The sequence below is a fragment of the Archocentrus centrarchus genome, chromosome 3 (assembly GCF_007364275.1).
Source record: "Archocentrus centrarchus isolate MPI-CPG fArcCen1 chromosome 3, fArcCen1, whole genome shotgun sequence".
Taxonomy (NCBI): Eukaryota; Metazoa; Chordata; class Actinopteri; order Cichliformes; family Cichlidae; genus Archocentrus; species Archocentrus centrarchus.
In genome coordinates, this window is record NC_044348.1 from 10650056 (window position 1) to 10938413 (window position 288358).

General features: G+C 39.4%; 1 protein-coding gene and 1 pseudogene across 7 annotated transcripts; both read left to right on the forward strand.

Moving 5' to 3' along the window:
• The first annotated feature begins 359 nt into the window (after positions 1–359).
• On the forward strand, positions 360–177639 carry LOC115777468 (protein diaphanous homolog 3). 7 transcript variants are annotated; one of them, XM_030725376.1, is made up of 31 exons: positions 360–588; positions 672–856; positions 10264–10296; positions 10675–10857; positions 11179–11283; positions 19472–19602; positions 30965–31039; positions 31138–31207; positions 32615–32751; positions 33127–33232; positions 36413–36523; positions 36983–37101; positions 37330–37446; positions 42480–42598; positions 42714–42778; positions 43410–43514; positions 45881–46201; positions 47798–47912; positions 55921–55929; positions 68672–68704; positions 69752–69847; positions 71906–72000; positions 72772–72873; positions 75228–75467; positions 78277–78406; positions 92727–92851; positions 97425–97589; positions 105423–105558; positions 122995–123090; positions 123686–123748; positions 176272–176651. In XM_030725376.1, the coding sequence occupies exons 2-31, from the start codon at positions 743–745 to the stop codon at positions 176649–176651; spliced, it is 3696 nt and encodes a 1231-aa protein (XP_030581236.1). In that variant the 5' UTR covers positions 360–588; positions 672–742. The 7 variants fall into 7 exon arrangements, with proteins under 7 accessions (XP_030581236.1, XP_030581251.1, XP_030581258.1 ...); XM_030725391.1 differs by lacking the exon at positions 68672–68704 and having other exon boundaries at positions 176272–177639; XM_030725398.1 differs by lacking the exon at positions 10264–10296 and having other exon boundaries at positions 176272–177639.
• Positions 177640–192695: 15056 nt separating this feature from the next.
• On the forward strand, positions 192696–192814 carry LOC115778402 (uncharacterized; annotated as a pseudogene).
• Positions 192815–288358: the final 95544 nt, after the last annotated feature.

The window sequence follows — 288358 nt, forward strand, 5'->3', positions numbered from 1 at the left end:
AAGAAATTATATTAAAACAACCTATTTTTGTCACTTTTTCTGTTTAATATTTCTATAGGACAAAAACTGTCACTTTGCGAGTTGAAAATAAAGCTATTATAAGGTATCAAAGAGAGAAACACTTCTGCATCCCAGTAAGACCCAGACTACTTAAACTACTTAAACTCCTGCGGGAGACAGACTAAATAAAACGAACACACCTAAAACTGAAGTACGACGGATTGACACTTCACTCAGCCAATCAAATCCCTTTTCAACTGTAAATAGAGTCCATGTTTGCGGTTCTGTGATCGCTATTGGTTGGATTAAATACGCGAATCTGACGTCCTCATTGCGCGGGTCTGTCAAAAAAAAAAAAAATTTAATTTTACCCAGCTAACGCTTCTGCTGTTACTCGTAATGACAGTAAGGCTTTCAGTTAGTAGTCGGGTAAATTTTGTTTGATGTTTGTTCGATATGTGTAAGCCGCATTTCTTTGGTTAACGGAAACTCAAGCGTTACGTGACAGTCAATAAATTGGATTAGCGCTAAGTCAAGTCACTGGTGAATGATAGTATTGTAAACCTGGCTAGCTAGCTAAACGGACAGGTGAGAATGAGCACAGGAACATTAAAAACGTTTGGGCTTGGTAGTGTCATACGCTAAACAGTTTCCTTTGTATCGTCCTCTAGCCAACGTTGCATGCATTAAAAGGTTTAGGTCTTCAGTAGCTGTCAGCTGGTGCAGAAGTCATTGTGGCAACATGGAGAGTTACAGTCAACGGTTTGAATCCACCACCGGACGGGACAGTAAATCTCAAAAGAAGAAGGGGTCCTCGTCGTCATATAACGACGAGGGAGACCGCAAACCAAAATTTGTAAGTATGAAAACCCTAAAATGAACACATTCCATTTTCGAAGTTATACTTTGCCTCTGATACAACCAGTCATAGAAAAGGATAAACCCACAAAGATCTGTGAGCTCTTTTTATATATAACAGTACATAGGTAGATGCCCCTCCTTATAAGTAATGCAGAAGACACGTTGGTGTGTATTTTTAACTACTTTATTTCAGAATGAACAGTTTGGACCAGTGGTGAAGAGGTCATGCCTTTTTAATGTGCTTACATGTCTTCAAATGATGAGGCTGAGGAAATGCCTTTACAGAATACACCTAACAGTGAGCAAAGCATGCAGGCTACACAATTAATTTCTTAGGTGTTATCATTTCTTCAAGAACTGTGACCTTGAGTGTTTGTTGACTTTGCATGTAGGAAATCAAAAGGTTAAAATTAGAACAGGGTTTAGCTAACACTAATCCATGTGTTTCCTCCTCCTACTACAAACCAGCCAGCATTTTGTCTCCCTGATATTTTTCTGCTGTGCTTCAATTCAATTTGGATAAAATGTCACTATTTTTTGTTTAAACAGCTAGAAATGCAATTAAAAAAAAACAAAAAACTGAAGGGAGATTTGTGTGTGAGGCTACTGTTCAGAGTTTCCAGTGGAAAATGTAGGAAAGGCCTATCCCAAATAGTGTTTCAGTCCTCTCACACCAATGACCTGTTGGTTTAATGTCTGACACAACCCATAATAGAAACACTGATTCACCTTTGATTGGTCTGCAGTGCTGGATGAAAGTTGTATCTTAATGTTATGCTGGCTGATGTGTGTGTGGTAATGTTGATTGACTGTCAGTAATTTTACTCCGCTTCATTGCACTGTCTGAGTGACATCTTGCATAAACCTGTTTATATACAGTGGGTAACAATTAACAAGACTTTTGAACTAATACTTTTAAAATTTGAGTAAAATGTTGTACATACTTAAGAATCTCAGAACTCTGTCTGCTACTGACTGTAATGTTAGAGTAACATTTAATGTCTACCCATTCAGCAGCAGGAAACCTCCTAAAATATATTTTTAAATGGTGTTGTGGTAATAAATCATTGAGTATCTACAGTGGCTTTATCCAGTCTGACACTGAATGTAGTCAGTTTGTCTCTTTTGAATTGTCTGCTGCTTCTTCTTCTTGTTATTACAAATATTACTGAATTGATTTTTTTTTATAATATATTATTTATTTATATTATTAGACAAGTGGATAGAAATTGAGTTCAGTGAAATTTGACATTAAGACTTATGTCTGAGTCTGCCAGTTTTCCAAGTGATTGCAGTTCTTTTACTTCATGTGCAGAACGTTGCTGAAACCCTGCCAACCCAGATACCCTATACTGCCAGAAGTATTCGCTCATCTACCTTCACATGCTTATGAACTCGATTGACATCCCATTCTTAATCCATAGGGTTTAATATGATGTTGGCCCACCCTTTGCAGCTATAACAGCATCAAGTCTTCTAAGAAAGGCTTTCCACAAGGTTTAGGAGTGTGTTTATGGGAATTAATGCCCATTCTTCCAGAAGTGCATTTGTGAGGTCAGATACTGATGTTGGATGAGAAGGCCTGGCTCACAGTCTCTGCTCTAATTCATCCCAAAGGTGTTCTGTTGGGTTGAGGTCAAGCCTCTGTGCAGGCCAGCCAAGTTCTTACACACCAAACCTGCTCATCCCTGTCTTTATGGACTTGTGCACTTGTCATGTTGGAAGAGGAAGGGGGGGTCCCCTCAGTAACGAATGACTGCTAACTAGCTTACAGCGGAAACTGTCAGCCTGTTGCGATGGTACCTCAGCAAGGCGGCGCACCGGGCGATCAGGCACCAGCTGGAACCTTGGTTCTTGAGCTAATCTGAAGGTCACATGAAGTTTGGAGGTCTGTAGCTGGCGACCTCTGTGCACTATGCGTCTCAGCATCCAGTGACCCTGCTTTTTGATTTTATGTGGCCTACAACTTTGTGGCTGAGTTGCTGTCATTTCCAATCGCTTCCACTTTGTTATAGTGCCACTAAAAGTTGACTAGAATATTTAGGAGAAATGGAAATTTCATAACTGGACTTTTTGCACAAATGGCATCCTATCATGTTACCATGCTGGAATTCACTGAGCTCCTGAGCGTGACTCATTCTTTCATAAATGTTTGTAGAAGCAGTCTGCATGTTTAGGTGCTTGGTTCATACACCTGCGGCCATGGAACCCTTAGTCAAACTCTATTTTTTTGTTCCGTAATGAATTTTTCTCATAGTAAATTTGCAGAATTTATTCTATACTATATACTACACTATGTTATTATACTTTATCTTACATGGAATGAGGCCTTTTGATGTCTTTGCTGTGACTTGGCTCATCAGGTGGTAATTTTTAGAAGAGTGTTTAATTTGTAAATTAGGAGGATCTGCACCACAGGGAGGGTGCTGTTCCGGCAGGATCCGGCACACAGTAATCCCTGAATGTTACAGAGTGTGTCTGGATGATAGATGCCAAGTTGCTTTCACAAGATCTTTAAATGAATGCTTTAAAGGGGAAGAAAGTCACTCCTTGTGAAATACTAAAGAAAAGAGCACCCATTTTCCTCAGTTTATACAGTTATACAGTGTTGGTGAATTTTTCATAGATGGAACTATGACATCCAGTTTCCATGAAGGCAGTATGACAAACACTAAGTAATGAGTGGTTGCTGTGGTAACAAAACTTATCTTAAGGCCAGCACCTGTCTTCTTTGAGGATCTCCAACATTTTCTGAATACCTCCGGGGGGTGGAGATGTAGCCCATCCTCATCTATAGACAACACCCCACACATGACCCTCTGTCTCATGGTCTTGTGGGTTCTGATAGCTGGTTCCAGTTTTGATTCAGTTCCTTCTCTGGAATTCCTAAGATTTTTCCAGTATTGTTTCCTGTATTGTTTTTTTTTTTTTTTTTTTATCAGCAGAAATTGTAGCTTACATTAACCCTCCTGACCTTTTCTTTTTCTTCTTCAAATTAGAGGTCACCAGCATCTCCTCTGCTACAGCTGTAATGCAATATGTTAGTTTCTTAACTTCACTGAGATGTTTATCCGCTGGTTAATGTGCTATATCTACAGTGCTTACTTTCCCAAAGATTGTTCAAAAAGCACTTTATATCTGGTGGAAAACATGTCAGTTTAGTGTGTTAATGTAGTTTTGAGATGCCTTTTTGCCATGTTCTTTATTTAACAGGGTAACTGAAGGACTGGAATTGTTGTTGCAATCCATAATGAATTTTATTTTAACAGTAATTACTGTGTTTGACGAGTTTTCCTTTCATCACAAAAAAAAATATTTTATATAATTTTTAATTGGTGAAGTTATTTTGTTGAGTGGCTTTTTGGCTGGTTCCTGTGATACTGCAGCAGAGGTAGACCTAAAATGATAAAGTGATTACTGTGGTCAATTAATAGAATAGATGGAAAATAAATATTTTCAGAAAGACCCAATGCTACTTAAAAAAAAAAAAAAAAAAGAAGCTTATAAGCACTTTTCAGGTTGGTTGAAGGACTAATCATTTCTGTCTTTTAGAAGTGTGAACAAACTCCTCTATGGAAGATAAATCTGTAATTACTTAATTGTCCACTTATGGACATTTCTGCAGGAAATAAACATTTTTAAAAATCTAAATTTTTAGTATTCAGTGATGAAAGCAATTTTACTTGTATTTTTCTGATAATTTGGACCATTCAATAAACAGAAATATCTGTTAGGCTTGAGTATGCAGACCTCCCTGCCAGTTGTTGGACTGATGGTTAATATCGTTTGGGTAGTAGTGTAACTCCGGTTTCCTGAAAACAGAGTGAGGTATTTCCCTAAGGGAAGCATCTTCTTGCGTGACCAATCACAGAAGCTCCACTACCACCACATCTCTCTTAGACAGATCAGGTACTTCAAGGACACAGGGTCCCCCGACCCCCTTTATAATAGCCCCTTGCGCCACGCCAGAGCTATTATAACACAGCTTCCTGTGCATGCAGAGGCACAGGGGGCTGCAGTCCCTAACACTCATATGCCATTGCAATAGCCTCTACCACCCAGTGTAACAACTGCTCGGGTACATAGGTTTCCCTGTATGAGAAGGAGCCCAGGACAGAGCTGGTTGCTTTTCCTAAACCCCTTCGTCCTGCCTAGATAAATGTGGTCCAGTAAGGAGCTATTAAAATCAGAGATGGTTGTTGCTCCCTCACCCTGGTTAGCTAGTGTAACCACAACTAATGGCGTGCTCGTATTTCTTAATGAGAAGAACAGTGGACATTGCACATTTTTGCACGATGCAAAGAGATCTACAGACGCCTGGCTGAACTTGTCCTACAGCTGGTGGGCTACTCTACTCCCGTGGAGTAGAGTCTTTCTGGAGAGCAAATATGCTCAGGTGTTCAACACACCAGGAACAGTGTTTGCTGCCTTGCGTAATCAGCCTGTGTAATGTCACCGAGTGAGTGTCTCCTTGACCAAGACTTCAGAAGCAGCAAGAAAGCCAGAGAATTGCCGCCATCTCCAGGTATTTTATATACGTACGGCGCAGCCTCCGGGGCCAGCTGCCATTTATGGCCCTCCCCTAGAAAACAGCCCTGCACTCTGTCAACGAAGCATCTGTTGTCAGAATTTTTTTCATAATACCTGTATCCAAGGAGACGTCAACGATGAACACTTTGGGGTCTCTCCAGTGACGGAGAGCCAGTAGATATTTGTGAGATGATGTCTCAGATCCAGCTGCAAGGAGGATACCAATGCTGAAAATCCCAGATCCTCAACATGCCCTAAGGGATGACAGATTACTGAAGCCATCAGCCCCGCCAAACGCAAGCAAGCTCTTAAGCAAGTGTTCCTTATGAAACAGAGCAAGGTGCTGATGAAATTTCTCCACACAACCTAGCAACAGAAACGCCTGGAAAAAAAAGTTTATTTCAAGAGCCAGATATTGTATATTCTGACTGCGCACAATCTTGGTACGACTGATGCTGAAGCCCAAGCCAGACAGGCTGCTTAACAGCACCTGGGTGTTACGCAGGGGTTCAGAGCTGCTTTGACACACTTGGCAAAAACCTTCAGGGTGAGTGCCACAGCATGAATGGGAGGGTTTGATATTTGTAGGCTATGCCCTAAAAGTAGAAACTGAGGAATTTTCTGTGTGCTGAATAAATGCTTATGTGGAAATAAGCATCTTGTAGATCTATTGATGTGAACCAGAAGAGATCGGAATGGCACGTTTTGTGTCAGTATTCTGAATTTGTATTTTCTGAGGTGAGAATTAAGAGAACATAAATCCAGTAATGGACGTAGTTATCCCCCCCCTTTTTTGAAATTTCCCCTTCTACTTCTTTTCCCTTGCCACGGGCAGGCCCCCGATGCGGCCCCAGCCCCGCACTGCACCCCTGGAGACTCTGAGAATAAGATTTGTAACAATCAATATCTCCTCCCAAACCGTATGACTGGGGATGGGTACCCTTATCCACCAGATGGCTTGTCTCCTGAAACAGCTTATTGTGGTAGGCTAGGAGCAGGGTGATCACATTAAGATTTTTTATGGACTGAGCTGCTGACGTATAAACCCTTTGGTACATGGAGGCTGGGAAATGCTCCATTTTTACCTGGGAGTGTCGGCCCTGCCGACATGAGTGTGGAACATCAGTTTCGGTGGAGATGATAAGCCATTGACTGATCTACCCCTGGTGGTTTGGTGAGCCCCAAAACCTCACGGGTGGGTATTATTTTCCCATCATACAGATTCCTTTCATCTCCCTTGTCATCCTGTGCTGCAGGCCAGCTAATGGACAGCCTGACTGCCTGCCACATGCTTACATATCTCATATCTCATATTCATGTTTACATCCTCCTCCTCGTCTCTCTGCTCCCCTTCAGAGTTGAGGAACTTGTTGAAGAGATGAAGAATTTCAGCCTCTGGTTCCTTGACCATGTCCCCCCAGCAAGCGCCATCTGAGCTGGATTTGTTGCTGGGTTTACCACGGTGTCAGAAAGACAAGAATCAGCTTTTGAGGCAACCGACACAAAGGTTGATCCAGGATTCTGCCAGGCATTATGTGGCAGTGCTTGCAGGAGTGTGGGCCTGCCAGCGATGCCTGTGGGTGCTTGACACCCATACAGCCATTGCAAAGGGGATGGGAGGTCTTTCCCTGAGATGGTCAACTCAGAAGTGGCTGGGCAAGGGCGGGAGGCAATGTCATTAACCTTGTCGCCACCAGTTCCCCTGAGAGGATCCAGTGGTAGCCAGAATCACTAATGCTCCGCTTTGACAGCTAGCAATAGCTACACAATGACTGCTTGCTAGTGGTAATGGACACGCCGCTAGCTAACAATAGTGTTCTGTTCTGGTAGCTAGCAGCGGAAATTCTCAGCCTGGCATGACAGTACCTCAGCAAGGTGCAGCGCCGGGCGATTGGGTGCTAGCTAGAACTCAGCAATGTACACAGGGTTTCCACGGAGTAGTAAATTAAATGAGGTCAAATTAAGGCTAGTAAAAGGTAGTAAACAGAATTTGACTTGGTAGTAAATTTTTTATCACCCCTTCAATATATTTTGACTTTGCCATTGATGCAAACTTTTTTTTTTAAGTTTGTTTAACTATAAGATCTGTATAAAAAAATAACTACTCAGCAGGACCCGAGCTGACAGACGAGTGGTTCCACTGTCCGATCTGCTGTGCGCATGCGCCTCGTCATTTTGCGCCGTCATTTTGCGCCTCGTCATGGGAAAATGTAGTTTTCACAACTTTGGCTCGATGACCCGGCAAAGACTTGTTTAACCCTCCAGAGTGCACGGACGCGCTGGCATGTCAAAATAACATCGCCCATTTTAGATGATGTAGCATCGGGATGCTGATGCCATGAATCGAAAGTGCAGACTTCAAACTATGTACCAGTTTTTAAATTACGTTGATAGGCCAAGTAAAACCAGAGTTATGCCCAATAATTTACGCCATGCTTTTTCCTGTATATTGTCCTCACCTTCGATGCGCATTTTCTGCAGAAAGAAACGGTGAAAATGTGAGTTTCGCTAACAGGAAGTGCTTGCTAATAAAAACAACAAAAAAAAATTCCCAACAACCCCTTTCCTATTGGTGGGAAAATCAACCAATTAGAAAATTATGCGGTAACACGATGCATTTGGGTGCATCTGACTGCTGCGGAGCAGGTGAAAAAGTGGTAAAAGAGACAACATTACTGGCAAGTTTTGCCTGTGATGGGCCCCTCAGTCTTGTGGAGGACAGAAACTGTTTTTTGAGGTGGCATAAATAATTTGTCTAGCATCTTAATGTGAGTCCTGATTGCTCTGCCAATAGTTGTACACAAAAACACCTGAGGCCTTTCCTGCATTTTAATTTGAATAGTTGTATTTAACTTTATTTAACATATTTTTACACAAGTTTTGCAAATTTACAAATTATATTTGCATTTTAATTGTAAAAATAATTCGTTAAGCATGTTTGTGATTTTTAACTTTTTTCTACTCTGATTTTATGTTTTTATGTGATTGTAAGTCCAATGTCTTAATACAGTATGTCAAAATGAAAGAATAACTATACAGTCACACACATGAGGTCGTGCTGAAAAAAAAAAAATGATACCAAACAAAGCAAGGTAAACAGTTTCTAAGGTCAACTATGAAGCTAAAAGCAAAAATAGTCAAAAATGGCCAAATATACCCTGGACCTCAGAGGGTTAAGCCGGTCATGGGGAATGATCAAGAGGCGTTTTCTAAAGTGTGCAGAAGAAATATAAATTTGACCTGAAGCGGTGTGACGGCGATCAAATCACACTGTGCATCCACCATTCACCAGTAGCGGATTCGTGCGCATGTTGAGCAGATCCCTATTTTGTTTTTTGGTGCTACACAAAGCGCTGGGACTGCAACCTCAAGGTCAGCTACAAGCACAAGTATTGCCGTCACACCTCAGCAGCAAACCAGTATTCCAATGTTGTATTGAAAAATAATCGGCTTGTGAAACTTGAATTTCATTGCATTTTGTTTATATTCTTAAAAAAACAAATTTAGATAGACAGATTCAACTCATTGTCATTGTGCGCACAAGGCACACGATGAAATGATTGTTCCAGATCACTCATCCAGAGACGAGCATCTGCGGTCATGCAGCCAGAGACCGGCACTACTGTTGGGCAATGTGGTTTAAGTGTCTTGCCCAAGGACACAACGCAGCACAGGGACAGGGACTCAAACCGGCAACCCACCGGCTGCAAGACAGGCGCCTACCTACTGCGCCACTTTTTGAAATGTGTTCGGAATATTAATGTGTATGAGGTCTTAGTCAAGACAAGGTCACAGTTACACCTTCAAGTAAGTGGGATAAAGTTTTATCTTTGGTGAGAGATGGGCGATCATCTTACATGGCTTAGTGCTGTGAATCCACCGCTACCCCAAAAAAGGCTGCTGCTCGATTTCGTCCTGGTAGTAAAAATATTTTAGAGGTAGTGAAAATAGGTAGTAAAAGGTAGTAAATTTAACTCTAGGATTCCTGTATAAACCCTGGTACACCTCCCTAAAATGTAACTACATATCAGGTCAATACGCCCCGCAAATATTGTGGGGTGTATTGTCAATTCCTCCTGTGCATTTCCAGCTACTTTTTTGCCACAGTTTTTGAATTTATCAGTGAGAGAATAACAATCATTGCCTAAGTATAAGGAATAATAAATATAGCCTCAATGTAAGGACTCACAAATGTCAGCAAATTCCTGTAGGGAGATTGCTGAAAATTGAGGGAAAGTACAAAGAAGTGGAAAAACTTGAGTGACAAGTATATTTTTCCCTTGGGGAAAAAAAATGACCACACCAAAAAGTGGGGACCAAGGAGGGGGGGGGGGGGGGAATCTTATTTATAAAAATTTTTTATTTGTTTCTGTTGGCTGTATATATAAAACATATACATATAAAACACTGGGACACAACCACATGGTAATTAGCACATAAAGCACCAGTGCAAACATAAATGTCGGTAATGTTGGCCACTTAACTAGGTTGTGTCATAGGCTTTACAGAAGTTTAAATCAGACAGACACATGGTGGTAGTGGAGCTTCCGTGATCGGTAATGCTAGAAGGTGCTTCCCATAGTGAGATATCAAGCAAGGTTTGAAAGAGAACGCCAGTTATTGCTGACATTGAATTTCATTGAATGTCAAAATAAGTGCAACAGAATAGAGACAAATGAATACATACATTTCACTCTCCTTACTTTTTCAGAATATTCTGTATGCAGCAAGAAATGGGAACCTATGTTTAGCTGAAATTAAGTGAATTCTTTAAAGCTGAATGGAAAAATGTGTTGTAGTATCAAGTGTTAGAGTACTTCATGCTTTTGCTCTGTTTATCCTGATTTGTCTGTTTTTGCTCTCCACTTATAGCACTTACCCTTTAGAAACATCACAGATGATGTGGTAAGCTTTGACAAACTGATATACTTTCTTCTGTTGTGCTTTGTGTTATTAATCTCTGCAGCATCTAACATCACTTTACTTGAGGTCACTGCATCTGGTTATTTTGAGCAGCATTAACAAAAATTAAAACTGCCAGACATTGGAACCATTGACATCATAGCACAGACTTCTTGTTTGTATGTTGTGCCATTCTGTGCTCAGTGTTTGACCTTTTTTGTTTACATGTTTCATACTATTAGTAGTGCATTCCAGTTTATTAATAACTCTTGTCTGCTCTGCCTGAGTACTAACCATTTTAATGTGCTCTTAGTCACCTCAAATTTGGACTGAAGACTCTTGAGTAATTTTTCCTCTTTTAATTGTGCTTTCTTTCTACAGTTGGACAGATTTGCCAGTATTCGGATTCCTGGTAGTAAAAAGGAACGTCCACCCTTGACACAGTCTAAACACAATGCAAATGATTGGTCCAGTTCTTCATCCTCCACCTCACATCATTTTGAGGAACTATCATCAAAGATCACCTCAGAAAAGGAGATCTTGGCCCTGTTTGAAAAGATGATGGTGTGTTCTTTTGTTTTTGTACAACAATCTTAAATTTCCTGTTTTAATTTAAAAAAAAGAAAAGAAAAGAAAAGCAACCAGTGACTGAGTTTTAAAGATAAATTTACTTTCGTTTCAGATGAGAAATGTTTATGATGATGGGAACAAATTTGCTAATATTTGGTTGCTTGCCCTAGAAACATTGTCGAATTCTAATGTCTTCTAGTGTAGGTGATAAATTAAAAAACAGCATCAAATTTTGGGCTACATCATGCCACCAGAGCAGGTTTGAATGACTTTGAATATTGCAGATTAATATTTTATCATTTTTTTCTTTTTCAGGAAGACATGAACTTGAATGAGGACAAAAAGACTCCTTTGAGAGAAAAGGACCTCAACACAAAGAGAGAAATGGTCATCCAGTATATGTTTGCTGCCTCTAAAACTGTAAGTTGTTAAATATTTAAATACTCCTTTATCTAATTTTACTTTTAATTATTCTTATCTGACACTTTATAGTTATGTGGAAGAATGTTTGTATTGCAACATGTATTGATGGTTCCTTTAAGTAAGAAGCAGAAATGAGTGACGTTTGATATTTGTACTTTCTAACTTTTTTGAGTGCTGCAAGGTGACTGGTTGAATTTTGTTAAAAAAAAAGAAAAAAAAGCTTTTGAAAAGCTCGTAGGGTGAGGATTTTGAAAAACTTTGTTTCTGCATTTACATGCAGACAGGGACAACAAAGATTTTACCTTGCAATGTAAAAGTATGTTGCTTGAGCTCTATTTTTAAGATCAGAATTTACGCTATTTTATTGATTGTAGGTTTCTGATTGGCCCACATTTCTATGACTAGGGTTAAATCGCCACCTGCTGCTTCACAACCTAACCCTCACCCTCAACACTACTTGACAGTTTTATACATTTTCATGTAGATGGAGATATTTTCAAGAAAAAAGTGTATAATCCCGCCATCCTTCCATTTTCTTCTGCTTATCCGGGGCCAAGTGATGGCCCAAGAGAGAGACTTAGACCTCTCTTTCCTGAGCCTCGTCCTCCAGCTTATTGGGGGGCCTCCGAGGCCTCCTCCTGATAAGACCTGCCTGGAATACATCACCCAAGAGGTGCCCAGGAGGCATCCTAGTGAGATACCTGAACCACCTCAGCTGGAAACTTTTGATGTGGAGCAGTAGCAGCTCTACTCTGAGCCCCTTTAGAATGGCTACATTCTTCACCCCGTCTCTAAGGGAGAGGCCAACCACCCTTCGGAGGAAGCTCATATCTGCTGCTTGTATCCGCAGTCTTTCAGTCACTACCAAAAGCTTGTGACCATAGGTGTGGGTAGGGACGTAGATCAACAGCTTTGCTTTCATGGTCAGCTCTCTCTTCACCAAGACGGACTGGTGCAGCAGCCACAGCCCCAGTCCATCTGTCAATCTCCCGCTCTTCTCTCCCATCACTCGTGAACAAGACTCTGAGATACTTAAACTCCTCCACTTGGGGCAGCAACTTGTACCTGACCCGGAGTGGGCACTCCACCCTTTTCCGGCTGAGGACCATGGCCTCAGACTTAGAGGTGCTAATTTTCATTCCTGCCGCTTCACATTTTGAGACCAACATGCGATGAAGCCTGTAGCTCAGTAGGTAGAGCAGGTCACCTGCTGATCGAAAGGTCAGCGGTTCGAATCCTGGCTACTCCAGGCTACATGCCAATGTATCCTTGGGCAAGATACTTACCATGGAAGTGCTTGTATGAATGGGAGTGCATGGGTGAATGCAAACAGGTTGTAGAAGCGCTTTGAGTGCTCATACTGAGTAGAAAAGCGCTATATAAGAACTAGTCCATTTACCATTTACCATGAAGTCAGCAGCTATTTGTGTGAGTAGAGCACCGCTTTCCCCTCCTGAGTCACCTGATGGTTTGCCAGAATAACTTCAAAGCTGTCCAAAAGAATTTTTCCATGGTCTCATCAAACTCCTCCCACACCTGAATTTTTGTGTCAGCCACCACCTGAGCTATGTTCCACTTGGCATACCTGGCCACCAGGTGCACTCCCTCGAGCACCCTCCCCAAGTCTGGCTCCAGTAACCCTATACCAGGCAGGGTAAACTGTTCTCTTGGTCTTTTTTCCATGAATTGCTCTTTGTCTGACCCCTCACCCAGGACCAATTTGCATTGGGAAACCCGATGCAAAAGTCCCTGGACAACATTGCCCCTTGCATCACTGGGACACACAGACCCCTCCACCACAATAGGGTGGCAATTCGGGGAAGGGATAATCCCCTTTTTAAAAAATACTGGTGCATGTGTGGATATAGCCAGAGTTTTAGGGCTGTACATTAAAATATCTACCCAAGTTTTAATGGGTAAGTTTGTCTTAGCTTGGACACTCAACATCTCTCAATCACAGCAGTTATCATGACACTTGAGTTAACATTGTTGTTGCAGTTGCTAGATTTATTTTATTTTTTATACCATGTAAGACCTTTTTTTCTCTAAAAATGCCCAGTGATAAATCTTTGAATTGTTGTGTAATGTCTTATTCCTGTGTAGGCACACACACTGTTTAGTGAGTAGCAGAGATGAATTAGCTCTTTGCATATTTGCAGTATTGTTGTTATGTGATAGAACAGAAATGGATTCATATATGGTTATAATAAGAGTAATCGTTTATTGCAAGTAATAAAGAGTGGCTGTAAAGAAAGCACTTTATTTCTGTGGTTTCTATTGATGACAGATCACAGTATGTATTAGACAGTATGAGCCGCAGCATATTGTAATGATATAAATATTTTAAGCTTTGACAAATCATTGTAAAGGCTCACTGTCATTTATCTTATAAGAAAAAGCTGACCTGGTGAAAAAAATCCCACTTGTATGACTTCCAGATATTTGCAAGTTATTTTATAAAATCTTTACCTCAATTTTGTTGACATGTTAACAGAGTAACAACTGTGTTGAATGTGTATTCTATAGTTGGGAGGCTTAACGAGAGAGAAGCTAAAAACTATTGTTTTAGCTAGAGGGTGAATGAGGTGCTGAGAAAAATGGGTAGTATGAGAAAAAATAATTGACTTTATAAACAATAAAGCCTGTACATATTTTATAGCAGGTTTTCTGGTTAAATTGTCACAGTGCGTTCCAAAGAAGTGTTAAATTTTATTATAATTGTTAGAACCAGACGCCCCTTCAAGTTTGCCTTAGGCTGTCTGTCTCTAGCTCTAGTTACCGTGGAGACTGGCCTGTTTATATACCGGCATTAGTTACCTTTCATACCTGCATGGAAGAAATTTGTGGGCACCAACCTAAAACCAGCAAATTAAAATTCTTTAAGATAGTAGTTTTATAAAATTCTGCATTTACTTAAGAAGTGGTAAAGTGCACATTCTTAGAGAGAGGTTCTGAGAATCATTTCAGGAATTTCTGAGGAATTATTGTGTCAGTGAGTTTAAAACACCAACAACAAGAACTCTGAGTGCAAACTTCCACCATGACAGCTCACTCTTTGGGCAGTATTTACTTTTAAAGGAATGGTATTGTATTGTGTATATATTCATTTTGTTGCTTGCTTTTTAAGTATACTTTAAGAAGTTTGTAGTGCAGTAAAAATAGATATCAGGGTGCCATGACAGATGTGCACTTTGATTTCACAAGCATTATGTAGGAGCAGGTAATGGATAATGGGTATTGATTTGTAAATAACTGGACATAAACAACTTGAGCTTATAAAATATTGTACTACAGTATATTTTTAACTAACTAGGCAGCCCATTCTCTAATAAGGCCACTCACACAAAGTCACAGTATTCTTAGTGGTTTATATTTATTATGATTTTAGCATTTCTTATTCCTGGTTCTTAGCCATTTGCAAGTGACTAAGGCACATATGCACCCCATTAAGATCTACAGAGACCTGGTAATTATGTGTACTTCTAGGGGAGTACTAATGATTCTACTGCTAGGAGGCTGAGGGGTAGCACTGGCAGCTGAGAGTATTTTTTTTTTTCTTTTCATAATCTTTTTTGCATTTGGCTAGGGTCAGTGTCACTACTGGTGGTATGAGACGGTACCTGGACCCTATAGAGGTTCCTCCAGGATGGCACATCAATACTTGCTAATGTTAGAAGGTTTGCTGTGTCTCCCAGCACAGTCTCAAGAGCATGGAGGAGATGCCAGGAGACAGGCAGTTACTTTAGGAGAGCTGGACAGGGCTGTAGAAAGTCCTTAACCCATCAACAGCACTGGTATCTGCTCCTTTATGCAAGGAGGAACAGAGCTCTACAAAATTATCTCTAGCAGGCCACTGGTGTGAGTGTCTCTGACCAAACAATCAGAAACAGACTTCATGAGATCAGAAATTCTTGGACCCAGTGTCAGACCCTGCGATGGTGCAGTGGATCCTCAGTTCCTCCTGGTGCACGCCAATGCACTGTTTTCATCAAATGATGTATTAAAGGTTGTTTTTTTTTTTTACATAAATGAACTTTTTTTTTTTTTTCTCTCTTTTTTTTTTCTTTCCTTTTTTTGGTTAATTTGCCCTCCAGATAACAGCAACAATGCAGTCTTCTCAGTCATGGTACCTTTAATACAGATTTTAAACTGACATATGTCTCTTGCCTGTGAATTTGGAGATAGCCTTGGAGAGAACCAATTTCCTTGCATGTTGTTACAAAAAATAAGTTGCTGACCTTTGACATTGTGTTTTGATTTATGTGCTGTGCCCCTGCTGTGTAGGAAATTGAGTTTTGCCTTGCCTTAAATTGCCTTGAAAGAATCTTGAGAAATGTGTCTCCTCACTCCTCGATTAACTAAGGCTGAGCATGGGGAAAATTTTATGTTTATTAAAACATGTCAAGTGGTCATAATCTGTGTAAAAAGGTTTATTATCCAAGATGCTGTCCTGTATTTTTAATTTGCAAATATAGCACAGAGTTTAGCACACAAAAGTCTACTGCATGAGTGTCAAACATGCAGTCAGGGGCTAGAACCAGCCTGCTAAAGGGTCCATGTGTGGTAGGGTTTCGCCATATCATATTGTATTGAAATAAGAGTCATGTTGCAATGTTGTTGCTATAGCAACATATAGTGTTTACATTCCCTATTGCAAGAATGAGTAAAGTCCAGGCATCCAGGCTATGAATCAGGGTTCTAGCCAGCAGAGTTCCAAAAGTAAAGCGGTGAAATCCTCCGCTGGGCGCGAGAGCGCCTCAGCAAGGCGATCAACCGCTAGCTGGAACACTGTATGAAGGAAGCGATATTAGCAATCAGTTATGTGTGAAGCAAGCGTAAACAAATGACTCAATCAAGCATTACTAGCTGGATTGGCTAATTGCTTTTCATATGACAAGAGCAAAGGGTGGATGGAGATTACTGATGTGGTTACATGGTGGTAAAGCAGGGCTTTACGCAGCAGGTTAAAAAGCTCAACTCAAGGTAAAACATCCCAGATAGAAAATGTTTTATTATGTGACAATATTGTGCAGCTCCTAAAGAGTTATAAGGTTAAGTCACTTAGTTATTGTTAAACAAAATCAGTCATGTGCATGCATATATATATATATATATATATATATATATATATATATATATATATATATATATATATATATATATATATATATATATATATAATTTTTTTTTTTTTTTTAACTTAAAAATTCAGGGAAAGCACTATAGGCTACTTTTGTGCTCATATTTGAATTATGCTGTATCACTGGATATAAGCCTGTATACACTTCTATTGCGCTATAATATAATGCTGCTGCTAATTTGCTTTAGTAGATTTGTGCTTAGAATTAGATAGTGTGTCATCAATGTCAGTAGCTCATTGTAAAAGAAGACTGGAAAATACCTTTCATTTACTTACACTTATAAATGCTGCTGCCTGCACACTGTAAGCATTTTACAGTGTATTTTTATTCTGTATCATCAGAAATATGTTTATTGCTGATTGTCTTGAAATATCGTGATATAATTTTGAGAATATATCTCCCACCCCTGTATGAAAATTACGGGGAAGTTGTTAATTTTTCAATAAACTGAGCTGCTATTCCAGGTGAGGTGATGGCACCATTACTACCAGGGAATGAATATGTACAGAGAATATATCCAGATCTCATCAGGTTGTTTGAATCATAAAGTGTGAAATAAATGAGTAGTTTAGTTGTAAAAGCTGTACAGGTTTGGTGCTTTTGTAGATCCACTCTGATCTGTAGTGCACATGTAATAAAACATATTGTTGAAGTTGCATTTATTGTCACTCAGGCTTTTTTTGCATCATTTGCAAATGAATGGTTCATTAACACTTTTAGACCTTACTTGTCCTTCCACATTAAAAGAAGGTTAGGTTATTTATTTTTTTAGTCTGGCCCACTTGAGATCAAATTTTCTGTATGTGGCCCATTAACTAAAGTGTGTTTGATACCCCTGGTCTATTGTATGTTAATACAATGCTCACATAAATTATACATTATGAGTGCTTATAATTCTCCTATACACACTAGCTTTGGGTTAAGACCTTCTGCAGTCTCTTTGAAATTTAAGTGGGTATCTTCCAAAATTTCTTTTCTGTGAAGGTTTCAAGAGGACCAGTGGAGTACATCCATGGCCAACCTCAGAACTCTAATCAGGCAGTATTAGAAAACATGAAACCATGACTCACTGGTCCATTTTGGCTACAGCCTCAGTTGAAATGATTATTAAAAGAAAATCAAATGTCTTATGATGTAAGTTCACATTTTAACATGAATATTAAAACTGAATTTTGAAGACCGTGTAAGCAACCTTTCAACTGCTTTTAATGCATCTGGAGTGAGTATATCCAGGCGATGTGGATGGAGTTGCTGTCACTGGGCAAACAAGGTGCCATTAATGCTCCTTTAATGAGAAACATCAGAAAGTCCTGGGCCTGTTTCTACCAAGAGCAGCAATCATACTTTTCTCCTGCTGCTGAAAGCCCAAGAGATCCTGAAAAACAAACTGCCTAGTCATCATCATTTCTCACCAGGATAGGAGAGGCAGTTGATCATTGGGGTTGAAGAGGAAAAGAGAGGGAGGCAGACACTTTCTGTATCCTTGATGGTCTGTTATGCAGCCAGGCAGTGGTTTGTTTTTGTGAAATTGCCACCGCTGTTCGACTTAACTCAGCACAGAGCAAGAGACATACAAAGTGGGAGTCGGACTAAGCTGATGATGCTTGCAATCAAGAAGCAATTTGTAAGCAGAGCAGAAATGACATGTTTCAGCCATGGTAACAACGCTGGAGGGTTCTGATGTTGTGTGAGTGATAGATTCATAGGACTACTATCTGAAATGAGTGCAGTGCTTTGATGTGTTTTGTGGTGATGAGTATGAGCTGTGTTGTGAAGACCAATAGAAGGTGAAACACATGCCAAATAAAATGTTTTCCAAAGGTTCAAATTGGACAAGCTACTCAGCAATCAGTATCACATGAGCTAAAGCCATATCAAATGCATGTATAGATTTACTTTCTTATATATGCAATCAGTTTATGGGACTATAAAAGTGTTCGTCACTAGAAGATACATTCTTTGAATAAAAATATTAGCTTTTATCAATTTTGCAGCTTAAGGAGAGCAGGTCTTTATACAAGAGGCATGAGGTGAGAAACAGACTGGACACATTTCCATTTTTTGTTTTTGTTTTTTTTTGGGGGGGGGGGGTTATGGTTTCTGTCGGGGTTACGGATTACCTATTCGTATGGATAGTTGATATCTGAGGACTGTGATGAATCAAAAATGTAACAAAAAGTAAATCTAGCTTTGAGTCTTTACCACCCTCACACTCAAAAGCACAAAGAAAATCAACTTAAAATCTTACTAGTGTCTTGTCAGTCAGACATCTGTCTGTCTGTCTGTGTATCTGGATGACTGGATTATAGGCAAGGGATATGGTTACTTTTTCTTCAAGTCTTCAGGTCTTTCTCAGAAATTTGGATTTTTTGTTTTAGAACAAAAGTTTGAACCAGTGTGAAAAGATTTCCCTTCAGAAATGTCTTATGTTTGAAATGTGCATGGGCGTGTGTATGGTGGAAACTTTAAGAGACGTCACCCAGTGTCATTATTGAGAGGCGCACTGGAATAAGGATTTAGGTTTAGTCACAACTCTGTGCTTGTTAAAGGATTGTTTAAATGTCTGAATTGGGCAGTTTTAACATTTTTTACTTGACAAATGTCAGCCTGCTTTAAAATATCAAACTGTGAACTTTTTCATATTTTTTGTTTTTACGTGCACATGTATGAATCAAATAGTGAACATAAATCTATTCTTATCTTTCTTCTATTAAATTATGTAGTGTGATGCACTTGGAAAAAGATTCGTCCAGGAAATTCTGATTGATCAGAAAGCCGTACAGTTGAGATACTTTAGTGGTGATGAAATTTTGAACTTGTGTTTGGCTATCAGTCTGTCACATATTAAGTTATCACAGCCCCCCCCAACATGTATACATGTCCCTTGCTTTTAAATGTGCTGTTCAAACTGTTTTTATTATACAATAATAGATTTTTTTTTTTTTTTTTTTACTTAACAACTATACCTTCAAACCTTGTGTTTTGATCAAAATGTGCACGGCTGTAATAAATAGATTTCTTCCTCCTTTCCTTTCTTTTTATAGGGTAGTTTGAGAAACAGCCGTCAGATATCTCCCCAGGAATTCCTTAGTGAGCTGAAGTCAGGGGTCATGGATGAACGTCTGTTTTCCTGTCTAGACTCACTGCGAGTGTCCCTTACCAGCAACCCCGTCAGGTATGGTACAAGATTGTGACGTTGAAAGTGGACTTGCCCTCTTTAGGTTTAATGTTCTCTCTTGTCTCTGTCAGTTTATTATTTGCCAGTAATCACACTGTGTAAATGGGATCATCTGCTATGCTTTATCTAGTATTTGTGTGTACCTTACTTCCTGCTACTTCAAATTTAGTTTATATTAATGCACTGATCCTTCAATCATCATGGTCCTTTTTTAAGTTTAAGCTTTATGCTGTCATAACAGCGTAAAATGCCACAGCTACAAAATGGCCAAGCTTGGCCAGCTACGCTGTCACTGACACACTGTTGAAGTGTTGTGATGCATGTGATGGTTGATGTTTCACTGCAGCTTTGCAGCATTTAATACAACAAAATAAAAGAGCTCAGCTCAGCTTTGATTTGTTGTGTCACTCCTGTCATGCGGTAGGTCAGAAGTTAGTCTGTTATTTTGTGACACTTCTTGTAGCGAGTTGCTCACTTGCATTAGAAGTGCTGCTGCCCTCAGCTACCTCAGTTGTTGGTGAAAAAGCGAATAAAGAATGAGCTTTCTTGATGGTGTAGGTACTGTGCATTAGGCTTGGTTAGGGTTTAGGGAATTGTCCCAAAGGAAATTTACATGACATTATTATTATAAGATAGACATTAGGATATACTCTACTTAGCCACAATTTGGAAATTTGTTTATTATTTATTTATTTTTCAAGTCAGAGTGTTTGTAGGAAGTTGCTTTTTAGTTGCTTTTGCAGTGCCAGAGTTTTGTTCACCCTTTTTTCTCTTTCAAGTTCATTTTCTCTGGCAACAAACGTCTGACATTTCATGTTTCACAGTCTTTTATTTTTTTATTTAACCATCTAGACTGTATGCTATATCTGAACAGAAGCAGCATCAACAACAATGCTCAGTTTGTGTTCATATTAGTGGTATTGTTTTTTCTTTGATGTCAACTTTCAGCATAGCTTTCTCTAGTTGTACAGTTAATTTAATGTTATGCATGAATATTTAACTGTTCTGTTTAGACTCGTAGTTTAAACTATATAATGTAGTTAGGCATGTGATTACTGACTTAGGTAGTTGACTTGAATCAGCCTTTTATTAGTTTGTTTTTGTTAAAGAAGGGTGATTAAACTGTAGTATTGTATAAGTATGGCACTAGTTGTGCCTGTCACAATGCTGATGTGAATATAAGCAACTAAATGTAACATGAAAACTTTGATCCACTGCGCTGATAGATCCTTGAGTCGTTCTTATTTGCAGTGGTGTTGGACACAGTAGGTGATCTAACTGCTTCATGATATTTTGAATGGTTCGCACAAACACTGGATGAAGTCAGGACTCTTGCCTGACTTGGTCTCTTTTAAAATAAAGCAGCTTGGATTGACCATAACACTGCCTAGGCTTAAAACAGTCAGCCAGCAGCAGTAAGCCATTGCTATTTAATAATACCATTGGTTTTGGCTGCTGATCAGTCACTTTTTTGGTACTAATGCAATGCAATATTTTGTTAATATAATGGTTGTCTTGCTAGTATAGGCTGACAGACTTGCACGCTTCCTGATCAGGTTCTTTGCGTCAGAGCACATGGGCTGAGTTAATTTGGTACTTCTTGCACCTCGGGAGTCTCACAGTGTGACTCTTACTTCTTGTACTATATCCACCTCAGCTCCCCCCCACCTCAGCTCTTTTTTTAAAAAGAAAGGCTGCAGTGCTAGGCCACAGGACCAGCAAGGCTACAAGGTACAGTTGTATTAAATGGATTTGATAAATTGATCTGACAAACAAGTGGAAATTGGTTTTTCATTTTTTATTAAAACTGACCTTCAGGTTTAAGTACCCAGTTTTTTTTGTCAGTCTAGCTATACAATAGAGTAAAGTTTAATAACAGTGTATAAGGAAATGTTGGATGCACTTCCTGTCCTATGCACCTAACATTCAGGAACTACAGGTAGAAATTTGCCATTCTTTACACTGCTCATATAAATTGAAACAGTTATATGTACAAATTAATAGAAGCAAGGTTGAGAAGGTTTGGACATGTGCAGAGGAGGGACAGTGGATATATTGGACAAAGGATATTGAAGATAGACCTGCCAGGTACGCAGAAGCCACAGAGATGTTTGGATGTAGTGATGTGACAAAGGAGGATACTAGGGATAGTGGGGAGATGGAGGCAGATGATCCCCTGTGGCGACCTCGAGTTATATGGACAAAATACACATGCATACCTCTTTCATTCAATTTTTTTTTTCAGTTTACTTTAGACTGTAATTTATTGTTTTTCATATGTTTAATTTGTAAATGGGGATAAGCCAGAGGTGAGGAAGATTTCAGTAAAACAAAATTAAAGACCCAGAAATAAATTTGTAGCTTAATTGATACCTTTTAAAAAAATCTAATTAATAAAATCTAATTTTAAATTATGTTTGTAAAGATTGAATTTATGTATCAGCCATTGTACTGGATTATATTTTATGTACAGCTGAATTAAAAAAAAAAAAAAATGAAAGAAAGTGATTTTTTCCCACCAGGCGATGTATTCTATGGTTTCACTATAATAGTCATATTTTTGTCTCTTCTAATTCATTTATTGCTATCAAAATTTTAAGTCAGGGGCTTGAAATTGAAACAAAACCAAAACAATAGAACATTTAATGTTTGTTGCCAAGTGGACGGTAATAAAATTTTGCTGTTTTGCTATTGTGGTTAAGCTTTAAAGCTATATCACAATTTTTACTTCTAAAACTTGTCAAGAAATTATATACCCTATTCCACACACTTTTAATAAATAAAATCTTTTTATATCATAAATTACATACTTTTTAATTGCTTTAATAAAAACCATTATTGCACACATTGCCGATGTTTCTGGAGCATTGTGCTTTTGGTAGTGAGTGAGAGCAATGTCATTCAGTGCTCACTCTATTAAATGACTTCTTTTTGTATTTCAGATGTTCCACATTGCTGTGATTTCAGCCTCCTCCTTCTGTCCCTAGAGAGCTCTCCTGTAGTCAGTTAACTTGCTATGCTCAGGACAACATTTTAAAGTTAATTTTTTATATCTGGTTCATAACCGCCTTAGTGGAGTGCAACACTGTGCTGCACTGCCAGGGAACCTTGGAGCCATTCTCCTGAGACTGTGTTAGAAGTCAAGCTACCTTAGCTGTGAAGTTAGCCAGATAAGGTACCTCATTTTTCTCTTTGATTTATGACTGTTTTTGTTTCCCATGGAGAGGGATGATTAATTTGTTTTCTTTTTTCCAATGCTCTTCTCTTCCTCCTTTTCTCTTGGCTTTCTGAAATGATACCCTCATAAGTATTGCTGTGCTTCTCTTGCAACTGATGATCACGTAATGTGATTACAGTAAGGCTCTAATCATTGAGCATTAATAAATGTTTATTGCAAGTGAAATAGATATCAAATAGAAAATGGAAAAATCTCACTTTGTGAATGTTACGCAAGGAATAGGAGAGAAAAATGGAGTGAACATAACAGTTGACCAGAACTGTTAAAAAAGTTGATCTCTGCAGTTAAAATAAAAAATTTGTTTTTTTAGTTTCTACTCATGTTTGTATATTAAGGGAAAATTAAAGTACCCTGCCCTCTCGCCCGCCCCCCCGTTACCCTAAACAGGATAAGCGGAAGTGAATGGATGGATGGATGGATAATATAGATCTGGTTAAGTCACATACATGGCTGTATTTTTAGAGTGAAACCAATTTGTTACCAACTTGAAACCACCTTTGCATCAAGTCAGTTTGTGAAATTTGATCCCTCAGATAATCTACTATCAACTGTAAGTAGTACTATTGCAAAGTGAAAGTATTTAGGAACCATGATAGTAGGGATGTAATGGTACAAAATTAAACGGGTCGGTTCATATTGCAGTACAGATTCCGCGGTTTAGTGAATTTCAGTTTGGTTCATTTGCATATATGGTTCAGACGATGATTTATTTGACTAAAACAAACAAATTACTTAGTATTTCTTTATTCCTTTTAATCAGTAACTTTCAGTGAACATAAAAACCTAGAAAACAAATGAAAATTAAGTAAAAACAATAACTGATGACTTGATCAGTGTCTACTACATATCACCTGAGAGGTCTGTTACAATTTCATTACTAAAACACAATACAACACAATATTCATCAGAAAAATAAGCTGACAAAATAATTCTCTTCTGATGAGATTCATGAGAACAAAATTAATCAGTATCTATATATCATCTAATTATCACCTTATGGTTATTTATTCCCATATTTTTACAACATTTACTCACAGAGAAGTCCTGGAAGTCCTCAACATCAACATCATCATCTCAGTATTGTGATCATTGGACAGAAGTGAGCTTCTCTGTCTCATCGACTCGTTTCAGACACTCTTCACAAAGTTTTACAGCCTCCTCCAGAGTAAATAGATGTGGACGCTTCATGAGCTAAACACTGATCTTAGTCTGCACTCAGTAGATAAACACCGACCAGAGCATTTGAGGGGACTTGGGAGTAAAAACGTTAAAAAATTTTTAAATTATTTAATTAACACATGTTTTTTATTCCTGATTTATTGATAAGTGTTTATTATTAATACTGTTTTAATACACAGAGTAGTGAAAAAACATTCTTCCCTTCACTCCCAGGCTTCTTGTTACTTTTGTTACATTAAAATACTGGTTTTCCTGCCCATAAATCAAGATGGTATTTTCCTCACTCAGTCTACAAGCAGTTGACAGATTGCACAAAAACAGAAGATACTTAACATATTTGTATATCCAGGACACAAATGAGTATCTTCTCAGTATTGAAAGATTGTGTGGTTACATCTTGGACGTAACCTTTCTATGCCCTATGTGTCTGTCATTATGAATAACTAACGACAAAAAAGTTAACAGGAAGCCATCTGATGTAAAACAGTGCTATGGTGGGTTTTTTTTTTCGTTTTTTTTTCTTAGATAATTTTTGCAGCGTACGTCTCCAAACACTGATGACATTCAGGCAGGGACGGTGATTGAAGTTTTCTCATTTGGGATGTGGGAGGGTTGCCAGATGTTAAGAACCAATGAAACCCAAGTGCTGCCAGAGAATGCTAGATGAGCAGACAGAACAGAATATAAAATACTTTAATCATTTTAGAGTCTAGACAGACAGCATATTGAATACAAACCATTTAACTGCACGAGGATTAAAAAAAAAAAAAAAAAGAGTCTGACTAGTGACATTGCCCACAGTTTGAGCCATAAATTGTTCACTCCTAACTAATTTTATTGGGTTGAATTGCTAGCAAAGTAATTGTGGTGTGGGAAGGGAGGTCATGAGAGCCAGTGTATTCACAAAAACATCTGTTTTGGCTTTTGGTTGACTGAATAAATTTGTGTCCCTTTAGGATTTTTTGGTATGTTCTCTCTTAGTTTGTGCAGTTTCACGGTCCGATTCCCCTCACAACAGTTGTCAAACAATTTGTTATAAATTACAGTTATCTTTGCATTATTGCAATAGTGTGTTATGGCAAAAAAGTCATCTGAACTGAATTTTGCTATAGTGCTGCCAGACCATAATGTCTGCATCTTCTAGACTTAAGCAACTTCATATGCTTGTTGTATTACATTTCATTCATAAGATTTAAAAAATGAGTCTGTGTGTGTGTGTGGGGGGGGGCAACTACTGAGGGTGGTGTGAGGGTTTAGTCATCTTGTTTGAACAAACTATTTGATTTGTCAGTGAATAAAATCTGGGGGTGATTAAAATATGTATACTTTTTTTTTTCTCTGCAACTTCTTTCTTCTGTCACATACTTTGTGACAAATAAATAAACTAAGCAATATAATGAGCTACTGAATCTCTTATGCTGCTTCTTCTGGTCTGCAACCTTGTTGACCTTAGCATAGCGGCACTTGCATCAGTTTTCCACCTGCTGATGGTTCTGGTTTGAGTGGCCCTCTAGCTCACAGTTGATCTCCAGAACAGAAAAAGACTACTGACACCAGCTAAAGTCTGAGATGATGGAATAACCAAGGGGTGAGAACTTATGTGGGGAATCTGCTGAATGATATTGAGGACAGTAACAGTGGTAACTGGACCAGCAAGAGAAAATGAAGACCTTGTTAGTAAGGTTTGAACTTTCAAAATAAGAGTGAGAAATATTTTCCACTAGTAATCTGAGAGCAGTTGGTGCCAGAAAAAAAAAAATGCTAAAATTAAAATTGTCAGATCTGAGCAGCTATTAATATGCGTAGAATATGAATATAAAGATTGTGGGTTGGATATTGTATGATTTATCAGACACGTTTAATAAAATTAGAGTCTGCCCAGCTTTATTTGCTATATCCAAACTTTCCCTGACCTTCAATTAGGACATACTGTAGTACTCCCTACATGGATTTTTGCATTGGCCCGATTGTTCATTCTCTTGATGATGAGACATCTTCAGGCGCTGTGGAAAGCTTTTCCATTTTCACTTTCAGGCCTCTGAGATCTTCAGAACGTCTAAAAGCCACAAACATCAAAAGGCCTTTGAAAGCTGATTTATCACCACTATCCACTTTTCACTTACGTCTGAAGACAAGCGTCTTTCATATGTGTTTCAGAAGACCCTCATAGTGCAGCTATCCTGGTTTCCTCTGTAATTCCTGCTTGAGATTAGTTGATTGTTTTTCTTTTCTTTAACTATTGACAACGAAGAACTTGGATACACTTGCCACTGGACTATGAATTTCAATGAAGCTCTTATCAAGACCTCTATAACCAAATACTGACTGGGTCATGACCAGTGTAGGATATGACTTTTCTTTTTCCTCTGAACCTTGAGAGACTTTTTTTCTTATTTGCCTTGGCAGCCATCTTTCTTATCTACATCCGAAAAGCCATCACTGTTTTTGTCAGCCGCTCTCCTTCCATTAACCCTGACACACTCTTAGAGTAGTAAGTGAAGGCACAAGGTTGTGTTTTAGTGCAGCGACTCCACATACAGTATATGTGTCACATCCCCAACAAGGTCTAGGAGTGAGGGGAGTAACATGTACATGTATGTATAATATTTTTGTGTATGAAATTAGAAGTTAAAAGCCTATTTGATTCTGGATTGTTGGATATGCTTTACCTTTTCCTAAAACACTGAAAAAGTCTCAATCTTCCATCATGTTGGGAACCAAACAGCTGGTCTTTTTGTTCCGACCTTTCCTTATGAGGTACACACAGCATTGTGCAAACAATTGGGGGGGGGGGGGGGGGGGGGGGGGGGGGGGGGTCTGCTACTTTTGATCCACTGGTGCTTCCATATTTTTGATTTAAAAAAAATGATTATGGGAATTTTGTTAATAGTTTTGGCTGAGATGTGTAATGTAGCTGAATGTAAGCTGAGCTACATTAATGTGGGAACTGGAACAGTCTACCTGTCATCTTTGTGACAAGTGTAAATGTACATGAAATGGAACAAAATAAACAAAAGACAGTGAACTCATCTCCCATCTGTTAGGATTAACATTAAAATGCCATTTATCATTATTCTTTAGGGACACAACAGTAGATTTAAAAACAAAACAAATGTAATCACACACACAACCCACTCCTTTCAAGATGTCACACTCAGATAACAGCTTCCTGCTTACCTTGTCACCTTGAGGATTTATGTACATTTGATGCTGGGAGTAGTAATAGTGAATGCTAATGTTCGGAAATGGATTTCAGGTTCAGTCAAGTGGGAGGGGCAGTTCATAATTTAGCTCATGCTCTCGTGATTGTCATTCCGGTTCAGTAGTATCCATGCTCAAAGTTGACGTTCCCTGTTCTGCAAGTACTGCTCATCTGAATGTGGGGAGAGAGACTACAGGAAGTCTTTGGTTTACAGAAATGAATTTCATGCTGCCTGCATTGCTTTCATAATTCTCACACAATGTTTGGATCCAGGGAGACCAAAACCCTGGGCCAGTATTCAGCCTCCTTGCAATTCTTTTTCTTTTGGCTGGTCCCTTTAGGGGTCTCCCTCCATCTCACCCTCTCCCTAGCATCCTCTTTTGTCACATCAACCATCTGCATATCCTTCTTCACTGCTTCCATGAATCTTCTCTGTGGTCTTCCTCTTTTCCTCCTGCCTGGTAGCTCTTCATTCAACATCCTTTATCCAGTACATCCTCTGCACATGTCCAAACAATCTCGAGCTTTGTCTCCAAAACACTTGACCGGAGCTGTCCCTCTGATGTACTCATTTTTAATCCTGTCTGTTCTGGTCGCTCCCAACAAAATATTGGGCTTCTTCAGCTCTGCCACCTCCTTTCTTTTTGTCAGTGGTACTGTCTACAAAACATACATCATAGCAGGTCTCACTATCATCTTGTAAACCTTCCCTTTCACTCTTGCTGCTATCTTTCAGTCACAAATCAAACTGGTAGTTTTCTTGAAAGTCTTATTTGTACAAAACAAAAATATTGCTAATATCTAATATTCTGACCAGCCCTGGTGTAGAATACAGTTACAGAATACATTCATTTATGTGAACCTCTTTGTAGAGTCACTCCTTATGGCACTTTTTAAAGAATAGCTCCTTGAGTTCAGTGGTTGGAAAGAATGTGCCCTTTAGAAGGAATATAAATCTATATTATGTGCTGGTCCTAAGCTTTCAATATTACTCTTTAATCACAGAAACAGTCTGTTGGATCAAAGGTACTTTCTCTATAAGATGGGTTTAAAATCAGCTTTCACATAAAAAACAGCAAGAAATTTTTTCTGTAGCTCTTTTGTGTAGAGGTATCAAGTTCTTTGGACAGAGAGTCACTCAGGAGTGTCACTTGCTTCAAGTATCACTGCTCAATAAGAATCTGATTCTGTCCACTTAGTAAAACCTTTTCCTTTCATTATGAAATTATGAATGAAATATTCTGATTTGAATATTTTGTTCTGTACAAAGTTGAATGTGCTGACAACAAAATCACACAAAAATCATCAATGAAAATCAAATTTATTAACCAATGGAGGCCTGGATTTGGAGTCACACACAAAATTAAAGTGGAAAAACACTGCAGGCTGATCCAACTTTGATGTGATGTCCTTAAAACAAGTCAAAATGAGGCTCAGTATTGTGTGTGGCCTCCACGTGCCTGTATGACCTCCCTACAATGCCTGGGCATGCTCCTGATGAGGTGGCTGATGGTCGCCTGAGGGATCTCCTCCCAGACCTGGACTAAAGCATCCGCCAACTCCCGGACAGTCTGCGGTGCAACGTGACGTCGGTGGATGGAGCAAGACATGATGTCCCAGATGTGCTCAATCGGATTCAGGTCTGGGGAACGGGTGGGCCAGTCCATAGCTTCAATGCCTTCATCTTGCAGGAACTGCTGACACACTCCAGCCACATGAGGTCTAGGATTGTCCTGCATTAGGAGGAACCCAGGGCCAACCGCACCAGCATATGGTCTCACAAGGGGTCTGAGGATCTCATCTCGGTACCTAATGGCAGTCATGCTACCTCTGGCGAGCACATGGAGGGCTGTGCGGCCCTCCAAAGAAATGCCACCCCACACCATTACTGACCCACTGCCAAACCCGTCATGCTGAAGGATGTTGCAGGCAGCAGATTGCTCTCCATGGTGTCTCCAGACTCTGTCACGTCTGTCACATGTGCTCAGTGTGAACCTGCTTTCATCTGTGAAGAGCACAGGGTGCCAGTTGCGAATTTGCCAGTCCTGGTGTTCTCTGGCAAATGCCAAGCGTCCTGCACGGTGTTGGGCTGTGAGCACAAGCCCCATCTGTGGACGTCGGGCCCTCACACTATCCTCATGGAGTCGGTTTTTAACCATTTGTGCAGACACATGCACATTTGTGGCCTGCTGGAGGTAATTTTGCAGGGCTCTGGTAGTGCTCCTCCTGTTCCTCCTTGCACAAAGGCGAAGGTAGCGGTCATGCTGCTGGGTTGTTGCCCTCCTACGGCCTCCTCCTCATCTCCTGGTGTACTGGCCTGTCTCCTGGTAGCGCCTCTGAACACTATGCTAACAGACACAGCAAACCTTCTTGCCACAGCTCGCATTGATGTGCCGTCCTGGATGAGCTGCACTACCTGAGCCACTTGTGTGGGTTGTAGAGTCCGTCTCATGCTACCACGAGTGTGAAAGCACCACCAACATTCAAAAGTGACCAAAACATCAGCCAGAAAGCATAGGTACTGAGAAGTGGTCTGTGGTCCCCACCTGCAGAACCACTCCTTTATTGAGTGTGTCTTGCTAATTGCCAATAATTTCCACCTGTTGTCTATTCCATTTGCACAATAGCATGTGAAATTGATTGTCAGTCAGTGTTGCTTCCTAATTGGACAGTTTGATTTCACAGAAGTTTGATTTACTTGGAGTTATATTGTGTTGTTTAAGTGTTCCCTTTATTTTTTCAGCAGTGTATATAACTGTTCAGGAGGTTCCTGGAGACTAATTTGATTGTTTGTTAAAATGGAAAAAATCAATCCATTACTAGTGTAAAAGTAAAAGGCACTCAGAAAAGAATCAAAATAGAACCTAAAGTAATGAGGAATTTCTTTGTTGTCTGCAGTCACATTCTTGCGTGCATATATGTTAACAGTGCTAGAACTATTTATCATCTTTCTTTACGGGTTCAGATCCACATATATTGCTGCTATTGAGTTGTTATACATACTCTTCTGACACAGACTACATAAGGCAATGCATTTTGGTATTGCATATTAAAAAATATATAATAACATTAAACTGGTTAGTATTTCTGGTGTAGATCAGATTTGTTTAATTGCTAGTCATGCACATGCCTAATAATACACAGGTGCTTATGCTTGACAAATTAAAGGAAAAAAGTTTTTTGGTGAAGTGCTGGTCTGTCAGAGAAACTTCAGTCTTGTCTTGGTATTGATTCTGAGTATCTGAAAGTCTGCCGGTGGGATGGAAGGTATTCTCTCATTTGGTATTTTGCACATGGTTGCAGAAAGCACTGTGTGACACTGTCAGTCTTAAATCTCCTATTTGGTTTGAAATTTGAGTCGTTTTCACACATAAACATTGGACAACGGTGGGACAGTCAATCACATTCTGTCTCTACTCACTGCCCACAAAATGTATGTGAGTCACCTGATCCACTCACTATGGCTTTTCCTTTTTTTTGTGCTTTTAGCTTTCATTTTGTTAATTTACTTAATTACACTTGATGCTCTTTGTTCCCTTATGTCTATAAATGTGCAACCTTTTATTTAATTATTTCTTTTTTTTACACTATCTTATTGCTGCTGTCTTTCTCTTCAACCCAAAATACTGAGTTCTCTTTTTCTGACTTAAAGTGTTGCAGTTCTGGCAGATGAGAATGAAATTGTTGTCAGTTGTCAGTCTGGCACTATTGTGATATTGATTTCATGTTTGTTGTTTCAGTTGGGTGCAAAACTTTGGGCATGAAGGTCTTGGACTGCTGCTAGACATTTTGGAGAAGTTGCTGTTCAAGAAACAGTAAGTTTATGCATTCACTTGTGCATTCATGTTCAGACTTGTTCATATCTCATTATATGAGTAGCAAACATTAACTTATTGCTCTTTTGCTTCCCTAGCCAGGAGAAAATTGATAAAAAGAACCAACATAAAGTTGTCCAGTGTCTCAAAGCCTTCATGAACAACAAGGTATTGACAATAACTTTTATTTATTTTAATTCATTAGTTTTTTTTTTTTTTTTGCTTATCTGGATATAAGAAGCTTGTTTCTTTAGATTAGTTTTCTAATCTCAATCAGAGATATTGTGATTGGCTTCCATACTGACACCAATATGTTCTTGAAACCTGGTCTTTTGAATTGTGATATGAGGATTTAGAAATACATTCAAAAAATGCAAAAGATTGTGTGACAGGTGTTAAATGGGAAGTGTGTCTGACTTCACTACTTCTGGAACTCTTTACTCTGTGCTCACGGGTAAACCACACCCATCTTAGGTCTTACCCTTCATTTTTATCTCAATTACACATCAATAAAATTTGTGACTGTGTCTTGCACAGGTGTGACTCGGTACAAAAATCTGCCCGCAGACAGACATATAGACATCTGCCAGTATACTCTGAGCATCATCACAACAATATAAAACCAAATGTGAGAGTTTTGGTAATTTCCTCATGAAGTTTAGGATTAAGGAATAATCATAATGTGGTCATATTGAGAAGAAATATGCTATTTAAGATCAGTCAGTGGTAATAACGTCTTATTCCCCAGGCCAAAGCACTTGTAAATGTGTTTCTTTGAAGTAGCTTTACTTCATAATACTTCAGCTTTTTCTCCTTAGTTCATGTTAGTTTATCAGTAGCTACTGAGAAGACCCCTATAGAGCTAAAACCCTATAGAGACACATATACAACCCCTCTGGTATAAAATGTGCTATAAGGTCTGATGTAATCCCGCATCTCAGGCACCAGCATTTATCCGAAGGCCTTTATGTCAGCCCAGACCTTTCTCTGGCTAAAGAGGCATCTTGGGATGTGAGGTACCCACAATGCCAAGAAGACAGGTGTTCTCTGCCAGCTGTCACCGCAGCCTTTTCTTCTTCTGCCTTTGTCTGATTTTTCTATCATCTGTCACCAGTGGCATAATAATGTAATACTAAAAGTTACCACACTGTGAAATTGTCCTTTGACAAAATAACTGTAATAAGAAAACCTTTCTCCCCAGTAAAGTGTAGATTTATTGGGGAGGTTGTGTTACACAATCACTTTACGTTTGTGTGTGTGTGTGTGTGTGTGTGTGTGTGGGTGTGTGTGGGTGGGTGGATGTGATTATAGATCATTTATGTTTAATACACAGTATACAGTTTTTAAAAAAGCACATATTATGCAGATGTAAGAAAATCTCATTGCTCTTTTTAATCAGATTTTCTCTATTTAGCAGACTCATTGGAGACTTTAATTATTTCAGCCATTAAGGATGCATACTTCAAAATGCATCATTTAGAAGTACATGGATATATGAGTATGATGAGCTTGATTTTTGGTTTTATTGTGTAATGTGAATTTGTATTTTTGTTGACATTATTATTTTCATTACAGTATGGCTTGGATCGAATTCTGGGGGAGGAGGAAAGTCTTGCTTTACTGGCAAGAGCCATTGATCCCAACCAGTCTGCAATGATGACTGACGTTGTAAAGCTGCTGTCAGCCATCTGCATCGTAGGAGAAGAGAACACGTATGTGTTTGAGTTCTCTCAGTATCTCTGAATGACTGACTTTTCAAATGTTAAAGCACAATGTTTTTCCATTAGATTAGGCTATACTTAAATAGTCAAGCAGATAACTATCATGTCTTATTTATTACCAGTTTAAATCATACGGGCACGTAGTAATAAATGGTGCTAAAGTGTCGTAAAGTGGCCGAAACTTAACAGAGCAGTAAGAGAAAGACTGAACTGTAATTTACCTTATAATTCAGTCACTCGCTCACTCCGAGGAACCTTGGATACCATATAGGAGAGAGGTTATGGTTAAACCCCTAAAAATGAATGTATTGCTTTTTTTTTTTTTCCCTCAGACTGTTCACTCATGCATTTTATGTTCTCATTTAGTTTGGAGAAGGTTCTTGACGCCGTCACCACAGCAGGGGAATGGCGAGGCGTTGAGAGGTTCAGTCCCATTGTGCAAGGACTCCGAGATCCCTCAGTTCAATTACAAGTGAGTGCAAAACGCTTTTACAGCATCTGACACCTTGTTTGCCTCAGATTTTACTGAAAATACATATAGAATGTGAAAATGTGACCATTTCAATGGATCATAGCCAGTCAGGGCTTCCTCACTTACTTAAAGATTCACTGTATGGTTTGATACAATCCTGTTTTGTTATATTTTCTTGTTTCTACTTTATTTTCAGTCAGATCTGTGTGCTAGCAATTGTAAAACACATATCCATTCACAGTGACACCATATAGAGGCATCTAGATATTTCTTGTCTTTATAGTGTCTGACAAATGTGTATATTTTTGTTTGTTAGTATTTATTAATTGCTATGGGGAAAAATTGGCTACTATATTCAAGTGGGTGAAGTGTCGTAAATGGCATGAATTAGGGAGGAAAGCTGTTAAATAACAGTGCAGTACCTGTTAATCTGCTTTGATCCAAAAAAGACCGTTATAAAGAGAGTGACATTGTTAATTTGGATTAACATAGTCCAGAAATCAATATGTTTTGATTCAATTCTTGACGAGTCAGTTACACTAAATAAATACCAATCCTTCATGAAGCCCTTCTGAGAATTTATTTTTGAAGGCTCAGTTTGTCCTACATTGAAGAAGCAAGCAGCTTTGATTTTTTAAAAGTGAACATCGCAGCATAACACACATCACATTTTATTTGCACATATAAATTTATTTTTCTTAGCCAAATAAAGTCATGATGCTTCTATCTTTTAGAATTACATGTTGAGCAGCAGTAATATAAGAAGTACACCACTTGCAAGCGCAACATCATGCATATTTAAAAGGACGAATGTCATTCCATTCAGATGCACATGAACTGTCAGTGCCAGATGCTTCAATTAAGTACAGATGTCACTTTAATGATCACTTTCAGACCAGACATGACAGAAATTAAAAGTCAGCCCACTAATTCATCTGCACTATTTGTTTTGACGAAACATCGGCCAGAAATCTACAGCCAGCTGGGGCCGATTGAGTAAAGAAGAATCCTCATTCCAGTTAACAAGTTCTGGCCAGAAATTGTATCTCATCAGCAACGTGCTGTAACTCCAACACGACACTAGCAACTTCAAAACAACATTAACAACTGCAAAGCAGACAAGTTTATTTAACCAAATATGCATCCCCTTTTTCATGTCTTACCTTAAACAAAAACGACTAACATAAAAATTCTTAATCATTCTTTTATGGTCTGAAGTTTTTACCTGCCCATTTTCTTAGCTCGGCTGGTTCAAGAGGAAAAGTCGAAGTATTGCCATAACCTTGGCATCTGTTCTCACAAAAACTTGAATGTTGGTCATATCTTGAGAACGACGTGACCTGGAATGTTCAAATTCACACCATAGATGCCTCTGCTAAAAGTTCAAATCTCTGTGACCTTGATCTGAAGGTAAAGGTGAAAGGTCAAGTTTTCTGAAAATCTTGTGAACACGATAACTCGATAATGACTTGATGCATTTACTGTACCTTTTGATAGGTGCCAATAGTTGTGAGGGAAATAGTGAGGGAAGGGAAGATACTGGAATACAAAATGAAGCATTTACAGAGTAGAAGTGAAAAATACCAACCAGGAGTTTGCTGCGCATTAGAAGGTGGAATTTACTTGACACAAGGATATTAAATATACAGAACTCATCTGTGGCCAGACAAACATAACCCTTTGTACTTAGTTGTGTTTTATTGATGCTTTATTATTACTTCTACTGTCTAATAGACAACACAAATCCCCTTTAACCCCATGCATTATTAAAGCAAAGATACTTTTATCCTAAGCATTGAAATGTGTGGCTACAGGTGCTCTGCCCTGCTTTTTATTCATAGTGTCAGCCTCGGGAACGTTTGTTAAACCATAAATACCAAATTTGAAGATACCAGTATTGTCTCTCAGTACTGCTATCAAATGTCTTTATATTTTACTTATTCCTTATCTCACATATAAAGCTGAAAAATGTATGAGGTGTGATAAGAGTGTTGTGACTTCCCATACAATGCAACAACTACGTGATTTAATTTTAACCACTAGCCCCTTCGTCACCTTGTTCAGTGATACATTTCTAGCAGTGCTCCTGCTGTATCTGTTAAGCTCTTTGGAAATTATATTCTGTAAGTATGTAAAGTACCATCTGCAGCATGTGCACCCAGTAGAACTGTAGTACAGCAGTTGGAAGCCTGATGTGCTTGAACTGATGTGCCTTTTCAGTCCTGGAGATTTTTCGCTCTTTTGTGGTAAAGACTGCTGTTTATTCTTTGTCTTTGTTTGCTTGGGTTACTTCAGCCATACACAGCACTAACTTCTTCATGACACCTGATATGTCACTAGATGTACACATTTAAATTGTTAAAAATGTATGCTAAGCTGCAATCAAAGAATTCATATCCTAGCATTGCATCTATATTGTGATATTTGACTCATGAATCATGATGCCAAGGATTGAAGTGACCTTCTTCCCCCTCCTTTTATTTCTTATTTGGATTGTTTCTCCTGCAAGTTCTGACTAAACTGAAAACCAGTAAATGTGGAAAATAGGAAATCACCCGAGTCATTTTTCTTCTTTACAATAACAATGGTGTTCATTTATTGGCAGACACTTTGTAATGTCACTATTTTGTATTAAAATATTAAAAAGGGGACATGGGTATTACTAAGCATGAGCGCCAAAGATGAGAGTCTGCTATAAATTTCACAATGATCCTTTAGGCACCTGAATATCTAGCATTGCCATACTGACTTTTCACACATGAGTGGATTGTTTTACTGGTCAATAATTGATTTTTCTGTTTGCCTGGGTAGGTGATGTGTCACAGGATGCAGCTGTCCCTGTGTAATAAACCAAACTCAGAGGGGAGAGAAAATCAGCTTTCAAAACTGCAAGTTTGCCCTTAAATTGACAGTTGGTTAGTTGTATGTGTATGGGTCTGCAGTTGTTACATTAATATTAAAATCACCCCCTCCCCCACTCAGTTGGTGACTGGAAAAAATAGACATGCATTAGTTATGGTCCTTTGCTTCCAAGGGACATGCCTCATTTAGAATGCATGCCAGCATGCTTTTCATCATCTTCTGGAAAAAGTCCGTCATCTCTTTCTTTGGTTCTTTCTCTCACTCTGCCTGCTTTCCTTCTCTCACTCTGTTTTTGTTCTGTGTACCCTCGTGTTGCAGGTGGCATGCATGCAGCTCATCAATGCATTAGTAACATCTCCTGATGAGCTGGACTTCAGGCTGCACATTAGAAATGAATTTATGCGCTGTGGCCTGAAAGAGATATTGCCGGTAAGCAAAACACGAACACACACACACACACACAATATAAACTCACGCTCACCTTGCGTTAATATTTAAATGAGTTGTCCACTTCAGTGAAATATCGTCGATTTGCTCCAGCAAATAATTTATGAAACACAGAGGAGAGTTTGCACGTCCTCAGCAGCGGCAGCCAGAAACCAATAAAGTTTCTAGTGTCTGGGCTAATAATCTTCCTACTGTTTTTATACCATCTGGCTAACATGTTTAACTGTTGTAAACAATGTTGTTGTTGTTGCCAGCAAAATTAGAAGGTAATAAATTAAAGTAAAAAGCTGGTGCCCACACCTGTAAATCACAAAGATTAATGGAGCTTAGAATGAGCTTGTTGTCTTTGCTGGAGCTTAATAAAGGATCCTGAGCTTTTCTCACTGTTTTATTTGCATAATTCTTTATGCACTTTCTTTTTCTACCTTGATCCATCTGTAGCAACTGGTAGCCATCAGGAATGAGGCCCTTGACATTCAGCTCAAGGTGTTTGAGGAGCACAAAGAAGAGGACATGATGGAGTTCTCTCACAGGCTGGAAGACATTAAGAGTGAGCTTGAATATCCTTGCCATTATTATAAAAAGGTACGTGTAACTTGGAGGTCTGATTTTGTCTGAGACATTCATGGAATCCATTTAGGGTAAATTATTTCTGACATTATAGAAAATAGAGTGCAAATTAGAGTTAAAATGCACATTTCTTACATTTCTTTTTGTTTCATTACCTTCTTTTTTTTATGTGAAATTGCACTGTTGACATTAAAGTACAAATCCTTGACTCACTGCACTGATGCGGGGGATGTGTTCAGTATTGTGCAGAGCATGATAAAGGACAGCAGTGCAGAGCCATATTTCCTCTCTATACTGCAGCACCTGATGCTTATACGAAATGACCACTTGGTCAGGTAAAACACACACACACACACACACACACACACACACACACACACACACACACACACACACACACACACACACACACACACACACACACACACACACAAACAGTCTAATGAATCAAGTAATAGTTATCTTCTCATTTGAATAAATCTGATTTGTCATCATCTGTCTTTATTTATAATACATATCTACATCTGTTATTTTTTCTTTGTAAATAGTTTTTTTCTAGTTAGATTTGTTTGCCTTAGTTTCCTTAAAAGTTGCAGCTCTTTGGTTAAGTCTGAAGTGTGTAGTAATGTAATTTACAGACTCTGTGGTGATAATGATGTCTTGACAGTATTTTGATTATATTTTAATGTCACATTTTTACCTAAATCCACACACATGCAAGCACTTTTGAACACTGTTAATGATGTACATTGTTATAGAACTTATGCTTTGGGGAGGTCTAGCGCTTGCTGCCTTAAACCCTCTCAATGACATTGGTTAACAAAGAGAATGCTTTCTCTTTCATCTCTAAGCCATCTACAGCAGCCATTGCTACAGAACATTTCTCACCTCCTATTAATGGTACTTTTCAAAGGCTTATTTTATGTTGGTGCTCTTGCTGTTGGGTGTGACTTAAACCTTGGCTTGATCAAAAGATGGAGCTTTAGACTGAAGAATACAAAGTGCATCACCTGCCCCAAAACAACATCCTTCTGGTGCTCTGCTCTAGCTTTGTCTGATTAATTTTCCTTTATATAAAATGATTATTAAAATATAAGCACTAGTGCTTTTATGTTTGCCAACAATAAATGTGATTCTGTAAAACTGTAAACTGCACAAATATTTATTAGAGTCAAAACACACATTGTTGCTCCCTGTGTTGAGGGATGTAACTGTCTAGACTGGCAAAAAGCAAAACAAAACAGCAAAACATAAATGCAATGATTTGTAAATCATTATATATAAATTTTAAAATTGTTCAAAGACAATGCATCAGACATCGAAAGTGAGATAATGAAATCCCCAGTGTCCTTCAAATGTTAGTTTGAGGAACATTGTTGTTGTTTAACTAGCTACCCACGCACACTCTTTGACTCAGTGTTGAACCCCTGCCCATCTTATTTTGAAAGCCTCTGCTTCTGTAGGAAGGTGTTTTTATACCCAGTCTTATTACAGATTGATCTAATGAGCTGTGAAATTTTCAGCCAGGTATATGTGTGCGTGTGTTTTCAAACTGCACAACTTTCCCAGTCTTTCTTTTTCGCTACTTTTTTAAATGAAGCAATGTATATAGTCCAAACAAAATACATTTTAACATGCGATATGCTTTATTTCTCTTATTATTTAAATATGAGTTTTAGATGATTTGAAAATGATAGCACTGTGATTTCTTTTTTTTGTTAGATTTATTTTTTACAGTGTCCCAACTTTTTTTTTTCTTTTTGAAGGGATAAAACCAATCATGATATATCCTGGACAGCCCAGTGGACAGGATATTTACTTTATTTTATGGTGACTGCAATTTGAAATTTAAATTTTAATGAAAAGAAAACAGTGGTGACCCAGTGGCCCCTGTGAGGCCTCCTCTGTTGATTTGGCACCCTTGAAGGTATATTTTAAACCTGTTATTACTGATCTTGCTTTTAAGTTAGACAATGATTTTTAAATTGGACAGCCAAATCAGAGCTGCAGATAAGTCCAGTCTGTCTGTCTGTCTGTCTGTCTGTCTGTCTGTCTGTCTTCCTTCCTTCCTTCCTTCCTTCCTTCCTTCCTTCCTTCCTTCCTAGCACTTTCAAACAGTGCTCCGTGCATTTATTTAATCGTGTCTGGACTTCTGTAACTCACTTTATGTGGGAGTGAGTCAGTCTCTACTCACGCAGCTGGTTCATAATGCTGCTGCGCAATCTTTGACAGGAACTCGAAAGACAGCACATCACCTCTGTCTTGGCCTCTCTTCGCTGGTTGTCTCTATATTTTAGAGTCCATTTTTTATGTTTGTTTTAAAATCTTTTCACAGTCTTGCCTTGCTTTACTTGTCTAAGCTTCTTCATCCCTACATATCTTATCAGAGGAGACAGGGCTTTCTTTGTCGTTCCTCTATCGTTGGAATAACTTGCCTTTGCATATTAGAGAGGCCCCTTGAATGTCCATTTTTAAAGTTTAGCTTAAAATCTAGCTTTTTTCCTTGTCTTTTGACCACAGCGAGACCTAAAAGTAAATTGTATGTTTTTAAATATGAAAAAGTTCCTTTTTTGCATGTTTCAAATGGAATGGTACAGTACAATTAACCAGTGCATGTTGATAATGCAGTTACACTGTGAAATTAGCTATTTTAAGATCTAAAACAAGGATGAGAGAAAGTTACTTACAATCTTACATTTCTCTTTAGGATTCCTGTAATGTTACCATTGTTTCTATAGTTATTCATTTGCCTGTGATATGCAACTGCAGCCTCTAGTCTTATTTAATGTAAGGGCAGTAAGTAACACATAATAATAACCAGCAGTATGATAATTCACTTAGGTGTTAAATAATTCATCAGGCAAATGTACCAGAAATGATTTTCCTACACTCATTGTCCAAAACAAATCAATAATAGATTATTCTGTAAAATTGTTTTCTCAAAAACTGTAAATCGCTCACACACATCATATTATTTAAAATTAAAATTGGGAGGATTCTTTTTTTTTTTAAAGTAGCTTAATAGCATGGGCATATTTCTCCCTGTAGTTTAATGGTTTAGGCACTTTTCAGCTTAAAGTATTTCTTTAAAATATGTGTACCAGGTTTCCTTAGGAGATTTGTCTTCCTCTGGACACCATTAATTGTCCCCAGTGGCACATCAGACAGTGTGTCTGAATGTGGTCCTTTTGATACACTGCACTGGTTTTAGTTATTGGAATTCCTTTTGTTAATGTTTTTGTCTGCATCCAGACAATGATTCCATCTTTCAGCTCATCTCTCAGATCATACACATTGTATTATGAGATCCAGTCTTATGCATTGTTTTAGGAAGAGGTGGAAACCAGTGTTCCTGATTAATCACTGTTTGCAAGTATCAAAGTATCAGTTAATGATTTGGTGTAGAAAGGATTAGGACTCTCAGCGGCATCATTGTAAGATAATGAGCAGATCAAACATTCACTTTATCTTTAACTTGCAGTAGCGCTGTGCCTCCCAGCGTTGCATGTCATCCGTTGTTATTATATTATTTCTTTCTGCTTATTGAGGCTTGGCCCTGGTTAGTTTGTGATCAGTGTGTCCAGCAGAGCTATATGAAACAGTTTAAATGCAATTACTCAGCATTTGCTGATATCATCATCATGAAAACAGTGCTCATATTAAAGTGCAAGGTTCTAAGGAACCAAAAGAGACTTAATCTGTGTAACATTAGCATCCACCTCGTGTTGGTAATTTACTGTCTTAAGAATCAACACAGTTGTTTCCCTGTCCAGCAGAAAGCTTACATATTGCTTCAGTGATTACTGCAGTTGAAGTGTATGTGGACACACATGCATAAGCAAACACAACACCAGCTTCTTAAAAGCAAAGGGAGGAGCAGAATTTATTTTTTATCCCCATAACCTTTTTTTTTTTCTCCGTGATAGTTCTCTCTTCCTGTTAGTGGTGTTTTGCGATGTCTTGCACAACAATCATCTACTTTACATCACTGTATCTGTTCAATTATAGACTGAAAAAACCTAAAGAAGTTAAACCAGGAGTTATATAGTTATTCTCCACATCGAGATGCCATTGTCTCTCTCTCTCTCTCTCTCTGTGTGTGTGTGTGTGTGTGTGTGTGTGTGTGTGTGTCTTTTTTTTCTCCAATTTGAACAATGTGACACTTCAGTTAATTAGTGTGCTGATTTGCTTTCTAGACCTGATTCTCATGTTAACAGAGTCAGGGATGTTTGTGCATGTAAAATGCACCATGCTGTGATTCTCTGTGAGAGTCGGCTTCAGATTTCACTCGTTACTTTAAAAAAAAAAATCATTTAACTTACTAATACACCAAAATTGAAGTTAGCTCAGAGACTTAGAGAGTCCTGTTAGTTTATTAAACTATCTTTGATAATATACTATTATGCAGTAACTGTTAAAGATGTTGGCCACATTTCCCGTATTTTTTTTGCTAGCCATGCTATTCCTTCATGCAATTCAACTCCTTTCACATCTGAATTAGCCATATAAAACTCTTGAACAACAATACAAGAAGCACATTCAAACAGTTGTGTTTTTGGAAAACCCAGGCCCTATTTAAACAAGTCAAGTGCAACAACAAGCAAAAAGCATTAATCCTTTGGCACAGATTGTACAGGCTGCCTCTGCTCACACTTTCCTGAGTGTAGCAATGCATAAAATTTCAGAATGAAATGGAACATAAATTTTGTGTTAATAAATTGTAACCAATTTCCAGCTAATAGCATCAGTAGCCTAAAAGCTCTGGAATAGCTGTAAAGAAGTCTTTTTGTTTGTTTGAATGGTGCAAAGTTGCACAACATGAACACCTGCCACCACAATTTTTATTTTATTTAACTTGTCTGCTGTATTTTGAGTCATAAATGGTCACATCATATTGTATTATTCACACCATTAAGCATGTCATGAATAAAATATGAAACACCGTTTTTAGAGTAAGGAAAGCTGGAAAAGATTGACGCACAGAAACGATTTCCTGTAATATATCCTGCATAATGTTTGTAGAATTGTAGGGGGATACCTTGTAGCAACCTGATGTCATCTGCAGGTAACGTAGCGTAAACACAGTGGATAGCCATGCATAATATTTGATGTGATTTAAATGCAGCTGCCCGGAGTGATTTAAATTGTTAATTTTATTAGAGCAGAGCAAAGTGAATGTGAAGTTTCTTTTCAGTAAGGTTCTTTGCCATTTGTCAGACCACCATTGTGAATAGCAATTTGTTCTTAATGGTTTGCCTGGTTAAATCAAGGATTAAAATTGCTTGGAACTGCCCACAGCTCTGAAACACTTCCCTGTGTATTTCTCACTGTCTCTCCTTATACTTGTCTCATTTTTCTTCACTCACAGGCCACAATATTTTAAGATCATTGAGGAATGTGTTTCTCAAATTGTGCTCCACCGTAGTGGCACTGACCCAGATTTCAGTTATCGCAAGCGCCTCGATGTCGACTTTAGCCACCTCCTAGGCAAGTTGCAAACTTTTGGGAGCTTATTTTAATTACAGTTCTTTTTTTTCTTCTTTTTTTCTCTTTTTTAATTCTTGCCTTGATAATTGTCTCACTACTTGTTTTTTGTTTTCAGAGGTGTGTGTGGATAAATCTCGAATAGATGAACATGAGCAACGAGCTTCGGAACTGGCACAGAAGGCAAGTATTGACAAAACAGAGCAAACCTCGGTGTGCTGACATTTAGACTAATGCGTTGTATAAAATTGCATGTTAATGAAATGTAACCACTGTCAAGAAAACAGTCCTGAAAATATGAATATAACGAGGTAATAAGAATAATAAATACACAATACATTCGTAAACGTCAGTTAGCAGATGTGACATTTTGCTATGGAATAATAACCAGACTGAACCTAAAATGCTCAAAATTCACTTTAAAATTAAATGATGTTTTATTGTAATACAGTCTGTTTTTTCTCAATAACAATAGTACAGAAAAATGAAAATTTTCTCTGTCATTGTAAAATAACTGAGGTCAAATGGATTGGTTGCGGTCATTAATTGAAGTCAGTAGCAGCAGGTTGTAGCTCCTGATTAGAAAGATGGTTGTGCTGATTGGTTTGTGTGCAAGGTTTCAGTTAATGATTGTTTGACAAAAGCTTGAAATTTAGACAGGGTAATCAAAGCAAAATTAATGCTCATTTATATGTATTGTTATGACATTATGCTTTAACACTTTTAATATTGTTTATGATAATTCCAAGTTGCATGTATTCAGCATTAATCTGCACTTGTGTGAATAAACTGATTATTTGATGCTCTTTTTCAGTTTGATGAGGAGTTTCTAAGCAGACAGGAGGCAGAAGCTCAGCTGGCCAAGTGTGAAGAAAAAATAGCTGAACTCCAAGCAGAGCTGCAGGCCTTCAGGTCCCAGGTATTTTTCTACATTTCTTTTTATTCTATTCAGGATGTGAGAAAACATTGTGTAAGGGTGTGTAAGAAAACATTGGATTGGATTACTAATTAAAATCCTATAAATCTTGCATAGAAATGTAATTCGACTTTCTTACTTTCCATGATGAGATGTTCTTGTTATTTAGGGTTGCGGCATGGGGGTGGGGGTTTTATTCACTGGAGCCTGCAGTTTGGTTTGACATAGTGGCTGCTCTACTGGCTAGCTGACACTAAGTCTAATAGGAATACTGACCAGTCCTCCATGTTGGCCATTTCTAATTCTCTGATCTCTATCCCATAAGAGGAAATTGTTCTAAAAGCAATTTATTCTGACAACCCCTTCAGCTGCCCCCCTCCCTCCCATACCACAACACTCCAGAGAGTTACTCCCACACCCTGGCACTGCAAGATAACTACACACTCAGAGAGAGGAAGAGAACTTCCTTTTTTTCCGTGATAATTTTTCAATTTGAGTGAGCAAACACAGGATGAATACTCAAATAGTACCTTGATTCAAATGGTGATGGTACATTTAACCAGTGCAGGTGCATGCATACATGCTTCGTCTCTTTGTCCATGTCTGCATCAGTCTCGCTCTCACCAACAGACTTGCACTCATGCTTGTTAATTCAGCAAAGGTGTTCTTCCCTGTAGAGGCAGAATAAGAGCCCACGGCTGACCTTTAGTGTGCGTCTTTAATCTAAAACTGGTGCATGGATCAATAAGCCATTTGCTCTATATGATACAATTTACAAAGCTTGTAGGCCCAGTTATAGCATTTCATTTTTTTGCGCTGGAAAAAACAAATCGTGTATATGATCTGAACAGAATCTGGATCCTTTGTGAACATTTGGCCTTTACTGGACGGTTGAAAGAATACAGCTCTGTTATCCATAGCATAGTGGTATTAGGAAAGAATACTGAACATACTGTATGCTACACACTTGGCAGGTGCTGTAGTTTCTTATATATTTTTTTGTTTTTCCAGTAAGTCATTTTTCTTTGTTTTCATTTATCGCATGAACTCACTGTTAGATGATAGAGATTCGAAGGTTTTCACACTGCAGAAAAAAAAAAAATGTTGAATCTTTGCAGTGTTAAATAATCCTTCCATGCTTTAACTACAGCCTGAGTTTAAAGTTAAACAAAGTATTTGATTTGCTTATATGTATGCAGTATATTCATGCACTTGCAGGTTATTATCTTATTACCTCACCCACTGGTTGGCGGAAGGAGGTGATGTTTTCACCCCTGTTCATTTATTTAATTGTTTGTCTGTTACTTTAAAAGTTTTGAACCAAAATTGATGGAACTTTGTGGAAATATTCTTAGGGGCCCCAAAGACATTCAATTCAATTCAATTTAGTTTTATTTACATAACACCAAATCACAAGAAACAGTTGCCTCAAGGCACTTTATTGTAAGGTGAAGACCCTACAATAAAAACAGTTTTTATTTTCAGGGTCAAAGGTGAAGAGCAACAACAATTTTCAAAATTAAAAAAAATCTCTTTCCATATTTTAAAAAATTCCCTCTTTCTCATCATAGGTGAAATTTTAAAATTCATATCTCAGTAAATTTTTCAGCTTTTTTTTCTTTTTTCCCATTTAGTTTTTTTCAGAGGATGCTATTAGGATACGTAAACTGAATAAAATATATCCGGACTATACATGCCATTATCTGTACGTGTGGATCTTATTTTTAAAATAAAAATATAAAATCACATTTTACAATTATTAAAAGCCAATTAAATGAATTTCTGCTCTTTGTGATCTAGTAATTTATGATGGACTGAGACAACATTGGGTGGTATCTATCGCAGCATAGTATCAGCATATAGAAAATTTGGGGTGGGGGATATATGCGTTCTGCTGAGTACTCTTCTAGTTTTAAATAAATTCCCTGAAAAGACTAAAGCCAAGCATTATTTGCATATCCATCCATCCATCCAGGAAATTTGTTTTTAAGCAGCTTTGATTTTGAAGAGAAGTTCAGTGGCATGGAGCTACAGGCTTTGGGATTCAGCCTTGTTCACTGCCTTGCTCCAAGGCAGCTCAGCAGTGTACTCTTTTTTTGGGCATTTACTTGATGATGATGTTTTTTGTTTTTTTTTAAATACAATTTCTTTATTTTTAGACCACAGTTTGCTATTGAATTCTAAAACTGCTTAAATTCTGGTGAGATTTGTGTGTGTGTGTGTGTGTGTGTGTGTGTGTGTGTGTGTGTGTGTGTGTGTGTGTGTGTGTGTGTGTGTGTGTGTGTGTGCGTGCATCTGCGTGGGTGTGTGTGTGAGTGTGTGTATATTTTATCTGTATATATACTATTTTCTTTTGCCTGAATTTTCAGTTTGGAGCTGTTCCTGTGGGGCCAGCCTCTGCCAATGTTGGACAGGCATCATCTTCAAAAATCCCATCCGGGCTTCCAACCCCTGCTCCGGCATGTCTAGGGCCAGTTCCCCCTCCACCTCCCCCTCCACCTCCCTTACCTGGCTTTCCTGCCCCACCTCCTCCACCTGGAATGCCTCCTCCATTTGGTGCTCCCCCACCACCCCCTCCTGGGTTTGGGGGTGGTCTAGGTTCCCCTACACACCACGCTCTGCCTTATGGCCTCAGGCCAAAGAAAGAATTTAAGCCTGAAACCTCCATGAAGCGCCTCAACTGGTCCAAGGTAAGACTCTTGGTATTTCTAATGTTTAACCATGTACTACACAGTAGTGGCATACTCTACTACTCTGTAGTGTATGTTACCTCAAATAATGACATTATAGAGATGCATTACAAAAACTTTGGGACAAGAAACTGAACATTTAGGCCGGGTAGGGGCCCTTTTCTTTGCTCTCTACTCTTTTCCTGATGTTTATTGGCAGCTCCTGCAAAGTACAGATGTGTTTCTGAGAATTAAACAACAACAATTTTGTTTTGTGCCAAGCCAGAAATAATTGAAAATAGCAGATGATCAGATGATATTGTCAGAGCAGCCTCTGTGGTACCAATACAGATGTTGTTATCTGCAAAGCAATATTAGTTCACAACACCAGTGATGTTAGTTTGTGGTTTGATTAATAATTTAATGTCAGATTTACAACAGTGCAGATGGTCAGTAAATTAAACCAGATGTTTGAAATTTAAAGTGAACATTCTTGTAGGACATGAGGAGGACCTGTCCTGCGGCTGTAGAAGACCGCTGCATATGGTTGTGTTTGGGACAAAGTTAGTAAAACTTCCTCATTAATAAGATTTCAACTTCCAACTGTTGCCTACAAACAACAGTGCTAATGACCTGACGTTGGTTTATTACTTTCCAAACTTGAAAGGTGCTTAATGAGGGCATCTTTGCTGAGGCCAGTGCCCTGTCCTGCAGTTTGACCATGCTTCACTTCATTAAATATCAAGAAATGAAACTTGGTTGGTTTGGCTTTGTGTGATCTACCAGCATTGATCACACATCTCTTCTTATCATTTTACACATCCAGTAGATACAGGACTATGTAAGAATCCCCTGATATTGCATTTCACCTGACTCTACTTAGTCCAGTACTCACGAGCATTTTAGCAGGATATCGGCCTATCGAGTCACACAGCAGTGTTTGGGTGTCTTAGCTCTAATTTCCCTTTCATAGCCTGTTGCTGGCAGTGGCAACGCAATCCGTTTAATATAAGTACAAAAATATGCAGCGAAGAGTGTTGATTCTCCAAGACACCAGCAGTGCTGCCAACATTTGCAGATTAAGGGAAGTGTTCATTTTGAAAATATTAATTGGTAAATTTAAAGAGTCCTCAACACATCTAATAAAAAAAAGTTAAGATTTTATGTACACAAGCACACACATCTGCTTTTCTTAGTTTCTTTCCTTTCCTTAATTTCAGCGAGTCTGTAGTGTGTGAGTCTTGCTGAGTTCATGTTATTGTCCATAGGAGGCAAACTGTTTCACTGTATATTAATGTGGAAAGAAATACAAACACCTCGTGGTGTGTTTCTTTTTATTTTTTAACATTTTATGTCCTTCCTCATGTGTATCAATGTCTTTTTGAGACTTTACTGTGACTAATATCAGATTAAATAATGTGATTTTTGTATATTTCTCTATCAAGCATTAATAATTGGTTAATCAAAGAAAGATTCCCTTCAAAAGGCTTTGCCTTTTCCCAGGCTGCAGTTGTAAATAAGAAATTGTTTTTAATCTGTTTGCCAGGTTAAATAAAGGTTTAAAATAAAAATTTAAACAAATGTGCTGATTAAAAATGTTAAACTGTGTATTTTCAGATTCGTCCCCAAGAAATGTCAGAGGGCTGTTTCTGGGTGCGGGTTGATGAGAACCAGTATGCAAAACCAGAGCTGCTCAACAGAGTTGCTCTTACTTTTGGATCACAGAGAACAGGTAGGACTCCATCTATTTTTAATATATTCATTTATTTAATTTCCATCTGTCAAGGTGGTGCATTTGTATTCTGAGACAGTTACCCTTAATAAATAGATGTTCTCACACAGTCAAGCATTTGTGTGTAATACATTATTTACCTTATTGTTACATAATATTTCTTTGTTGTTTTACTTTGGAAAATCTCTGAACATTTTTTTTTTTAAGTATTTTTTTCCTTTATTGTGTACAGTATGCTTCTGTGCAGCACTGCTTTGAACTCTCTACTTCATTTTTTCTTCAGTGTGCTTGTCCCAGCTGTCTGGCACAAATCATAATCTTGGTCAATATTGAAATCATAAAAATTCAGCAGTATTACTCTGACTTTATAAGCATCATGCATTCATTGAACCTTAAAAAAATTTTTTTTTTTAGATACAGTATAATTTAACAGGAAAAGTAACAAAAATATCTAAGCAAATCAAAAAAAGATTAATAGATTAATTAAAGATTAATGATTAATAATTAGTAAATATGCACTTAAAAATTAAATGAAAGGTGAAGGCCTTGAGCAGCTTTTTGCATGAGGTAGAGCCTATTATTTTCAGGATCTGGTGGCCTATGTAACCCTCTAATGTATTTATTACCAGGTCATATCGGTGCTATCTAGCGCTCTCATTGGTACTTGTTTCAGTTGCTTGCCTGGAGGTTGAGTAAAGTTCATCCCAGGTCCGCCGTAGTTATTTGACATGTCATTGCTTGAAGTTTCTGAGCATATTTCACTTTTTTATGGTCTTTATTGCCACGTTGCTGCATATTGCTTCTATTGTGGATGGAGCTTTAGACCAACTGAAGTAGTGCAGCGCAGCAGTGTCAACTCATGAAAGCTGAATTCTAAGTTAGATGAGTTCCAACAAATGGTGCCTTCAAGCCACAGGCTCCTCAACCAAGCACGTGCTCCACATGTATAACCTTCAGTTCTTCTTTTTTTTTTTCTTTATTATTTCTTTATTATTTTTTTTTTTGCCAATACCATCCCCAAGTATTTTAATGTACTGGTAAAATATGTGAACCAAAATAACATTAGGATTATCACAGTATGCATAAACAGTGGCTTCCTCTACTTGAATAAACTGCTTGTGCAGTCTGCTCAGTTATAGGTCAGCTTATTCTTTCCCCCTTTTTTAGTGGTTTTACTGCTACCAGTCAGCAGTCAGCACCCTGTGTGGAATCAGGCTGTTTTGTACTTTGGCGACAATTTCTAGTGGCGATATTGCATAATAAAACACCATAGATATACCACCTAACACATTAGTGTTGCTTTTAATATTCGGAATATTCATGTACAAGGTTGTTGGAATGATTAAAGCTTGAGTAGGAGGTAGCAAGAGACGTTATCCCTCCCCGGTGCTTCATTTATTAGTCCCTTCACTGATGATTTATTCACGTCTTGTGTTTTCTTTCTTGTCTTGTCATTGCCTCAGCTAGCTTACGCCAATTTGAATTATTCATCCAGGTGTTATCTACCTGTCACAACTCTATGCCGCTCCTCTCAGCACAGAGGGACCTCCCTTACACACCAGCGCAACCCTAGCTCCCTATAGTCAAAATGTTGAATAATGGAGGCAGATCTGAAGGGCACACAGGTAGACAGACAGTCAAACAGGTGTTATTCGGGGAGCCCAAAGGAAGGATGTTCACCAGAAGACATAGTATTTTCCTGTTATGGTAATGACCCAGTGCCTGCACATGTTCACCTACAGAATGGCTCATCATATGGGCAGACACGCAAAAGTGCATCAGCTCTGTGGTGTGCTGGCTACATGGTTTGTTACTGTTAATGGGTAATGCATTTTACATTTACTGAGAAAGGCATGAAACACTTGACAAAGTCAAACATTTCACATCATTTGAAAGATTGTTCTCCTCACTGTTTCTTCCAGTCCCAGTGGAGGTTGTAAGAGCAGGATGACTGGTAGGTTGTGCAATCGGACCCAGCTGCTACCACTGGTGTGGGTCATTGAGTGAACTTGCATGCATACAGGCTTGTGGGTTTGTTTTCTTATTAACACAGCCGTGTAGCATCATGTTTCATCTCACTTAAGAGCAGCAGCATCTGGATCAGCATTAAACATTAAATGGGACACAATGTGAAACAGTATTCACTCAGTTTGCCTCATTAAATATAAATTTGTATCTCTTGAAACTTCCTGATTCTTTTGTGATGCTTGTTCTTCTTACTGTAGTTTTCTGTCATCCACACAAAGGCATTTTCAGCAGACCTCGTCGTAATCACATGTAAACTTATATATATATGAAGAAATTTACAAGAACAAAAACATATATTGAATAATGAGGCAGTATACGGGTGTCTTTGACACAATCATTTTGTAACAGTTAAAAAAAAAATCACTGAATAATGTCTGTGCTCCTCTCAAGTGTCTCCTCATTAGCTATAGACTTTTGAGAGAGACTGGTGCTGTGTCTGTTTAAAATGTCTTGCACAACAGGCTGATTGCAGCTAGCATGAGATGTTACTGAAATCATTAATTGCAGAGAGAAATGAGTGTTACAGCAAAATGCAGCTGATTCTGATTTCTAAGACTTTGCTATCGCAATTCAAGAAAACCTTAAAATGCAAACTAGGTATGTGACATGATCTAGACTGATATCATATACATGAAAATTTACCCCCCAAATTTTTCACCTTCTGGGGGGTAGGTCACAAAACAGCAGCACACAGTATCTCTCCTGCCTGTTGATGCCGTTACTCATAAAAGGTTCAGAGTAGAAATGGGGAAAATCATTGTAGGTGGGATGAGAAAATGTGGAGACCTCGAAGAGTCACACCAGAAACCAGAGAAGCAGCGTAGTGAGTGCTAGCCTGCATTAACCCAAACAAATGGGCAACATGCAAGCAGGAAGGGACTACTGCACCCCAGCACTGTACTAGCCTGGGATGGCTCTTTTAACTACATTTAGAACACCATTTACTGCTGTTTACACTGCCTTTACTTGTGCTTACCACATTTCTGAACAGGTGAACAGTTGGTATTGAAAGCAAGAAACAAACACGTATAGAAGGTTCTTCATTTATTAGAGATGTTCTGAAAATATCCTGTCCTAAACAATAAAAATTTATGAAGATTTTCCAGTTAGGAACACAATTGAGACAGGATGTTACTTTAATGTTTGTAAGGTTATGCCTGTAGTGTAATACAGTAATCACAGAGCAGAATTAAGCTCAGGAGACAGCCTGGTGTGCAAGGTAGATGAGTTAAAAGAATGTAATAAATTAATAACTGGTGCACTTTCTGGTAGATGTTGATTTATCTTGAAAGCATTTGGAAGGTTTTATTCCTCTAGGTCTTTCCCCAATGTAGAAGCTTTCTTTCATTGTCTTAGCTCATATTTTAACTTTCATAATATTACAGTCATCCTGGCTTTATTTTCTTATTTCTATGATTGTCCTTTACTTGTTTATAATATCACAGGCTACAAGTCTTGTCAAGCTCAGTTTCTTTTATTGACTCAGCCAAAATAACTCTTCAATACTGGACTTGCAAAGAGTAGCACAGATAAATAGATTTTGTCTGTAAAGTGCTTTTCAGAACATCAGAAAAATATAAAAAAATAATCCTGTTGAATCTGTGGTATTTTGATCTGTAAAGTTTTTGTTATAGTAATGTAGTTGTGGACACTTTAACCTTGAGAGAGTGTTGAAGACTCTTTGCTTTACATTATTCTTTGAATTTCATGTTTTGTGTACCAAGCTCTTATTATCTCTTTTTTAGAAGCTGTTTTCCAGTTAGGTCTGTCTGTGTCATTTTGAGTCATATCAGTAACACCCTCTAAGATGCACAAAATTAAATTAACCTATGAAAACTACTTTAATATTAGTTTGATTAATTTCTCAGTTTGGGCATTTTACTATACTTGTAAATATGTTTGTTATAGACAAAATTACCTAATTGCATTTGTGGCAGCAGAATTTGAGGAAGCTGTTTTCTGTCACTTATATCTGCAATATTATTCTTTCAGTCACTGTGCACAGCTCATGGCCATAGACGAGGGCAGGGACATAGATTTACCTGTAAATGGACAGCTTCGCTTCCACACCCATTTCCCTTTTCAACACAGTTGACTGTTACAGCTTCTGTATTACAGCAGATGCTGCCCCAATCTGTCCTTCTCCTGTTCCACTCTCCCCTCACCCCTGAACAAGATCCCGAGATACTATAACTCCTCCACTGGGGGCAGCAGCTCTTCCCTGACCTGGAGTGGGCACGCCATCCCTTTCCACCTGAGAACCATGGCCTCAGACTTGGAGATGCTAATTCTAATTCCTGATGCTTCACACTCAGCTGCAAACTGCTGCAGTGTGAGCTGGAGGTCAGTGCCTGATGAAGCCAACAGAACCAAATCATCTACAAAAAGCAGAGCCGATAGTCCGACCCCCTCCACCCTTGGCTGCATCTATAAATTATATCCATAACTAATATGAACATAATCTTGGACAAAGGGCAGATTAGTGGAGATTAGCACCCACTGAGAATTGTACCTGGCAAAGTGAACCTTACTATCATTGCATAGGGACAGGAAATGACTAAAAACAGCTAAACAGCAACTAAGTACACACTACGTGCAGTTATACTGTACACACAGTTTGCCACATGCTATGCTCAGGGTGTTCTGGCATGTGACTGGAGGAGCAAGCAGTTGCTACTTTCCTGTCTGTGATTCAGGAGCACAGGTAACACCTTCTTCAAGCAGATTTTCCACCCAGGTGTTGGATAGTCACCTCTGCAGGTGGAGTTTCCCTCATTCCTTATCACATGTGGTGTGACCAGGGCATCCCCAAGCTGTCTCAGCTAGATCCAGCAATGCCTCCAGTGTTCTGATACAGTAACTTCAAGTCTGGGACGCTCTTCACACAATGAATATAGTGATAGAGCCTTTCTCATTTAAAATGACTGACAGAGTACCCCTTTCCCCCTTGATACTGCATACTTGAGGACCCATGTCAACATTAACTGAATAAATACTTCCATTTGTTGGAACTTCATAGGTGGATTTAGGTCAGGGGTGGGCAACTCCAGGCCTCGAGGGCCGGTGTCCTGCAGGTTTTAGATGTGTCACTGATCCAACACACCTGAGTCACATATAGAAGTCATTAGCAGGACTCTGGAGAACTTGACTGCATACTGAGGAGGTAATTCAGCCATTTGATTCAGGTGTGTTGGATCAGGGAGACATCTAAAACCTGCAGGACACCGGCCCTCGAGGCCTGGAATTGCCCACCCCTGATTTAGGTGCTTTTGCTTTCAACAGCTTTTGTATTCTTTTGAAAAGCACCATTCAAAGCAGAAATGGAAAACGATGAACAATTTGACTGTCATAAAGTCATAAAAATTGGGATGATGGAAATGGGGGAAACAAAAAATAACTTGTGATATATGACAAAAAATATACTTCTGGGGTCTGCGCAGATCCTAGTTGGTAAGATGACGGTTAAGACTGCAGTAAGTCAAACCTCAAACACAATAATAAAAAGTTATTTTGCTGTTTTGACATATCTGTCTACCCAAAGACTAATTTATGAAGGACAGACTTTTTTTTGGACAGGAAAGCCAACTCTGGCCCTGCTGTACTTTGGTATCATTTCCTACTTTTCCCCTGCCTCCTTACCCTTACAGCACAGCTGCAGTTCAGCCGGTGGTATTGCATGAAAGAAGACAGCTTTTCTTGGGAAATCCCTTTAGACCATTCTCTCTCTGCTTGTGTTCACGATATAAAAAATCTTAACATCAACTTTTCAAAGCATCAGAAATAGGTAATGCTGACTGGAGCTGTGTGCATTGTATTTCATGCCAACTTTTTAAGATGAGCCATTCAGGAGCAAACAGTTTGCATGAGTGTATTTCTTTAAGAGTGACAGTTCCCAGCAGAAAGGAAGTAGGTCTAATAGAGCCACCCATACAGTAATTGTCTAAGGACCTTTCAGACAGCCTTATAAAGCCACTTACCAAGGCAATAGATGTTGACCTTAATAAGATTTAACACTGCCTATAGTTTCTCAGTTATCCTTAATATATATGTTTACAATAACATTTACTGGCTATTAAATAATTAACCTCCTCCAAATGCACCTCCCTTCTGTGCACGCATGTTTCTGAGTCTTTCTGGCTTCACTTCAGAATTGAATCTTCCCAACATTTTATCTGCTATTCCTGTGAGTCCCCGGTCAGTTCATGCCATTACAACTCCAGGCACGCAGTCCCATTTCTTCCTACATTCTTCCCAAGATGTTATCATTTTCCCATTGCATATAGCTAAAAGGTTATATTAGTTTTTTTCATACAGATTAAATCTCACATTATCTGTGGGACAGTTTTCCCATAAACATAGATAATGGAATTGTAAACTTTTACACTAAACCGCTCTTTATGTTAAACTGTGTTGTTGTTGTTGTTTGCTAAATTTTCTTATCAGTGTTGGTCAAATTACAGCAACATCTTTAGCAAGTGGTCCAAAAAAAAAAAAAAAGTAAAAAATTGTTCCAATGAAATATGAATTACTTTTGAAAATGCTGTGGTTTAGGCCTAGTTTTCAAAACATAACTAAAATATATCCTGCAAAAAAAAATGTGATTGAATATAGAAAAGCGATGTATACAAAAGCCATCACACATAATTCTGACTCTTAATTCTGTAGTTCACGCAAAATAAGCAACTTGTCATCTTAAGAGGTTAACAACAGGCAACAGTGAACAACAGCATCCTACTGATGACCTTTATTACGTCTCTCTCTAAATTTATTTCCAGTTAGGTGTTTTTTTTTTTTTTTATTAGTATCTGCTATTTATTATGGTTTTACCCAAAGCTAATTATTAGATTTATAACTGAGACTTATCTTATTTCTATTAATAATCACAAATAATAAATTAAACATAGTTAATGTGGCCACAATGTCAGCTTCTGAACTCAAAGGTTTAATCTGCTCCCTTGACAACTGTGGGCCATAATTACTGTCTTTGTGGTTACTGTATCAGTTACTGAAATAAGAACCCATAAGGGCAGAAGGGAAGTGTTAAAGCTTCACCAGCAAACTTCAAAAGACAGAGAATTAAAAGTGGGGTGGGCTTTAGCACTGTTGTCATTGCCACAAATTGTCTGTTGACCCGTGTAATGAATAACATCAAAATGACTGGAAAATAGTGCATTTACTTTCATAACTTCACACATATGTAACCACAGTTTTGTTTTGTTTTAATGGAATTCTCTCTGCTGAAAAACCCATGTGGACTTAATAATGTGATAAAAATGCACGTCCATGTCAAGAGGTTGTTAGTAGATGAGAAAAGTGCCTTGTACAAACACAACTTAAAATCTGCTGCAAAATGTTTTAACTGTAACATTTCAGATTCTGATCCAGACGTTAGATATGAATTGTTCTTTTGCCCCAATCACTGCTGTGAATGTGGCTAAAACACAGTTACACAGGTTGAAAATCTGACACAATATGCTGATGCATGCAATTAGAGCAATCAGTCTGTGTAATATTATGTTCTATTCAAAGGAGAGAAACAAGGCTCTGACCTGTGATGTCTGATGTAATTATGACAGAGTCATCATCAACCATCGGTGTCACTGTTGTTTCAAATAAGCCTTGGATTGGTAGAACATTAAGTCTATTTCGTTGAATAGAAAGCTCTCAAAATTGTGTGATGTGTCTTGTTTCTTCTTTGAGTTTGTTATTGGGAAGAAATATAAAGTGAACCGGAACTGTCAAAGCAATTGTATTTTTCTATGGTCTCTAACATCAGTTTTCATTCAGTGCAATGCTTTATCTCTCCGCTGGCATTAAAATGTCTGAAATAATGCTTACTTCAAACAGCACTAACCATCTTTTCTTTTTCCTCTTTGCTTTGTCTCTGCTTTTCTCCCTTTCTCATCTTCCTTTTTATTTATTCCACTTTTGCAACTTCTGCTTGGCTGCATGATCTGCCTTCATGCTTGCTCCACAACAGAAACAAAAGGTTAGTAGATGTTTTTTTTATGTACCCTATTATTTGCTTTTCTTATCTTGCAGCATCAGTTTTAGTTGATTCCAAGCTTAATTCAGATGTGTTACTGTGAGAGTTTGTGAAATTTTAACCTGCAAGTTAGTCATGCATTGCAGGATTAGTCATGCATTGCCTGTTATGGAAGCGTAACCCCCATTACTACTCATTCCATGAGTGCCACAAGATTTGTACCATAAGATTTATAAACAGTGTTTCTTCCCCCAATTATTTTTTAGCCAGAGATTAATAATAACTAATGATCAAATGCAGAGTGATGTATAAACACATGAATGAAAAGTGGTGAGTGACGAAGAAACGCTCAGCGCATCATGAACTCTGCAGTGCTCAGGTGTCACCGTGTAAGCGGAGTGTTTCACCCACATTAGCATTTAAGTTTGCTGTCGCTGCGACGTGTTTCCATTATTTGAAAAAAAAACGACCCTCTAACACAGAGTGGATCATCGCTGACGCGTTTTTCCACTGCTCTCTACACCCGTGTTTGTGTGTTGTGCTCTCTGGGCTGAGAATTTCAGCTGTTAGATACCAGAACAGATTGCTAGCACCACAGTTTGCTAGCGGTCACCGCTTCTGGCGTTAGCGATCGGTAATGATGGGAAACCCCCAGTTCCCCCTGTTCGGTACCGAGGGCCTCTGTCAAAATATTTTTTATACTCCTGATTAGAGACTAAGAAAAGATCTGCTATAGAAATGTATTTAGGTGGATGCTTGTGAATATAAAGCTTTGTAGCTGCTCCATCCACTGCTGTTTGTTTCACACAGTGAAAAATCTGCACTTACGCTACGGAAGTTAAAATATGCAGATGAACTGTTCATAAGACAAAAGTATTTCTTATCTGATTACTCGATGAAATAATAGATAAAATACTCGAATGCTAAAATAATCAATAGTTGCAGCCCTACACGGTAGCCTAGGCCTATTGCAGTGTAACTAAAGGAGGGTTCAAGTTTCTGGTCCAGCCCTAACTATAAACTTTATCAAAAAGGAAATTTTCAAGCCTAATCTTAAAAGGGTGTCTGTCTCCTGAATCAAAACTGGGAGCTGGTTCTGCAGAAGAGAGGCCTGAAAGCTGTCCACCATTAACATCTTTAAGTGTGGACCACTAGCTGATGTCTTGTTTAGCTTTGTATGATTGATTTGTGAATTGTTATTTAATGAAATGTTTGTGCTATTTTAGAAATTGTTTCATTCCAAATGGAGTCTTTAAATTTTACAGTGAATTTCATTTTAACCTGCCATCAGCTGTAAGAAAGAAATAGTATAGAAAAATAGCCAATTTTGTTTCGTAAACAAAAATGCCCCTTTGGCATGGCTGTATTGGCATAAATAATTCTATTATAGGACTGAGGTTTATTTTTTTGAATAACATTTGATAAACTGGAGGGAAAAAAAATAATTCTTTATACCCAGCCTTTTACTTACTTGGACAGACAAGATGAAAACGGGGAGAAACAAACAAGCAAATGTACTGACTGGACAACCAGAGAAAGAGCTGACAGCTCTCAGAAGTGTTGGCAATTTCTGTGATTTCACGGATAGCCTCTGGAGAAGCTCTTTGAGACCATCAGTGTCAATAGATAGAGATAAAACATGTATAAAATGGCTTTCCTTTGGGTGTTGGTGAGAAGACAAGGTGAAAAATCACAGAACATATTCCAGACACTGGCAGGTGGGGAATTAAGGACTATGAGGAACATGGCCTTTTTTTACTGTACTACTTGTGTCTCATCTCTTTGTTGTTGTAGCTTTTGGTTCTGCCAGCAGTGAGGGTATTTTTTTTAAACATAATGGGCACTGGTTAAAACAAACCTGTAGAGCTACATTTTTTACTATTCTCCTCTTTGTTAAAATTTTGTTTTAGATCATAAAATGAGTAAAGATTTCTTAAGCAAACTGGGACTAGATGATTAGTGGTGCTGTTTCATTTACATGATGAACTAAGAACTAAGCTCTGGAAAAACATATAATATATTTTAGCAAAAAAATTCACTGATACTTTGTTCAATACTTGTAATCTGGTCAGTTGTTTCATGTATGAAGCAGTAAAGATATTACAAATAAAAGTTCTGTAACCAGTAAAAAACGAGCATGGTAATATAATGCCTGCTGGTTGTATCAACCATGTTGTTAGGTCTATATGTCTTTGGACAGTGACACAATTTTTGTAATTTTGCCACTGTACACCACACCACCACAGTGGCTTATAAATCGCATAGCCATGATGTAATTAAAGCTGGTAGTGCAGAATTTCCACTTGAATTGAATCAGTTTAATTAATGCATTGCATTAACTTTTTAGGAATTATAGCCAATCTTTTACCTCAGCTGTTTCAGAGAAAAAGTCAAGCTATTGTCATAGACTTAGGGGTCGGCGGCATCGACATCATCTGTCAAAAACTTTAACGTTAGCCATAATTCGAGAACAATGTGACCTAGGATGTTCAAATTCATACCATACGTACATACTGTTCAAGCTAGACCCATCAAACTTCACACACTTGTTCACTGACTTTATTATAATAGCACTTTGACCCTTGCTGCCTGTTATGAGTCCAAAACAGCCAAGCATTGGCACCCGCACAGCAATGCTCTTGTTGCACACTATATTGCCAAAAGTATTTGCTCATTTGCCTTCAGATGCATATGAACTTGAGTGTAGCATTAAAGCCTTCAGTCAGTCCCGAAACACACGCAGCAACACAGGGGTGTATGTCACAATACCCTTTTATTGTGTTCTCCTTTTACACTTATACACCCTTCAGTTTCTTGGCAGGCATCATGGTCATGTTGGAACAGGAAGTTCCAACATGACCAACTTTGTTCCCACAAAGTTGGGAGCATGAAATTTTCCAAAATGTCTTGGTATAGTGAAGCATTAAGAGTTCCTTTCACTGGAACTAAGGGGTTGAGCCCAACTTCTGTGCGCTACATGCCTCAGCATCCGCTGACCCCGCACTATGATTTTATGTGGCCTACCACTTCATGGCTGAATTGCTTATTTATGTGATATTGAGTATTCTGGTACATCCATGATTGCTAGTGTTCTCTTTGTCCTATTTTTTCCTTGGACATTGAATGGCACCTGTCACTCAACTTCTTGTTGACGGGTGGTTATTTAAACAGGTGTGTAGCATTACCTTATTAAGTCTGAAGAAGGGCACTCCTGTTTTAAACGTTGATGGATTAAAATTTTTCAAGGAGCTCTTTGGTGTGCAGACCTCCTCTCTTTTTTTTATTGAGTTGCTGTCATTCCCAATCGCATCAACTTTGTTATAATACCACTAACAGTTTACTGTGGAATATTTGGTAGTGAGGAAATTTCATGACTGGACTTGTTGCACAGGTGGCATCTTGTCATGGTACCATGCTGGAATTCACTGAGCTCCTAAGAGCGACCCATTCTTTCACAAATGTTTGTAGAAGCATGTGTAGGTGCTTGGTTTACATGTGACCATGGAACTGATTGGAACACCTGAATTCAATGATTTGGAAGGTGAGTGAATACTTTTGGCAATATAGTGTATGTAGTACCCAATTTTCAAATGCTGAGAAGTAATTGAACACTGATTACAAGCAGTTTCATGATTAGATGAGACCTTGTTATTTCATGACAGATTAAGCAGGTGAATGTTTTGGAGTTGATTCCATAAACCATAGATGAGACTTATGTTAGGTCATCCAATTACTTTTGAGTACTTTTGAATAAAAATGGCTGTAATTTCTAATTAATGCAGCACTTTTGTTTAACTGCTTAAACTGAAGCTGAATGTCTGCACTGTGATTACCACGTGATGTTTGATTTAAAAGTCACTGTGATGGTATAGAGGAGAAAAATTGTAATTGTCCACATACTTGTAGTTCTAACTGCAGTATATTCTGTAATTAAATCTTGATATTGTATTAAAAAAAATCCCTTTGAGACCTTGAGGATAACATTTTAATTGTTACCATGAAAGCATCTTTTTCCCCGAACTTGTCAAATTTGCATGTTATATGAATATATATAATTGCAGTTCATGGTCTAAGGACTGGTATCTTAATTGACATCTGGAACATTTTTTCTTTCCATTTCTTTTTATCAAGGAGAGGGCAGAGAGACAGTTTTATTACTATAGTGCTTGGAAAAAAAAGAAAAAAAGAGCAACAACACGAAGAGAGCTGCCCTTTCCTGAGGCTTCTTTTCAACTAATAAATAACATCCAATTAGATGAAACCGTCAAAGATCACAAAATCAGTTTGCCATTTCTTCCTGAAATACAAGCATCCACTAATAACCTACCTGTATTTCAAAGATGCAAAGCTGCAAGAAAGAGAAATAGAAAGGGTGTTGGTTAAAGCAAGTTATTGAGAAATATAAAGCTTTTAAAGTTTTTTTTTTTTTTTTATTTTATCAGATCTTGACCTATACAGGATTCAGCCCTCAACAAAAAAAAAAAAAAAAATGGCTGTGGGCTGTTCTGTGCTATGCTACAAAATGGTTGGATCATTAAAATGTATTTATTATTGAAGAGTATACAGAAAGCAACACTGCAGGTAACATATATCAGTATTGGCATTTTTTTTTTTTTTTAATAATAATACTACTCTACCTTTGGGCATATTGCTGTTTCTTGTTGCCCTGGTCAGTGACTGAGTTCTTCTTCTGCTTCTTTTAAATTTTTCTCTTCAAGAATATTGTACAGGCTGCTTAACTTGATCATTTTATGTTTTTCTTTTGTTTTTTTTCATCCAAATCAGGTAACTGTTAGGAGTCACAGATTAAACTTGTAAGCAGCTTGGCATGTGGTTTAGCATGAAGACGCAGAAATACTAAATGTTGTATTGAATAAAACATTAGAAGTCATGGTTTGGCTATTCTAAGCTTAGACAAGATGCTTCACGCCTGTCCTTTTCTATGTTACTATAGTGTAAAGGCTTTGGTTTGAGTCAAAGTCAGGCTCTCCAGATCAATGTAGCCTGTTAAAGAGAAAGTTGAGGAAAGCTGGTCTCTTTTCCTACTTCTGGCATACTATAACAGATAATTAGACAGCTAATTTCCATATAAATATAATGGCCTGGTAAGGAAGTGTATTTATATTGGTCTTGTCATTCTCCACAAGTATATTTGGGGAGTACTTGATAGAAATTGGACTTGTATGTAGGAGGGAATTAGCTCATGTGCTTGGTTTAGTGGTTAAGCAGTGCACACATTCAAGAACAGGCTCCCACATGGAGGTAAAGACCACGGTCAGCGCTAACAGCTTGTCGTGACTTGTCAAACTCAGGCTGCTGTGACACATTAAACAGCCATGTTCATTCATATCCATGCCTCTCCTCTGTCAGCCGTCACTGCATTAACCCTCAGAGTATCTCTAAATTGGAGCCATTTAACATATGCATATTGTGGTTAATAGGTTTCTCAAATGCAATGTGGGTGTATTTCTTAAAATGGCAATAGCTTTTGTGGTCTTCTGTATGGAGAACTTAGAAGTCTTTTGAATTACAATAAAAGAAAAGAAGCTGAGGAGGTTGGTGGACACCATCACAGGAATTAGGAGGAGATTTGAGGACTAGAGAAGGTGGGGATGAAAGGACAAAAAAGCAGTACAGTAGGTGGTCCTTTTGAAAATCATATGCTTGAATTTATTATTATTTTTTTTAATAGAACTTAGCATTATATTCTCATGCTTGAATAGTCTCAGGTGCACAACTTAAGTGTCCTAATTACCATATTAATCTCAGTTGGATAAAAATAAACATCTGTGTTACCTTCAGAGGTGCACAGAGTGCAGCTGTGTTCACTGAGGGCAGGAATTAGCTTCTAAAATGGCTTCAAGTGTTTTAAATATAGTTTGTTTTGAACCATTCTAAGTATATGAGGATATCAGCAGGATGCCCGTGTCTTGCTGTCTAGCAGTCAGCATTGCTCTCTGCTGGTATATACCTGTTCCCATCAAATGGACTTTCTCTCCTGTGTGTGTGTGTGTGTGTGTGTGTTTCTCTCAATTGTTCTTCTTTTCTCCATCTCTTTATGATTTTGCTTTGACATTTTGAAGAACACCATTAGTTCCATAATGACTTTTTGTGTGGCTGTAGAAAATTTGTGCCAGTATGAGAGATCTCATCAAATGCATAATCATTAAAGGCTCTTTTCATTGTTGTTGAGAGGGAAGGGCCGATCACACAGTACACAGTGAACAAATGGCCATCTTTTTTTTTTTTTCCCTCTCCCCTTTTCCTTATAATGTCCAGCCTGTTATTTTCATGTATATTTTGAACCTGCCACACAGCCATATTCTGGTCAGATTATGAAATATCCAGTGTGCTACAGTGTGTGTGTGAGTCCAGCACTTTTGCTCGACGCACACACCAATTACTTGGACCTATGACAGTGTCCTGCAATGTTTGAAAATGTCACGTTTTCTCCAAGCACGTACACCCACCCTTCCCATTTTCTTCCTTTTTTGTGTGGTTAATCTTCTTCTGTTCTTTTCCTTCTCCATTGTTGTTGTTTTTTTCTTTTGCCTTTTTTCTGCCTCTGTTTCTCAAGCATCAGCACTTCAATTTAGTCCCAATTTGTGTTTTTATGTTCTCATATCATCAAAGTAATGGGCCGGCTCGTTAAAAACATATTTGCTTTCGCGACTTTATTTTTCTGCCGTGATTTTTCATCCACACATGTAGGTTTGTGAATGGAAACTGTGTGTGTGTGTGTGTGTGTGTGTGTGTGTGTGTGTGTGTGTGTGTGTGTGTGTCAGTGGTGAAGGTAGTGGGTGCAGACGTGTTTGCAACAGCATAAGGAGAAAAACTGAAAAAATTGCAAATGACTTCAGAGGTGAATGATTTAGGCTGTCATCAATCTATTGAATGACTTGGGAAATGTTAGGGTGGGCTTAACAACTGTGCAGATCATACTAGGGCTGTCACAGTGAGATGAAATGGAGATAATAATGCTTCATACCTGATATGACAGAGCAGTCAGAAAATACTCATTTTAGCATGTACACACACACACACACACACACACACACACACACACACACACACACACACACACACACACACACACACACACACACACACCAGTATGCTGAGATATATTAAGAGAGCACTGGTTGATCTTCATGAGGCCTTTAGAGGGCACTACTCCACTGAGAATAGACCATCCTGTTAAATTCATCCCCACAGGCCAATACACACTGATTAACAGAGGCTTCTAATCAATTGTAAATCTTTTGATGTATTGTCAGTAACTTCTGATTTCCAAATGTGTATACTTGCACGTTCTCTCTGCGGGGTGTGCTCGTTTCTTTGTGAAGAACCAATTGGCTGGTATGTTGTAAACGTTGATGCTCATACATGGACACTTTTAAGTGATCTTGGTATAGCAGGGATAGAGGAGGGGAGAAAAGCCTAATGAAGTCTGTTAATTTGCTGCTATCAGAATGAAAGTCTCAGACTAATTATGGCCCTGGGTCATCTAGTCTGGATCACAGAGAGAGGTGGCCCTGGATGGTTCACTTTGATTAGCTCACTCAAAATAGAGCCCCTCACTTCATTACTCTGATCTCCCTCTCTGTCTCACACTCGCTAGTGCTCACGCAACTCCGGTGGGGAGGATAGTCCGTGTGCAAACAGACTAGTCAAGCTGTCATCGCACTGCTGTTCAGGATGGTGGAGTGTGTGCATTGATAAGGCAGAGAGGGAAAGGTGAGGGGAGGGTATGCATAGTCCAAGTAACTACTGGACATGTGTCTGATGTCTCTTGTGCTTTCTGTCAGGCTGACTGAAGTTCAGGACATAGCTGGATCCGAACCATACAGTGAGTCAACAGTCAAACTGTGCAGCTGGTTTGACTGTTCTTCTTCCCTCTGTTGACTGTAGAGTTGACAGATGTGTCGGAATGGTGGATTTGTTCACTTGCTGCAGACAGCCCCCCTCCTGTGCATCAGATGTCTCACAGTGGATTTTGCTTCAGGCAGTTTGTGTGTGTGAGTGTGTGTCTGTGTGTGGGTGTGGTGTTTGCACATTGAATTTCGAGGCCCCCTGAATTATCGCTGCCACAGAAACCCCCTTAATAGCAGTGATTTTAACTTTACCTGCATGAGTGCCTTGATTGGCTATTTGAAACAACACATTGATTTAATTAGCCTTTCAAGTCTATGGACCTCTCAACTTTCCCCTCACTGTGGACTTATCTGCTTTCCCAGAGGAGGCAATTCTGCCACTGTATCATTCCATAAATAATATAGCCACGCCAACACAAGGGAGAGTCTCGTGGGAGGTGACATAGACAGTGGATGAAATTACATGCATGGGGGGGTGCTGGACCTGTATTTTCGTCACTGGTATTTTTGTCAGTTCCTTACTTGTTAATATTTTAGGCTTCAGTATTAGTTATTAGATGTGTTTTTTATTTATTGGCAATTAGTGTTAGGAGTACTTGTGTGTTCCTGGTTGTGTGTTTATGTGAAAGAGCAGGCCAGTTCCAGTAAGGTATTTTCTCTGATTAGAGATCCAACTTGATAAGATGAAGTGGTGATTCAAGTGTAAAAAGCTGGGGCAAGGGAGGGAAGTAGGTGTGTGTGTGTGTGTGCGTGAGAGAGAGAGACAGAGAGAGAGATAAAGAAGGTGGGGTGGGGATATGAGGTGTTACTTGCTTGTCTCTGAGGCCTGCCTGTCATGCCAGTCATGCTCTTTCACAGCAGTTTTATTTCATCCACCACTCCCTTTAGTGCTTTGATGGCACAATTCACTGGTACTGCCTTGTGGGAAGTGCTGCTGCTGTTGGGAAGCGTGTGCGTGCAGTGCAGTGTTACACACGCACACATTGTGATTTTATATATATATATATATATATATATATAAAATTTTATTTTATTTTATTTTTTTGCCAAGTGCCTTTAAACTGTGCCAGAGATTGGATCAGAAGTAGTCAGTAGAATTATTACAAGTAAAGAGAGCAGAAAACTCTTAAAATTCTGGCTTTGGATCCTCATCTGACCCTGCAACCAAACATTATTGTACTTTTTGTGAGAGAATAATAGAACGTCTCCTTTTGTTGCACACCCAGTGATGTTTTTGACAAGCTCAAATTAACATATTTATGTATTTATTTTTTGTTATTACTGTTGGAATAATTCAGAATGCACTTGCACCACTGGGGGCAAAGAAAAATTGAGACAGTTCTTCATCTTTGTTCTGTTTTTCGTACTTATCTTTCCTCCTACTTTGTCCATAGTCCCACCATCACATTGACATTTATCACAGGCCTCCATGAAGTGGGTCTAACTTTCTTAGATGGTAAATTTTCTCACACTATGACATGTGCTGTGGCAGAACAGAGCCATTTCCCCTGTGCTGGTGTCTGTTCCTAATGCACTGCTCTCTCCCGTCTTGTGATTGACTCCTGCTTTCCGTTTTCTGCGTTATCTGATCTCAGCTTCTGATCTTAACTGTGGTTTTAGTCAATGGCTCAGTTTGGAACTTGCCTCTTCCTGTCATGCTCTGATTCCATCTTTCTCTATAAACAGGTGCAACTTTTTATTCCAGTGTCATCTTTTTACAAATATTAATCCACTTGTCATTAGGTGTTAAAATATCTACTCTAGTCGCATCATATCTACACTGTGCCCGCTGCTCCTGTTCTGCTTTTGCTCAATGTGTAATGGGATGCAGACTCCCCGCTGGCCTGCTCTCACAAGTGTATCCTTATCTTTCCTACTTCCTGGGTGATAGCGCAATCTGATAACTACAATTGTCGCCACTCCCTCTGATTGATTAACCAGTGACCTCTGACCCTCCTGTAGGAGATTTTAATTGGCTGATGTATAATGAGCAGGCTTCCCTGAAGAAGAGTTGTTTTAAGGCCAAAGAGGATAAGAGGGTGATGCTGGAAGGGGGCAATCTAATTAGCTGATTTAACTGATAACACCTGAGGTAGCTGTGCATACGTGTATGTGTGTGTGTGCATTTTTATGTGGGTCGGTGGGTGTGTGTGAGTAATGTAATTTCTATCTTATTATCTCACTATTTCTTATACAATAGAGAGGTCTGTAGCAGTTGCAGCATCTGAGGATGCTTCATAAATTGTATGGCACAACCAAGTGTGTTTATATATGCGGAAACAAGGTTGTTAATACTTTAGTATTTTTCTGTTTCTTGTGTGTCTGAGAGAGTCTCAGTGCACTTTGTGGTAAATGAGATTTTGTTGAGCTATATGAAGAGTAGATCAATATGACATCTTAATGCAGTAAACCAGAGGCTCTTTAGGGCTGGCTCCTTATTGCATCTTAATACCCAATATCATTATATTCAGGACTTCTGGATGATTCTATGTATGCATACTTATTTGTGGGTTTTTTTTTTTGCCTTAACATAATAATCACCTTTATTCATATGTACTCAAGAGCAAACACAGTTCTGGACAAAATATATTCATGCAGACATAAGTGAAGTGCCTGTTTGCACACACTGTTAGAATCTGAGTGTTATTATTCTGGCAGAAAATGCAAAGTGACTGCTGTCCTTCGTGCCCATTTATTCAAATGATTTATTTATTTATATTTTCCAGTTTTGAATGTTTGAATTTGACATCTTGATTAAAAGCAGTTTGTAACAATATCATAGTTGTGGTGAAAAGAAAGTACATAAAATTCTAAGGTTTTACTTATCAGCACATAATAAGAATAATCTGTTCCTTAGCAGGTCATAAAATTAGGTACAAACCTCAGATGAATTACTGAACATGACACTGTACACTGTGTCATTATTTATGTAACAAACACTAAGCCAAAATGCAGAAGCAGTGTCTGAAAAATTAAGTATATCCTTACTGCTTCCACAGGAATTAAGAGGGTAAGGAGCAGCCAGGTGCTGATAATCAAATGCACTTGATTAATTGATCATCAGCCAGTGTCAGCACTTCTGTAAAAGCACAAATTGTGGCAGTTTGCTGGTCTGGAGCATTAAAGTGTTAACCAAATACCAAAGAGGAATGACATCAGCAAGGATCTTAAAAAAGCAATTGATGCTCATTAATCTGGGAAGGGTTGTAAGTAATTTTGAAATAATTTGAAGTTCATCATTCTATTTGTATGTGGAAAAGACAGTTCAAGACAGTTGCCAGTCTTGGAGGAGTGGAGCCTCTTCTCTGTTAAAAGAACATGGCAGCACAGCTTAGGGTTGCACAGATGCATCTCAACAAATCACAAGACTTCTGGACAGACGAGACCAACGTGGCGATGTTTGGCCGTAATGCAAAGCACCAGCACAAACGCCTCATACCAACTGTGAAACTTTGTGGTGGAAGGGCGATGATTTGGGTTTGTTTTGCAGCCACTGAGCACCTTGCAATCACTGAAACAACCATGAATTCCTCTGTATGCCAACATATTGTAGAGTCACATGTGAGGACGTCTGTCTGACATCTAAAGCTTGGCTGAAACTGGGTCATGCAACAGGACAGTGATCCCAAGCACAGCAGCAAATCTACAACAGAATGACTGGAACAGAAAAGAATCAAGGTGGTGCAATGACCCAGTCAAAGTCCAGACCTCAACCTGAATAAAATACTGTGGTGGGACTTGTGCATAAATAAATGCCCCCAAACCTCAATGAACTGAAGCAGCATTATAATGAAGAGTTGGCCAAAATTCCTCTACTCTGGTTACTTTAAGTTATGCTGCTAAAAGTGGTTCTTGAATCATGGAGTGCATTGTGGCTTAGTTTATGTTACATAAATAATGACACAGTGTAATATGTCACGTGTTGTTCATCTCACATTGTATTTTGGGGTGGCTGTGGCTCTGGAGGTAGAGCTTGTCATCTACTAATTAGAAGGTTGGTGGTTTGAACCCTGGCTGCTCCAGTCTGCATGCCAAAGTATCCTTGGGCAAGATACTGAGCCCCAAGTTGCTCTTGATGCGTTCACTGGAGTATGAGTGTGTGTGAATGTTAGATAGAAAGCACTTAGATATAGAAAGTGCTTGTATGAATGTGTGTGTGTGAATAGATGAATGAGACATGCTATATAAAGCACCTTGAGTGCTCATGTAAGGTAGAAAAGTACTAATTTTAAGACCTGCTAAGGATTACATTATTTTTTTTTTGTTATGTGCTGATATGGAAAACTTTGAAATGACAGAGGGAGAACTTTCTTTTTGCTGAACTAAAGTGTTAAGTTTGCATTTAATTATCACTGAGCATCACTGAGCGATCTGATAATGACTTTTAATCTATGTTTACAATGCTTTCAAAGTTTAGTCTTTTAAATGTACATTCCCAAAAGCCCAAGTTCATATATTCATGTTGCTTGTTTGTTCAACCAGCAATCCAAAAGGTGTTATACTACTTTTATTGGGCTAGAAAGAAATCTGATGTTAGCAAGTGTGGATCAAGACTGCATCATTTTAGGGGAAAAAAAACCAAACAAACAAAAAAAGCAATTGACTGGTATGTTGTAGCTAACGCTATGAAAGTAAAGCATAAATCATTTTTCATTTGATCAAGTGAATGTTTGTTTGGCAAACCCACTCTTCCAATGCAGATTTTACAGCGTATTTGTAGTTTACTTTCTTTTTGTATTTCATGCTGCAGTGAACAGGGTGCATTCTTATAAAAATGTGTTTTTATCTTTCTCCTCTGTCCATGGTACACATTTTTAACCCCATTTCCCCCTTGTGTGTCTTTTTGCGTTTTCCTCTCTCTCACACTGAAGACTGTGAGGAGAGAGTACCAACGGAGGAACCACGTAAGTCCAAGGATTGCTCAGTGCGTGGCCGTGTTTGTGTATTTGTGTGCTGTGCTCTGAACTGTAGGTGTTCGTGTTTGTGGACATCATACCGGTCTCTTCATGCTGGCACTCGCAGTATACCTCTTCACTTTTTAATTAGATACAGAATCCCTGAAAGAAAACTGAGCCCATGTGGAACAGCAGAAATACCTTTCCTGTGGATTAACCCGAGTGCTCTTCTGCTCTGTTCCCCTCTCCTCCTCTGCTTTCCTCTCGTCTCCACTCCTCTCCTCTCACCACACACACACACGATAATTACAGCACCAGACAATTACCCCCAAAACTCCTGGGATGCACATTTTTTTCTCTTAATCTGGTGTCTTAAATAATTAAAGCCAACCATGAACTCCTCTTTGTGATCGTGGCTCAAGAGGGTGTGTGTGTGTGTGTGTGTGTGTGTGTGCGTGTGTGCGTGTGTGCGTGCGTGCGTGCGTGCGTGTGCACGTGCGCGCGTGGAAGCACGTATCTCTGTGTCGTGTTATTGGTTGTCCTATCTACCAGCAGCTCCATCACAATCCCACCTACCTGCGTCCATGTGACCCTAAGACAGATTTACCTTCACCTATAACATCATTACCGAAAGTGCAACTTTGTGCTTATAGCCTGTACCTTCCTCTCTCGGTGGCGTGAAAACTGAACTTCCCTGTAATCCCTTTCTCCATGCTTCTCTACTCACATGGCATCCTATCATTGAGTCATTCTTCACTTGGAAAAATATGTAAATATATACAACAAAGACTGACAGGAATATTTGCGAGTCTGTTGGAAACAGCTGACCTGTTTAAAATTAGTGCGATATTTCAACTCGGTAAATAAATAAAATACAGCTGGACTTTTTCCACCACCTGGTTACATTTTTGTGATTCCCTGCTTTATGTTGGACACTGACATCTAAATGTTATAATTGTATAATTGGGCTGAATTTGTGTGTTCCATTCACATTTCATTTGTGTAAATGTTGCCTTTATGTGGTGGCTATAATTTCGTACTTCTGTCTTTTATCAGCTAAAAAAGAAGAGGAGGATGTGGAAGATAAGAAATCCATAAAGAAGAGAATTAAAGAGCTGAAGGTGCTCGATCCAAAGATTGCACAGAATCTGTGTAAGTATTTGTTTCCTTTTCATCCAATCCTACCAAAAGGTAGAATCATAAACATCGGTAACTTGATGTGTGAGTGTAGTGGCCTATGATTTAACATGTAGCTATAGCAATTAATACACATCAACAATTCAGGTGGTCCTGGTCTTTGCTACACGTGACTCATCTCTTCACACTGAGCTAATTAACAACGTTAAGGATCCATTAAGGAAAGGAAAAACTAAAAATTTCTCTTTCTGTCCTCTTTCTTTTGCTCTCGAGTCTCTCTCTCTCACGCAGCCACTCACAAGCAAACTTGGTCTTAAAATGACCGTTTTTAAAAGCACCCGGCATTAACGAGGATCCAGCTGATCTCTTAAGCACTCTGAGATCTTAGCACCTCATTGGCTTATATCACAGGGAGCTGTGACCTTTGTTTCATGTATTAAAAGAAAATGAGACTAATCAGCCACGTAACAGTGATAAATCATGCAGCAGAAATTATAGAGCAGGGAAAGAAGGGAGTAGGTGGTTTATGTGTTCCACCATAGGAGGTAAAGAGTCTGAAAGCTTTGATTGAGGTTTGAGAATGACTGTGTGGGGTTTTAGTTCTGTTAGTTGATTGATGCTGTCACTGTTAAGATACAGTGCAAATTTATTCTGCCTAATGAATTGTACTAAAAATTTCGCATTAGCTGTTACAGCCAGGAGCTTATATCACATTTGTGTCACATTTTACGTATGTTTTAAAAGAAGGGCTAGTTTGCCAGTAAAGCCTCAACTGAATATATGCAGTTAACGTGTGTTCTCTAGAATTTGTTAGTAAAATGTCATTTTATTCGTCTGATTGGATTTATTTAAATTTCTAGTAAATTCTTGGACATGGTGCTTCTTTGTCATTTTTACTTAGTTATATACTCTGTAGTAGCCAGCACCCTGAAGTCCTGTGGGACCAGTGGATCTGTGCTCTTGCTGTGGTGCTGGAGCGGCGCCTCTTGTGACTCTAAAGTCCCATGCGGGAGTTGAAGTCCTTCTGGTGGTGTTCACAGGGATGACTGGTCTTTTAGACTGGCTTCTTGTGCTTTTGTGGGCCATTTTCTCGTCTCACTGAAGCAACTGTTGTTCTTTAAAGCTCTGCAGGGCTGCAGGTGTTTCTGTCTCTTGATGGCTTTAAAGTCAAGTGAACATGCATCTTTGCAGCACAGCTGTGGCTGTCCTGTTGGCTGTCCACAGAGGGGATCTTTGGTGATTCTGCCGTCCCTTTGTGTCAAAGATGGAACATCCCTGGGCGACTCTTTCCAAGAGTTGCGAAATATTCAGCAAACACAGCACTGACTCTTTTTGTCAGCCCTGCCAGGTATAAAGAGGGGTTTCAAAACCACGTAGTGAAGTCTGTCTCTGGAGGCAGGGTGTCTGAGAGGAGCACACTGAGATATGAATTCAGGGATGGTCTCAGGTTTCTGGGATTCGATGCTGATATGAGGGGACACCTTGGTTCATAACATTTGTCTTTGTAGCTTGATTGTTATGCCAAAATTATCCCCAACATTAAAAATGATGTTGTGAGTGATGCATTATAAACTGACAGTGCTACTGGGAAAGAAGTACATTTTCATTTTCAGAAGTCTCACAACTTCTTATTTTCCAGTATATAACTTTCTTCACACTCACATACCAGACACTCAAAGGTTCTCAACCTCACACATTCCCAATAATCTTTCAGACTCTGTTGGCTCTTGGACCAGTCAAATTTTTTGTTGTTGTTGTTGTTTCTGCTTGTGAGACTAATAACTCATCCCGATAAGGAATGTGCCATTCCATCCCTACTTCTACCCCTTGCTTGAAAATGTTATGGTTGCTTTGTTGGACCTGCTCAACCAGTGATGTCTTTGTTTTTTTTTTTGTTCCTGTTTCATAGCATTTGTTTGTACTGTTTTATTTCACACCATTCTTCGTTTTGTATTTTGTTTTCTTTCATTAGTTTTATGACCAACTGTCTCATATGGCAACATTAAAGCTCAGTTGTCAGTCTTTTCTCCATTCACCACAGCATTTGTTCCACCATTTGGTTTTTCACTGTAGCCATCTTCCTGGGCTCCTTCCGTATACCTTACCAGGAAATTCGGCGCATGATAGTGGAGGTGGATGAGGAGCAGCTCACTGAGCCTATGATCCAGGTGCGGTTTTTAATGACGCTGTAGAAATGTTTAGAGCCTGGGTTACTTGTCTGACTTTAGTGGATGACTGTCTTGTTCCACTCAACTCTAGCTGAAAGATAGAAAAAAAAAATATTGAAAACTAGACAATGCTCAACTTTTCACCTTGAGGCTGGAAGTATTTTTAGTACTGCCCTTCTCCTACTCAGTTGGTCAGGTTCATGCCCTAACTCTTGTCTATTGTCTTGATTAGTTGTCTATCTTAAAACAGCATGTTGCCCAAGGCTAAAGCACTGGGCATCTGTAAAGCCGGCAGTACAGCAGGTGTTGAAACAGTTGGTGAGCACAGGCAGTCTGTCAATAAAAAATAAATTAGCAGTATGCTGATGTTTAGCTGATTTTTTGTTTGCATTTGTATGTACTTTACCAGCTTTGTGGCTATAACTTCGATGTGTTTTATGCCATCTGTATACTTCACACTTAGCACTGAGTTACTCTCTTCCTCCCATCCATCTGTCTGTCTGTCTGTGTATCTGTCAATCTCCCCGTTTCTATCTTAACAGCAGTTCATGTGCAGTGTGATTCATTTTAGATAATATTTTTTTCAGATTTACAGTATAAAGCTACACATACTGCTTGGTAATAAGACGCTTTATTGTAGTTACAATGCTCACCACATGGCTGAAAGGCAGCAACAGAAGCAACTTCAGACAGAACAGCAGTAGGTTAGATTTCTCTATATTTTTGCATATCCTCCCTACTTCTCACTCCCTTTCTTCCTTTTCTTTGTAGAACCTTGTAAAGCACCTACCAGAGCAGGAGCAGCTAAGTGCATTAGCCACATATAAAAATGAGTACTCTAATTTGTCAGAGCCTGAGCAGTTTGGGGTTGTGGTGAGTACACACACACACACACACAAAGACACACACAAAGACAACTGTCAGCTTCCCACCAACTGGCTATAGCGCCAACATGCAGATGTACAGCACAAAAATAAGTTTTTCTTTGTGTTGTAGTATATTTGTTGCTGGAAGGCCTCAGACGTTTGCCCTGTTCATTGACTAGGCGATTAAACAAAGTGCAGTAAGAATGAAATAGTTCAACAGAGCAGAAATATGCATACTTAGTTTTATAAAACTCGTTACAGTTCTAATATTTTAGTAATTTAAACTCGTCTTGTATTCTTTCTCAATGTCTCGTTCCTATGAAAACACACAGAGCACTTTCATATAATTATCATAATCCCAAGCTTTTTAAAATTCTACCTTTTGAAGCCTTAAGAGGAAAGACGGGACACCTGTGGACTGGTGCACTAATTTATGCACATTAAAGAGCAGCACTCCTGCTAGATTACGTCAGCATCATTTACTTAAAGACTTTTCAAAGGAGGCTCAGTCAGAATTATGCATGAGGGGTGTCACTTATGTAGTTTGTGTTTCTACCTGGCAACTACGTTACGGACAAAAGCGTAAGATACTCGTCTTTTGTAACGCGTTCCCTGAAGAAAAAGTAGAACCTGCTTATATAATGAGGTTTTGCTGCTTGCGTGGGCACACCAAGGCTCAGGTTCAAAAGGATTTAAAAAAAAAATTTTTTTTTAAATTTACTGTTGTGCAAACATGCATTTTATCAGTTGTATTTTTTAATAAATGCTGCTCTGAATTGATTCTTATCTCAGCCTTGAGTGCAGCAGTGTTGTCAGATCTATTTCTTGCTTATTGTAAAATCTTGAGCGTGCCTTTGACACGAGGCCACCAAATTCATTCAGTGTTACTCTCTGCAGCTACATGAATATGTTAACTGTTCTTTGCGACAGTAACTTGAGGAATGAAAGCTCTTAATCTCAGAGTATAAATTTCCATATAATTCTATATCAGTAGATGAAAGAATATTTTAATGTCTTCCACAGAAGCCAAATACTACCTGTTATTTTTGTAAGTCAGTTGCAGTTAATGATCATTCCAGATCACTCCTGAAGTCTGAGGAATCGCTGTTTATCAGCATGTGCATGCTGCTGGCTCAGCTGTAGCTGCAATCCTCACGGCTAGCACTTCTTTCATCTTGGATTTTAATTGTTGTTGACACTCCTTGGGGGAATATTTATTAGAAGTTGTCAGAATATTTACTCGCATGAATTTTTTTTTTTTTAAAGAGTATATGGTGCATAATCTTTAAATTCAGTGTTGATGTTCTGACACTCTTGATGAGCATATGAGAGAGAAAAAAAAGGATATAACAGAGCTGACTTTTACCTTCTCAATATCCTATCACCTCATGGAATTTGGGCTTGGCAGTAAACAAGCCACATTTTCCATAAATCCTTTTTTTGTGTGTTTGAAACCATCTCCTCAAGTTGTCAGTGTAACCTTCCAATGCCCTGCGTAGCCCCACGGGAGCAGCTGTGCACATTCAGTGTGAGGATGCTCTGGTGCTTGTGCTTCGTTTCTTTTCTCCTGATTATTTTCTCCTCATTTCAATATCTTTATCACATAATTGATCCCATCTCTGGGGTTCATTTCAGCATTATGTTTGGTTCTTGTGGACCTTGCTTTTTCTTAATTTGGTTATGTAATTCTCCTCGTCTTTTCCTCGCTTTCTCCTTTTGTGCGACAAACACACACAGTGCACACGCACACACACACACAAGCACACACTGACTGAAATAGTCATTTGATAACATTACAGTAGCTATAATTAAACCCTTGATGGAGGACATCAAACCACACAGCCAGCTGTTGTGTGAAACAGACAATTGGAACCTGCACCCCTCCCTCCCGCCGCACACATACACAATCACTGTTGTGGCCAGGTCCTGGGCCCAATGCAATATTTTCCAATTTTCTCTAATTGTGTGAGAGTGGTAATCCAAGGCAGGCTATTGTATATTCCACCCCTCTACCGCCTGCCCTATATGGACACTAACTCCACAATTAACTTACCAGACCTGGGTCCCAAATCAAATCACTGCCAGCATCTATTACTACTGCCTAGCAACACTTTCCAACATGCTGGTTGCATAAATGTCTTTTAAATTAGATCGTCTGAATGTGAGAGTGTGCCAAATATGTTATTGTAGTTATTTTAAGTTTGACTGTGTTCTTTGATGTGGTTTTCTCTCCTTGACATAATTTCCCATGCTTTTCTCATCTCCTTACTTACTCGCTTTTCTGTAAATCCCTTTTTTCCTATTATTCTTTTCCCATTCCCATCCCTTCTTGTTTTCACCTTCACGTTACTGCCTTCACAGATGAGCAGCGTGAAGCGGCTGCGTCCTCGCCTCAGCCACATCCTCTTCCGGCTTCAGTTTGAGGAGCAGGTAGCCAATCTGCGTCCAGATATTCTGGCTGTAAACGCTGCATGTGATGAGGTCAGGAAAAGCCGCTCCTTTGGCCGCTTATTGGAGCTGGTTCTGCTGCTGGGGAATTACATGAATGCAGGCTCTCGAAACGCCCAATCATACGGCTTTGACCTCAGTTCCCTTTGCAAGGTAAGGGTTGAAATGCTGACCTTAATTTCAGCTGTCCGCACTCAGTTTGCAGTCAGTCATCCCTTCGGTGTCAAGTTTTCAACATGAGTGATGCTAGTTCAATAAACTTTCTCAACAGATACACAGCTGTGTTTGCAGTTGGAGTCGTGTAGCAGAAATATAATTTTTTACTGACCTGAACTAAACATTTTTTGTTGACTCTAGCTTATTTTCATCATTGTACTCATTACATGTCCTCAGAGACATTGAGTTGAAATCCTTATTTGAAATATAGATATTCTTTTACTATTTTCAGTCAAATATGCAATTTTTGATATCAACTGGCTTCTGTCAAAGACTAAAGAATGAGACTAAAGTACTTTAGTCTCATTCTTCTTGGCTGGAGACTTACCCAGTACCTGTAACTGAGGATTTTATGTGGCATGAAAACAGAACCTAAAGTTTGTTCTAGTGATGGGAAGAACAGGGTGCAGGACTCCTCCAGTAGTTGCATTACAGCTGTTGGCACACCCACTGCAGTTTCCACAGTAACAACCACTGCTGTCATTTGTCACTGCCACCTCTTTACCCTTCTAGACTTAGATGCTGATGTTCATATAAATACCAGCACAAAGGCAAACATTTGTACAAACGTGATGGATTAGATACATTAGCATAACAATAATATCAGCTAACGGGAGGCTGTCAAGGTTTTTGTTATATGTTTAGAGCAGCAGTTCCTTTTGTCTTCGTACGCTGTCTGAGGAAGGTTTGCGTTGATGTCACAGGCAGGACATATAGAGGAAGACATCACCTTCTTGCCTAACCACAAGTTTGACAACTTAATTCCATGGTACACTCCACAGCACAGGAAAATTGCATCCAGCCCAACTGTAAAAGGGGAAATGTTTACATTGTCAACAACGATTACCATCCATCTAAATTCAGAGACGGACCTTTTGTGAGTGAGCACTCGAAGCTTTTATATAAAAAAAAAGGGGGTGGGGGGGCAGAAATGAAAAGAGAGATGAGAATGTTTGATTAGAGGAGATAATACAAACATGATTAAACCCAGCGGGTCTGAGTACACTGCTGTCTACCAATAGATCACCTAGAGAGATACACTGCAACACACTCTGCAGGAGGCATGTTTGGCAGGGATGCTGAGAGACATCTTGGAATTAACCTGTTTAAAAAAGGGAAAAAAAAAGAAAAGAAAAAGAGCAATGATGGAAATTTATTAGGGAAATATAAAAAAAGAAAGTGGGAGTAAGATGAGGATCAAGTGCAGGGAGGGTCATCATATTGTGAAAACACATCTGCTGCATGATCATGAGACATAAAATCATCCGTAGCACTGTTAACACTCAGCATTTGTTAAGCTAGAGCTCAGAATAGCTTTGTGTAAATGGAGGACAAAGACAGCTTCTTTTTCCAGTTGCTGGACAGCACATTTCCCTCCATCAGCTCTTCTGATCTGAAGCTTGAATACGTTTTGCCCTCTTTGTTTAGCAGCAGCCACGGTAAATGATTTAGGAAAAGCGCACTTCTAACAGAAGATTGTGGCTATATTGCCAGTTAGCCTCTCACCTACATCACATTAAATGACATGGAAACATCTTGGATCAGCCTGATAGCAGCTGTCGCCCTTCCAGTTCAATAGCAGGTGAAGTGCTCTATGTGTGACATGTAGGCTGCAGTGTAGATTTTTGTCAACCAGTGATTCACTCACTTAGTCAGCTGACTAAGAAAAGAACGTCATCAAACACCTAATGTCTTGCATTTAAAAAAGTTGTCATATTGCACCTTTTTTTAACAAGGTAGCTCACTGTAAGTCTCACATATCTGCAGAATGTGGTTTTCATTTTGCGAGCACAGGGAGTCTGTCCGACTACTGCACAGATTTTTTTTTTTTTACCCATGGCTTCATGGCTCCTGCCATTGCGATGAATACCCTGTGAAACCAGGGCAAGAAGATGCTGTTTACATATCATAAGCCCAGATTTTATGGGCTTATGGTTGTGTGTCTTTGCCCATAAAAAGCACACCTGGTTTAAATTTGTTTGCTATACCTTTAAAGGTCGGCCCTTTATAAAGGGCTGCACTGCTTCTAGCACTCTTGCAGAGGTTTGGTTGCTCCCTGGAAGCCCTGTTCTGACAAACTGCATGTGTGTATTCGCAGTGCATGTTCTTCTGTTGTGTCAAAACTGCATAACTTGGTACAAAGGAGCTAGTGCTCAACTCTGAATCCTAAACATGTATAGGATGCTCAGTCTAGATAAACTATGAAAACACACAGAATACCAGCATGGTATACTTCTTAATATGTATTTATTGGCAAGTCAAACATGTTTCATCTATAAGCCAGCATTAGGAGAAAGGAGGCCGTGCAGTGAGTGATGATCATGTTTAAATGCACTGTGGTGCGATGCACAACTGTTGTTACTCAGTCCAACTTTTAAAATATGGAACCTTTAATACAACAGGTATATGGTATGTTATAGAAACATGGTGACATTATTTTTGGCTTTTAAACATGGTTAAAATAAGATGGCTTCAACAAATTCATACATAAAACAAAGTTATTTTGCAATAAAAAACTGTGATTCAAAATATTCCTAATAAGGTCAGAACTAATCTGCGACATTTGAAATAATGGAAACTTGGTACAAAATACGCTTTTTCACTTTTTCACCAGTTAGGGCTTTTTTTATTGCCCTGTCTGTGCTTTTTATTTTTTCAGTTTTTTATGTGATCTTTTCTTAAATGTGTATTGCAATTAAATAAGCGGTGTAAATGCTTATATTTTATGTATTGTGTTTCACAACAGCTAAAGGACACCAAGTCAGCAGACCAAAAGACCACATTGCTTCACTTCCTGGCACAAGTGTGTGAAGATGAATTTTCGGACGTGATCAAGTTTCTTGATGACCTAGAGCACGTGGATCGAGCTAGCAGAGGTAATATTCATTAGTACCTACTAGGGATGGCACGATACCACTTTTTTATGGCTGATACCGATATTTTACATTTGGATATCTGCCGATACCGATACAAATCCAATCTTTTTTAAAAAAAACAAAAAAACAATTGTTTTTAAATGCCTGGATGCCAGTCAAAAGTCTCTCACACAACAAAATCAAAATCTTTGAGTTGTCCCACGTACAAGACTAAGGGCCAGGGGGGGACAGAGCTTTTCAGGCAGTGGTGCCAAAGCTCTGGAACTGTTTACCACTCCCGCTCCATTTAGCTGACTCTGTGGCGTCTTTTAAAAAACAGTAGGAAAACTTTTCTGTTTAACCAGGCTTTCTGTTGACTATTTTTATTCTTTAAATATGGTAATGTTAATATGTTTTTAACATGGTGTTTTTTATGTTTTGTTTTTTGATATTGTGTTTTAATTATTGTACAGCGCTTTGTGACTTGTTGTCCCTGTAAAGCGCTATAATAAACTTTACTTACTTACAACAATTGCTCTATCACCTGAATCCTGTTGCTCCTATGTGAGAAGGTGATGCATTGGCTTATGGTATGTTGCGAATTTCATTAGGGCTACAACTATCGATTATTTTTGTAATTGAGTATTCTATCGATTATCCCATCGATTACCCAAGTAATTAGATAAGAAATACTTTTTTCGTATTAACAGTTCATTTTCATATTTTAACTGCCATACTGCAGTTTTTCCCTGTGTGAAACAAACAGGGTGGGTGGAGCAGCTACAAATTTCTCTTTTTTTCACTTACTGATCAGGTGGTTGATGAAGGACCTCCAGCTGTTTCCCAGTAAATGTTTAATGGTGCTTAAAGGGGGAAAAAAGCTTCTTTCGGAAGCTAGAAAAACACTTCCTTCCGCTCCATCTGAGCTCACCGGCTCCGCCTCTTTCCGCTTGTGCAGACAGACTGCACGTAAAACAGCTGACTGCTGCTGTTGCGTCATCAGTGTTTATGTTGGAAAAACTGGGGGCTGTGTGAGCGTAATCTTGTAATGCTTTGTATTTACAAGCATTCTCTTAAATACGTTTCTACTGCAGGTCAAGATTTAGTCACTAATCAGGGATTAAAGTATCAAAAATATTTTGACGGGGAAGGGGTCTTTCCGGTGCCGAACGATCGCTAGTGCTAATAGCGGCGCTCGCTAGCAAAGTGGGAGCTGAAGTAGAGAAAAAAATAACAGCTGAAATTCTCAGCAAAGCGAGCACAACACATAAACACGGCAGAGAGTGGTGGGGGCGTGGAAAAACATCTCAGCGATGATCCACGATGTTAAAGTGAATCCGTCGCAGCGACGGAGAACCTTTTAGAATCTGAGGGGTTTTTTTTTTCTAACTCCTGATCCACTCCATTCCAGTAGGTGGCGGTAATGCAGCTTTAAGCTGGTTTGGTCAACCGCAAACCCACAAGAAGAAGACGATGACCGAAAACTGTAATGCAGCTAATGTGGGTCGGATCGGATCGGATCGGATTGCATTTTTTATTTCTCTCCGATATCCGATCGAGTAATTTAGGCCAGGATCGGACCGATACTGAATATCGGATCGGCGCATCCCTAGTAGTACCTACATGCATGCACTGTTACTATACAGTTGTGGTATATTTTCTAAGTCTTGATAAACAATTTTAATACAATACAGAAGCCGTTGTTCACCTGCACATTTCTAATCTTTTTTAAGCATGTAAGAATCAGTTGCTACTTGTTAATTTTAACACTGTCTACCTTCTGCTTTCTCTGAGGTGATGTCACAGTTTGTTTGTTTTTTAGCTCTCCCACGGTTGCATGGCTGCACTTTAAACTACATCTATCAGACTGAGGTTTCTAATGATGTTTAACAGCAGAGCTTTGGCAGCTGGTCTAAATTGGTAATCTAATAAGAGTTATAAACAAACAAAATGATTTTTTTAAAACTTTTGTTTTGCAACTTAAATGAGAAAAAGCCATTTATGTTATATCTGTTTCTCCTGTTGCTTATGCATCTGAACACACTTAAATGTGAAGACTGAATAATATTTTTAGAAATTTGGAAGGCCTAATATTTGGTGGCGATCATCACTTGATATAATCCTGATGATCTAGATAATAGTAAATGATAGGAGCGCTGAACCTCATTAGAAGATAATGTGAGACGGGGGTTCCGTTTTCAGCTTTAGTCTTGCTAATGTGGAATGTACCATCTTCACCTCACGTGCCTGATGTCCCTCAATCACTCATATCAGTTATGCCTCTGTTCACATCATGACCTCCAACTTAGAGACTTTTCTCTCTAGATTAAATGACTTTTCATACTCCTTCAGTGACCCCCCCCCCCAAAAAAAAAAAAAAAAGCTTACCAAATCTATGAACAGTATTGCAGGTCTTGCTCTCTCACCGCAGACACAGTTTTCTCCTGGTCTGCGCCATTCAGTGAGTGACAGCGAGCAGCAGTACCCATCAATAAGATGTTTGCCCATGTGCAATGTTGTTTTTGTGGTTTGTTAGCCAGCAGGAGGATGCCCACTGAGAGAAAAGAAAAATAAGAAAGACATTCTGACACGTCGAACATCCTCTGAGTGATCGTTACTCGAGTAAATGGAAATAAAGCTATTGCACAGCTATTGTCTTTGACTTCTCTCCATGTTGATTTGATCAGGCGACATTGTGGTTATATTGCGCAACATGTGTGTATCAAGTGCTGTTTACATTACATTACAGTAAATTATATTTTAGTAATATCAAAAGACATTTTTTTAGATTTTATTTTGATATTTCCCTGTTTCTGATGTATCTGAGCAGCAGTGAAAGCTTCATGTATAAGAAGAAAGTCGTACCTGTATAAGATTACCTAGACAGAAGTGGAGCATCTGTATGCATTCCTTTGTTTTACTTTGAGCTTTACTCTTAGCTTTCTACTTCTGTTGCTCTCTGGGAATTGGATGCTTGTTGATTCTGTAAACATACACTGTATTTTATCACTTTAGTGTTTGATCTGTACCACAGTCATCTCATGTTCACTGCTTTTTGATACGAACATTAATATTCTTCTGTAACACATCTTCAGGTTATGGGTTTATTTTTTTTTTTAGGTCATGTCTGCTACTGAGATGAAGAACAATAGTCTGTGTGAACTGATTTTAAGTCTCTCTGTTGATTTGAACACAAATTGGCTGTTTTGCACAGGTGTGCATACAAACATGGCTGCACACAGGTACTCAAAAAGTACTTTGAGTGGCCCATGCACCTATAGTATGGTAAAGGTCACAGCCAAGCAGGGGCGGGCTCAGTGGTCAGAGCAAACTAAGACATGCTCTTTGTTCATATTGCTATAGGCAATTCACAGGAAGAAGCAGTTAGCTGCTGTCTGTGTGCACTGTGTGTGTGAGGTCGCGCACTCACAGCATGTTTCCTCCTGCTCTAAAGAAGATTTTACCCACTGCTCCATTCTCAGCAGGAGGGAGTGTAGGAAGGTGTGAGGAGGAGAAAACATAGGAGGATGAAATGAAATGTGTGACTTTTTTGTTTGGACTCTCCTCTTCTTAAGGATTACTAAGTTGTTTGGTTTGTTTGTTTTTTCCTTTCTTGTTTTGGTGCTTTGATAATCTGTAGATAACAATGCTGCTGCCGAGTGTTTTAGCTTTCCCAACTGTGCTGTATGTCCACAAGCCATGGCAAAGATGCATAAGTACAATGGTGAGATCAAGGGAAAGCACGATCCTTGGATCTTTCTGCAGGTTTTCTCTACGTCCTCACTTCACTGGCTTCAAGCTGAGGTTATTTGCATCTATAAAGATGTAGTGCACTTTTTGCATTACTGTCTTTCGTTATGATTTTATAAGATTAGGAAATATACTGTCTTATCTCTTCACATATCACGTCCAGACACACAGACCCCATTTCTTTGTAAACCGTGCTGCTGAGTAGCTTCCTTTTCATCAGATCTGACAACTATTTGATTGGCATTTTAGCTAAAAGGCTGCATTGCATTTATATGCACTAGCCAGAGAGCTTACTTGAGCATGAAACAAGGTTGAGTAGAGGTAGCAGTAATGATACTGTATGTTCTTCTGTTGTAAATGGTGCTGTCCTTAGACTGTAAGAGAACCCTTGTTTCCCCCTCTGCCAGTCCTGTACTTTAGTTCAGGGATCCTTTCTGTCTGTCTTTTCATTTTGGCCCTTTCTCTTCTTTTTAGACCTATAATAATTTTTTTTTTCTCCTGATAGTGAAAAGCACTCCCTCTATGCTGCTTCACTCTGTCAGTTTACATGTATCTCTTTATCTGTCTGTCAATATCCGTCTGTCTGTCCCTGATTGTTGTTTGGTCAGGTTCTTGGTCTTTGAGTTTTGTTCCTTGTCTCTCTTTGTTTCAGCTTCTTTTGCCCAACACACAGACACACACACGCAAACACACACAGACTTGTAATAGACAGCAGCCCATTTGAGCAGTTAGGGCGGTTTGTTGAGTGGTGCTCGGTGCTGAGTTTGAAGTTGAAAGCAGACAAATACGGAGACATATTAATGTGCTCAACCAGTCTACTTCAGCTTGTAGCTTCAAATACCGCCTGTCAGCAGCAGAAATGCTGTTTACTACACATACTACTAAACAGGCATGCCTGCATTAGTATGACATGCAGCAGATGTATTAAAGCTGGAATAGCTGTCCTGTTCTGGCCCTTGGGAGTCATTAATCAGTAACATGACGATTCAGCTAGATTGAGATGGCTCTTCAAAATACTGTTCAAGCTCTGTTTTGTTGCATGCAGTCTCACCAGTGAGCCTCGGGTTAAAATGAGGACTCTACAGTCAATTCACTGTTAGTCCTGCTCTGTTTTAATGTTATTCTGTAGTTTGTGAGACTCACCAGAATTTCCAGTTGTCAGACTTTTGCCTCAGAATACAGATCTGTGTTTTTTCTGTCTCTTAATATTCATTATATCAAAGGTGGCTATACAGTGAATGTTTGTGAGTGTTCATGATTGCATGCTCTGCTCTGTCTAATTTATAGCACAGCAGGTGATCAGACTAATAAAAGGATGTCAATGGATTTGACCTCTACAAATAATCCAATTCTTCTTCTTCTAAAATATCCTGTATCTGTCTACAACTCCTCTGAACCAAAGAGGCATTCAGGCCCCACTGCTCATAAAAATTACTCACTTAAATGGACAGAAGAAGAAATCAAGTGCAAAGTGGTCCAAGAGAGAAAAGAAACACACTAGAATGTTTTATCTCCCACTCTGTTGGTGAACCGCTGAGCAGTTATTGCCTAATTCTCGAGTTGTGGATGGTAGACTTGGGTATTGTCTAGTTTGAAACACATTTCTGCATGCTTTCTTAAGCAAAGCATCTAAGCTGCTATGGTTACACTCCTAAACAGTAAAAGACAGGCTTTCCCCTGAAGCATACTGTATCCTCACTCTGCGAGGCACGTATGGTCTTATCTTGACCCTGCGAGGCTGGAATGATGACACCTTTATTGATGTATTACGGCAGATGACCTGTGGTGACCTATGTGAAGCCTTACTTGCACATACTGTATATATCCATCATCACTGTCATCTCCTAGTTCTTCACCTTGCTCTTCACCTTGTTAAGAGCACCTTCGCTGAGACAAGTTAGGTTGCTACACTAGTTAGCTCTATTTAGTATTTCTACTGTTGGATAGCAGGTAGTTGGCAATATTAAATCCTTCTCTTAGTATTATCCACATTTGCCTTTGTTGGTGATCGTGTGCCCATGCAGATCACTATTTTAGTGTTTTTGTTATTTAGAGTCTGTATCAGAACATATTCATAGCCAAGATCTATGGCTAGTCCAGAGTAAATGGAGCTAATTATGTGTTAGATTCTGTTTCTCTCTTGTATGATAAATAATGTATAGTCCTTAGATTTCTTTTTGTGTGAGGTTGCTTCTTCACAAAAGCCTGCAGATTGCAAAGCTAAGAAAAGATGAGCTCCCTCTGTGTTTTGCTTTTGTCTTGCCCTCCCTTGCTCCTTTCTCAGTTACTGCATCATCACAGGGCTTTAATCATTTCTATTAACAGACTGCCTGTCTGGCCTCTTTCCTCATCTGCTGTGAATGCTGCCCACACCTTTTTCAGATGATTTTGGTTGCCTGGTAATGCACAACTTTTTTCTTTTTTTTTTTTTTTGATAGTTTTGGATACCCATACTAATCATATTGGGTGTATGGACGATTTATAGATTTTTTTTTTTTTTAATTTAATGAGCACTGACAGAGCCAAAGACTTTCTGTAAAAACATTGGAGACAGAACCATCTAGAGACAGTAATATTTTTTGTTTGTTTTGTCTGTTTTCTCCCACCTAATGAGTTTAATTAGTGTATGTTTTACTGACTCATACTAACCAAACCTCTCTCTCTCTCTCTCTCTCCTCTCCTCTCTCTCTCTCCTCTCTCCTCTCTCTCTCTCTCCTCTCTCTCATCTCTCTCTCATCTCTATATAGATATATATATATATCTCTCTATATATATATATATATATATATATAGTATTATATATATGTATATCTATATATATATATATATATATATATATGTATGTATGTATATATATATATATATATATATATATATATATATATATATATATATATATATATATATATATATATATATATATGTGTGTGAGTACATCTGATTCCACATGTGCCCTGACTGACCACTTTTTTAGGTACACCTTTTTAATACTGGATTGGACTCACTTTTGTGTTCAGAACTGTCTGAATTCTTCATGTCTTAGATTGAACAAGGTCCATATTGATATGATAGCATCACACAGTTGCAGATTTGCTGGCTACACATCCATGATGTGAATCTGCCGCTGCACCACATTCCAATGGTGATCTATCGGATTGAGATCTTGTGACTGTGGACCAGTGTTAATTTTGACAGCAAATTTTGATTTAGTTTTAGTCATAGTCTTGATGAAAATGTAAATTAGTTTTAGTCATAATTTAGTCATCTGAATAGTTTCAGTTTTAGTCTAGTTTTAGTCGACGAAATTATCGTAAGAATATAGTTGACTAAATCTAGTCAGTTTAGTCGACTAAAATATAAAGAGTATAAAATGTAAATGCTTTTTCTTCAGTTCCCTTGAATTAGTCATTATTAGGGATGGCACGATACCACTTTTTTATGTCCGATACCAATACCGATATTTTACATTTGGATATCGGCCGATACCGATATAAATCCGATATTTAAAATTGATCCAGGCATTTAAAAACATTAAAAAAAAAAATAAAAAAAAAGAAGAAGTCAACAGTCTCTCACACAACAAAATCAAAGTCTTTTAGTTGTCCCACATACAAGACTAAGGACCAGGGCGGGCAGAGCTTTTTAGACAGTGGCACCAAAGCGCTGGAACTGTTTACCACTCCAGCTCCATTTAGCTGACTCTGTGGCGTCATTTAAAAAATAGTTGAAAACTTTTCTGTTTAACCAGGCTTTCTGGTTTCTGACTTTACTTTTATTCTTTTTCTTTTAATATTGTAATGTTATGTTTTTAACATAGTGTTTTCTGGGGGTGGGGGGGTGATATTGTGTTTTAATTATTGTACAGCGTCTTTCTGTCTGTGAAAAACGCTTATAAATAAACTTTACTTACTTACAACAATAACTATCACCTGAATCCTGTTGCTTCTGTGTGAGAAGGTGATGCTTATGGCATGTTGCAAATTTCATTAGGGCTGCAACTATCGATTATTTTAGCAATTGTGTATTTTTATATTGATTACCCAGGTAACTGGATAAGAAATACTTTTTTTCATATTAACAGTTCATCTGCATATTTTAACTTCCGTACTGCAGTTTTTCCCTGTGTGAAACAAACAGGGTGGATGGAGCAGCTACAAAGTTCTCTTTTCCTCACTTACTGATCAGGTGGTTGATGAAGAATCTCCAGCTGTTTCCCAGTAAAGGTTTAATGGAGGTTACAGGGACGAAAAGGCTTCTTTTGGACACTAGAAAAACATTTCCTTCTGCTCCATCTGAGCTCGCCGGCTCCGCCTTTTTCCTCTTGTGCAGACAGACTGCACGTAAATCAGCTGACTGCTGTTGCGTCATCAGTGTTCACGTGAAAAACTAGGGGCTGCGTGAGCGCAATCTTGTAATGCTTTATATTTACAAGCATTCTCCTAAATACGTTTCTGCTGCAGGTCTATATTTAGTCACAAATCAGGGATTAAAATATCAAAAATATTTTGATGGGGAAGGGGTCCTTCCGGTACCGGATGGTCACCAGTGCTAATAGCTGCACTCGCTAGCAGTATGTCTGGGAGCTGAAGTAGAGAAAAAAAATAACAGCTGATTCTCAGCACAGCGAGTACAACACACAAACAAGGCAGAGAGCGGTGGAGGCGGAAAAACATGTCAGCGATGATCGCTCAGTGTCCAAGAGAATCCGTCGCAGCGACGGAGAATCTGAGGGGGTTGTTTTCTAACTCCTGATCCCCACTCCATTCCAGTAGGTGGTGGTATAGCAGCTCTAAGCTGGTTTGGTCAACCGCAAACCCACAAGAAGAAGAAGACGACTGAGCCCTGTAATGCAGCTAATGTGAGCGAAACGTTATTTAATGTATCGGATTACATTTTTTTATTTCTTTCCGATATCCGATCCAGTAATTTAGGCCAGTATTGGACCGATACTGAATATCGGATCGGCGCATCCCTAGTCATTATACACACTTACAAAAAATTAAACATTTGTTAAAAGTTATGTAATATTATTAATAATATTAACATTCGTTTTTCATCTGCTTCCCACACACCTGATCATTAACACCACCTTACTGAGATAATACGAGCGTTTTACAGCAGGACAAACTCTGAAAGCTACAGGGCAGTGTTCAGGACTAAGATTAGGAAAGGCTAATCCACCGTGGTGTGGAGATTTTCTTTAAACACCAACACTAAACTGGGAACAACACTTTACCCTGCATGACATTAAAATGCTTACCTTACCTTTGTATGGAAATCTGGGTGACTGGTTTGCAGATGTCGTTTAAGATTTGTCGTGTTTTTACCCGAGATAGTTGCCCCACATGGTTTACACATTGTTTTCTTTGTCACAACGTCAAAGGACAAATGTGTCCATACATCGGCTCTTCTCTTTCTCCCTGCTGACATTGTTTACATAACTTAGTTCTATCGGAAGTAACGACAAATCACAGGCTAGTTTGTCCTTCCCGGGTTTAGAGCAAATTTGCACAACTGTGTGTTTGAAGGAATGTTTTCCTATCTTGTCCCGCCCTGTCACAAAATTAAATCGGTTCTTATTGGAAGTCGTCCCCGCCAAGCATTTTCATCTTGTTTTCATTTGTTGACGAAAGTGTCAATTACTTTTGCTAGCGTTTTCATCCTTTTAGGTAGTTTTTATTTAGTTATCGTCTCGTTATCATCATGAAAAAAGGGGCGTTGACGAAAACTATGACGAAAATATTTCGTCAACGAAATTAACACTGCTGTGGACGCCAAGAAAATATCCCCCCCACACTATTGCATCACCACCAGCAGTCTGAACCATTGATACAAGGCAGGATGGATCCATGTTTTCAGGTTGTTTACTGTAAATTCTGGTCCTACTTTCTGAATGTTGAGGCAGTGTTTTTCCAGTCTTCTATTGTCCAATTTTGATGAACCCATGTGAATTGTAGCCTCAGTTTGCTGTTCTTAGCTGGCAGGAGTGACACCCAACGTGGCATTTTCATTGAGGGAACTGCCACTCACTGGATATTTTTTTTTTTGGACTATTGTCTGTAAACCCTAGAGATGGTTGTGTAGGAAATTCCCAGCAGATCAGCAGTTTCTCAGACCGGCCCATCTGATACCAACAACCGTGCCACATTCAAAGTCACTTGTCTCACCTCTCTTCCTCATTCTGATGCTCACTTTGAACTTCAGCAAGTCGTCTTGACCATGTCTAATGCCTAAATGCATCCAGTTGTTGACATGTGATTGGTCAATTAGATATTGTGCTTTAATGAGCACTTAAACAGGTGTACCTAAGTAAGGTTGTCAAGATACTAAAATTTCAAACTCAATACCCAGGAAAATGCTGTCTGGTTGCTGGCAGATTTTTCTCAGCTTCAGTCTGGGACTAAGAGAAACATAACACTTTTTAGACAAATTAATTATGTTATCCTGTTAAATTGATACTGTCTATTAACATTATAGACAGGCAGGACTGATAACATTTGCTGCCTAGCTCCAACATTCACTTTATGGGTTTAATACTAGCCAGAGCCATTAGCTGCTAACTTAATGATAATTTAACAGACAGCTAAAGTGGCTATTTGGTAGTTGCTAATAGTTAAACAGCTAAGGTGTGCGCCGCCAGGTTAACATTTATGATAACTGCTAAATACTTTAATGTCCTTAAAGGGGCAGCCTTACTGACCTTTCAAAATTCCTGTGACGTGTCCAGTGCTGTGTGCCAGCCTGTCTGCAGGATACTGTGTGAAGTTGTGTCAGCTGGAGGCGACCAGCACAGTTGTATCAATACTGTTGCAAATGAGTTTCTAATCTGATAGTAAATTTTAGGATTGATTAGTATATAAATTGATTCATTTATTTATTTTTGACAAGCCTATATCTAACAAAGTGGATCCTGAGCGTATATTAGTCACAATTCATCTGTGAGTTATAAACATTTGACACAATTATTTCAGAATGGTGAGAAAAAAGGTGGATGCCTAACAGTATGTTTTTCATACAGACCCATTCCAAAAAATTAGAATATCATGGAAAAGTTGATTAATTTCCATAATTCCATTCAAAAAGTTAAACTTTCATGCATTATAGATTCAGAGCCCACAATTTAAATGATTTCAAGTATTTATTTGTTTATTTTTACATAATTTGGGCTTCCAGCTCATAAAGCCCACAAAAACAGGATTTCAAAATTTAGAATCAGCCCAAACTACTTTTCAGTTTTTGCAGAAAAAAAAAGAAATTAGGATCACATCAAATCAATCAAAATGTGGTACTTTCAAAGCGACATATCAATCTTCAATACTTTTTTGGGAATCCCTTTGCTTTAATCACTGCCTCGATGTGACATGGCATTGAGGCAATCAGCCTGTGGCATTGCCTGGGAGATATGGAAGCCCAGATTTCTTTGCTGGTGCATCTTCTCCTGCCACATTTTGTCCTTCCACTAGACTTTCCATTGATATGCTTGGACACAGCACTCCGTGAACAGCCAGCCTCCTTAGCTATGAAGTTTTGTGGCTTACTCATCCTATGGAGGCTATCAAGTTGTTAGGTCTGCAGTCTTCCCCATATTGAACCAAACTGAAGCAGTTTTGACACCTGGGGAAACCTGTGCAGGTGCTTTGAGTTTAGTAGATGATTAGTGTGTCACACTCAGTTTAAAACATTCTTGCCCTGCAAAATTTGGGCTGATTTCTCCACAGTATTCTAATTTTTTGAAATCCTGTTTTCGTGGGCTTTACAGTATGAGCTGGAAGCCCAAATTATGTAAAAATAAACAAATACTTGAAATCGTTTAAATTTTGGGCCCTGAATCTATAATCTATGAAAGTTTAACTTTTTGAATGGAAGTATGGAAATTAATCAACTTTTTCATGATGTTCTAATTTTTTGGAATGGGTCTGTACATGTGTCCCTTCCCAACAGCTTTTTTTTGTTTTTTGTTTTTTTTTGTTTTTTTTTAACTTTCCATGAAAAACAGGAGGATTTTTTTTAAAAGTGTGCTTTGCCTTTAAAAAGAAGATTTTTCTTACATTCTTAAATTGGAGCCAAACACCATGCACTCCTTTCCCTTTCAGTAAGGGGTAAAAAAGTCCAACAGTCAGTCAACGCAGAGCAGTTTCTTTGTGAACACTGCTTTGATTGAGATATTGTTAAGCACAATGCACTTTTGGAACAAGAATTTTAAAGGTGTGCAATTTTAAACCCCTTGACTGACTGTAAGTATCATTGTAATCATACAAGGAAAGAAGGAAGACAGAAAAGTAAGACAGAAACTGATAAAGTGAAAATACATTAAACACTATGTAAAACATGCATTGTATAGAAGGAACTGATGCAGGTACAGATGCAGCATTAGTTATAGTAAGTGTTACATGGTTTTTCCCCCTTAGGCCTTGGTGTTACTGTAGTGCACTCAGTCTTCTTGCCCAATCATGAGTGACAGCAGGTTGAAAAGTGCCGCCTGCCTTTTCCTCCCAGCATGTTCAGTGCATAAGCATGTAATTTGTACATTTCATGAGTGTGTACATTCACATGCTCACTCATACACTCCTTTAAACTTCAAATTAAAAGAGAAATTGTACAACTTCAGATAGTGCAAAGTTTTTAGAATATTAGGAGTCAAGATGTCTGAGAGGACGTGTGTGTGTGTGTGTGTGTGTATCCGAGATGGTATGTTCCCATCAGTGAATGGGTTTATGCTCTAAAGTCAGAGCAAAGCTTAACTACATTGAAGTTCTTTCTCTTTTTTTCTTTTCATAAAGCATGTATTAGGATCAAGGGAAATTTGAAACTACTTAAAATTAAGCAGCTTATGCTTTTTTGTCAAGTAGGGTCTAATCGGGGTAATTTAAGCCATATGCTATATTCAGTCACTAGCTTAAAGTGTCAGCCATGACCAACTTAGCAGAAAGTTAGGCTAAGTGTTCCCCTGCTTTTCAGCCTGCATGATCCGTGCACCTGTTGTTAAGACCAAAGTCCAAGGATTAATGGAATAGAAAGATTTGAACTCAGTCAACTAGCTTCATGCCTTCAGGTTGCAGTACTGCATTGTCTGTTGCTCTGTATTACACAGAAGTCACTTGTACACTGAGTAAATGTTGTTTGGAAAAATGCTGGCAACAGAACAATGTTTTGCACATTTTAAACCATGTATTTAATTGTGAACAGTACAAAGAGATGGGGCTGCGATACTGCAATATCTTGGAGGCCAGCTGCTGTAGTTTTAACAGATAATCCATTGTTGTGCTTTTTTTGTTTCATAATGTGCCAAATGTTTTCAGTGGGTGACACTTTTGGACTGTAGACAGGCCAGGCTGGTGCCTGGAGTTTTTAACTGCAGAGTCTTGCTGTTATAATGCACGCTGAATGTTTGGCATTGGTTTCCTTTAATATGCAAGGACTTCTCTCACTACTGGGTATTCAGTTTGTGCCTGCTTGTCACCTTTTAAAAACTAGACTCTGTTTTTAAAAGGTGCAAAATAAAAGGTCACCTTCACACATGTGCAAGGTACCCATGCTCTGTGAATTAAGGTGCAAACACAAATATGAAACTATGGAGCCCCCTTCAGATCAGAGAGATTTTCACTTTTGTTTTGGCTTAGCATTACCGTGTTTTCCCAGACTCACTTGGGTGGAATACCCATGTATATTAAATGCCACTTAAGTACATTTGGCAATCGATTTTAGGATTTGTATTTTAAAATTTTTTATCTCTCTAACCCAATCCTGCTCTTATTTTGAAAGTGCAGCATCTAGCTCCAGGCCCTTTGTATTTACCTAACAGTTGGCTCACTGGCCAGGTTGCCATTGTGACAGTCTGCTCCTGTGGTCCACAGGCTTTTCAGTAGTTTTCCTTGTTCTGCATAGCACATCCTCTCTGAGCTGGAGCACCTTCAACACTTTCTGTTGTCTTAGTGTAATTTTAATTGAGTGTAAAGTTAAAATGATTTGCAAGTAATTGGATTATGTTTGTAGTTTCCTTAAATGTATAAGAATAAAATTTTGGGAAATAGGGTTCCATATTTGCACTATAAATGTGGTTTCTCAGTCATTTAGACACAAACAGTACAGCACCCGCAAGGCATGATGATGGCTGATTGAGTATTTCATCATCAAGTATCACAACACTGAGTATCAACATAGCAATCATTTGCTTTCACCACAGTTTGTGTGACAGTGAGGGTATTGTATTTTAATATTAGGTTGTTTACTGCATACACATGAGCATGAGGAAAACAGAATAATGAACAGCTATGTATTAAACATACTTTCACTTGATGCGTATATTTTGTCATTGTTTATTCCCACGGCGTTTTGGGCACAGTGTAAGTGTGCTTTGCAATTGAGTTGGCTTCTTTTATTTTCCGTTACTTTAATATTGTATGGTGTTTTTCTCTGATTCTTCCCAAGCATGAAAATAATAATGCATTTGATTGTACCTTTAATTGAGTTGTACTCACCTCTTTTTATTTTTATTTTTTTTTTGTTCACATTTCCTTGCCATGTGGGTGTATTTGTGTGTGCTTTTATGAATGTATGCATGTGTGTCTGAAAATATGTGGGTGTGTGTCAGTGTCTGCAGAGAATCTGGAAAAGAGCCTCAGGCAGATGGAGAGGCAGCTGCTGCAGCTGGAGAGAGACCTGGAGACTTTCTCCTCCTCCGATGACCCCAACGACATGTTTCTCAGCAAAATGGCTATATCCTTTACACGTGTATGCAGAGGCTCATCTCTTTGGGCCATCATACAGTAATGAGCACTTTACAAAGTCAGAAAAATACCACTCAATGTGGATTTTATCTCTTTACAGTAATCACTACCCTGCTGTTTAGGCTGGAAACAGAACAGGTTTCAGGTTTATTACCTTAACAAGTTAAACTGATCTTCTGGAATAATAGTAAAGAACTCTCAGATCTTTATATTTCTTTTTACCTTTTACCAAATTAAATACTCCATCCATCCATCCATTCTCTTCTGCTTATCCTGTTCAGGGTTGCCTGGGGGGCTGGAGCCTATCCCAGCTGTCACTTTATTGAATGCTGTCACCAGTACATATTATAGGCACAACTTCACCTACTTCCAGGGTGTACAAAGAAGAGGACAAGATCTGAAGTTAGAGCTATTTATTGCTACTCTGTACATCTGCATACACATCTGCCAATCTCCAATCTCATTGTACATCCTGTATAATGACAATAAAGGCATTCTATTCTATTCAATGAGGCACCAACAAGGATGGGCTGAGCTTATAATCATGCACCCCCCCCCCCCCCTTTTTTGCATCCTTCTGGGAAGACTTTCTACAAGATTTTGTGTCTGTGGAACTTATTGCCAGGTCATCCAGAAGTGCATTGGTGAGGTTAGACACTGATGTTTAACATTCTAGTTTATCCCAAAGGTGTTTGATGGGGTCAGGGTCAGGACTCTGTGGAGATCAGTCAAGTTCTTCCACACTAAACTCATCCGACCACAACTTTATGGACTTTGCTTTGTGCATTGGGGCACAGTCATGCTGGAACAGAAAAGGGCCTTCTCCAAACTGTTCCCACAATGTTGGGAACATGAAATTGTCCAAAATGTCTTGGTAAGCTACAGATGTAAGGTTTCCCTTCACTAGCTATGTACCTATCCTATTTAAAATGTCTGTCGCATGTTTTATGATGACCCTGATAAAAGGCCACAAGCCAAAATGCGTTGGTCATGCAGTAAATTTGTTCTTTATACAACAAGTTTTTATACAAACACTTTGGGGATCACACAAGGTGCAAGGGATAGGGTGAGATGGAGGCAGAAGATCCTCTGTGACAACCTCTGAAGTGAGCAGCCAAAAGAATAAGAGGAGGAGGTAATAACACGCTTTTAAGCAAAAAGGGAGAAAAGAATATGCAGCCCTCCCACTCTCCCTTTCTTGGTTTCCAGTGATGTGCACAAGTGATGAGTGGCATCGCATTCTGCAGTCAAGTTTTGTACCAGTACCCCTCTTAGCTGTTTTTGAAGTGTACTTAAGTATGAGGCCAGCTTCAAAATCAAGAGAAGTGCTGAAGAATGTGAATTATGTTGCGTTTGACTTTCTGTCTTTTGTTTTAGCGTCACTCACTCAATTTTATGAAGCTACAAATATGTAATTTCTTTTTACTGTTCCTCTGCCCATGTGGGAAATTTAAGTCCATTGCTGACATCTGTCTACATTTGTTTGACAGCAGAGTAAATTATTCATTGTCTTCTGAGGTAGTTCAAGAGGATCAGGTTGACAGATGTGTCTCAGGCCAGGTGAGTAAGTATGTGTTCAATAATACACCCTGCACCTAGCCTCCTTCATGTAGTTTTGATCAATAGCCTAGGGGTTGGGGCACTGATGACTTGTGCTGTAGTAGTTAGCAAAGAACTTGAGTGAGGCACAGTAAGGTTCACTGAGAATGGGTTTGACAGCTCCGCGTACTTTTCTTTTCAATTCCTGATGTCTTGCTCATGTCTTGGCCCTGATTAAAAACAATGAAAACTATCAACTCTGTTGGTAAAAATAGAAAAAACTGGGGGTAAAGTGTAATGTAGATGAATCAAACGGGTTGTTGATGGGACGTCTGGGGTCTCATTTTCACACCAGTTCACAGAGTTAACCAAAGGTTTAACTAGACAGGCATTAAATTTGTTTAAACCTTTGCTAAGATGCTCTCAGTACTCTAACAAAAACAAAAATGTTGTCTGCTGCCTGGAAATGAACTCTGAGCATCACAAGATGCGGTTTTGACTCACCATCAGAGTTATTAAAGTATTCAGGTTCATTTTTAAAACAGTCAGAAATACAACTTCAATTCCAACATTTCATAAGCCTTCTGTGCTCTATTGTGAATTTAAAAATGGGTTCATGAGATTTGCATTCTGGTTTTTGCATTTTATAGTGTCTTACTTTTTTAATTTTTAATTTTTTATAAAATTTGGGTTGTATTTCCACTGTTTGGATATTATTGCCACACATTAAGTTTTCTTTTCTTGCCAAATATCCTTTAAATAAACATCAAAATGAAACAAGAAGTGCGCAGACCTCCACAGCTATTTCCTTCTGATTCAGAAGCTAATTCCTTTACTAATTTACCTTAAAGTTTTTAACCAACATTAGTAAGCAATCGTATCATCAAGCTTTTTAATTAAATTTATCCTTCCAGCCATCCATTGCTTAACTTCTTATGTTAAGAAGACTTGCATCTCAAATTAAGTAAAACCGATTACAGTAGATTTCCCGCCATACAGGAGATAAAACTTCTAAAAGTACTTTGTCAAAAGAAATGTACTTCCTCATTTTTTCTTTAGACATTTCATTGTTTCTCCTAAAGATGCCTCTTGAAAAATGATATAGTCATGTTAGCATTGCAGATCAGCAGATTCTCCGATAACCTGCTAAACATGAGCTGCTTGGGATGTCACACTGGTGACACTGAAAATCCCATTTTCACTTTATGCTCCATTTGAGTATATATTTACTGTGTGATTGGGCTAGTGTTACACATCTGAATCTGAGCTAAGCTTGTAAAGGTGGTAGATTAGAAAATGAGAGAACAGAAGGAGAATGATCAAATGAAGGAGGAGAGAATGAAATGTGATGGGATGGGAGAGGTGGGTGCCTTTGAGAATGAGCTGCAGTGGACCATTGCTTTCTCTGGAATAGGGAAGAAGTCAGGAGAGTGGGAACAAGACGAGCAGAGATATTTCACACCCCACGATACTTATCAACCACGGCTCTCAGCTATTTTTTTTTTTCTTTTCTTTTTTCTCCTGCTTTCCGTCAGCTGCTCAGACTTTCCTCATGCCTCTTTCCCCCAGCCCCCTGGCTTGGAAAGATATTACTGACAAGTCAATCTGGGAGGAGTGCCTATTGAACAGCATTTACCCAGCTGTGAATAGGTAGTCCCATCCCCAGCCAGATTCAACTGAGGCCAAGCCTCAAATAGGTCCATCAATTGAGCTATAATGAAGGGGCACAATAGGAGCCAGAGAGGCTGTCCACACACTTGTGTGATAACACACACACACACACACACACACACACACACGACACTGTTGCTTCTGAGACAACAGAGTTGTAGCCATTAGCAGGACTGATGTTTAGGGTCAAATCCTTTCTTTCTCCTTTTTAAAATAAAATTATTCATACAGTTGAAAAGAGATATTCAAACTGATTCTAGCTCAGATCTTATTTTCTTATACAGCAAAAGCTTTGAATTTCACTTAACAAGGTCATCATGTACAAATTCAGACAGGGTTATGATTTATGTAATAGGTTAACAAAAAACTGTCACAAATATATTTTGAATAGCCAATTCATGGTTACTACATTTCTACACTAAGTGAATTTTATGTGTGTTTGTGTGTGTGTGTGAGAGAGACAGTACTGTATGCCCCGGTGGTTGCTTGATGTGTTTGAGTGTTCTCACTTTCCCTCCTCTGCGCTGACACCTCTCCAGCACATGTTAACACAACCATTACCTATTTGTCCTCATCCATGCAAACATAACAACGCTGTCCCGTGCTTCAGCTGGGGAGACCTTGTAAATGCTCTTCCATCTTACATTCACATCAGTTTTGTATTTGCAATATTTGCTAGGTCAGTCTGTTGAAGACATAATTATTTTATGTAAAGACCAACTCTTGCACTTTTTGCACTTTAAAATACTTGGAGACTCATTGCCTAAAAATTATAAGCAGACTAAGACTGTGCTTGCTACGGCATTTGGAACAGAGCCAGAGCCGAGAGCACAGTTAAATGCAAACACATCTATTTAACTGTGTTTACACTAACTTGGAAACTTTTTCAGTAAGCAATAATCTCATTAGCTAGGCTTCCAAAAAATCAGTGGTAGGCAGGGTTAAAGTAATATGAACTTAAAGTGCAGCAAAAAAAAAATGAGTCGCGTAAAACGCCCAAGGTAGCAATGATGTGAATATTGGTTTAATCATTTTCAGAGTAGACTACATTCACTTTTTCTTGGTTTGTGTTTGCATTTAATATTATGCATGTCAGATACACTAACAGAATTGCCATTATCTAACTGATGGTAATAGTTGCAGGGGTGTGAGCACACTTTGACCTGACAGACAGCATCAGAGCACTTAACACCAACATTACAGTTTATCGGCAATTTATTTTCAGCTTCGGTTCCTTGCAACAAGAAGAGTGAACGCTCTCAGTTCTGCTCTCAAGTTAGGGAGTGCTCACACCAGCCTGTAATAAATACTTGTGAAATGGATGTAACATTGACCTTGACCACAACCCTCACAGCTTCAGCAAAGTTGCACGGGAGCAGTACGGCAAGCTTGTGATCATGCACAGCAATATGGAGACGCTGTATCAGAACCTGCTGGAGTACTTTGCCATTGATCCTAAGAAGACCTCTGTGGAGGAACTGTTCACTGATCTCAGCAACTTCCGTTCAATGTTCACTGTGAGTACGAGTGCCCCTCGAGAGAACCATGAAAGGTTTTTCAGAATATCTTGTGTGGAGTTAAAAAAAATTTACCAAAAAAAAAAAATTTTCACTAAATTTGTGTGTTTCTGATTTGCCAGTCTACACAGGGATTAGCAGAACATTTGTATTACAGGGAGTTTATGTTTTAATGTAAAATGAATGAATCAGCTTTAATCACATATTAAGATCCTTATCTGAAATTTGTTGCCCCCCCCCCCTTTTTTGGGGGGGGGGGGGGGGGGCAGTCTGAAACAATTTACTTAACATTTGGCACAATGATACATTAAGAAAGATTGCAGTGCTCCGTCATGTCAGCTGGCATTTCCTAATGCTATTGAAGAGTACGGTAGACTTTTTTCATTTATAGGTGCATTTGCATTTTGTCTTTTTAATCTGCTTAAAATAATGACAATATTACTAATATTGCCTCACTACTCCTGAATTTATAACCATGATAGATGAAAGCGAGCACCGTCAAGCTACTTATTATACTGCATTCAGTAGTTGTCCAGCATCAATGAAGTGAAAGCCTGAAGCTGTGATAGCTTATTTCAGTCGTCTGCTTTTCTATTTGTGGTCAAGATTGCTTTTACCAAAAAACAAGACAAGTAAAAGGTTTGCTTTAGTTTGTGTTGGGTTTGACGGCAAAAAGAAAACCTCAAAAAAGAGGGTTATTTGGTAACTGTTTAAAACATTTGCTTTTTAAAAAAATTCATTGGCTGTTTTAAAACACAACTACTTCTTTTTTTGTGTTCTGGGGTAAAATATAAAGCAGAACAGTGCCAGTCCTGTGTAGTCCAGTCCCACCCGGACATTTATGTCATCCCTGAGCTCCATGGCCTTATCAGTCTGGTGATACTGTGAGCTCTGGAGCTACAGAGACCCACTGTGTTTAATCAGCAGGATTAGTGGCACAAGCCACTGGGCGCGACAGATAATAGTAGCTAATTAGCCTACTAAAGTTATTGCCCTGCCCCTAACTTAACATTTACCACACACACAAATGGATTTCATGCCTTTTTGCTTCCCCCCCCCCCTGCACAGTGATTACTTATGCTTTAGTTTTTTTTTTTTTCTTTTAGTCCACAATTGTGCCATTTATGCTCTTTCAGTCAGAGTGGTTGTGGGGCTTTTAACAGTATCCTTCTAGGCTCAGAATTGACAACATTTTAATGAAGCTTCAACTGCAGTGCAAATGTAATTGCCTTCTTAATAATAATTCTTTGGAATGAAGGATGTGTGTGTGTGGTAACTGAAACTGAAATAACAGCATCAGAGCAATGCATCGTTTTTTTAGAAGGCCCCTTCACATAGAAAAGCATGCGCTGCACTGACTGCAGGTTGTGCGAATGACCAAAATTTGTGTTGCTCTGGTCATTCTGTTCCGCCTGTACTATGTCATTTTTTTTGACCTGCTGCCTGTCATTCTGCATTTCTGTTTGTCATATGAATGTACGTTAGACCTCGCTGCAGTTGACCATGACCCGTGCGAGTGGTCGCCATAGATAATAATGGGTTTCAGAGCACAGCACAGGAGTGCCATTGTTGTGTTGTATGTGAAAGGCCCTTTGACTCCCAGAAACTGCCCAAATATTTTCCCAGGTACTCATATGGCTGTTATTATTATTTTTTTTAATGATGCTGTTGATTCCAGGACTAACCTGTACTGTTGTCCTTGTCTCGTTTGAATAGCTAGAGCTGCCGGAACTGAGGGTAAACGATGCAGATATATTCTGTGCATTAATTATTGCCAAGTAATAGAAAACGTATATATATAAAACATTCTGCGCGATTCATATTGTAGCTGAAATCACTTTTATTTCAGGCCTACGGTTCAGGTTTGAGTTTTGCAGTAGCTTTTATGTTCTGACCAAACATAACAGTTAATGACTCTACTAGTGAAAGGTGAACAGGCCAAGTGTTATAAAGACTAGCATTATATGGTCAAAACTCCCAAGATAGTTATTTATTCCCCTGTGATAGGTCAGGGCGTAAGCAGCTTACACTCTCAGCAATTTGTTGAAACGGTCACATCACAGAGACACATCTTGGGAAAAGCCAAGGCTAGGTCAATGAACGTAGGCATACAGTAAATCTCAGCATCGTAACCTCTCGGTCAAATCTGTGTCAGCATTTACCCTTCTGTTCTGAGGCCCATGCTAATAGGTGTGTGCTGTCTCTAGACCACTGCCTGGGGCAAACTGAGCCTTGACCTGTGTGTATCTTGCTGGCAAAATGTGTGTGCATGTTTGTTTGTGTGCATATGTCATTCTGCATTGGCATTTTTTTTTTTTTAATAGGAAAAGCTGCTTACTTATTTCACACACAAAGACGTGCACACACAATTGTGCGCACACATGCAGCATGTTCAGTCACACCCGTAGAAGGAGACACAGGGCGAGGCCGCACATTTGACAGGAATCCAATTGAGCGTGTCTAATGGCGGACATCCAGGAGAGAAGGAGGGCGAAGCAGACCTGCAGTGATGAAGGAGAGCAGCAGACAATTTTAGAGAGCTGGTTTTTTTTCTCTCTCTCTCGCTCGCTCTCTTTCTATACCGCTATATCACACTCGGTCTCTCAGCATTACAGTAAAAATTTAGGGGGGTTTTTGTCCAAAGATCTCTTAAAATCAGTGTTCATTCAGTTCATATTACATTTGTACATTTCAGCTGTAAGATAATTGTAGTTGTCATTTTTTAAAAAATTCACATTTAAAACAAAACTGCCTTATTTGTGCTTAAAGTTCACATTTAATTCTATTCAGCTGATGTCCCCACTGACATTTTAATTCTTATTTTCCTAATTGCTTCTGTGATTTAGGAAGACAGCATGGCTTCTTCATGCTGCCAGTAATCATAACAATTTTTGCTTTAATAAGGATGTTTTGGTGTAATAATCTTTAGCTCTTTGTTTGTAAAATTTAAAGCGTCCTTTTTTATAACAGACCCACTCACAGTATTGAACCATTATTGACCCATCATCCTGGATTGTTGTTGTTTTAAATAAGATGTTCTTAGGCATCTACACATTTTCTTACTGGACCCCCATAATATTATTATTGAAATCACCAAACACTTTTCATAATGAATGAGAAATAAAGAATAAAGCTGATCCATTGACCTTAGGTTCAACAGTAGCATGTGATGATGATTGGCCTCATTCTTGGCTCTTACTATTGTTCAGCTGCCATTTACATCTAGTTTCTTTGGGAAATTATATATAGATTTTTACAATTTAGTTGTATTTGTGAAGTTAGTTTTAATATGTAATATATATGTCAAATATATATATGTTAAAAGGACTTGGCAGTCCAATCTGTGAGACCGTAAATGGTACTAATTTCACAACTGACTAAACTGTATGGAGTTATTTAGATTCTGAGCAGTAACATCTCTGTTGGTTGCTTCAGCACAAGTACATTTACTTTCTGTTTTAGTAAGTGAAATTGCCTTTTCATGAGAGGGTTTAGTTCACATTAGGCATCCATCATAGCTGTCTACTTGTAACATGGGATCGCTTAATTTTTCCCTGCTGAAAATGTGTTGCATGTTGGTAATCTTGTTCTTCTCTTTTCTTTTTCCTCATTCTGTCTGTCCCTAATTTACTAGATGCCCATTAAGAATATAGTCATTTGTGAATTGTTGGTTGCCATAAGCAACTGACAGTCATTCCATCAAATCAAGTTCATTTCGTTGAGTAGTTGGTTTCATTTAAAAATAGTTATATAAAGAAAGCTCTAAGTGCTTTGCAGACATTTGGTATTCAATTTCACCCTCTCTTGTTCTTCAGTACTCTCTTCTCCTGAACTCCTATATGCCCATCGAGTGGTACTTATCAAGTTTTTTACATGCTCTTGTGTACTGAGCGTGTACTTATGTGGGTGACTTTAGACAAATATGATCTAAACTCATCCCTTCCAGTTTTGTTCACTGCATTGGCAGCACGTTAATAATAAATGATAAATTTTACTTATTTTAGTTGTAACACGCACTAACAGCATAAGGTTTGCTGTTGGATAATTGACTAAGTCATTTGGGAAGATTTTTTGGATGCGTTATTGCATATTATTGTAAATATTGTAAACTGTTAATAATAATATCTGATGGTTTTATAAGGAGCATTTGGCTGGCTTTATAAACTTGAAACAGGCATGTATAATGCTTATAAAAAAGAATGTCCAAGTCTCAGATTGGACTTGAACAGAGGTGAGTCATGAGGCTGGTTGTCACTTTGATTGTATGTCTCACATAATTTCATAATGATGCAATGAGGATGGGCTTACTGATCAGTAAAGAAACCTTTACTTTAAAACCAAAATATTATTTGTCAATTTTAACAGAACTTTTTGTTATTGTCTGTTTTCAGCTAGGTTACATACATTATGTGGATAAAATACTGGGCAACATACACGTTACACTTAGGAGCTGCTCAGCTGTGGAACCCACGCCACGAAGCTCCCGGCGCAGTTTTTGTGCTGATGTTAATGACAAAGGATTCTTGAAACTGCTTTTAATATTGAATCAGCAGACCCCACTTTGTAATGTTACATTTTCTGCCACTCATGGCTGAATTGCTCTGTTTCCTAAACATTTCCATGTTGGAACAATATCACTTATACTGTATGTGGATTATCTAGGAGGGATGAAATTGACTTGTAGCAGTGGTGGCATCCTTGTACCACGCTTTCAAAGCCAGAGTACCTGGCTAGGTGCTCGATTTTGATACAGTTTAAAGATTAAGCAATATAGCCCAATATGTTTGTCTATGTATCATATTTTGATATGTAATTCAGAAAATTTTTTTGTCCTCATGCAAGCTGAAAAACAAATTATAACATGATTAATGGTAAGTAAGATTTGATGGGTTAGTTCTTGGTTTTGGCTGTCCCAACATTGTCTGGACAGTATGTTTTTGGGTTAGTGTCATTGGATCAGGTCACTTTAGCACTCGCAAGTGTTTTGCAGTGACGGGTATTCAGAAGGCCATACACACACACACACACGCACACACGCACACACACACACACACGGCTGTTTGGTGTGTCAGTTACAATTTTTGTTTATTACTGTTTTGCAACTGTGATTAAATATCCTCAGAGTGAAAATGGTTCAAAGTAAAGTTTAGGCTGTTAATGTGGACAGTAAAATTGCTGTTTTACATTAAAATGAAGACTTCATGTTTATATGAGGAACTCACCTTCACCCCTAGAGCTCAGCTCAATACGAGATTGTGTTATTAAGACAGAGACTGCAATGCAAATACTGCATCCTCCTACTATGAAGCGAAAACTGAGTGGGCTTGAATACTTTATCCATTGTATGTTTTCCTAAGTTATGACCAACTACAATGACTTTAGAAATAAGAAAAACTAAACGTCAAGTTTTTCCAGTGAAAGATTAAGGTCATGAGGTGCTGAAGTGGAGTATTTATTATATAGGATGCCCTCACAGTAGTGTTTTTATGTAGTTCTATATGGCTCAATTTAGCAATACAAAAAACACTGGATTCAAGCACAGACAACAGTGATGAAACCGTCCCAGTTTGAATACTGTATATGGTTACACCCTTATTATTAATAATTTACAGTGTTTATTGAAGCTGCCATTTCTCTATTTTTCAAGGATCTTGTTGATGCTGAATCAAATACACTCAACTTGTTTTGAATTCAAGTTGACTATATAATTTCCAACAATGGTCACTTGTATGTAGACGTGATAAGAGGTTGCACTGTGCTTCAATAAGTGATTACCCCTCTTTAGTGTGTCACTGTAGTTTTCCCACACGGTTCTTGTAGAGTGTGTGTGTGTGTGTGTGTGTGTTTTTGTGTGCATCTTTTCATGTTGGTTTGACATTACTATTCTATCACTGACCTGCCAGTCAAGCTGGGCTGTGTAAATAACACGAGTGGAGGGGGGTTGAGGGGCAGGCCTTGGGTGTTTGATGAAAGCCCGGACTCCCTCGCTTTAAGTGACTGGCTATTGATCAGGATGGCAATCATGCTAGCACTCTATTAAATCATATGCAGTCTGTTTCTCGGCTGTGGAGTTATTGAGCTATTGACACCATTGCAGGAGTTTAACAACAGGGATTATAGATCCTGTATTCACAGTAGTTGATCCTTCTTATAGAAGGGTTCTCCATTGAAATTAATGACACAAGTTTTGAAGTTGGCTACTTCAGTTTGTTTAAATGGCAGTAACATTAAATGACATCCCAATGACCCAAGACCAGATATTGATTTTAAACCACCACCAGTGTTTGCTCATATGAACTGTATTGTACATGTTATTCAGCCTCAAAGGCCTCTAGCAAATAATGTTTGATCCTGCAAATTCCATAAAAATTCTCTTAGGACATAGGAATATACTATTTCAGGAGCAGGAATACGCTCGAGTGCGAGGAGTACTGCGCAACAAAAACTAAAACTCGTACTATGTTTTATGATCCATCAACATAGATTATTTTGTGTGTATTTCAATGATCCTCTCAAATTAATTAGCTTTTTTTTTTTGTTGTGTAGTTTGTGTAGATATAGGTGTAATCTTCTATTCGGTGAGCTGCAAAGTGATAATGGTTGCAATGGTGATTGAAGCTTTTTAAAAGAAGTTTAAGTTGTTTTGTTTTTTGTTTAAATTAAACTGCATCTACATTGCAACCAAAGTAGGTACAGAGGGTCATATACTAATTGGAAACTTGGTGGTTCGGTCCTTCGTTGCTCCAGTCTGAATGCCAAAGTATCCTTGGGCAAGATACTGAACACAGTTGATCTCCAATGCATTCATCGGAGAGTGAATATTAGATAGAAAGCACTTAGTTGTAGAAAAAAAGTGTTTGAATGAATGGGTGTATGAGGTATCTTGTGTTCAAGTAGATTAGAAAAGCTATAAAAGAACCAATCCATTTACCAATTACTAAAAAGATAAGTATATCGGTCTCTATTTATTTTTATTGTTGTTATTTTATCATTATTATGCATTGCAACGCAGTAATATCTTCTAGAACTTTGGTATTTCAATTGAAATATTTCAATATTAAATAGTTACTTTTTCACAGTACTGTATCAGGTTATGGATAAAGTCTGCTGCTCTTAAAATTTGTTGCTGCAATCAAACCCTTTTACAGGAAATTATAAGACGAATTATGGCGAAGCACAAATGACTATAAATGTACTTGTAATAACTTGTGTGTTACATTAAAACAAACCATCTACAGCCATACTTCAAAAGAGCAGGGATGCTGTTTAAAAATAAAGTTAATACAGAGTGCAGTGATTCATTCACAACAGGACTTAGAAAACATATCAAATGTTTTAAGTGATAAGTGTTAAAGCAATATTGGAATATACCTTATAAAACCATGGGAATGTTTTTGCACTCTACAGTAAGGTAATGCTTCAGATGCTATTTGTAGGTAATCACAAGACAAAAATGGAAAACTGATCAAATTAAAAATTTGCTAAGAGTATATTAAAGTAAACAGAAGAGAAAAGAATTGTTTGTGATCGTCTTCTCTTTATTCCTTGATCATTGTTCCCTCAATCTCATGAATCTTTAGTCTCTGAACTCCTTGATATGAAGGCGTTTTCTCTCTCTCTCTCTGTCTCTCTTAAGACCTGAGCCCCAGTGTACCTAAGAAGCCTTATCTGACTTTAGTGGTGCCTGATAAAGATTTCATTAGGGTTTGACAGCTGCCTCCCTCTTTGACAGAATCTGCACTATTGTAATTAACCCCACTTAGCAGTCCATCATGTTTTTTTTTTCTTTCTTCCTTTTTTCTCACTTTCTCTTTCTCTCTGTCTCCCCCACAGCAAGCACTGAAAGAGAACTTCAGGCGGAGGGAGATGGAGGAGAAACAGACGAGAGCGCGAGCAGCAAAGGAGAAGGCAGAGCGTGAAAAGCAGGAGAGACAGCAGAAGAAGAGGAGGCTGCTGGAAGTCAGTGCAGGTAGAGACTGTGCAATTTGCTTTGCATGTCAACTCTCGCAGTGATAAACCCTTTTCACAGAGCTGTGTGCTAAATCGATCTTGGGTCAAATGCTGTAAGAGATCACTCAGACAATGAATTATACATACAAGCCCCATTTGAATGGATTAGATGTGACAGCCATTTTCTCACAATTCAGATTTCAACACACGAAAAATTAAAACCCACATCTGTAGAGAAAATCTGACAAATTTTGATTGATGGATGTAGTTAAGTAATGTTTAAAATAATATCCATTGTGCGATATTAAAGCATGTCATAAGGCTTTTATTTTAAAGTGTCACTCTGTCCATATCACTCTTATTGAAATTATAGGCTTGATTTTAATTATTTCAAACCAATTAAGTCATCAAATGTAGTTTCCCCAACATGAAAATCATGCATTATTATACAACTACTACACAGTAACACAATCTCAAGTCATTGCTTTTTATTGTGTTGCTTTCTTTTTATTTGTGGTCAGTTTGCTATTGTAGACAATGCAGATTTTTTGCCTGGTAAATATCAGTTGGTTAAGAAATTCACCTCTTAGTTCATCCTTATTGAGAGGTTAGAGCACAGGCTCAGCATGAAACTTTGGCAGGATTCGGCATTTTTGACTCAGATCATCTTGTTAAAGACCAGTGTTTCTAACCACAAAGTATCCAGTCACTCAGGGAGCTGAACATTACACCAATGCCTTTTAAAGGAGATGTTGCAAACTGCCAAAATTAAATTAAATCCTTGTTTACGTTTATGTTTTAACATTTCAAGATAACTAGGTTAAAAAAGTAGGCCACAAAAAAAGGGGTTGTCTTTTAGGTTTTCAATGAAAGCAGTGAAATGCAGCAGAATAAGAATTACCCTCCCAAAGGAAAATAGTTTCTTCTGACGTCTGCTCAGAATGGAGCTGTAAATATAGTATTATTTCATTTCAATACTTTTTTAGGCAAAAGTTAAATCAAAATAAAGAATCTGATTGTATATAAGAGAATGCTCAGTGAGTACTAATGGAGTGTCAAAGAAGCTTGCTCTCATGCTTTATTTAGGGATGTTCACGACTAGGCGATTAATCGTCGCTATTGTCGCTAGTCCGTGCCAGACGTACTAGTCGGTTAGCCTAATTGTTAAGATTTTACTTACTGCGCGGTGCCGTAAATGGTTGTCCTAAATGCTACCAGCCATCTGCCACCAGATAAAGCTGCAACCTTGACATTATAGAAAAATAATGTCAAGGCTAAACTTGGCGTGAAGGCTGGCGGAGAGGGCGGTCGGGGCTTCACTGCTCGGGCTGTAGCCCCACAACCCGGCCCCGGATAAGCGGAAGAAAATGGATGGATGGATGTTTGTATTGTTGTTTTGTTAACATCTTATATTTTAACTTTTATTGAGATGAGTATCATGAATTGTACAACAACGTTTTTCGCATGTTATTTTCTCATATTTTAATGATGCGTAAACATCATTTGCAGTAATGCGTTTTCATATATTTAACATCAATTTCTTTAAAAAATTTTTTTCTTTGTTGTCTGTTTGGAGTATAACGTGTGCTGCTCATAATGAACGGGCGCGGTGCCACACAGCATGGTTTCAAATGCCTTTGTTTAGATAGTTTTTGACATTGTCCATTAAACAGTCCTAAAATTTAATTTGATATCTGAGTGTTTCTTAGTTTTAGACTAGTCAAATTTTTTCCCCCTTGTTTAATTGACTAAGAAATTAGTCGCCAGGAACATCCCTATAAATAACAAGCAAATGCAAAGTCGGTTGGTTCAACAATAATATCACATACACTGTATATCAGTGTGAGATGTGTAAAACATATATATAATAACATATATAATAAATTTCAGTGATGGGACAAGCGTCACAAGCTAAAGTTCAGTGTGTGACTTGACTGAGTACTGCCCTGTGCAGTGTCATTAACTGTCATGTGATTGCATTATCTGTCAATAATTGGATATTTCTTAGTGTATTTCTTCTTTTAAACAAAAGCAAATACTTTAAAACACTATTGGAAAGACATCCATCAGAGGAGAAACTCAAAGCAGCAAAAGTGAATAAACTGACACACAAATTAGAGAACGTGTGATCATTCAAATAAAGTCAAGTGCACCTTTGATGGTTATAAAATCACACGTGAATGTCAGAACTTCAACAGTATTTTGGGTCTGTGTGCTGTCTGCATCTTGGTGTGAGAACTTCAAAAAGATGGAAAAGGATACGAGAAGATCGTGACCCACAAAAAATTGAAATATTTTGCAGTAATCAGGAATTATAGAAGAAGCCAAAGTACTGCCAATCAGTGCAGCAGCGGCTGCCCTTAAGATGATGAAATTGAAAATTTGCCATTTGCACAATCTTACAGAGACACACTTGACACAGGGGGCATCAGTTAAAATCAGATTTTCTGTGACAGCTTAGACAGTGCAAAGGACATAACATAACATTACCATCTAACATTAATTTCTATGGATGGCTGGGGAGGGACGGGGGTTTTCTGTGAGCTTGTTTACATTTAGGCACTTTGCATATTGGCAAGATGAGACCATAATAAATTTGTTCGGCTCAGATGGGGTCTTAACATGTTTGTCATGAACCTTGCTAGGACTTCTACAGTGCATAGTTCTGACAGCGAAGCAGAGAGGTGGCAATGTGATGATGGGGACTTCATGAGTGCTAAACATGTTGACTGATAAGATTTATAGACGGTGCCATGAATGCCTGTTTATGTATGCCAAAATATTGTCTGGCAGCACGACTCCCAGTCTCCAGTGGCTTGGCACAACAAAGATACTCCGGCATGATAATAAAGCACATTGCCAAAATCACATAAGACAAGAGGTAAAACTATGACCTGGCTCGTACATTTCCTGACATGAATCCAACATAACACCTTTGGAGTGTTTTAAAAAGGAAGGCAGAGCAAAAAAAACCCTCCAGCAAAGAACAGCTGGAAAAAAAAATCTCTGAAGAATGACAGAACATCTCTCAAAAAAAATGTGCAGTACGTGCAGTATCCCCCATGCAGGCAAGCACTGAGTTCGCCATCACAAATAAAAGAAGGGGACAAGGTTTGTGTTCAATTTGGTGATAATGCAATTACTATTAGGTGACACAGTTTTGTAATTTGACATGCTGTAAAAGATGAGACAAAAGTTATTTTGAAACATCCCTCATTAATTTTCATATTTTGCCTTGACAAATGGGACCTGCATATTTCTATTATAATTTTCCCTTTTTCAACATTCAGCAACAACTGAGGCAGCAGCACCTAGCTGTCTAAAGTGTTACCATCAAGTGACACAACTACTTCTTCCACAGATAGAGGCTGGATCTCTGGCTTGTATCATGCATGAGCAGATACAGAATATAGTTTTATAAATCGCGATTAAATATTTAAATTTGTAGTTTTCTTGCATTTGATCTCCATTTTTTTTTCAGTCAAGGGAAATGTGTCTTACAGTTGGAAAGAAAAATTCATAACGCACTTTCAAGAGGGAATAACATTGACAGTGTCCGGGTGACAGACTCTTATCTGTCATAATAAATAAAAATTTTAAAAAATAATAATTAATACTAGTCCAGCCATCAATCTGTTTTCTTAACCACTTATTGACTTCAGTATTCATTTTATTTTTTATTCAGTTTTATACCACACATACACTGCATGCACTTTTTGCCAAGGCCACAGAGCACTTACCTTTCTCCAGTAAGTGCTTGTCTAAAGAAATTATGAAACCTTCTCTCTCCATGAGCCCAGAGCTCCTCAGGTAAGGTCTGAAAACAATAAGCCAAAAGAACGGCAATAAAATGTTTAATAAAGTATGATTGCAAATTTAGGAGATGTTTAAGGTTATTTATTTATTTATTTTTCTAATACAATATTTGTTACCAAATTCCCTCCAATTGAGCTTTGCCTGTCAGACCAAGTTTGTATTATAAGCTATTAATCCAGGTAAGGCTGTTACAGTACTGTCAGCACAAGAGTGTACGCAGATATTTTGTTATCTGAAAGAGACTTGCCACCAGTGTATGGCTGTTCGTTTTTATCAAATGTCAAAATGCTAACAAATGTCAGCAGGTGGCTGTTCTCAGACAACAAAAAGCAGGCCTAGACAGACTGCATATGAAGCCCCCCCCCACAACCACCACCACCAACACACACACAAAAAGACAGAAACAGGTGTGGTAGTTTTTACTCAGTGCGTTTTACAGTTTTTCTGATAGACTCAAAAAGTTGGTCGCTCAGCCGCCCCACAGTTAATGAAGTCTGACATTACTGTAGAGAATGGGATCTTGGCAATCTAACTATGGATCAGTTGGCTAAATTATTGTTCATTATGTGCCACCATGGCTGTACGTGTGTTTGTGGCTAGGCCAATCCTTGTGCTAGTGGACTTAGTTTAGCCATGCATAGTAAAGGCTCTCCATGTCAGCCCTGCTCACTCGGTTGTTATGTTTCTGATTAAACCCATGACAGACATTTGTGGCATCATTGGGCAAAAATTCTATAATAACCTTTCAGCATATTGTAATTCAATTTGTTCTACAAATGAAAGTCTGGTCAATATCACTGCCAATGTTACTGCACTCATGATGAGAACATTAAGCCTTGAGAGCACAAACACAATTGTGACAATTGATAAACACCAGACTGAAACTTCGTACAGACACGTTTTCAATCTCTGATACAAAAACTCTGACTGTAGTGTTTGCTGCCTTCTTCAGCAGGAGAAATTGGAATGGCCAATTTCCCCTGCTTGTGCTTTTTCAGTTACGGCGCTCATAAAGTTTCTACTGAATTTGCACACTGGAGAACTTAAGCTTGAACAAGCAACAGCATGTGCAGGAGAGGGAGGATGTGCGGCGTGTACAGATGCTGTAATTTTTCTTGGTTTGTCTAGTTGTTTTTGTCCAGGTAAAGTAGGTCCTTTGAGCCAGCAGAATCTGATTGTTTTCTCAGAATATCTGTCTTTGTGCTCTCTGCTCTCACAAAGAGATAGTGACAGGAAATAAGACAAAAAAAAAAAAAAAAATTGTTTTTACAAAAGTTGCCTTCTGTATTTAGAATTTAATAAGCATCCAGTTTATGCGTCTGGTACATTTGCAGTTGTTGTTGTACAGTTGTTTTAAAGACAGTCTGGGTTTTGTCAAATGTTGGCCTTCCTCACAGATGTCTGCAGATTGATGCTCTGAAAAATAAGTATTTTATGGCTGCTCTTTGACCAGTTATGGTGTTGTCAGATTGGGTGCAGCTTGCACATGATTGTGGGAGGTGTATTTACGCTGGACGGCCATGCCATCGGCTGCTTGAAGTGTAGTGAAGCTACGGTTTGTTTTTGCTGTTTATCTTGTGACTGCCACAGCAGAGTACAAAGCAGCTGTCACCATGTGACTTCACACCATTGTAATATCCTGTCCTGTTTAATCCAAGGTACAGTGGTTTTGACATTTCATGACCCATGAACTTTGTGAATCTATTATTCAAACTTCCCTTAAATATAACTTATAAGAAGGACATATCTACCTTATGCCAAAAAGTCAAATTCCAGCTGAGTTGTTTTATGCTTTTTTTTTTCTTTTTCCTCTTTTACCTAGAAGTACCTTTGGTGCCAGAAACATGTTGAACAGTTCAGACCCATTTTCAGTGCACACAGTGAAGCTGGCAGAGCCATTTAGCTTGGCAGTCCCAGCCCTGCAACACCATCTACAGTCAGCATGGCTATGCCAGCCACTGTAGCTCTCCTGTAGCCGTCAGGGTGCAAGATCAGAACCGCTGTGCTCCATCCAGGCCAAACATGCTGCTGTGGTATTACTATCAGGCCAAACCAAGGCCTGTCTTGGCTGAAGCATAATACAAACCACCCCCATTCCCTTTGCTCTGGCCTGAGAACACATTTGCCATAAATTGCCTGAAAATTTTTACAGTGTTGAGCTCATCCAATAAAGGGTAATTTTGAAATTATTTAACATTTGTCTCATAGATAGCTGCGTATGGAATCTCACCTTCTGTCATGATTTATTTGTAAATGCCAGCAAAAGGGTTAAAAGCAAAAATAAGCTACTGTTTATAAAAGTGTTTTCTGAGTTGTGGTACTGTTGGAGAGGCTTTATGCTAATTGATTAATAATCAGTGGTCTGCAGGTGCAGGCTTTGAGATGCCGTGTCTGCAGTTATTATCAGACACTTTACAGTATGTGGATAAGGTACTCCTACTTGTTTGTATTGTTCCTGTGATATTTTAGCACAAGAGAGAGAGATGCAGTATTGTTGGATGACATTGAAATCATGAAAATTAGTCATCTTGTTGCGCAACATGTTTGTTGCAAGCTGCGCACTCAATAGGAAGAGAATGTACCATACCCTACCATGAGGCATATTGCAGTGAAGCTGGTTCTCTGCAGAAGGCCCTGAAAGACCTGTGACAGTAGAGGCAAGAATGGACACAGCAGAAACTTGATATATCCATGGAAACCTAGAAAGAGAAAACTTTCTGCATTCTTTAAGAAAACGGCAACTTGAGTAACAATTTAGCTTTCACCAACATTGGCATAAAAACAACAGTCTAGAGCCCTGGAGTGGCAAAATTGAGAATCCACGGCACGATCACATGAAGAATCTGTGCTTCTGCTTTGTCCAGCATTTTCCTGTCCATGTAAAACCAAAGCTGCACTTTTTGCATTTAAATATTGTTTTGAAGAAGGTGACTTCCTACTTCATCAAACATTTTTCATATTTTTACATAAGATTTAATGTATTTTAGGTTATTACTGTCATACAGAATATTAACAGTGTATTTAATTGATTTTAGTGTCCATTACTGGCACTGAGCAATTTGTGTCCTGAAGTGAATTTTAAAAACTTGTGCTTGTTTACTTTGTAAATCACTCCAACTGACAGCTTGGCATTCCTTCTTCTTTGCTGCCTCTCTGTGTTGATCAGGTTTTTTTACTGCAAACTTTTCTATGTTAAAAAAAAAAAAAATCTGAAGAATAAACTTTAGCCAAATTTTGTCAGAAAGGCTTATATAAATATGCCTTGAGCTTGAAATTTATTTAGATACGCTCAATTTAAGATAAAGCTAAAGGCAAACTTGGTGACATATCTAAGAAGTGATGTTTCTGGCAATGTACACACATGCACACGCGCACACGTGCATGCATGCACACAGATTGTTTGGATGAAATGAATCTGTGATAGAGATTTGGCATTGTGCTACCAACCTAGGACAGGATTTGCTTTCCCTTTCTCTCACTGTCTCTCTCTGTCTCTCTCTCTCTTTCTGTCTCTTAGCCTATTTATTAACTAAAGAGCTTTCTCTTTGTTTGTCAGGGAGGATTGTCCTCAATGGAGATTTTCTGTGTAATCATCTGATTATCCATCAATTCCCTAAAAAGCCCCAGAGAGGCTGTGTATCCACATTATGCTGAAGGGCAGAGCAATGAGACAGGGAAGGAAAAGGGAGGGATTTTTGGAGGAAATGATCAAAATGGATTTAAGCTTCTTTACCTGTTACAGGTATCTGCATTTAGTTTGGTTTTTAGCTTTGCCTAGTTCTGTATTCCTAGAATGTGAGCTTATCCCAATTTCCTTCTGATTTTCCTCCAGCTCTTCTACCTGCCACTGACTGAGCTTCTACCTGTACTATAATAGACAGCCTGTTTCGTCATTGGTGTGTTCTGGCACTTTGAGAGAGAGAGAGAGAGAGCAGGAGCATCAGCTTGCATGCATTTGCATAGAGCCCTATGGAGATTGAAATTCGCATTGAATAGGTGTTTTTTTTCTTCCTCCTCTGGCTGTGCCTAGCTTGTGTATGACAAATCTGCTGCATTAACTCCCAGGGTAGGCCGGGAGCAGGAATGTTTGTGGAGCGACAAATTACACATCAGAGCTTTATTTAACATTCCCTACATGGCTACAAGCAATGAACTATTAAGATGTCAAATAGAAGAACTGCTACAGATGCAACCCTGCATGCAAAGATACTAAAAGTATTGGAAGGGCGTAAGAAAGAGGAAGGAATAAAAATCTGTTTGAGAAGCAGGAGCTGGAATGAGACTCTCCTTTCTCATGAGAGATTTCTTCTACCAATGCTCCAGTTCCTTATGGTTCTACTTTGATGAGTGTGATTGAGGTTGCATTGATATTAGGATTGTGCTAATAGATTGCCAGCCTTGTTTTTTTTTTCCCATTTAGTATTCAAGTAGTGTTAGTATTCATTATGTATTCAATTAATGTTACTATTGAAAAAATAACTTTTCCCATCATAGTTTCCTGTGGCATGCCTTTAATATAATGGACACACTGACACATATACCCCATCTTTGCACACTGTGAAATTAATGTGTGTGTTCGGAGCTCATTGATCCATCCACAATGTAAAAGAAAGTGTTACTGAGATACTGAGTTTATTGCCTCTGCCTTGAGTTTCACTACATGTGTGTCAAAAATAGACTGCACCTGTTTGTGGGGCAGGAACACAGTGTAAGACAGGTGTGAGGAAAATTACCTTATGAGTTGATGACAACTCGTTTTATTCAAATGATCCAAATCCATCCAAATCAAAGCAGTAGGGGAAATAATGTAGTAGAGGAGACCCCATGATATGATATTATCACAATACTCAATTCAGGCTACAACATGATTTGTAATTTTAATCATTTTGCAATCTGCTGAGTTTTGGAATACACATTTTGCAATATATTTATTACCTTTTTTCAACTGCAAATTATATCTGCAAAGGTAAACTTCATATCAGTATCTGTTTTGTCTAAGATACAGTTTTCAGTCTCTTCCTCTCACTTTAGTCATTTTTATTGCTGGAAAATTGCTCCTTGATCACTGGATTGTCAAACAGACTGACCAACACTGTCATTAAAACCTGTCACAAATGTTGCATGCACCCGACAAACTGAACTGTTTGTACTGCAGTCTAGTCCAGCTTAACTGATTGCAAACATGTTTGGACTGCTGTGCTATTATAGGTATTTTGAGCATGAGATAGCAGACAACAGTCCTCTGTGAGCTAATGAGCTGTAGTCACACATGAATCCACAGCCCATGGCATCCATGTGCCACAAGTTAACCCTTTCTGCTGTACTCAAACTTTCCTCAACTTCATGATTCACCTCTCTGTAGAGCCTGGGTGCGATTGAGTCCGTGATTATGTTCAAGTTCTACCTGAGTAGTTTTTGCAGTGTGATGTGGAGAGGTGGCTGCTGTTGTTTTTTGTGTGCCTGCAACAATCATTAGGCACCTGTCAAACTAACACCACAATGAAAGTGAAGACTTAAGGTTTCATTGCATTGTAACAAAATGACCAATATTATTCAATCAAGCCATATTATCAAAATTTTAGAATTTCACTCTACCTGAAAGAGATGATGGTTTTTCTTTTTCCTTACCATAATTTTTAGAGTTGTAGCCCCTTTGATTCAGCTCACAGCCATGCTGAAACCTCACATGGGGGAAGTACTCTGATGAGTTAATGAGTTAGTGTGTTTTAGCAAAGGTGCCGTGATTAACAGAGGGAATATATGAAAACTTTGCCTTGCAATAAGCCTCTTCTTTTCCACTCAGAGTATCAAAGTGAAGTCCAGGTGGGTATTCAATGTAGAGAAAGGTAGCTGACTAGCCTTGCTGCACCATTTGTCTTTCTAAGTGTCCAAGGGAACACAGTGGTGGGCCTGCATTCATTGTACTCAGGCATGCCATTTTCTCTCCTTAGCTTTTCTATCCCAGCCCAATTGACCCTATTTCTTTCCTTGCTCTGGCCCACCTCAGCTACACACTGCTACAACTGGGTCATCATCCTGATGATAAGTGCTACATCCTGTTGAGTGAAGTGGGGGGACATTAGTCTGGGTCTGAATAAAGGGTAGACATTGACACAAGGACAGATTACTTGTCCAGACAATGGAAAACGCCAGTTTGAACAGGCTCTGATTAAATTGATGGTGATTGAAGTTTCACTGCAGACAGGAGGATAACTATTGCTTTTTCCCAGAGGTGGAGGTTCAGTTGAGTCTTGATTCTGCTTCCAGAGTTTATTCTTTTGTTTTCTGGTAGAGTAAACCATGTTTTGCTTTTATCTTCTTGTTGATTTGACCTTTGCATTTGTATTTCTACATTTGCACTTAAAAAAAAACATATTTCCACACATTTTCTTTCTTTCCTCCCAATGAAGAGGACTAGTAAGTTCAACACACTTCATTAGAGCTCATTTGCAACTAACTGATGTTGTTCAGCACAGGAACACAGGACTTGAAGCTTATTATTAAGTTGCACTGATGAAATTCTGAGCTTGAAGATTTACTGTGTTTTGAACAGGCATAAGGAAGAAGGCTTAGACTGGCTTTCAAGAGTGTCTTCATTGATAAAGGTCTCAGTGTACTTTGCACACCTGTCATGAAAGCCCTGATCCCCAGAATAGAAAGAGGGAGGCAGATTGTGCACATCAGATCCAGGATGCGACTCAGTCATTGTCCCGTCACTTTCACCAGTCTTAGTTCTCTTGCCACTTCCTTCTCCACAGCACCTTTAAGATCTGAATGACTCTTTCAAACCCATTTCACAGCTGGTAGCTTGACTAATATTCCACTGCCGTGTGTTTCTCCTCCATTATAATTCATGTGACATGTCTGTGATTGCTCTCTCCAAGTTTGTGAGCATGTGGGTGTAAGTATATAAATATATGTTATGATTTTCAGTGTTGGGATGTTTGAAAGAACCTCTTGTCTACATTCTATAAAGCGGTGTTCTGTCTCGGCCTTTTTGAGTTGCATCTGATTGATGTGTAAAATTGGACTGTTTTTGCTCCCATATATTCCTGAGGTGGGAGATCTGAGTGGGTTTCGTTTTTCCTCGCCTCCTGAGGCACACAAAGTGTTTCATGTTCTTGTGGGTTGGAGTCAAACGGAGTACTACACATGAAGGCACACACTGCTGGTTGCAATAGATTGATCTGCTCCTTTTTGGTTGTTTTCTGTCTGCTATGTATTTTTTTGTGTGTGTGTGTCTGTGTGTGTTGTGAGCGCAAAGCTTGCAGTCTGTGATGAATTGCTACAGCACTGGAGACAAATTTGGATGTCGAGGGGCGTTGGTTTTGCTCAGAAACTGTAGCTGCCTCTCCGCTCTGCGTAATGATGAAGAACTAGGCGCGTATCAGCCAGAGGAGTGCAACTGCTGTAAATGAAAAGCACAACAAACGCACACAGGAGCAGACAGACAAGGAAGTGGGCCATTGTATACCTACAGTGTGTGTTTGTAGTCAAAGCTTGGTGAAGGGCTTTGGTACAACCATAGCCCACTACCACTGGGATCTTCTGTCCTCAATACAGAACCTTGAGCTGATTGGCAGTTTTTGTAGGTTAGTTGTAAGCATAAAATAAGAAGAAAATTTCAGTTTGCAGGCCCCAAGATTGTTACATTATGACTGTCATGGTTACAGGTAATCATGTCAAAGTATTTCAGATGGAACAAGAACAGGACAAAACCTTGTAGGCATATTAGATGTGGTACACTTCAGAGGTTAAAGACTGACTACAGTCAGTGTACAGTCATTAACAGTTTAATCTTCACATTTATAGCTGCTTATATAAAACAGCTTATATACAAATAACTTTCTCTCTCTGAGAAAGGAAAATAGAGCCACAGGTTTATCAGTTCGAGTCAGTTCAAAATTTTAACTATGTATTCTGTTGCAATTTATAAAGCTGTCTAGTCTCAGAGTAGCAGAGTGGATCAATCACTGTGTGGTCTTCAGAAACACTTACTTGCTATATGATTTTCTTGTGCCTTTTTTTTTTAAGTGTTATTTTGTATATCCTTTGGGACACCCTCAACTTACTGAAGGTCAGCGTATTCTAGATCAGCTCTTGCTTTCTCTTAAAGTTATTTGATTCTCAAATGGTATCAAAAAATTCTGCTTTCCTAGGCTACAATTTTAAGCATGATTAAGATGTTTATTGCAGATATGCAATCGACTTAATATTGCTATCCAATATAGCCATGTGGACGTCAAATGAATGCTGTCAATGCAGAGGGTGTTAAATCTAAGAAAAATATATAAATAGAAAAATTATTCAGTCTAAGGGCTTGATTATTCTTGGTTTATAACTCTGTTTAGATTTTATTTAGTCAGATACCTGACTATATCTCTTCAAAACAGTTCTGACATTTCAGTAACAACTGTTACTAAAACAATCAGATTGAATTAGCTACTGAACTTAAAAGTCAGTGCAACTGATTGCTAAATAACACTAGGCAACATTTTTCCACTTTTGTCTTGTCTTTGGGTTTAAACCACATTTTTGTAGTTTTGTACATGTAAACAAACGAAAAATATTTCATTATTATTGTTATTTTTTTAATCTCAAAACTTCAGTTTTGTGGTTTGGACAGTGATATCTGAACCTGTCATTTTTCCCATATAATGCCAGTTACTAGTGGTTTTCATTCAAGTTTTAACCTTTTAACCTTTTTTCAAGCGATTTTCTCTTCAAAAATTGCCTATAACATGTTGAAAATGTTCAATTAAAAGAAAAAAGAACAATAAATGTAACAAAAAAATCAATTTGATCAAATCTTTAGCTCTTCAGATCAAACACAAAATTTCAAGATTTTAAAAGAATTTGCTCAGGTTTCAAGAATCTTCTCCAATATTGCACAATTTTCACCCAAACACTCCAAGAAGATTGGCTATTCTGGGGCAAAAAAATAATTCTAAAATCCACATAAGCAAAGTTTGACAGCAATAATGGACATTTTCTATTGTTTTACAATAAAAAGAGTTAGAAAATAACACTTGTCAAAGACAAACATCGTGTTACATAATGTAATTATACTTGGTGTGCTGCACATTTGCATCTCGTGATTTCCAAACCAGTCTTTTTGGGATTAAATGCTTTCTGTTCGGAGTTTACACTTTCTACCTGTCCCTGTTTGCATGCCTGTTTTGCATCCTGGCCTATAATGCTGTCACCAAAAATACTCATGCAGTTTATTTGAATACTCAAAGATAGAACCCTTCATGACATTATAGAATGCCAGGACCTTTAGCCCAGTAGAAGTTGAAGTGGCATTGCAGAATCCTAGTTGGAGTCATAGAATTTTATTTTATTTTTTTCCCCTTTGATGTGTTTTCTTCCATGGGAATCAGGCGAAATGAAGGAGTGAGAAAAATACACAAAAACTTAATCAAAGCAAGGTCCTCCTACCCTTCACTAAATCAGTGGTGGGACTCAGCATTCACACTTTGGCTGATGGTACATCTTGGCCAAGCTATGAAGGAAATGTTGTTCCAACTTCTCTAGGATATCTCACTCTGCTTAAGTTGACTTATACTTGTTTAAGTACAGAAGCAATTAAACAGTGTTTAATTTCATTTGAAACCAAACATTTTTTTTTAATTCAGTATAATTTCCAATGTTGCACAACCCTGAGATCAGTAAACTTCATTATATATGTTCAGAGTCTATAGATTGTGTGCCACCATGGCATTAAGAAAGAAAGAGAAAAAAAAAAAGGCTTTTACTTTTGTAAAATGACCTTCTTTGTTGCCTTTAAAAAATTATTATACAATATGATCTTTATTAACGGCATCCAGTAAGAATACTGGAAGGAAGGAAGGAAGGAAGGAGCGCTTTCACAGCTCATTCATCCCAACAGCAGTTAGACTGTATAACGCATCATAATGTCTTGGGTCACTTGGACACTTTACCTCCTCTGCCATCACTTTATCCTTACAGTCCAGATACATTTTATTTATTACACTCACCCATATAATGCATACCGTGTATGCTGTGTACCTTACCGGCTACAAATGTATATAATATTTTGATATCTGTATATAGTGTTTCTGATGTGTGTGTATATGTACATGTGTGTATTGACTATATATTTTCTGTATATAGTGCTTATGTATATGTGTATAGTGTTTTTCTATTTTATTCTATTCTATTTTTAGTTTTCTGTACTGAGCTGCTGTAATGCGCAAATTTCCCCGTCGTGGGATCATTAAAGTTTTATCTTATCTTATCTTATCTCTTATCTTATAATTTAAGCTTTGCTTAGCAGTTAAATTGAACCAGAAGACATGAGGAAATGATAACGACATTCATGTGTCATGTGACTTTAAAATCTGTTGTTGTTGGCTGTATACATGGATGGAAAGTTTCCATCCATCCATCCATTTTCTTCCATTTATCCGGGTTGCGGGGCCAGCAGAGAAGCCCAGACTTCCCTCTCCCCAGCCACCTCCACCAGCTAATCCGGAGGGACCCCAAGGCGTTCCTAGGCCAGCCTAGAGACATAATCTCTCCAGCGTGTCGTGGGTCTACGCCGGGGCCTCCTTGCGTAAGACACGCCCAGAACACCTCACCCAAGAGGCTCCCAGGAGGCATCCTAGTCAGATGCCTAAGCCACCTCAACTGGCTCCTCTCGATGTGGAGGAGCAGCGGCTCTACTCTGAGCCTCTCCCGAATGGCTGCTCTCCTCATCCTATCTCTTAGGGAGAGGCCAGCCACCCTTCGGAGGAAGCTTATTTCTGCCGCTTGTGTTCACAGTTTTATTCTTTTGGTCATTACTCAAAGCTCGTGACCATAGGTGAGGGTAGGAACGTAGATTGAACAGTAAATCGACATCTTCACTTTTATGCTCAGCTCCCTCTTTACTATGACAGACTGGTGCAGCGTCTGCATCACTGCAGAAGCAGCCCTGATCCGTCTTTTAATCTCCTGCTCTCTTCTCCCGTCACTCGTGAACAAGACCGCGAGATACTTGAACTCCTCCACTTGGGGCAGGAACTCGCCCCTGAGCCGGAGAGGGCACTCCACCCTTTTCTGGCTGAGGAAGATGGTCTCAGACTTAGAGGTGCTGATTCTCATGCCAGCCGCTTCACACTTGGTTGTGAACTGTTCCAGCTTTAGGCCACCCCCTGATGAAGCCAACAGGACCGCATCATCTGCAAAGAGCAGAGAAGAAATTCTGAGGCCACCAAGGCAGAAGCCTTCCACTACATGGCTAGGCCTAGAAATTCTGTCCATAAATTTATGAACAGAATTGGTGACAAAGGGCAGTCTGGCAAAGTCCAACACCCACAGGAAATGAGTCCGACTTATTGCCGACTATACGGACCAAGCTCTCACCGCGGTTGTACAGGGACTGAGTGGTTCGCAACAACGGGCCAGACACCGCATACTCCCACAGGACCTCCCACAGGATACCCTGAGGGACACGGGTTAATGCCTTCTCCAAGTCCACAAAGCACATGTCGCCTGGTTGGGCAAACTCCCACGCACACTCGAATATCCTCGAGAGGATAAAGAGCTGGCCCAGTTCCGTGACCAGGAAGAACACCGCATTGTTCTTCTTGGATCCGGGATTCAACTAAGGAACGGACCCTCCTTTCCAGCACCCTGGCATAGACCTTACTGGGGAGGCTGAGGAGTGTGATCCCCCGAAAGCTGGTACACACACAAATGGGGAAAGTTTGTTTTTTTTTTTTTTTTTTTTAATGAAATTTGAAGTTTGCATTAGCATCCCATTATATTTTTGCACATTTTCCCTTTTTTTCTTAGATTTATAGGTGGATAGATGGATAAAAAACAGTGACATGCGCAATTTATTAGTTAAAAAATGGGCTTAGATTCAGTAAAACACATACCTTATGATGTCTGATTGTCAGTAGGGGAAAAGGGACCAGAACTAGGGGACAAACGCTTTTCAACTTTGCAAGGGAGCTGACATAACAATTAAAATTTTATAGGCAGCACAGATGCAGCAAAAAAAAAAAAAAAAAAAATTAAATACCGTGAAACATCATGTTTATGAGTTTGTTGCAATTCAGTTTCACAGCATTCTGTGTATTCTTGGATACAGTATTGTGTAAAGGTCTTGGGCCACCACTCATTTCTTTGTATTTTTCTTGGAAATTGGAAATAGGTGCAGTTATTTATTGAAACCTACAAGGAAATACAATATATAAGGCAAAAACAGAGTTTGTACAGCCCAAACTCTCTTAGACAGCTTTCTTGTAATTTCTTTAAGTAGTCTTCATAAACAGTTCTCCAGGCTTCTTGAAAGACATTCAAAGCTCTTCTTTGAATGTTTGCTGCCTTTTGTTCATTCTCTGTCAAGATGATCGCACACTGCTTCAATAATGTTGAGGTCCACGCTTAAATGAAAAATGAAGCTGATGCCGATCACACAGTTTCCAGGTGGTGTTGTATGGTGGATCAAAATCTGTTTGTATTTTTCTGTGTTTATAATTTCATCAACTTTGAGAAGATCGCAAACACTGCAGGCTGAAATGCAGCCCAAACCATGACAGAGCCTCCACCATGTTTTAGGCTGTACACTCACTCACTGTATTGACTCTGCTGACCACCTGCGTACTTACTGTTGATGATTTGAACCAAAAATTTGAAATTTGGATCCATCACTCAATAAAACCTGGTGCCACTGATTTTCAGTCCAGTTCTTGTGTAATTTGGCATACCTCAGCCTTTTCTTTCGTTTCCCTTCATTAAGAATGGCTTCTTGACAGCCACCCTTCCACTGAGACCATTTCTGATGAGGCTTCAGTGAACAGTAGACTGATCAGCTGAAGGCACATGCGTCTCTCAGGTCTTTGCTGGATTTTTGCCCCCTATTTCTTCTGAGGGATACACCACGCAGACACACATTTTTGACAAATAACTCTGTGGGAATCACCTTGTTGGTGCAAAAATACTATTTAATGCTTGTCAAACTGTGTTATCTTTGGAATTTTTCATAGTTTCAACTAAAGAAGTTGGAACAAATAATGTATTTCTGTGCCAGCCTGCTAGTGACAAAATGCCTAAAGATACAATTTAAAATTGGTTCTTTACTAAGTTGTCTGTTATATGTAGACACAACACTGGTTCATCTCTTGAGTTAGGTGCCTTTTTTTATGCTTGAGTGAGTCATAGATCAGTGTGGCTTAAGAATAATGAAAACATTCTTCTGAAAGTGGTCAGGTACAAGGACTGGACTGATAATGAGTGAAAAAGCAATCAGTGAAGTCACAGTTTGGTGAAGCTGTCTAAAGAAAAACTTCAGAAAGCCTGTAGAACTGTTAATCAAGAGCACTTAAAAAATGACCAATAAAAAATACTAAATTTCTTATTGAATCACACAAGTTTGCAAACATCAGGATGCTCTTTTAGGTTGCTGGTTTTCATAACAACTTGTTGACTTTGAACTAGTTTCTTCATATACTGGACATTTGATTTGACAATAGGACTATTGTAACATGGATATACATGTATGTACCCTAAATTGCTACAGTCAGTATGGCAAAAGTCAAAACGAAACAAAATTACACATAATACAATTTAGTTTCTTCCCTCTTGTATTTTCTTCTAAAGTCCACTATTTCTTGGGCTTTTTCAGAGAATGATGAGACAGGTGTGATGGATAGTTTGCTGGAAGCCCTACAGTCAGGAGCTGCATTCAGAGACCGCAGGAAGAGAGCACCAAGACCCAGAGGTGAGTCTAATATCCCACATTTATACAAAAAGACCCACACTCAGAAACCAAGTACACATCCTATCTGGCAAAACACTGCTGGAATTCCAATCACATGTTTAAATAATGACTTCTGGCTCTAACCTGCCACCTTCATACATTATTTTTTTTCATATTTTGTTTTTAAAAGTTGAGCAAATTGGATGCGTCCTCAGGTTCTTATGTTTTGGCTCCATTCTCTCCCATTCCCAATCACTTGCACAATACACTGGTTTATTGTTTGTACACATGCTTGCCAGCAGCACGGTGCCAGACTGTCTTCAGCTGACAACATTCCTACAGTTGTTTGATGTGTGGATCTCAGTTTTTTCCCCTTGGGTATCTTAATTACAAATGCAGGATGTTCAAAATCCAAAGATACGATTTGAACACATTTTGAAATGATTGCTGACTAAACATTGACTTTGGCACCTTAAACCTATTAGCTGAGCCCTCAAACACAGCATTTCTTGTTAATGAACTTTACTTCACAGCTGTTCTTCACTGGGTAAATGCTTTTGCATCATCTCTTAGTACTGTATATGTTGGCATTATTTGTCCACTGCCCTCCTTACAGATAACCAGCACCAGACGATCAGCCCCAGCTCCTTCCGCCAGGTTCTCAGGCCTGTTAACTATGGTAAAGCATAAGATCAAAGAACCTACTCCGCTAAAGTCTAAAGCATGTTCAGCTCTATCTTTTATCTGCTCTTGGAAATCAGCCTTAAACAACTCTTGCATGTATTATAATGCAAATCCCCCATGACTGTTTTTGTGTCCTGCCTTTTTGTGTTTTAAGTGACCTTGTTATTCGTTCCTTTAGCTTTTCGTGACCTCGTGTATTCTGCTTGCAATTATGAAAGACCGTTGGTGAAGCAATTTGAGGCAGTGCTGTGTGTAGATGTTAAGAGAGGTAGGATTGAAATTCTCTGAAAGTAGTGTGTGGGCTGTTCTGGTGGCTCAGTTTGATAAGGCTCCTAAATTGTGCAGTAACTGAAGCATTTTGAATGCAGTGCTTTTGAAGAACCAAGGTATTTTATTTATTTATTTTTTATTTATTTTTTTTTACACATTCTTTAAGTCCGAGAGAGCATAGCTTTGTTGTTTGGAATTTTTTTAATCTGACCTATGAACTTTATGTTTCTGAAGAGTGGTGAGGCATACAAATGAAATTCCTTGGCATAAATTGGTTATAAGCCACTTGTAGCCTATATTACCTAAGGTATTCATCATCATCGTTCAGTACATTCATATTATTACTTTAATGTAAATACATCTAACTGTATGATGTCCTTTGAATGGAGATTGGATTGGGTACTAATTATGCCAAATTAAATTATCCTATATTACTCACACTTGTGAACAGATATTGTGCTTTTAGCTGTAAACAACAGCTTTCTTTTGTCAAAGGTTCTACAATCATCACTGAAGCACTTAAAAAATTATTCTGTAACCCTATTACCTCTTATTACTTGTAATTGGAATCCCAGTCGGCCAAGTGCAGGCACACATGAATAAAATTATTCACGCTCAATCCACCCACATCATTGATGGCAATGATAAAGGGCCTTGCTCTGTTGTTCTGCTACAGCTTATCTGAAATTAGATTGGAAAGGGATGAGGGGGAGGGATATATATAGGGTGGGAGGAAAGAGACAGATGTGGCTGTAACATAAGAAATGGAGAGAAATGGCGTGAGATAGAGCCACTTGGTAAGGGCAAAAGTAACGAATAGTGTATGTGTGGGGACTCAAAGGCTGTATCTGTGTGTGAAAGCGAATGGGTGAGTCAGTAATTCTAAGAGAGAACAAGCCAGAGCTTTGTTCTATTAACAGGGGATTAGAGTAAATAATAACAGTGCGGACTGTAAAGGAGCTGCTGCTCAGCGTCCACGTTGTGAAAAGACCCCATGGGGTGTGGTACAGGTAAGAAGTTGCTGGAAGGTTGCTGACCCAGCTGCCCCCTACCGGCAGCTTCAGACATGGCGTGTTGATTAATAAAGCTCAAGGCTTTAGCCTGTCACTGCAGGCATCATACTCACTGCCAGCCTCCCAGAGCAAACACAGCTAATTACTTTTCTCTGCCCAGCCCCAGCACCAGCTCAGCCCTCTCAGTGCCCATTCATCTTAATTTCCCCCTCTCTGCCATCTGCCTCCTAAATAACACTCCTCCTCATTTCCCTACCATCCCATATCCCTGCTGTCTTCTTCTATACACTCATGGCCATGCAGAGGCCCTCCCCATACATAATTGCCTGTTATTGGTATGGAGTGTCTCCGCTGCTTTTGCTTCACCCCTTCTTTCCCATTTCCCTTCCCTCCTTTACTCCTACAGAGATCCAGGCCTTAATTGCCCAGGGTTTAGTCGCTGGAGTGAGTGAAACCCACAGGATGCTCTGTTTATTTGGGAGGTGATGAAGTTTAGTCGGCGGCACGACCACTTAAACAGCTGCTTTCACTTTCACACCACCCTACCACCTCCTTTTCCCAGTGTTTTAAATACCCTTTAATAATTGATCTCAGGGGTCTTGCTTCACTCCAGTGGAGCAGCAAAGAGAATTAAAGCAGAAACATCTGCGCCAGAAGATACTGTAATTAGTGGTAAAGGAGAGAGATTTGAATGGTCAATCTGAACACGCATGGTGCCATTAAGTTTTTGCACCGAGGGAGTCTCAAGTGCACCAGTCTGTTGTTGCTGCCAAACAAATCAGATGGCAGATTTTTAGAGTGCTGCCTATCACACTGTGATGAGACTGTGGAGTAGTTTGATAATGGCTATAGTGCTTTGTAGTCATGATGAGTTTGATTGCCACGGAATTGAAAACACGATTAGAAGATGACTTGCAGTCTCCTCCACTGTTTGTTGCACACAAATGACTGCAGATACTTGAATCTCATTTTTTTTTTCTTCCCCTCTGCTTTCATGTACTCTCTGGTTTGAGGTAGGGCCCTGGCTTGAGTTCCTTGATTTTTCTCAGCATCCTCTGTCTCGTCTTGTCTCCTGGTCTACCCCTAAATTGGCTCAGCACACTTTAACATGAGCCAGCAGCTGAGGTGTTTAGCTAGGTCTGCAGTCTCCCCGAGCACACGTACACACATAGACATAAAAGTACACAGACACACCCGCAGACTTTAGGAGATGAAGGTAAGCAGGCTTTACGGTAGCTGTGGCCTGGGTTAGGATAAGGCTCTGGGGCTCTGGGGCTCCTCAACACTCTAAATTGGATTGGGCTCCACAGAATGATGGATCGATGGTGGTTAGCCACACAGGTGTAAGATACTTATTGAATCTATAAAGCAGCCATAGCTTTTTAACTGTGTCCTTCTGAAAACATCTCTCCAGGCACTGTCTGGTCATTTCAGGCTTCTTTGCAAGCTCTCGTCACCGCCTTGCTGACTCCCAAGCTGGTGTGTGCATGTACATATCAGGGGAAATCACACAACTGCATGTTTTCATGGTGCGTTTGACAGAAAGAAAAAGACAAAAGGAAAACACAGAAAGTGTGTAGCACAGCACAAGCCAGAGGTGCATTCTGTAATGCCCTTGTCTTGGCTTGATCTATTATGGTAAGTGTGGGGTGAAATGGGATCCATGAAGGAGTAAATGTCTTTGTCTTTAAGAGCAATTACTTCAGATGTCTTTAGTGACACCCGACCTAACAATTATCATGTGTGATATAGCTCTGAACTAGAGCTTGAAATTGATGTAAAGGTCACTTCACAAAGTCACTTAGCCCCTTTACCAAGTGGTGATGAGTTTTTTTTTTCTTTCTTACTTGCGGTTGAAAGCATTAACACCTAAAAGTGAGCCTCTAGTTATTGGAGAGCTTCTATCCTATGTATTTGATGAGTCAACTTTATGACCCTTTTTGCTGAATTTATTTCTGTGTATAATGTTGGATCTTTGGTTCATGGAAGAAGCTATTTAGTGCTCGCTTTAAATGGCTTGGGTATAGGTACAGATGGTAGTGGAAGATGAGTAATCGGCTTAATTTGAGACTCAACCCACGGTGTCTTTGAGAGGTTGTGCTGAAGAAGACCATTAAGATGAAACTGGGGTGAGTGTGAAGTTGAAATGAAAGTCAAAAAAGTACAATTAAAATGGAAAGTTTGTTTCCTCCCAACTCCGTGTGCTCACATGTGAGACGTTAGTGAAAAACTAGCAGTGAGATTCAGTCACTGTAGCTTCCTGTGGCTGGATACTCAAGTGGAATCTGCTGTTAGATGCTTGTCTTTTTTGATTTTGCCACTTATAGACTATGATATGCGGATTCCACTGCAGGATGACTGTATCCTGCAGATTGCATTTGTGCTTTTTCAATCCTTTCATATTCCTGTTCATTCAAATAAAGGATAAAAGCTTCCCATCCATCAAAACTTCCTCAGTCTCATCTTTACTCTTGACTTTTTTTTTTTTTGGTCTTTACTTTTTTGTCTTTCCTTACAGCTTTTCTCCAGACATGGCATAAGCAAGAAAAAAAGATTATTAAACATTTCAGTGAACTTGAGACAAAAAGAGCAGCGCCGCCTCTCTCTCCCCTAGATCTATTTCAATTGATGCAGCACGTCATTGCTTTAAAAGTGCAACTGTAAAAGTTGCTGATTTATCCACATTTGGTCATAATATATCATCCACACATCACATGCGCCCTGTGCGCTTTTCATTAAAGTGACAGATTATTGCTAAGAAGCTTGTCAGCCGGAACAGTGTTCACTTTCACACATACGTACTCATGCATACATGCATAACATTGTCAGCCTTAACCCTGCGTTTTAATCATGTGCACGGAGAAGGTTAAAGGCCATTCTGGGGTTGCACTGTTAGCTGTGTCTAAGGCTTGGACAGGTGTACTGCTCTCTGTATTCATGTCCACAGTCATCTGGCCACTTGGAGTCACAATGTGTCTCTTATCGCCACACTTGATTGGTGCTTTAGATATTTAACTGTTCTTGTCGACAAAGGTATATCCAGATGGGAAAATGTACCTTGACCTGCCTTTGCCTGTCTGTCTGAAGTGCTGCACTCAGTGTGTGCATGTGCATGTCTGAGCCCAGTGCACACATTCATTGAACAGATGGAGCAAGAGGGCACCTTAACAAAGTGGCTGTTGTAATTAGGTCTAGCCTTTGCCGTGCGACTTGTGGAATAGTAATTGAGGGTTGAAGAGAGCACAAAGGAAGGGATTTCATTCTTTTTCTTTTATCCAAATTTTGCTGAGAATGTTCTCTTTTGCAGCAATGCCTTGCTGCATGCTTACATATACGCTCAGTCACACATGCAAGCATGCCCCTGTCAATACAATCTGATCTGCCGGCCCCCTTAGCATTTCTTCTTGAGCTGCTGGAGATTAATTGCCACATATTTACTGGGACTGCTCTGAAGATTTTAACCAGCAATTTCCCTTAATTTGTAGGCCAGAAGCAGCATCTACCTATTGTCTGTCTTAGGGCAACTGTATGGCATTTATTTGCAAATGCACCATGTTCCCCGTGTGTAATACAGGCAGTAATTAAGATTATGTGGCATGTCACACTCAATGTGATTGTGATGCTGTTTGCTTCTTGTACTGCCTTAAAGGCAAGGACATAGGTTATAAAAATGGCTTTTAATGGCTCCCACATTGGCTGCTGCTATAGAGTATTGCTTCCTGAATACGCAGAGGTGGTTTTCATTGAAACATGTTGAATTTTGATGTGCATGCACCACTTTGTGTCAAAACTAATACTTTGTAAGTAGAGGGGCCACTTCATTTTTCTTAAATTATGTTAAATTCGCTTTATTTTGGTACCAAAAATCAAGCAATTCAAGGCAAATCTGATGCTTTTTTTGGTAACTTTTTAAATTAGTCAAGGGGTTGCAAAGATATGGACAAAAAATGATAATCAAAATTGGTCAAAATTCATATATTTCTTTGATTTTCTGTAATAAAATTGTATGTGCATACAGGGATGAGACTCTAGTTATGGCATAATTTAGTGAATTGGTGAATATTAACTTAATAGGGTGTTTTTCAGAAACTACTGCCATGAAAATTCACACCATAGACTGCAGCTTCAAAACACCCCCGCCCTCCCACAAAAACCCAAAACAATAAAAACAGGCACCATGTAGTCAGACCTGAACGATTGTCAAAGGGCATGAATAGCCAACTTCTCTGGGTTTTGTGTGGGTGTAAATCGCAACAGATTTTGATAAAATATAGCTTAAAATGATCTTTAGAGTCTTACCTTTTTTCTGATTGTGTCACATTTTGGGGGGAAAAAAAACAGCTACTAGGTGTACTATTATCACAAAACTTTGAGTCTGACTTCCTAGAAATGTTATTTCTGCACTAGCATTAAATATAAGATGCGATCTGATTGCTCTCAAAACACTGATTTTATTGTATTAATGAAACCATTTTATTGAGAAATTTGGAGTATAAGTTTTATATCAAAATGAAGCTTATTTCAGGAGGAATTTTTTCACATAGGTAATTAGCTATTTGATACTACCAGTAAGGAGAATTATTGATGAAAATAGACTGACTGCAGACTGTATTGTTAGGCCTATATCAGCTGACGTGTTGGATGAATGGGCTTTGTATGCACAGGTGGCCTTGCTATTGTAAGCCTGTTGTAATTAGACAAACTCTACTTACTGTTATATTGCAATCAGTGTTTCCTATAGTCCTGCAAAGAATGGACGAAGATGAGAAAGTGAATTAGTCTGGCAAGTGAGGTCACTGTGGAGTGGACACACATGTACGCGCACACACAGAAACCCAGCTTCACTGTTCAGTCCTAAATAGAAAACAGATGATAACGAACACCTCTGCACTCTGCTCCATGTCTCTCCGCTGTACATCCCACATTTTAGCCAAGTCCTAAGCCGATCAGGCTCCTCAGATATCCACTTTTAGCTGGATTATGAGGAAGCTGGGCTGTAATAAAGGCTGTGAATCGTGAAATAGAAAGTGGTGTTCAGCATGTCGAGCCAAGGACCCTAATCACTCAGCCCATTCACACCAGCTCAGACCCCAAACAGCAGGTGAAGCTTCTAATGTAGGGTTCTTATTCAGCTGGCTTTTGAGCTTCTCCCTGTCTTTTTTTTTTTTCTTCACATGCTGTCTCGTCTTCTGACTGCCTAGATACACATCTTATGTGCAGGAGACAGACATGCCAAGACACAAAGGTTTTAACGTTTATCAGTAGTTAGGTTTAAATACATACCCGAATTTGTCTAAGCACTGTTTAGATCCCTTTGAAATCTATATCATTGTTTTCTTCTTTCTCTGGCTTTTCTTTGTTTCTCCTCTCCATTCCTTTCTGTCATGAGTATGTTATTTACATTGATTAAGAATAGGCTCTTACATACTGCTCTAGTTAATAATGCAGTGAGAAATTAAGTCATTTTCACCATGGCTTTGTGCTAATTAAATTTTACAGCAGTCTTATCGCCCCAGCCACACGCATTCCTGGTCCTCCCACATTCACCAGTGCCAGCAGCCATATCACATAGCCGTCAGGAAGAGACCGCGTGAGGGAGATGATTATATGAACTTATGTTGTTATGGGAGGGAAATGAGTGCTATCTTCTTTATATCTTTGCCTTCTACAAAGAGAGGTGCTTCGGTTCTGTCTCTGTGGTAATACCTTTGTTAAAGTAGTGTTAGAAGTGCTGTGTAAACATTTTTTTTTTTTTTTTTTTTTTTTACCCACAAAGATTACGATTTTACATCAGTCTTGTCAAACATTTGTTAATCTTTTGCTGGCTCTTTTGATTTTCAGTCTAGCTGGTTACACTGTGGACCTTGGCACCTCTGTTTGCGTGTTGTGATTGGTGCTATTAAACTATCTTACATGAATTTAGGCAGGAGTGACAAAAGGGGATAATGTGTGATAATACATGAATTCTACTCGACATCCTCCAAACTGTAAATAGCCATAGATCTAGATCTCATTCTCTGGTTCACCAGACTCTCTCTCTCTCTCTCTCCTCCTCTCTCTCCTCTCTCTCTCTCTCCTCTCTCTCTCTCTCTCTCTATATATATCTATCTCTCTCTCTCTCTATCTCTCCTCTCTCTCCTCTCTCTTCTTCTTCTCTCTCTGTTGCAGCTGCTCCGTACTTCCTTTTCTTTGCTGCTCACCATCCCCTTGTTCCCCCCTGCCTCATCTCTCTGTTCTCTTTATGGACTCGCTTCTGCTGCCGCTCTGCCTGCTCTGTCTATCCTCACTGATCCAGAAGCTCTAAGTGCAGCAACAGGAGTTTCCATGCCGACAAAGTGGGAAGGCCAGCCCTCAGGCAGCAAGATCTGTTTGATGCTGGATCCCCCCTCAGAGTGTGGAATCTGGGCTTTGCTTATCTACTTTTATATTGCTCTTTTATGTCCATACACTCACTCATTCACATATTTAACTGTATGCAGTAACATGGATTTGCTTGCGTGCACACACACACACACACACACACACGCACGCACATATCCTCTTGTAGACACTCAGCCTTGAGGCACAGGGCCATGTATGTATCTCTGGCCTCTGGGCTAAAGAGCTTCATTAGTCAGGCACTCGCTTTGATTAGCATCCTCAGGGGTACAAATTAGCAAACAAGCTCAAGTGTTCCTGTGAAGAAATACCCTCTCCAGGACTTTCTGCAGATATAAGAACATTTCACAAGTATGTGATTTTTTTTTTTTTCCCTGCCATTCAGGAGATGACAGTTTTACCTAGTGAGAATATTCCGAGCATGCAAGAGAAAACTTTTAAAAACGTATGTAAACCATACTATAATTGTACCTTAATAACCTGGGTTCAACATAACCAATGGCCTGGGGCTATAAACAGATGTAATGTTCTGGCCAGTGACCGAGCTCCCACCAATCACAGTCAGGAGTTTACCTGCTGTGTTAATAGTCTGAAGCAAATCTGTAATTCTTTGACAAGTATTTATATTTTCTTTTTCTCTCATCAAACTCAGTCTTTTATCTCCTCAAAGGAATGCTTTTAGTCGCACTCCTTTTGCTACTAAAAGAAAGAATATATTTCTCAATGTCATGGAAAACAACCCGAGTGAAGAAAGGCGATGGTTGTGGTATAACAGGGCTTTGACAGTGTCAGTGTCTCACTCAGCATTTGTGAGATATGTGCGAGATGTAAAACGTATTTAGGAATATGTACATGATTAAAAAGTATTAAGAGAATTCAGCCAGAGCTGCCTCTGTTTTTCAATGAAGAAAAAGGTGACTGACACACTCCTCTTGGGTATAGTTTGTCTCAGGCTGCAGCCTCTCTCCTCTCTGTCTGACAAACAGTGGACTCGCGCTGAACATGCAGCACAGCAGTAGATGTGAAGTGAAATATGCTGTCTTCCCAGGCAGTAAAAAAAATATACAAGGTACCTACAGGAAAAATGTTGTCTTCAACACTGATAACAGTAACACTAAGTGTTATGTATATGTGCTTTGTACGTTCATATATGAATATGTGTGTCACATTACTCTAATACCTGCGACATGGTGTGAGTGGGTTTATTCACCACCACAGTGAGGCCATTAATGTGCGCAGATGTAGCTTGTGCATGCGCATTATCAGAGGCTGTTTTTCATTCAGGTGAAAATTCCTAGAGCTGGTGTCTGCTCTATAATAACCATACTTGACATTTCTCTCTCCTCCAGCCTGTGGAGACTAGCAGATGCTTTCCATTCCAGTTGAACCCATTAAGGCCTTCTCTTCTCTACTGCATCCACTGGCCTGTCCTTTGGCAGGGCCTTTCTGAATGTCAAAACTCAGTGTTTAGCATCACAATAAAGCAGATACGGGCCAGAAGAGTAAAGGAACGGAAATAGCTGCTGACTGGCAAAGGGCATGGACAAAAACAATTATTTAAAAAAAAAAAAAACTGACATTGCTCATTCAGTGCTGTGTAGCCTGGGTATTTTTTTTTTTTATGTACTAGATTTATTTTTTGGACACCCAGTTACTGTAATGTAAATCTGGCTTAACTGTCAGTGTTGACATTTATTGAACACAAGCTTATAGAAATGGTTAGATAGTTTGTTTCTTCATATAGCAAATAGATATCTTCCTTTAAAAGTTGATAGAAAAAGAATTGATTATAGGCCATTTGGCATTCTTGGCTTTTGAAAATTAAGAATTGCTGTCTCTGTGAAGTTAGGTTTTTCCACTGGAGACTACTTGCTGATTGTCTCATTCATGTGACAAATAAATGGCACGTTAAAGCCAAGTTACCTCACACAATTTTTAGTTTGGTGCATTACAGTTATTAAGTGACCTTTTTCACACTTACTCTTAAAATGTATTATTTTGATTCTAAAACGTCAGTATTAAAATGCCTGTAAAGTTCATGTTTTTGACATATAATTTCCTTCTAGATTATCTAATGGAGTAAAAATTGCATGGGACAGTAAAACATATTTTATAAATGGGACATATTAATTATCCTTAATTAATCACATTAGAGTCCTGTGGGAATATGGGTTCAAATTAAACAATAACAAATTCAACAGAGAATATGATTGACAGAATATAATGAATACTTTACAAATTTATATAATAATCTTGGGAAAAGTCAATGAAAGAATAATTGATGACTTTAAATCTTAATGCAAGTTTTGATTAAATAGAAAACATAATAATTATGCCCAGAAGACTTGATGATTGTTTTGGTTTTCGGGCCGTGGCATCTGTGGCTAGTCTTGATTTGTGTACAAACCTGATTATTTTTCTAAACAGGGAGGTAATTAGCCTGGCTAGTTTGAATGGTAATTACAATGTCAACCAAAGAGGAAAGAGACCGTCTAAATGTATTTCACAGATAGTTCTGTGCTTGTCCACAAAGGCTGGCACACACTCACATACACACAGATTTTATTCAGCATGCAGGAGCATCTGGAGCCAAACAGAATTATTTATAACAATTGTTTTGATACTGTATAACCTTACAATTGCAAATGAAAATAATAGAAAATTGCTTATTTGCCTTTTCAGTATAACAGTTTCTACTACTGGCAACAACAGACAGCAGAGATGTTGGGCTGTATTTGACTATATTAGCTTTACTGTTATGTGTACCTCCTCATTCTCAGTTTGAGCTCTGTAATGATGTGTGACACTGCAACATACAGAAGAGCTTCTAAGAAAAAAGTCATTGAATTTTCTTCCAAAGCACAAACACAAACGGTATTCATGCTTCTTACCTAAATCTTGTCTTTTGTTTATAATCACTATATTAATATGTGATACTGTATGTTGTAGTTCTAAGTAAATAGATGCTGATTAATTTGATTACTCAACAACTCCTTCATAATTGGAGCCTTATGTGTGGAGCTTATGGTTCTGCCCATTGACTATAGAAGCAATAGATGACTTAATTGTGTAAGACAGAATGTAGTAGCAGAAGTTGTAATGCGTCAGAAAATACTCTACAAACATTCTCAAATCTCATTTTCAATAACTTGTATGCTTTTTGTATAATGCTCTCCAGTAATTAATGAGGGGACTGGAAGTGATTATATTATCACCTTGGCTTTGGTCAAGAGCAGATACATTTGTCATAGTGTGTTAATCTTCCTCAAAACATAACCAAAGCCAATTTAATATTAATGGACAAATAGCCATGAGACTCTGTTTCTTAAATTTCAAATGTAATATTGCTCAAAGATCATTTTAAGTGCTTACATGCTTTGTTGACAGTCTGGTGAAGTACTAGTTCTGTGCCATGCTGTGCACAGGCCCATTTCATTTCTAGAAAAGATCAAAAATACAGTTTCTCTTATATTTTTTTCCTCCCTATTGAATTATACACACTCTAAAAAGTGTTTTCTTTACCCTAATATTAGGGCGTTTTCAGTTCTGTGTCATAGACTGAACTACTATAGCAAAGTTTAACAACCCTTTTTTAACTTACTGCCACACATGCATACACTTGAAGTGGTCCCTGGATGACATCCGTCCTTATTTTTCCTGTATTATAGGACAAAGTGTAAGACTGGCCAGCCTGCATGAGCTCAGAAGTGTGAAAGGTTAAAGAACAAGGCTTATCAATCTAGGAGGGTTTTAGAAAGAGGCTGACTGCTTGCAAATCATCCATCAGCCTCAGCAGCGGGTTGAGCCTGAGCTCTGACAATGGAAGGTGTTTAGGCTACAGCAGAGGGGACATGATTTATCAGGGAAGTGAGCGATTATGCGAAGCCTCTGTACATAAGAGACAGGCAGAACTAAAAGATGATCTCATATCGTTTCATGAAACATGCAAAGAATAGTCCATGGGTGCTTGTGAAAAATAGCCACATGAAGACACTGTGGATAAATGAGCCACGGGTGTGCTTGAGTTTGAATAGAGAACATTGTGCAGGATTCAACTTCAAATGGGACTTTTTCCTCTAAAATAAATATATAATAGTCTGTAAGTGCTAAAACTATTCTTGATGACTTGATGACATTTTCCGCAATAATTGCTATAATCATTGGCCTTCCAGCTTGTCACTCTGGCGTGGCATATTTAAAAACATCTTACTTGGGAAGAAGTGACAAAATGTAGCACTTTTCCCCTTTTTAATGGATAATTATCTGTCCCAGGTGTTGAAGAGGGGAAAATGATGAGCACCAAAATAGATCAGGGAAAGAGAAAAAGTCTCTGATCTTCTCCTGGCAGTGTAGTGGAATCAAAAATGAAACGCTTAACGTTAAACCACGGCGCTTTTCATGTGCAAATTCGACTTCACACATTGACAGTTCACACTGGCTCTGTGGATGACTGGTTTGGATCTTCCTTATGTCATCTTTTTTATTAAATGTAAGTCAATATCTTTTGTCCCAGTTCTCAAGACCGTGAAGGATTCATACTTCGATGAAAGGGGGTAAAGAAGTTGACATCCACTTTAGTCGGCTTAAATGATTCACTTTGAAGATCCAAACAGAGATAAATAAATCAACAAACAATGATTACAGACCAACTCACCTTTCTTTTTAGCTTTTTTCAGAATTTCAGAGGTGGTTGATAGACACCTCAGGTATGTAAATGGAGAGTGAGAGAGCGCCATAGAGCTAAAATAAGAGGTGGCTCTGCCTGTAGACTGTTTCCTTTATGGAATCCTTTCAGCAGCTCACACCCATAGCTGTTTTTCTAGTTTCCCAAATGAACATGGAGCAGTATTATATCTTTTAACTCTCCAGCTTTTTGGCAAACACAAGGTAGGCGATTGTCCAAATTACATATTATTGTTTTGCTGTCAACATATACTAATCACACTACTCCAGTGTTAATTTTGACAGCAAATTTTTATTTAGTTTTAGTTAGGGGTGGGACTTTAACGCGTTAATTTCGATTAATTAATTATGGGGAAAATAACGAATTAAAAATTTTAACACATTCGCACTTTGCACCGTGGAACGTTTGTCAGTGCACGAGTTCCACGCATACAGATTCTATCGACGCACAATGTCCAAATTCAGGGACCGCATCTTTCGAAGGACCCGGCCCACGTCCTTCTCAGCCCATGAAGACCACAAAGGCCGGAAGTGAGCGGCTAGCCTTCACATTAGCGTCACCTGCCCTCACCTCTGCGTAGCTCATGTCGCCTAGCGACCGTGAGTGTGAAGCACAGCTGTGTAAAAGCAGCTGGTTAAACGGAGAACAACTTTTTCTCCTTTTTTGTGGTTTAATTTTAAGTCTGTAATTCAAAATAAGCTGTTAAAACAAGCATAACACATTTCAACATCAAGGAATACAGCTGAGAGAATGATTAATTTCCAAATATATTAAGTGAGACATTAATGTTGAATAAAACTATCCAGTTATGATGCTTAACTTTAATTTCAGCAGTTTGCTTATCACAAGAGCACTTCACCCCTTCGTTGGTCTGTGTAGTAGACTGGTGGGAAAATAAACAAAATTTTGAAGTTTAAGCTTAGTATATTGATTCATTCATCAACCAAACTTAAATTAATATTTATCATGTTAAGTATTTAAATGTGATTAAAATGCGATTAATTTCGATTGATTAGTTAAAAAGCTCCTAATTAATTAGATTAATTTTTTTAATCGAGTCCCACCCCTAGTTTTAGTCATAGTTTTTTGATGAAAATGTAATTTAGGTTTAGTCATAATTTAGTCATCTGAATAGTTTTAGTTTTAGTTGATGAAATTATCGTAAGAATATAGTCGACTAAATCTACAGTCAGTTTAGTCGACTAAAATATAAAGGGTGTAAAATGTAAATGCTTTTTCTTCAGTTCCCTTGAATTAGTCATTTTTTAAAAGTTATGGAATATTATTAATAATAACATTAGAGTTTCACCTGCTTCCCACACACCTGATCATTAACACCACCTTACTGAGATAATACGAGCGTTTTACAGCAGGACACGCTCTGAAAGCTACAGGGCAGTGTTCAGGACTAAGATTAGGAAAGGCTAATCCACCGTGGTGTGGAGATTTTCTCTAAACACAAACGCTAAACTGGGAAAAACACTTTACCCTGCATGACATTAAAATGCTTACCTTTGCATGGAGATCTGGGTGACTGGTTTGCAGATGCTGTTTAAGATTTGCCCTGTTTTTACCCGAGATAGTCGCCCCACATGGTTTACACACATCGTTTTCTTTGTCACAACGTCAAAGGACAAATGTGTCCATACATCGGCTCTTCTCTTTCTCCCTGCTGACATTGTTTACATAACTTAGTTCTATCGGAAGGAACGACACATCGCAGGCTTGTTTGGTCTTCCCGGGTTTAGTGCAAATTTGTGCATCTGTGCGTTTGATTGGATGTTTTCCTAACTTTTCCCGCCCTGTCACAAAATTAAATAAGTTCTGATTGGATTTTGTCCCCGCCAAGCATTTTCGTCTCGTTTTCATTCGTTGACGAAAGTGTCAATTAATTTATCGTTTTCATCATTTTAGGTAGTTTTTATTTAGTTATCGTCTCGTTATCGTCATGGAAAAAAGGTTCGGCGCCGAAAACTATGACAAAAATATTTCATCAACGAAATTAACACTGCACTACACCCCATACGGTTCCAAGCCAGCCTTAAGCCCCATGCATTAATGCTCTCCAGATGGTTTTTGATAGTAAGAAATGTGATTTACAAAAAGAAATGTGACATTTTAAGTGGCACACAGATAACACAAAGTGTCTGAAGACTTACGGAAGATGGGGTTGGAAGTTTGCTTTACTTTATAAATACATTTGATGTATTGATGTAAGTACTCATGGCCAAAGCTCTAAGAACCTATCATTGATTTCATACTACAATACAGCTCCATATATTTTGCCTTGAGCTAAAAATATTTGATCATATCAGATCAAGAATGCAGTCAAACCTCTTTTGCTCTCACTTAAATAGCCAAAGAATGTGTGTCAGGAAACTAATCTTACCAATTTGTCAAGGACTGATAAATGCTCGCTATTACATAGTGTGTTCACAGCCTTAGACATAGGCATCAAAGAGATAAACGGGAAGCCTATCATGTATTCTCTGCACTGTTATTGTCATCTAGAATATGCAGTTGTCAATCATACCGATGGCAAATGACAGAAAAACTTTAGTGAGAGGTTTTTTTTTGCATTTTTGGCCACAGTGGCTTTTATTGGCAGTGGAGGGAGACAGGAAATGGGGGAAAAGATACAGGACATGCGGGCAAATTGGTGACAGGCCAAGACTCGAATCCACGCCGCCCACACTGCAACTTGGGACATGTATGTGGTCGCCGGCTTCACCAGTAAGCCAACCAGGCGCCCGAGTCTGAGCAAATTTAATTTAAATGGCAACCATAAGCGCAAGAACTAATCAAGCTCTATGCTTGTTGTGCAAACAGTGTGTTTTCTTTCAACTGAAATACTTTTTTTTTTTTTTTCCTCTGAATTTTACATCTCAAGGATCAAAAGGTTAGTTTGGCCAAATCGCCCAAAAATTCACCTTCACTGCATCGATGTGACAGCAGGAATCTTGGAGACCAATGTCTTAAATCTGAGCAGATAAAAGTGAAGCTGTCTGCATGGCTAGATACCACTAGGGGTAAGGGGAAAAATATGTCTTTGTGTAATTTGTGTGAAGTGACCCTTCAAGGTGAGTTACAGCACAATTCCTCTGAGTAAATCTGTCCAGACCTTATGGTTCTGTACTGCGTAGCTGATCAAAATGGAAAGTTTAAAAGAGAGCGGAATGGACAAGGATGCTGAGCTCAAAGTAAAAACAAAGGAAATAAACAATGTTAGGAGACAGGTGTCTAATTCTTTTCTTTGTCACTCTCCCCCCCCCTTTCTCTCACTCTTGAATGATGAAATTGCCAATGATTTATTACAAATGTCAGTGGCAGGCGCAGCAGACTGCTGTTTTGTCCCTGTCAGAGCCAAGTAGAGCCTGAGGTAGGCAGCTTTGCTTATCAATCAACTGTTTTCTCCTCTCTTCTGCCACCACTCAATACAAAGCTTACCGGTCCACCAGCTCTCTCCAAGCCCAAGACCTACATGGCTGTAGCTGAGATCGCACTGTATGATAGCAGAGGGACAGGAAGTGACACAAAGCCTTTTTGTTGTGTGAAGGCAATGCTTTTGTTGATGCCAGTTTAGCTTCTTCTGTTACCAAAGCCAGCTACCCTGCTTGCCTCTCCCTCTCAAATTGCGTCTACAGTGGGTTAGTTGTGTGTGAGTAATATAAACTGAAGATAATAACTTCCCTAGGTACCTCTAAGTTTCACGTTTAGTAGTTAGCAGAACTTCTGGGTGACCTGTGCTACCACTCACTATTACATATTGGCAGTCTTGTCAACCAACCAGTGATGCAAAGTAACTTTTACTGTGTTGATTATCTGAGGAAGAACCGCCCTTGAGCTACTCTTAATTATCTAGCATTTCCAAAGCCTTTGACAGTGCATTTACAGACAATTTACTTTTTTCTTCCTTCATAATTCATACCCTATTGTTAGTTTATGATGAGGTCTTGCTGCTTAATTACAGTTGTATTTGAAAGGTCTTTGTCTAGCAAGAGCTAATTTGTTAGACTGTTTTTTCTCAGAAAGAAAGCCGTGGAGTAAGGTTGATGTCATTTGCTGCCTGCCAGCAAAGTAAAGCTTGCACAGGAGAGCAGTAGATAATGACCTAAACCATGAAAAGCTGTGAACCATGAAAGACTGTCATCTTTGTTTTGAAGAAGGAATAAACTTTTCCTCTTTTGCCATACAGATAACTGCCTTCAGGTAAATGTAAAAAAACAAAAAAACTAGTGATTAATCACACAGCCCGTTGTTGCAGTTATTTGATGGTCAAAAAATGGCAGATGACAACTTATACATGAAAAAATAAAATAAAAATAATAAAAACATGTTTGTAGTTTGTAATGTGCAATACCAGGACAAGTTCTCTATTTATTGGATTTGATGAGAATAGAATTGTACCCCCCCCCCCCTTTGTTTGCTTTACTTTTCCCCACTATTATCTGCTGAATTGCAAACATCCTGGAGCCTTGTGACCCAGCACTCATGAGTAGAGCCTGAAGGATATATCAATAACTCCCAATAAATGAGAATTTTAAGAAAGAGATAGAGAAACACCCTTCAACCATGTTATGAGTGTTGTGCCATAGTTTGTCCACCAGAGGACACTTTGCAACTCCCCTGCTGGCAGCACAAAACCAGATCCAGCTGATCTGAGCAGAGCGTAAACAAATACTCGACTGGTTGTGACAGTAAAACAAGATTATTTTTAACCAGGATTGTCATATTATATTCATAAATGCACTGTATATTACAAAGTTTGTTTTGTGTGGCTGGAAAAAAATATTGGCTGATATATTAGATTTTTAAATCACTAAATATTGCTGTTTGTATCTGTCTTAAAGCTGCTGGAGTGACCATGTAAAAAAAATGTTTGATATTTTTTTCATCTCATTGCAAAAGTATTAAGTAAAGTCTGAAGCATTTTGGCTTTTGCTTCACAACAATCACTTTTACATATGTTTATGTCATTACATGAAATTTTTTAAATGATCAGCTCCCATTTTAACATTGTACTATGACGTAATAAGAGAAAATCCTAAAAAGTCTCCCCTTAAAAGATTTTCGGAATTGCTTCTTTTTTTGCCAATAGATGGTCCTGGTTTGCCAAGAACTACAACTCTTAGGCTACTTTCACACAGTAGCCTGAAGTGACCCAATTCCAATTTTTTGTGAAATCCGATTTTTTTTTGCGTGGTCGTTTACATTTCCAAATATATGCGACTTGGATGTGATCTGTGTGTGAACACCGGACGAACCTGAAAGTGTCCCGCATGTACAGTAGAGGACGCGATAACATCGCATGTAGCGAGCGCAGTCAATGTTTGCGGAAGTCACACGTTTTCCTTCCTGCGTCAGCGTAACGGGACGCAGAATAGTGACGTTTGTCGAGCATCAGTGACGTGCAGGTCGGATAAATGCGACCTGGCCGTACACACTCAGGTCGCATTTGAAAAGATCAGATAGTATTGGATTTAGGACCACATATCCAAGTGGCCTGGGTCGCATTCGAAAAAAATCCGATCTGTGTTGTTCAGACTGGCATGAAAAGATTGGATACAGGTCGCATGAGGGCGAAAAAATCAGATTTGGGTCACTTCAGGCTGCAGTGTGAACGTAGCCCAAGACTGCTTTAATAGAAGCTATGTAGCTTGATGAGAAATTGAATTCTTGATTACTTTTTTTTTTTTTTTTTTTTTTTTTTTTTATATCAAATTCAGAAATGCAAACATCTGTGGGGGAAAACACTGTTAGGTTATGCTAAGCTTTAGTATTACTGCGTACAATATAATCAGTTTTGAATATCATAACCTTTTGCAGTGCACTATTGTGCAAGTTTGGTCTGCATCCTCATTTCTCAGCCAGCAATAGAGATTCTCTTAAAAGCAGATTAATTAGATAATGACCCCCGCCCATTACTCCTCTTGCCTGTTATCAGCAATTACTAGTTCTGTCAATGTTGATTGTCCATTCTGCTGTACAAGGCAAAACTGTGCCTCAGTAGCCTTGATTTTAGCGTTTTGAACAACTGCAGCACCTGTGTAGTCTCCCTAAGGACACATGTTAATTGTGCTCCTGTCTCTTGTTCACATGTTGCTGCTTTTTATTCAATGTTTATATGACATATATATTATGAAATTATATCAATTATTGATTTGCAATTTGGATTTAAGAAAAGCACAAGATTTCAGTTGACTCTTACACATCTGATCACTGTGGTTATTCATATATGCTGCTGTACATGCATCTAAGGCTGTTTAACCACTGCTTCTTTCAAATAGGATTATTTATGTATCTTGTGTTTACAAGCACACATCTGTCTACATATGTATTGATTGAGTGGCAGCGGTGTGTGGGCAACAGTCTCTCATGGGAACTCATTAAATACAAAAGGAGTGAATGTGTCAAAAAAGACCTCAAATGCTGTAGCATATATAAAACAGGAACATCTCTTTAATACATCTTACAAAGACAAATTGTGGATGAAATAATGTCAGGGTTGCATGCTGAACAGGTTGTAGCTTCAATTCCAGTTAAGTGCACAAGACAAGTAGTTAATTTCAGTCTTGTTTATGGAGAAAGAATATTTACAAGGTTAAAAAGCAGTGCTTTTTAAGCTTGAAGATAGAAACCACTGTGCTCCTTTTGGCTGAACACACCACTGAAATGTTCAGTCAACTTAATACTTACCTCTAGAGAGTAATGTGAGGTGATCTGAGAATCCCATGAGAAAGCCATGCTATGGTGCCTTTATGAGATCAGTTTCAGGTTGAAAGTATTCTGAATATTTCTTTTTTTTTTTATATAATGTTATCATTTCAGCTGGCCATGGTTATTATCTTATAAGGTATTTTATGGTTGCACCAGCTGATTCAGACATTAAACTTATTCAGCTATGACTTCTAACACTGTTTTAACAAGGTGTATCTGAAACACAGCTCAACATGACCAGCGCGCAGCTTTCAGGGTAAATATGTTAGATCACATTTCATATTTATGAAGTGAAGTTTATGTTGAGAACATGCATCTTCTTTTTTTTTTTTTTTTGGGGCATTCAGAGGCAATTGGTGCAGCTATAAAAATACTTAAGAACACTGCTGAAGCTGAACATGAGGAAAAAGAGAATAAACAAGAGAAAATGGTTTGTAATGAAGACACTTGTTAATATAAATGTCTGGCAGTTCTTAACAGAAACACAGAGCTTCAAGTGTTCATTATGCTTTTTCATTTGCCCCACCCTTTTTTGTTTTAAATTATTTTGGTGCATCTAAAAGTTTGCATATTTAAAAAGAACGTTATTCTGCAATAAAGAGGAGTGCACTATGAAGCAAGATCAATGGGTCAGGATGGTTTGTTTAGCGGTTAATGGTGCACTGATACAATATTTGGATCAAATATTGGACCCGAAAAACTGTCAGTGAGCCGATCTGCAGTCTGATCCATTTGATTCAATTCTGTTCTCTTTGTTTAGTTTTCCAGCAAATTGTCAGCAGTTTGGAGATGCTGCTGTTACACCAGCAGCTTCTGTTTTGTGTTTTGGTGATTTTAAAACTTGACTTCAGACTGTGGTCAAAGTGAGTCGATATGACTGGAAAGATTCTCTTTCACTTTCCTTATGCTGGTCAGAGAGCCACTGTATAATGTAGAAGCTATAAAGATGTTGATTTGGTGCAACATCTGTGTAACACTTATTAGGAAGATTTTATTTGTGGTAGCATAACATTTTTTTTTCCATCAACTCAGTTAAATATTTAACTTCACCTGTCACTTGTCAGCTTCACATGGGTGAAGTGTGACTGCGTTTGACAGCAGTGTGCAACAGCCTAATGACTCTCACTATAATCTGATCTGAGACCAGTGCAAAAAAAAAAAAAAAAAATTAGATGAATAACACAAAAGCATTTATTTTTCATGTTTTTTTTATTCTGGGCTTGTTGTCATTTATTATTTCACTAATAAATACCAGCAGTTCAGTAAATATATGTATATTCCTGGGTGTGTTTATCTTTTTACTTTTTATTGTACAAAGTTAAGAAAGCTGTTTAAGTGGAGCCTGATATAAAGGCAGTCTTTTACACATAAATGAATGACTCTCAGGCCTCTTCCTCGCATTAAGTCATACATATTAATTTTACACTAGTATCCACAACCATGGTATCAGTATTGGAACCGAAATGGAAGCACCGAATCAATGTATCCCTAGCCTCATTGATCGAAATGCACTTTTAAATATGCTTACATCGATTCAGTTATGACTAATCTGAAGCACAGATCTGGTTCAAATGTGCAGGTCGAGCTGTGATTTTTATTCTAGCGTCTCTTAGAGGGCTGGTCTTCTACACACAGAGTGATATGTAAGCAACATCTCATTTTTGCTCGACCAAGCAGAACCTACTGGGCTACTGTGTAGGAGGCGATGAGCGCTAAAACTGAGCTTTTTAGACAGTGAGTGAAAAGAGGTGCTGCAGCGGTGTACAGTATGAGAAGAATATTTTTATGGTCAAAGTGCATTGCAAGTCAAACCCTGAAGCTATAGAACGAGCTGCCTGAGGAAATTGGGGTCAGCAGAGTCAGTGACCTCTTTTGAATCTTTACTTAAGGCGCGCTTTTATTGGCGAGCCTCTTCTGATTTTACTTGATTTATTTGATCTGCTTTTCTTTCTTTGAAATTCTTTGTTGATATGCTTCCTTACTGCTGCAAGAAAGCATTTTTATACGCCATTGTTTTTCATTGCTTTTGTTGTACTTGTGCTTGTTTTGCTGTTTATGCAAAGCACCACAGTTGTAAAGTGTAGAGTGTTCTCCATATATAGTTTTAACATGAAGTCATCTAAACCTCATCTTGAAATGAAATGAGCATAGCATGCGCAGTTAAACCCAGATAACTCAGGGCACTCTGCTGTGATGGTTTACTTAACTAACCCAGGCAGACTATCTCACCACCTCATCACTTCCTATTCACACCACATCCTTCTGTTGCAGTATCTGTTCTGCCCATCTAGCAACCCCCTCGAATCTTTATTTCACTATTTGTTAACCATGTTCCTCTCCAAGATTTTGTGCTACCAGGGAGGCTTTGCACAGTTTTAAATAAATAAGTCACAGTCAAACACGAATATAAATCAAGACAAACTGGCAAGCTTGTATTCAAGATATTTTGCAGCGTATTTCATCATTTACCTATCTGAATATGTAACACAAAGACCCAACGAGCTGTTTGGTGTACCTTTTTATTTTATTTTATTTCATTTTGTAACAAGGGTGAAATCATTCACATAGCACCCTGTTCAAAAATATCTAGGGAACACTGATGCATTTTGAAGAATGAATTAAAACTGTAGTTATGGGAATTTCTGTCATCCATCGGTTATCAAGTCATCTGCTCCCCCCACCCTGCAATGCATCTTTCTTTTATTTTTATCCTTTGCAACAATGATGCAACAACAAGCACATTTCTTCTACTTCATGTTCTAATGAATGGGTTCCCTTGTGTGTTTATTCACTTTAAGGAAGTTTCAGGTCTTTGAGCTCCATCAGTCAGACAAGTCTGTGTGTGTGTGTGTGTGTGTGTGAGAGAGAGAGAGGATTTTCTTTTGTGAGGCTTTGGTGTGACACGACCCCTTTTATAACTTCATACTAGTTATTTTATCATAACCGATAAGAGGGAAACCCAAACTATGACCCCACAGTTTTGTGCTTGTCATTTCATGTGTCTTGGGCATGTGAGTTTCTATTTGTGTATGTGCTTATTGGTGTTTTGTGTAGGTTTCAGATGTAATATTAGCAATAATAAAACATTTTTACATTTTATGTGCAAAAATAATCCAAACAAATGCATAAAAGAAATACAGTTTTAGAGTACCCTGCTCAAAGATAGATGTTTAGAGCGACCTGTTCTTTCACAGATGTTTGTAAACTTGTGGACTTCATGGCTAGCTGCTTCGTTTTTATACACCTGTGGCAACGTGACCGAAAACATCTGGATTCAAAGATTAAGTGACCATTTGGCCCAATGCTTTTGTCCATACAGTTTATCTATCCAATAGTTAGTTAAACAAAATACTAGCAAAACCAGTGCTGATGCTATCATTCTCAGCTATGACTCATGACTAGTGATAATAAACAAACGGTTGAACTCCCAGTGGAGCTTCACAAAGCTGCTAGTGTGACTGTGAACTCTTGTCCCTGTTTAAACTAACTTCAATTGATATTAGGGCATAATTGTACATTGCTTGCGAAGTTGATTTTGTGCTAATATTAATTGCATATCAAGGCAATAAAGGACTTGTAAATGGACCCTTGTGCAGCTCAACCCCATTTGTATGTGAGAGTCCTTTTTCCTGTTATTATTTCTTACTGCAAAAGAGATTATTTTTCTTTGCTGAAAAATAAAGCCTCTTTGTTTGGCTGTCACAGTTGACTTGTAGCTGTCTGCCACGAGAAATATAATGACAATGGATTGGAAAGGCACAAATAGTCTTCAGAAGTTAAAAAAAAAAGAAGAGGAAATATGAAAAAGAAATTTGAAAATATGGTCAGGAGGGAGAGAAAAATTGAGATATCAAAGACAGCAATTATGAGAACTAAGAAATAAACAGATGTTATGAAGTAAAGGAAGAAGTGGAACATTAGTTTTAAAGTTACAATAAATAGCAATAATGATAATGAAGAAACAAAGAAATGGACAAATGTATTTGATTTCCTAGTGGGTTTTGGGAATAGGTCCATTATTAGCTCTGCATATACAGAATGCACAGTCTCTTTTCTGTACAGCCATTGATTCAAAGTGTGTGTTTGTGTGTGAGTGTGAGTGTGTATTTCCCCATGGGTTGTAGCTAATCATCAAACAGTGATGTGGACCAGAGTTTGCACATGATAGTCTGCCAGCCGATGTTCATTAAACATTTGGCACATGGCTCTCTGTCTGGATACTGGGCTACGTGTGTGTGTGTCCAGTTTACCATACACTTGTGTACAAATGCTTTAGGCAGTAAAAGGTGAGACAGACAGCTTCCTAAAATAATAGCATGAATACAGTAGTTTTTATATAGCTGCTACCTTTGTGAAGAATTCATAATAGAAATAACATTAATCATGGCAGTATTTTTGTCTGATCCAATTTGTTCATAAACATAAGAGGTTGCACGATTTTTTAAGGTCGAAGTCAACATGATAGAATCCGAGACCCAGAGCAGAAATTCCAACTTGAACGGCAATTTAAAATAATAATGGATTAAAGAACAGGACGAACACGGTTACGCCTACGTTATGCTAACGTAACACATTCAGCTACATGACGCACAACGAACACGTGTTCGGTATGTTAACGTAACATTAAGTTATTCAGATAACCATAGCATAAAGAACATACTAACAAGTTAACCAAACCATCAATCCATTGAATTCTTCATCCTCAGTGTCACTTCTAAACAATTCCGTACACTCCGTAGACGAAGCGCCGCTTCCTCTTCTGTGTCGCGTTAGTCAGACTCGTCGTCAGCTGCAGTTCCAATTATTCCAGCCTTTCTGAATCCCAACAGGATGGTTTGTCACTGAAGCCCATGTTTTCTTGATCCATCCAATGACTTCCAGGAAAGTTGGGTGGCGCATTCTCCCAGTTGCCGTTAAGCTGTGCTCTCCATACATCATCCACTGCGCCCTCAGGTTACGCAAGACTGCCTTAAAGCTCCGGTTCACGGAGATGTCAAGTGGCTGGAGTATTTTGGTTCATGTGTTATAAATGTCACATATACGTCGCTCCGGAGTATAGGTCGCACCCCCAGCCAAACTATGAAAAAAAGTGCGACTTATACTCCGGAAAATACAGTATGTTGATAGAATCAGTCTGACTTGATGATGATGAGATCTGGGTTTGAAAGAAAGCTAGTTTCTGCATCCCTATAGTTTGGATAGCTTGGTTTTCAGGAATGCTGTAGACATCCAATCAAATCCAACATTATTTGTAGAGCACTTTAGACAATATAGTTGAACAAAGTGCTTTCCGGATAAAAGACAGCAATAAAATGCAACACAGATAATATATATATATTTTAATTATAAAAATAACTGTTAAAAAGACTTAGACTAAAAAGTGACCAAAATGACTAAAACTGACTAGAAACTAGTATAAATTTCGAAATGCCTTAGAGAAAAGGTGTGCTTTTAAGCAAGACTTAAAAACCTTTAGTGTTGGGGCCAGCCTAACATGGAGGGGCAACTCATTCCATAGTTTGAGGGCCACAGCAGCAAAAGCTCAGTCGCTAGATATCAGTATCACAATGAAATTTATGTGGGAGAAACAGAGACTAAGGCTGTGTCTCTAAAAGCATTGTGACAATTAGAAGGGAAACAGAGATAAGGTGGATAGCGGGGGAAGTGTCTAGAAATGTGTAAGTTATAATTAGCCTGTCTTTGCCTAAAACCATTCTGATGTCTTAAGTGGAAAAAATGTCCAATAGAGTCTGGTATAGAATTTACCACCTTTTTCAGTTTTCTCTGGTAAGAACATTGGCCTTTCATTTGGTTGGTTGGTTTTGGGTTTTTTTTTATTTTATCACTTTACTATATTACTTAAGGAATAAGACACATTAACTGGTGTTCTTTAGCCCTGTCAATTTTTTACTTGGATGTGTATGAAACCACCTCTAAGTTTGTTCCAATCCACTTTGTTACCAGCGTCTTTTACAAGCAACATATGTGGCATCATTGTCTGTGCTATTAAAATTCTCTTTTTTTGCCCTTGGTTCATTATACAAAAACAGTGAACTGTGAGTGTCAACATGCTTCATGTTGCATTTGAATATTTTAGCATATAGATGTGACCGTGTGCTTGTGTGTGTGTGTGTGTGTGTGTGTGTGTGTGTGTGTGTGTGTGTGTGTGTGTGTGTGTGTGTGTGTGTGTGTGTGTGTGTGTGTGTCATTATTGGTTGACATTACATACAGTACAAACTGGCTTGCTCATGACTCAGGAGGGACTGACGGAAAAAAAGTTGAGCTGAGGCTAACAAGACAAAGGTCTCGCCATACAATGACTACAATTCACTCACAAGCAGATGCTTAAAAACAAGTAATGTTTTATACTTGAAATGTTTCCACAGAACTGCATTATCCCTCTAAATTACTTCAATTTCTTTTCCTCTCATAACATGATACAGTTACTAGCAATTTTTGCTTCCATAATATGCAGATTTTTGTTAGTGCAGGCTCACTAACACAAATGTCTGACTGTGGTTCACTATAGCTGTGATATGCTTCATGATCTTTTATCTTTTTTTTTTCCCAAGAATACATCAAAAACCCCTTTTCTTTCCCCCTATGCTTACCCACTCTGTGTCCTTTCTTTCATGCCCAGACACACTCACACACAGTTTTCCCTCCTTCCTGCTCTTGTTCCCATGTTGACAGAGATGACAGTTGAAACCACCTCCTAACTGGTTAGCCGTCATGCACCATTTTGCCCCTGTCATTCAGATGTCTTCACCTGACTCTGTCTGTGTCAACCCATGTGAAATCATTACCTGAAGGTCACAGCTGTTCCATTTCAATCACTGGTTGTCTGTTTAAAAAACTATATATATATATATATATATATATATATATATTAGGGGTGGGACTCGATTTAAAAAAAATTAATCGAATTAATTACAAGCTTTGTACTTAATTAATCGAAATTAATCACGTTTTAATCGCATTTCAATTTTGACATGAGCAATATTAATTTAAGTTTGGTTGATGAATGAATCAATATACATAAGCTAGCCGCTCACTTCCGGCCATTGCCGTCTTCGTGGGCTGCGAAGGACGTGGGCCGGGTCCTTCGAAGGATGCGGCCCCTGAATTTGGACATTGTGCGTTGATATAATGTTTCTCGTGCACCGAGAAACATTCCACGGTGCAAAGTGCAATTAAAATGCGTTAATATTTTTAATTCGTTAATTTCCCCGTAATTAATTAATCAAAATTAACGCGTTAAAGTCCCACCTCAATATATATATATATATATATATATATATATATATATATATATATATATATATATATATATATATATATATATATATATTAAATATATCACCAACAAATAATCCACCATTTACACTGTTTAAAATATCAGTTATTAAGGACATGTCATGTAGTCATGCAAAAATTGAAAGAATGAGTCAATGTGGCAATAGGCACATCATTGTGACGGTTGAAGTGAGTTAAGATTTTTGTACAATAAAAGTGGAGACATTGCTGGTTTCAAAATGCTTTTCGTTTATTTAGCCAAAAAAGATGCTGCTTTCATAAGTACATAGGTAGTTATTTAGTGAAAAATCTTAACTAAACTATGCTCAGCAGCCAGTAATGAGCCTTCCGCTGATTCACTTACGGAAGCTTTGTTACAACTTTTACTTTCTCTAGGTAGGCAAGTTTGATTGCTGAACATTTTTTTTTGTACACAAAATAATGCTAAATTCCAGTTAAATTCTCAACCCGGCACAGCGCCAGGCAATCAGCCACTGGGCTGGAACCCTGGAATATGGGAAATTGGCTCCATACACACACAAAAAAAAATCATCCCTGGGGCTATGTTTCATCTATGTATCTGAAAAATTTTCAGTCTAATGTAACATCCTTAGATGTGCAAAAAAGTCTCTTGGAGCCATACACTAAACCCAACAGGAAGTCAGCCATTTTTTTTTTTTGCCATTTTCAGGCCTTATGCTTTAACAAACTCCTCCTAGGGATTTTATCAGATTAAAAATTATATTTGGTGAGTTGAATCTAAAGTCCTTGGTGATATTAAATTGCAAAGCTTTTTAGGTTTTATCAAAGGCCATGTTTGTAGCGGTATGCTGAATTTCGATCAATCGCCAATATTAGGTCACACTCATAGCGCCGTGTAGTAGCAATAGGAAATCAATAGTAGGTTGATAATCATCATCAGCATGAAATTTTTATTGGTGTGTCCATGCGTTATATACAGCCGCATGACATGTAATTAGTGGGCACTTGCGAAGGCCACCTAGTGGCCATTGGAGACATTCAGTAGCAGTTACTATGTTATGTGTAGAAAACAAAACTGGTTCATTACTTCAGTTAGAGGCCTTTTTTAATGTTTGAATTATTCATATGTTACTGTTAAGTGGCTTAGCAAGCAAAAAAAAAAGAAATTCCACTCTAAATGGTCAGGCATGAGAACTGGACTGAAAATGAGTGACAAACCAGCCAATGTTCAAAGCTGAAGTCAGAAATTTTGCGCAGTACTAGTACTGCACAAAATTTGTAAGGGCAAATCTTGCCCTTACAGTACTGTAAGGGCAAGATTTGCCTTTCAGAATACTTTCTTTCTCCTTTTTCTGGCATGATGTCCAAAATATCTAAAACATTGTAAAGAAATGTTTGAACATTAGGTTGCAGAGTAATTAAAACACATTTTTTGAAAAGAAAGAGAAATGTCTTTTTGTAAGTAGTAACATAAATTGAAACCTTGGTTGAACAGCTTTCAATCAAAGGCTAAAAAAGGAAAAGGGGAATGAAGGAGAATAAGATTGATAAATAAGAGATGGCAGGAAGGAAGTGGAGAGAGGGAGAATAATGTAACAGGGCCAATCACGCCTCAGTGGTTCTACTAATCATGCAAACAAGGTCACTATCTGCCAGAGCCAAACTGGCAGGCTATATGCATTGGAGGCATAGCTCTCTCACTCGCTTTCCTCCCTCTCCCTTTGCAGTATCCTTCTCCTTCTGTTTTGGTCACTCGGTTAATCAGTTGGACATACGGACAGCTGCCCACAAACGTGTTTGCAGGAACATAAGGATAATGAAAATAACCTTTTTTCACATCTACAGAGCCTTAGGTTTTTTTTTTTGTTTTGTTTTTTTATGGCTCTTAAAAGTAGTGAACTGGGCAGAAAGAATCCTTTCCTCAATTTATCACTGCTTAACAGCATCTTTCATTCTAGTCAGAGAGAGTAACTGCAAACCAAGTGAGGATTTGCATACTGTTCATTACACATGGCACAAATTCATGTTTTACTTGCAACTGTGATGACAAATGATATAAAACACCTGCGGTTTCAGTTTCATTTTCTCAAGCGTGCTTGTAATTGTCAAATTTTCCCTCACTCTCACGCACATGCACACACACTCACACTCACACAGACACAGTTATGTCTCTCTCCACTATGAATTTAAATTTCCTTGCTCCTATTAATTGGCCACACTGTAAAGAAAAGACTTGGTTTTAGTTTGAAAGTGTTGCTGGCCATTTTTCTGTAGAATCTGGTCAAGAGAGTCTGGGGCACTGTCCACATAGACACTAATTGTTATCAGTATTTAATTCACCTAAGCTCAGTTTGAACAGCATGCCTTCACAGAAAGAAGGATTAAGTAAGTTTGTCATGTTATTTTCCTCTGTTTCCTTTGATCCACAACTGAACAAAGCCTCATTTTTAGCATTTAGTCAGTCTGTTTTATTAATTCCCTGCATTTGCATCGCCTTCTATATTTTACTCCTATTAAAGATGTTGCAAGAATGTTATAAGACATATTAATATTAATTGTGATTTTTGAAGTTTCTGTGGTGCTATGCTATAATGTGTTGGATATTTCTTGGAAATATAATGGATGGACTATTCGGTTCTAAATCAGTGCTTTGATGCTGATCTCATGACCCCTGCTGTTTGTGGAAGGACTCCCATGTTGCCCTCCAGAAACAGTTACTTTTCGCACCAGTGTAAAAGTGACAACCGGTGAACTGGTAGTCATACGTTCATGATTTCTCAAGGAGGATTAGACTCAGCCTAGGTTCTGACATGGTCAACACCCTGATGACAAACAACATAAACGTGAAGAATCATCCATCACACACAAACACACAGCATGACCAATATTGTCCCAGTGCCCTGAAGCAGTAGCTTTGTATGTGTTTATGGCTTTAAGTGTTGTTGACAGATGAAAATAAATCCCACTCTCCTTTTCACCTTCCTTGTGCCTTTTTAGACTGTGCACTTTTTCCCCCATCCCCTTCCTCTCACACTCATCAGCTTCCATCATTCTTGCAAACCCCTTTTGCACCCTCATTTTATTTTCATTGTGTGTCTCTTTTCTTTCCACAGTCTAAAACGCTGTGTGCCAAAGTCACAGTTCTTGTACTCTGAAAGTTACGCTCTTAAATATTGATTTTCTTACAATAAAAAAATTATTATAATTGTACTTCACATTTAAACATCTGCAGTCTTCTTTCTTTGTTTATACAAATTCTAGTGCCCCCACACCAAAAGTATATTTTTTCCACATTTGCCACTCAAACACCTCCTGCATGACAGATAGTGGCTAAGGGAAGGAGGGAGGAGGAGTAGCAACGAGGGAGACACTGTCAAGATTTGTCACAGTCTTCCTCTATAAAATGCCACCAGCATTTTGAAAAAAAAAGGGCCACAGAGGAGGAGACATTAGCATGATGTCTATCTGTGTATGCTCGTCTGTGTCTTGGGGCCATTTTACCACTGCAGTACTGCATTTGTACAGCTGTATCAAACAGGTCATCTAATCAGCTTATAATGAGATCCAGGTAGTTGGACATAAAAGATTCATAAGGTAGAGCTGTGTCTAGTTCTCTTGTTCACGCTACAATGATGAGCAGAAAAGATGCATATTTATACTGTAGGAAGTTTGCTTATACATGCCTGGAAAAAAAAAAATACCCATATGCTATTAAATGGCATCAGCCATGCTGCACTCATCTTGCCACGTGAAGAAGTGAAAAACATCACTCTTTTCAGTCTTTTTTTTTTTTTTGGTTTTTTTCCCCCTAATTTCTACATTTTCACTTTTTCTTTCTTTCTTTTTTTTTTTTTTTTTTTGCTATTCACAGCAGTGACTGTGTGCATGCTGAGTAGAAAACATGAACTCTACAAAGATCATCTCTCTCTTTCTTCTCCTCCACCCACCTGTGGCAATGAACCATTAGTAGCCACCAACCAGCACCACACAGCAGCATGTGCCAGAGAATATCTGTGCTGATTGCACTGGTTCTGTTTCAGGTATACTTGTTTATAAGGCTGTGTGTGTCTACGTATGTGTACCTCAGCTGAGTATTTTGTGTAGCCCTTGAGTATCACAACCCAGTATCTTTTAGAAAAAAAAAGATATTTGTAGCTAATCCTATAATTTGAGAGAGAGGGACAAAGAGAAAGTCATTTGTAAAGTATCTGGTATTATATTCCATGAAGACTTGGTCTGTTTTTCCAAAAAACATTATAATTTCTTAAGTGGATAATAATGTTGTTCTCATTCAGACTGAATTTTGAAAGTCACCACAATTTTTATTCAGATATACAGGGGTTGGACAATGAAACTGAAACACCTGGTTTTAGACCACAATAATTTATTAGTATGGTGTAGGGCCTCCTTTTGCGGCCAATACAGCGTGAATTCGTCTTGGGAATGACATATACAAGTCCTGCACAGTGGTCAGAGGGATTTTAAGCCATTCTTCTTGCAGGATAGTGGCCAGGTCACGACGTGATGCTGGTGGAGGAAAACGTTTCCTGACTCGCTCCTCCAAAACACCCCAAAGTGGCTCAATAATATTTAGATCTGGTGACTGTGCAGGCCATGGGAGATGTTCAACTTCACTTTCATGTTCATCAAACCAATCTTTCACCAGTCTTGCTGTGTGTATTGGTGCATTGTCATCCTGATACACGGCACCGCCTTCAGGATACAATGTTTGAACCATTGGATGCACATGGTCCTCCAGAATGGTTTGGTAGTCCTTGGCAGTGACGCGCCCATCTAGCACAAGTATTGGGCCAAGGGAATGCCATGATATGGCAGCCCAAACCATCACCGATCCACCCCCATGCTTGACTCTGGGCATGCAACAGTCTGGGTGGTACGATTCTTTGAGGCTTCTCCACACTGTGACTCTCCCGGATGTGGGGAAAACAGTAAAGGTGGACTCATCAGAGAACAATACATGCTTCACATTGTCCACAGCCCAAGATTTGCGCTCCTTGCACCATTGAAACCGATGTTTGGCATTGGCACGAGTGACCAAAGGTTTGGCTATAGCAGCCCGGCCGTGTCTATTGACCCTGTGGAGCACTCGACGGACAGTTTTGGTGGAAACAGGAGAGTTGAGGTGCACATTTAATTCTGCCGTGATTTGGGCAGCCGTGGTTTTATGTTTATTGGATACAATCCGGGTTAGCACCCGAACATCCCTTTCAGACAGCTTCCTCTTGCGTCCACAGTTAATCCTGTTGGATGTGGTTCGTCCTTCTTGGTGGTATGCTGACATTACCCTGGATACCGTGGCTCTTGATACATCACAAAGACTTGCTGTCTTGGTCACAGATGCGCCAGCAAGACGTGCACCAACAATTTGTCCTCTTTTGAACTCTGGTATGTCACCCATAATGTTGTGTGCATTGCAATATTTTGAGCAAAACTGTGCTCTTACCCTGCTAATTGAACCTTCACACTCTGCTCTTACTGGTGCAATGTGCAATTAATGATGACTGGCCACCAGGCTGCTCCAATTTAGCCATGAAACCTCCCACACTAAAATGACAGGTGTTTCAGTTTCATTGTCCAACCCCTGTAAGTATCACCTTTCTATTAATCCTTTTAGAGGTTATATTCAATATTTTTTAGTTTTTATTTTTATAGAAAAATACATTCAAAGTTCATTGCTTATTGGCTACAAATGCTTGTTGGCACAAAGGACCACAAAGGATTTAAGGGAGTATATGCAATTTAAATAATTAATTGTTTAGCATTTGATCGACAGCCATGTTTTGTCTCACAGTGAGCTTAGCTCTCTGGCAAACTAATACATCTGGAGCTACACACAAATTAACTACCTGTGTTTCACTTAATTAACATACAGTTGAGGAAATAATTATTTGGTCCCCTGTTGAATTTGTAAGTTTGCTCACTTACAAAGAAATATCAGTCTCTAATTTTCATGGTAGTTTCATTTTAATGGAGAGAGAGACAGAAAAATCCAGAAAAAAACAAAAAAAAACATTTTTTATTATAGTTATAAATTGATTTGCACATCACTGTGTGAAATAAGTATTTGATCCCCTACAACCAAGCCAGAATGCTGGGTGCAACGGCCAATCAATCAATTACCGATGCTTTCAATTTCAACTCATTATGTGTATAAACCTGTGTTAGCCCTGCGACAGGCTGGCGACCTGTATAGGGTGTACCCTTCCTCTAGCACTGACAGCTGGGATAGGCTCCAAATGCTGAATATGGATCTAGTGCTTGAAAGTGCTTGCAATTGTAACCGCTTTTTAAAAATAAAAAAAAATAACTATCTGATTGAATAGTTTGCTTATGAAACGGAAAAAGGAAATGAGTCGGAAAGTCTAAAAATGAAAATTTCTCCGTCTGGGCCCGCACGTCTGCACGTGACCTTCCAGTCTGTTTGTGGCCCCGCCCTCCCCCGATGTCGCCTTTTGAAAAGTCCTAGCGACAAAGACACTACTTTGGCAACACTGGCGTTGCCAAAAACTGATTACAGGAAGGTTCTTTATGACTCAAAATGAATTGATATCATTCATAAGAGAGAATGCTTGAGATATACTTGATAGATTATAGGTCAACAAGTAATTTAGAACAATATAAATACAAGCAATAATTGTTTTGGTAAATACCGGAAATCACTTTTTGGCACAAGACCGACTATTCAGATGACAAATTGCTCCACTGCCACTGGCAGCATGTAAATTTTGCTTGAATTTGATCCTGGAAAAGGTGTACGAACCCTATAAGTACCAAGTCATGTTTTGCTTTTGGATCAATACTGATTTCACATTTATTGTGTTTTTTCTGGATTTTTGGTTGATATTCTGTCTCTCTCCATGTTTATTTCTTTGTAAGTGAGCAAACTTACAAAATCAGCAGGAGATCAAATAATTATTTCCCCCACTGTAAGTGTTAATAGCAATAATTGTATTAAAATACTAATTAATTACATTCAGCAGTGCTTATCTCTATAGACCCAACATTGTGGTTTTAAAGACATAAAGTAAGTAGGGGCATCCATGCCTAGTGTATGAAACTTGAGCTTTTAACAAAGTTGAGCCACATTAAAAATCTGCAGCTCCCATGAAATTAAGATACAAGTGTGCATACTTAAATTAAATTGTTAGACACTGAGCCAATAAATATCTACATAAACAATTTGTTGATGGTTATTGAAGATGTATATTAAATAAACAATAAAGACTTAAAGGAAACAACAGTTTAAAAAAATCTACGCATGAACTGTGCCACACAGTATGCAGTTAAAGTGTGTTTTCCAAAGCTGTATTTTTAGTTATTAGCCTAAGTGGGATTTTTAATTAGATTTTGGTAACAGAACCCATTAATTCAGGTTTCTCTTAAAGACTTTCTTATTAAACATGTTTAATTTGGCCTGATTATTTGCATGATAATTAGCTCAAGTAAAAGCCATCTCTAATGCATGTCATCATTATCATCCATCTATGTCTGAACAAGATTATTTTTGCAAACCAGTGCTGAATGTGTGCATGCTGTACAACAGGATAATACCCTAGGATCTTACCGGATATGTAAGCCGGTTCTTCTCCTGTTATCGTCCTTCTGGATTTAGAGATGTCTGATTATGTCCAGACTCAAGCAATTCCAATAACAATGTAAGCTTGCCCTCCTCGCCAAGTGGTTTGGCAGATATGAAATCAGTGCAAACAAAATCTGATTTGTGCACGGCCGGAGTTACAGCCCAGCATTACTGAAGTGACTACTGTAACCATGTAACCATGGATGTAATACAAGCCAGATTTCAGTACAAGCTTTGCTTACTTTGTTCTAACTCTTTCCATTACCTAGTATACTCTTTCTCTGTCACTGTCTCCTTCCTTACTATTTCTTCATTACTTACCCTACTTACTTATTACCCTTGTAAGCCTTATCTTCTGTTTACTGCATTCGAATGTGTTGGAGGAAGCATTGATTGTGAGAATGTTTCCATCAGAAGATCAGTTTTCTGGGGCACTGTAATGGTGTCTGCTGGTGACAGAGAATGGATTGGTTCATGTCAGTTAACCTACAGACAAAAAGACTTGCTGAAATAAAGACTGTTTTCACAGGTGTGCAATCAATGGTGTAGCTTCGCTGGCTCATGTTAGTTGGGGAAATAGAAGGTAGAGACTTTCCTTCAGACTTTGATTAAGTCATCTCAACTGAATGAACCTGTTATCTCCCCCACAGTAGATCATTTCTGTCACCCAAAGGTCAAAATCGACACAATGTGGTTAAACCTCGCTAATAATTCTTTTTAATTTCACTTTCGAAAGCCTATCTTTAGATACAAGTAAATATTTATTAGGACCACTATAATTTAAAATGAAAAATGTTCAGGACTGGTCACATTTACTCACTGTATTTTTTTTCTAGCACCTGTTGCTTGTTAATGGTGAACTTATGGAATACATTCTATGTCCTCATCTGAAAGCAGACATGTAGCCAGAGGGATCCTCTGGATTTTTGCATAATTGCTTTTGCTGGGGTCTGATGTTCCATTTACTAATGTGGCATGTTTTTTTTTTTTTTTTTTAAACCAAGGTAACGCTGTCAGACATGGCTTGAGTTTCAGTAATAAATACCTTCCTTCCTTCACGCCTCTGTCCTGTAACCTCATATACCAGTTGCACTACTCATTATTTGTTATCCCTCTGTTTATACAAAACACATTTCTCGCCACACTAAAATACATGCATTTTTGTGTGTGTTTGATCATTTTCAGTGGGTGTATAGGGGTTCCTGTTTGTCTGAGTTTGTCGGTTTTGCTGATATGTGTCTGTGAATATTTAAGTCTGTTTTCTAGCTTGACTATTTCTGTCTCTTAAATCATAATGAGCCAGTTATACCCGGAAGTAACTAACTTTCTGAAACAATCATGCACACACACGGCTAGATAGCCCTGCTCTCGCCCCCTGTTTTATATCTCCTGTCTGATCAGTGCTACCAACAGACAACAGCACCAAAGCCTCCCTGATTGTACCCAGACAGAGGGTGTTAGATGCTGTCATGGTGCTTTGAGAAGTTATTTACTGTTTGTTTCCCCCTCAATTTCTTCTTTATTCCTGTGTTTGTCTTGTGTGTGTTTGCTGATGGATGTTGTGATAATTACAACAAGGATTGTGCTGCAGGCACAATCCTGCATGCTCTAAAGTGTCACACTGAGCCATTGTTCTGTTCATTGGCTGATTAAAGAAAACAAACACATATCTAGTAGCTGTTTTGTACGTCTGACTGTGCTGAATAAATAACACAACTGTGCAGGTTTAAAATCCAGGTGTGCATGTCGCGTTCTGAGACTAATTTAATGCAAAGCCAAAAAAAGAAAAAAATGATCTACTCATGACTAAAATCTAATTTCATGTATATGTAAGAGTAGGTTGTGAAGTAAAATGCCAAGTCTGAGATGTTAATTGTAATTATGCCATTATTTTTGGAATCAAATTACAGTCTTTTTATCTGTCATCATCTTCGTTCTGTTTTCATAATGGGCTGTTTTGCAGTGGCACAGAGCAGCATTTCAGTCAAAAGAAAATAACTGTCTCCTGCAGAGTGTCATTTCATATACTAGAGTTATGTCAGTGCATCTAACTGTAATTGAATTATTCCTAAGATGTTATGCATTTTTCATTGCTAATTACATTGTTTTAGTATTGTATTTCACCATATTACCTGACAAAATACCACAGGTCAGCATAGCCATAAGTTTGTGTTCTTGTTTTCTTTTTCTTTTTTCCTTTCCCTTTGAGCAAAGCGTGGTAATGAACTGAACTTCACTGAACTGACAAGACCGGCAGACACGAGAGTAGTACACAAAGAATAACAGACACGATTAGCTGCTTTAAAAAAGAGATGCTTGTCATAACGGGCCTTTCTGATACAGAAATACTTGCATCGATTCAGCTGCGATTCCCTCCCAGCTTTGCCTTGATTCAACCAGTTTGAATCGATGCAGCTGCATCTTAGACATTAAGCCCAGCACATCGATCTCACTTGGTGAATTGTGACACCCTCTGAGTGTGTATGTATGTGTGTGAAGACACACGTTTCTTTTTTATTTCTTTCAAGGTTTATATATATGAGAATGATGCAAAAGTGAATTTTAAACATTGCATGTATAAAAAAACAGAAGCTTACTCTGGACAACAAACACCTCCTGTTCCCTCATCTGCTCCATATGTTTCTGTAGGTCAAGGATAACTTGAGCATTGAATGAGCAAAACAATTTATCTGTGTCCAGGCCAACTCATTTGCTAGGAGGACCTTTTATGATTCTCAGATTTTTATTTTTATTTTTTTGTGCACATTTTTATTTCAAGCATCTCTTGTGCATTGGCTGTGCTTTAACCATGCCATAACCTGCTTGGCAGTGTTCCTCAGCCGGCCATTTACAAGATTAACCCATTCTATTGTCCACACTGCTGCAGCCTCTACGGACTGTCGAGACATTGAACATGTCTGAAGGGAGCATAGATTGCTATGGCCCCCATGGGAGCTTTCAGAAGGAATAAGATGGATGACACACTTAAAGTGCTGCACTTGTCCCTGAGGCCAGATCTGCTAAGGATGCTTTTGTGCCAAATCATCAGTACATGCACAGATATTACACAGATGTGCCATATCAGTGATGGAATTTTTGCACACACTTTGAAGTTAAGTGAGATAATCATTTATTCCCCACACATTCACAGCAATGCGCATCAAGGTGCACCTACAGTATGCATATTGATGTCACTGCTGCAAGAAAGTTACCCCCTCTGTGTTTGCTGACAGCTAGCAACAAAATGAGACTTCTACAGTTTAAATATGTTTCTTCAGTCCTCTATTGATTAAAATCTGTATGGTCCAATCTCATCAACACCACTGTCCTTGGCTTACTGATGTCTGTCTTGCAGCAGATTGGGTGTGTGATGAACTACAGTTTTCTTTAGACAGATCCATACCTTTCAAGGTGATTGGGTTAATGTGTGCCCCTGAGTCACGGGTGCACAGCCTTCTATTTCAGTGACTCATTTGTGTGCTGCATTGATTAAAGGGGCATTGAATTCAACCAAACTGGCTGGCCATCAGTTCTAAATGTACAGGGAATATGAAGTAGGATGCATTTCGCCACACAAATTGTGCTGAATGGCTTTGTCCATTTGCATGTGCATGGCTTGTGTAAATGTATGATTATATGTTCTTCAGAGAGTTGTGTAGACCAATGATGCATGTATTTTTAATTGCCAGGCCAGTGCGAGAGTTAGAGGAAGAGGCCCCTGGACAGAGGCTGAGCTAAACTCAGCCATGCTGCCCTGTCACTTAATTTGTTTCCTCTCCTCAGACTGCCTTCCTCACTCTCATGCTGTCTCTGTGATTCTCTCTGTGTGCGTTAGTCTGAGTAGTGCTAGCTGACCTTCACTGGGACACAGCCGTGACTCTAATTGCATTGATATGTCAGTGAGCTCCAATGGTTGCAGGAGAGCGTAGCAACATTACCCCATGGCGGTGGTGCCGCCATGCGAATTTTGCTTTTCTTTTTACTGATGACTCAGAGAATCAAGCTGCTGAAAAGTGAGAGACAAGCCAGTGCTTTTACATAGACAGAAGACTTCAAAATTTCCTCTCAACATGATGCTAAGAAATTGCACAAATTTCCGTTTCTGGTTGTTCAAGATACAATAATGATTAAAGCCCTTTGACCCTACTGTAGATTGTAGAAAAATGTAGGGCTGATGGGTTGTTTTGAAGTCTGAGAACTCACTGCCTGCTGCCCTCTTTTGTAATTAATTAAAGAAGAAAATCTAAATCTCTTAGTGCTCCACCACAACTTGATTCCATAGAAGCTTTTACTTAAAAGCAGTAGGAAGTGTTGGGTTTGCATTAAAAACATGTCAGTCCGTGCCTGCATGTTTTCTGTTCTCTGGTTTTTGTTCCCTCCAACTTGTACCACACCTCATATAGGGCTGGCTAGTCATTAATTAATTTTATTTAAATCAACACCCAGTGTAGAAATGTACCAGTTTTATATTAATAGCATTTCATAATAATACCATCATCCAATTTTTTTATTTTTTTTTTGCAGCATCTCTGCTTTAAGCTTTGCCTGTTTGTTTTTCTTTTAATTTTGGTTCTGGTATGTGTTGATATGATCTAATTTGTTCCCTGCCAACTGGTGGGTGGGTGCATGCACATGCTTCTGCCCACAGGCCTTTGCATGTGTGTGTCATGTTTATTCATCAAAGATTATATCTGAAATCAAGTGGAAGCATAAAATTAGCATATTGTAAATTTTAGTCAGTAGATAAAAAAAACATATTTGTGCACTGCATTTGTAGAGCGCTTAGAAACGTTGTCATCGGTTCCTTTGAATTACATTTTTGTCATCATACAAGGCATATTTACTTTGCTCATCATAGTTTTGTTTTGTTTTTGGTTTTTTCCACAATATTGTTTCAACAGTTTATCATTAACATGGTAACACTGTTTCCTAGGGTAACAAAATTAAGGGTACTCTTCTGTGTGGATCTTTATTTTTTCCTTTTATGAAATTCAGATATCGCAGCACAGAGGTGCAGTGGTTAGCACTGTTTCTTCAGAGGCTCCTGGTTTGATCTCCTGGCCAGCTCTGCCCTTTACAGTATATGTAGCATTTGCTTCTTTCCGACTACTAACCCCCCCCCCCCCCCCCCCCCCCCCCCCCCCCCCCCCCACACACACACACACACACACACACACAAACACACACAGAGTGCAAAGACTTGCATAATTAGGTTAATTGGTGAATCTAAATTGGCTGTAGGTGTGTAAGTGAGACTGTGTGGTTGTCTGTCTGTCTGTGGAAGCATGTCCACGCTGTGTTGTGCCTTTTGCTCTATGACAGCTGGACGGTTTTCTTTTGGACACTAAAGTGAGATTGCTATTTGGAGGGTGGAAATTTAGCAAGACTAATGACCGAAGAACATAATAAACTTGACGTCAGTCAATGTAAGTCCTGCAGCTCCTTGTATTTGGTTTAGTTTAGCCATGTTTAATCAATCACTGGTGACATTTGCGCTACGCCCTCTGATATAAACATGTTATATTCTCCTTGCTGACCACAGCCGTGAAGCAGATGAATGTTAAGCTGAATTATGCTCGTGACATTATATCAAATATCAAGATAAATTAATGCTTAAATATGTTATCTTTATTTTATAGCCAGACAAAGCTAACATAGGGCTGCTGTGGGCTTTGTGGGGTTGAAACTGTTCTTTGCACGTGTTCATTTTTGCTACATGTTTCTCATAATTTGATGAGTCAATACCCACTTTGATCTGTCTGAAACTCTACTGTCGTCACTGTTGAGACAGGCTCTGTCGCCGTCTGTCTTAACTAATTTTGCTGCATTTTGACAAATGTCATGTTTTTGTTCACTTTTTGAAGGAAGAAACCAGTTCCCTTTTGCAGTGGGAAAGAAACGGAGAACTGTTTTTGGTTTTGTTTTTTTCTTTCTTTCTTTCTGCCTGGTGGTCTATGTGATTCTCTAAGAAGAGATGAGGTTGAAGGACAGCTAAGGGGTGAGAGTTGCAGCACCAACAAAGAAACAAAAATGTGATTTCTAGACAGCAAGGGAGAAAAGGGAAACGAATGAGATAAAGGAGGCGGGAAGAAGTGTACAGTTGTTTGAAAGAGCGAAACCTGTGTTGATGGAGACAGGCTGGTTACCAGATGGGTTTTGTCAGAGAGAGAGAGAGAGAGAGGAACACAGAGTGGGAAATGGTTAAGAGATGGAGGCTGATGTGGCTGTCTGTAATGCGATATGGCAGATGCGATTTTATTTTTAGGACACAAGGCCCCAGAACGATAGGTTTTATAGGGTTTTGAGTGGGTTGATCTTTTTAAATATTCAACTTCAATGAAATATGGAGCATGACTCCAGGCTGTTTGGAATTCATAAGTCTGTTTGGCAGGACTGGCCCTGCATATTGAGAGCTGTCAGAGTCAGCCTGAGTGTTAAACACAACTCTTCAGCTGGCAGTAAGAAACAATGGCAAAAAAGAAACACCTTAGTTGAATACAAAAAAAAAAGACAAGAATGGAAGTCCTCTATTGGAGGTTGATATATTTAATCAGCTCTTGTGTTGGAATAATGGATGTGAATAATGTTCACATTATTCACAACCCATCAGCACTGCATTTTTTCCTATAATCTAAAATGGCCGCTTGTATATAGGCCTTGGCTGTATTGATACAGATGGCAAAATATTGTTTGATACCTCATATGTGTTAGTATCAGAATCAGAATCAGATTTATTTTGGCCAAGTATGTTTACACACACAAGGAATTTGGTTCCGGTTTATGGTGTCTGTCTAGTATTATACAGTGTCCTATAATTTAACTTAAATGCTATACAATATACAGTACACAATATACAATACACAATATACAATACAGGTCTGGGAAGGGAAGGTACAGTGTAATTTAAGAAATATACAATATCCAAAATCTAATAAATAATAAAATAAAGTGTAGTGTGCGTTGTAGTGTAACAACAAAAGTATAAACCCTTTAATATATTTGCTATTAGATTCTACAAGAGTTTCTTTGTATGATTCACAGTATAAAATGCTCACTATGCTCACTTTGTACGTGGCCTTGGTGCAGCATCTCAGTTCATTTTCTGTGTGAAACCAGTTGTTTGAGCTCCTTTCCCTTTTGGGCCGTTTTCCCTTTAAAACAGCCTTTTTCTCATTTGGTGCCCCTTTGCAAATAGAAGTCTTTAACAGCAGGTGGATGGAGCTGCAGTGCTCACAGCCAGTGCTGTGTACCTGAGATGAAAATATAAGAGATATTCCTTCCCTATGTCATTTTAAGGAGTAGAAAATGTTGCCCATGTTAAATATAACTATCGACCACCATAGCAGAATATGTATGACAGAAAATAAGGGAAAGCATAATAGGAAAAAAAAAAAGAAAAAAACAAACAAAAGTCATTCCTTAAACGTTGTCCACACACCTGCTTTTCAGTAGTGAAAGAATATGAATATGGGTTTTATTCCCTGACAATAAAAAAAAAATACACAAGAAAATGTAAAATATGTATTCTTTTGCAAATCTGTCTTATGGATACAGAGGCCTTTTGCAACTGATTATTTGTGTTCTTTGTAATCCTCTGCACTATGTCTACAACGAGGAGTCCATGGAGTTTGCTCTTCCTGTGATTTTAATAATCTATGTAACCAATTGATTGAAGGTAAACAGAAAAGTGTAGTTCTATCTGTCTTTGAGTCTCAGGATGCATTTGCAAGTGTGTTTCAGCTTCGTGTCTGGGGATGTGTGAAGGATCAATATTTTCCTCTCCCAGTCTGACAGGTGTACACTGACTGAGAATGCGGCTGATAGAAACCCTTAGTTAGTGTGAAGTCACTGAGGGGAAATACATATGCATTAGACTATGACTGCTGGGGATATTTACCAGCAGTAACTACACAAACAACAACAACAGGTAGCAGAGCCTGGAACCAAGACATGTTTAATTCATGCCAGATGCAACAGTGTACACTGTCCGTACACCTGTGAAATAGCCTGTGCTTATTGGAAAAGGATTGTGCATGTATGCATTTGCTTCTGTGCAGTGATGTGTGTGTCAGGTTGTCTTTCTGTGTGCGTGTCTGATGTCTAGTTTGTCTCTCGCTGTGTGGGGGAAACAGTGAGAGAAGAGTAAGACCCCAGGAAGTGATGCTGTCCCTGTATGAGGAAACATTCGCAGTCTATTACCCTGCATGTAGATATAATTAGTGTAAAGCAGGAGCTCGGGTTGCTCCAACCATCTGCCAGGTGTATTTCCTATTTATAATACAGGTGGACAGATTTGTTTATATTATTAACAATTGTAACCCCCCCCTCAAAAAAAAATAAATTAAATAAAATAAATATTTATTGCATACGTGTACAATTGCTGACGGTGGACAGCAGGTCAGCAGGTTATTTTACATCTTACAAAGACGTGGAAGATGGTATTTCTAAACTGATAGCAAACATTAATTTAAAATAGCATGACTTACTGTAAATACTCCATATGCATATCTTTGTCAGTGAGCTCAGCACTTAGCATTATCATGCTTTCAAAGCGCATCTACAAAACAATACAGAAACATTTTTTTTTTTCCTTTGCGTTTTTCAACACCATATTGAAATATTGCAGCGAGTCATCGCACTTGAAAGAACAGTCACAGCGACCTCTTAGACGAAGAGCTGCAGACAACAGGCTTCACACCTCCAACTTCTCGGCAAGGTAACCCATTTTTTACTGAGCCCTGCTGTTCGGAGGCTCGTGTCATGTGCAGTATAAAATCACATCGCAGTTGTTCACAAAAGTTTGGAAAAATGCCAATTATTGCCTGACTCCTTTATAAAAGAAGAAATCAACTTTTTTTGCAACCCTATACATCATCCCAAAATGGTCATGTAGGGTTAAACCACCATTTTTTACCACCATTACTTAATTGGTGCTAACTGATTAAACCAGGAAATACATCTTCAAGGTTTCCACTTTGAAGTTTACTTGTTACTCAAATTATATTATAATAGTGTGAGTATTTGTTGTAAATTGCAGCCAATGCACATAATATGCAGTAAAAATTTACCTGCACTCCATTTGAAATTGGATGTTGCTTTTAATTGGCCACATTTCTGCATTTATATCGATCTACATTGGCTATCAAGCTGTGTTTTTTTGGTTGGTTGGTTTTTTGTTTTGGAAGAGGCTAGTATGAATACATTAGTGACAACACTGTTATTGACTGCTTTGAAAATGTCATATCGCTTGCATTTGATAGTGAAGCCATCGATCGTGGGGGTCCATGAAAAGAGAAGCTCTGCATTATTTGTTATAATTGAATTCTCAAGTACAGTGTGTGTAGGGTCGCTGTACTAGTGGCAGGGAACCAGGCTCACTTTTGGGGCATTGTTAGATCCACCAAGGCGTGCTAACGTAATGCCATGCTTGGCTGCAGCTCACAGTGGTTGAGGTTCACACTGAGGGGCAGGGGACTTAAGGGACATCCAGCCACAGCCCTTTCATATCCACCACATCACCCTTTCTAATTTTATGCAGCTACCAACTCCTTCCTCCATTGTCTTGTAGTCCTGATTTCAATATGTCATATTTGCTTATCCACTGCAGGTGAAAACTGCTGACATGTCTGTAGGAGTGTGTCCCTTTTGTACACATCTAGGGTTGTGCAAAGGCCATTGCCTGTCCAGTTAGAAAGAAAAAAAAAAAGGCCTTACAAGAATGTGGTCATAGAGGGTGACCTATAAATGTCAAGGGACTGCCCCCTCTCTTTCTTCTGAGCCAGATATTCAGGCTGCACTTACTGTGATCGTGGATTACTCCTATACTGATCAGTAATATTGGCATTATATTTTACTCACAAATGATAATCTCTCAAATATTAGATACAAGTTTAAAGTCTTTCCACTTGTGTTAGCTCTGTTCAGAGAGCATGTGTGCATAATGTTTTTCTAAAATTAGTTATGAGTCTTAACAAATTAACTGTATCAAAGTGGTAATTATGAAGGGCCAATGCTGCTCTCTTTTTGGATTGATCATCACTGTCACTAAATCAAAATATGTGCTTTTGGCAGCTCTAGTAAGATGTCCCTGAGCTGCAGCTAATAATTATTTTACTCATCAATTAGTCTGTTGATCATTTCATCTTTATTAAATCATTAATCATTTCATTTATAATAAATTAAAGTAGTAAATAGTAAATCCTACTACAACATCCCAAACCACAATTTGAAAAAAAAAAAATAAATAATTTTTGAACAATTATAACAAGCACAATTTGGCTGCAGCTCCTCAGTGAACTGTTGGCTCAGCCAAACCCCCCAAAAAACAGTGTCATGTGAGGCCAGATAATGTTTTAGTAGAAAAAAATTATTAAAAAATTAATCAGATTGTATCATGAGTACATAGCTTTCTAAAAATCCTCCAAATTATGTCTCATTCCCACTAATACTGTGGAACTGAATCATGTGCTTCTGTATTTAGACAAAGATGTTTGAGGTTGTTAAATGTGTGAGAGGAAGAAGAGAAAAAGAGAGAAGTAGGATCTCTGCTTAACAAAGGAAAACAGTTTGATATGCATTAGAGCAGGACAGGCCTCAGTTACCTATATCAAGGCTGGTTTTCACATTACTCATAGGGACTGTTATAGTGCTCTTCCAGCAGTCCATCTCCACACCTCCTCTATTTTCTCTTCTTCTGTGTAGTTCTGTCAGTTTTTGTCTCTATTTTAGTCTAGTCCAAATTACAGTCATTGCCCCCAAATCATGCCACTGTCTTGGGGCTGTTTAGTCTGTCCACCTTGTCATCCTCTCCCTCATCATCACATTTCTTCCACTTTTGTTCTTTCACTCTCCTCTCATTGCTTGGTGCCTCTCCTCATTTTTAATCCTGTCTGCTGTGTCAGAAAAAAGCTAGACACAACAGTCTGCACATGTGCAGCTAACTACAACAAACAAACAAGGGACTAACCTTCAGTGACTGGTACATTGCCAAGTAATGATCTTTAATTAGAGCCAGCCTAATACACCCAAGCTAACAAGCTGTCTTCTTGCTTTTACCCTTTGAAAGACTGGCTGGGGGACTTTGGCACATGACTCACATTTATTTCACTGTATGACTCTTAAATGCTGCTCAGCAGCTTTATGTACAGTATGTACAAAATCATAGTTTTCTAATGTACAGGATACACAATCCCATCCTCACAGATAAAATGGTGATTTTTTTTTAAAGCAATTGTAGTCCTAAGCAATGCACACTGTCCATTAGAGTAAGAACAAAATAAGAGTTATTTTGTGAGCCAGGTTTTTTTTTGCCTTTTATCCTCTATTCAATCAATTTTCCTATTTGTACTGTGAGTCATAGCAGCTCTACTTTTACACCTCAAGTTGGCTGAGTGCTGGCAGACATGCAGAAAAACACGCACCTAGTCTCATCTTCTGTTACATACTCTAAATACGTCCAGAAAGTTTTCAAAAAATCAGTTTTGTTAGAAATTACAGATACTTCCATCTAAGCATTGAATGACTAGTTAATCCACTTATTTAATTGAAGGCTTTGGCTTGATGTTCTGTTGTTCTTTCCAGCTAAGTTGAACTTAAGTCAGAGTTTAACTCTAATGGTCTTATATCTTGGTTGGATTAGCACAGAATTGCCTTATTATTTTTGCTTTAGCTTTTAATTAGGAACTATGTTGGGTTTTTTTTCTTAAATGACAAATGACACCATTACCATTTAGACCAGCCTGACACTGAATTTTCCCACACTAAATCGTATTTGTACGGCAAAAAGGAATCATGTCAGCAGTCACGCAAACAAACCTGGACTCAGCAAACTGCAACCTAAAAACAGCTAGCAGCTAATTAGCCTTTAGGCCATTTGCATAGTGGTGTGAAATATTTAGCCAGTAGCTCTAAAGATTTATTTTCAGAGGTACCGGTAGTTATCTTTAGTTAGATGGCATAGTGGATGCCAGCTAATTAAAGAAACATAACCAGAAGCCAAAAAAGAAGAGAGAGCGTGACAAAAAAAACCCAAAAAACAAAACAAATGGGGAAATGTAAAGAGTTAGCTTGAGACAAGCATTTAAACAACTGAGTGTTTCGGAATTTAAGAAGCTTTAAAACAGACCAACAGCTAGCATTATTTCTGTTGATCAGTAGATTACAAAATCTGCATGTACTAATCAGAAGGTTGGTGGTTCAATCCCTTGTTGCTCCAGTCTGCACGCCAAAGTATCCTTGGACAAGATGCTGGCCGCTGAGTTGCTCCTGATGAGTTCATTGGAGTGTGATTGTGTTAGATAGAAAGCACTTAGATGTAGGAAGTTCTTGTGTGAATGTGTGTGTGAATGAGTGAATGAGACATGCTGTATTAAGCACTTTGAGTGCTCATTTAGAGTAGAAACACACCATCTATGAGCCAGTCCATTTACCATTTACCATATGGCAATGAATGACTGAATTTGAAGGATGCTTCTAAGTAGTGAACATGGTTATTTTTCTGTCGATTGCTCTGTGTGCTGTTGATAATGGTTGATGGTTGCTAGGTTATAAGGAAAACAGGAAAACTGTGTAATGTTGCAACAATTTACTGTCTTTGCGACAGCGCCTGCTGCAATACCATTTAGAACAGCTAAAAGATATCTATTGTAGGATTACCTTGCTTGCAACTACCATGACTAGCTAACTGTGTTGTAGCAGTATATTAGCATCATGATTATGGTGGAAACTTTTCAGATCACTGCTGCTTAACATCAATCCAATCCAACTTTATTTATAGAGTACTTTAAAGAAGACAACATAGTTGAACAAAGTGCTTTCCAGATAAAAGACAGTAATAAAATACAACACAGATAATAATCAACAAGAAAAAATGTAAAAAATAATTTTTAAAAAACCCATCAGTGCTATTTTTAAGCCTGTCAATAACTGTTTTCATTATATGTGGTTGCCAAAAAAATTGGCAAACCCACTTTGCTAGTCTGAAACAGATTCATGAAAATGAATTCAATTCTTTTTTTTTTTAAATTCAGACAGTGTACATTGCAAGTACTTTTTTCCTAATGTAGTTTTATCATGTTCTATCACAGTAATCTCACATCATAGTATAAGACTATATGCAGAAACTGAACAAATGAGTATCTGTCTGTTTTTTTAAAAAAAGAAATATTGTATTAACACATTTTAACACATTGAGACAATTTCTGTTCTTATATTGTTATAAATATATGACAGCAAAGCATGGCTACAATAACAGCAAACTGATCCCACTGCTGTGGAAGAGATCATTTATCACTGCTAAATAAGTCTGTTTTTTTTTTTAATATTGTTGTAGAAAAAGGGTCTCTGTTCTTCCTGCTCTGTGCATTACAGTACATATACTATACAACTGGTCAGATATTTGCCAAAAAATTAATGTCATTTATGCTTCATTGTAGGACTAAAAGTGAAGCCAGCGGTGCATTTTTAGCTTTAGAATTTGGGAAAGTAACACTGCTTTTGAGACTGAGGACACCGTTATTCCATCTGAATAAACTGTTTGCAAATTGCCACTTTCAGTTCGTTGCGGTTGCTGTTAAGACACTAACTCTATATCCACTTGTCCATATGTTTTTATTTTAAAACAAAAATTGCTTGTATATAGATAAGAATTTTAGCATGAATTCAGAACTAATCTGCAAGCAAACTCACATTACATGACCATTCATATACACAGCTGGTGTAAACAGATTGAGCAGAGATTTCTCTGCTTGTGAGGTGGAACTGTTACTGAAAGTAACACGAGGGCAAAAGCAGTGGAAAACAGGAAATACGCAAGCGTATTAGAGCAGTACATGGTAGGAAGAGGAATCAGTGGCTGTGTAATGAAGTACGCACAAATGATGTGTGAGCCTAGCCATAATTTTATGCTTTATTTTTCTGTGCAACATGAGTTTTTAACACACTTTTAAAAAAAAAAATGTTGTTACACTGTTGTTTTATTTTTTTCAAAAAAGTAATTGTTTAATCAAGAATTACAAATGTTGAAAGAAGTATTTATAAAAATGTTTTTCTGCATTTGTATTTTAAATCTGTGCCTTTTGGACAGGATGCGCTTTTGTTTGTTTATATAACCACAGTCATAAAATGGCCTCAAATGCAAAGATGTAGATTTAAACAAAAAAACAAGCTAAGCCATCTAGCCGTTTTTTGATTTATGGCGGGTGTAGAAGTGTGTATTTGATCTTGCTAACTTCAACTTGTTGTGTCAGTCACTCCGTGGAGAGAAAAAGTCACTTTACTGTCTGTATTTTTCTAAGTCTGCATGACTTCTCTCTTCTTAAAGTGATCAAATACAGCAAACTTCATAAGAGTGGAGAGACAGGGAGGGAGTGAGAGATGAGAGGAAAGGCTCATCTGCATCTGTATTTGAAGTGGCAAATGCAAATGGACCAAATGATCTGACAAGGAAAAAAAGTGAATTCCTCTCTGCAGCTATTTGCAGATAGGGGAGAGAAAAAAAAAAGAAATTCTCTGTTTTCTCTATTGGACTGGGTCTTTTACATTTCTACAAAATGCCATCCTATCAGACATGTAATAAACCACCATGGTTCCATCTTAAAATTCCCAGTGATATTTCAAACGATTCAGTGCAGCGATTAGTCTGTTTCGTTTGAGATTTTACTTGTCTTATGCTGAAACAGAACCAGTGTCAGTAGCTGGGAAAAAGGCTTTGGGCTTTGAGACTCAGTTTAAAGACACATTTTACAGCAAAGCTGAGAGCGAGAAGGCACAACACACTCAGTCTGCCAGTTCTTTTATTGTCATTTTTTGAACAGTTTTTCTTCTCTGTTTTGCCTTCAAGCACACTAAAGGACAGCGTTGGACTGAGGACTGTGATAGACTGCTAGTTTAGTGTTTATAGTAGGCACACTGGAAAATACCAGTCTCCAGGCTTTCTCATATGTTCACTGTTTTGGTTAAACCTCTTAACACCTCGTCATTTTGATGAGTTTATTACCACACTGGTGTCAATTTCACTTTAACAGTGTGAAAAAGCAGTGGACAGATGAGCACTGCTGCAGCCCAGACTTGACGTTCTGACTCTGGTGCCTCAGACTGCCTGCCTATGAACTTTTCCAAACATGAAGAAAGCAGAAGCAGAGTGGAAGAAAAGAAATGAATAAATGCTCACTTACATCAACACCAAACATAAACGCAGCAAATGATCTTTCATGAGGAAGCGTGCTCTCTTTTGTGTTGCTGTGATGGAATAAAGGAATACTGTACCTCTCCCATTTTTATTGTATTACAGAGTGAAAGCTTTCTAACAAGGTGGTTTGTCAAGGTGTGAAGATTATCTTCTATGTATGGGCTGCTATATTGTTGCTCTATCAATACATAGGCCATAGCCAAAGTTCACACAGAGGCTTAATATATTCTGGCTCCATCAGTGGAAAAGAAATATCAGAAATCACCACTGTGTTTTGACAATGCAGTCATTCCAATTACAGCCATGATTTTTTTTTTTTTTTAATGCTTTGAGTGCTTAGTAGAAATAGAAAAACTCTGTAAGTACCAGACAACATACCATTTCACTTTTTTAGCTTAGAAATGGCATTCACCAGCTTATTATTTCACCCCCACCCCGACTCCCACACCACCCCCCGCCAGCGCACTCTCCCTGCTTCCCTAGTGCTCAATTTCCCAATAAAGGCTTTAAAAAAAAAAAAAAAAAAAAAAAAGCCCACCAGCCAAGATTTAGGGGGGGGGAAAAATGCATCCTTCAAAAATGCTAATGCCTGAATTATACTTATGTGGGAAATCTCTAGCTGACGGCAGTGGTCAGCACTGTTGCCAGCATTCATAGCTGTTGATGGTGACGTGTGGCTACATTTCTGTGGAGGTGCACGTGAAGTTACAGCGTAGAGTTTCAGAAGGGTTAGCAGTTCCGATGTACCAATCCTAGAGCTAACACAGACGTAACTGTGTTACAGTAACAGCAGCAGTTTTGTCAATGTGTGTCCACATATGTGTTGGGAGGGGGGGGAAACTTTGTGAAGCCTTTTGTGGCTCCTGAGGCAGCAGATCAGAATCTAATCACGCATCACTGTAATATCACTGTAATATACGTCAGTGTCGTTTAGCACTGAAGTTCAGTCCGAGACTTCGCATATCTGCTGGTTTCTATATGACACCTGAATTTGTGTGTGAACAGTTTAAAGTGGAGTTGCAGCCTTACTGATGTAGGTTGCAGCTTTCACTGGAAGAAAAAGGTGTTAAAACACATTACAACAGATTTATTTATTTATTAAGAGAGTGTTGTTGGAGTGCAGTGCTAAATTGATTGAATTGTCTTTACTGCTGATGGTGTGGCATTTATCCTGAGTATCCTGAGTACTGAAGTACATATATATAAAATTGCACATCACGTAGCTTATACATATTAGATTGTGTGAGAAGGGTAAATTAACACCCCTACCATCACGAGCACGTGTTCAATAAAAGACGACAGTTTTGTCTTTGAATTCCTGACGATCCAGAGCAGCGATTTCGATTAAAATTCTGCTTGACTAGTTCTTCTGTACAGCCTTTGTCAGTTGTTGGTTAAAGGAGTACTACCTGGAAGATGAGACATATTTTACATCTCTCAGACGTGTTTTACAGCTTAGATGAAGGTATATGTTGAGAAGCTAGCGAGGCTTCAAAGGAAGGGGCAGTGAGGTGTCAGAGGCGGGCAGAGTGAGAAGAAACTGAACTTGCCAGCACTTTGATCATGTTCACCACTAAAGGCCAAGGCCCTGTTAGGGAGAAGAGAAATGCACTTTTGGATAAGAGGTCTTATTCAAGTGTGGGTTTTTTCATTTCTTTTTGAAGTGTAAATGTATACGTATTGAAACAGCACTTTGTACTCCAGTCAGTATGTGGTTTTCATAAGTAATTTAGGCTTCACGCAGAGCTGAAAATAATTAAATGCTAATACATGTTAAAATTAATGTAAATTCAAAGATTGGCATTTTGTCACACTTGATGTCTGATAATAATCCCATCCATGTTCTTTTTCGTGACAGAAACGGCCTCAATTTCAGATTAAGCAGAAGTGTAAACAAGATATCAAAATGCAAATAGTTCATTACAGAACTGATTGCTTTCACCAGCATCAGCTCTGAATCTGAGTGTCTCTGTAAAGGAAACGAGTGTTGGGGGGGGGGGGGCATCGCTAAGCAGAGAGAAACGGACAGGGGTGGGTGTCGCTGACAGGCTTTTAGAGGGAGGACAGGGGAACAAGATGTGATAGGGAAATTGTGGAGCAAAAAAGGACCAGCAGTGGGGAATAATTGTCATCTGTTGCTAGTTAGACTTCTACAACAGGAAGAGAGAGCAAAAAGGGTTAGATAATGAGAGGAGACTTGAATTTTCAGCTGTGTTAAATGTTCAATCACAGCAAACAAGGCAAAACACTCTACTCAGTTCCTCCTTTTAAACTTCCCTCTTGTTTGCCTAACAAGTTTTTGTGTAAATGTATCATTGTGTGTATACAAGTGTGTGTGAACGTCAGCTTTCTTTCCTTAATATTGCAGTCGGTTCCTTCTCGTCTGCTCTCTTTCCTCCCTTTATCCTTATTTATTTGTCAGAGGTTGTGTTCAGGGACGTTCCTTGTCATTCGTCAGCTCGGCCCATAAAACACACTGTCATGACTGACTGGCCACGCTCCAAACTCATTACCGATTGGCTGACAGAGCGGGTCGCTCTGTTCTGCTCTGCTGTGTTTGACTCCTGTTTGCCAGACATTTCAGGCTCAGGAAACTTTAAATGCGGTGGTGTCTTTCCTCGCGCCACTCCTCTCAGCCTCATGCTCAAGGTCACATGAATATGGATTTACCCTCTCCTTCCAGCGCACACATACTGATGATGAAGTCTAAGATCTACTCAGAGGGATTATAATTCAGAACGTAGGTCTGATCTTGGCATCTGGGCGTTGCTCTGTTCCACTGTCTGCCTGGGAATGTGTTTTAAGGAATAAGAAAGATGAAGAGGACAAGTGCCGGAGCAGAGAGCTGAGATGAAGAGCAGAGGAAGGAGAATGGATGATGATAGTAGAATCAGGGGAGGTGAAGCTGGGTGGGAGGGTGTCATGCAAGAAAAAAAGGGAGAGAGTCTAGGAGATTGGAAAAGGGCAACATGCAATGTTATTGAGTTTCTGTTGTGGTTGATCAGCCATCTCCATTTCATCATGCTGAGCTGGCTTCGTGCCAGACTCTACTGCAGAAACTTTATTCTCATCAGTGAGTGTCTGTCACTTCTAACAGACTAACAGTGTGACCTGTTGTGTATTTTCGTATGTAATTCGTTTTGCATGTGTGACTGTTTTTTTTTACTTCCTAACTTACATCATTTTGTGGTTTCCTGCATTGCCTGACTTTTTAAAATTTTCTCATCACTTGCTTGCTTTTTGCTGCTTCTCTCTGTCTTGCTTGTAATTTAATCTGTAATCTGATTAACCTCCTCGCTCCCATTCATTTAACGTGTCAGTCACGCATCACCGTCTTCTCCCTCATTCTCGCAGTTGTGCTCACTGTTTTGTCTCTGTTTTCCACTCACAGAAAACAACAAGGCACCTTTACAAAGGTCTCGCTCTCGGCAGAATATAAATGCAAGCATGGCGGCGGTGAAAGCTCCCCCTGCCCAGGAGGCCCATAACGAGTCTGAGAGCCATCCATCTGCAGCCAGAGCCAAAGCTGCTGTGGGTTCAGAGTCGGGCCGCAGGTACAGGAACGTCGCGGGTCACGGCTATGGGCTGGACAGGGAGAGGGTGGTGGAGAGAGGAATGGTTAAAGTAAGTGAGAGAGAGATGGAGGTTGGGGCTGGGAGCGTAGGGACTCCAGCCTTCCAGACATCCTCCTTTAGTCCCACAGTCAGCAGCTGCGGCACCAATGGAGAGTCAGATGTAGAGGCACTGCTTGCCAAACTAAGAGCCTTGTGAGGTTCATTTCATATATAAAAGTTTTTTTTATACAGCGTGCAGAATATTTCTACTGACATCTAAAAATACTCCAGTTATAACCTTAAAGGTCATCATCAACAGTTTTGTTAACAAGAGAACATTTAATTGCTAAGTAGTCAGGAATAAATAGCAACTAAATAATGGCACTGCATTTGTTTAGAAGTAGTAATGAATTTGTGGACCATGTTTGTAAGGCTCAGTGCTTCAGAGATAAAAATCATTCTCTGGCAGATGGAGCACAGAAAGCCGATCACACTTCGGCCTGCAGAATGTCCTCAGAGGGTTATTTCTTGAAAAACTCTTGATTGTGATTCATTAGAAATATTCAAGCGTATTAGTTGATTACATTATAGTTCAAAAATGAAAATGCACCCAAATAGATTCAGCGGTCTTTATCTGCTCCTACCCTGTGCTCTGCCATTAACATTTATAAATTCCAAAGAATCGGAATATAACAGCTTTTCCTCGGAAAGCTGCAGATGCAATGTTGCTAAGCACTTTTTTGTAAACCGTAAAGAATGTTTAAAAACAAACTTTAATCAAATTTGCATTTTTACATCTTTATCATATGTCTTGTCTTACCTATATTTGCATGTGTATCATATTAGTCAGGTACATTTAAAAATTTTTAAACTTATATTTGCTTACATCACTTTTGGTTTTTAATTATTTTTTTAATGTTTTTCTTTCTGTTCTGTTTAAGTTCTTATTGTTTTCACTCCCTGTGTGTTAATGGTCTGTCTGTGAGTATATAAATGTATTATTACATACGAGTTATGCCACAATGACACTTCCACAGATTATAATAGATTTCATTAGAGTTTGGTGGTACTGCACTGTTTTTTTATGCTCTGTGTGATCCAGTGTGGTGGCACAAAACACGGGAGTGTATGAGGTTTATTTCTTCTGCATTCCAGCTGAACTTACTTAAACATATGTGTTGTATCTCTATCCATACTCTCCACTTTTGTAGACATATTTACAATAAAATAAAGTAAATAAATACATCTTTTTTGCATGCTTTTGATGTCTGTTTTTAAATAATTACTTGTTTGTTTTGATTTTGGTTGTAATTAACATGAATGGACAAAGTTGTAAAGCACTAAAAACGCTCAGTTTGTCCGTCCTAAATGTATTTAGCAGGACAAAAAGTTCTAAACACCTTCCAACTTTAACATAAATCTTTATTATAATTGCATCCAACCTGAAGTGAGAGACAATTACCATAGCTTCAGAGGGCTCAGATCATATATAACCAAAGTAATCAAAGTCATCCAAGCATTTTCTGCTTGTTTATTTGTTCTTTTTTGTTTGTTTGTTTGTTTGTTTTTTCTTTGTGGCGCTCTGTTTTGTTTCTCAGCAACTCTGCTTTGCTGTACATTTGATGTATATTTAATCTTGCCCATGTCCCTGCTGGGCTGCATATTCTATATGCAGCCCAAAATGCATCACTCCAATTGTACAGTTGAACATATCTGAATATAGTATGAACATAATATAGAGACACTCGCTGTACTAAAACCTCTATTTTGCACCATAGTCATACCTTATAGGCCAAGGTCCACCTGAGAGAGAATACTCAAAGGGTTTCATGGCTCTTTTTAGATGTGCAGTGGTGTTATCAGCCTGGGAATGCCTCCGATGGAATATGTTTCTCTATTCCTTATTTTTATTTTCAGATTATTTTTAAAGTTTGGCTTTTCTAAAAAGAAAAAAAAACAAACCCCAAAACAAGTATTACTTGGGTTAGAAGAGAATACAAAGTGAAGAAGGTACAGTGTGTAGAAATGAATGGAGGGATAGATTAGAGGGTGTGCTTTCTTTTTCATGTAACTTTCATCCGAAGGTACCAGGACATACAAAAATGATCTGGTCTTTAGCAAGTCTTAAAGTAGATAAAAATCTCAGATGAAAAACAACACGACATATTACATGATGTCATTATTTAACTAACTGAACCAAAATGCAGAAGCAGTTTGTGAAAGTACATCCTTGCTGCTTCTGGTAAGGATTGTGCTGCTAATCAAATGAACCTGATTAACTGATCATCAGCAAGTGTGAGCACCTCTATAAAAACAGAGGTTTTGGTAGTTTGCTGGGCTGGAGCATTCAGGTGTTAACCAAATGCCACGGAGGAAAGACATCTGCAATGATTTTAAAACTGATGCTGCCCATCAATCTGGGAAGGGTTATTAAGACATTTTTAATTCAATTCAATTCAATTCAATTTTATTTATATAGCGCCAAATCACAACAAACTGTCGCCTCAAGGCGCTTTGTATTGTGGGTAAAGACCCTACAATAATACAGAGAAAACCCAACAGTCAAAACGACCCCCTATGAGCAAGCACTTGGCGACAGTGGAAAGGAAAAACTCCCTTTTAACAGGAAGAAACCTCCAGCAGAACCAGGCTCAGGGAGGGGCAGTCATCTGCCGACCGGTTGGGCTGAGGGGAGAGAAAGACATGCTGTGGAAGAGAGCCAGAGATTAATATCAATTAATGATTAAATGCAGAGTGGAGTATAAACAAAGTAAATAAGGTGAATGAGAAACAGTGCATTATGTGAACCCCCCAGCAGACTAGGCCTATAGCAGCATAACTAAGGGATGGTTCAGGGTCACCTGATCCAGCCCTAACTATAAGCTTTATCATAAAGGAAAGTTTTAAGCCTAATCTTAAAAATAGAGAGGGTGTCTGTCTCCCGAATCCAAGCTGGAAGCTGGTTCCACAGAAGAGGGGCCTGAAAGCTGAAGGCTCTGCCTCCCATTCTACTCTTAAGTATCCTAGGAACCACAAGTAAGCCAGCAGTCTGAGAGCAAAGTGCTCTATTGGGGTGATATGGGGCTATAAGGTCTTTGAGATAAGATGGTGCCTGATTATTCAAGACCTTGTATGTGAGGAGAAGAATTTTAAATTCTATTCTAGATTTAACAGGGAGCCAATGAAGAGAAGCCAATATGGGAGAAATCTGCTCTCTCTTTCTAGTCCCTGTCAGTACTCTAGCTGCAGCATTTTGGATCAGCTGAAGGCTTTTCAGGGAGCTTTTAGGACAGCCTGATAATAATGAATTACAATAGTCCAGCCTAGAAGTAATAAATGCATGAATTAGCTTTTCAGCATCACTCTGAGAAAGGATGTTTCTAATTTTAGAAATATTGCGCAAATGCAAAAAAGCGGTCCTACATATTTGTTTAATATGTGCATTGAAGGACATATCCTGGTCAAAAATGACTCCAAGATTTCTCACAGTGTTTCTGGAGGCCAAAGTAATGCCATCCAGAGTAAGTATCTGGTTAGACACCATGTTTCTAAGATTTGTGGGGCCGAGAACAAGAATTTCAGTTTTATCTGAATTTAGAAGCAGGAAATTAGAGGTCATCCAGGCCTTAATGTCTTTAAGACATTCCTGCAGTTTAACTAATTGATGTGTGTCATCTGGCTTCATTGATAGGTAAAGCTGAGTATCTTCTGCATAACAATGAAAATTGATGCAGTGCCTTCTAATAATACTGCCTAAGGGAAGCATGTATAATGTAAATAAAATTGGTCCTAGCACAGAACCCTGTGGAACTCCATAATTAACCTTAGTGTGTGAAGAAGACTCCCCATTTACATGAACAAATTGGAGTCTATGAGATAAATATGATTCAAACCACTGCAGTGCAGTACCTTTAATACCTATAGCATGCTCTAATCTCTGTAATAAAATGTTATGGTCAACAGTATCAAAAGCTGCACTGAGGTCCAACAGGACAAGAACAGAGATGAGTCCACTGTCAGAGGCTGTAAGAAGATCATTTGTAACCTTCACTAATGCTGTTTCTGTACTGTGATGAATTCTGAAACCTGACTGAAACTCTTCAAATAAACCGTTCCTCTGCAGATGATCAGTTAGCTGTTTTACAACTACTCTTTCAAGAATCTTTGAGAGAAAAGGAAGGTTGGAGATTGGCCTATAATTAGCTAAGACAGCTGGGTCAAGTGATGGCTTTTTAAGCAGAGGTTTAATTACAGCCACCTTGAAGGTCTGTGGTACATAGCCAACTAATAAAGACTGATTGATCATTTTTAAGATTGAAGCATCAATAATTGGAAAGACTTCTTTGAACAGTCTAGTAGGAATGGGATCTAACAAACATGTTGCTGGTTTGGAGGAAGTAACTATTGAAGTTAACTCTGAAAGATCAACTGGAGCAAAAGAGTCTAAACAAATACCAGCAGTGCTGAAAGCAGCCAAACATGAAGAATAATCTTTGAGATGGTTATGAATAATTTTTTCTCGAATGTCTAAAATTTTATTTGTAAAGAAATCCATGAAGTCACTACTAGTTAACGTGAAAGGAATACTCGGCTCTACAGAGCTCTGACTCTTTGTCAGCCTGGCTACAGTGCTGAAAAGAAACCTGGGGTTCTTATTTTCTTCAATTAATGATGAATAGTAAGATGTCCTAGCTTTACGGAGGGCTTTTTTATAGAGCAACAAACTCTTTTTCCAGGCTAAATGAGCATCTTCTAATTTAGTGAGACGCCATTCCCTCTCCAGCTTTCGGGTTATCTGCTTTAAGCTGTGCGTTTGTGAATTATACCACGGAGTCAGGCACTTCTGATTTGAAGCTTTCCTTTTCAGATGAGCCACAGTATCCAAAGTTATACGCAGTGAGGATGTAAAACTATTGACGAGATAATCGACCTCACTGGGAGCAGAGTTTAGGTAGCTGCTCTGCACTGTGTTGGCACATGGCACTGAAGAGCATAACAATGAAGGAATTAGATCCTTAAACTTAGTTACAGCACTTTCAGAAAGACTTCTACTGTAATAAAACTTATTCCCCACTGCTGTGTAATCCATTAAAGTAAATGTAAATGTTACTAAGAAATGATCAGACAGGAGGGGGCTTTCTGGGAATACTGTTAAGTCTTCAGTTTCTATGCCATATGTCAGGACAAGATCCAGAGTATGATTAAAGTGGTGGGTGGGCTCCTTTACATTTTGAGAGAAGCCAATTGAATCTAACAATAGATTAAATGCAGTGTTGAGGCTGTCATTCTCAGCATCTACATGGATGTTAAAATCACCCACTATAATTATTTTATCTGAACTGAGCACTAAATCAGATAAAAAGTCTGAGAAATCAGACAGAAACTCTGAGTAAGGACCAGGTGGACGATAGATAATAACAAATAAAACAGGTTTTTGATTTTCCCAATTAGGATGGACAAGACTAAGAGTCAGGCTTTCAAAAGAATGAAAACTTTGTCTGGGTCTTTGATTAATTAATAAGCTGGAATTGAAGATTGCAGCTAATCCTCCTCCTCGACCTGTGCTTCGAGCATTCTGACAGTTACTGTGACTCGGAGGTGTTGATTCATTTAAACTAACATATTCATCCTGCTGTAACCAGGTTTCTGTAAGGCAGAATAAATCAATACGTTGATCAATTATTAAATCATTTACTAATAGGGACTTGGAAGAGAGAGACCTAATGTTTAACAATCCACATTTAATTGTTTTATTTTTTGGTGCAGTTGATGAAGCTGTATTATTTATTGTTTTTGAATTTTTATGCTTAAATAGTTTTTTGCTGATTTTAGCTTTTGTTTTTGGTGGTCTGGGAGCAGGCACCGACTCTATGGGGATGGGGTTTTGGGGGGATGGCAGGAGGAGAGAAGCTGCAGAGAGGCGTGTAAGACTGCAACTCTGCTTCCTGGTCTCAACCCTGGGTAGTCAGTTTTTAGGAGGGTTAATAAATTTGGCCAGATTTCTAGAAATGAGAGCTGCTCCATCCAAAGTGGGATGGATGCCGTCTCTCCTAACAAGACCAGGTTTTCCCCAGAAACTTTGCCAATTATCTATGAAGCCCACGTCATTTTTTGGACACCACTCAGACAGCCAGCGATTCAAGGAGAACATGCGGCTAAACATGTCGCTCCTGGTCTGATTGGGGAGGGGCCCAGAGAAAACTACAGAGTCCGACATCGTTTTAGCAAAGTTACACACCGAGTCAATATTAATTTTAGTGACCTCCGATTGGCGTAACCGGGTGTCATTACTGCCGACGTGAATAACGATCTTACCAAATCTACGATTAGCCTTAGCCAGCAGTTTCAAATTTCCATGAATGTCGCCTGCTCTGGCCCCTGGAAGACATTTGACTATGGTCGCCGGTGTCTCTAGCTTCACGTTTCTCAAAACAGAGTCACCAATAACCAGAGTTTGTTCCTCGGCGGGTGTGTCGCCGAGTGGAGAAAAACGGTTAGAGACGTGAACAGGTTGGTGGTGTACCCGGGGCTTCTGCTTAGGACTACGCTTCCTCCTCACCGTCACCCAGCTGGCCTGTTTTCCCTGCTGCTCGGGATCTGCTGGGGGGGAGCTAACGGCGGCTAAGCTACCATGGTCCGCACCCGCTACAGGGGCCTGGCTAGATGTAGGATTTTCCAGGGTGCGGAGCCGAGTCTCCAGTTCAGAAAGCCTGGCCTCCAGAGCTACAAACAGACTACATTTATTACAAGTACCGTTACTGCTAAAGGAGGCCGAGGAGTAACTAAACATGTGACACCCAGAGCAGGAAAGTGCAGGAGAGACAGGAGAAGAAGCCATGCTGGTAGTGAGTCGGCTAAGGGCTAAGCTACTAGCTGAGCTAAGCTAGCGAATTTCTAAAAACAAATAAAGTGAGTAATGTGAATACAGGTGATTCAGCAAAGAGTATGCTATTTAATGTAGGTGAAGATTACACTAAAATATGTTATTATCCAGATAAATCGAGTTATACAGATATAACAGATAACAGACAGCAAAACACTGTGCTCCGAAACAGGAACAGGAAGTGATACAATACCGCAGTGAGAGCCAACACCAAGTGACAGCGCCACATCTAACTTAAAGTCCACATAACTTAAAGTCCGTCATTCTACAGTGAGAACAATTATTCATAAGTGGAAAATATTCAAGACAGTTGCTGATCTTCCCAGGAGTGGATGTGCTCAGAGAAACTGCAAAACAAAACAACAACAAAACAATGAGCTGCATCTCAGACTCTACAAGCCTCAGTTAGCATGTTAAATGTTAAAGTTCATGAAAGCACAGTTAGAAAAAGAACAAGTATGGCTTGTTTGGAAGGGTTGCCAGGAGTGAGCCTCTGTAAAAAGAACATGGCAGCATGGTTTAGGGTCGCAAAGTTGCATCTGAACAAACCAGAATACTTCTGTAACTACATCCTCTGGACAGATGAGACCAAAGTGGAGATTTTTGGCCATAACACACAGCATCACATTTTGCAAAAACCAAACACAACATATACCTCATATGAACTGTATGGTGGTGAAGGGGTGATGATTTGTGCCACAAGACTTGGACACCCTGCAGTCACTGTGTCAACCACGAACTCCTCACTGAGTATACCAAAGTATTCAAGAATCAAATGTGAGGCCATCTGCCCGACATCTAAAGCTTGGCTGAAACTGGGTCATGCAACAAGACAATGATCCCAAGCACAGCAGCAAGTCTACAACAGAATGACTGAAAAAGAAAAGAATCAAGGTGCTGTAACGATCCAAAGTTCAGACCTCAACCGAACTGAAATGCTGCAGTGAGACTTTAAGAGAGCTGTGTAAAAACGAATGCCTGTAAACCTCAACCTCAGAGACTGATAAAATCATACTTCCTGTTATTGCATTCTGTGCATTTGGAATCCTAAATTTTCTCAATCAAATTCACACCTGTCTCAAATCTTGTGAAGAGTATGTGTGAGCTTAAAAACATCCTAAAACAAATAACTCAAAAGTCCCACATAAACTGAGCAGAGACAGAACTGAGAAGTGATGGGATACAGAGATCTGCTGACCAGTTAACCCACCATCTGACAAGGTCTGCTTGCTGTAGCCTGCCAGCTGGTGAATACCTTCAGCATCACAAACAGCACAAATGGTCCCCATCTGGAGCAGAGCCAGAGACAAACATCTCCCCAGTGATGCAGTCAGCCACTTGGGAGAGCAAAGCAGGTGCCTGCCAAGCTCCAGCAATGGCCTTGATTTAGCTTTAGCTGGTTGTAGCATGCTTTCACTGAGCGGTTTAAAATCAGAGGTCTTTTTTTTTTTTTTTTTATAGTTCTCTGCAAGAATGTAAGAGCAATAGCCGGCTACCTCAGTGTCAGGTTATTGTAAAATGTATGCTTCAGTAGAGAATTCATTTAGATTTTTTTCCCCTTTTTCTTCTCAATTCCACCGAGAACTGCATCTATCTTTGTGATATAGACTTTTTTTTGTTAAGGTTCTCGCTTTTTAGTTTTGATCTTGGGGATGTGTGTGGGCGTTCTTCTCTATATTAACAGACAATGTGTCATGATGGTAGTACAGATAATTAATGTGCTACAAACATGAAACTGATTCTGATTCTTAAAATAGATGTAACCAACATGTTTTTTTTTTTTTTTGACTGGATTCTTAATGAATTCATCTTCAGTTGATACATTAACACGCAAAAGCAAATCAGAAATAATCAGAACTTAATGAACTTATTAGGCATTAATTAACTTGTAAGGTAGGTCAGCCTAAACAAGGCGTTATCACACTCTTCGAGCCTTTTGACAACACTCAACAGTCCCCAGGTCTGAACAAATGGATCCAACATCAAAACTAATGCCTAAACCAGTGGTGGTGTGTATAATGTATTAGTGTGTGAGTGAACCTCTCACAATCTTCTTAGGTGGCCTGCAGTTTTTCACTGTGCAGGTGAATATATCGACAAGAAAATTCCCCATCAGTGCTTTGCAAAGAATTTGATCTATAGAGCAGAATATCATGAAGGCCATCATTAGGATCAAGATTAAGAATTTAAGGACCAAAGAAATGTAAGTATGAGAGAAGACTGGAAACTAATGCTGAATACCTGTGACTTTGTGGCTGTCAGGTGGCACTGTGTGGGGGGGGGGGGGGGAACATACATTCTGTAATGAAAGCACTGCAAGGGCTCAACGTACTTTTTGAAAACCATAAAATTAAATCCAGAAATGCTGCTTCTTTCTCTGAGCCTGAGCTTGTTTCTGATACACTGAGGAGACGCAATAACACGTCCTGTGGTCTGGTCAGTCAAAATTTTAGCTTGTGTTTGTAAATCAATTATTCAATTATTGAGGACATCCAAGTGTTCCTTTGGGAGTGACGGTGGTTACTGGAAAAGGTGTGACATCAAAACTGATGCTTAATGGAAGATCTTGTATATTTTGGCAAGATAATACCAGCAGCATGGCTCCGTAGTGAGCGAAGTCATTTACAGCAGTTAGTTTCTTTCAGTTGTAGGGTTCTATGGGGGTTTTGAAGATTTGCTGTTTTTGTGTCCATTTTAAACTGTGTCCAGTTTTTTTTTTGGTGGAAACTATAATTATGATGATCCCAAAATGTTTCCAGCTTTGAATTTCTGCAGTTCAAAATATAATTATGAAATTATGGAAAAGGAAACTGTGGAAGTCAAAAGAAGATCTGAAATAGAGGCAAAGTAAACCTCCCATATGACTGCACACGGGAGCTTCAGGAAGGTTGAACTGACACGAGAGGGGCTTCTGCAACATTCAGCTGTGCAAAATTGATGTATGGTCCACATGGGATACTCATCAGCAGGAAACCTTGCCTTTGGCATCAAGAAAAAAGTCAAAAACTAAAGTGCGCAGAGCAACATCTGGGGAAGCAGTCGTTTTGGAAAGCAGTGCTGTGGACAGATGAAGTTAAAATTGAGCCATTTGTCTACAGTCAGCAAAGGTATGTTTGGAGGGAAAAAAAACCCACAAGAGCAGCATTTGCTGAAAGGACACCTTGACTCTTAATCATGGAGGTTGAAACATTCTGCTTTTGAGCTGTGCAGCAGCCAGTGGAAGAGGAAACAATGGACCTAATAACAAATTGAGGATGCAAATGTCACGGACTAAGTTAAGTAACTGAAACTGAAAACAGACCGGCTTTTACAGCAGAACGAGAAAACAAAGCAGACCTCAAAGACATGCAGTCCCCTGAAATTAACATTATTGAAAATCTGTGGGTAGATATTAAACATGCTGTGCATGCAAGACAGCATAAAAAATGTGCCAGAACTTGATCTGCAGGGAAGTGTGAGAGAGAACAATGAAACGATCTGCCAAAAAAAAAAAAAAAAAAAAGACAATTCCAGGATTTTGCACTCAGTTACTGTCTACATTCTAACGTATCTGTTTTAATGCAGACATTTTACATGTCTGCTGCAGGGACTACAACATTATGGAATGTATCCAGTGGTATTTTTCATCCCAATCTGTATGTTTATCAGTTAAGAAATGTGTTTCTAATTACTTACTCTTGCTTCCAAGAGCTAAAAACTGATTATATGATGTCACAACATCTGCGCAGCTCTGTTCCTTTGAACAAAAAAAACAGGAAAATGACCAGCTAATCTCACACAGCCGCTGCAAACTGAGAGGAGAAGGAGCGCATAAAGAGGGTAGGATTTTGTTATGTTGAGGGGTCTTCATTACTCATAGGCCTGCGTTCCATCCATGGGGTTTATCTATGGGCCTTATAAAATGGAGCAAAACATATTGTGTAGCAGATTGCAATCTGGGCTTCTTTGATCAGAGATGAAGTTAAAAATGTGTCTGAGGATTTCTAGAGGAGGGGGAAGTGGATCAACAGATTTGTCACTCTTTCTTTTCTTTAAGAGTTAAATGCCAAAAACTCTGCTGTATTTATATCTGCCTTTACACATCTACTGTGGAATGTCCTAAAGCAAAAAAGGCTTTCTATTTTCAGGTTAGTGGGCAGAATCGTGCTGTAATCTACTGTTGATGGCGTCCTGCCTAACCTCCTTTGCAAAAATAGGTTAGAAAGGAGGTAGCCATCCATCACAGCGTACAAGAAAATATGTTAAAGTGCTATTAGCTTCCAAAGCCAAATGTGTCCTGGTTGAAATGACATCATTGCTGCTCGAGAAACTGTGATGTTCTTCCACCTTGTTGACATATATTAAGCAGATGTAGCTAGCCAGCATGTTTCGGCCTTTTGTCGAGGTCTGCACAGAAAGTGTTCAGCTGCACATTCAGGCTGCTTATACTGTGTAAAGGTACAGCAAATAGATCTGAAGATGCTTTCGGCTGCAGTTGCATGAATGAGATGTGAGTTGTTACCAAGCCTTTTTTACAGTGCTATTGATTAACATTAAAGTGTATTGTCTCTCTTCAGATATGTGACAGAGGACCGACATTGAATTGGGTGTTTTAGAGCAATTATGTGCTGGACTGGGGATTTTTTTCTTAATTTTTCTCCCTCAGAACCTGTTTATCTGGTAATCCCAGCACATTGTTTGAATCTTTCTTATTGATAGTGTCGTCTGTCTCTCTCTAGGTTCGGATTGTAAAGGAAAAAGAATCCTTGAGCTGTTCCCAAAACTTTAAACAAATTGACGCTCAAATTGAAGATGGGTTTTGTATCTTTAGCATTTTGCTTTCTCTTTCCTTTTTCTCTTCTGATCTGTGAGGCTGCATCAGAGCGCATGACTTTGTGGCAGAACCTGATTAATCATGGGACAGCTCAAGCCAAGTCACCTTGTTGCTTGGCTCAGATCCAGGAGGAGACAGTTATGGTGGTAAACCAACGTGCTAATGGTGTCAGCTGGGGGCAAGTCGGGATCTCGCTGTTCTTTACAGTTTATTGATCAAACCAGACTTGCCTTTTGACGACAGGCTCGTGTTTGTGCTAAGCGCTGGTTGTCGTTAAAAAGCTTAAATCGGCAATAAAAGTATTCCCGCCTTCCTTATTATTTCTCCTTCATTTCTGTCTACCTGCGCTTCTTGCAGCTCTGTGTTGCCCTCTCTTTTCTTTTCTGGGGCTACCTCCATCTGTCTCTGCAGGTGTGGTTTTCTGTTTCTTGTCTGCTTTTCTTTGATCACCGTTGCATTACACCAGCGTAATTTTTTTTTCCTTGCCCTCTTTCAGTTCTTTGTTGTTGTGTCTCGCAGAGATGTTTGTTGATGTTTTTGTTGTTAAAAACATGAAAGATGGAAAATTCATTCCTCGCCGCTTTTCAAACAAATAACATATTTGGCAATCATGCAAAATAACCCACCAGTTATTGAACACCTCGCTATCTGTCCCAATGCACTGATTTATTCCCTCTTCAAACGGCTGAATGGTATCCTGCAGTCTGAACGTTCTGCATGTTCATTCATCTGCAGTCAAAACAAATTAGTAAGGTTTGGTTCAGTGTTGTTGTTGTCAGGAGCGGCTGATCTTTATGGATCATTTCTTGGTGGTTTAATAAGTTTGGCTCACAAGAGTGGAGGAAAGCTATAATGTTAGTCAGAACATGCAGAATTACGGCTGCTACGTGTTGACACAACAAACAGATTAAAGATGAGAAAAAAGCTGTGTCGTGAAACTGCATTACAACTGAGAGCTCAACAGCTCGGCGGCTCAACCGGGCGCTCCCTTTAGTTTAGATGTCAAATGGTATAAAAAATAATGCACCGTCAATTTACACGAACTGTAAATTACTTTCATTTGTCAAATGTGACTTATTTTCTTTCTTTTTTTCAGTTCAAAAGTGTGCGGAGGTCCAAGAGGAAAAACTGGTTTGTTTATGGGTTCGTCTGTTTTTTGCAGCACAGCAAAATCCCCAAGGGCTGTGGCACCGAGCAGAGTGACAACTGTAAAAACACAGAGTACAGTTGTGCTTTGTTGGCGGCAACAGCAGTGCGCACATCTGGCTTTGATCACCATGGTGATGGTGGTGCGGGGAGTGACAGGGCATGCAGAGCGACAGAGACTCTCGGGGGAATCATTATCCTGTTTAGTAAGCCTAATGAGAGAAAAGGTGTTGCACCTCAGCTAACTGCTGTCCTTGTTTGAAACAGAGACACACACACACACACAAGCAAAATTAGACAGTGTATATCACAGATGTAAATAAACTCCCTATTCTATAAGCCTAACAGTACAAACAAAGACATATAATTACAGCGCTGCTGCACTTTCCACAAATTAACACACTGTTAACACTCAACAAAACATGGAAAAAGTTGCAAGACTGTGTGAAAAACAGTGCCCCTAAATGTAGTCTGCTGTTGTTTACCAAAGTTTTTTGTTTTTTTTTTTCATTTAAGTGTGTCACAACAGTAGCAAAGGCGAATAATTGCTTAAAATAAATCTAGGAAAAGAACAGATAAAGCGGCGAGGGAACTTGTGAGGAACTGAAAGAATGCCGTTTGATTGGAAGTCACAGAAACGTCCTGTTGTATTAACCTTTTATTCAAGGCATTCGTCTTGGAGATTAATTAGAGATTTTTTTGGTAAAATGTAAATTGTGCTAATACTTACCAAAAGCACTGGATATTTTAAAAAGGTCAAGTTGCCTGTTTTCGACCATGTATCCACACATTAATCCTAATGAACAGTACAGAATAGCTCCCTGCATTTTTGTTGACTTGATGCCATAGGCAGACATTTCAATTAAGTGGCAAACAGAAAGACAGCAGTACTAGGGCACTAAAACATCCTCAAACCTTAGGGCTTGGATTAATTTAAATGTATATTCCAACAACTCAATGACAAGGAGAGCCTGTATGTTAACTACCTTGGTAATGGAAACAACGCAATCCTGGGTAGACAAACTCGAAGCTGTGAGACATTCATCTTCAAGACACGAACATTACAAACCTCCAGAGAGAGTACACACATGAGCATGATGGATATCTTCAACAAAAACAGGATTACACACACTGTCTTCTTTTTTACAATGACTTCTCAGCCACGAGCATCTGAATCAAGCCCATCTCTCTGTGTGTATAGTCTATATACACTCATTGGCCACGTTGTTGGGTATACCTGTTTCAGTTGCTTGTTAATGCACATATCTAATTAGCCAATCACAGGGCAGTATTTGGGCACGATGACCTGCTGGAGTGACTTTGAACATGACTTAGTTGTTGGTGCCTGATGGGCTGGTCTGAGTGTTTCAGAAACTCCTGATGTGCTTTTCTACACATCACCATACCCCTCTGTCAGTATCCAGCAAACCTCCAGGGGTTACAAACAGTAGCTAGAAAAAGACACAATATCCAGTGAGTGGCAGTTCTCTGGGTGAAAATGATTTGTTGATGCCAGACATCAGAGGAGAAGGAGGAGGTCAGACTATGAGCTGAAAAGAAGACAACAGTAACTCAAATAACCACCTCTTACAACCAAGGTATGCAGAAGCGCATCACTGAACACATGTCAAATCTTGAAGCAGATGGGTTAACAGCAGCAGAAGACCACACCGGGTGCCACTCCTGTTATATAAGAATTGGAAACTGAGGCTAAATTTGCATGGGCTCACCAAAATTGGACAACAGAAAATTGGAAAAACATTGCCTGTTTTAAAGACTCAATTTCTGCTGTGATATTTGGATAGTAGAGTCAGACATAAACAACGTGAAAGCATGGCTCCCATCCTGCATTATATCAACAGTTCAGGCTGCTGTTGGTGGTGTAATGGTGTGGGGGATATTTGTACCAACTGCAACTGCATCCACAGTGTATCCATCTTTTGATGGCTGCTTTCAGTAGGATAGTGTGCTGTGTCACCAAACTCAAATCATCTCAAACTGGTTTCATGACCATGATAGTGAGCTCACTGTACTCAAATGTCCTCCAGCTCCATGGAGATTCACATCATTGATCTGAAGCAACTGTGTGATGCTATCATGTCAATATGGACCAAAATCTCTAAATGTTTCCAGCACCTTTTTGAATCTATGCCATGAAGAACTAAGGCAGTTCTGAAGGCAAAAGGATGTCCAACCCAGTACTAGCATGCTACCTAACAAAGTGTCTGGTGAGTCCTTGTATCTATTTATATACTGCATTTTGGAAAGGGTCGGAAAGGGGGAGCTGACCTGTTCCTGTGTTTTGCCTCTAGCTTCTGTGTCATCTTGGCAGTGGTATTGGTATGCCACAAGACTGAAGCTTCATCCTCAAACAGGGCAGCCTCTCATTAGTGTGCCAAGGAAAAGTAATGGCTTCAGGGAGGGAAGCCAGCTTTGCTGTCACAAACACATTCGTCAGGAGTGTACAGGTATCTGGAAACATGAGACTGTCACATCAAGACAGCCCGACCATCACAAATCTGATTCCTCATTATCATTCATCTGGTACGTAGTTGAAGGTCATTAATCCAATTTTCATCAATATGTCACGCTGGCTTGAAACAGGTAGCCACGCAGGAGTGAGTGCCGCATAAATTATACAAACTTAAAACTGAAAGGCAACGCATGATCATAACAATCAATAAGTAAATAATTAGATTCTGATTCAGCAAAAATGGTCACAATCAGTGGCATATTTAATATTTTAACAATGTTTCTGTGGTGCTGCTCTCTAAAATAGATTTTTCAAAGCTGTTAAATCTTTTTGTACTGAAAGCCGTCCTTGTACCTGACATCTTTGTCTTCTTTGTGAAGCTTTATTTCTTTTCCCACCACAGCCTTGAAACTGCATTTCAAAATCTCAGTCAGAGCTTAATGTCAGAGTCCATTGTTCATGCACAATATTTCTATTCTTTGAAAAGGTGCCTGGTGCTGTGAATTTTAAATATTTAATTATATAATATTTATATATAACAGAAATGTTTATGTTATATTAAATTAAATTTTAACTGTACCCCATAACTACTGCAGCCAGCCGGTATGCTTCTACTGCTGTTTGTGTAAAAAATACATTTTATTATATTATTTGTATTATATTATTATAACACATTTGAATAATAACAGTGCTTAGCAATAAATCAGGAAATAATGAAACCGATACAGTCAAATATTTTGTGGTATTTTATGGGTTTTTTGACCCCCAAATTACCTTAAAAACTCTGGCTACCTTTCATCTGTGGTACCCAGATACCAAATGATCCTTCTTATCTTGAGTCTGAAGGTGCAGACCCAAATTTAAATGTCTCTCCATGGCGCACAAAGATCTATGCGTTCTCTTCTCCTCCATTTTTGGCATTTGTGAAAAAATGGGTCCATCTTAGGCTTACGGCCATACCACTCTAAACACACCTGGTCTTACTTGATCTCAGAAGCTAAGCAGGGTCAGGCCTGGTTAGTACTTTGATGGGAGACTGCCTGGGAATATCAGGTGCTGTAAGCTTGGTGTGACTGTAGCTCATGAGGTAGAGGATGTCACCTGCTAATTGGAAGGTTGGCAGTTCAATCCCTGGCTGCTCCAGTCTGCATGCCAAAGTATCTTTGGGCAAGATACTGAACCCTCAGAGGCAACCATCGGAGAATGAATGTGTGAGAATGTTAGATAGAAAGCACTCAAGTGTAGAAAGAAGTGCTTGTATCAATGGGTGAATGAAGCATTATATAAAGTGCTTTGAGATTTCAAAGTAGAGTAGGAAAGCGCTATACAAAAACCAGTCCATTTACCATTTTAGGAGCTCAGTGAATTCCATTGTGGTCCCAAGATAGAATGCCACCTGTGCAACAAGTCCAGTCATGAAATTTCCTCATTGCTAAATATTCCACAGTCAACTGTAAGTGGTATTGCAGCAAAGTGGAAGCGAATGACAGAAACTCAGCTACAACGTGGTAGGCCACGTAAACTGAAAGGGTGGGGTCAGCAGATGCTGAGGTGGGTAGTGTGCACAGGAACTTTCTGCAGAGTCAATCACTACAGACCTCCAAGCTTCAAGTAGCTTTCAGATTAGCTCAAGAACAGTGCGTGGAGAGCTTCATGGAATGGGTTTCCATGGCTGAACAGCTGCATCCAGGCCTTGCGTCACCAAGCACAATGCCAAGCGTCGGATGCAGTGGTCTAAAGCTGAACTTGCTGCTTAGTATCAGTTCATAACAGGTAAAAGGAAGCAGAGTGTGTTTACTTGTCGTGTTGCTCATAATCGCTGTCTGTGTACAGTATACCTTGTACTGCACACAAATGTTGCAGTAGTTTTGTTTGGACTGTAAAATATGTTCGCAGCACAAGAAATAAAGTTTGCAAAAGGGAAGCCCTTCAGCTTCCATTTCCAGACGAGGAACCGCCCACAGCTCACAAAGCAGTGGAAATGCAGTGGAAACATGACTGGCCTTTGGGATGAATTAGAGCAGAGACTGTGAGCCAGGCCTTCTCGTCCAACATCAGCGTCTGACCTCACAAATACAATTCTGGCAGAATGGTCAAAAATTCCCATAAACACATTCCTAAACCTTGTGGAAAGCCTTCCCAGAAGAGCTGAAGCTGTTATAGTGGCAAAGGGTGGGCCAACATCATATTAAATCCTATGGATTAAGTTCATATGCGTTTGAAGGCCAACAAGCAGTACAGTGTATGTGGCCGGCTTCTAGCCACATACATAAAATGTGATCATTTGGACAGGAGATGACTTTCCCAGCCATTCAAATTTGATGGGGAGCATGGCGGCTTCCACAAACTGGCATCCGCTTCTATGTAATTTTAATGGATTAATTATAAGTTTATGAGAGTGTGTCACTTTGTTGGAAATCGCACCCATACAAATCTATGTATGGGTGCGATATCTTATAACCTCCAAATATTACCGACTGTAATCCAGCAAGAGGTTGGACACCAGGCTGCCACAACAAGAGCTGTGGGAAACTGCCCACAACCTGAGCAACCGTCTCAGCTCAGTTTTCTTGCTCCAGACCACTGTGACAGTATCTTAAAATTACATCCCTGACATTAACTTCGTGCTCGCTCATACACCTGTTGTGTGGTGAGACCCTTTTAACAGACTTTCTTTTAACAACAGATGCAGTGGAAAGCATGAGCAACTCCAGAATGGCTGTCTGGTAAAGCTATGACACATAAATGGTGTTGGCGGTTTGGCTTATTGAACTTTGTCACAGAGTTGATGAGCCTGTAGCTGGGAAGGCCACAGGCTGCATAAATCACCTGGAGGACGCACACACATATGAGAAGACTGTGCTTCTGGTGAAGTAGTTTAAACAGGTTAAACAACCACTTTAGTTCCCTCTATGACTTACCAATCACCTACAGCTGTTTTGCAGGCCGCCACATTTTCAGACTTTCCACTAAAATTGGAAAAAAAGATATAAAGAATATTTTTCAGAAAGTCCACGACTCCCCAAAGGCATTTTCAAACTCCCAACTTACAGCTTAGTTGATACAAAAAAAAAAAATCTTCCAGGACAAGGCGAGTTTGTGTTCATGTTCACTTCCACGCAGTTCACTCAGACATAATCTCTTCGTGACCTCTTCAAACCTAACCATGAGAGTTGTTGCTGTGATGGATTATGTAGAAGTAGAAATGTCTTCACTAGATTGACCCAAACAGCAAAAACATGTAATAAATTATCGCACCTCAGTGAACCAGAGGCCCATCATATGATCTTCACGTGTTTTGTGCAACAGAGCATGCATCATTTGTTCCAGTGATTTGAAGTGAAATGCTCATCAGACTGACCTAAGTCCAGCCATACTGATGTCATAATCCTCCTAAGGTGGATGTAGCAGAAGCCAGATTTATGCACGCTGTTGTTTGTCCACAGACCCGATAACAGAACATATTAGATTTTTTTCCTTTTTTTCTTTTAGAATACAAACAAATGCTCCTGCTGAGCTTATCTTTTTAATTTACTCCCTGACACTGATGAATTCTTCAGTTACCTCACCTGTTGCGATCTTGATTTTAAAAAAAACAAAACAAAACTCTTTTTTTTATTCAGAGGGAGACCCCCCCCCTCCACCCTTTCTCCACCCGCTGTATCAGCCTGTGATCAATAAAGCTCATAAGTCTTTTCCTCCAACTGAGCGAGCTTCTGCTCCTTACCCGCAGAGAATCACTGAGCGTCAGACAGACCAGACACACTCCTCCTAAAGGTGCCTCCTGTCGCATACAAATCCCGACTCTGTCTTAGTCTGCTCCGCCAGGCTCTGCCACATGCACATTCCTCCCTCGAGACCAGAGACAACCAGACGAGTAGATAAGATTTTAGTGAGTCCTGGCCAAGAACAAGATTAATATGAGGAGATTCATATTGTTTGCGCGGTTGCGTGCTCACACGCTTATGAATTTGTTGATTTTTTTTTTTTTTTTGATGCAGTATTTAATTCATGTGCTCACGTGCCGACATACAGTGTTCAAACTTTTTTTTAAAGACATGTTCAGCAAATTGAATTAGTGCAGAACCAGGCACACTCGTATTTGCCTAATGAAGGAATTAGGATTTAAATGAAGTTTGGGGCCAAAAGCCACATTATGCTCGAGAAATAAACGGCTTGTCTCATCTGATTTTCATATTTCATGAAATGTTTTGAAATCCCTTTGATTTAGGACCTCTCCCCTGTGCAATGTAAATCAGCTGGCGAATAAATGACTTAATGGTCTCATTAATACGGATGCACATGTCAAGCTTGGCTGTCGTCAGATGTCAACAAGATTTGAGTCAGACCGGGCTGCCAGTTTGGATGGACGGACGGAGGGAGGCTAAGAATATTCCTGAACAACATTATTACAAGCGATTACAGACAACACGAGAGTATCTTCAAGCTGAGCAAATATCAGAAACACTTTCAAACACATAAACACACATACACACCTAAACACGCACACACGCCTATTCAGGAGTAAAATGCACATTGGTTCTGGACTCCAGCCCAGGCATTGGACTATATCCCAACTGATGTCACACATGACTACACCACTAATAGAAGCAGAAAGGCTGGGGTGTAAATGAGAAGTTGAAATAGTTGACAAAAATGAGTGGGGGAAGGTACTGACATTCAGGTGGGCAGGAAGCCCACAGATCCTCCCTCAGGTGGGATCAGTCAAACTAGCACGTGGATAGGCTGCAGTTTAAAGCACTCTTGCTGCATACAAGTCAGAGCTATGTTTGGTTCAAAGCCAATGATAGAGGACCTAATTGCACTTCCATTATGAGTCATGCTACAGAGTATTCATGTGCAATTAGTGAGTGGTTCAATAAATGTGTTCCTGTTTATACATGGACCCATATTGTAGGCATGCATGTGAGCAAATCAGCTCCAGAGACTGAACTTTGATGTGTTTCCTTGATTGTATCCTCTGGCAGATAACACTGCTGTGCGATTTGGGGCGCAGGGGTTAGAGTGCCTGAGTCAGCTCCGGCTTTGCTCTGGGAACAGCCGTTCTCCCACTCGTTTGAAATCACAGCAACGTACAGTCCGTCTCAAGAATCAAACTACCACAGGCATTTTCCAGCAAAGCGATAGCCGAGACTTTATCTACAACTGCTGAGAATGCACGCTGGTTGGCACATTTCATTTAATCTAGGGCCCCATCAATGTGTTCAGTTTTTCGCTTTGTTGCAATTTTAATAAGTCAAATGTTACACATTTAAATTTTCAGTGGATATCCAGCTGTCCAAAACAATCACGAAGAACATTTCTTTGATAAATCTTTTCTGTTCGTAGTGTATCATTAAGGATGCCTCAGTGTGCTGATGTTATGCACATATATTATCACAGTGCACATACTTTGCTCTGTTAGAGTATTAAACACACGTATATTGATAATATGTTACTGTTGATTTTAAGAGTTGAGGCTTTTGGTTCTATCACAAAAAAAAAAAAAGAAGCTTGCATAACTGGAAGCTTTTTGCTATGCAGGGGTGTGGGGTCAGAGGTTAAGTAGACTACATAAGTGCCAGTGATGGTAAACCACATCCACTGTACTTGTGTTCTTTCACTAAACACTGTGGTTGTTCTTCCTCTGGAGTGTATATATATTATATCATATTATGATATAATATATATCATAATATGATAAATCATAGCATAAAATTTTCTGATTGTTTTCATAGTAATGTTTAATATTTTACAGATTTGGTTCATAGGGTCATGTATTATGTCACCTTTTGTGTTCATTAGCTTAGTATTTGACGACTGTGGTGAGCAGTTAATGGGTCAAAGCGTAGCTGGAGTTATTAACTTGACTTCTCCTACGTTCCACTTGCCCAGTAATGCTCTGTGGAATATTTTAAACTCTCTCTATACAGTATCTCTCTTGTGACACCCGGATCATCCTCATTGCTGCTGTTACTACTGCTGCTATTGCTTACCACCAGCTTACTGAGCACTGAGTACTGTTCTTGATTTACACTCACTCAGTCACACAAGTTACACCTATTAAACCTTTGCATCCTCATGTAACGAGGATGCAAAGGAATGTTTCTATAAGATCTTTCATGATTTACAAATCATTTAAAAACTATATATAGAATATGTAGCCTATACAGTATGTTTTAAATACATTCGTTAGAATTGGACATAGCAACATTTTACAAAAACATTGACATGTTTACCGCTGTTTAATCAATCTTGATTGAGGTAGGAATCCTAGGAATTGTATTTCTGTCATAGGGGTTTCCTTAAAAACACTGAGTACATCATTCAAGCTTGCACCAAGGAATTCCCATACCATTGTGCAGTGTGTGTGCTGATAACAAGCAGCCGTAACACCCCTGTTGGTGTTAAGCCTTGTCCTTTGTGTGCACAGATTTCTTTGCATCTCAGGCTTAGTTAATTTCATTCCTAAATTGTTTAACTATTTGCCCAAGCACTCTTTCAGAGTGAACTCCTGCCACATAATTATCAGCCTCGCTCTCCTCACTCATAATTTCTTCTTGAAAAGGTGGGTCTAAGTGCAGAAGCAGACCACAGTACAAGTTCAAAGGGTTTATTTCCAAAGTCCAAAGTATGCAATGAGAATTTAGGAGCTCTGCCACAGGGAGGAAGAGAGGAAACGGCAGTAGTTAGGAGCGAGTGGAAAGGCCTGTAGGTTTTCTTGAGCACTGGAGTCCAAAAGGTTTTAGTTTGCCACTGAGGAATTTCCAAAAGGCCACAGGCAACTGGACGACACACCGAGGGACTTCTGGAAGAGGAGATGTGAGCACAGGCTAAGTACTTGAAAGCAAAGCAAAACATGAAGCTAAGTGAGCCTGACATTACCACGACAATAGCTGGACAAACTGGCAAAGATGAAGTGAGAGGTATGCAGGTACGTGATGAGATGATAGGCAGCAGGTTTGAGTCATTCAGAAAGTCCTGGCAAGAAAGAGCAGAGAGGAGAAAGAACGAAGAGGTTGAAGTTCAAATTATTCTGAAAATAGCAGTGCAGAAAACTGTGTCAGGATAATATTCACTAACCTTTTTATAAATGAAAACATTTGTGTTAAAATGAGAATCTAACTATACTGATCGTAGTGTATGTATGTATGAATGAATTTATAGTCCAACAAGGGTGGTGCGTTCACAGTCCGCGTTCAGTCAGGGGATGGCCCATCTACCCACAGAGAACGCTGTTGTCGGGTGGAGGTACCACATACAAAGTATGTGGTGCAACCATTTTTTTGGGCCACTCTTGGTTGTGCTGTTGTTGGTGCATCAGCCAGCCGAAGAGAAGAGCAAAGTGAAACTGAGTGTTAAAAACAGTGAACTGTGTCCACTGTCTGTGCTTTTCATGCCTAATTTTTTTAATCCTTTAAGTTTTTAACGCATTTCTCCCTCCGGGGAACTCTGCTGTCGCTCCCTTCCCTACTCTGGCACATTTGTCAACCAAACAGAAACATGTACGCAGACGGAAACATTTTTAGGACCATTGAATTAGGTGAAACTTAAGGCCTGACTTAGATTTCTGTGTCGGGTCTTTGCGGGGCCTACCTCCATAACCAGAAATCCCCTCTGGACCCTATGTGGTAACCTACGACGTAACCTGACGTGCAACCTTTGAAAAATGTCACTACAATTTGGAGCCTGCAAAGATTGTGATTACTGTGTAGGGTTCAGAGGGGATTTTGTGCGTAGGCCCGACCAAGACCCGACAGAAGCATAGTTCCGGCCTAACCCGTTAATCAATCTGGATGAAACTTACTATATAAACTGCCTAGGGTACCAGGAGTTTCAACATCTGTATAGCTTTTGGGATTTTTTTTCTAAAACTCATATCCTTGCAAATTATATATATTTATTAGCTGATCTCAAAACAAACAGTGTACGTTGTTTGTAAATAAATATTGCTAAACATTTTTTAGTGCAGTGGCGCTTTGGGGTCACTGAAATGTGTTGTCATGTGTGACCTGTGCATATCTGTAAATAAGTGTTCATCAAAAAGTGACACTAATAGTGCCTGTAACTGATTAATTTGTCTTATACAGTAAGTATGGAGCTTGCAAAGAAGAAGCAATATATGTATTTATGATTAATTTCCTTGGTGTTTATGAACAGCTGTTTTTGCCATCTTACTATATACAGTGATGCAATGACGATAAAAAGAATAACGATAAATTAACATACATGTCTGTGTTTTAATACACGAATGACGTGAACACCCACCACGGGCATGGCAAAAAGTAATAATAGTAATAATTAAAAATGAAATGTAGTAACTGGTAGCTGCATGATGTCTCAGACATACTTCAGCATAACTGAGACTACAGGTAATGCTGATCTTAGTAGAAATGCTTGTTACTCAAACATATGTGGACACCTGCTACCGACCAATCAGTCTGGGGTGGTCGCCTCAGTTCAGCTTTGATGCCATTAACTGTGGTCACTCCACTGGCTGTTCTGGATGTTGCCCGAATGATCAGATTATCAGTCCAGCTCTGGACAAAGAATTATTTTACCATCCTTAAAGCAAGAAAAAGGGGAGCTTTTTGTAATTGAGTACAAAGATAAATGTAAGCCGGTCACAGATGAACACACATAATACCAAAAGCTTTTTGAAGAAACCAGCTTTTTCCTTTGTTCTTGTTCCTGCTTTTCAGGCAGCTGTTAGATTATTGCTTAATTGCAGATTTTAAAAAATCCAGCAACACCAATGTCTTTTGGGATTAAAAAAATAAATAAATAGGAATTTAGAGTTTTGCAGACTCTAACCACAAATGCAGAATTGTTCTTCAGTTTTGTGTTCTTGTCAGACTTGATCAAATTTAAACCTGTGTTCAAATTATGATTTAAACCAGTCATTCTGTCATCTATCCGTGCCACAGTGTTGTCAGCTCTCCATTCGAATTACTCACAACTGACAGTCAGAGGAGGAGGAAATTAAGCTCTCTGTGAAATAAAATCCACATATATTGCCTGCAATGAATAAAGGCATAGTGACTGTCAGCTACTTTATTCGTTATAAATAGCGCTCCAATTAAAGCTGAAAGCTTTGTCTCGCTAGAGGCTCATTTACAGTACCAGTTCCAGTATCTTCTAGTATCTTGAAAAGTCATGACAGATAAGGAACATAGTATTACTGTAAAACCCCCAGCCAGTGATTGGAAAGAGACTTGGGGGGTAGCAAAAACAATTCCTGACACTGAATTGATGAATATTTTTGAAGCACAAAAACAATTTACAGGGGACCGAAATAACCAAGTGCTCCTAGTTTACTGTGTATTTCTGTCCCTAAAGGCTCTATTTTCTTAGTCATATGGGGAATTAAATATACTGTGATCAAATTGATGAAGGAAAGATTTTGTGATTTATTTATTTTTTTAGCATATCAAGTTGGTCATGGGCAAATACTACAGTGTATTTAATATTAAATTCACTCCCCATCTCCCCTGTTTTAATTGACAGCGAAGTGAACAAAAATATAAAGCAGAAACTTCAACCAAATCCCGTGTGAGGAAACACATTCCAGTGGAGGAAGCGAGAGTTGTTCTACCACCATGCATTCTCATTAGAGTACAGCACATATATGATGTGTGTACTGTACTTACTGTCTCCAGGTGCTGTCTAGACTTCAGGAGCCAAGCCGGACCAAGTGAGCAGAGTTGAATGGCCTTTCTACTGCCGTTAACACGGCTTGTCTGCCAAGATTACTGTGCATATGGTCAGTGTGTTCCCAGGCGGCCCGACTGCGCACAGACACGCAGCACTTCAAGCTGGCATCTTTGCCTACGCAGACAAGCTGGAGAAGCGCACACATGCAAACTGTCTCCTTTTCTTCCGTCTGCCCTGCATCCAGTGATTCCAGCTGACAGCAGCAGACGTGTCACAGCTGGCTCTGAGACCAAACTTGAACAAAGGCAGGTTAAGCCAAGTAGGTCACATGCCTCCTTGAAGGCATCGATCCTTCTCTGCCCCACAGGGATATTCACAATTCTGTCTATATGGGATTTCTGGTTTCATTTACTTCACGGTCCACATAAAGGATATATTATACACACATTATTGACTGTGTATAATTTATAACAGCTATAAAATGAAATGAGCATTTTAGGACTTTTTCTTAAGTTGAACTATTTGTGATGTGACTATATTAAAAAATTAAAAAATTAAAAAAAAATTTGTGTATAGTCTGTGTAAAAAATTGTTTGTGTATTTATGCCATTTTTTTTTTTTTTGTGACGTGCATATACACTGATCAAACACAACATAATGACCACTGACTGGTGAAGTGAATAACACTGATTATCTCTTCATCGTGGCACCTGTTAGTGAGTAGGCTACTGTATATCAGGGAGCAAGTCAACATTTTGTCCTCAAATTTGATGTTAGAAGCAGGAAAAAAATGGACAAGCATAAGGATTTGAGTGAGTTTGTGATGGCTAGACAGCTGGGTCAGAGCATCTCCAAAACTGCTCCTGTGGGGCATTCCCGGTCTGTAGTGGTCAGTATCTATCAAAAGTGGTCCAAGGAAGGCGCAGTGGTGAACCAGTGACAGGGTGGCCAATTCTCACTGAAACATGTGGTCCAACAGACGGGCTATTGTAGCTTCAACTGTCAAAAAGCTTAATGCTGGTTCTGATAAAAAGGTGTCAGAATACACAGTGCATCACAATTTGTCGTGTATGGGGCTGCATAGCCACAGACCAGTCATGGTGCCGAAGCAGATTTCAGTCCAATCGAGCATCTGTGGGATGTGCTGGACAAACTAGTGCGATCCACGGAGGCCTCAACTCGCAACTTACAGGATCTGTTGCTAACATCTTGGTGCAGATATCACAGCACACCTTCAGGGGTCTAGTGGAGTCCATACCTTGATGGGTCAGGGCTTTTTTGGCAGCAAAAGGGGGACCAACACAATATTAGGCAGGTGGTCATAATGTTATGCAAAATAGCTGCAGTGGTGAAACAATTCTGAGACAAAGACAAACCTTCTTATACTTAGCAAACAAAGAATAATTCTTCATACCAGGAAAAAGGATCGCTGCACACTGAGCAAATCATAATTTTTATCGTACAAAAAAAGTCCGGGTTTCGGTACTTCTGTGTGACATTAGCATTTATTTTTTTTGCCCTTAGCCATATAAATGTCTTTAGTTTCACCAAAAATCACACAACAGACTTTTTTCAGCTGTTTTTTAAAATTTTTATGACTACTACTGCATTAAGGGAACTTCAGTGCTTTATCCGCTCTGTTCATATAAGAAGATGCAGTTTTCTCTCTAACAGTAAAGCGTAAAGCGACATCTTGCTTTATTTTTAGTCTTTTTTTTTTCCAAACGTGTAACATATTCTTTGCATGAATACCTACTCGGTCATTAGACCTGCAGTGAATTCTGTCTGTACTGTCACAGAAGTCGTGAGCTCTGGGAGTCTGAGTTATTGAACTGCACAGCAGTGTCAGATAACAAGTGTCAAGAGGAACTAACAAGAGGGGCTTCAGATATGAACAGGGGGCCTTATCCTAATCTGTGCAGAAGCAACCATCTCCAAACCCAACGCTGACACGGACACAGGTTTTCTCCTGCTGCAGGTCTTTTGTGCTGTCCATTTAGGGACAGGCTACAAAAAGCTTGTGTGATTATAGAAAATAGATGTGTCACACTGTAACCCCATAACTCGTGCATCTTGCCACTAACAAGGATGGATCATTAGGTGTACAGGGTCTCTTCCTTCAAAGCTCACCTTCAAAACCGCGTGTTGGTATTGTTTATTTATTAGGATCTCGTTAGGTGTTTCTTACAGCACAGCTAGTCTTCACCGAGTGCACATTAAAAACATACATAAACATCATGCTATTATGACAGACGATAGCGCATCACTATAAATTGATGAAAGCAAACAAGCAAAAAAAAAAGTATTTAAAAAAAAAAAAAAAAACAGCAGGACGCATTCACATCTAAGCTCTACAGGTGTCTTGAAAGGAAGTCTTTGATGAGTTTGTTATTGTTCGGTAACCTATTCCAGATAGAACAAGGCTGACCCATCATTACATGAGGTGTTTTATGATCAGGGACCAGTACCGTATTTTTCGGACCACAAGGCGCACCGCATTATAAGGTGCACTAGCAATGAACTATTTTCACACATAAGGCGCACCGGGTTATAAGGCGCATGATAAAACATATGTAGAGCAAAACAAAAGCGTCAGGTAAGTCTAACTTTATTCAACTCATTCACAATAACTATTATTGTTCAGAATATTGTTCAGTTGTAACAAATACAGAAAAATACACTCACATTTTAAATCATTCATGTTTCACAAATCCATCAAATTCCTCATCTTCAGTGTCTGAGTTGAACAGTTGGGCGATTTCAGCATCAAGCATGCCGGGCTCCCTCTCGTCATTATCCGAGTCAGTCTCGTTGTTACTGTTTTGTTTTGGTTGCGGCACACAGCAACCATTTAATTGTTAATAAAAGGGCAAATTTTGCTGGCAATCTCTCACGATCTTCTTCAACATCTTAACAGACGCTGCAATATATTCTTTATTAATGAGGGTAAGAACAAGTCATTTTTTCATTTTATATATAAGCCCTTCATAAATCCTGTGCACCTGTATATTTACCGATATAAGCAATGAAAAAACATAAAAAAAAAAAAAAAGGAAATCCCTTTTTGACTCAACACTGGAAACCTGAAAACTCCGCTGTCACCGTGTTTTGTGTACATACAGCGCTCGTACTGCATCCCGTCATATGCTGTGGTATCGCCTGGACCTCTCTTTGGCACCGAGGGGAACAGCACACACCCCCCCAGGCCTCGATTCGTCCTTTAGCAACTTTTGAGACAGCCAACAGCGAGTTTTGTTACACAAAAGTTGGCAACAGCGCCGGCCGCTGATCGCCAGATTACGCACAAATATACGGGCCAGCATAGATGGAAATAGGCTGGAACATGTAGAATAAAATCCATCATAGTTTTCTGCGGTTTACTGCGTATGTTTTCTATTTTTGGAACAATGCTTCCACTTCTAGTTGAATTTATCTCCAGTGGATTTGGCAGCTTTCCACACCTGCTGCGCCGCACTCACAGCTTGTTCCTGTCTAATATCATCAGTAGAGTCATTTTGTGAATGGATGATGGCCTATTTTAGAGAATTCAATGAGGCCTTTGAACTGATCTGCCAGACTGGAGGAAATATCGCTGCAGACCACGCAATGGTGCAGTGGTGTGGATTCTTCGGCCATCGGCGGTCAGACGGCAGCGCTCAACTATTTGAAAACCGTAGGCTGGGTGTTACCCCCCCTCCCCCCGTTGTACGCTTACGCTCTGGAAAATGTCGTTATTTATTAAACGTCCCTTACCACAGTCGCACTAAAACATTTCGAGAGATTTTTGAGCGCAGTGTACCACATAAAATTGTTTCAAGGTCAGTAAGCACAACAAAAATTCACACATAAGGCGCACTGCCGATTTTTGAGGAAATTTAAGGATTTTAAGTGCCCGAAAAATACGGTATATGATATTTTATCATGAAATGTGGTTTAACTTTCCATAAAACAGTCTGACTGAATGTATAAAGTCTTGAATATTATTAATATTATTATTTTAACTGCTATAACAACAGAATGTCCCAAATTAATAAATAAAGTATTTCATGTTGCATTGCATCATATCGAATTGTATTGCATTGTGTTATATTGTATCATATCGTGTGTCCTGGAAGATCTAACTTTGTGTCTTTCATGCTGTTTGCTACAGCTGATCGATGCCATCAGGTTGCACATCTTGTTTTTTGACTTTATTCTTCTCTGTCCACAACTTTCCGCCTTTCCCTGGAAAACCGTCTCGTACACAAACACGCTTCTACATGGGAGCTTTTGAATCTTTAATAGCAGGAACATCTGTGTCCTCTTCCACAATGGACTGACCTCCCCCACTGGTGCCAGGGTCTGTTCAGAGCCTTCTTTGTTTAGCTTAAAGGAAAGGTCAGGGACTTGGTGTACATGTTCAGAGGAACTAAGCATCATCCAGAGGGGTTTGTGTAAACGGTCCAGTGGACTCTGAGGCTCAAAAAATAACTGTCTATGGAAAAAAAATAAAATGAGGAAAGATCTGTCATCTATAATAACTTAAACTGGATTTTAATTCACTCTTCTTTTGCATAATGAGTGTCCCAGAACTAGTCAATTAATTGATTAGTGAATTTACAGAAAAATCCACTACTTTACATTGACATGGCATTTAAGTTACTCAATTCCCTGTTCAGCACTGCGTACTTCTAGCTGCTGAGTAGTGATTATTTTCTCTTTTTCTTGTGATAATAAACATTATCTTTAGGAAATTGCTTAGCATTTTACATTTTCTGACATTTCTTTCTTTTTTTTTTTTTTTTTAATTATACTTTTTATTAGTTTTCTGGGAAAAAGGTTTTACAGAGCATATATTCACAGTGTCAAAGTGTTGTTTTCTGACATTTCATAGTCCAACGAAACAATTAAGGAAATTAATTTAGAATGAAAATGACTATTAGTCACACCCTTGTGAAGTCCTATTTTATAGATACATAAAATAAGCTTGTATATGTCAGTTTCCATCATACATTTCCTTATTTTATTTTATGTCACTGAGGTTCTGCCACAACTTTTTTCCCTCCTATACTGCTCAGTAAAACAAGCACCCTATAGCCCTCACCATCCTGGAGGGAAGAAATAACTGCTGCCCTGCTGCCCTCAAACTCCTAAAAACACTGCATCAAAGTGCGTGCTGGACTCTAACCAAATCCCCCCAGGAACTGCCCTATGCAGGGGGTTAGTTTTGCTGCACAGGGTAGAGTCAGAGATGCAGGTTACATGACACAGTCTGGCCCTTAAAGACTTTACCACTGTGTTTAGGAACTTGTAAAATTTAGACCACTTCCTGACCATACACATTAATAATTTACTCTTCAACTTATAACCAAGCGCTGAATCAGAATTTAGGTATCAGTGTATCTTTATCTGTTATTCATGTTCACATTCATGTGTCAGGTCGAGCCTCGGGTGGGTCATGAATGTTGAAGCATTTATTTACTATGATTTTTCTTAGTATATCTATTTTTTTCTGGTGTCTTTCAGCATGAATTATTTGTAATACATATACATTACATGAATTAAAACTTTTTTGTAGGTTTGCACGTGGAACTGCACTCTCATCTTCATCTGCCCACTTTTTTTCTGTCCCCTACAATCTTACAGTGTGGCATTTTTTTAGCTTTTAAACTTCATTTGTTAGAAACAGTTGCGACTTGGATGGAAATATGGTAAGAAAGGAGAACAGGCGACTCGCATTCAGCAAATGGTCCAGCCAGCTAAGACTTGAAAAGGACTTGCTGCTCAGGAAATCTGCACATTATGTGGTTACTCCAGGACTTCAGCATATTCAACTAAACAGTGGGCCCACAGGCAAAGGCCCCTCTCTCGCTCTCTCTCTTTCCACATCTCTCACACACAGCTATCGTATTTTGAGATGAAGAATTACAAGGACTCTGGCATCCAAGGGCTTAAAAAACACACAAACATAAAATTTGTACCACATACTGTGTGCTCATGTTGGTTTGACACAGAGTTGAACTTCCTTATGTAACTTTTAAGCCCTTGAAACCCTTTATTCCTGTATTTTTGTAGAGAAAAAGTAGAACAGACTGAGAGCAGATTGTACATATTCTGCTTTGACACATAAAGAGCGCAGAGGTCATCCTCCCCCTGTACTTACATCTTCAGTGTGTAGCATAGGAATGGTGCTGGTGGTGGTGGTGGTGGGGTGTCATAGCCATGTGAGAGGTTGGTCATTTTTGACATGGCACTGTTGTGTAAAGCCCTTTCTGGATATTCTTCGTGTTGCTAGGAAAGGTCACTCATTTGCTTCTGCCCATGTACGCTGGTAATTTCAGTCAGTTAAAAGGAAAATAATTCACTGGTAGACAGTAATAAAACAGGGACAGACCACTGAATTTGATTCACATAGTACAGAAAATCTCTTGATCTTGCATGGGCATTTATGCAGTAAAAACATTAATCAGCTCTTTGGCATTAAACTCTTCACTTTGCTTTATTTTGTAGTATTGCAATGTTGCAGCTTGTTATATGGTCCTTGTAACAGTGATGCCAAGTGAGCTTGTGAGTTACAGCAACAGATTCTAGACATCAATTCGGACGCTCAGAAACATAAAACCCGAGCATAAGACATGTCTGCATGCAGAGAACTAAAAGCATTCACATGCAAATGTATCTGACACATTTATTAAACTGCTATTAAACATAATATAGGCCTACATAAGATACACTAAGCTGGATTTTTCTGTTTGCTGCTTAAATAAAATCTTAAATAGAATCTCATGTAAATTTGCATTCAGTTGCCTTTGTGTGAATTTCCTACACATGCCCTCTCTTTGCCTCACCCTCAGTCTATCCAGGCCATCAGCATTGTCAAAACAGTGTTCTGATCTCTGAGGTAACTTTTGGGAAAACCCATTGACAGTATAATAGGAGAACTATGCAAAGCATCAAATAGTAGCAAGCTCATGTGCAACTCAGGCCCCGTTTACACGTGTTTCAGCCTTCCGTTTACATGATAGCGTTTCAGAAACCATCTGTGTTTACACTGTGACACGTGAAACAATGTAGTTTCCACGCCAGGCCACAAGTTGGCGTTGGTTTTTTTCTTTGCAAAGCTTGTTTACGCAAGACGCGCATGCGTGGAGGGACACAGTGGGAAGTGTGGCAAATTGTTCATTACTTACAAAACGGCCAATGTGAGAGGTTTTGTGTGGACTGCTGCTGCACACAACGCTGAATTATAAAATGGTAAAAACACAAGAAAAGCACAAGAAGTACTTGTGAATCCGCGAGTACTGTTTATCAATTTGCACATGTGCGGAAAACTGTGGCCGTCGCAACCATAGTGCGCATGTGCGAGTCACCCGTTTTCAAATCACCGCAGTTTCAAGCGTTTACACGAGAACGCAAGCCAGCGCGTTTCTGAAACGTTCCACTCTGGACCCCGTTTCCGAAACACATCGTTTTCACTCAGTTGTCGTGTAAACGGGAGGCCGAAACGAATCAAAATGACACCGTTTTCATTTTGAAACGGTGTCGTGTAAACGGGGCCTCATTATTTGCATTGTTTGACACAGAGAATTGCAGATATACGGTGCTGTGAAAAAAATATTTTACCCTTTCCTGGCTTCTGGCTCCTGATTTAAATCATCATTTAAAAACTCTTGTCTTTTGTCTAAAATTAAAATGTGTTTGATGAGCTGACACATGTAAGTGTGACAAACACGCAATAAAGAAAAGAGGAAGAAATCAGGAAGGAGGCAAATACTTTTTCACAGCAATAATTTTGAAGATGGATATTGTGAGGTTGAGCATCCCTTAGCTTAATTTAACCCATGGGGCCACTCAAACTGTTTAATGTTGTGACGTTCTCCAGTCAGTGGCATCCCACCCAAGTTGACAACCATCTCCTCACAACAAATATTTTCCTTAGACACTTTTATTCTTGCAAAGGAAATACAGTCTGATAGATAAGATTTGGTGTGCCATTTTTAACTCCTCCAGGGGGTTGTTGTGACTTTATTAGACGCTATTATTTTCTCCTATTAACATGTTTTCCAGGCCAAATGGATCCATTCCCCACTGGGAGAACTCCACGCCAAGGTGGAATCTAAGCCCCCATAATCTGCCATGTTATTGAATTAAAGGCTTACGCCTTCTCTTCACGAGTATGTCAATTATTCCTATTTCAATAGCAAACTCAATTATTTTTTTTTTCAATTAAAGGTACACCTAGTGCTAAAGCACAGAGGTATTCACATGTTGATTGATGTGTAAAAGAAAGAATACAACTATAGAGATTTTTCTTTTCCGTTCTCCAAGCCTATACTGAACAGTATAGATTGAATGATTCATTGTGTTTATGCTGCACTGGTAGCAACTGCTCCAAGTGTGCCTTTGAAGCAGAAATGCATTGTATGATATTAACGTGATATTCACATCTTTAATGAACAACGATTTCACATTTACTTCTAGACATTCAGGTTTTCAAACATGCATCACAAAGTGGACGCGACTCCTCGTCCATCTTTGATTAAAGAAGCTATTTCTACTTTTTTTTTTTTTGGAAACTGTGAAATTGTCAGTATTGATGTGGAAGTTTGTCAATGCATGAGACAAACTGAGAAACTCCTAAAACAACACGCCGTACGTTATTAAAGAGTCTTGGAATGTGTTGCATAAAATAACAAATGATGCCCCATTTTGTTCAATTCAAGGGGAACAATGGAATTGAGGGGGACAAAATAATACATTTTTAATAGTGTGTTGCATGTATTTATTACCCATCAGGCTTAATGCTCTCTGTAAAACATACATTTTTAAAACACTCATACCCTGACACATATATTTAAATTTTTCAGCATGTGCATCTTTTGTACTCGCATTTGACGTGAGTGTCATACAGCACAGTGTCGCTGGTTAGACACTGATCTTTGGCTCTGGGTTACATTTTTCAGTAGTAAATGACTTGTTAGCTCTTGCATGTGTGGGGCTTGATGCGGGGCTCTCATTAGGGCTACCTCACACATGAAAATCAAGAGGTAGTCTGATCAGAGGTTGTTTTAGAAAAGGGGGGAAACAAGTGAATATATGGCATATATGGTAAAAACCACCCTTTCAGAAAAGATGTACAGTAACAGGAAGGCGAGAATTTTACCGGGGAAGGAGACATTTTTTAGCTGTAAATGCGAAAAGTTGGGTCAAAGTGCCCCCTGACACCTTGAGGTTGAAACTTTTAAAAAAACACATGAATACTAACACGTGCTAACGCAGTGAGTTCAGAATTATAATAACAGTAATACGGCGACACAGAAATCAAACTTCAACGATGTATTTTTGTAATAATGCATGATTTTAAATATCCACTGAGGGGCTTTATAAAATGATTTTATGTGGAGGTTTGGAATTCTTCCACATCAGCCACTGAAAACAGCATGTGGCAAGAATATAAGGGAACTTCATGTCTCGCATGCTTTAGGCACATTTCTACCGCGATGATAACCTGATCTTACCTCGCTGTGATGAATCAAAATGACAGTGAAAACTGATATTTAAATATTAATGGAACATTTTCAGACTACCTGAAAGCTAAAAGAAAACCGTACCCCGTGATTTATTTTTTTTTTGCCGCAGATTATCAGCAAGCAGAAGCTCGAATTAAATACATTTATCGGTGGCTGATCGTTGGTCGAGAAACAAAAGCAAATCCAAAGGTGTGTGCTTGTGGAGTGCGTTAGATTAAATATGCAGTACTGAGTCACAGTTTGGTTATATTGTAATTGGCATTTTAATGCAGGGTGATGAAGATCAAGTGATTTTTCTATATGAAAATGGATTTATGTAAATCTGTATAACCTCTGAAAGGTGCGAGTTATGCGGAGCCCACTCAGATAAGATGGACGACTCATTCCTCAGCTTTACTACTTTTGTTGCCCACCCCTATACAGACTCTCCAAACTCTTTAAGACTGAGCTTTAAAACTCTTGCCAACCCCTGCAGCCAAAGGCAGCCATTTTCAGAAAATAGCTCAAGACAAATCAAGTGTGCTCAAACTGCCCAGGTTGTCAGAAAACTGAAATAAATCCTCAGACAAGGACCCAGATATTTTCTCTCATAACTTCATGGACCAAGCCAGAGAGCAGAAAATTGATATAATATTAGGGAAAAAAAAAAAATCCCAGAATGAAGGCATATCAGGACTGTGCATGTACTGCTCAGAGTTTCTTTGGATTGTTTTTTTCCTCTTTGCATTCTCAGTGATAGGTTCGGCGCAACTTGCATATTAATTTTGTTTGTGCCGTGTTAACACCCCATGTGGGAAAATTAAAATGGAAGGCACAAAACACAAAAGCTGTGTTTTATTTACACAAAAAATCAAAATGAAAATAGCACAGACTCTGTGCCATCTCAAGAAGAACTTCAAGGTTCAATAAGACAAATAAATAAAGCCCACATCCTCCCCGACTTCACACCAGTGACTGCTGTCATACCATCTCAACCTCTGCTGCCCTGAAATCCCAGCATCTGCTTTAATAAGCACAGGTCCAAGTAAGACACTAGCATTATTTCTGCCAAACATCTTCATTTAGCTATGAACATGCTTGCTTAACACAAATGAGTGCAGCAAACTTAACAGCATGTCAGCTGCTGGAACATCTAATAGTTTTGCCCGGCGGCGACTTGGGAGCTTGTTTGTGAGCTCCCGCACTAGACTGTGTGCTCAATTGTTAATTGATCTGGACTGTAGCTGATTATTTAAAACAGACAATTATGATGTGAAAATGTTTTCTGACAATACTTTCTAAAATAAAAGGGAAGGGAGCAGCCTTTTCAAAGTCTCCACGCGGATAAGGTCTGTGTGTCACAACAGTGCAAAGATGAATGTAGTTTTCAGTGCCTCAGCCTCATTGGTAGTCCATTCGCTAAGTGATTTCCTGTCTTGTATTGATAACAAAGCAGGTACTTTATCTCCTTCACGTCCTCCTGTTCTAAAATGGCTTAGATTATTAAACAACTATATCAGACAAACCCAGAGGCCTTGTGGGAGCCTCTGAAGCCAGTTGGCATTCCTGGGAACATGCAAAGCTTCTGGACTTGCAACCTCATATCAATAGTGATTCCTAAGTAATGCTGGCACTGAGTGAAGACGGATGAAAATGATTAGAGTTTCCAGCTGTTTGACACTTTTTGTTTAAAATCTTTCTTGCACCTCAAGTAACAGCAGGCAGTGTAAAATTGCTCATTGGTAGGAAGAAATTACTGGTAATTATCGTGTCTCTTAAAAAAAAAAATCACTATGTCATTAATTGCTATTACACAGGAAAAGATGTACTCCCATCCCAATCAAGCACCACAATGCAGTCTACCACACACACACACACACACTGGTCCTCACAGATGCACACTCTCACAAATACACGTAGCCCACGCAGGGCTGCATTTCTTTACATCTTAGTGCTATTGATCTGTCATGAAGGGCCCATTAACCACTCTGTTACACACACATATATTTCTAATTGTTCCAAAGTTTCTGTGTGGTTCCCTGGCAACACAGCAATTTTTGATTTCTCCTTCAAAATCATGTTAGAATTATGGCTACACGGACATTATCATCCCCAAGGTCTGGGGCGTAAAACTGTTAGTGGGCATAAATAAAATACGAGTGCAATAATGGCATGTGTATCGCATGAGAGGGCATAGGATCTCTGAGTGCTTGTGTTTCCATCAGCAGAGCTGCAGCCTTGATTGATGAGGTGATTGCGGTTGGGGAGTTCGCTACAAATCAGCAGTGTTGTTATGAGTCTGGCTGCTAGCCTGCTATGCTCGGATCCCGACAATGTCTCTACTGCCCAGCCTCAGGACAGAGCTTTCGCAGTGGAGCCTGACCTCTGTGGTCAAAGGACAGCTGAGAGATGTTTTTATTCTGATCACTCAGCCAGCTTGGTTACTAACAAAGACTGCACACACATGCGGACGCACACACACACACGCACAGACTGATGACCCTTACCAGCAGTGCATCACCTTTTCCAGCCAAACCTCTTCCAAGTCATGCATTTCAAGCACACAGATGCACACCCATACTCACCCACAACCCCAGTCTTCCTGCTGCCAATAAAAATATAAAGAATGAAGACAGTGAGATTGAGCTTCCTGCAATGGCACAGGGGGAGTTTGGGTAATATTCAGACAGCTTTGCCTCAAGCAATGAAATCAAACAGAAGCTCCCTGCGGAGTTAGACGTCTGTTATTAAAGGCTGTTCTTTTGCTGTCAGGGTCAGCACAGACCCTGTTATACCCATGCCCAGGAAGAAAAAAAAAAAAAACATTGGCAGATGCAGAAAAAACAGCAGCACAGGTTATGTGTTCAAAACACACAACACACTTCAGCGGTACCCTGTGTACCCTGCCCTTGAACAAGGTGAAATGTCTACATTTTAATGTTTTATCACATTTTTGACTCCCTGAGTTATATAGTGTGGATAAAAAAAAATAAAAATCTTGGTACAGCTGTCAAGATATGTTGCATGAAATAGTTCTTATACTTTACAAAAAAAACCCAGAGTTTCTGAGGATTTCAGAAGCACAGCAGAGTAACTCCATTCTAAAAGATACATTTAATATTGTAAATGTTATATTTTCCCTGGTCACACTAGGGACATGATGTCTTGATCTTTTGCACATGTACATGTATGAGAGAGGCACCATCAGTGACTGCTAAAAATGCAAATATTATTCACAACATTCAATGCTCAAAAAAACTGAACACTTTTACAACGCATCAGATTTCAATGGGGGGGGGGGCATCATCCTGGAGATCTATACTGATATGGACTGGGTAATGTGTTAGGAATTAAAGGATGCCACATTGTTTGATGGAAATGAAAATTATCAACCTAGAGAGGGCTGAAATCAACACCCCTGAAATCAAAGTGAAAAAAATTATGCAGCAGGCTAATCCATTTTGCTGAAATTTCATTATAGCAACTCAAAATAGTACTCAGTAGTTTGTGTGGCACCCGCATGTCTGACAATATTGAGACATGCTCCTAATGAGATGACCGATGGTCTCCTCTTAGGTTTGGACCAGGGCATCACTGAGCTCCAGGACAGTCTGATGTGGAATCTGGTACCATCAGACAGACCAAAACATTATGTCCCAGAGGTGTTATATTAAATTTAGGTCAGGAAAGCATGGTGTCAACTCCTTCGTCCTCCAGGAACTACTTGCTTACTTTTGCCACATGAAGCCGGGCGTTGTTATGCACCAGGAAGAACCCAGGACCCACTGCACCAGCACAGAATCTGACTATGGGTCCAAGAATTGCATCCTGATACCTAATGGCAGTCAGGGTGTCCTTGCCTAACCTGGACCTAGATGTCTGTGTGTCCCTCCATGGATACGCCTTCCCAAAACATCACTGACCCACTGCCAAACTAATCATGCTGATCAATGTTACAGGCAGCATAACTTTCTCCACAGCTTCTCCAAACCCTTTCACGTCTGTCACATGTGCTCAGGGTGATCCTGATCTCATCTGTGAAAACCACAGGGCACCAGTGGTGGACCTGCCCATTCTGGTATTCTATGGCAAATGCCAATAGGGCTTCACTGTGCCAGACAGGAAGCACAGAACCCACTAGAGCAGTGGTCCCCAATCATTTTTGAGCCATGGACCAGTGTAGCGTTAGAAAATATTTCCAAGGACCGGCCTTTAAGGTGTGGCGGATAAATATGCCCATCTCTGGTCACCATGGTAACGTTTAAACACACCTTCAAAATAAGATACACCTTAAAAACATGCATACAGTAGAAATCTCCTCAGCCGGGGTCAAATGCCCCATGGAATTTCACCCAGCATAAAAAAAATTAAAAATCCATCATAAGTGTAAGTCAGATAAAATCCGTTTCTTCGAAATATCCGACAGTTTGGGATCTAATATCGAATTTCGCTGCAATTGCTCCGGCTTCATCTCTGGATTTGCTTCTGCAAATTTTATAATCTCATATTTTTGCTTGTAAGTGCGAGTTTGTAGCATGCACTTGCCATGATTGTCTCCGGTGAAATGAACTGACAGAGACACTAAAGCGATCCCCAAGCGTTGTTAGTATAGTTGTGCATGAAGCCAATGCATGGAAGTGGGGGGACGGGAGCGGAAGAGGGCTTTAGCGCTAAACTCATCCAACTTATGGATCACATTTAATTGGAAATGCATTACAATGGGAGCAGATTTTTCACCTAAATCCAATAAAATCATCACCTAAATCAGAATATCTGATTTAGGTGATGACTTTATTGGAATTAACGTCAGGAAAAATCAAGACCTGCAGAAGCCATCCGACTAGAGCGAAAATCTGATTTCTGCGACTTCGACTGAGGCAATTTTTTACTATGTGACGCGCATGGAAAATAAAACTCACCATAATGCTGAATCAGTGTGAGCCCTGAGCTTGTTTCTCTGCAACTCATTTTTGCCAGCCTGTGGGTTGGCTGAGTTTGGCCAGCACACACCAATACAATGCTTTGATTTCACATGGAGAGTGGCTGCAGAGCCGCTGTGCTGTGCGCCGGAGAGTCAGCTTGATGGCTGGGTCCGCCTTACTGGTATCCCCATGTTGCTAAATAAAAATGTAAATGGACTGGTTCTTGTATGGTGCTTTTCTACGCTTGTTGAGCACTCAAACATTTAAACGAGCGCAATGTAGGTCAACCAACCTATTTTGTTAGACAGGTACGGAAACAAGCGAAGCTTGTGGGTTTAATTTTAGCGGTGACTATCACGTGACCGAGAGAAATCAAGAGAAAGTCATAGACGGATGTAGCGGATGTTTCAAACTAAAACATCGTTCAGCCTCAGATAAGTAAAACGGAAATAATGTTAAGTTATTTAGTCTTGTGCGGCCTGGTACCAAAAGACCCACGGCCCAGTACAGGTCCGGGGGTTGGGGACCTCTGCCCTACAGGACATCGAGCCCTCAGGCCACCCTCATGAGGTCTGTCTCTTATTGGTCAGAGACATTTACACCAGTGAACTGCTGGAGGTCATTTTGTAGGGCTCTGGTAGTGCTCATCCTGTTCCTCTTTTCACTCTTAAGGATCTTCTACAGCCCTTTCCAGTTCTCCTAGAGTAACTGACTGTCTCCTGGAATCTCCTCCATGCTCTTGAGACTGCTGGGAGACACAGCAAACCTTCAGGCAAAGACACGTATTGATGTGCCATCCTGGAGGAGCTGGGCTATCTTAGCAATCTCTGTGGGGTCCAGGTATTGCCTCATGTTACCAGTAGTGACACTGATCCTAGCCAAATGCCCCTCTAGTGCACCTGTTGTTAATTTCATTAACACCAAAGCAGAGGTGGGAAGTAACGAAGTACAAATACATTAAAAATCACCTAAGTCAGATTCAAAAGGCCCATGGAATTTTATCCAACTTTTAAAAATTCCGTCCTATGTGTAAGTTGGATAAAATCCGATTCTTCAAAATATCAGACAGTTTGAGGTCTAATAATTTCTAGCAATGACTTTCTGCTTCATCCTTGGATTTGCTTCTGCAAATTTTATAATGTGTTTTTGCTCGTACGGTAAGTGCGAGTTTGTAGCTTACGCTTGACTCCTGCGCTTGCCATGATTGTCTCTGGTGAAATAAACCGGTTCACCCAGTGCAGCAAATCCAGACATCATGTGACTGTCTAGACACTAGCAATTTCCAGATGTTGTTAGTGTTTGTAGTTGTGCACGAATGAGCCAATACATGGAGTTTGTGTAGAGATTAGAAGTGGGCATGACAGGAGCTGAGGAGGGCTTTAGCACTAAACTCATCCGACATTTAACTGGAAATGTATTACAATGGGACCAGATTTTTCATCCGACTAGGGCAAAAATCTGATTTGTGCGACTTCGACTTTTACAGATTTTTCAGTAATCTGTACTTTACTTGAGTATATATTTTTCTGACTACTTTTTACTTTTACCGTATTTTTTGGACCACAAGGCGCACCGCATTATAAGGTGCACTATCAATGAACGGGTCTATTTTCACACATAAGGCGCACCGGGTTATAAGGCGCATGATAAAACATATGTAGAGTGAAGCAAAAGCGTCAGGTAATTTGAACTTTATTCAACTCATTCACAAAAACTCAGAATATTGTTCAGTTGTAACAAATACAGAAAAATACACTCACATTTTAAATCATTCATCTTCCACAAATCCATCAAATTCCTCATCTTCAGTGTCTGAGTTGAACAGTTGGGCGATTTCAGCATCAAGCATGCCGGGCTCCCTCTCGTCATTATCCGAGTCAGTCTCGTTGTTGTTACTGTTTTGTTCTGGTTGTGGCACACAGCAACCATTTAATTGTTAATAAAAGGGCAAATTTTGCTGGCAATCTCTCGCCATCTTCTTCAACATCAAAACTCCGCAGTCACCGTGTTTTCTGTACATACAGTGCTCGTACTGCATCCCGTCATACGCTGTGTTATCGCCTGGACCTCTCTTTGGCACCGAGGAGAACAGCACACACACCCCCGGGCCTCGATTCGTTCTTAAGCAACTTTTGAGACAGTCGACAGCGAGTTTTGTTACACAAAAGTTGGCAACAGCGCCGGCCGCTGATCGCCAAATTACGCACAAATATACGGGCCAGCATTGATGGAAGTAGGCCAGAGCATGTAGAATAAAATGGTTTACTGCGTACGGTTTCTATTTTTGGAACAATGTTTCCACCTCTTGTTGAATTTATGTCCGGCGGCTTTGGCAGCTTTCCACACCTGCTGCGCTGCACTCACAGCTTGTTCCTGTCTAATATCGTCAGTAGAATCATTTTGTGAATCTATGCTGGACTATTTTAGAGAATTCAATGAGGCCTTTGAACTGATCTGCCAGACTGGAGGAAATATTGCTGCAGACCACGCAATGGTGCAGTGGTGTGGATTCTTCGGCCATCGGCGGTCAGACGGCAGCGCTCAACTATTTGAAAAGCATACGCTGGGTGTTATCCCCCCTCCCCCCGTTATACGCTTAAGCTCTGGAAAGTGTCGATATTTATATTTATTACCAAAGTCGCACTAAAACATTTCGAGAGATTTTCGAGCGCAGTGTACCACATAAAATTGTTTCAAGGTCAGTAAGCGCAACAAGAATTCATACATAAGGTGCACTGCTGATTTTTGTGGAAATTTAAGGATTTTAAGTGCGCCTTATAGCCCGAAAAATACGGTACTCCCTATATTTTTACACAAACACCTGCACTTTCTACTCCTTATATTTTCTTTTTTTAGGTTTAACACATCTGAGTGAAGTTTTTATTTCCGGTCACTGCGTGCCCTCAAACATCAAACCAATCTGAGCCTAAATGGAGGAACAATAACACACAAAAGCTAATCCTACTGGACTAGCCTCCATCACTGGGGCGTATTGCATACATGAAATGATGAAAGAGGCAAAACCATATAATTTATGCATCACTTATAGTGCTGTACTCAGGGGTTACAGTGGGTGCAGATGTCAGTAAGTTGTGGTACTTCAGCATCTTAGCTAGTGCTACAGAAGGGGAGCGAGTATAAATGGAGTAACATGTTGTTGCAGCTAATTTCAAACGCAGTGTTTCTATGAGCTCAACAAATATCAGCAAACACACAAACTGTTTTTGTGCAGTTTGTCACACAGCAAGTCTGCTAAAAGTCCAGCTGCTGTTTCCCAGAATGAGAGAGAAGTTCACACAGAGATGGAGAAAGAAAGAGGAAGCATAGAGGTTGGATAAGCTACAAATTTAAAGCTGACATATAATGTCCACATTTTTAAAAAATCAGATATTGATCTGCAATATGATGTGAAGTTATGTTTTTTTCATATTGTAAAACACTGACCCAGCACAACTAATCTTAGAGTTCTCCCACCTGCGGTATCCCACTGTAACCTCTGATTGTACTAATATTTGTGTTCATGTGGGGTCAGAGTCACACTCTACAATGTAGGTAACAGATTCAAGCTGAGTACATTCATTAGAATTTAGGTTGGAATAATGTTTATATTCTCAGTTTATACCATTTTATTAAATTAATATAAAAGTTCAGTTAGCGTTACACAAAACAAGCTGGTGGAAACGTCCTCCAAAGAGCTACTTTTACTTTCTTATTTTGAGTACATTTCAGAGCCTGTACTTTTTAGTTTTACTTGAGTAAAGAAGTTGAATCAGTACTTCAGCTTTTACCACAGTATTTTTTAACCCAAGTATCTGTACTTCTACTGCCGCCTCTGCACCAAAGCAGTTGAAACTGATTAAAAATCCCCTCTGTTACTTAACTGAGCAGATCAATATACCATAAGTTTAATTGACTTGATGCTATACTCTGATTAAAAAGTGTTCCTTTCATTTTTCGAACAGTGTATAATACATTTTGCAAAATATCTTTCCTTTATATGTGATTTCAAGCAAAATGCTTCTGAGAAAATCATTTTAGGAGCCAAGAAAAACATCCTGATTTTAAGCTTTGTGAAAATCCATATTTCAGTAATCCTGTGTGTTTGTCTAGTTTACTTAGGAACAAGGAGAATTTCAGCCCATAAAACACTTTTGTTTGCATGATGAATTTAGAATAAGCATCCTTTACTTACACAGACCAAACTCACAAGGACCAAATGATTAATTTTTCTTACAGCAATGTTCTGATGTGCTGAAGGGGGAGGAGGGTGGGGTGGGGGTGAACTGAGGCCTAGAGGTATTTCATGAATCTTTACTAATCTTTCTATAATACATGAAATCTCTGTCTGTCTGCATGTATACTCCTCCTATATCATCAGGAGATGAGCACTCAAACATGGCTCAGAGGTACATCTCAGATCCCTGAAGGTTCTTATCTACAGGACATCACCTATTATAACAACATCATGTTGGTGGCTGTAGCTCGGTAGGTAGAGCAGGTCACCTACTGATCGGAAGGTCAGCGGTTCGAATCCTGGCTACTCTGGGCTACATGCCAATGTATCCTTGGGCAAGATACTTAACCCCAAGTTGCTCTCCGACCGTTCTGTCGGAGTATGAATGCGTGTGAATGTTAGGTAATTAAAAGCACTTAGCTTTGGAAAAATGGAAGTGCTTGTATGAATGGGAGTGCATGGGTGAATGCAAACAGGGTGTATAAGCGCTTTGAGTGCTCATACTGAGTAGAAAAGCACTATATAAGAACTAGTCCATTTACCATTTGTCCAGCAACCACCCACCAATGGGCTAAAGTGACCCATTTGATGCATTTATGCACCTATGACACCTCATATAAACAGTGTGTCATTTCATTTTCACAACAATGCCGTCTGATTTATATCCACAATTATGCATGATACAGTATAACACCATCAAGTTGCTTAACAACCACCTAACAACAAGCTAAAATCACAGAAGACAGGGTAAACTGAGTGAAAGGCAATGCCAACACAAAGTGTCTCATTCTTGTGTTGTGCCACGATGTTCAGCTTCGCTGTACATCGCCATTGTTTCTACAGGTCTCCTGGACTCTGCCGGAGGTGCTGACACCCTTCTTCTAAAAAGTATTTCCTTATTTGATATTTTGATGTTTTGATGTTGATGGCGATGGAGAGGTCGGTCTATGGCATATGAACCACATAATTTTCATACTTATCAAACCATTCAACGATCCTTTGTCACAGGATGGGAGCATTGTCTTACTGGAAGAGACCACTCCCATTAGAATAAAAATACTTCGTTATGTGATAAAGGTAAAAAAAATAAATAAATCTGTGTGTTGAGTATGTAGTGACTCTTCCCCTTAAGTGGACAGGTGAATCCAAACCGTGTCAGCAAAATGCCCCATACAACATTTTTATTTTTTGTAATTTATTCATATATAAATATTTTCCTTTGGAAAAAAAACTGATTAAATAACTTCTATAGTTTTTGCTACCTTTTAAGTGCAACTGAACATTTTAATTGACAGATTAATTATTTTAAGAGGCAAGGGACGCATAAAATGTATGTATTTGCAGCAACATCGTAGCTTTATATTATACATCACAATATATTCACCTGCATTAAATAATATTCACTTCAACATGATTCATGAAGATTCTTCTGTACTGAATGTCACATCAACCACCAAATGATCAATCACTGAGCACTTTTGAAGAAAATACAAATTCCTCTTGTTCTTCTGATCTTTCAAAGTTCATCCAAAGAGCTTCATCTGTTGTATAATGTATTTTAAGCCTACTCTTCAGTCTGGTGCATATTTTAGCACAATCCCCAAGAGCATTAGAGATAGATGTGGCAATACTGCTGAAATATCTGTGTGTCACTGTCTATAGTGAACAATATAGACAAATATTTATAAGTTCTTGGTACTGACATTCAGCAATTATGTGATTTGTTAAAGACTAGTTTAGTTCCACCAGGCAGATTGTTTGTACTGATTAAAAATAAGACTATTCAATTCACAGTCACTTTTATCTTTCATACACTTTTGTAAGATGTGGGCGTAACTCATTCTGCATTCATGTTAGAATATCTGGAACAGCCTGGTGCCAAGTTTAACAACAACTCAAATTCACATATTTGTTTTCTTTCAGTTATATATATATTTAAAAAAAAATCTCAGCATGATGTGTGTAAACAAAACCAGTGTTATTTACCATTACCATAAAAATACCATAAATTTACAATAAAGTACAATATAATGTACACCTCAGAATTTCAGCATAACTCTGGGTCATGCCACCCGCAGAAATACTCTGATGATTTTGCAGAGGTTGGATGTATTAGTGATGGGCAGGAGGAGTACAGAGCACTGGTGGAATGTGAATAAGACTGGGGAGATGAGATTGACTTCAGAAGGAAGAGGACAGCTACATAACCCATGTCTATCCTGGGAGAGGATGTTGATGTGGTGGAGGAATACAAGTACCTGGGTGTGCACATCTGTAACAGGCTGAACTGGAAGACCAACACAGGGACTGTGTACAAGAAGGGAATGAACAGAGTATTTGTCAAAGAGGCTGAGATCCTTCAAAGTGTGCAGCAAAGTGGTGGAGGTTTTCTATCGCTCAGTTGTGGTGAGTGCAGTGAAAAGGTGCCAAAAGGATAGATGTTCTTTATTTAAGTAGAAATATGGATACTTGTGTTAAAAATATTCTGGTAAAAGTTGAAGTACTGATTCAACTTCAACAATTTACTTTGCCTCCACACCTAAACAGCAAAATTAGTATAGTCAGGGGTTAAAGTGGGATTTGGCAGTTGTAGCGTCTTTGTGTGGGGAAAAGAATCGCAACAACAAACATTTCTATTGTGAGCTCCATCAGATTTTCTTTGCATGCAGGCTGTGATCAGCTGACGCGTGCTGCTGCTGCTCTGAGGTTTACTGCTCTTTGTGGATTTACACAACTGAATTCAACAACATGTAAGCAGCAAGCTATCTTGGCGGATTTATACTGTTTATATACTCAACAGGATAAAGGTTGAATTCAGTGAATGAATCTAAGCATCATCAGCTTAAACCACACTTGACCATGAACACCATGGCCAAGTATCCTTGGGTAAGATACTGAACCCTCAGTTGCTCCTGATGCCTTTATCAGAGTGTGATTGTGTGAATGGGTGAATGAGACATGCTGTATGAGTGCTCATGTAGAGTAGAAAAGCTCTATATACAAACCAGTCCATTTACCATTTACAACATATACAGACGCAATATCTGATTAAAAAAATTAGGACATGTAAGCATTAATTAATTTCCAGTTTATCAAATGTCACGGAGCAGTCCTTACCTTTAAATATAACCTCTCCTCTTCCTCTTCTGTCCTGTCTGTCTTACAGCTTTCTCCATGTTGGAGTGAAGTTATCTCTCTCTCTCTGTCTTTTCTCTCCCTGGTACAGCAGCTGTACCTTCAGCTAGTTTCCCTCAAATGCTTAAAATGTAAAGTAATGAGCCTGTTATGAAAATGTAATGAGTAGAAAGTACCTATATTTGTGTAAAAACATACTGAGGAAAAGTAAAAAGTTTTCAGAAAATACTCAAGTAAAGTACAGATACCTGAAAATTCTACTTTAGTAGAGTAACAAAGTTTTTGTTGTTACTTCCCACCTTTGGTGCAGTGTACTTTACTGCGTCAGAGCTGGTCACACTAACATACTGAAAGTGAAACTCATCAGAAAGGTTGGCTCTGTAATTGGCTGCAAACTGGACACATATATGGCTGTGATGGAGAGGAGGTCTCTGAGCAAACTGTTATCCATCATGGATAATCCTCTCACTCTGTATTAATTATACATACCAGAAGATACATCTCTCTATCTGTAGATGTGGATGCCACATACTCAGGTCAGGCTCTTGGTGGCAGTAATAAACTGTACACTTCATCCTTTCTCCCACAACTTTTGTAGCAACACACTGGGTTCCTATATGGGAGCTGTGTCCAAATGGCACCTCCTATTCAGGTATACCTAGAACTCAAAAAAGACGAGTTTTTATCCTGATTAAGACACACAGAACTACCCAGTTTGCACAAAATCACATATAAAAATATATTTTATCTATTAGCCTGTAGACTGTTTTTGAACTCAGTGTTGCATGAAATGTATGACAAGAAGTGGTGGGCTGCTCAGTCAGCATCAATCCTGGTAATAATACAGAATTCTTGTAAAGGTTAGATAGTGCCATGATGATGTGAGATTCACAAAGAGGTCAAAATTGTTGCGTGTGTAGTTTAGAAAAATGAAAGAGGGTTTGGGTGCATGAGGATGGCATTTAATACATTTTTAGCATGCCGTCCTCCTGGTAAAATAAAATGCCATAGAGCTTATTCTGTTCCTTTTTTGTCTTAATGTGAATAATGATAGTATGAAGAACTTTACCTGTTTTTACTTATTGTTATGCATTGACTGGTTATACAAGCTGAGTTTCATCTAGGCTACAAATGTAGACAATAATCACAAACATTTGTTGAGGGTAGGTCCAGATCAGACCTGCACAACTACACTGTGGCCACTCCTCCCCGCAGAACAGCTTCATTTCATGCCCATTTGAATCAATCCTTTTGCTCAGCCACTCAAAAAGGCAGATTTTCTTTGTTTGAAGGCAAATTGTAATGTTTTATTGGAATGCAGCAGGAATGCTCATGAACTAATGTGTTAACCAGGGCTTTAAGAGGGATTTGCCAGGTGGGGAAAAACCCTAAAATCTGGTGTAGCAGTGCAGCTGGAAAAGGTCTCCAATTGATTTGTTCTGTGAGCTCTAGTGGACTTGTTTTCTTTCTGGACAGGCTGTGTGTTCTGCTGACCTGAAACTTACAAAATCCCAAACCCACACCAGAGGGGAATTACTCTACCCACAGAAAAGCTCTCCACCTGAACTGTCTGAAATGCCTTGTTGGCTAACAAGCACCCCCACCCCCCACCCCCACCCACTCCTCATCTGCGTTGCCACTTAACAAATTTGCATAAGGCCTGCATAGCCACTAATCTGGCATGCCCTCAAATAAACAATGAGAAGCTGCCTTGCAGTCCGCCATTGTTTCCTTGCTAGAGCCACTTCAGCTTACTGAAAATGTGTCAGCTATAAGAAAAGCACACCAAATAATGTTCTGCTGTTGGCTACAATAGTAAACACAAGAAGCTTTGTGAACTCCCTGCACCTGAGGAACTTTTGATGGCAATGTCTTCTTAACAATAAGAGAATCCTTAGTGACAGCACATCAGCAGCTGATGTACCTAATCTGATTAAGTTAAAACAGTGAGGGACATTCAGAAATCATGGGAACGTTTAGACCAATTTGAGACCAGTGGACAAAGACTGGCTGTGGGTTTTTGTGTCTTTATGTTGTGTTTTAAACTCACTGATCATCATCATCCAAGTAATTCTGGAAATGGTAACAACATAGTGCATTGTGTATGTCCATAAAAGAAAAAATATTTTGTAATCATTTTATTGTTGCAAGTTTGCCAGTTTCTTCATTGACACTGTTAACTGAAATAAAAAACAAAGAACAAACAAAACAAAAAAAACAAACAAAAAGAAAAATGAATAATGAATAGCTCATATAAATAGATAAACAAAGGAAGGAGAAGTGAAAACAATAAGTGTGATTGTGTTATGTTGCATCTCTGCTGGAAGCCATGATGAAAAAAACCCAAACTAAAACCTGATGTGTCAAGACCACCACAGATCTGCAGCCCTCACGTCTGACACTGTGGAAACACTTTCGGGGGGATCGTATATGTGTGAAGCAACTATTTCAATATTTGCATGTGAAATTGATGCAACACTGAGATAGCAAGAAGAAGCTTCTCAGTTCCTGTTAAAGTGAAGAAACAGTTGGAAATAGATATAAAAAATCATCTCAGCCTTTTCAGTGTGTCATATCCTGCCAAGCCTAGTACTGCACCAGGAGTCTGCCGTAACCTAACCATTTTAGGCATTGCACGAACACAGGAGGTGAAGATTAATATATTCTACTGACTAAAACTGTTATTTTATGTTAAAATAGTGTCTGAGACAAAGGCAGGCGGGCTAGTATACCAGCTTCAATGTCATAGAGCAAAAGAAAACAAGTCAGTTTTTTTTTAGTGTATGCTGTATGTGCGTGTGTGTTCCTCGTCTTCCTAATGTGTAACAGAAAAAAAGATATCACCAGAAAAATATTCCTGAAAGTTAATATCAAATGGAGCTGGGTAAGTTTCCATTTAACTTTAGGAAACTGTGCTTTTAAAACTCAGAAAATTCAGGTTTTTTTGAGACTGAGTATTTCTTGGGGTTTGCTAGCCCACAACAAGCTTGACATGATGTATTTTTTTTGTTTCAGGGCTGTGTGTATATGTGTAAATGTGTTTATCAAAGCCCTGTGTTGATGCTATGAACAACTGGATGACTGCTATTTTTCACTGAAAAGTGGAAAAACAAAAGTTCTTGTTCCCACAGCTTTGTTCCCACTGTGATCAATAATCTTGGTTCTTTAACATCATTGGCTCAACCCAATGTTAGAAATTTAACTGCTACATTTGACCAGGCTAAAAAACAAAACAAAAACATGTTAAAAGACCTTCTGCGATCCTGCTTTTTTCATATGTGAAATATTGCCCGTCTCAGTCGAATCCAAATTGGAATTGCAAATGATTATTCATGCTTTTGTCTCCTCTGTACATCAGTCTCAATAAGTCATCTTTGGCTCACCTGCAGGTGGTTCAAAATGCAGCAGCCACGCTAATTAATCGATCCCCTAAGTGGTCTCATGTGACATTTATTTTGTCATCTTTGCACGAGCTCCCCATAAAGTTCAGACTTCAGTGATCTTGGTGATCAGTTTCAGAGCTCTGCCTGGTCAAATGCCTGCATACATCAGCGAGCTCTTACACACATTCACCTTCTGACCAAAACCTGGTGTTGGTTCCTTGCTCTAAACGGAAAAGCAAAGCAGACAGTGCATTTGAGGTTGCGGCTCCTAAACTTTGGAATGCATCAACGTTACACCTGCGATTTGTGGACAGGCTTGCTTTTAACTAGTGGTTTGTATGTGGTTACTGTGTAGTACTGTTTTTCCTTTGATTATTGTGAAGCACTTTGTGATTTTTATCTAGTAAGGTGCCATATGAATGCATTTTACTTTTACTTACTTAAGCTCACAAGCTTGTATTTATTTATTTTTTTTGCTCATTTATTGGAATATTTATAATTAATCTCTTAGGAAAAAATACATTGTTTACCATCAAATAAGTGACAATATCAAAACCTAGGTAAAGACAGAAATTGCAAAAATAAAAAACACTATTTTACACTGCTTTAAATAAATAGAATTAACACCCACCTTTTACCAAAGCTATAATTTTGTTTCTGGCCACCAGTCAAAGATAACAGCTGTGCACATTGAAGGTTCAGTGAACTCTTCCAGCCCCTGGCAGCCAGTTAGTCCTGTGGGAGAGGATCATAATTAGAAATGTTATGGGTCATCGTGAGAAAAGAGCCCGCATTTGTAATTAATCAATGAAGGAAGGTAGTAAGGAAAGAAAGAAAGAAGGAAAGAAGGAAGGAAAGAAGGAAGGAAAGAAAGAAGGAAAGAAAGAAACTGATTAATCCAAACTGTCTTATTTCAGATACTTTTCTTAGTTACTCCATACAATACACAGTGTATTCTATGTGTTTAGAAGTGTAATGAATGTAGTTTATTAGGGCAGTGCTGCCTGAAATCAAACATGGGAAGTTTTGTTCTTATTTTGAATGAGGATTACAACATTTGACCATGACAGTCACATTAATTGCAGTTTTTTAACATTCGTCTTGGACCAAACATCTGTCTTCTACATTGACAGTGACAGTTTAGCACCAAACAACACAACATTAATGCTCGACAAAGTCTGCCATTGTACCTTTGTAGCCAATGTGAATAGTCCACATTAAACTTCTGTCAGTAAGCCAAATGGGCAGGCAGTATACTGCATGCAGCTGTACATGCGAATGCACTTAGACACTCAAAAATAGCAAATGTAAGTACAGAAGGATGTGAAGAAAGAAAAAAGTTTTAATGATAAGTGACTAAAAATTAAACCACGTCTATCCTACAGCTGCCTCTAGTCCTTAAGCAGCGAAGAGAAGATTCAAAAACAGACAACCCTACAGGGATGTATTCTTTACGCAAAAAAGATCATTTGATGAACGTAAAGGCATGCGTGCATCAGTTTTCACAGTTTTCATTGTCCTCACGAAGAGCTGTGACTCGTAGCCTCAGGGCATGAGGACAGTAAGGATATAACAATAAGTGTCACTCTTTTGCACTCGTTTTCTCCTCCTGTCATTTTCTTGGTATTTTCAACATGGCCTCAGGTGATGCAGTGGAATGACCCATTATAAACTCACTTTATTCACTGAAGTAGCACCATAACTTGCATCAGTAGCTGCTAAAGCCTGAGGCAGGTGCCACTGGTCTGCATCTTCAAGAGCGAGATACATGGAAGAGAAGTGAATTCTGATAGGCTGGTGTTGTATCAATTATAACAATTTCAGTTGTTATGCGCTCTTCTTCACTGTCCAGAAGGGTTTGACATGATTTGGAACTCCAGACACACACACACACACACACACACACACACACACACACACACACACACTAACTGGGAGTTATTAGCGCTGGTTTAGGTGTGTTGAATTTAGCTTGACTCTCCCAGCTGAGATGGGTTTCTTTTCTTCTTCTTTTTAAAAAAAAAATGTATTTTAGCTCGTTTTTTGTTTATTATCTGCAGCTTGATTTCTACATCAATCGTTTAAAGAAATCTCAGTGCTGTGTTTACAGCTTGTTGCTGTTATTCCTTCCACTTTCTTGCAGGTATAACCCTCAAAATCTTGAGTTATCTTGGGTCACTTAGAATTTCTGAGGTATATTAAGGTGTTAAAGTCATATTGCTTTTACCTGCTGCAGAGTATAGCTTTAACACTAAAAAATTTACTAGCGTTTATTAAATCATTACAATCATTTATAGATGTCAGAAAATTATATTTATAGTTAATATATAATAGTTTACTTATTTCCTCTTTATAAAATCCCAGCTAATAATGCATTTTCTGCATATTTTCTTTAAACATGTGTTATGGAAATATCAGTTTCTGATGTACTCTGTGGTGTGACAACTTAATGCACTCACCAGCATGGCCTTAAAAATGTTTGACTTCAGACGTTTTAGTGCATCGTGTCCTGTTGAGTTTGTAAATTGAGAAGGAAAAAAAGCAACATCTAGAGGAGAAGCTGAAAACACTGAAAGCACAGTGAGGCAGTTAAATAAGGGGTTAACCTGGAGTTTTTCAGGGGGGAGCGTCCTTGTCTCAGCGAGGTCAGATCTGACAGATCATAATTCACAAATTTTAAGCATAACAGTTCCAGCAAAAAGTGTAGACTTTGTGTTCTGTGGATTTTCCAGATAAACAAAGACATTCATTTTTCTGGCATTTGATGTTAGAGCGTGCAAACCCCTCATTAAGAGTTTATTTTGCTTTTAATCTTTTTTTCATTTGATATTTAATATTATTACAAGTATTTGTTGTAATAAAACTATTTACTATTTATAAAACTGTGATGGAGCAGGCTCAGGCTGAAGCCATGCTTATCATTAAAGCCACTCCACCTTCCAAATAGAAGAAAAAGAAAGTACTGACAACAAACAGGTAAATAACAACATTCCCACATGTAACCCTGAATGTGTAAATGTGTAACATACTTTCTGTACATGGATGATGCAACATTTTAAGTGACTGAAGAAAATACAGTTAACCACGTTAATGACTGTAAAGTCACAACAGATTGTGCTGGCAGTCAACTGTATCATTATTATTAGGGCCACAGTATTGATGATGATGATACTTTATTGATCCCACAATGGGGAAATCTGCTTCCTTTATTATTATTATTATTACTACCTCCACCAAGGGGTTATGGTTTGGTAGCGTGTGTGTGTGTGTGTGTGTGCGTACGTGTTTAAACATGATAGCGCTAAAAGTTTTGATAGAATTCTGATAAAAACTTTGTAGGTGTCATGATCCTGGGTCCTTTGACCCAGCGTTTTGGGTTTATGATTTGTTTTTTGAATCATGTTTTCCTTTGAGATTCTTTTGTTTATGTTCCTGGTTATGTTTTGATTCCTAGTTTCTCAGCGTTTGGTGTCCAGTCTGTTTCTTGGTTTCTCATGGCTTAGAACTTCGTCTTGTGTCTCATGGAAGTTCATGTTTTCATTCCGTGTGCTTGCCTGCTCTTATGTCAAGTTTATGTTTTTGTCTTGTTTGTTTTTCACTTCCTGTTTTATTTTGATAGTCATCCGGTCCCCGTGTGTTGTGTTCAGTTTTGCTTCCCCTTGTCTCATTGTAATTTGGTTCACCTGTGTTCCCGGCTGTGTCCATTTCCCTCATCAGCCCTCTTGTGTATTTAAGTCCTGGGTTTCCTTGGCTTGTTGGTATGATCTTATCTGGCTGGTCATTGGTGCAGTCATTGGTGTAGCCTGCTGTGGATGTTCAAGTCATGCTTATTTTCAAGCTAAGTTATTAAGTTTACTCAAGTCAAGTTCTGTGACTATAAAAATAAATTGGATTGAAAAATGTAATTGAAATACTGCTATTTAATTAAAACTATGTTTCTTACTACCATTGTTTGTACTGACAACATATTGGCATGTAGGGAATGATATGTGGGGATTTGAATTATGTTACTTTGGACCTCTGACCTCTTCTTCAAGGTCAAATAAGGTCAAGCTGTCATAAAAAGTCTCTTATCTTTAAAACGATGCTTAAAATTCTGCTGCCTTTGTTTGCATTGACAGCATGTAGGAAATGATCCTGGTATATTGGGATTCTAAATATCACATTATAGTTTGTAACGAAATATTATGTCACAATATCTGACCTCACGTTTACATGTCACATCTGCCTTTCTTCAAGTTGACCCCAAAACGTGCTCTATCTTTAAATAAAGTATTGTCAAGAGAAAGAGAATGAGCTGCCTAGTTAGCTAGAAATATACTGTAGTATGAAATCATATGATAAGCTCAAGGTATTCATGTGCAGTTATTTACAAATCAACACCTATCATCCATTACCTACTCCTACATAATGTTTGTGTAATAAAAGTAATTTTTGATTTTTACTGCCCTACAAAAAGAAAAAATACAATACTATTCCCTTAAAAGTAAATACTGCCCAGAGAGTGAGCTGCTGTTTCTTATTATTATTCAGGAAAATTAATCATCTTTTTGAATCTCTAAACATGCTTGAAAATTCCTAAAATTTTGCATAGCCTTCAGGTCTGGTGAAAATTTACACATTTTATACATCTCGCACATGGGAGGTGCAAAATAGCTCCACAGTGCCACCTAAAAAACGAGGCACACCAGAACATAGCTTGAACTCCTTGCTTGAAATTTGGTACACGTGTGTTACATCCCAAGATGTACAAAAAAGTTTTGGGAACCCTTTTACCCAACAGGAAGTCCGCCATTTTGAATTTAAGATGAGATTGGGGTGCCTTTTTTTTTTTTTTTTTTTTGCCTTTTTATTGTTGCACCATAAACAGCAGCATGACTTATATTTAGCAGGTATTCTTTAACACCATCTAGTGAACACAGGAAGTCACAAGCACCTTATTTTTGAAACACATTTGTAAGATATCCATACAACTATGGGAAAACGGAAAATTTTCTCCAAGTTAGTGATGCTGTGGTGCTCAGCAATGTCAGGAGAACCCTCATATCTTTTTGAATATCAGGAGGTCTGAAATACCCAGGCAATGTTTGTAGCCTGCAGGCACAATGGTTTAGGTGTAAATGACTCTGATTAGTGAGTACCAGTGAAACTGTCTGGCTAAAATGTGCATCATTACTGCAGTGGATGAAAAAAAAAAGAAACAAAACAAGAAAAATCACTTGTTTAACTGGTAGATCAGTTGCTGTTCATCAACCTGAGCCAGAAAAATACAGGCTTGCGTAATGAAAATAATATAATTACAATAATAAGTTATTTATAGAGTTACTACTGTATATCAAAAATCCTGCAGTTATACTTTGTTATATATATGTTCATATTATCGGCACAATAACAAATGACATCAGTAAATATTTATTAAAGAAAGAAAATGTATTAAAGATAAAAAATAAGAACTTCAGTGATATGCTGAAAACAGCAAATGCATTCTTCACAGAGAAGCAACTAGTGGCCCAGCAGATAGCTTTTAAAGTGTCTAGCCACTGTCTGGATGAAATAGAAGTTAGCCTGCAGCTGGGCCTGGGGCATCAGAGGAGCCTTGAAATGCTTTCTTGCCACCTCTAAGTCATATGAGTTGGTGGCATTTGGTCTGAATATAGTCCAATGTGTAGACCTGTGTGATGTGCAGCCTTGTACTTTGGATTCGCTCCCAGTCTTGCCTGAAGTGTGGCACAAAGGTCGGTGAGCTCCTCGGTGTGAAAGGATGGAGGCTACACCCAGACACCTTCTCAAAGGTGTCGTCCTCCTCATTGTACATCATTTGGCCATCTGCAGCTAATAAAGCAGCTATAAACCTTGAGTTTCATTTTGTTTAATGCTTCGGTGTGTGTACCCAGTTATTTATCAAAGTAATAAATTATTCCTCTTCCTTTTGAATGCACCATGTTAGGTTGAGTGTGTTAAACTTTAGATGTGGCGTAAAAGGCACCCAGGCTTTGCCTTTTCTGCAGAGCAATGGTTTAAACAGAAAATTGTCTGACTAGATCTTTTCCTCGTCCCTATGGTAACAAGAAGCAGGGCAAAGGTCTCTGTGTGTAATTATTACGTGTTACTCTATTGATCCCCTTATGGAAATTCTCTTTTTGCTTACCCTTGTGCAAAGGCAAATCAGACTGCTGGGTAAGCTTGAGAAGTACACTCTTGAGGCTGGCATAGATTCATTGTTTTGCTCAAGGACACTTCAGTGAGATGAATACTTGTCATTACCAAGGCTCAAACCTGAACTTTTCAGCTAAAGAAAAAGGTCCCTCCTCCCTTTATGCCCTGCCTTGTTTGCTCATGTATATAAATATGTATGCAGTGTAATTTCTTGTGTACTGATGATGCATTGTTTCTCTGATGTTTGTTGTATATGCTGACGTTCTAAAACCTTATAAAAGTAGTATGCAGTAACTGCCAAGAGCCTACACTAAAATTAAGTGGTTTGCATTTTGTGATCACATACTTTAATATCAAAAGGCATTCAAATATGCTGTTCAAGGGCACAGTTTGAGCATAATAGTGTGTACTGTCTCCTCCCAGTGTACTACTGAGCTGGCGCTTAAATGGCTCAAAGTTATGTTTGCCTTTCCTTTTGCAAAGTCAGGTGCAGCAAATTCTATCTACAGATTGGACATTTTGATTTGTGATGCTGTTTTTGTGAAACAGGTTACTCAGAGAATCTCTCAGTATTGATTCTCATCGTTTATCCCAACAGCACTTCAATCTGCACTTGAAGGAATCTCCAAAGTTAGCGTGACCATCTGTAGTAATTTTATGCATTAATGCGAAATTGTAATTTAAGTCCCACTCTCTACTCATAGCAGAGTCAACGAGTATCCTACTCACCATATGCACACTCTGTACATTTGGTTGGCTCTTTCTATGCCTTTCCCTCACACAGGCACAAAATAGGTTGTCTGCCACTAATGGTTTTCAGTCATTTACAGATAATGCTGTGGCAGTGGGGTGTGGTTTTTGTATCTGTCTGGGTAAGAGACATCAGTGGCGGCACAGTGCTGCAGTCACAGCTGTAGGTAAATTGGTAATTAGTAATCTTGTCTATTTATCTCCCCTGCAGTGAGGCTAGAGTCTCTCTCCTGGTGATTATCTACACCGGTGGCATGCTCTCTGAGTCTCAAGTCCTGAGCTGTTTTCTAGCAACATAGTTAGAACCTTGGCTGTGTTGTTTATGTTTAATAAAATCACAGCTATATGGTAGCTATTACCCCGTACATGCATGCTTCTGGGAGTCCTAAAGGCAATGACCCCAGTTACCTTCTATGAGCTGTGCTAGTTGCTTGAGTCCAGCATCATAAATGACCCCTCAATACACTTAATTTTGTTCAGAGGAGCAAGAGCACCGATGCTTGAGAATTGAAAATGAAGCCAGCTAAGGTCCCCCGTTTACACGACACCGTGGAAACGGTGTCATTTTGATGCATTTCAGCCTTCTGTTTACACAGTAGCGTTTCAGAAATGATCTGCGTTTACACGGTGACACGTGAAACGATGAAAACAATGTAGTTCCCATGCCAGGCCACAAGTTGGCGTTGGTTTTTTCTTTGCAAAGCTTATTTATGGAAGAAGCGCATGCGTGGAGGGACACAGTAGGAAGTGCAGCAAATTGTTAATTACTTACAAAACGGCCAATGTGAGAGGTTTTGTGTGGACTGACAATGAGGTTGGATTGCTGCTGTACACAACGCCGAATTACAAAATGGTAAAAACACAAGAAAAGCACAAGAAGCACTCGTGAATCCGTGAGTATTGTTTATCAATTTGAGCATGCTTGGAAAACTGTGGCCATCGCAACCATAGTGCACATGCGCGAGTAACCCGTTTTCAAATCACCCCGGTTTCAAGCGTTTACACGAGAACGCAAGCGTTTCTGAAACGCTGCACTCTGGACCCCGTTTCTGAAACACATCATTTTCACTCCGTTGTCGTGTAAATGGGAGGCAGAAACGCATCAAAACTACGCCGTTTTCATTTTGAAACGGCGTCATGTGATTCAGATGGAAACATCCCTTCACGGGAAATATGTTAAAGATTGGAGTAAGTGATCTGATATCACAGGCTTCAGCAAAGCCATGACACCACTGTTTAATGTACAGGTTAGAAATAACCTTTCATGTTTGCATCTGAATTTTATTTACAGACTCGAGGGTACGAGCATGGGTGCCAAAATGGCTCCGAGCTTTGCATCTTTATATGTAGGTTTTTTTGAGAAAAATGTAATTTTCAATCAGTCTTTTAATTTTTATAACTTTGTCAATAATAATGACTATCATTTGAGATTCACCATGGATTATGATGTTTACAAAAATGAATTTTCTTGATATCACTGTCTATAGGAATGGCAATTTATTGGGATCTAACCTTTTTCGTAAGAGCACAGATAGAAACCCGATCCTTCATGGGCAATCTTTTCACCCTCCTGCTCTTAAATAGGATACGCCATATCTGCAGTTCCAATGATGATTTTTTTATTGCAAGCAGATGAGCATGCCAACGTTTTATGGGAATATCTCAAACTGAATGTTTGTCTAGTACCAAACCTAAAAATACTATTTCTAACCTTAATTGTATTCTCCACTACTCTCCTTTTGCTAAGGACAGGGGTATCCAAACTTGTGGCCCGTGGGCCGCTTCTGGCCCCGCCCACTTCCGGTCCGCAAATTGATGTCAAAAATAATACACAATTTGGCCCTTTAAGTTACTTTTTTGACATTTCGCTTAACCCTCTTAATTGGAGGGGAAGGCGAAATGTCAAAAAAGTAACTTAAAGGGCCAAGTGCCTTCCTCTTCTCTGATTGAAGGCAGCCTCCATCACTTGACATATATTGTGTGTATATATACAATTGCATTGTCCTGCATTGTCTGGTTAAGTCTGAAGAAGGGCAGTTTGTGGCCCGAAACGCCACTCGCTATTAAGGTTTGTTCAGATTAAACATTATTCAGGAGCTTTACTGGTATGCTGACCCTTTTTTCTCTGTTTCTTGGTTATATATTTTTTGGCCCAGCATCCAGACTTCAATTATACAGTGATCCCTCACCTATCGCAGGGGTTAGGTTCCAGAGACCCCCCGCGATAGGTGAAAATCCACGAAGTAGTGGAGTTATATTTATTTTATTATTTATATATATTTTAAGGCTTTATAAACCCTTCCCACACTCATCTAAACCTTTCCACTCTCTTACTACAACTTGAATGATGAAGATGAAGAATTATGTAGCTGTGCTGTACTGATGGCGATGAAGGTGGTGCAGTATCTTTGCCCTCGTCCGTAACTTCTATTTCCACTACTGGCGTAGGCGTAAGTGATCTCTTCGTCCGAGTGATAAACATAGTTATGTGTTACAGAAATACCTATATACCGCAAAATCCTGCAATATAGTGAAAACTCCGCCGAATAGAATTAGTAATATTTTTTTTTTAAATCTGCGATACAGTGAAGCAGCAATAAGTGAACCATGATATAACAAGGGGCGACTGTATTTGGATGTCTGTGTCCTTCCTTTTTTCTTCTAAAAATAAAACAAAGGCATCTTGCAGATGAAATCTATTAGGTGTGGAAAACTGTGATTGTTAAATTTCTCATCTTGATTCTAAGGCCTCTTCTTTTTGTCATCATTTCCTCATTTATAAATGCATGCTGGCTTATGGTCAGAGGAAGAGTACACAGTGAACAGGAACATTTATTTTGCATATCCATCCATCCATCCATTCTCCCATTCTCTTACCTGGGGCCAGGAGCCTAAGCAGAGAAGCCCAGACTTCCCTCTCCCCAGCCATCTCCTCCAGCTCATCCGGAGGGATACCAAGCCGTTCCCAGGCCAGTCGAGAGATATAATCACCCCAGCATGTCCTGGGTCTACCACGGGGCCTCCTCCCGGTGGGACATGCCCGGAACACCTCACCCAAGAGGCGGCCAGGAGGCATCCTAATCAGATGCCTGAGCCACCTCAACTGTCTCCTTTCGATGTGGAGGAGCAGCAGCTCTACTCTGAGCCCCTCCTGGATGGCCACACTCCTCACCTTATCTCTAAGGGAGAGGCCAGCCACCCTTCGAAGGAAACTCATTTCTGCCACTTGTATTTGCGATCTTACTCTTTTGGTCACTACCCAAAGCTCGTGACCATAGGTGAGGGTAGGAACGTAGATCGACCGGTAAATCGAGAGCTTCGCTTTTACACTAAGCTCCCTCTTTACCACGACACACCGGTGCAGCGTCTGCATCACTGCAGAAGCAGCCCCGATCCATCTATCGATCTCCCACTCCCTTCTCCCGTCACTCATGAACAAGACCCCGAGATACTTGAACTCCTCCACTTGGGGCAAGAACTCGTCCTTGAGCCAGAGAGGGCACTCCACCCTTTTCCGGCTGAGGACCATGGCCTCAGACTTAGAGGTGCTGATTCTTATGCCAGCTGCTTTACACTTGGCTGCGAAGCATTCCACTGAGAGCTGGAGGACACCACCTGATGAAGCCAACAGGACCACATCATCTGCAAAGAGCAGAGATGAGACTCTGAGGCCACCAAGGAAGAAGCCTTCCGCCACCTGGCTACGCCTAGAAATTCTGTCCATAAAAATTATGAACAGAATCAGTGACAAAGGGCAGCCCTGACGGAGTCCAACACCCACAGGAAACTATTCCGACTTATTATGGACCAAGCTCTCACCGCGGTTGTACAGAGCTCTCACAGCGGTTGTACAGCTCTCACTGCGGTTGTACAGAGGTTGGGCCAGACACCGCATACTCCCACAGGACCTCCCACAGGATACCCCGAGGGACACGGGTAAATGCCTTCTCCAAGTCCACAAAGCACATGTAGACTGGTTGGGCAAACTCCCACGCACACTCAAATATCCTTGAGAGGATAAAGAGCTGGTCCAGCGTTCCGCGACCAGGATGAAAACCGCATTGTTCCTCCTGGATCCGAGGTCCGACTAATGGGCGGACCCTCCTTTCCAGCACCCTGGCATAGACCTTACCGGGGAGACTGAGGAGTGTGATCCCCCGAAAGTTGGAGCACACCCTCCGGTCTCCCTTCTTAAAGATCGGGACCAACACCCCAATGGCACTGCCCCAGATCTCCACGTGATGTTGCAGAGGCATGTCAACCAAGACAGCCCTACAACATCCAGAGCCTTCAGGAACTCAGGGCGAATCTCGTCCACCCCGGGGGCCCTGCCACCAAGGTGTTGTTTGACTGCCTCAGTGACCTCACCCTCAGTGATGGGCAAGTCATCTCCCTCGTCCCCAGACTCTGCTTCCACTACAGAAGGCGTGTCAATGGGATTCAGGAGGTCCTCGAAGTATTCCTTCCACCATCCGACTATAGCCTCAGTTGAAGTCAGCAGCGCCCCACCCGCACTATAAACCATGTGAGTGGAGCACTGCTTTCCCCTCCTGAGTTCGTATTTGTGTTGCGGCTTTCGTATTTGTGTTGCAGCTTTTGTATTTGACCTGACACCTCTGGGCCACCGTAGGGCAGCAAGACACACGCTTTCTACCCAAGGAGTGTTTCTTCAAAGATCATCAAGTTATTTTAAATTACTTAAGTACTCCTATTATTAGGGTATCTTGTGTTATTGAGCTCTATTAACAAAAGCTATTGTTCTCAAATTTCAGTAAAACATGACATTGGACATGCTGATGAACAGCTGGTGGCTGGTGTACAAGTGCCTGAACATGCAAAACACACTTACAAATTTAACTGCGTTTACAGTAATCTCACCCCCAAATGCATGTTTATAAATATCTTTTTCAACAATACATTTGTACACCTAAAAAAACCCCTGTAATTATAGTAATACACTGGATAAGTATGGATCCAATCTGGACAGTAGATTGCATTATCTGTTCAAACACAAACTCCAAGGCCAAGCAATATGCAGAAAAATACAGTTTTACATAACGCATAACAGCAAAAAGTTATCCAGCTATTCAGTCATCATCAGACCTGTTACTGCTTCAAATGATGATGGAAGTGGAGGTAAAGGATGAGGATAAACACATCAATTACAGTACATTTAATTTTATTTATATGCAACAACTTTGTATTAACACATTTGATTCAAAACTGTCTTTTCTTTTAACATAATGGGAAATGCTGTTTATTAATGTATCTTGTAACTGGCCTTGTATTACAGTTCACTTGCAGTGACACAATATCAGTCCTGTTTTAAAATGGTATTGTTAGGCTTAGGGAAAAGATAACGTGTCATGACTGCCCCTGTGGGCCTGGCCTTCTTGCACCTGCTCTGAATCAGTTCAGTCAAGCTGAGAGTATCTGAAGGCTGGACAAGCAACAGATCCCCGCCAGATCATCTTCACTCCTGCATTGGTAATCAGGCTCTCCTAGTCTGACTGTTCCCTGTTTACTTCTAGTGTGTATACTTTAGAGTATACACACTAGAGTATACACAGCAGAGTTTCCTGCCTGGTGCTCTGAGGAGTTCAGTGCTGCTGCCAGTCCGGCAGAGGACTCACCTGGAGAACTCACTTGCCTGCCCACTTCTCCACTGCCTGCTCACTTGCACTCAGAACCCACCTGCTTCCACAGACACCCTCCCCAAACTCAAATCTTCCTCGCCACCAAGTAAGACTGTTCACCTCCCTCTTGCTCACCGTTGGACTTGTGCCAAACCTTTTCAGACCCTGGCTAATCCACTCTCTCCTCCCTCTGCAGAATTCCTGTTGACAACCCGGTTAATTGCAATTTTGGTCCTGCAAATGCATCCGTCTGAGTACACATTTCGTTCGGACAGTGAACGGGGAGAAGGGGTTTTCACCCACCACAGATGTGCTTCCATGCAGTCCTCTGTCGCTGGATGTGGATGACCTAAGCATCAGCTAATTGCTGATTAGCTGACAAGTGGGCCAGAAAAAGGAAAGGAGCGACAGCCGAGTTCACTGGAAATGGGAGAAGCGCGAACAACACTTCAAACATCAAAAAGTACAGCATAAAAAGCATAGACAGTGGCTGCAGTGAACACTTTTAATTGTTTTAAACACTTTATTCTTGGCTCTTCTCCATGCCTGACCAACAGCACAAGCAAACCTAGAGTGGTCCACAAACCGGTCATACCATGTACACTGACTCCATCGACAGCAGAGCTCTCTGCAGGTAGACGGTCTGTCCCCAGACTGGCAGTGGACTGCAAAAGCGCTCTCCCTGCTGACCCATAAATTCCACATTAGCAGTGAACTCATGTTCCTCCCTCAGTCACCCTTATGTTATCCACTTTATTTGGTAAATAAATCTTTTTAACTGCACCCACTGAGTCAAAGTCTGAATTCAGAATCCTCCTGTGCCAAACATGGCATTAGGATCTTGGTTTATTACAGAACAAAAAGACTGACAGTGTCTTTTATTTTGGCTGATTACTTGGAAAAATATGAAAAATCACTGCTAATGACCCCACACAGTAGCTTACAAAGTGCATACCATTTTGTACTCTATTTTTGCTCTATGTTGTATTGTGGGGTAAAACAAATTTAAAAAGTAGTTCCTGAGGAATATAATGCATTTTAATGGCACAGTAATTTCTGATATTGTAAGGACAGGCTTGTAGAGGGTATAACTCAGTCCTGTTTGTAGTATACTGTTAATTGTGCTTTTTTAAAAAATTTAATGTGAATTTTTGATTCATTTGTTTTACTAAATACTGGTTGTCTTAAAGCCGTAAGTGTTGCTTGTAGTTTGATACTTATAAGGCCTTTTATTTTATTTAAGTATTTATTAGTTTTACAAATATTACAAACATACATACATAATTGACATATTTTGGGTGATTTCTAATGCCATAAGACCAGCAGAAGCTAATGCATGAGGCAGCTTTCAAAGCTGTTGCCTTGATAGTTTGGATTTAAGGGCAATCTTCATTATGGTAATAAGAAAAGAAGAGAAACATGCTAAGCCACCACAAACCCCATAAACATCCTGTATGGTGAATGCAAAAGCTGCTTAATGGTTAAGTTACAGATGTAAGGTTATTCTCTTGTACCTCTATTTTGTTTTAAGCATTTATTTAATCCATTAATTTGAATTGTGTGCTTGCTCCGTTACAATCGCTTTTCTGCCATTGTTATTGCTGTGCAAATAACCTATTCACTCTAGCAAATGACCTAGTAAATGCATATAATGATCACTGTTGTGCAAGTTGTGGTGTAATGAATTAATAAATGTAAACTGTCATAACACTCTGACTGAATTAAATCCTATTATGTTAGGTAACATTATGTGATGTAATCTATATATTTTTTTTAATGGTGGCCAGGTGTTAGGTAGATTAGTCACAGCAGGGCATTTGACTAATGGCATACAGCCTTGGTCTTTGATTTTTTTTTTTTTTTTCCAATACCTTAGATTGCTTCTTTCCTAACGTCAATGCATTATTTTCTGGATATCAGGTAAGTTATCATTTCTAAAGGTTTTGGATGGCCAGGAAATCTATGTTGGTTGTTTCACAGCTAAGGGTTACTTTAGAACATACTGGTGCACAACTATTAAAAAGGGGTTATAAATATTTAATCTGAATGTGTGATATTGTTGTGATATTGGCTATTATTAGCACTGATCATGGTGAGAATTTTAATTTGACTGACCATGAGACCTGCAATGTATGCTGATTATCTTTAAAAGTGGAAAGTAGGAAAACAATGACACAGTGACATATAAGAAGGCCCACGGGCAGTTACTAGCTGTTAATGGACCAATGAGAAATGGTGTGACTATCCTGAAGGGCAGCCATGGCAGGCAGCTTCACACTGTGATGTAAATCTTTTGTGTTGTGCTATTGTTTTTACTTTAAAAGTATAAAACTACATCATAATTTCATAGCCCTGCTCTCTCTGTCTGTTCATTTAGGAGGTGTGTTATTGATTAAGACAAAATGTCAAATATCAGTAAGATTTATGAGGTGTACGCAGGTTGCATCAGCTTCCATTATGCTTGAAAAGAAAACTTTTCATAACCACTCTCTTTTAATTGTTTGAAACTTGTAAAGTTGAGCAAATCAGAATTTCTTGTGACTTGATTTGTAACTAGCTTGACATAAACGACCTGACTCACAGCTCAACTTCACTTCCTTAATTCTTACCAAAGTAAACTGGGACTTGCTTGAGATTTGAAGGTGGAAGGTGTTTATGATTTGTGTGTCTCACTCCCGCGTCTGCAGTATACACTATAGTACATCATTATCACTGCTCTTTTGGAAGGAATGTGGTGTCTCACTAATATGTTATTTCCTGTCTTATCGGGCTTTGTAAGATGTGAGCTGTATATCTCTAGCATAATTCATACTGATTTTATGTTTGTACTTTCTATTTCAAATGTGCTTTGCAAATAACACTCTCATTTTAAAAACCGCCACTACCACTTAACAACCATCTGCCTCCCCCTGAAGAACTGCTGAAATGCTTTTGAGGTTAGAAACCACACCATTTATTGTAGCTTTTAATCAAAGCAAGATCAAAACAAGATCATACACTTGTGCTGCCCTTTAGTATAAATTGCTTAAGTAAACCCAGCCACTTCTTTTACATGTTTCATTCATCCAGCAGCATGAACTGGAATTATTAAGCAAAAAGAAGAATCCAGAACGATTTAATCCCTTATTTGCATGAAAGTGTAATGAAGATCCCTTTTCCAAATTACTCCTGAGAGAGAGGAGTAACTTTGATGAACAGGGTTCAGCCTTTGATTACAATCCCTTTAAGATCCATTAGTCACTCAACCTAATCACCCCATCCCCAGATATTGATGTCTACACATGCCTCTGCTCAAGAATCTCTCCAACCTAAACAACTGCTCCTAATTCCCACCTCGGTGCACTCCAGACAACAGTGATGCTATTGTATGAGTGGGAAGAATGCTTACAGGTAGAAAAGCTGTCTCAAACGGGAAAGGGAATGACAATTGTGTCATAAAATTAAATGTCAGCAATCCAAAAAAAACCCCCAAAAAGCTACGACAACAACAGCATGAAAAGTGCACAGACAGGTTGCAGTCAATAGCTTTTATTGTTTTTAATGGTTTGTTTCACTATAAAATTTTTTTTCTGCAGCGGGACCTAAGCTGGAGGACCAACAACAGCTTCATTTAGACTTCTGCATCAATGTAGATGCTACGTAGCCAGGATTTTGATATGCCTCAATCCATACTAGTTGGGAGTGGACTTTCTGTCTTCCAGTTGATCCATTCTCTTCAAATTGATTCAAACACTGGCAGTCACAAAAGAAGTACAGTTCTATGCAAACTTTTTTTTTTTTTTTTTTATCATTTCTTTATATTTTGCCAGAAAAATAGGAAATCGATGCTGTGGTTTACAGAAACATGTGCAAACATACATGTAAATATGCTATATATGGTTTAAAACAAAAGAGTTTGTACAATAATGAGCTTGAAAGTCAATTATTTGGTGTGACCACCTTTATTCTTCAACACAGCCTGAACTCTCTGAGGCAGCTTTCTTGACATTTCTTGTAGCAGTCTTCAGGAATAGTTCTTCAGGCTTCTGGAAGGACATTCAAAGCTCTTCTTTGGATGTTGGCAGCTTTTTGTTCTGTTCTCTGTCAAGATGGTGTCATATTGCTTGGCTGGCTATTCAGTCGCCATGAAGAAGAGCATCTGCTTCGTGGGTCCAGGCATGAAGCAGACTAAGCACACAGGCATTTTAACTAAATGAACTTTATTGCAAAGAAAATGACTAAACAGGGGTTTGTGGCTGGGGAGTCTGAGCAGCTTTACTGTGAGAGGGCTCACGGGAGCTCTGTCGAGGGAGAGAATGAAAGTTAATTTCCTGTCCAGTAAGTGGATGTAACATGTTGATGTGAAAACTGAAACTGATCAAGTCTTACTTGAGAATGAGAAGAGGCAGAGCATGGAAGGGGTACTGGGTTGGCAGGTGGGTATTTGCAGGTATCAGGTGGAGAGCGGGCAGGGTGTGAGTTGCTGATGTACAAAAGTAGGCAAGTGAGTGGGAGCGGACAGGGGAGTAGCGGACCTACTGGAAACACTGCTGACATTTTTAAAAGGCCACATAACAAACACATTGGTGTTTGTTATGTGGCTGTGGCAATTTGAAGCAATTTGAACCTATTTATTAAGGATATGGTTTGCAGATACCGTTCATCTGCTGTAGATTGTTTCCTAGGCCTGTCACTTCTTCTGTCCTTTAATGTCTAATTTCCTTATTTTTTTTAAGGACATGCTGAGATATGCCATGTTTTTTGGCTAATAGCTCTACGGGAATCAAAATGTTGGTGAAGAAAATACCATTTTATGTCGATCAAACTGTGTAATCTTTGGAATGTTTTGTAGATTCAGCCAAAGAAAATGGAACAAATGATGTGTTTTTGCAACAGAGTGCTAGTAACAAAGTACCTAAAGACTGGTTAAAAATTGTTTATTTGTTAAGTTGTCTGTTATATGCAGAGATAACCTTTGAGACATGGCTGGTGAATCTCACCTTTTAGATTGCTGCTGTTTTAATGCTTGAATGATTTATAGGTCAGCATTAAGTGACTTAACAAACAAACAAACACAGTCTAAAAAAAAGTGAAAAGGCAGCCAATGTCCAAAGAAAAACTTTGCAAGACCTTCAGGAAGCCTGGATAACTACTGGTCAAAACCACTTTAAAATATTACAGGAAAGTTTGGCTTCTTGGAAGCTAAATTTAAAGAAATGAAGGGTGGCTCAAAACTGTAGCACAGTATTGTAGCAGTTATAGTCCTTGTGGGCTGCACTGATACAGTGTGTAGTCAGATTTCCAGGGAGGTGCATAAGGTTATGGTGTAAGTTTCAGTTTCAGAAGAGTTTGTAGTTATGACATCTCTAGAAGCATAAATCCACTGTTACCAACACACTACTATGCTAAGCAAATCTGAGCAAGTCAGAGGCTGCATGATTACTGTGAACAACGTGAGTAAAATAATTGACCAAACTAGATTTTATAGGTGGTTACTGTAAGTTTAGGCAACAAAAGCACTTCATCTATAGTTATAGAAAGAATCTGTTGTGGACATTTTTTTTAGTTTAAATAAGATCAGGATGCTTAAAGGCTGCCCAAAGTGCTCAAACACAACCATGTATGTTTAAATAATACACTGGCAGCAAAACAGAAAAAAAAAAAAGATTTTTCCTTTTGTTAGATAAAGGATTTGCATTTGCAGTATGAAACCATATGTACTGAAATTCAGCTGTTTGTCAAGCCACTCCACCCTATCCTGTATTTATATAGAAAATGTATACCAGTAAACTTGAGAAATGCTTTAATTCACAACAATCAAGCTTAAGAGTTCCCATACCAAGTCTCATAGGTGGATACCCTGGAATCTTGACCATGTTTTATAGCCCAAAAATGCACTGAAATCCCTTTCCTGGAAGATTCACTGGAGTTAGCCTGTTACCCAAATCAAAAATCAATGCAGTTATTTTGGGAACATTCTCCATGGTGAGAATAGCCAAGAGGCATGCAACACCAAACAGCTTGCTGAACCAAATGCCTTCAATCGATAGGTTAGTGAATTATGCATGGTATCGTGGTGCAGTACAACTCCGCAAAGCCGCTTGTGCCTTTGATGCCTGTCTTGATGTGACATTTAATTTATATGCACACAAATATGTGCGTGTGTATTTTAGTATATTTCACTGATCATGGCCGTAGTGTTATTGGTATTCTCTTTGACTCTCTAGTGCTTTGAGTGTTACTACACCTCATGACAGGTGACATCCTACTCTAAGGAAGAGGGGGATGTAGAGCAAACACACACCAGCAGACACACGTTTAAACACATACTTATGCTGACACGCACATATAACTCACTGGTCTTTCAAGACTTTCTGGTCTTAAACTGTCAAGGGAGAGCAAGCCTGCATGAATGTGGCACTGGCTTGTTATCTCAACAATCTCTCAACAGCCTTTATTTCAAGTGATGACACATGGTGATGCCTTTTATAATTAAAACTCAAGTGGCTCTCTTTCATTTATTTATTCAGGCTCGACTGTTTCTTCCCTTCCACTTTCTTGCTTGCTCAAATTGATTTAACTTTTGAAATTGTCAGTACAAAATAGGTTAGCTGCTGCAATTACAAAAGTTCTAATTAAAAGTAGAATGTAAATATATTCATAATTGTGTTTCTGTCTTATCTGTTTCATGGCTGGTGTTACTTTAAAGCAGACAGGGAGAAAATTACCCTGAGAGAGAGAGAGTGAGAGAGAGAGAGAGAGAGAGAGAGAATTGCATTTTTTTCAAATCTTAAATTACGCAACAGTAAACATGATAAAAACCAGAAACAGCCATCAAATCCACACTCACAGAACCTGCACATTCATGAAAACGAATTAATGCTACAAAACGCAGCAATGAACATATTTAAAACTGGTGCTGGAAAGTCTTTTAATAGCCTTCATCCATTTGTGAAAATTTAAATACCCCCCCCCCCCAATGAGGATAAAAATGTATTATCAGATTTACAGGAGACTCACAAAAACAAAACAAACCAACAAAAAACCTAGGTATATTCCTACTGTGTGCCAACCTCTGTCCTGATCATTGACATCAGAATTCCCTAAAAAGGTGAGATCTACAGCTTCTTATTTCAACTTAAATTGCAGCTCTGCACTGGGGCAGCTGGCTGCAGGATCCTGCAGTTAGAAACTGTTGCTATGAAAGACATCTCTGAAGAAATTAAATACTGGTGCAGCTGCTGTGATGGGCTGAAAGATAGGAACAGACACACCCCTCAAAAGAGTTAAAAGATCAACCTTAACCTGACCGTCATTCACAGGTTAGACCTTGCAATCCATAATGCTGTAAATCGTGCTACAGAGCTGAGTTATTTTTCACCTATTTATTAACTCTCAAACTCCAAAAGATTGCTGCTAATCTCATCAAATGTAACAGAGTTGCAGATGTGGGTAAAAGAGGGGCGAATTGATACAGATGACGCTCCAAAAGAACTCTGTCTGCAAAGCAGACTGTTTTCTAGATGTGGGACTCTACTGCAGGGGAATATTTATTTATTAGTTTTTTAATCAACAGTATTTTGTTTTGTTGAAACAAACAAGTTAAATGACACAGCTGGTTAAAGGGGGGGACTTGACTGTATCATGTTAAATTGTCTGCATTGTGACAGTTTGATTGGATCAAGATGAAAACATGAGACTGAGAATATTAATCTCAATAATTACAATTTTTTTTTAAAGCTGTGGTTATGTGTTTAATTTCTGAACTTGTTTAGTTGAAGTTCATTATTATTCTCTAAATCCTACACTGAGGGTGTCATGGTGTCGTGGTTAGCACCATTGCCTCACAGCAAGAAGGTCCTGTATTTGAATCCACTGGCTGGCTGGGATTGTTCTGTGTGGAGTTTGCATGTTCTCTCCGTGTCTGTGTGGGGTTTCTTTGGGTACGCCGGCTCTTTCCACAGTCTAAAAATTCTAAAATGGTTGTAGGTATGAATTATTGTCAGCTCTGCGATGGATTGGCGACCTGTCCAGGGTATGCCCTGTCCGTTGCCCCGTGACAGCTGGGATGGGCTCCAGCCTAACAATGACCCCGAACAGGAGAAGAGGAGAAAAATCGATGAATGGATGGACTGACGGATGGCTGGGCATTACATCGACAGAATAATAAATATTCTAACTGACTTCAGAGCATTTGAAACCACTGTGGTTCCCAAATTATTTTTCATGAAATCAAAACAAAACAAAAAAACATACCCCCTGTGTTTTTGTTTTTTTTTTTCTTCACAAATTGCACTCTGTGTAAGATTACTTATTCTGTTTCTTCTGCAAGCACTCAAGCCTCTGCAGTAAGTCTATTTGGCTATAACCAAACCTCTCTGTGGACTGGAATTGAAATGTTGCACATTTTCTGCTCAGTTTTATCAGAGTCTGTCCTCCTTTATCTGTAAGCATGTCCAGTGTTGCCACTGCAATCAGTTCCAGAAGAAATCTCAAGGAAAGCCTGAACCTTTGACACATTCATGTGCCACGTGGATACTTGACAGGCAATCCCATAACATGATTGATACCAAGCAACTGAGGTGAAGACTTGGCCTGGATAGGTCATTTTCATTTACATCCATTACCACCAAGCAAGGCAACCTTTGACCTTTTCAAGAATTTTTTCTTGGTTCTGAAATGCAACACCTTCATCACCTAACAACGTTCGTGAATATTTAATCCAACCTACAGTACTGTATAAAAGCCACAGCTTATTTCTAAATATTTTGCTTCCAAGGAGTCAGCCCTCCTTTTAATTTTTAAAGTGGTCTTGAGCAGTTGCTCTCCATTGGCTTCTTTTTCAGTCATTTTCAGTCCAGTCCTTGTTCCTGACTATTTTCAGAGCAATGCTTTTGTTTGTTTGTTTTGGTTTTTGCTTTGGTTAAGCCACTTAACACTCACTGGGGTAAGGGCAGGTGATGCAGATATAAATGCTAGACTGCCATATTTCACTTCGGGCCTTTGTGGTCTTTGTAGGCTTTGAAGGACCCTGCTTACCTAGACCGGGTCTACGTATGGATGCAGCCTCTGAATTTGGAAACAGCTCTTGTGTCTTCTGCTTTCTGCTTAGTTTTGCTTCCCTGGTCTCATCAGTCTTATTCTATTCACCTGTGTTCCCCGGTGTTTCCACTCCCTCCTTGTTACCCTGTATGCATTTACTGTCCATGCTCTTCTATTCTTTGTTGTGTCGTCGTCCATGGCTCCCCGCCCTCTGTGGTTGTGTGTCTCACCTGCTTCATGTTTGCATGAGGTCCTTGATTTTATGGATTATGTTTCCTTTGGAGATAGTTTGTATTCTTTGCTCAAGAATTAACGAATTAAAGTCAAGTTCATGTACGTCATCTGAGCCCTGCACTGGGGTCCACATTTTGCCTGCCACACAACCAATTTTATGACAGTCATGTCCTTAAGAAATAGGAAAAACACAGTGAAGACCTGACACAGGACCAGCTGATCCATCTGCTGTTCACAGATGCCTCATCAGTAATGGTCTCAGTGGAAGAGTTGCTGTCAAGAAGCCATTCCTAAGGAAGGGAAACAGGGAGAAAAAGCTGAACAAGAACTAGACTGTCATGCAGCCGTTTTACCAGCTGCATGACCTCAGACACCTGTCTCCCCTGTTTCTTTCTGTTCTTTCTTTCTTTCTGGATGGGTGTTCTGGAACGCAAATTTCATTATATGTTTACATATAATGACAAATAAAGTCTTCTTGTCTTGTCTAGAACTCAGGACTCAGAGGTCGGGTCTAGATATTTATGGTACTCACTGTTTATTATAAATAATTGTGTTTAACGCCAATTAAAACTGTTTTAGTCAATAGCACTGCTCATACCTAAATGACAGAACAACTGCAGTTATGTGTTTTACATTATCATACCAAATCTACAGCATTAGCTGTATAAAAAGGTGACACAATCCCCATTTAAAGGCAGAGGATGTGGTGGTAGTGCATATCGGACACAAGACTGGAGGAGACAGGGATTGGCCTCAGCATGACGTTCATCCGAGCTTCAAACTGTGCATCCCGCATTTCTCCCCTGTTTAACCTTGGGAAGGCAGTTACAAACCTCTGAACCACTGACCGTCCCTTAGTGTGCACAATTAAACAGATGACTGCCGAATCTGACAGCACGCTCACTGATTGCAGTATATACAGTCAACACATGCCCCCATGTCAGGCTTTAGGTTCTGAAGTCTGAAATCTGTCCCCCTTTTTAGCTGATCCAGCTGAAGGACCGATGAGCTGGTGCGATAGTGAGGCATCTGTTGTTCATCCAACAGTCCCTAAAAACGCCATTTAGAACATCAAGAAAGGATGTTTCTCAGTTCCCACAGCAAGAGCATAAATAGTAACATCACTGTTGCATTTTCATATACTATTTCATAGTGATGGTCCCCAATGACCTCTTCACATTTGACACTGTTTTTTTTTTCCTTTTGTGCAGTTAAAAAATTCCACCAGCTAACCTCCCCTTCAGTCAGCATCATTATCAGCAGAACTGTCTGTTTCCTGTACAAAAATAACAGCTTTTTAGAAAAGCAGTCTTTCATCACTGGCTCGCTTTAAGTTCAGGCTATTCTTATACGTATCACACATAGCACATGAGACCAAATGAAAATAAAGTAAAATAACCACAAGACTTATTTAGCACGCTTTAGCTGATTTTTAGGCTTTAGTACTATCAGACTCAAAGTCTCCTGATGAGTGAATCTGTCTTCATTAAACGTACTGGATATTTCTTAAAACCACTGACTGAATCTGAATTGATGACAACTTGAACTCAAGGATCACATCTTCAATTCTAACATTCAGTGCTTATTTTGCATCCCTAAAGAATTTCTTAATGCTAAAACAGCTGCTGTTTCTGACTGCCCACGACTGACAGGAAGCTCAGGGATCTACTTTCAAGCCTCACTCTTAGACCCTCACTCTGAAGAGAAACCTCCTTCACTTTTCCGTATCACTATTAATGCGGGATTGCTGCATAATCTCGCTGTAGTCTGGTCTGATTTCTCCCTTTCCCCCCTTCGGCTTCAGTGTTTCATTCATTTCCCCCCCTGTGTTTTATTCTGCTGTGCACTCTGTGTTTCATTCTTGGCTTCATGCTGCAGTCTCAGTTAACTTTTGGTTTCTCGGCCACAGGTTCACTGTCATTGGCCTCAGGTTTTGTTTGGCAAGGATGGATGAGATGCTCCTCCACCCCACACCCAAAACATTTAATCTTCTTTAAGGATGCATAGTGTAATCAAAGTTATTCACACAACCTCAATTCCAAAAAAGTTAGGATGCTGTGTAAAAAGTAAATAAAAACAGAATGCAATGATTAGCAAATCTCATAAATCCATATTTTATTCACAACAGAACAGAGAAGACATAAATATTTAAAAGGAGAAAATGATCTTTTTAAGAAAAATATCAGCTCACTTTGAATTTGATGGCAGCAACATGTCTCAAAAAAAAAAGAAAAAAAAAAGAGAGCATCTTAGAAGTAAAGTTGGGCAGAGGTTCACTAATCTGAAAAAAACAACCTACACTGACAAATTGTCAGACAGTTTCAGAATAAAGACTTACATCTCATCATCTACAGTGTAACCTGCCAGTACTATTGTTATATGTATATTATCAAAAGATTCAGAGAATCTGGAGAAATATCTGTGTGTAAGGGACAAGCCCAAAAATCAATATTAGATGCCCATGATCTTTGGACCCTCAGGCATGATTCTGAGCTCAGGAACACTTCCAGAAATCACTGTCTGTGAACACAGCTCACCGTGCCATCCACAAATGCAGGTTAAAGCTCTATCATGCAAAGAAGAAGCCATATGTGAACATGATCCAGAAATTTTGCCACCTTGTCTGAGCCAATGCTCATTTAAAATGGACTGAGGCAAAGTAGCAAACTGTTCTATTGTCAGACAGAACAAAATTTGAAATTCTTTTTGGAAAACATGGACGCCACATCCTCAAGACTAAAAAAGGAGACAGTCCGACTTCTTATCAGTGCTCACTTCAGCAGCCTGCATCTCTGAACGCATGGGGGTGTATTAGTGCCTATGAAACAGGCAGCTTGCACATCTGGAAAGGCACCTTCAATGCTCAAAGGCATATACAGGTTTAAGAGCAACATAGGCTCCCATCCAGACAACTTGCATATTTCAGTAACACAATGCTGAAGCACAAACTGCACCGATGAAATAGCATGGCTTCATAGCAGAAGCCACGAACTGGCCTCCCTTCAGTCAAGACCTTTCACAATGGATTTGGAGCATCATGAAATAAAAAAAATACAACAAAGAAGACCCAGGACTGTTGAGCAGCTCGAATCTTAGATCAGACAAAAATGGAGCAATATTCCTCGCCCAAGATTCCAGCAACTGCTCTCCTGAGTTCCCAAACATTTATGGACCATTTAAAAAAAAGAGAGAGGATGCCGTAACGTGGTCGACATGGCCTTCTCCAACTTTTTAGACATGTTGCTGCCATCAAATTCAAAATGGGCTTTTTCTTAAAATGGTACATTTTCTCAGTTTAAATTTGATATGTTTTATGTGTTCTGTTGTGTATAAAATATGGGTTTATTATATTTGCAAATCACTGTTTTTATTTAAATTTTACACAGGGTCCCATTTTTTGGGGCTGTACATCACAATTTTAAAAACCTTTTTTTCTGAATAAAAAAAATGAAAACATGATTCAGATGCAGAGATTTACAAAAACAGAAATTAAATGCACTTCATTCACATGATCGTTCATATAGTTGTTCAGTGTTTTCTTGCTGAAATCTCATACACAGCCTGCCTATTCAACATGGAAATGCGGATGTTATATTGGGAGCACCTGGATACTTCCTAGTGTCCTGATGTTCTTTAAGGCATGTTGTGAAAAGTCATCATGACCAGCAGTAACATACCAGGGGAAAATAAGTTATCAGATATGACAGTCTAAAGATGGTCAGGGGAGAAGAAAATAAGTAAGATAATTAAAAACAAAAACAACAACAAAGACCTTTGTATTACTCTATTTATCTATTACCTGTTTTGTTTTTTCTTTTTGTGTTCATATAGCTTTTGTACTGTATGAGCACAGCTTGCATAGACAGGCTTCTTGGTCAGAGACAAATTTCGTGATGTGGATAAATCTCCTCCTGGATGAACTTGCTGATGATCTTAAAAAGAAAAGAAAAGAAAAGAAACCCCACCCCCCACTATTGTACCCATTACATAGAAAAACGCAGGATTAGCTTACAACAGTCTGGTGGTTTATGGGAATGGGGTGGCCTGGGATGGGGTTAAATTCCCAGTCTAAATTATTGTTTTCAATCTGCAAATGCAGCCATTTTAGAGAGCAGCAGTGGTCCTGTCAGTTCAGTTGGGTGTATTTTAAGACCAAGTTCAGGGAAAGGATCTGCTTCATCAAAATATTTTACTGTGCTGGTAAAATATTCAAGTCAAGTGAAGTCAGGTTTATTTATGTAGGACATTTAACAACAGCTACAGACCAAAGTGCTGCACATCTCAAATAGTCAAATAACATAAAACATCGAACAAAATGTTTTAAAGTTTAGGAAAAAGTGAGAAAACCTGAGCAAAACAACACAAATAAAAATACTTGAAACTGAGTTTAATTTAAAGCCAAAGAATAAAAATGGGTTTTTTTCAAACAGGTTTTGAATGTGTATAATGTTGGAGAAGTCTTAATGTGAAGGGGCAGTTTGTTCCCCAGCTTCAGAGCAGTTACTGGACAGGCCTGATCTGCCCTGTGTTATAATCTGGACCTTGGGACAGCTAGGACACATCAGTGATCGGACTCATCTCAAGGGGAGATGAGGCAGCCTGAGGTCATGATGAGGTCCTGAAGTTGACAGCCTGGTGTTCAGAGAACAACCTGGCACTGAACACCATGAAAACCAAAGAAATCATCATCGATTTCAGGAAGCACAGGACTGACCCAGCCCCTCTCTACATCAACGGCGAGCGTGTGGAGCATGTCCACACCTTCAGGTTTTTTGGTGTCCTCATCTCTGCTGATCTTTCTTGGTCAGATAACATCACAGCTGTTATCAAGAAGGCTCAGCAGCGACTTCACTTCCTGAGGGTCCTCAGGAAGAACAAATTGGACTCAAACCTGCTGCTGACCTTCTACCGCTCATCCATTGAGAGCCTGCTGACGTACTGTATCACAGTATGGTACGGCAGCTGCACTGACGCAGACAGGGTGAGGCTTCAGAGGGTGGTCAAGACAGCACAAAGAATCGTTGGCTGCCCTCTCCCCTCCCTGATGGACATCTACACCTCCCGCTGCATCAGCAGAGCCAGAAACATCATCAAGGACAGCTCACACCCTGGCTTTGAACTGCTTGACCTGCTGCCCTCCGGCAGGCGCTACAGGAGCATCAAAGCCAGAACAAACAGACTCAAGAACAGTTTCTTCGCCAGAGCAATCACCACCCTGAACTCACACACTCACCCACTGTAAATGTGCAATATTATATTATTCATACTATCACTCCTATATTGTGTAATATCCAATATATCACTATATGGTAAATGGACTAGTTCTTATATAGCACTTTTCTACTCAGTCTGAGCACTCAAAGCGCTAATACAACACATTTACATTTACCCATGCACACAAGCACTTCCATGATTAACTAAGCTAAGTGCTTTAATGATCTAACATTCACACACATTTATACTCCAACGGTTGTGTCAGAGAGCAATTTGGGATTAAGTATCTTGCCCAAGGATACATTGGCATGCAGCCTGGAGTAGCCAGGAATCAAACCCCTGACCTTCTGATCAGTAGGTGACCTGCTCTACCTCCTGAGCTGCAGCAATATTCATAGTGCGATATTCATTCACCAAGTGCAATATTCACCATTCACCATGTATACACTTATTTTATCTTTTACAGTGTATATATTTTTATACATTCTTATTTTCTGTATTTTTAAAACATTTTATTTTCTGTATATTTTATACATACTGTTTTATTTTCTGTATATTTTTTTTTAGATTATATTAGATTATTATATTTTTATTTTAGAAAGTGAAACTTTCTATTGCATGGCACTGAACAGGAGTGGCCCTTCAATTTCACTGTAAATCCTGTATATTGACAATAAAGGCATTCTATTCTATTCTAATGGGAGTGTGCAAGCTCAGGGAGATAAGATGGTGCCAATTTAAAGCCATCCATGACTTAATATCCTTCACACAGCCCAGCAAGGCCTTCAAAGGAATCATGGATTTACATTTCAGTAGCAGGTAAATCTGCAAATCATCTGCATAACAGTGAAATGAGATGCCATTTTTTTCTTTTTAATTTTGCCTAAGTGGAATGCAGAAATTGGGATAAATAAAAGATTGGGCCAAGAATGGATCCCTGGTGGAGCCCACATGAGAGTAAAGTTTTTGAGGATATATTCTCCAGCCTGAATGCAGTTGATTAAATAAGATTTGAACAATTTCAGTGCGAAGATGCCGTGATCAATGGCATCAAAGGCAGCACTGAGGTCTAAAAATACTAAAATGACAGTATTTCCTGAATCAGCAATAGTTAAGGGGGGGTAATTTGAAACTTTTAAACATACAGTTTTATTGCTGTGCTGTGCTTTAAATCCAGGCTGAAATACTTCAGTAATACTGTTTAGATCTAAAAAAGATCTGGAGCTGAAGGAAAACAACTTAGTCCAGGATATTGGAAATAAAATGCAATCTAGAAATCAGCCTGAAGTTGGACAAGACTGTTGGATCAAGGTTTTACTTTTTAAGAACAGGCACCACCACAGCATGGTTAAAATCAGCCGGGATACACCCACACTGAAGAGTCCTATTGATAATGGACAGCAGACTCATTCCCAGTGTCAAAAACTTCCTTCAGTAGGTGAGATAGAACAATATCCAGAGGACATCTCATGGGTTTCAAGTGGCTGACGGCTTCATTCAGCAATGAGAAAGACACAGATCAATGTGATCAAAACAGCAGAGATTGATCTGTGAGGAGAACAGGGTCAGTGACAGGAGGGATAATATGAGACCTAATATCAGCAATCCTATCAACAAAGAATTTCAGTACATTCTCACACATTGTCTTAGATGCTTCAGCGCTGGGAGGATTAACAACAGAGTTAATAAAATACTAAATAAAATACAGGGTCTGTGCAGCCTTCTGATAATTTAATAGAAATTCTGTAGTGCATCAAAAGACACCTGAAGTTTATCCTTTTGCCATTTTCATCCGGTTTTTCTACACAACTTTCAGAGTGCTCTGGTGGCACTATTCATCCAAGGCTGAGCCTCAGGTTTTAGACTCTTACTGTAGCTGTGAGAGGAGCAGCGGAATCAAAAAATTTTGAGCAGGTGGAATTAAACAGAGAGAGTAAGTGGTCAGTAGTCAAATGAATCAACGTATCAAAAAGCAAGTTATGATCACTGTTTTGATAAGCAGAAGCAAAATGATCAGCAGTAGCTGAGGTCATCATGAGAGATCAGTATATGGGTGGCGTAGTGGGTAGGCGCTTTCCTTCCAGCCGGAAGGTTGCAGGTTTGAGCCCCTGTTGCTGCGTTGTGTCCTTGGGTAAGACACTTGAACCACATTGCCTAACGGTAGCGCTGGTCTCTGGCTGCATGACCGCAGATGCTCGTCTCTGGATGAGTGATCTGGAATGATCATTTTGTTGTGTGCACAATGAGTTGAATCTAACATCAGGTTTGACAGACTGACATGAAAGAGAAATCTCAAATACTGCATGCATGTAATGGGAAAAATGAACATCACAGGTTTCAGTGTCACTAGATGACCCAAGATCCACAGTGAAGTGTCCACATTGATGTGTTGGGCCTTTAACTGACTGAACAAGATTCTATTTTTGTAACATTTGCCATTCCTCACTGCTCAGTTCTTTAGTCCATGCTTTTAGGTATTTCTTCTGTGATGTCTGGAGCTTAGATCATGTAAGTAGACAAGAATCTGGGTCTATTGCTATCCTGAACATATAACATCTCATTGCGTAGGTGACGACCTACACAAAAGGACACAGGACAAGTGATCAATTACGGTTCAGCATAACTGTACAAAAATGTAATCATAGCAATGTAAACAGGGTTGATGCTGAAATACTGCAAGACAGGAAACTCAGCCTGGTCAAAAGCTTTTCTTGATCTAAAGAAACCAAACCAACTTCCAAATAAAAAGAGCCACTTACAACAAATCTGAAGTCAGTGACACATTTAACACAATGGATCTGCTGGCCACACATTAGGTTTGGGTCTGATGGATAAACTGCTCCACCACCTTCTGTAGTCCATTAGCCTGGACTTCAGACAAGAGTTCACACTGTGCATATCGTTATGGGTTGCCACTTCTTTTGCCAAAGGATGCTATTTTTTGACAACACAGTCAGAGTTACTGTCCTGCAGCCCTGAGGAAAAAAGTTATTAAAACTCTCAATAAAGACTTCTAAATCATCTTCTCTTCGTTCAGTACAGAAAGCTTTACAAAACTAGGAGTGCATCAATCAAAATGGCCTTCCACCACTGCACGCTCTGCTGTGCTGAGTCCTGTGTGTCAGAGGACTCTCTCTGACTCTGGTTAACTCACTGCAGAAGGAGTCAAAGGCCATCATCACTATTGTACAGGTGACAGCAAAAGTCCACAGTTCAGATCACTCAAAGAACTGTGAAGTAATGCGCACTATATATCTTCCTCATGCACTTCCCTCTTTATCACTCAAAGTATGAGTTTCAATCAGCAGCTTGATTGCATGGCTTGAGGCAGCATGAGGTTCAACACGATTTCTATGTACCTGATGATTTCTTGTGCAACTGAAATCTCATCTCAGAAATAAAACTCTTCAGGCCCACACGGACTTAAAACCATGATAGAGTAATTTAGAAATATAACTTTGTCGGGCCCTGTATTGGAATATACGGGATTATGTAAAATAAAGTAAAAAACAAAAATAACAAACAAACAAACAAACAAAAATAACCCTCACACTACCAAAAGTTTATCTTTCATTACTTCTGTTATCATGCAAGATAGTGATGTAAAGTTTTCAGAAAGGAGAGGTGGGACTCATTTGTTGGTTTTATTTAGATGACTGGAAATAATTTCTCCACACTATCTTCTTCCTGTCATTCCAATCCATTCTGTTATTACGTGTTTCCTGGATAAGCACAACGTTAATGAAGTTTCTCACAGCTTTTGCCTCATTTAAATAAAACAGTCGGTTTCTGAAGTTACTCAGGGAGACTCATGGGGGGGGGGGAAACAAGAAATAGTTGTAATCAATAAAGTCTCCATTTTTGTGTTACACTTCAGAGAAATCTTGTCATTAATAAACAGTGTAAATGTCTACACACTGTAAATACAGTTTCTGTCCAAAATAAGGTAGATGACCACATAACTTACTGCACCTCCATGATGTGCCTGTTGAACCTGCTGAGCCATTCTGATGTTCACACCGCCCGATTCCATAGACCTGCAGAGCTATGAGTTCCTGCATACTCACCAGAGGGAAGTGTGAGAGGAGCTGCTCTGGTGAGTTTCTTGTAGAGGAGGTCGATTTTGTCAGTATCAACAAAGACATTAAACAGCATGCAGCACTCTATCTGGCTCTTCTGATGGATTCTACAGAATTAGAAAGCACTGGACAATCTGGTCCAATAAACCCACACCTTCCATTTTATGTACTCTACCAGAATGTTACAGGGCTAAGTCATGCAGACAAAACCCAACTTTGAAGTGTGTTGTACAACAATGTTTTTGTACAGCACAAAAAATCTGAAGCACCATTTGATCTTCGTTCTCTTATCGATGATGATGTTTGATCTGGATAAAAACGAGATTTATAAAAAATAAAACAAAATGCTTTTTCAATGTTTGTAGGGATCACACATATATTTATTTCAGGATATTACCTAAAACCTATCTCAAGTCCTCACAGTGCCAATAAAACTGAAATAAACAATAAAATATGAAAAAGTAGTCTGTCTCCAGTACCAGTGGATGGCCCCTAGTTTCAGGACTGCAGCATAGAAAATGAGTTCCACATATCTGTAAAAGTTGGCAGTGAGGTCAGCCCAGGGATATTTTCGTCTGTTTGAAATGTTTTTATTTTTCCATGCCTGTTTGTTTGTGTCTGTACACAAGGTTCTGACCATGGTGTCTGTAAAGAAACTGGTTGAACAGGTCAAGTGGACTGTAGCCACTGCTGGGATTCAGTTTATGACTGGGGATGTCTTGCTAGTAGGAATATCTTTTGGTGGAACATCCACCTTTGTTCTCCAGGAGTCACCTTCTTAGGGCCCAATGCTGCTGCTATAGGGTGACCCTGAAAGTGTTCTGCTCTTACCTCTTTCTGCACACCTGACCTTCCAAGTGTAGCCTGTGAGCTTTGGGTTATAGTGAACGGCTGGATGTGTGTTCACCTATCATTTGTGTGTGTGATCATCAGAGATGCTGCTGTGAAGCTGCAGCATAAGTGCTAGGAACATCGTACTCTGCAGTGCCTACAAAATGCTGCAAGGAGCACAGTAAATGCTTTTAAAAAAGGAATTGCTTTCTGTCTACCTTTCCTGGTCATTTGTCTAAGGTTGACTGTTTCTCTGTCAATAAAATACTTTATGTTGCAAAAAATTTGCAAATATAAACAAATAAATATACGTTAGTTTAGAAAAAAATATATAAACTGCTTGGATTTTACAAGTCAGGGTGAAGACTAGTGAAATAATGCAGGACATGATGCTAGTCTCAGGCCTTTCTAAGAACTCCTGCAGTTCCTCACACAGGTTGGCTCCCAAATGTTCCAAAAATACTTTGAAATATCCACAGGAAGTCCATCTAAACCAAAGGTTCTAACAGGTGCTCAGACCTAACTCAGAGCAGCAGCAGCAGCAAATGCCTCATGGAAGGGTTTGCATTTTGGACAATGTTGGGCCTCATTTACAAACAGTGTGTATGCACAACCTGCATCTAACTCATATGTGTGAAGGTTTCACACACAAATCATTCATTTATCAATATTTTCTTACCTGAATTTGTTTGTACTTTACAAGCAAATTATTATTATTATTATTATCATCATCATCATCATCATCATCATCATCATCATTTATCATAATAATAATAATTATTAATAATAATTATTATTATTATTAATTGCGCTGAAGTGGTACAGAAGAGTTACCAGATGACTGGAAAAGCAGTTTCCTGTAGTGCTGAAGGAAACTGTAAAGAATGTATTTGATGTACCTTCTGGACAAAGGAAAGAGGACAAGGAGACTTGGTGGTGGGATGAGGAAGTACTGGAAAATACTCACAGGAAAGAAGTTAGCAAAGAAAAAGTGGGATAGTCAGGGAGATAAAAAAAAAAAAACCAGACAGGAGTACTGGGAGGTTAGGCATACAGCTATGAAGAGGATGAAAAGTGGAAAGGCGGTTGGTCCAGATGAGAGATGTCTAGGAGAGAAGGCAGTGAACTTTTGAACCAGATTAACACAATCTTGGAGAGTGAGAGGATGCTGGAGAACAAGTGTACTGGTACAGATTGTCAAGGATGATGTGCAGCACTGCAGTAACTACAGAGGGATAAAGTTCATAAAGAGAAGACAAGAGGAATGAGAGAGAGAGAGAGAGAGAGAGAGAGAGAGAGAGAGAGAGAGAGAGAGAGAGAGAGAGAGTATGGGTTCATGATGAAAAACAGCATTACAGATGCAATGTTTGCTTTGAGAGTGTTGATGGTGTTGCACTGTGTCTTTGTGGATCTAGAAAATGCATGTGAAAGGGTGCCAAGACACAAAACTGTGGTACTGAATGAGTATATCAGAAGGACAGCTCAGGGTAAGTGGTTAGAAGACAAAATTAGACAGGCAAGTTGAGATCATTTGGACTTGAGCAGAGGAGAGCTAGTGGAGATATTGGATAAAGAACGTTGAAGATGGAGCTTCCAGGCAGGAGAAAAGAGAACACAGAGGAAGTTCATGGCTGTAGTGAAAGAGAACATGCAGAGGGTTGGTGAGCTGAACGAACGAGCTGAAGACGAAGAAAAAAAAGGAGCATCTTGGGCTGACACATCAGGTGCTCCTTGTCCTCCGCTCTTTCTTTCTTTCTCTTGTAGTCTGTTCATCTTTTTTTTATATCAACTTCAATGTCTAAATTTTACCTTGAACCACAGCAAGTTCTCAGGGTAAATTATATTCAGCACCCCTGTTATTTCAAACTGAGCACCATTTTTATTTATTTATTTAAATGGTTGTTACGGCAGTGGAAACACTTTGGAAAGCTGCCCCCTTTTCTTGACTTTCTCCTCAGAACTTAGACAGTATTATTACGTTTTTTTTCAGCCTGACTTTCTCCTTCTTTTTTGCCGTAGTGGTGCAGACTTCTCTCTTACAGCATTGTCACTGCTCTCTCCACTTCACTTCCAGGCAAACTTTTTTTATACAGAGAAATGGAGGTGTGGCTGTATGCAGTCGTTCATTTAGAATGAGTATGATTGATAAGCATATAGTCGGTGTGCACGTGTCATGAATTTGACAGTGATTTTGTGTGCAGGGTAAAAAAGAGCTCCAAGTTCTGAAGCCCCTGAGATCATTCACATGCTCTCTACTACCGTCTTCTGGAAGAGCGAGCAGGAGAAACCTACAGCATGTTGGTTCATCACTCATCGATGCACCATCAGGAAGGCAAAGACAGATGATTTTGGATGACTGGAGTGACAGACTTATCCAAGATGATGAAGAAGAAACACTTGTGAACCATGACCTTACCAAAACCCGTTTAACTCTTTCAGGTAAAAACAAAACAAAACAACATTTGTTTCTTTGCTGACTTCTGTTGCTCTCTGTTGCATGTTGTGAATAGACAGGTTTCCAAATTGCAGGTTTTTTTTTTAATCCTAGATTGCTTGTTTTGTGTCTCACAGAGGAATGGCAAGCATGTTCAGTGTCGTAAATATGCCTCACCCACTTACCCACTACACCCCATGAGACAGAATATACTGGAGATTGATCACAAACCCCGTTCTATCTCACTCTCTTTGTTGCTGTGGGTTTACTGCATTAAAACGATCTCTAATCTTTTCTGTCTCATCATTTTCTTAATGGCTCTCTTCTGTTGGTTGCTGGTTGCTGCCACCATTAATATTCAAAGACTCTCACCTTGTGCATACAAGAGTGAGACTGAGATTATATAAACAGGTCAAAGAACCCAGTGCAATACACATGACTTTATGACCTTATTATTTCTTTATTTGCCTTAAGCAAATAAAACTTATATGACTTTCCAGGTGGAAAGTCATATAAAATCAGGCAAAATCAGCTCCTCACTGCAAGGTCAGGATGCTTTTAATACATTTTTCTGCATATGGAAAATATTTAGATAGTCTGGCAGTTTTTTTAAAATAAAACTTATATTACAAAACCATTAATATCTTTAAGTGTGTACAAATATCAGCTGTGATAGAGACAGTCAGATTCACTGTTATTTTCATTTCCTTCTCTCTAAAAACACTCTTAGTACCCCTCTCATCTTTAGACCAGCAGCCTGACTCTAGTAAGATTCAGCTGCCAGCCATTTCCCACTGCTCTCTCCGCTCCCTCCACTAACTTTCTTCACTCCCTTTCTTTATTCTGCTGTGACACTAAGGATAGCCGAGCTGTCATCAATTACTGGCTCTCTTTCTGAATCATCTGCCTGCTAGCTTCCTCTTCTGCCTCAGGCTAGGGCACGGACAGCTGCAGACACCATGGATGCATAGTTGTTCTTATTATATTACGTTCTGCACATTTGGTGTCCCTATAGTGCAGGGGTCACAACATTTACTATCATAAGAGTGATTTTCAAGAAATATTTAGCCCCAATTTTTTTTTTTTAATCTTAACATTACTACAAGCTTTAAATAATTAAAATCTTTTACCACATGACAACTCTGCATTGAGCCATTTATTATTATTTGTTACTTTAACTTTGCATGTTTATTACAGTAATACAAGTTTTTGTTGCATGATATTAGAGTACTAATTTGAATATTATTATTACTAACAAAATAGAACAACTGTGAGCATTGTAGCATGGTTAAGCCTACTTTGAAAGAGAGTAGCTATAAAGCTCTGCACCTATGCTTGTGCATATGAATCAACACAAAAGGAGCCTGCTTTGATTATAAATTTAATATACAGGAGCTATAGGAATATTTCTAACCTGAGGTCACACATACTTAACAAGCTAACTAATCTGTCCACACACTGTTGAATTCTGTTCAGCTTCTTTCTTTTTTTTGGACTGGGAATCCAATCGACCAGTTGGGGCTGAGGGGAGAGAGACAGGACAAAACAGACACTGTGGAAGAGAGTCAGAGATTAATAATAACTAATAATTAAATGCAGAGTGGTGGATAAACAGAATAAAAAGAGCTGAATGAAAGCAGCCTAGGCCTGTTGCAGCATAAGTAAGGGTCACTTGATCCAACCCTAACTGTAAGCTTTATCATAAAATAAAGTTTTAAGCCTAATCTTAAAAATAGAGAGGGTGTCTGTCTCCCAAATACAAACTGGGAGCTGGTTCCACAGAAGAGGGGCCTGAAAGCTGAAGGCTCTGCCTCCCATTCTACTCTTAAGTATCCTAGGAACCATAAGTAAGCCAGCAGTCTGAGAGCAAAGTGCTCTATTGATGGGGCCTGATGATTCAAGACCTTGCATGTGAGGAGAAAGATTTTAAATTCAGTTCTGGGGAGCCAGTGAAGAGGAGCCAATATGGGAGAAATCTGCTCTCTCTTTCTCGTCCCTTTCAGTACTCTAGCTGCAGCATTTTGAATCAGCTGAAGGCTTTCAGGGAGCTTTTAGGACAGCCTGATAATAATGAATTACAATAATCCACCCTAGACGTAATAAATGCATGAATTAGCTTTTCAGCATCACTCTGAGAAAGGATGTTTCTAATTTTAGAGGTTATGATGCACATATTAAAACATTAATTCAGTATATAGACATGGCATTTTTACTATTATAGAATGTAAAAAAAAAAATCACTTATAGCAATAATTAAAATTAAAAAAGGTGAGAAAGTCTATTTTCTTGAGATCAGTATTTTTTTTGTGTGTGTGAGTGTTCAGGGTTCAGATTGGCAGATTTAACATAGCATGCTTTTAGATGGTGGAAGAAACTAACTGAAGCTCCTGGAGAAAATCTGTGAGCCCAAGCATGGGGGGAAAACATGCAATTTCTACACAGGAACCTCTGTGTTGGACATTTGAACACATGAATGCCTGTGTTTTGATTGACTGAAGATGCTATAACAGCCTACAGACCAAAAACTTCTCAAAGCTTCATTGGGAATAAACAGAGAAATATCAGATGACTGGAGCAAAAGGCACAGGAGACAGGGGAACCTGGAGATAAATGCCATTCAGAGACACTCCACTTCTTATTAAACACAAAAAACTCTTTTAGAAAAACAACCACACCACTGTTAATCCTGGAAACATGGGGCAGATTCACATGCACCACACAGACTCCCACAGCTAGGAGAACCATCTCTACTAAAACAGATTGGCCACGCTGAACCCACACTCCAGACAGGGATAGCATCTCAGAGGATGCCATCTCAGCCAAGAAACACAGCTCGCTGTCCGCCAAACTACTACCCAACACACACCAACTTATACTTCCAACCCCACGAGCAACTGCAAGACAAGCATGCAATAATGTACTATAGATAAAAGAAAAGCTTTCAGCCAGACTCACCATGCCCTCCACCAACAAGCATCCATGGAGACAGAGAGAGAGACAGAGGGAGGAGGAGGAAAGAAAGAAATATAGAAGGCAGAGAGAAAATAATATTCGATAAGTGAAATCTGCAGCAAGTCCTCCACCTAAGCAATTTTTGTGCCTGCTGTCTAATACCACCCCAAAAAGCATTCCTGAAATGACATATGTGCGTTTCCACTTCTAAAGACGGACAAAGTCTGCATCAGGGAGTCGGTTAGTTGGATGTGCCACAATGAGTCTTGTTTGGGAACACCTTTTAGTTTCCAGACTTGCAGTTCGCTTTTGGTTTCTCCTAGACTTAGGCAACAAAACACATTTTCATGTACACAAACAAATTACTTGGGTTAGAACAAAAAAATCATAGAGTGAATGAATATAAAAGAACATATAAAACAAAACTCCATTTTCCAAGTTCTGCCTAACACTTCTCCGCAGTGCTGGAGGTCGCTTAACTTTAGAATAGAGGCCAGGAAATGTCAAAGTTTGGATGACTGAGTGTTAAATTAGGAAGGCAACTTGCAGTGTGCAGCTTGAGGACTGCTTAGGATAAATTCATCATGTAAATCTTTAAGTTGCTTTAGTTGTTATGTTGGTAATTGTCACTTCTGTGTGGGTTTATATGTTTTTAGCCATTAGTGATGAACCTGTTTTAATTATTGGCACCAGCCCAAAGTTAAGGTTAAGTCTATGACTATTCTCGTTCTTTGCTGCTATGCCATACTGTGACACGAACTCTGAATAAATGTACAGCACAGCATTCTTTCCTCCCCATTTCTGTGCTGGTTTTATGTGGACCTTGCCATGCCTGAGATCCACACAAAACTACAAAGAGCTGCCACTGACGGGTGGGCTGCACTTAGACATTTTTGCAAGCCATAATAACAGCTTGTAAAAATGACCTAAAACGGCTGCTTTCTGGGGAAGACAGCTTTAAAACACGCACCCAAATGAAATAACAAACTGCTGAAAAGTATATAATATGTAAAAACAAAAGGGTAAGTGTACTGTTGTAATTTGGAAATGCTTAAGTGTGCAATGTGACTAACTACAAAAGAAATACCAACACATGGCAGCTGGTGGGGCAGCCACATAGAGGGTGAGAAAGAGAAGGAAAGAGAAGAAGAAGAGCAGGAAAATAAGAGAGAAAAAGCCCTACAGTGTGATCTAATTAGCTGTCTCCCACAGATGACACTGTATTCTGACATGTTCCCTGTCTCAGCATCAATTAACTGACCGGAACAATTTTTACCACAGCTTCAACACGCGCGTGCACACACACACACACACACACACACACACACACACACACACACACACACACACACACACACACACACACACACACACACACCCCTTACCAGCAGTGCATCACCTTTTCCAGCCAAACCTCTTCCAAGTCATGCATTTCAAGCACACAGATGCACACTCATACTCACCCACAACCCCAGTCTTCCTGCTGCCAATAAAAACATCAAGAATGAAGACAGTGACGACGAGAGAGGTCATCCTGACACATACCAGTTTAACACTATTCTCAGTTTGGCAGAACTGTATGCCACAATATTGACGATGATTCATTAATTAACACCCTCTGACATTTTGATCTAATGAAGCAGATGGCTATAAGAAGTGGAAGAAGAGATTAATAGCAGTTATTTGATTTTATCAAAAACATCTAGTAGAAACATAATGTAATGTAATTTTCTTCTCTTAATATGAAGTCAAATTGCTGTAGCAGGACACTATGCAGGGTATTCCACATGCTCTTTTCCATGTTAGCATCTTCTGGTTTCTACTGGGGGGCGGGGGGTGTGTGTCCTGATTAGATGCCAGAATCACCTTAGTTTTCAACATAAAGCAACAGCTGTACTCTTAGCCAGTCTAAGCCCAGTCACACTGTAGGAAACAAATTTCAGCCACTTGTGCAGCTTCGTTCCTTTAGTCACCACCAAGAGCTCATGAGGATAGGCTTGGGTTCACCTTTTGACTTAGTGATCACTTCACGAACCACAAAATTCTGGCACAAGGCCTATATTAGAATCAGCTGACCTTTCTATCACTCACAAACAAGATCATACAACATGCATTTCTTTATTTGGGGCAGGGACTCTCTTCCAGCATGGAGAGAATACACCATTCTGCGAGCCTTAGACTTTTCCAGCAGAGCTCATTGTCTCGGACTAAGAGACGGACAGTATGTGGCATGTTCTGATGACAGTAACAGAACTACATCATCCACAAAAAGCAGTGGTTTCATAAAACCCTCAGCACCTCTGATATCCCGTGAGATCCTGTCCACATAAGAGGGCAACCCCGAAGGAGTCAAACACCAACTTAAAACATGCTGACTTTGTGAACTTTGGCTACACATAAACCTGATAGTTCATAACAATGAAATACAGTTTTGAGATTCACTCCATGACTAAACATGGGAAGAAATGTATAAATCATATTTGATCCTTTTGTGTCAGTCAGTGGCATAACTGGGAAACTGCAGAATGACAGCAGACTGGAGGTGTTTCACACTGTTACACCAACACCTTCTATTTTTATGTTTACACAAGTTTTTTTTTTTACTTACCTGCAAACTGTGGTTAGTGAGATCCGGCGACAACGACACTCTCGCTCATTCGTTTCCTTTCGCTCATTTTTTGTTCGGTCAGAGACCTTATCTAAGAAGCAAGACTGTTCGTTGTAACACTTGTTGGTAAGCTTTCATTAAGCTAGTAAGATAACATGCTCTTGTCAACGCGATTAAATATTATTTCACTTCAGCTGCCGACTGTCAGCTCCACACCTGTGTGCGAGGAGGAGAAAGGAGAAACTACTGTGACTGTAAATGTAAAGTTTGCAGCCTAATAACTCACTTTGATTCAAAATAAGACCAGTGCGAGTAAATTAGATGAATAACACCAGTACATTATTTCTTTTTTTCACTGTATTTATTTATCCTAGGCATGTTTCATTACTTCAATAATTAATACCAACTATTCAGTGAATATATATTGCTGAATGTATTTATTTTTTGTATTTTATTTTACAAACTTAGGAAAGTTGTTTAAGTTGAGCTTTATGTTTAATTATGTATAAAGATTGATGATTCCCAGTCTCTTCCTCACAGTGAGGGATACAGATTATTAACTGAACACTGGTGTCTGATCGGTATTTGGTATTGGCAGATACCCACAGCCAAGGTATCAATATCAGATCAGAACAGGGAAAAGTTGGAACAATCCTTATTTGTTAAAATATTTTTTAAATTTATTATTATGGTGGGGTCTATTATACTTTCTTAGCTGTAACTCCTTTCCCTTTTTTTAATTCATGACCTACATGTTCTAACCTCAGCATACACAGGTTCAGAGGCTCACTTTACTGAATCCAACACACCATTGCCCTAGAAAACCAGATTCCCTCTACTTACTCTTCCCATCCCTAATAAAATGCATGTACAGTAATAAGCTAACATGCTAATATCATCAAGTACTTAATGTTCTTAGCATTTAAGCATGCGGTGCTTAAGGGGATGCACTTTGACAAACAAGGATGCTGCCAATCTTTCAAGCAAGTTTAAACACTCCACTTTTAAACAACCTGAACAGCAAATCTGATTCCTAGAGTTTAACTGAATATGCAAAACAAAATATAAAATTCTAATAATAAATTGAACAATTTCAATAGGGCCTTTGCATGTTCAGTGCCAGGCCTTAATGATATATCTTATGTTTGATGAAAAGCAGTAGCAGTAAAAAAGGAATTGCCTTAATCACAGAGGACATATGGAAATATTAGCCAATATGATGTCACCCACTTGAAGTTTCCAGTAAACAAACAAACAAAAAGAACCAAAACAAAAAGCAATCTAAGTGTTGTGGATGTGCTGTTATGCATGTTTTCGGTATTTTCATGTATTTCAAAGGTATGATTGGCCTCCCACTCACCTGTGCCAATGGTGACTTATTCCAACACTTAGAGCAAAAAAAGCAGGGAAAATGCAGAAAATGACATGTTTCATGAAAAACTCTGTTCTCTGGCTTCTGGTAAAATTAGCCTGTTGGAAATAGTGAACCAAATGGTCAGGTGGTCAGGTAGCATTTGTTGGAAATTTTTTGAGAAAATATCTCATGAATTTAAAAGAAGAGTGAATGGGGAGATGATAACCCCTGGGAGGGAGCCACAGGAGGTTTGCCTGAGTCCTGGAATTCATCTGGTAAGGGGCAAGCAGAGGGAATGATGCTGAAGATGGATAGGCTGTGGGTTGAAATATATATATATATATATATATATATATATATATATATATATATATATATATATATTAGGGGTGGGACTTTAACGCGTTAATTTCGATTAATTAATTACGGGGAAATTAACGCGTTAAAAATTTTAACGCATTTTAATCGCACTTTGCACCGTGGAACGTTTCTCAGTGCGCGAGTTCCCGGCATACAGATTATATCGATGCACAATGTCCAAATTAGGGGCCGCATCCTGCGAAAGACCCGGCCCACGTCTTTCGCAGCCCACGAACACCACAAAGGCCGGAAGTGAGCGGCTAGCCTTCATATCAGCTGCCGTCACCTCTGCGTAGCTCATGTCGCCTAGCAACCGTGACTGCGAAGCACAGCTGTGTAAAAGCAGCTGGTTAAACGGAGAACGAACTTTTTCTCCTTTTTGTGGTTTAATTTTAAGTCTTTATTCAAAATAAGCTGTTAAAACAAGCATAACACATTTCAACATCAAGGAATACAGCTGAGAGAATGATTAATTTCCAACTATAACAAGTGAGACATTAATGTTGAATAAAACTATCCAGTTACGATGCTTAACTTTAGTTTCAGGAGTTTGCTTATGTAACCGGTGGCTTCTACAGCTCTCTGCGTTGTGTGCATCAATGATCAGATCAGGCCACCGACGTGATTTGGAGGCGATCTCCTTTTATTTCTGACCAAATAGTAAACAAAACATCACAGTCTGGTTGGTGACGATCGCTTTAAGCCCCGCTCCCGCCGAATGCCACAGGAAGAAGGGGCCCGTACACAGCAACACATTAAACACAACAATCGATCATACAAAACATACCTGACCAAATAGTAAACAAAACATCACAGTCTGGTTGGTGACGATCGCTTTAAGCCCCTACACAAACAAAACACACAAAGACACTGTTGTCTAGTACAGCTGGATTTACGATTACTAAACTTCCTAAACTTTCACTCACCGCTCCCGCCGAATGCCACAGGAAGAAGGGGGAGAGTGAGCGCGAGACTGCTCCTTATAAAGGAGTTGTCCCAGAAAACTAAACGTAGGGGTACAGAAAACAATAACAAAAGAAAGGTTCCGCACACCAACCGGAGCTACACAAACACGTCAGGTAAATTCAATAAAATAATCTTTGTGAAATTCTACATAAATAAATATGAACATAACTGGCAGAGACAACTGTAAACTATAAACACTATTAACAAAGAACTGGCATTGTTACATTCACCCCCCTAGAATTACACAAAATTATGGGTTGTACAACACACTACACTCAGTAATACACTTAAAAACACAATCTTCAAGCAGAGAAAATCAACATCAAAAGTTTCCTATTAAAAGGATAGGAGAACTAAAGGCTTGCTTGGCGCCCAGCAAAAACCTATAGTACTCCAAAAATAACGTGCGGTGCCTCATACACCGCGCATCCTCATGCCAGACAAAAGAGGGTAAATGAGATAAAGATGTACAAATAGCTGTACATCACTAATGCAATACATGAAAAGTTATGTAATATGCCATGAAACAAAAACAAAATCGCTAGACATGCAACTTTAGGCTTTACACATGAAGAACAGTAGGAGAACTTGGCTCCACCCCCAGAACAGACTCAAGTTGTGTCATGGACTCGATTAAGCGGCAAACGGGTCGAATAACCCTGCCAAAACTCGAGGTGAGTCGGTCTACTGCATCAAGTCCCCGAGGAGGACCATGGTAGACATGCAACGGTTGCTGCAGGGGGGCAGGGGCAACAGGTGACTGATCCACAGTAGCAGCAGGACCAACTGGAGCTGGGGCGACCACAGCGGAAGAAGGAGATGGACTTTTCAAACCAAGCGGTTCATCTAAAGATGACTGTTCACTGACCCAAGCAGCAGTTCGGCCACCATCCCAGTCGTTAACCCCAGAGAGAGAACCAGCAAAGGAAGGTTCAGCTGTTGCTGCAGCAGTGTTCAATCCAGACATCTCAGTCACATTCCAGTCAGATGGACAGGCACTGCTCACACTACAGGCAGGCAAGGGCACACCTGCTTCATCACCGTCTGGAACTCCACTGAGGGGTAAGAAATTGACCTGTAGTAGCAGATTGCGATGGACTACCCGTTCGTGCCCATCCTGATCCCTGATCCGATAGATGTGCAAAGCAGGCTTCGAAGCCACCACAGTGTAGACAACCGGCTCCCACTTGTCAGAAAGCTTCCGTTTCCCTCGGGCAGCTTTGTTCGCCAGCAGCACCTTATCACCAAGTGACAGAGGCAGACCTTTGACCCTTTTGTTGTACTGGTCACATTGATGTTTTTGCTCAGCTGTGCAGTTCTTTTGAGCCAGAGTCATTGCCCAGCGCAGGTCTCCCAAAAGAGACTTAACATAAACATTATAGTCACACACAGTCTCATCACGGAGTACATTCTTGAACATTAGGTCAACTGGCAGTCTAGGAACTCTCCCAAACATCAGATAGAAAGGTGCAAATCCAGTGGTCTCGTGAATGGTGCAGTTATAAACAAAAGTCATTGTGTGGATCATCTGTGGCCATTTCTGTTTAGAGCGAGGGGGCAGTGCTCTCAACATGTTGCCCAGGGTTCGGTTAAACCTTTCTGTATTGCCGTTCCCCATAGGGTGGTATGGCGAGGTATGCGACTTATCAACCCCTGACAACTTCAAGAGCTCGGCAATAAGCTCGCTTTCAAAGCTCGCTCCCTGGTCAGAGTGCAAGCGCTGGGGAAAGCCATAAATGCAAAAAACATTGTCCCACAGCTTCTTGGCAACCCCTTTTGCGGTCTGGTCTCGACAGGGAAAGGCATGAGCCAACTTGGTAAAATGGTCCGTGACAACCAGAACATCCACCGACCTGTTGTTGCTGTCCTCCGCAGACCAAAAGTCCACACACACAAGTTCCAAGGGAGCAGAGGTCTTGATGTTTTCTAGTGGGGCTCTGGCAGAAGGTTCAGGAGTTTTACTGAGAACGCATCTTTGACAGTTCTTCACATGATCTCGCACATCTTTCTCCATACCAGACCAGAAGAAGCGCTGACGAGCCAGAGAGAGTGTGCGAGGCTGACCCTGGTGACCAGCATGATCATGAACACCCGATAACACATCAGCCTTCAAAGACTCAGGCACAACAAACTGAAACCTCTTGTGTTTGGTTAAAGGGTCCTTTGTGACCCGGTAGAGAATCCCACCCATGAGTGTCAACCTGTCCCACTGCTTCAGGACCTTCAGGGTTGGCTGACTCTCATTACAACGTTCCCGTCTGGAGGGTCTGCGCTTTCTCTCAACATAATGAGCAACCCTCGAGATTACTGGATCCTTCTGTTGTTGTGCCTGAAGATCAGTGAGAGGCAAAAAAGGCCACATATCCTGACCAGCAGGTTCCAAGGAGGTGAGGTGGTCAGCAAGGGAGGCTGCTCGTTGTCTCGAAGCTGCGTCCCACTCCTCAAATGAGGAGAGAAGGGAGGAGACATCATCCTCAGACAGTGAGCCATGAACTGCAGCAGAAGTAGAGGGGCCCCCCATTGACTGTGGCTGGCAAGTAAAGCGGAAAGTGTCCTGTACTTGTTCGTCACTGACATCATGAGCCTGTCCCAGCAGCTCAGAGTAAGGGACACACAACAGCTGGTCCCGCAGAGGCTTCACAAAGGGGTCCCTGCTGAGAGCATCTGCCACCACATTCAGACGTCCGGGAATGTGTTTAATCTCAAAGCAGTAAGGGGCCAGTTTGGAGACCCAACGTTGCTCACAAGCATCAAGTTTAGGTTTTGTTAGGATGTATGTCAAAGGGTTATTATCAGACCACACAGTGAACCTGTGACCCTTGAGCCAGTGGCTGAATTTGTCACAGACAGCCCACTTAAGGGCTAGGAACTCTAGCCTGTGAGCAGGATAATTTGCTTGGCTTCGGGAGAGAGACTTGGTGGCAAAAGCAATTGGCCTTGCTCTCTCCTCGCCAGCAGGCACTTGGGACAGAACAGCACCCAGACCATCCAGGGAAGCATCGGTGGAAAGGATGAAAGGCCTGTCAAAGTCTGGGTGTGCCAGCACCACACTGTTGAGGAGGGCACTTTTAAGACCCTCAAATGCCTCATCACAGGCAGGTGTCCAGTCCTGAGGAGACAGTTCCCGGAAGGTACCCGCTCTCCGCCGTCCGGGGGAGCCCTTAACCTTCCTCTTCTGCCCAGCAGTCAGAGCATAAAGCGGCCTTGCAATCGAAGAACAGCCAGGAATGAAATGCTGATAATACAGCACCATCCCAAGGAAAGATTTGACCTTCTTCTGAGATGGCGTGAGCCCATCAGAGTCCATGAGGTCCTCCTTCCTGAAAGCTGAGATGACCTTAACTTTGCCCTGGTCAACTGAGACACCACTGCTATCCACTACATGGCCAAGAAATGTCACAGACCTGCGAAGAAAGTGACACTTCTTTTGTGACAGCTTTAGATTGTTTGCTCTGAGTCGTGAAAAGACCATGTCCAGATGTTTCAAAGCCTCCTCTTCAGAAGGGGCAAAGACGAGCAGATCATCAAGGTAGCAGAGGAGACTAGAAAAGTTCAAGTCACCAAACACACTGATCATCATCCTCATAAAGGATGCAGGACTGTTGCACAGACCCTGGGGGAGCCTGTTGTATTCGTACAGGCCCAAAGGTGTTGTGAAGGCCGTGTACCGTCTGTCAGACTCATGGAGGGGGATGTTGTAGAATCCCGATGTGAGATCCATAGTGCTGAAGAAGGCGTTCCCACCAAGGGCAGCAAGGCAATCAGCCTGATGGGGCAATGGGTGGGCATCCCTGACAGTTTTGGCATTGAGCCAGCGAAAGTCAGTGCAGATCCTCAAGTCACCTGACTTCTTCCAGACAAGGACCAATGGCGAAGCATATTCACTGACTGACTTACTGATGATGCCTTTCATTTCCATCTCCGATAAAACCTCTCTCAGCTTGTGATAGTGCGCTGGAGGGACCCGACGATAGGGAAGCCGGAAGGGGCGGTCATCGGTGAGGTGAATGCGATGGACAAAACCCTTGGCCTCTCCACAATCCAACTTGCCTTTAGAAAAGACATCCTGGTAGGTAAGTATCAGATCAGCCAGCCGCTGTGTCCACTCCTCTGACACCTCACACGCCTCCAGGTCAATATCTGCCAAACCACATTCCTTCAGCCGTTGGGATGGGTTTGACGTCCGATCTGGGATAGATTCAGCAGTCCAATTGGTCTGTGGTCTACTGACACCCTGAGAGATGGGCAAGTCCTCAACAGCAAGACATGGAAAGACATCTGCCACCTTTGCATTGCGACGCAGCGTCACAGGAGTCTTTGTCGGGTTCAAGATTTTCATTGGTACCCAGCGATCACCCCACATGGGTGTCACCACCCGTCCAACAATTATGTCTCTAGGGGCTGAACGGGAGGAGGTGGGCTCCACTATGACAGTGCTCCCAAGTGATAGATGGGCATTGTTGGGCAGCTTCCCCCACACAAGATATTCCTGTTGAGGTGCAAGAGTGATGGACTGTCTTAGCTTAACTGTCCCAACCTTGTCAGGCATGTCAGACCCAGACCAACGGGTTGTGCAACAAAGCAATTCGAGAAATTGCTCACAGTCAGGATTAGAGGTGCTGGAGCCTACAAGCTTCCAGTACTTTACATCAGACCTCATCTTTTGGATCAAGGGTCTGATGACATTGCTTCCAATGATCAGCTCATCTCTCTGCCCTGGAACAAGAAACATAGGGACAGAGAACTTGGAGCCATGAATCTCAATGTCGAGATCATAAATACATTTGGGCTTTGTTACAAGGCCACCACAGCCAACAAGGACCACCTTCTCAGGCACAGGTTGAGGAACAGTGAGAACACCTGCTGCTCTTAGTTTGGACTCCCCTTCTTCACTTAGCGTGCATGACATGCTTCCTGAATCAAGCATCCCTCTCAGAGTACACTGACCATTGACTGTCACCGAAGCATAAAACAGGTCACTTGCTTCAGCTACTCTGTGTGAGCCCACAACAATCACTTCCGTGTTATCTGGGAGAGAGCTACAACAGTTCACATAGACTGACTGCAAATCATGTTCTTTGTTGAGGGTGTCTCCGGCATCGCCCATGTTACCCCTCTCATCACACAGGCAGGCTAGTTTAAATCAGCACTGGAGGGAGGAAGAGTGGGAGTGGCACCATAACGGGTGGAACGTGAACACTGAGCCCTAATATGACCAGGACTGAAGCAGTTATGGCATAACCTATAAAGCCTGCAGTGTGCATGTGTCGAGTGATCCTTCGAACCACAGACTCTGCAAGGCTCAGGGCACCGTTTGTTACCAGAACAGGCAGGCTGACGTCTGATAGGCTGGTGGTTGCTTGGTCTTGCACCGGCAGTGAGAGAAGCATTGCACAGAGAAAGAACCCTGTCAAACATAGTTACAACTTGTGTAAGGCCATTGTCAGCAGCAGTTGGAGTTACTGCAACAGGAGGCACATCAAGAACAGCAGGGGGCACAGACAAGCGAGCAGATTGATTTTGGCCCGCCACAATATCATCAGAGTCAGGCTGACTGCAGACCACAGTGACTGCAGGTGGAAAGTTACAAGGAGTCTTTGGCTGGTTCGCTACTAGGGCAGCCTGAGAATCACAAGGGTGAAGAGAATCAGCCATAGTGTTCTGGCTCAAAGCTGACAACCCCACTGAGGTCTGAGGCTGTGAAACAGTCTTCCTCTTGTTCCTTGTGTGATTGTCGAGACGTTCCTGAACCTCAGCTGCGGTCCACTGCTCAGGTGACTTTAGCTGGAAAGTCAAGGCAAGAGTGGGGTCAGGACAGTGATTAATGAACATCATGACCACTTCAGCACTCGGGTCCTCCACAAATTTGCCTCGCCTCCGAAGACATTCATCAGCAGCATCGATGGATTTGTTAAGACGAATCCAGTAATCAAGAGCACTTTCATGTGCCCGGGGAGTGGTTCCATAAAAGTCTTTCATAGGCAGATTAGAGTATGCCAGCTCACTGAAGTTCCCCTTTAATATCTCAAACACAGCTGTGGGTAGATCAGACGTACACAGCTCAGGACGACTGCGGAGAGATACTTTAACCACATCTCTAGCTCTGCCTGTCAGTCTCGACATTATCAAGTCATACATTTCAGCATGACTGTCACACTTAACCCTCTTCAGGTAAGTTTTCATCATGTCTTCCCATTCATGAACAGAAAATGTGTCTGTGTGATCACCCCTGAAATAAGGTGGAGCTCTGGCATCAGACTGTACAACAACCTTTAGCTGTGATGTATCACTGGTAGACTGACACAGAGTAGGCTGAGGCTGGACAGCACTTGGTTGATGTATAGCACTAAGGCTTGCTGATATACTATCCCCTATTTGTTTAGCAAAATCACTAAACAGACTACCGAGAGCCTCAACAGGAACCACCTGTGTGGGCTCACAATTTGGCTGGGCAATGGGTGTGGAGCTAGCAGTGGGGACCAAAGGTGAGTTGACAAAAGACTGATCAGATGCATATTTGGGGACACCAGGGGACACAGACCCACCCCTACCAAAACACTGTGAAGGCATCTGTTTGCCCCTTCCCACCCCTAAGGTGACACCACGCCCACAACCCACCACAGACTGAAACTTAAAGGGGTCTACACCTGACATCATGAATAAAAATTATCAATGGCAAAGGAGAGAAAAAAAAATTAAATTAAAAAAAAAAATTTTTAAAAAAGGATGATCAAAACACACAATCAAATATGCAGCAGAATGTAAATAAACACACACAAACCCTCAAAAAATTCAAAGCAATAAACAGAAATAAAAATTTTTTTTACTTTTCTATGTAGAAGTCCAATATATACTCTTCATTCAAAATACACATCCCTTATTCATGTTTATCACGTCTATTTCAAAACAGAAAAAGAGGGTTGGATTGTCGGGAACGTCCTCTTAACGTGCGGCAGGGCACGAGCAGTTCGAAATAACAAACACACACAAATGAAATGAGGGAGAATGTGTGCGAGTCTCTCTTTATGGTGACGACACACCTTGCGTGCACGGCGACCGGAGGGCGCGCGCGCGGGCTGCGCCGCCCAGCAGGAGAGGAGACGAGGGTGACTGCAGCTACACCCGGGAGGTCAGACGAGCGCTGACCGGCGATGCAACGGGTCTCACGGCACCAAGTGTAACCGGTGGCTTCTACAGCTCTCTGCGTTGTGTGCATCAATGATCAGATCAGGCCACCGACGTGATTTGGAGGCGATCTCCTTTTATTTCTGACCAAATAGTAAACAAAACATCACAGTCTGGTTGGTGACGATCGCTTTAAGCCCCGCTCCCGCCGAATGCCACAGGAAGAAGGGGGGCCCGTACACAGCAACACATTAAACACAACAATCGATCATACAAAACATACCTGACCAAATAGTAAACAAAACATCACAGTCTGGTTGGTGACGATCGCTTTAAGCCCCTACACAAACAAAACACACAAAGACATTGTTGTATAGTACAGCTGGATTTACGATTACTAAACTTCCTAAACTTTCACTCACCGCTCCCGCCGAATGCCACAGGAAGAAGGGGGAGAGTGAGCGCGAGACTGCTCCTTATAAAGGAGTTGTCCCAGAAAACTAAACGTAGGGGTACAGAAAACAATAACAAAAGAAAGGTTCCGCACACCAACCGGAGCTACACAAACACGTCAGGTAAATTCAATAAAATAATCTTTGTGAAATTCTACATAAATAAATATGAACATAACTGGCAGAGACAACTGTAAACTATAAACACTATTAACAAAGAACTGGCATTGTTACACTTATCACAGGAGCACTTCCACCCTTCGTTGGTCTGTGTAGTAGACTGGTGGGAAAATAAACAAGATTTTGAAGTTTAAGCTTATGTATATTGATTCATTCATCAACTAAGCTTAAATTAATATTTCTCATGTCAAATATTGAAATGCGATTAAAATGCGATTAATTTCGATTAATTAATTACAAAGCTTGTAATTAATTCGATTAATTTATTTAATCGAGTCCCACCCCTAATATATATATGTATATATAAATGTATATATAACCCTAACCCATACCATGTCTTAGTCTTTTTGCATCTTCCAAAAAAGACAACAGTTCAGGTAATAATGTATCATTTTAGATTCATTAAAAGAAAATTGTTGTTTTAATGAAGATATCAGTTGTAACATGAAGCGAGAATTATATTTTACACAAAAACAATAAAATGAGGACTTTGATGTGTATTTTTTTGTTCAATGTCTGCTTCAGTCAAGACTGTAATGATACCTCTGACTTCTTGTATAATGTCTCAGTTTGAATTTGTCAACAAATATAAGCCTCACATATCCCCCTGCATATTATTGCTGGGTCTAGTGTAATCTCTAACCATAGACATGGATGCCGCCATGTTGATTTGTTGGACACTGAAGTTACTTTATATAGGTATATATCCAGTGAGGAGTGCTAAGTTGTCAGCTAAATTGGTGTTCAGATAGGGAGCACATCAGTCAGTTGTATCCTTTCACCGTCAGTTACCACAAAGTTAAGAAAAGTTCACCTGGCCACTTTGCTTAGATAGTTTTTTTTTTCTTAAGTTGCTAAATGTCATTGACTTTCTGTGGTGTTTGGTCCCCATGCCACTGAGAATTGCTTCCTATGTGGATGCAGCTTTAGCAAGCTTAGTTAGCAAGCTGCAGTCATCAACTGTACAGGATGAAACACACAGACCCACACCAGTAATCAGTGCAAAGTAATAAAACTGAAAATTGTGATTATCATTTTGGCCATAATCGCGTAGCCCTACATGCACCAACGGCAGTGAAAAGGTGATATACTGTACTAACAGTGCGCTGATTAGTAAACACAGACACAGCCAGTTCATTTCAAGACTGACAAGCATTCTACCAAAAGCAGCACAAATTAGTAGATCAAAAAGAAGCATATTTTCCCATGGTACACTGCTGGGCTAGTAATAATGAAAAGAGAAATTAGGTTGACTTGTCATATAGAAAGTGTAATATGATGGAACAGAACAGGCTTTATGGCACTTTGCCCTCCAAAATAAGTTTACTTGTTTTTAAAATAAAGAGACTGTACGATAACCTTGGTTTCATAGGGAATAAGAAGTGGTGGTCAAAAAGATCTGTGTACGTTACTAAGTATCATACATACTACAAATCTCAAGTTTATCCATCCATTTTTTTTCCTGCTTGTCCAAATTGGGGTCATGGTGGTGACTAGACCCCATCTCAGCTGACATAGGGCAAGAAGCAGAGTACACCCCCAGGAGGTTGCAAGTCTGTCTCAGGGCTAAGATGGAGAGACAGCCAGCCATTCATGCTCACATTCACACCTACTGCCAACTTAGAATCCCCAGTTAACCTAACATGCATGTCTTTGGACTGTGGGAGGAAGTTGGAGTACCAGGAGAGAACCCACAGAGGCACGGGGAGAACATGCAAAACAGACTCCAGTCAGCCGGTGGAGAAGACATATTTGGAAGACCTATAGAAAAAGTAATACAATCAAGGAAATATTACATTGCCATTAGTATTTTTAAGTATTTTAAAATGAATGGGAAAAAGATGTTGCTGATCTCTTTCTTAGATCTTAGAATTAAGATTGGATGCTTTGGAAAGTGCCAGTGGCAGAGTGAGAGCAAAGCAATGACAGTGTACTGAGAGACAGACATGGCCCCCAGTTGTTACAAGGTGGCTCCCAACTTTGGAAAATTGTTTCTGGAAGGACTTTGAGTATTTCTACATTTTAATGCAGAACTATAGAATTTCTTAATTTGCAACAACTTTCTACAATATCAACTATTAGGTAGCGAATCATATCTTGTTATAAAATGCAGATATAAGGTTCATCTGGAGACGTGGAGACATCTTTTTTCTTACTGAATATATTATCTGGCAGTCTCTAGGCATTATATTCATGTTGGGATTAAGTCTGACACTAATAAACCGATTAACTGTAGCTAAGATAAAGGTCAATGTCAGACTGGTGATAAGATTCAGGGTCGGCTGATTCATAAAATATACTGAAAATGAAAAAAAAAATGTTTAAAAACCCCACTTTAAACTAAGCACCTATGATTTATTAATCTTAAATCAACTTAAACTGACATTTTATAATGCTGCCCAATAGAATGTCAGCAAGTTAGGAATTGCCATGAACCATGAAAGCAAAGCAAACTTTTCTTTTTGGGCTTTAGCTTTATTAGGCAGGAAAGTGCAGAGAGCTGACAGGAAGGCAGGGAGAGAGTGGACAGGCAGGAAATGGTCTGTGGTGGACTCAAACCCAAGTGCTTGCAGTGGCCTTTCATATAACAGGGGCCTGTTCAACCACGTGAGCTATAATGGTGCCAAAGAAAGGCAAACTTTTTAAAGACAAGACAAGGTGATGTAGAGGAGATTGCAGCCAGGCAATAAAAATAGTGGGCTGACAAAATCAAACATGCAGCTTAGGAGCGTATTATCGGTGCAGAGAACAAGGTAACTGCAGGTAAGCAGGAACATCACTTACATCAAACCCAGGTGTTTTTTTTTTCCTTTTTTTAAAGATTAGATAATTTCCCCCATCAAAGTAAGGTTTTATAAATAACTAGCAAGTTGTATGTTTAACTCATATAGTAATGAGGCCCCAGCTATGCTTTTTTGATTTACAGTTGTGTGTGCACTAATACCAGTTTGCTTCATTTCATTTACAGACAGTATCCACATTTCTTTCAAGAAAGTCACTGTTTCTCCAGCAGTTTGAACTGACCTAGGTTGGAGATAGTCAGTAAGTAAAGTTTATTTATTAAGCACTTTTCAGTCAGTCACAAAGCATTGTGGATAAAACTAATTTAAATATTTAAAATCAAAACCCTCCCAAAATAAATGCGAGCTCAGCAGTAGATATTCAGTAACTTTTGTAGTTTTCTTTAGTTTTGATGAAGATCTTTGCGTGATGATGTTCTTTGTCAGAAAACTACAGCTGTCATAACATGCAGTCTTAGGGTGGATTTAGTTCTACTTGCTTTTAAGACAAGGAAAAAAGAAGAAAAGATTTGGGAAATTCTTTCAGTAGTTACTACTACTACTACTACTACTAATAATAATAATAATAATAAATCAAGCAAGAATTTTTCAAAATGAACAAATCAAAAGAAAATGTTAAATTGAAAGAACAGATGATTCTCTGCTATTCAGATGTGTTGCATTAGAGAGAGTTATTGCATGTGACATGAAAGTTTTCCTATATTTGTCTTTGTGGCAGCAGAGCTGAATCAGTCTGTTACAGAAAATACTCCGTTGCCTGTCCAGTAAGTGGTGCAGAGGGTGGTCAGGATTATCCGTGATGGATAACAGTTTGTTCAGTGACCTCCTCTCCACCACCGCTTCAAATGTGCCCAGTTTGCAGTCAATCACAGAGCCAGCCTTCTTAGTGAGTTTATTCAGTCACCAGCTCCAATGCTAGTCCCCCAGCAGAACACAGCAAAGTGCACTTCACCCACCATAACAGACTGCTGCACACATTGAAGGATCTCAGCTTCCTTAGGAAATAGAGCCTGCTCATCCCCCTCTTGTACACAGCCTCTGTGTTGGTCTTCCAGTTCAGCCTGTGGATACCATGGGACTTGCACTCCTCCTCCACATGAACATCCTGTCCAAGGATAGACACAAGCTGTTCAGCTGTCCCTTTCCATCTGAAGTTAATCACTGTCTCTTTGGTTTTATTCAACATAAAAAAGTAGATGTTTTCTCCCAGCCCACTCCACAAAATCATCCACCACTACTCTGCACTCATCCTCCTGTCCATCACTTATAGATCAGATCAGATTATTTCTTTAGGTGGTGTGACCTGGAGTTTTACTGAAAGTCTGAGGTATACAAGGTGAACAGCAATGGAGACAGCCCAGTCCCCTATGGAGCTCTTGTAGTGCACATCATGAAAGATGTCCAGTCTCACATAAATGCTGTGGCCTGTCTGTCAGATAATCAGTAATCCATGACATTGTAGATGTGTTTTCTGGCATTTCCTGGAACTTCCTTCTCAGTAGCAGTGCCTGTTAAATGCACTTGATAAATCAAAGAAGGTGATGCTCACTGTGGAGCCGTTACTACCTACATGGGAGTAATCTCTTGCAGAACATATATTATTGTGTCATTCACTCACAAGTTTGCTGGCACTGGAGCAGGTGGCTACCTTGAATGTATATGGTATCAGACAGGCTAATTGGCACATAGCATATTAGACTTCAAAATTGGCATGCTTTTACAGTGGGTACGGAAAGTATTCAGACCCCTTTAAATTTTACACTCTTTGTTTCATTACAGCCATTTGCTAAAATCAAAAAAGTTCATTTTATTTCTCAGTAATGTACACTCAGCGCCCCATCTTGACAGAAAAAAAAAGAAATGTAGAAATGCTTGCAAATTTATTAAAAAAGAAAAACTGAAATATCACATGGTCATAAGTATTCAGACCCTTTGCTCAGTATTGAGTAGAAGCACCCTTTTGAGCTAGTACAGCCATGAGTTTTCTTGGGAATGATGCAACAAGTTTTTCACAGCTGGATTTGGGGATCCTCTGCCATTCTTCCTTGCAGATCCTCTCCAGTTCCATCAGGTTGGATGGTGAACGTTGGTGGACGGCCATTTTCAGGTCTCTCCAGAGATGCTCAGTTGGGTTTAGGTCAGGGCTCTGGCTGGGCTAGTCAAGAATGGTCACAGAGTTGTTCCGAAGCCACTCCTTTGTTATTTCAGCTGTGTGCTTAGGGTCATTGTCTTGTTGGAAGGTGAACCTTCAGCCCAGTCTGAGGTCCTGAGCACTCTGGAAGAGGTTTTCTTCCAGGATATCTCTGTACTTGGCTACATTCATCTTTCCTTCAGTTGCAACCAGTGGTCCTGTCCCTGCAGCTGAAAAACAGCCCCATAGCATGATGCTGCCACCACCATGTTTCACTGTTGGGATTGTACTGGGCAGGTGATGAGCAGTGCCTGGTGTTCTCCACACATACAGCTGAGAATTAACAACAAAAAGTTTGATCTTCATCTCATCAGACCAGAGAATCTTATTTCTCATAGTCTGGGAGTCCATCATGTGTTTTTTGGCAAACTCTATGCGGGCTTTCATATGTCTTGCACTGAGGAGAGGCTTCTGTTGGGCCACTGCCATAAAGCCCCGACTGATGAAGGGCTGCAGTGATAGATGTCTTTGTGGAACTTTCTCCCATCTCCCTACTGCATCTCCAGAGCTCAGCCACAGTGATCTTTGGGTTCTTCTTTACCTCTCTCACCAAGGCTCTTCTCCCACGATTGCTCAATTTGGCTGGACAGCCAGGTCTAGGAAGAGTTCTGGTTGTCCTAAACTTCTTCCATTTAAGGATTATGGAGGCCACTGTGCTCTTTGGAACCTTGAGTGCTGCAGAAATTCATTTGTAACCTTGGCCAGATCTGTGCCTTGCCACAATTGTGTCTCTGAGCTCTTTGGGCAGTTCCTTTGACCTCGTGATTCTCATTTGCTCTGACATGCACTGTGAGCTGTGAGGTCTTATATAGACAGGTGTGTGCCTTTCCTAATCAAGTCCAATCAGTTTAATTAAACACGCTGGACTCCAATGAAGGAGTAGAACCATCTCAAGGAGGATCAGAAGAAATGGACAGCATGTGAGTTAAATATGAGTGTCACAGCAAAGGATCTGAATACTTATGACATGTGATATTTCAGTTTTTCTTTTTTAATAAATCTGCAAAAATTTCTACTTTTCAGTTTTTTTCTGTCAAGATGGGGTGCTGAGTGTACATTACTGAGAAATAAAATGAACTTTTTTGATTTTAGCAAATGGCTGCAATGACACAAAGAGTGAAAAATTTAAAGGGGTCTGAATACTTTCCGTACCCACTGTAAGTGTGTTAGTCTCTGTTTCTTTAATATGTGCTTTTGCAGCCTTTTTGGATCAGAATATATAATCTAGTGTCATGTTTCGGCTGGTATTTAAACAATAACACATTGTGCAACTAATGGAGTTTATACTGAAAACTAACACGACACGCACATGTCAATAATTACTGTACAGAAGCAATTGCATCTTTTTCTTTACAGGCCTGTACCTATCACAACAACAGTCATCTCAAGACACTTTATACTGTAAGGTGAAGATCCTACAATAATAGAGAGAAAACCCCAATAATCAGACGACCCTTAATGAACAGCAATTGGCAACAGTGGGATGGAAAAACTCTTTTACCACAAATTAATCTCCAGCAGAACCGGGCTCAGGGAGGGACAGCCATCTGCCACCACCGGTTGGCAGTGAGGGAAGGGAGACAGGACAGAAGACACACTGTGGAAGAGAGCCAGAGATTAATAATAATGTGTAAATGCAAAGTGGTGTATAAAAACACAGAGAGTGAAAAGAGGTGAGTGAAGAAGAAACACTCATTGCATCATGGGAAGCCCCCAGCAGCCTAAACCTAATGCAGCATAACCAATGGAGAGTTCAGTCACCTGATCCTGCCTTAACTACACTGCTCAAAAAATGAAAGGAATGCTTTGAAAACACATCAGACGTCAATGATTAAAAAAAAAAAGTAATACTGATATGAACTGGGTCATTTGTTAGGAATGAAAGGATGCCCCACTGTTTGATTGAAATTAAACTTAATTCAAAGACACCCTGAAAATCAAAGTGAAAAAAAATTATGCTGTGGGCTAGTCCATTTTGCCCAAATGTCCTGGAAATTTGGGTAAAATGTACCAATTCCTTCAACTTTCAGGAACTGCCTACATACTCTTGCCACATGAGGGCAGGCATTTTCATGCACCCTCCTTACACATGCCTCTTCAGAGCATCACTGACCCACCACCAAACTGGTCATGCTGAACGATGTTACAGGCAGCATAACATTCTCCACGACTTCTCCAGACCCTTTCATGTCTGTCACATGTGCTCAGGATGAACCTGCTCTCATCTGTGAAAAACACAGGGCACCAGTGGTGGACCTGCCAATTCTGGTATTCTATGGTAAATGCCAGTTGGGATCCACGGTGCCTGGCAGTGAGCACATGGCCCACTCAAGCCACCCTCATGAAGTCTGCTTCTGATTGTTTGGTCAGAGACATTTACGCCACCTGCCTGCAGGAGGTCATTTTGTAGGGCCCTGGCAGTGCTCATCCTGTTCCTTCTTGCACAAAGTAGCAGATGCCTGTCCTGCTGATGGATTAAGGGCCTTCTACGGCTCTGCCCAGCTTTCCTAGAGTAACTACCTGTTTCCTGGAATGTCCTCCATGCTCTTCATATTGTGCTGAGACACAACAAACCTTCAGGCAATGGAACATATAGATGTGCCATCCTGGAGGAGTTGGATTACCTGTGCAACCTCTGTAGGGTCCAGGTATTGCCTCATGTTACCAGTAGGGACTCTGACCCTTGCCAGATGCAGTTGAGTTGATTTTGCAGTTAATGCAGATGAGTTGTCAAATCGTTGCCCCTCTAGTGAACCTGTCGTTAATTTCATGAACATCAAAGCAGCTGAAACTGATTTTAAGCCCTCTCTGCTACTCAGTTGACCAGATCAATATTCAAGAAGTTTAAGTGACTTGATGATATAATCTGATTTTAAAATGTGTTCTTTAATTTTTTGAGCAATGCTTTGTCTAAAAGGAAAATTTTGAGCCTAATCTTAAAAATAGAGAGGGTGTCTGTCTCCCAAATCCAAACCTGAAAGCTGAAGGCTCTGCCTCCCATTCTACAGTCTGAGAGTAAAGTGCTCTATTGGGGTGATATGGTACTATATGGTGTCTTTAAGATAAGATGGGGCCTGTAGCTAATTTTAGAGATATTGTGCAAATGTAAGAAAACAGTACTATGTTTTTGTTAGATGTATGTTTACACTGTTCCACCTCAGGTCCGAGAGTAGAGCAATTTAAATCCTCTGTATGTCCTGCACATATGTGGTATTGACAATAAAGAAACTTTGATTTTGACTTTGACTTTGTTTTGCACTGGAAACCATATCCTGGTCACCATCTTCCTGGAGGCTAAGGTAATGCTATCCAGAGTAAGAATCCGTTTCTGAAAATTTTAGGGCCCAGTAAAATCACCTCAGTTTGATCTGAATTGCCAGCACTGTTTACTCTTTTGACATTCAGAAGTCAGAAAAAAACAGAAGGACGTCTTGAGGCCTTATTGGAGCAAAAAAGGTTATTCCCTTACAAATTATTATTATTATTATTTTTAAAGCAAGATTCACTTGAACCATGGAGTTAGAGTTTCATTAGAAAATATTTCCCTTTAATGCTTTAGAAACTGAAAGCACACCACTTGTCTAAACAGATGTTCAGGGACCCCAGTTCAGAGTTTATTAAGCTTGAGAATATGTACACAGTATTAAATGATTTTCTGCCTCCGAGTGTGGATGCATATTTGTTTACTGGTCTTTCTGATCATATAATTATTTCATTTGGAAACCTAAGGTTTAATTTGTCCCAAAATGCCATGAACCTCCAGTCCAACTTTCACATTAATGATGGCATATTTAAGTCTTAGAAGATTAATAGAAAAAAAATATTGACAAATGAAAAGAGTAAAAATGGAGACAGATTGAGACTGATGGCATTTTTAAGAAGCTCATTACTTGGACCGATGGATTCTAACCACAAGCTGCTTTGAGATGACAAAAACTAGACTTTCATGCAATTTGAGAAACACTAGCCTTTTTTCCCCCCTGCTTTCAGGTATCCGGCTAAAGGAGAGGAGAGAGCATGCTTTTGTCTTCCTCTTTGCTGTGACTCACCTTACCTTGCTTCCATCCTTCTATTTCTTTCTTACCTTTCAATCACTTTGTTCCTCATCTGTCTACTTCTTCCCTCCTTCTCTCAGTAATGACTCATTGAACGTGCCCTGACTGTGGATTGCCCTCCATCTATAAACATGGCATTTTCTGGGCAGGAGGTAAAAAAGATGGCTGCGATAAGAGAGGAATAGGTAGGTTCCAGACCATCAATGAGCAAAAAGTGATCTGGAGATCATGCAAAAATAAAACAGGAATTTGATTTGGACACTTGACAGTAAGCTGCCCATCCCTTCATGATGCTCACTTTTATCCCCTTATTTTGCTTACTAGAAAATAGGCAAAAAAAAAAAACCCTAAGAAAAATAAAGATAAATAAATTCTTAATGCCTCAAATAACTGATGTGTGTTGATGTAAAGAAAAAATAAAACAACTGTTGGTTCAAAAAACTAAAATGAAACTGGTGTCCATCTGTCTATTACCAATTTATCATGTTGTTGCTGATTATTTTTCCAATTACTGTCATGTAAAATCATTCAGTGGCTTCCTCCTCTTTATCCAGTACAAGCCAGCTTCAATACAAGCTGTCAGATAAGACCGTCTTTGGGTTATGGGCAGTTTTTCAGCATCCCTTCAAGTAAAACAGAAATCCTCTGTGAAAATGTGATTTTTATGTTTCATGTTGAAGAGCAAATGATGCGTTTTGTTGTTTGGTTGTGACCCCCCTCCTTCACTGGCTTTTCTGTGGTGCAATCTCCCTATGTACTCAAGAGCACATCTCATTATTTCACAACACGTTTAAAAAATGGATGTTTTAAGGTCATCCAACATGGGATGAAAATAACTGTAGACTGGGCTGATCATTCTTCGCTTCTTCCGACTGGCAAATAATGTGTTTATTTGCTTCTTTGTCAGAAATTTCACTGTGTTCAAGCTCGCTGTCCATTTTCTTTCCAACCATCAATCCCATTTGTCTTTACATCATTATTTGTCCCTTGCCGTCACAAATGTCCAGTTGTTGGAAAAATTCAAGGAAATGATTCAATTACTTGCCACGGTCATTAAAACAATGAAAATGCCAGGGTCAAAAGTGTCTGTACAAATCAGGCTGATGGCGGTTTGGCTGCAAACACAGCTTGTACAGACACGACACTAAAGCGCAACACAGGCTGCAAGATAGGTCACAGCCGCCTCTCCCCTCTATGAACTTAGGGCAGATATGACACCGTGTAATTAATTATGGGATTCGATCCCTGAATCAGTCTTTCTGTTTCCATTGCAATGTAGCATTCACTTGAACCACAAGGTGACGTGATAATTTTGCAACACCTTTTATCATAATTGTGACCCAACAGTCATTGTAACTGTGGGTCTGTGAGACCAAAACAACCGAGAGATTGAAAGATTCTGATAGGTGGCTGGGTTTTTCAAAAAATGTCACTTGACTGCCCTAAAGTTTTTCATGGCCAGACACAAGTACTTACCCTGGAGCAGGAGCACTCCTTTTTTTTTTTTTTTTTTTTTTTTTTTTACCTCAACCACAAAACCTGCACTGTTGCTTCCTAGATGGTGTGGTGGAAAATGGCATATATATTTCAGAAGTACTTTCTGACTCAATAAGTTTACAGGAAGCAAAACAAAATAGCATTGTAGGTGATTCCACAGTAGATATTTATGCTGCAAACAGCAAAATGTGATTTTAAATTGGAAAATGGTAAATACAGGCAGCATTTGGTCATTTGAAATTCAAAAATCATTCTGCTACATTGAGATCAATGGTGGTGAAGATGCAGTGTTTGTTTTTTCTTCTTTATTTGGTGCCCATGCCTTCTCCCGAGCCATAGAAATTATTTTCATGCACATTGTTTACTTTTACCTCTTATTCTTATACACCTTTACATAGTAAACATTCAAACCCTATTGCAGCACAACTTCTGCTTGGCAAAAGGAAACTCTGTAATAAATTAAACAAACCAAAACAATATTGATCAGAAGATTTATTTATTTTTGCTCTACTATAGTGTTCAGTATGTAGGGGGTTAAGTATTTGCTTATTTCTGAGTGGTAATGTCATGGTGGCCCAGTGTTTTTTGTTATCTTTTGTATTGGTCCTCAGTTTGCTATTTCTAGTTCCTTATGTTTTCCTGTTTTACTTTGATAGTTGTCTGGTCCCTGTCTGTTGTCTTCAGTTTTGCTTCCCCTAGTCTTGTCAAGGTAATCAGCGTCACCTGTGTTCCCACCTGTTTCCTCTTCCCTCATCCGCCCTCCTGTGTATTTAAGTCCCGTGTTTTCTCTGCCTGTTGTTGTCATTTGCTCCCCTGCTGTGGCTGTTCTGTGTTTTGCCTTCGGTCTCTGCGTTCAAGGCTAGTTATCATTCTGTTTTTCTGCATTAGCTTCTGTTC

Bases quoted from the DNA above. Each gene is read 5' to 3' on its own strand.
- LOC115777468 (XM_030725376.1), top strand. From the start codon at position 743: ATGGAGAGTTACAGTCAACGGTTTGAATCCACCACCGGACGGGACAGT. The intron at 46,202-47,797 runs GTAAGACTCTTG...GTGTATTTTCAG, and splicing joins AGCGCCTCAACTGGTCCAAG to ATTCGTCCCCAAGAAATGTC. The intron at 69,848-71,905 runs GTAAGTATTTGT...TTTTCACTGTAG, and splicing joins AAAGATTGCACAGAATCTGT to CCATCTTCCTGGGCTCCTTC.